Source organism: Bombina bombina, chromosome 3 (assembly GCF_027579735.1).
Source record: "Bombina bombina isolate aBomBom1 chromosome 3, aBomBom1.pri, whole genome shotgun sequence".
NCBI classification, from domain to species: domain Eukaryota; kingdom Metazoa; phylum Chordata; class Amphibia; order Anura; family Bombinatoridae; genus Bombina; species Bombina bombina.
Genome location: NC_069501.1, coordinates 937,895,972 through 938,184,329, shown reverse-complemented (window position 1 = coordinate 938,184,329; position 288,358 = coordinate 937,895,972). Strand labels below are relative to the sequence as shown.

The window sequence follows — 288,358 nt, the reverse complement described above, 5'->3', positions numbered from 1 at the left end:
GGGATTCCTGATAGATATCAGTGTTCCAATGTAACTATCGCTAATTTTGAAGAAGAAAAATGGTTTGGAAATAGCAAAGTGCTACTTGTATTTATGGCCCTATAACTTGCAAAAAAAGCAAAGAACATGTAATAATTGGGTATTTCTAAACTCAGGACAAAATTTAGAAACTATTTAGCATGGTTTTTTTTTGGTGGTTGTAGATGTGTAATAGATTTTGGGGGTCAAAGTTAGAAAAAGTGTGTTTTTTTCAATGTTTTCATTATATTTTATAATGTTTTTATAGTAAATTATAAGATATGATGAAAGTAATGGTATCTTTAGGAAGTCCATTTAATGGCGAGAAAAACGGTATTTAATATGTGTGGGTACAGTAAATGAGTAAGAGGAAAATTACAGCTAAACACAAACACTGCAGAAATGTAAAAATAGCCCTGGTCCTTAAGGGTAAGACAATTGAAAAATGGTCTTGTCCTTAAGGGGTTAAAGGGATACTACATTTTTTGTTTCATGTTTCAGATAGAGCATACAATTTTAAGCAACTTTCTAATTTTCTCCTATTATCAATTTTTTTTTTTGTTCTCTTGCTATCTTTATTTTAAAAAGCAGGAAAGTAAGCTGAAGAACCAGCCGGCCATTTTTGGTTTGGCACCTGGGTAGCGCTTGCTTATTGGTGGCTTATTGGTATAATTTATTATACTTTATTATACTTTTATTAATGTACTTTTATTTGCACTTCCTGATATTCCTTAATTTTCAAAGTGTAATATCAATGTTCTGAAGTAAATGAAGAAAAATAACTTGGGAAATTGCCTGTGCGGTTATTTCAGTTTGAAGCTATAGTATATGAGTATTCAACAGCATTGTACATAAGGAACAATGATCCCTAGACGGCTTTTAATCTTGTGAAAACCACATATGCTCATTCAAACACTAAACAAAATCAATATTTTCTACAAGGAACCATCAATAAATGTAACATACACTTAATATTACATAACATGTTATATGATTAAACATAAAAGAACTATTTGAAATGGTCTTAGCTATAAAAACAAACAAAACTATGCATATATCCTATTGTACTATTATTTTGCTTTTTTGTTTTCCTTTTACATCATGTTTTCATGCCAATATTGCTTTTTGTTATTCTCAAAACTTAACATTTTGTTTGCTAGATGTCATAGTCTATCTCCATAAATATATATATATTTCCCCTATGGGTGACAGCAGCTGTCAAAAAAAACTTGAACTTTTAAACCTTAAACTTTGAATAGAACTGCTATTACCGCTAGGCCTTGATATACTGCCTGCATTAGTTTGGCTCATCTCTTGTCTTTGCACCAATTTGTTACAAATAATTGATTAACTTTTACAATACTGAATGTGATCAAAATAGGCTTCATGTTGCTTAATAACTATCAGTCAATATTTTAAAAGTGATTTTTAGACAATGTATGAGATACAAGGGAATCTGTCATCCTTACTGTAACCTAATATTGGAAACATTGTTTCATGTAATTTATATATTTACATCAGGACCCTTTATACTGTTATGTATTTACCTGGACAGAATGTATTATTTTATGATTTTAATTCTATTTCTATAGTAATATTACCAAGTCCCATTTCAATGAGTTTGAATTCATAAACAAAACATCTCACATCTAAACTATATGACTTCCTGATTGAGTAAGAAAAATAATTTTTGAATTAGAAATTAAAAACAGAAACAATAGCAGTATTAAGGAGTAATAAGTAATAAGTAATAATAGCAGTATTAAGGAGTAATAAGTAATAAGGATTTTCGCCTGGGTTTTCTTAAATTTTTTTTACAGATCCTCACAGAATCAAATACTATGCAGCCAAAGAGAAATAAAACCATGGCAGCTAATGGTTTATTGTGGGTTTTTCAAATTATTTGAATTTATTTTGAAAACCTTATGAAAAGCCCTTTGCAAGAGAATTCTAGATTATTTGAAAAAAGCCCATATTGTTCTATATAAAGATACTCACAGCAGCTCCAAACTATGGGCCAAATTACAAGTTGTGCGGTATGGCTATACTGCTGAAAAATTAGCCTTTGCGCAAGGAATGGCAGGTCTCCCGTATTACAAGTCTTGGCGATACAGCTATACCGCAGGCGTTTTAGCCTGTACCGCAACTCTCCATTCCGCACTCAAAAAATGGCTTTTGAGTGTGGAATTTTCATTGCGCCTGTATTACAGGTTGTGCAGTCCGGCTATTACACTAGAGTTATAGCTGCAATCTTTTTGTAGCGCACATATACACATTTTCGCCAAACCTTTATACATCACTTTTCTGTTTTTGGGAGCAGATAAGTATATGTGCAGGGGGATACTAGCACACCATTTAACATTTTTTTTGCACATAATTTATAGTTTAAACTTAGTTTTTTTTTATTTAAAGGTAAGTTTTTATTTTAAGATAGTTAGTATAATGTAATAATGTAAAGTCAAGATAATTGCTTAACGTCATTTTAAAGATTGCACAAAATAAGGCTAAATTTCATTCATCGATTCCTATATAAATGCTGGATTTTTAATACCTGATAATGATTTAATTTTTACCGCCATTCCACCGCCCATAGTATTCTAATTTTTCGTCATTGATGACGAATATTACAGTTTCCAATCCACAATGCCTCCCCAGGGGATTCAACCCCCTTTACAAATACGCCCATGGTTTACAGAGCACATGCGCTATACAATTTGCGCATGCGGCAATAATTGGATGTTAATTTCAGTAGATATGCAGCTGCTTCCATAGCTCATATGAACCATGACGGAGAGTGGCGCATGCGCATATTCATTAATTTGCGGGAGCACGCTTTAGAGCTACAAATAGAGCGGGTGGGACAGCACTATATGTCACACATCGAAAAGCAGGAAGTATCAATTGGGAGGAGTTGGCCACAATACGGTATAGATTATAAACGATCTATAAAACAATAATTGATTGTTTTTAAAAAAAAAAAATTGTGGAGGCACAGTTTAAGCATAGCAAAGTTCCAGAGAGGTTGACCATGCATTGATTTTAATTTAAAGTTAGGGGGTGTTAGGTTTAGAGGTTAATAGTTTAATTAAGTGTTTTGCGATGTTGGGGGCTGGCGGTTTAGGGGTTAATAGGTTTAGTTTAGTATTTGCGATGTGGGGGGCCAGCGGTTTAAGGGTTAATAGGTTTATTATAGTAGAAATGGGGGGTGTAGGCGGTTTAGGGGTTTAGGTTTTTTTTTAGCGTTGGCTATGTGAGTGGACGTCAGATTAAGGATTAATAAGTTTAATAAAGTATTTGCGATGCTGGGGGATAGCAGTTTAGGGGTTAATAGGTAGTATATGAGTGTTAGTGTAATTTTTTATATTTTTGTTATGAGTTTTGTGAAACATTTTTGTTTTGCAAAATCCATAACTACTGGTTTCTGATTGCAGCAAAGACTAAGAGATTGAGTAATTGGTCATTTATCTGATACGTTCCATACAACAAGCCAGCGAAAAAATTCAGGAAAGACTGTATATATTTACATTTGGAATCAGAGTTCCTCAATATCCTTAACAACAGAGGTTCACGGAATAAGAACGATACACAAACCTTTCAAGAGAAAGACGTTCCTTTGGAGTGTTAAAGGGACAGTCAACACCAGAATTTTTGTTGTTTAAAAAGATAGATAATCCCTTTATTACCCATTCCCCAGTTTTGCATAACCAACACAGTTATATTAATACACTTTTTACTGCTGTGACTATCTTGTATCTAAGCATCTCCTGACCGCCCCTAATCACATGACTTTTAGTTATTATCTATTGACTTGCATTTCAGCCAATTAGTGCAGTGTCTGCCACAACCCACGGGCGTTATCACAATGCTATCTATATGGTTTACCTGAACTACTCTCCCCTGTTGTGAAAAGCAAATACAAAATCATGTGATTAGAGGCGGCCTTCAAGGGCTTAGAAATTATCATATGAGCCTTCCTAGGTTTGTTCTCAACTAGAATACAAAGAGAACAAAGCAAAATTGTTGATAAAAGTAAATTGGAAAGTTGTTAAAAATTACATGCCCTATTTGAAAAATAAAAGTTTTTTTTGGCCTTGACTGTCCCTTTAAATAATAAAACTAAAGAAGCGTAATTTGTAATAATATATATTAACTTCCACACACCTTTTTAAAAAGAAGTTGATGGTCATATTTAACAATTTGTTCCCCTCTTTGGAGCCAGTGTGTATATGATATTATTTGTGAAAGTGTATATTTCACACCATTGAATTGTGTATATCATACTATTTTTTAGAATTGTGTATATCACACTATTTTTAAGTATAGAAGTATACTTTGTATACAATAGTTGTTTTAGGATTAATTGCAAAGATTACTTTGTATAGCAATAAATAAATTTAATTGTGATTTATATTGACTCAAAGATACTGCTTTAATGGTATCGCAACAACATATTTTATCTAATTTTATCCATTCAGGAATTTCCATAAACCATAACATTAGTTCCCCTTTTGTAGCGCACATATACACATTTTCCCCAAACCTTTAAACTATAAATTAACCTAACATTACTATTTTAATAAAATAAAATAAATGAAAAATAAAAAACATTACAAAAAAAAAAACACTAAAATTACCAAAAATAAAAAAATCTAAAATTATAAAAAGTAATTAACAAAATTATCCAAAATAATAAAAATTAAACCTAATCTAATACCCCTATAAAAACAAAAAAGCCAACCCAAAATTGAAACACCCCCTAATCTAACAATAAACTATCAATAGCCCTTAAAATGGCCTTTTTTAGGGCATTGCCCTAAGTTAAACAGCTCTTTTACTTAAAAAAAATTACAAAGTACCCCCAACAGTAAAACTCCCCACCCAACCAACCCCCCCCAAAAAAACTAAGTCTAAAAGAAAACTAAGCTACCTATTGCCCTTAAAGGGGCATTTGTATGGGCATTGCCCTTAAAAGGGCAATAAACTCTTTAGTGCCCATTAAAAAATAAAAAAGACCTAATTTAAAAAAACACCCCCCCAAAAAACAAAAAAAACTAACACTAACCCCAAAAAATGTACTCAAAGTTCCTGAAGACCGCTCCGCACCTCCGGGAAGAGGATAGAAGATGGTCCCGCGTTGGCTGAAGATGGAGCTTCCTGGAAGAAGACCTTCACTGCCGGACTTCAAGAGCTATGAATACCTATTTTGGGGTTGGATTTAGGTTTTGTTTTTGTTTTCTTTGGGTGGATTTTTTTAGATTAGGGATTTTTTACCAGCAAAAAAGATGGGTAGCTTAGGTTTTTTTATAGTTAGGTTTTTATTTTGGGGGATTGGTTGGGTAGGGGGTTTAACTGTTGGGGTACTTTTGTATTTTTTTTTAGCTAAAAGAGCTGATTGCTTCAGGGCAATGCCCTACATAAGGCCCTTTTAAGGGCTATTTGTAGTTTATTGTTAGATTAGGCTTTTTTGTTTTTATAGGGTTATTAGATTAGGTTTCATTTATATTATTTTGGATAAATTCATTCATTATTTTTTGTAACCTTACATACAAACAAAGAGAAGTGCACTCACAGGAACGAACAACCAGCTCAATGCCATTGTTAGCATTTCTTATTTTAGTGTTTTTTTTTTTTTGTAATGTTATTTTTTTTTATTTTTCATAGTGTTAGAATTTTTAATTTTGTAACTTAGTTTTTTTATTTTTTGTTTATTTTATATATATTTTTTTTAATTTTTTTTTTTTTTATATATTTTATTGAGGTAAACAGGTCAGGCATACAGTATATATACAGTTATACTGTTAATCAAAGAATGTTACAATACAGCACAAAACATGTGACATGTTCCATATCTTAGTACAATAAGAACAAAAATTATGCTTACTATTACGGTTTACCATATAGCCCCTAACATGCAACATGTTCCAAAATGTATTATAATAAAATAAAAATAAAAACTTTGGACAGTATCGCGTCGCTCAGTAAAAGGAAACTTAACAAATTTGCGCCTAGATTACGAGTTCTGCTTTAGCTTTAAAAAGCAGCGTTAAGGGGTCCTAACACTGCTTTTTAATGCCCGCTGGTATTACGATTATGGCAGGTACAGGTGTACCGCTCACTTTTTTTCCAAGACTTTTCCATACCGCAAATCCCCTTACGTCAATTGCGTATCCTATCTTTTTAATGGGATTTGGCTAATGCTGGTATTACAAGTCTTGGAGAAAGTGAGCGGTACAACCTCTACCTCCAAGACTCCGCATATAAAAGTCAGTAGTTAAGAGTTTTATGGGCTAACGCCGGAGCATAAAGCTCTTTACTAAAGTGCTACAAAGTACCCTAACACCAATAAACTACCTATTAACCCCTAAACCGAGCCCCCCCCCACAACTACTAATCTGCCGACCGGACATCGCCGCCACCTACATTATACCTATGAACCCCTAATCTGCTGCCCCTAACATCGCCGACACCTACATTATATTTATGAACCCCTAATCTGCCCCCTCAATGTCGCCGCCACATTCCTACACTTATTAACCCCTAATCTGCCGACCGGACATCGCCGCCACTATAATAAATGTATTAACCCCTAAACCGCCGCACTCCCGCCTCGCAAACACTATAATAAATGTTATTAACCCCTAATCTTCCGTCCCTAACATCGCTGCCACCTACCTACAATTATTAACCCCTAATCTCCCGCCCCCAACGCCGCTGCTACTATAATAAAGTTATTAACCCCTAAACCTAAGTCTAACCCTAACAATAACACCCCCCTAAGTTAAATATAATTGAAATAAATCTAAATAAAATTACTATAATTAAATAAATTAATCCTATTTAAAACTGAATACATACCTATAAAATAAACCCTAATATAGCTACAATATAACTAATAGTTACATTGTAGCTATTTTAGGATTTATATTTATTTTACAGGCAACTTTGTTTTTATTTTAACTAGGTACAATTTCTATTAAATAGTTAATAACTATTTAATAGCTGCCTAGTTAAAATAATTACAAAATTACCTGTAAAATAAATCCTAACCTAAGTTACAAATACACCTAACACTACACTATCAATAAATTAATTAAATAAATTAACTAAAATTATCTAAATTAAAATACAATTAAATAAACTAAACTATAGTACAAAAACAAACAAACACTAAATTACAAAAAATAAAAAAATATTACAAGAAGTTTAGAGTTTTCCCATAGGAAACAATGGGGCTGTGTTAAGAGCTGAACGCTGCTTTTTTGCAGGTGTTAGGTTTTTTTCAGCCAGCTCAGCCCCATTGTATCCTATGGGGAAATCGTGCACGAGCACGTTTTTCCAGCTTACCGCTACCATAAGCAACGCTGATATTACAGGTAGAAGTGGCGCTAAATTTGCTCAACACTCACTTTTCTGAGGCTAAAGCAGCCATTCAGAAAACTTGTAATACCAGCGTAGTTGAAAGTGAGCGCTGGAAAAAAAAGGAGCGTTAGCTCCGCAAGTTTTTACCGACAAAACTTGTAATCTAACAACATTGGTATATACTGCCTGTTTATTGCAAAACCTTCCAATGATAACTCATTATGCCACTCTTGACCTCTACATTTTTGAAAGTAGGTATAAATAGAATAAGGTATGCTAAAATAAGGAGACCACTCTTGGGTCTCATCTTAAAAACCTAAGGTTTTAATGTTTTTTATGCAGTGGATTTTTTATGTAACTCAATGCTATTGAAGCAAAAGTATTATGGGGATGAGTGAGATAACAGTACCAGCTTGCTTTATTATAATAATAAGCTAGAGAATCTACCCATGAGCTAGAATAATTTTTACCGCTAATATCACTAATAAATTGTTAATAAATACATAAGGGGATGATGTTACTCCTTTACCTAGAACATTTGAACAGGGAGATTGTGATTATGTTATATAAGAGTTGCTAGAAAGGTTAGCTGCAGATTAGTTATCATTAGTAAAAGCTGTATATAATTCAGTATATGGACTAATAGCATGGACAAGGCTGTTGGCAATAAGAGTTTAAGGATATGTATTGAGAAGGTGGCTAATTAGTGTGTTACTGAGGATAATCAATTATGAGCTGTTGCTAAAAAAACAGAGTTAAATTAAATTGGACTGACAACCACAGAGACAAGGGGGAATCCGCTACCTCGGCCACAGGCAGCAGGCTTCCATTATACCTAACTTGTGTGAATACATAGGGTTGTCAACTATCTATTCCATCCTTGGTTGATGCACTTGAGGGGAAAGGTTGTGGGTAGTAAGTGCCACACAGGGTCTATTATTACAGTAAAATAATTCAATTCTGTGGGTTGTATAGGAGAAGAACATTATTAAAATAACTCATAATTCAAAACTTTGCCTTTAATAATGCTTATAAAGTTTCCTGCGCATAAGAATTGTAAGACTGCCCAGTCTAAACATTAACACAGTATGGGGGTAAAAGTGATTGCCATAGCACTGGTATCATTCTCTTAAGGCGCTATGTATACATATAAAAAGAGTCATTGTTAGGAACTAATTTCCCTTTCATAAGTATGTACCTTAGACAACCAGAAAAACAATCCAATACTACTGGAATAGGGTATTATTGAGGTGACATTATTACATCTGAATAAGTAAAATTTACTTGGTTAGCACGTGAGTATATAGGGATTAAATTCTCAGCTCCCGCTATAAACATATAACTACTATAAATGTAAAAAACACATATGTTAATGAAATCCTTAGAACTTTGTTTTAGCTGCTATATTCACTGATAAAAAGCACTCTGGGGCCTATTTATTATGTGTCTGTCCGACATGATCCGATCAGCGGATCATGTCCGACAGACATTGCTAAATGCGGAGAGCAATACGCTCTCCGCATTCAGCATTGCACCAGCAGCTCTTGTGTGAACCTCTGGTGCAACGCTGCCCAATGCAGATTCACGGCCAATCAGCCGCTAGCAGGGGTGTGTCAATCAACGCAATCGTATTTGATCGGGTTGAATTGGGGGAATGTTTGTCTGCCTCCTCAGGTGGACAGGTTATGGAGCAGCGGTCTTTAGAATGCTGCTTCATAACTGATTTATCAAGCTCCGTATGGAGCTTGATAAATGGGCCCCTAAGAGTGTAGGTAGATATTAACAAGTCTACACAAGGCCAGAATAATGTTTGACCTGTATTTTCAAATGGTTATCAGCTGCAGGTCGGATTCAAACTTAGTCCTCAAACATATGGTAGAAGGTATGTGTGGATTTGGAAGTTCAAATAAGTAGGAAGCTGTGTAAAATACACTGCTCACCTCCATAAGTCAGCGTATATTGGTGGTTAATCCACACCAGTCCTCAGCTCAACGATATGGGGTTTAGGGCATACAGTTTCGCAGAAAAGGCCTGAGTAAACTTGCCTGCATATCTGACCGTGCCCCTCATGAAACACGCCCTTGAACTGAAGTTTCTCAGCAGGCCGTATTCAAAATGGAACGGGACCACAGCAATCGGATTAGCGATCTGCAAAGTCGGAGTAGATGGTAGCAGGATGTTGCACCTAATCTTCTGTTTCTTGTGAGCAGTTCGACTAGGAATCATCATAAAGGCTGAGAGTAAGGTGGCAAAAGTTGGTTTGGTGAGGTTCGCCTTTTCTCTTTGCTTGCGGTACTCAGTATCAGCTAGTGTCGGGACTTTCCCTCTAAGGCGCCCATTCGCTGGGGATGTCTCAGCCTGGTTTCTTACTGAGAGTTTACTTTCTTTAATAGACCCCAGTTTAGGTGCTACCATGCTTGCTGTGTCAACGCTATTCTGTTGCATATTGCCGACACCATTTCCCCATGCTGCAGCTATTTTGCTCTTGAGCCATGCAAAGTGATCATTCAAGATTGCAGTGATCTTTTCAAGTAAGATAGCTTCCTCAGGCTCCATCCTGTATTTATAACAAGTAAATCCCCGCTGGATGTGTATAGGATCAGTACTCTCCAGGTACCTTCTAACGACAGAGACCCGAAGGCCCTCTGCCTGGGGGTTGGTTAGGAGGCCTCAACCTCAGATAGTCTCCGGTCAATTGTAGCTGGCATTAATCTTGATAGTAGTTAGTGCTGATTGATGAGCTTCTCAAGCTGTGTCTCTTGTGATGTATATTGCTGAACAATGGTAGGTATGAGAGTTGATTTTAAGCGGATAAGTGTAGACGCTTTTAGCAGCTAGCAATTAAGCGACCTGTTATGGCCTCCGCCCGGAAGTCCCCCCTTATTTTATATTTTTAAAATAGTTATGTATTAGGTTTATTTATCGCTTAAGCTAGTTTTTTTTTTATTTCACTGGTAAGTTTTTATTTATTTTAAGATAGTTATAATGTAACTTTAATTTAAAGTTAGGGGGTGTTAGATTTAGGGGTTTATAGTTTAATTTAGTGTGTTGCAATGTGGGGGGGGGGGCAGCAGTTTAGGGCTTAACAGCTTTAGTTTAGTAGTTGCGATGTGGGGGTCGGCAGTTAGGGGTAAATAGGTTTAGTTTAGTAGTTGCGATATGGGGGGCTTGCGGTTTAGGGGTTAATAGTTTTATTATAGTAGTTGCGATGTGGGGGGCCGGCAGTTTAGGAGTTAATTGCTTTATTATAGTAGTTGCGATGTGGAGGGAGCCTGGCGGTTTAGGGGTTAATAGCTTTATTTAGATGTTAGCGATGTGGGGGCAGCGGTTTAGGGGTTAATCACTTTATTTAGTGTCGGCGATGTCGGGGGCATTGGATTAGGGGTATTTAGACTAGGGGTTTATGTTAGGGTGTTAGGTTTTTATGTAACCTTCTTGTCCCCATAGACATTAATGGACATGCGTTATAGCGATCGACTAACCGCAGGTGTTAGTTTAGGGCAGTTTAGGGCTCAATAGGTTTAGTTTAGTAGTTGCGATGTGGGGGGACAGCAGTTAGGGGTTAATAGGTTTAGTTTAGTAGTGCAATGTGGGGGGCTTGCGGTTTAGGGGTTAATAGCTTTATTATAGTAGTTGTGATGTGGGGGGCCATCTGTTTAGGAGTTAATCGCTTTATTATAGTAGTTGCGATGTGGGGGGGCTGGTGGTTTAGGGGTTTATAGCTTTATTTAGATGTTAGCGATGTGAGGGCGGCGGTTTAGGGGTTAATCACTTTATTTAGTGTCGGCGATGTCGGGGGGCATCAGATTAGGGGTATTTAGACTAGGGGTTTATGTTAGGGTGTTAGGTTTTTACGTAACCTTCTTGTCCCCATAGACATCAATGGATAATGCGTTATAGCGATCGACATTCGGCGATCGCAGGTGTTAGTTTTTTTCACTTTCTCCATTGACGTCTACATGGGAAAACATGAACAAGCACATCAAGTCAGGCCTTGGCTTTTGTGTGGTATGGAGCTTAACGCACCATAACGCACAGCAAAAGAAGGTTTTTCTGTAACTTGTATTGGCAGTGGTATGGAAAGTGCAGTAGCGCTAAATTTTTTGCGCTATTTACGCACCTGGTTTAGCGCACAACTTGTAATCTTGGTGTATGTATGCATTGAGGTATTTGGCAAGGTAAGAGTTAATTTATTAAGTATTAAATGCTGACAGAGTAACAATTTATATACATTTTCTCTCCTAGTTTCTCATTAGGGCTATTTTGATACCTGATCAGCATTCTGTATATAATTGCAATAAGGTCTCTACCACAGGAGGAAAAAAAAGATTACCTATCATCTGAAACTAGGTCATAATCAGACTATGTTTTATACCATTAGCTGCTTTTATGTTAAAATGTTTCCCTCTAGATATTAAAAGAGATCAGAGTTTGAAAGTAGATATTTTAACATACATCATTATAGATGAGAGGATTTTAGTGTGCATGTAATTGTACTGTATTTTACACCATTTCTATGCTATTTTCAGTTTCATTGGAAATCTGGTATAAGTTAACGCTTAACGGCTTCTGATACATTCTATGGGACACAGAAAAAAAATCTGCAGCCGTACCCTGGCTGCCGATATTGAGGTATAACGTGCCATAGGATACAGTCTATAAACGAAATTGCTTCTGACAGCATATGTATCGGTTTGCGACTTTGCACAAACCTGATTATGGCTCAGTGGAAGCGAGCCCTAAATAAGGCTAGATGATATTCTTGTTGCTAAAAGTAAGCTTAAGTTGAATATATTTTTTTTATAGAGGATCTATTTAAGGAGGATCTATTTAAGCTACTTTCACTCTCAGGCCTAGTTTCCATTAAAGTGATAAAGTTTGGAAACTGGTGGTAACATAAAAATCCTCCATAGACTTTAATAGAGATACATGTTTTTACCAACAGAGTCCAAACTTTACCACCTCAATGGAAACTAGGCCATAGATGGCTATTATTTATTGTCAATGTGCTATATTTGTGCCACTAAATAAAAGCTGGATTTAAGGAGATTACCACAACGACACTTAAAATGTTCCACAAGCTCCCAAGTAAGCCCCCCCTAAAGAACCTAAGAGAAAGGAATGGATATATGTATAGGGAGCGCCAAAAGGCTAAAGTGGTACAAAAAGCTAAACTGGTACAAAAACATCTCAATCATAACCTTTACAAATAGGATATCATTCTTAAAATTAGATTAAAAACATAACAATTTATTAACCAATGACAATAGGGTAACCTAATTAAACAATAGTGTGTTGAGTTAAAAGAAGATGTGTCCAAATGTGTGATCGTAGGATAAATGTCCAATTGCAATTACATAGTCTAGTAAATAATAAAATAAATACTCTTAAAGTGTGCTAACCTGCCCGCTTTAAAAGCTATTGCGCACCACTTGTAATCTGGCCAATAATTTGGTAATATTATCTAATGGAGCCCATTGTATGAAGCCCGGCATTTTTTATTTAATTTTTCTGCCATTATAGTTAATTAGATGTGCAGTCAATATAGTATGATATTTTTAGGTCATCAGCACATTTATTCTTATAATTGGATGCAAGCACAATTGCGTGTGTTAACTTTCGCCTAGATTACGAGTCTTGCGTTAGCCTTAAAAAGCAGGGTTGAGTGGTCTCAATGCTGCTTTTTAATGCCTGCTGGTATTACGAGTCAGGCAGGAGAGGGTCTACCGCTCACTTTTTTCCATGATTTTAGCATACCGCAAATCCCCTTACGTCAATTGCGTATCCTATCTTTTTAATGGGATTTTCCTAACGCCGGTATTACGATCGCCTGAAAAAGTGAGCGGTAGACCCTCTCCTGGCAAGACTCCTACCGCATTTAAAAGTCAGTAGTTAAGAGTTTTATGGGCTAACGCCGGAACATAAAGCTCTTAACTAAAGTGCTAAAAAGTACACTAACACCCATAAACTACCTATTAACCCCTAAACCGAGCCCCCCCCCCCACATCGGAAACACTTAACTAAAATGTTTAACCCCTAATCTGCTGACCGGACATCGCCGCCACTTTAATAAATTTATTAACCCCTAAACTGCCGCACTCCCACCTCGCAAAACTAGTTAAATTTTATTAACCCCTAATCTGCCGTCCCTAACATCGCCAACACCTACCTACATTTATTAACCCCTAATCTGCTGCCCCCAACGTCGCCGCTACTATCATAAATTTATTAACCCCTAAACCTAAGTCTAACCCTAAGTCTAACCCCCCTAACTTAAATATAATTTAAATAACACAAAATAAATTTACTACTATTAAATAAATTAATCCTATTTAAAACTAAATACTTACCGATAAAATAAACCCTAAGATAACTACAATATAACTAATAGTTACATTGTAGCTATTTTAGGATTTTTTTTTATTTTACAGTCAACTTTGTATTTATTTTAACTAGGTACAATAGTTATTAAATAGTTATTAACTATTTAATAACTTCCTAGTTAAAATAAGTACAAATTTACCTGTAAAATAAATCCTAACCTAAATTACAATTACACTAATAATTACACTAAAAACACTACACTATCATTAAATTAATTCAATAAATTACCTACAATTAACTACAATTAAATACACTTAAATTAAATAAACTAAAGTACAAAAACAAACAAACACTAAATTACAGAAAATAAAAAAAGAGTTACAATTTTTTAAAACTAATTACACCTAATCTAATCCCCCTAATAAAATAAAAAAGCCCCCCCAAAATAATAATAAATAATTCCCTACCCTATACTAAATTACAAATAGCCCTTAAAAGGGCCTTTTGCGGGGCATTGCCCCAAAGTAATCAGCTCTTTTACCTGTAAAAAAAATACAATACCCCCCAACATTAAAACCCACACACCCAACCCTACTCTAAAACCCACCCAATCCCCCGTTAAAAAAACCTAACACTACCCCCTTGAAGATCACCCTACCTTGAGCCGTCTTCACCCAGCTGGGCACAAGTGGACCTCCAGACGGGCAGAAGTCTTCATCCGATCCGGCCAGAAGAGGACATTCAGACTGGCCGAAGTCTTCATCCAGACGGCATCTTCTATCTTCTTCCATCCGGTGCGGAGCGGGTCCATTTTGAAGACATCCGATGCTGAGCATCCTTTTCCATCTGACGGCGACTGAAGAATGAAGTTTCCTTTAAGTGATGTCATCCAAGATGGCGTCCCTTCAATTCCAATTGGCTGATAGAATCCTATCAGCCAATCGGAATTAAGGTAGGAAAAATCCTATTGGCTGATGCAATCATCCAATAGGATTGAAGTTCAATCCTGTTGGCTGATTCAGTCAGATGGAAGAGGATGCTCCTCGTTGGATGTCTTCAAGATGGACCCGCTCTGCTCCGGATGGAAGAAGATAGAAGATGCTGCCTGGATGAAGACTTCTGCCGGTCTGGATGTCCTCTTCTGGCTGGCTGGGTGAAGAAGGCTCAAGGTAGGGTAATCTTCAAGGCGGTAGTGTTAGGTTTTTTTTAAGGAACGGATTGGGTGGGTTTTAGAGTAGGGTTGGGTGTGTGGGTGGTGGGTTTTAATGTTGGGGGGGTATTGTATTTTTTTTTACAGGTAAAAGAGCTGATTACTTTGGGACAATGCCCCACAAATGGCCCTTTTAAGGGCTATTTGTAATTTAGTATAGGGTAGAGGATTATATTATTTTGGGGGGCTTTTTTATTTTATTAGGGGGATTAGATTAGGTGTAATTAGTTTAAAAATTGTAATTCTTTTTTTATTTTCTGTAATTTAGTATTTGGGTTTTTTTTGTACTTTAGTTTATTTAATTTAATTGTAGTTAATTGTAGGTAATTTATGTAATTAATTTAATGATAGTGTAGTGTTAGGTGTAATTGAAATTTAGGTTAGGATTTATTTTACAGGTAAATTTGTACTTATTTTAACTAGGAAGCTATTAAATAGTTAATAACTATTTAATAACTATTCTACCTAGTTAAAATAAATACAAAGTTGCATGTAAAATAAATATAAATCCTAAGCTTGCTACAATGTAACTATTAGTTATATTGTAGCTAGCTTAGGGTTTATTTTATCGGTATATTTAGTTTTAAATAGGAATAATTTATTTAATTGTAGTAAATTTATTTAGATGTATTTAAATTATATTTAAGTTAGGGGGGTGTTAGGGTTAGGGTTAGACTTAGGTTTAGGGGTTAATAAATTTATTATAGTGGTGGCAACGTTGGCGGCGGCAGATTAGGTGTTAATAAATTTAATATAGCAGCAGATTAGGGGTTCATAAGTATAATGTAGGTGGCGGCGGTGTCCGGAGCAGCAGATTAGGGGTTAATAATATAATGTAGGTGGTGACAATGCCGGGGGCGGCAGATTAGGGGTTAATAAGTGTAATATTAGGGGTGTTTAGACTCGGGGTTCATGATAGGGTGTTAGGTGCAGACTTAGAGAGTGTTTCCCCATAGGAAACAATGGGGCTGCGTTAGGAGCTGAACGCTGCTTTTTTGCACATGTTAGGTTTTTTTTCAGCCAGCTCAGCCCCATTGTTTCCTAAGGGGAAATAGTGCACAAGCACGTTTAGCCAGCTTACCGCTACCGTAAGCAGCGCTGGTATTACAGTGAGATGTGGAGCTAAATTTTGCTCAACGCTCACTTTTCTGAGGTTATCGCCGGCTTGCAGAAAACTTGTAATACCAGCGTTGGCTTAAGTGAGCGCTAAGAAAAAAAGGCTCGTTAGCACCACACAGCCTTACCGACAAGAACTCGTAATCTAGCCGAAAGTGTTTTTGGATGCTTTACATTGACCTTTATGGCTTTTTTACAGACCTTAACGAACTTTTGGGCAAAGAAAAAATGCTAAGTACTTTTAAAGTGTTTAATCGGCGGTGTAAATTAAAGTGAAGCAATCTCAATAAAATGCAGGTTGTAACACTACAAAATGAGAAAACATCCAAGGGGCAAGAGGTACTGTATCTGTATTTTCAGCATCTTTACAGTCCTCTTGTCTTGGGATAATATAAAATGGATCTTTTAAGGTAAGTATAATGGTTGTTAGTGCAATCTACTTTTTCGCCATCCATATCCTACTGGCCATCTTGGAAAATATATCGAAATTTCACCATTTCAGCTGTCTCAAAGACACACATATGATTATTGGAATATTGTTGCAAAGTTCTTCTAACCTTATTTCTTTAAATTTGGTTTCTGTGTAACTAGATCCCATTGACAAAATTCAATTAGAGTCTGGGGATCTCTTTGATAATGTAAAGTAAACTGCAATGTCTCTTTTTAATACAGTAGTTATTATTGTAATTTGTAACAATAGTTTTCTATAGCTCTTTACATTTCAGGATGGTTGGTTAATATTTGCACTAAGATTTGGTTGGTTACATGTGGTTTCACTATTTACTTTCTCTCTACCAAAATGTGCCCCCCTCACTTCACTATCAAAAACACTGACTTTTAAATGGTTAGCCTACTGTCTACCTATAAATACACATCCAGGTCATCTGTCCAGCTGTCTTCCTTAAACCAGTAAGCTCAGCCTTTTCTAAGCTTAATATTATATTCAACTGACAAGCCATGTGTGACCCCGTTAGCCTGTGTCATGGAGATTCCAACCACAAACCTATGGCCCCCTACATGAGAATTATGGGATCTCAAGACACAAACACACAAAATATCATCAGATTTCAGGAAGTGTTATTGCACCACCACACATCAGCAATAGAACCATAGCTTTTTGTTCTAAAATAACATGCTAATAAGTGTTAATATGAGCATTACAGAATTTTAAAGGAAATTAAAATATATAGGAATGTTAGTACACATTTTAGCTATGAAAACTGATATTGAACCAAAAAAAGAGCAGTTTTGCTGTCAAAGGAACTCAAAAGGTATACTGCTATAAAGAAAAAAGAAATCACAGGTAGCTACCTGGATTTATCTAAACTAAGCAATATGTTCTGGAAACTCACACTAGTTTTACAGTAAAGGTCTTTCTTACTTTCTTTGTTTAAAGAATCCACAGAGAACCAGAGGGAGATAAGATAATGATCAGATCAGACTAGTTCACCTAACAAAACACCCGCTATCATCCCACAGAGCTACAAGAGAACAGCAAAATAGAATCCAGACATCAGGTGGTAGATAGTTACATAAAGTGGAAAGTCTTTTCAAATATATGGACAATGTAATGTTATTGCTCTTTATAAGCAGGTTATACCGGGGTTTTATTGGGTTTTATTTTGAACAATTGTAGATTTTTTTTTATTATTATTTGTACTTTTAATGTAATATATATAAATTATGTTAATCAGATATGTATGTACTAGTAGAATAACCTTAGAAAATATGCAGAACTATTGTTTGTTATCATCATTACCCTGCACATTATTTATTAATAAAATCCTTTAGAAATTGTTACATGGATATTTTTTAAGTAATAATGTAAAACACCTGCTTGTAAGTTTTTATCTAGATCATAAAGTGCTCTTGTCCAAGATAATATTTAACACAGGGGTGCCCACACTTTTTTGTGTTGGGATCTACTTTTCAAATGACCAGCTCAACGAGATCTACCCACTAAAAATGGGCCCGGAACCTAAGCTTACATTCCTGCTTTTTCAATTAAAGAAACCAAGAGAATGAAGAAAAATTGATAATAGGATTAATTTAGAAAATTGTTTCAAATTGCACGTTCTATATCTGAATCATGAAAAAAAATAAAATGTGTGTTTCATATCCCTTTAACCCCTTAGTGACCAGACCATTTTTAATTTTCTTACCCTTAAGGACCAGGGCTATTTTTACATTTCTGCGGTGTTGGTGTTTAGCTGTAATTTTCCTCTTACTCATTTACTGTACCACATATATTATATACCGTTTCTCTTGCCATTAAATTGACTTTTTAATCATATTCATATTTCTAATCATTTATTTTCATCATATCTAATAATTTACTATAAAAAGTTTTATAAAATATTAAAATTAAAATGATAAAATATAATAAAACAAATGGGAAAAAAAACTATTTTTTTAACTTTGACCCCTTAAAATTTGTTACACATCTACAACTACCAAAAAACACCCATGCTAAATAGTTTCTAAATTTTGTCCTGAGTTTAGAAAAACCGAATGTTTACATGTTCTTTGCTTTTTTTGCAAGTTATAGGGCAATAAGTCCAAGTAGCACTTTGCAATTTCCAAACCAGTTTTTTTTTTTTAAATTAGCGATAATTACATTGTAACACTGATATCTGTCAGGCATTCCTGAATAAACCTTTACATGTATATATATTTTTTTTAGTAGACAACCCGAAGTATTGATCTAGGCCCATTTTGGTATATTTCATGCCACCATTTCAACGCCAAATGCGATGAAATAAAAAAATCATACAGCGATGGGTCGCCCACCCGCCCGCCTGCAATGGCTCTCATCCACCAACGATCAGCACCATTGCTGGCCGATGCAGAGAGGGCCACAGAATGGCTTTCTCTGCATCAGTGGCTAACAGAAGGGTATTGCAGGATGCCTCAATATAGAGGCATCATTGCAATACCCTGAAATACACGATCGCTTCCAGCGCTTCAAACCCCAGAGGACATGTCAGGCATGTCCTTGGTCACTAACTGTATTTTTTTGTAGGACGTGCCTGACACATCCTTGGTTGTTAAGGGGTTAAGGTTGCATGATTTACCAACACATGGATGTGCAAAAGCATAAAGATACAACAGATTATTCCTGGCGACAAAATTAGCACTGACTTTAATTTGGGTTAACAGGAGCAACTCCTTGTGCTATGTTACAAAACACTGCATTCAAATTACTGCCACTGACCCCCTTTACTTTGCGCCGCAGGCTTGGCCTGATATGACCTAGTGAGGCTTACATTCTTACTGGGTCAACACCTTCATTTGACGTCAATCAGACTTCTTCCTTTTGCATAGCACAGCAGCCTCTGCCTTTACTTTTTCTATCTATTGATGCTTACCCTTCTAACTATACTATACGACCATATCCATTTCGAGAGTACTCACTCAACCATGCTTTTGATAGGCTGATTGTGTTGTCGTTAAAAAATCATCTACATTGATTGGTTGAAATCGATGTCCCTCAAGATCCAATCCTGTAGCACTTTTCGTGTCCGACCATCAGACTGTTTAATGACGGGCCCCTTCACACACTGCTGTAGATAAAGTGGTATCCCTAGCAACCATAATTTACTCGCGTCCCAGTGTTGAGGTTGCATAGCTTGACCACATAATTTTGATCAAATCGGCCCCGATCTACCAGCAGCGCCTTTGCGATCTACTGGTAGATCTCGATCTACCTATTGGGCACCCCTGATGTAACATATGAAGGGGTTGTGTAGACAAGTTTAAATAGACACAGTAGTAATAGTGGTCAACTGGTGTGAATAAATGCCTATTTATTTTAATAAAGGCTCATGGAATCCCTTATGTGCAAAGTTACATAACTATACCGAAAGGCCCTTATAGTAATTCCTTTTACTATAGTATTTATGGGGTGGGGGACCACATACTCTACTATTTGTAAGTTTATTAAAATTTTAATTAAACATGCAATTTTTTCACATTTTTTGTTGCACATTTCTCATGTCATGATATATACATAAAATAATAAAATAGTTTGAAGAAGATAAAAAAATATATAATAATGTGATTCTCATTGAAAATGGCTTACAGGAGGCCTACGGGAGGGTTTAATTGTGAGCAGTATCTAAAAACTGCAAAACAGCTCAGCACAGGGGTAGAAATGGCTCAGCACTTAAAGTGAAGGTAAAGTTTATGTAATTTGAATATATCTATGTATTCCTTGAACATAGAATATGCTAATCGCTAACTTTATTTTATAAAAAAAATTATATTTGTCTTTTTTTTAAACTATATTTTTCCCTACCGTTCTGTCCATAACTCCTCCCAACCTCTACATCCGGTTTGTAATGTGCTGTTACGTATAGAGTGATCCTACCCGGCTCTATACGTAACAGCAGGAGCGCGTTCACGATGAGCAATCTAACTGCGCATGCGCGATTCTAAGCGCACCCATCTCCCTTCAACCAACATTAACTGTCCTTAAGCAGAAACAGTACGCATGCGCGAAACTAGAACGCCCGGTGTAGTCTTTGATTGAGAAATAGACTCTAGCGCATGCGCAGTATAGCGAGTGGGCGGATGACGTCGGGTCACGGGCACCTAACGGCCAGAAATTCAACTGGTTGCTCTAAAAACGTGACCAGAAATAAAAATAAAAAAATACAGAGCGGGATGATTGTGAAAATCGGCAAAAAAGGATTTTAAATAGAAAATAAAGGCTTTTGAAGTAATAATGTAAAAAATCATGAATGAAAGTCCCATTCATTTTTAAAAAATAATTGGATTCTGTATCAGTGTCAAGGTAACTTTACCTTCACTTTAACGGTTAAATGCTGTCTAGTTAAAAACTTTGCAATACACTTCTGTGTTTGACTGCTTTTTCTGTAATTTAAATAAGAAAATTGTAGTTTCTCCAAGATAAGCTGGAGTGCATTCTGTAAATTTCTGATCTGTGACCAACCTTCCTAATGCACAGTGATTTGAGGACCTAATTTATTTTTGCCATAGTAGAGAAGACAATACAAATAAAAAAATTATTCATGTTGCCTAAAACAAACACAAAGCAGATCAAGCACAAAAATATTGTTCAAGTAGTGGAGTTTTTCATTTTTTTTCTATAGCATTTTAAGGTGTCCGAATGCACAACAGCAAGTGATAAAAGTTAATACCAAATGTTCAAAAGCATGAAATACGAATATATTTTATGCAAGCACAAAACTTATCTGGTGATTCATAACTCAAGTGTAATGAGTGTGCTACTACTGCTTTGCACCATTCATTAAAAGTATAGGGCGTCCTATATGTATATTAGTTATGACAAAATGCTTTAATTAATCATTTTATCAAACAACTTGTAATACCCTATCAAGCATTACTGATTGTTTAGGACCAAGAGACAGAAGCTTATTCGCTTATAAAAGTAAAATGCTCTAAATATTTTTTCGATATAATATTTATTTTAATGGTTAATTGTTTCTGCTAATAAATGCAGAGATTTCAGTATTCCTTTTACGACAAAGTAACGCAGGTTATTACATTTTAACATCTAATATCCCTCTATAGTTTTAAATTCCCCTATAGCACCACATGACTAGTATATTGATTCCTCTCATTTTTTTCTTTATTTTTTCAATTTTCAAGCTACATTCACATTAATGATAGCACAAAGATAAAAGTGGTTTATTGGAAACCAGCAGGTGTGCAAGATGTTAGATAATCATTTTCCATAGTCCAGAATAGCATGTGGCTTAATTGCTCCAAGCCTTTATTTTCTAGGGAAGTGCATCTTATTAAGCACGTGAATACATTGATGAAATGCAAGATGTGTCGCTGTATGGATCTTACAACGCTCGTGAAATCAGATAGCAACACCATAGACATTAGCAAGGCAGCAATATACAAATAATTGCTAAAGATAATGACAAATAGATATTTTCCTTTTGGTTTAAAGATTAGCTACTTCCTAGTGAAAAGGTAACCTGCTGTGTTAATGTTACATAATTATTGTAAAATAACATGTGGTTGTGTCACTGTGTTGTATTCAAAGACCTTTCATAAGAGTAAGAGAGTTGCAAGGTTTCCCTTTTGATGTGTTTAAGGAAATGATAACGAGAGAACTGAATGTACCTGATTTTGTAACAGACAGCTTGTTGTGACCAAAGAGAAGAAACAGTTTTGCAATTGCAATATATTTTTACAACTGACATTTATTTAATCTTTTTATATTCATAAGATCATCAATAAAACAACAGAATTTGAACATTGTACTAAAGCTTTATGTTAGTTTAATAGCTATTACATTTTTCATGAACCCTGTGTCTCAGTCAGTGGCTTGAAGCATTTTTAGGTATAAACAAACAAGTCATTGCCCAAAAATACTGCAAGAATGTATTATTTCAGTGTTATTACCAGATCATAGACCTAGCAAAGTGTTTTTCTGACCATAAAAGCATAAAGTACATGTTTTAATAGCATGATGAGGTAGCATTGTGATGTGACTAATGCCATTTTGTTTGATAATTTTCATTTCACCGCAGATTTATAATCTAGTATTAACAGACTATGCAATGAGGGTTCTGCAAAGGTGCTGCTACATAAGGCAATATGCGCCATCAAGTGGCCAGAATTGGTATTTTTCTGTACAACCATACCAGTCTGTTTCTTTTCTTTATAAATATGAACTTGAGACATTGCAATCATTCTTGATACAAAAAAATATCAGGATATATTAAGGATGGCATCTAAACCCCAATTCAATCTATTGTATCTATTGATATTTAAAACATATATATATATTTAAGCTAGATGGAGACACTTTAAATAATAATAATAATAGTAATATTAATAATAATAATATTTCACTATGCAGTGTATAAAAAGTAAATAAAACCACCTAAATAGACTATGGAACAACTTAATTACATTTATTAAGTTTTTATAATATTATAAAAAAATGAATGTGTGCTATTATGATTAAACAAGGGATATTCTTATACTGTATGTAATGTTTAACCGAAAATTATTTTCTTTGTTTGTCTTTTACTATTAAAGGCACAGTCAACTCCAAAAATGTTTTTGTTTAAAAAGATAGATAATCCCTTTATTACCCATTCCCCAGTTTTGCATAACCAACACAGTTATATTAATATACTTTTAACCTCTGTGGTTACCTTGTATCTAAGCCTCTTTGACAACCCCCTGATCACATGGCTATTTATTTATTAACTTGCAATTTAGCCAATTAGTGCTGTGTGATCCACAAGAATAATGATATCTATATGGCCCACATGGATTATTAGTCTCTTGTTGTGAAAAGCTAATAAAAAACATATGATAAAAGGCTGTCTGAAGTGGATTAGAAAAAGGCAGAACTGTAGAGGTTTAAATGTTATAAAGTATATTAATATAACAATGTTGGTTGTGCAAAGATAGGAAATGGGTAGTAAAGGCCTTGTCTATCTTTTAAACAATACAAATTTTGGTGTTGACTGTCCCTTTAAAGGGTCAATTCCAATCTTTCCAATTTTGTTTAGTAGCAGTTTTTTGTGGCTCCCAATATGTGTTTTATAAGTTTGAAGCACTCCCAATACAAATGATAACAGCATTTGGAAAATTATGGATCAGATCTGGTGATCACAATCCTTGGCAAGGAGTTTTAAATATATTTTGACAAAAAGATGAGCACATCAAATTCAACACACAAAGGGTGTTTAAAAGTGCAAAACTGACCCTATAGACATTCCAAGATGATTAGAAATAATTATTGTATCATGAGCATGTGCAATGTACTCTGAAATGACCACAGGCGCTGCTTTAGATGTATATATGAATATTTGGTTTAGATTAATTAAACCTATATGCAGATCTATTGTATAATCTGTTGTTAGTATCCAGGACAGACATTTACATATGTATTTAATAGACAAAAACATGATATCTCATAAAGCCAATAAGATATGTAGGAAATGCGAAACCCCCCACAGAAAACACAACTATGTCATCTAGAAATGGCGTTTAGCAATATCTCTCTTTGTTTGTTTTTATTTCATTCTCGCTGTTTTGGGATCCTAAATAACAATAATAAATGGAATTTCTATCAGCAATCATGTACTTGTGATTAGGATTTAACAGTTTGCTGTTTCGTCTTATTTATTGGCAACCAAGGTCTTTTACACTGATTTTTAAAGAAAATAGAAGTTACAAAAATTGTTAAAAAAAAAAACAATTTCTCATGCCGTCATCTTTTTGCCATATTAGAAATTCATCAAAGGAAGATCTTGTTCTGTACAGTGAGGTTTGGAACTTTTGCAAATATTTTAAACCTTGTTAGTTAGTGGTTTCATCATTTAAAGTGTGAGAACTGTTAAAATCCATTTATAGAAGATGAGATAAGTGGCATCATTCTTCTTATGGAAATTAATTTCACCACAGTGTTCTTCTTGAATGAAGATCTTGATTTTAAATATCATAAAAACGTATTTTAAAAGGTTTTTTTCCCTCAATGAATTTAATAAATGTTTAAAAAATAGTTTTAAAATACTAGAAGTTTTAATAAACTAAGGCCTAGATTTGGAGTTCGGCGGTAAAAGGGCTGTTAACGCTCTGCGGGCTTTTTTCTGGCCGCACCATAAATTTAACTCTGGTATCGAGAGTTCAAACAAATGCTGCGTTAGGCTCCAAAAAAGGAGCGTAGAGCATTTTTACCGCAAATGCAACTCTCGATACCAGAGTTGCTTACGTACGCGGCCGGCCTCAAAAACGTGCTCGTGCACGATTCCCCCATAGGAAACAATGGGGCTGTTTGAGCTGAAAAAAAACCTAACACCTGCAAAAAAGCAGCGTTCAGCTCCTAACGCAGCCCCATTGTTTCCTATGGGGAAACACTTCCTACGTCTGCACCTAACACTCTAACATGTACCCCGAGTCTAAACACCCCTAACCTTACACTTATTAACCCCTAATCTGCCGCCCCCGCTATCGCTGACCCCTGCATATTTTTTTAAACCCCTAATCTGCCGCTCCGTAAACCGCCGCAACCTACGTTATACCTATGTACCCCTAATCTGCTGCCCTAACATCGCCGACCCCTATATTATATTTATTAACCCCTAATCTGCCGCCCTCAACGTCGCCGACACCTGCCTACACTTATTAACCCCTAATCCACCTCACTAACCCTATCATAAATAGTATTAACCCCTAATCTGCCCTCCCTAACATCGCCGACACCTACCTTCAATTATTAACCCCTAATCTTCCGATCGGAGCTCACCGCTATTCTAATAAATGGATTAACCCCTAAAGCTAAGTCTAACCCTAACACTAACACCCCCCTAAGTTAAATATAATTTTTATCTAACGAAATAAATTAACTCTTATTAAATAAATGATTCCTATTTAAAGCTAAATACTTACCTGTAAAATAAATCCTAATATAGCTACAATATAAATTATAATTATATTATAGCTATTTTAGGATTAATATTTATTTTACAGGCAACTTTGTAATTATTTTAACCAGGTACAATAGCTATTAAATAGTTAAGAACTATTTAATAGTTACCTAGTTAAAATAATAACAAATTTACCTGTAAAATAAATCCTAACCTAAGATATAATTAAACCTAACACTACCCTATCAATAAAATAATTAAATAAACTACCTACAATTACCTACAATTAACCTAACACTACACTATCAATAAATTAATTAAACACAATTCCTACAAATAAATACAATTAAATAAACTAGCTAAAGTACAAAAAATAAAAAACAACTAAGTTACAGAAAATAAAAAAATATTTACAAACATAAGAAAAATATTACAACAATTTTAAACTAATTACACCTACTCTAAGCCCCCTAATAAAATAACAAAGCCCCCCAAAATAAAAAATTCCCTACCCTATTCTAAATTAAAAAAGTTACAAGCTCTTTTACCTTACCAGCCCTGAACAGGGCCCTTTGCGGGGCATTCCCCAAGAATTTCAGCTCTTTTGCCTGTAAAAAAAAACATACAATACCCCCCCCCCAACATTACAACCCACCACCCACATACCCCTAATCTAACCCAAACCCCCCTTAAATAAACCTAACACTAATCCCCTGAAGATCTTCCTACCTTGTCTTCACCATCCAGGTATCACCGATCCGTCCTGGCTCCAAGATCTTCATCCAACCCAAGCGGGGGTTGGCGATCCATAATCAGGTGCTGAAGAGGTCCAGAAGAGGCTCCAAAGTCTTCCTCCTATCCGGCAAGAAGAGGACATCCGGACCGGCAAACATCTTCTCCAAGCGGCATCTTCGATCTTCTTCCATCCGGAGCGAAGTGGCAGGATCCTGAAGACCTCCAGCGCGGAACATCCATCCGGACCGACGACTGAACGACGAATGACTGTTCCTTTAAGGGACGTCATCCAAGATGGCGTCCCTCGAATTCCGATTGGCTGATAGGATTCTATCAGCCAATCGGAATTAAGGTAGGAATTTTCTGATTGGCTGATGGAATCAGCCAATCAGAATCAAGTTCAATCCGATTGGCTGATCCAATCAGCCAATCAGATTGAGCTCGCATTCTATTGGCTGTTCCGATCAGCCAATAGAATGCGAGCTCAATCTGATTGGCTGATTGGATCGGCCAATCGGATTGAACTAGATTCTGATTGGCTGATTCCATCAGCCAATCAGAAAATTCCTACCTTAATTCCGATTGGCTGATAGAATCCTATCAGCCAATCGGAATTCGAGGGACGCCATCTTGGATGACGTCCCTTAAAGGAACAGTCATTCGTCGTTCAGTCGTCGGTCCGGATGGATGTTCCGCGCTGGAGGTCTTCAGGATCCTGCCACTTCGCTCCGGATGGAAGAAGATCGAAGATGCCGCTTGGAGAAGATGTTTGCCGGTCCGGATGTCCTCTTCTTGCCGGATAGGAGGAAGACTTTGGAGCCTCTTCTGGACCTCTTCAGCACCGGATTATGGATCGCCAACCCCCGCTTGGGTTGGATGAAGATCTTGGAGCCAGGACGGATCGGTGATACCTGGATGGTGAAGACAAGGTAGGAAGATTTTCAGGGGATTAGTGTTAGGTTTATTTAAGGGGGGTTTGGGTTAGATTAGGGGTATGTGGGTGGTGGGTTGTAATGTTGGGGGGGGGGGTATTGTATGTTTTTTTTACAGGCAAAAGAGCTGAAATTCTTGGGGCATGCCCCGCAAAGGGCCCTGTTCAGGGCTGGTAAGGTAAAAGAGCTTGTAACTTTTTTAATTTAGAATAGGGTAGGGAATTTTTTATTTTGGGGGGCTTTGTTATTTTATTAGGGGGCTTAGAGTAGGTGTAATTAGTTTAAAATTGTTGTAATATTTTTCTTATGTTTGTAAATATTTTTTTATTTTCTGTAACTTAGTTGTTTTTTATTTTTTGTACTTTAGCTAGTTTATTTAATTGTATTTATTTGTAGGAATTGTGTTTAATTAATTTATTGATTGTGTAGTGTTAGGTTAATTGTAGGTAATTGTAGGTAGTTTATTTAATTATTTTATTGATAGGGTAGTGTTAGGTTTAATTATATCTTAGGTTAGGATTTATTTTACAGGAAAATTTGTTATTATTTTAACTAGGTAACTATTAAATAGTTCTTAACTATTTAATAGCTATTGTACCTGGTTAAAATAATTACAAAGTTGCCTGTAAAATAAATATTAATCCTAAAATAGCTATAATATAATTATAATTTATATTGTAGCTATATTAGGGTTTATTTTACAGGTAAGTATTTAGCTTTAAATAGGAATCATTTATTTAATAAGAGTTAATTTATTTCGTTAGATAAAAATTATATTTAACTTAGGGGGGTGTTAGTGTTAGGGTTAGACTTAGCTTTAGGGGTTAATACATTTATTAGAATAGCGGTGAGCTCCGATCGGAAGATTAGGGGTTAATAATTGAAGGTAGGTGTCGGCGATGTTAGGGAGGGCAGATTAGGGGTTAATACTATTTATGATAGGGTTAGTGAGGCGGATTAGGGGTTAATAACTTTATTATAGTAGCGCTCAGGTCCGATCGGCAGATTAGGAGTTAATAAGTGTAGGCAGGTGTCGGCGACGTTGTGGGGGGCAGATTAGGGGTTAATAAATATAATATAGGGGTCGGCGGTGTTAGGGGTAGCAGATTAGGGGTACATAGGGATAACGTAGGTGGCGGCGCTTTGCGGTCGGAAGATTAGGGGTTAATTATTTTAAGTAGCTGGCGGCGATGTTGTGGGGGGCAGGTTAGGGGTTAATAAATATAATATAGGGGTCGGCGGTGTTAGGGGTAGCAGATTAGGGGTACATAAGTATAACGTAGGTGGCGGTCGGCAGATTAGGGGTTAAAAATTTTAATCGAGTGGCGGCGATGTGGGGGGACCTCGGTTTAGGGGTACATAGGTAGTTTATGGGTGTTAGTGTACTTTAGGGTACAGTAGTTAAGAGCTTTATGAACCGGCGTTAGCCAGAAAGCTCTTAACTCCTGCTATTTTCAGGCGGCTGGAATCTTGTCGTTAGAGCTCTAACGCTCACTTCAGAAACGACTCTAAATACCAGCGTTAGAAAGATCCCATTGAAAAGATAGGCTACGCAAATGGCGTAGGGGGATCTGCGGTATGGAAAAGTCGCGGCTGAAAAGTGAGCGTTAGACCCTTTAATCACTGACTCCAAATACCAGCGGGCGCCCAAAACCAGCGTTAGGAGCCTCTAACGCTGGTTTTGACGGCTACCGCCGAACTCCAAATCTAGCCCTATTTGAGCAAAAATGCCCAGTATACCAATCATGCCCATTTAAAAAATACATTCAGGTTGTTTAACACTTAAACACCCCTCTATCCAGTTGCAAAACGCACACAGGGACTCCATTAATCCTATTAATCTATTTTGGATTTCAGTGATTGACATCTATTATAAGTAGTTCAGGCTGCCGCATTGCCTATAGGTAGGTCAGCAAGTGTGAAACTCTACTCTGTTAGTGTGAAATATATTGTAGATTAATTATGAAGTTGTATTTAAGGATTTTAAACAGATTGAGATAATAAGGAAACATCATATTCATTAACCCCAAGGTAGGAGAGAAAGCTGTCAAATATCAGACACATTTTAACAACCATACATGTATGTTTTTTCCTCTTCTTGGTATCATCAGGACTTCTCTAGTGCGGCGCCAACCCACTGGAACAAACTTCCTTGCACTGTCAGACTTTCCCCTAATCTGTCTTCCTTTAAACACTCCCTGAAGACATTTTTGTTCAAGGAAGCCTACCACCCACCTCAGTAACAAATTAATTCCACTTACCAAATTGACTGCCCTCATCTAACTCTGTACTAACATTATTCTCACCCTTGCAGTCTTCACCTCTTTTTTTCACCCTCTTACCCTAATAGTTTGTTAGTTCCCACAAAAATAGGGCCCCCAATTCCTCCTGTATTTGTTTGATAAAACAGAGAGCTGTTTTGGAGGGATCAGGGAGGTGGAAGGGTTGAGGGGGGATCACTACCCTGCAGAAAAAATAATTATTAAAAAAATTTAAAAAAATAAGCCAGGAACGGCATACTGGCAGATTGTTGACAGTACCTAAGAAAGTAGGGATGAATGTGAGCGGGGGAGTAAGAGAGCTATTTGGGAGGGGATCATGGAGGTTGGATGTGTCAGGTCAGAGGGTAATACCTACATTAATATAGGGCTAGATTACAAGTGTGGAATAAATGGTGTTGCGCTAGCGCAATCACGATTTTGCAAGCCATTTTCATTCCACTGATATTACAAGTGCTTTGAATTCTTTCTGCGATCTAAGAGCTCTGGTAAACTGGTTTTCAAAAATAAAAAGTTGCACAAAACACAACAAAAATGCATTACAAAGTATACTTACACTCATAAATAATACTATAAACCCCCTAACCTAACACCCCCTAACTTAACCCAAATTAAAATACCCCTAAATTAACAAAAAAAATCCTAACTTCCTTAAAAAATAAAAAATACCTGTAAAAAAAAAACAACCTAATCTTACCTATTTTTTTTTTTTTTAAAAAATAACATTACAGAAAAGAATCCTACTATTAAAGAAGAAAATCCTACCATTACAGAAAAATAAAAAATAAACTACAATTACACAAAAAAACTACCATTACAAAAAATAAAAAAGAAATTACAAAAAATAATCTTATTCTAATACCCCTTAGAAATAACAATGCCAAAATAAAAACAATACCCTATTTTAAAAATAAACTACTAATAGCCCTTAAAAGGGCCTTTTGTAGGGCATTGCCCTAAAGCGATCAGCTCTTTTTGTGAAAAAAACACTAACCCCTCTAACATTAAAAACCCCCATCCCCCACCCCCCAAAATAAAATAAAAAACTAACTAAAAAATAAATAAATTATCCATTGCCCTAAAAGGGGCATTTGGATGGGCATTGCCCTTAAAAGGGCATTCAGCTCTTTTACTGGCCAAAAAAATAAAAAACCCTAATCTATAAACCCCCCCCTCCCAAAAAAATAAATTAACTAACACTAACCCCATGGTGCTTCATCTTCATCCATCTTTATCGCAGCGATCCATCTAATTTTATCCCGGGCCTCCTCTTCAGACCTTCAATAAGGAGGTCTCCAGCAGCACACTGAATAGTGAATGTGAGATACCCCTTTATTTAGGGGTACCCTTGCATTCCTATTGTCTGATTTAAATCTTCAAATTCAAATCAGCCAATATAATGAAAGGAAAAATCTGAAGATGCATGAAGATGGAGCATCGCAATGAAGATGGAGCATTGGCCATCATCATCGGTGAGTACCAATATTGGGGTTAGAGATAGTTGTTTTTGTTTATAGATTAGTTGTTGTTTTTTTTTACTTTTTTGGGCAGCAAAAGAGCTGAATGCCCATTTAACGGGAATTCCGAATTTAGGTTTTTTATTTATTTATTTATTTATTTATTTTGGGGGGGTTGTAATATTAGAAGGGTTATTGAGGGGGTTCACAAAAAAAGCAGATCACTTTAGGGGACTTCCCTACAAAAGGCCTTTTTAAGGGCTTTTTGTAGTTTATTTTTAGAAAAGGGTTTTTTTTTACTTTGGGGTTGTTTTTTTAAGGGTATTAGAATAGGTTTTTTTTTTTCTCGGTAATTTCTTTTTTATTTTCTGTAATGTTAGGTTTTTTATTTTTCAGTAATGGTAGGGTTTTTTTGTGTAATGGTAATTTTTTTTTATTTTTCTGTAATGGTAGTTTTTTTTGTGTAATGCTAGGTTTTATTTTTTTTAAGCTAAGATTAGGTTTTTATTTAATTTTACAGGTTTTTTTTTTAAGGTAGTTAGGATTTTTTTTTTAAATTAATTTAGGGGTATTTTAATTTGGGTTAAAGGGACAGTCTAGTCAAAATTAAACATTCATTATTTAGATAGGACATGTAATTTTAATTAACTTTCCAATTTACTTTTATCATCAAATTTGCTTTTTTCTCTTGGTATTCTTAGTTGAAACTAAACCTAGGTAGGCTCATATGCCAATGTCTAAGCCCTTGAGGGCTGCCTCTAATCACATGCTTTTAAATTGCTTTTCAAAACAAAAGACTTGGGGCCCCATCCGATATGCAGCGTCGCCCACAAAAGCCGGCGACGCCATATTTTGCGCAATTTTGGTATCACATATACGGCGTAGCATACAAGTTACGCGCGTATATTTCACCCTTCGGCCGTATTTTTTTTACCTATAGACAAACATAGAACTACGTGCAATTTGATATCCAATATACAGCGTAAGGACTTTCAGAAAATCTACTCCATTCTCATCTCGTCACGAATTGCAGGCGCAGCAACCCTTGCACTGATTAAAAAACCAACGTAACTGCCTGAAGGCCTAACAAACGCATGCACAATCACATACATATTAGCAGCATATTTCAAACAGTTAAACCTCTTCTAAGCATTCATAATTCCTGCCCCTGCAAGTGTGTCAAACCAATCACAAACAGCACAACCTCTCACCGGCAGCCTTAAAACACCTGGCAATGCACACCCTCATTAGCCACCATGTTTCCCCTGCATACATACAGAGACAGCATCGTGGGGCACAAGGGGTGCTGGAAGCCCTACAAGCCCCTGTTGTGGAGGATATAGTTGCTGCTGAGGTCCCTGGTCATGGTGCTGTAGCCGTCCCTGCTCCTGCTGCTGCTGTCCCTGCTCCTCATGCTGTTGTCCCTGTTCCTGGTGCTGCCCCTGCTGCTGTTGTAGCTGCAGCTGGTCATAGCAGGGCCTATAAGACGTCGACATCAGCAGAGGGGAAGAGCAAGGGCAGAAACGATACACAGGGTTAGGGTCACCCTGTTTGGGATGACAGAACGAGAGGTCAGGGAGAAGCATCGCTTGACTTCTGCAAGCCTCATCGACCTATATGAGGTCTTGAAGGATGATATTGACCCTCAAGCGAATAGGAACCGAGCTCTGACTGGTATGCAGAAGCTGTTGTGTGTTGTACACTTCCTGGCATCCGGCTCATTCCAGTCAACAGAGGGGCTTGTGTCTGACCTAGCGCAGTCCACCTTCTCCAGGATTCTAGGGGAGGCTTTGACTGCTCTAGATAACCAGACACAGTGATACATTCATTTCCCCCGTACCACCCCAGGAATGGAACAGTCTTAAACAAGGCTTCTATCGACTGGGGGGTATTCCCAATGTCATGGGGGCAATTGATTGCACACATTTGCGTATCGTGGCCCCACATGAGGAGCCATTCCTCTATATTAACAGGAAAGGGTTTTACTCCTTGAATTGCCAGATGGTCTGTGATACCACTCTGAAATTCACACATGTATATGCAGGCTTTCCAGGTAGTGCACATGATTCCTACATCCTGCGCCAGACCTCCTTATTCCAGCTTTTTGAATCTGGCACACTCTTGGGAGGTTGGCTGCTTGGTGAGTATGCACTACCTTCATTCTATCTGTATATATTTCTACTAAAGGGACACTAAGCACAAAATAATTTTCTCATGTTTCAGATAGAGAATACAATGTTAAACAACATTACAATTTACTTCTATTATCTCATTTGATTTATTCTTTAGATATCCTTTGTTTAAGAAATAGCAATGCACATAGATGAGCCAATCATATGAGGCATCTATGTGCAGCCACCAATCAGCAGCTAATGAGCATATCTAATATGCTTGTCAGCAAATGATATCAAGAGAATGGAGCAAATTACATAATAGAAGTAAATTATAAAGTTGAATAAAATTGCAGGTTCTTTTTAACTCATGAAAGAAGAAATGTGTGTTTCATGTCCCTTTAAAGGGACAGTATACTATAAATAGTTTTTCACTTAAAAGGACATTTTCTTAAAATGGAATGTTCTATCTGAATCATGAAAATAGAATTTTGTCTAGACTAATCCTGGCATAAAAGTAGATTGCTTACAATGCACCAATTTAATGTACTGTATTTGAAAAATATATCTTTTAAATGAAATCCATGTTATGTCCCTTTAAGCACATGATAAACCTGTAGTAATCAGAATACATATGCCGGGTACGGCTGCAGACCATGGCTGTTAACCCCCTTGGTACACCCCCTTACAGAGCCACAACTCAGGTACCAGGAGGCCCACATACGGACCAGTGTGATAGAAAGGACAGGTGTCTGGATTTCACAGGCGGAGCTTTACAGTATAACCCCAACAAAGTGTGTTCCATTGTCAATGCATGTTGTATTCTACATAATATTGCTGTGGACACACGTATATTGGGGGATATGGAACCAGAACAAGATCAGCAGCTGGTTCCTGTACCTGAGGATGTGGACAGGGGGACACTGAGGGGGAATGAAGTGAGGGACTTTGTCATCCGTCAATACTTCACCTGTAAGTTACTTGTTCATAAGTACAGTAAACTGTAACATTCACATGTATTATGATGTTTGACTGTACCTCACCAACCATTGCATGTGTATATATCATGTCTTGCAGAATTACATACTGCGGATTTCCACTGCATGTAAGTGAAACTACTACATCCCACCCCCCTTCCCTTAACCACCCTAATTACTGAATATGTCTAATTACTGAAAAATTTGTTTAATTTATGTTTATGTCACTATGATTTATTGACTATCATTAATAAGAATGAAAATGTATGTTTACACCTTATGTTCACACCTTCTGTAAATACATTATTATTTACATATATACCCATGTGGCAATTTATATTGGATGTGAGAAACCTTGATTTACATCTTAGAAGTGAATATTACTATATGTACCCTTCATACACAACTATGTGATGTGTTTTATAGAACATGAATATCTCTTAAACATGATAATATTACCTTTGTTTGCCATTTCCACACAGGTCATATTATATGTTTTAACAATATTAGTGTACTAAAACACACCTCACATGGATGTGGATGACAATTATATGGTAAATAACAGCGAACAAGATTTATGGTGAACTATAAGAAAATGTATTTCTTTTTTGGCTTCTTGTATGGGGGAGCTGAGGTGGCTGTAGTGGATTTCCTTGTTCTCCTGGTTTGAGAGGATTCTTCGGTTTCTGCTGGTGTGCTGGCCACAGATGATAGGCTGGAGGCAGTGTCCTGCTGGTGTGTAAAGTGCTCAACCAACACACCCAAGAGTTGATTTTGTTCCCGCCATCTATTGTCCATCTGCATCTGCATATCAGACAGAATTATCATCATCATCTCATGGTTTTGTACAATTCCATTTAATGATGCTGCCATGTCCCTCTGCAGCTCTATGCTACGCTTGAGTAACCTCTCTTGGCTCCTGTGAAACCTCTGTTGGCCTCTTTGTCTGTTCTCGCAGCTTGTTATGAGCCTCCTCTGTAGTGAAATGTATTCCTCACCCAGGGGAGAATACAGTGCATCCACAGGCTCTTCAGCAGCAGGGATTCTAGGTGCTTGAGGTGCAGGTCCAGCTGATTCTGCTGGTGGGGCATCCTCAGCTGCATCTGCTGGAGCTGGTGGGACATCCTCAGCTGCATCTGCTGGTGGGACATCCTCAGCTGCATCTGCTGGTGGGACATCCTCAGCTGCATCTGCTGGTGGGACATCCTCAGCTGCATCTGCTGGTGGGACATCCTCAGCTGCATCTGCTGGTGCTTGAGTAATTCCAGCTATATGCTCATCTGAAGATGGTGGAGCTCTCCCAAGGAAAGAGGATGGTGGAGCTCTCCCAAGGGAAGAGGATGATGGAGCTCTCCCAAGGGAAGAGGATGGTGGAGCTCTCAGGGTGGATTGGTAGTCTCATTGATGAGCAGTGTATGACCACTCAGCCTGTCCAGTTTGCACTTCTTGGGATATACCTTGTGTGTAAAATCCATGACTGCCCTGATATTGTGTTGGGGGGGTAAAGACATGGACCCTTTGTGGCTGACTTGGCTCCCCCTCAAAGCCAAAAGAAGAATATTTCTCTGCTCAGGGGTCATATGCCAATGGTGGTGGCATCACTTCCAGGTCCTCTACTGAAGCCATCCAACCCTGCTCATGCCTGGGAGCATAATGTTCACTTTGTTACCTGAAGACTGGTGATGGTGGCTGCATGCCTGTGACTGGTGATGGTGGTGGAGGTGGCTGCATGCCTGTGACTGGTGGTGGTGGTGGAGGTGGCAGCATGCCTGTTTGCATCCTGGTGACAGGAGGTTCTGTGGAGGAGTCAAATGATGAGAGGGATTAGTACAGTCATATATATGTCCATGTGGGCATACAATGTACATTGATACATGCTAGGGCCTATACTGATTCTCATGTCAAACTCTATAACATGCATGTGCACAATGTGATTTGTGATATGAGGGATTTTAATCTGCACAGTATACAGGTATGTGTTTCATACAATATTTATGTGTACATGTCAATGATGGAAAAAATGTGTTCTTTAAGTGACACTATGGTGACACAATTTACTTTAGCCTGATGTAGGCACAGAACCTGCTTTCTGAGCTAAAAGTATTGTGATGGCTATAGTGTCCATTTACTGAAAACTCTACATGTGGCTTGTGGCCTGTGTTACTCTGAGACATGTTAGTATTGCACTATTGCACCTCATATCATGAATTGCATTGTGTTAAGTAGCATTAATGTGAAATTTAATTGTAGATGTTTTTGTTAGTAGTCCAAATACCATGCTCCTCATTGTGTACATGAATGTGTGACATTAAAGGATGTTATATCTCAAATACATATCATACTGGTGTGTGGGATGTTACTCACCAGCATGATGTGCTGTGGTTGCAGCCCCTGAGTCACGAGCCCCTGGAAGTCCACGGACTGCTGTGATACTCAGGGACCTGCGTATCATCTCCTGCCAGGTGTTGTATTCTGTGTCCAGGGGTGGGCCACCGCATGTTCCCCTCTGGTGCATGGCTTCCTGCCCCATCTTCTCTTTCACCCACCTCTTACAGTCATTCCATCTTTTTTTAAGGACCTCAACAGTCCTTCTCTGTGGGGCCACACTGTTGACGGCATCCTCTACCGCCAACCGTGACGTTTTACGCCTTCTGGCAACGCCTTTGCCCTTCTCCTGGCCAAAGAGGGCACTGTAGTTGTCCATGATGGCCTGGACTAGGGCAACATTCTCATCGAATTAGAAGTTAGGACATCTCATCCTCTCTGGACACCTGGCTTGCTCCCTGCGATGTCCCTGGTGTGAGTTCCTCCCTATCCTCTCCCTCCTCCCCCCCTTCTGTCCCCATGTCCACCCTCTGTCCCTTTCCTTGATGTGCCTGGTTTCTGGGGCTCTTGGGCATTTCCCCTCCCATCATCCCTTCTAGCTCTCCCTCTCCACACTCCACTTACTCCCTGATGTGGACCCTGCTGCTCCTCCTGTCCTCTACAATACTCCTCTCCCTGCCACTCCTCTCCCCTCCTCCCCTCCGCCCTACCTCTCCCTGCAATCCTTACACTACACACACTCACACACTCACACTCACTCCCAGTTCAATCACACACAATCACAACCAAACACTCAGCCTATCACACTGTAAAATTGAAATAAAATGTGTGAGGTGTTAGAAAAAAAAAGTGTTGTGTATTTTGTATATGTATGTATGCAATATGTGTGCAATATGTAAAAATATGTGTAAGTGTGCAAGCTTAACCAACCAACAATGCGACCTAACTAACTCCTCTGTTTGCGCCTCTCTCTCTACTCTGACTAATCCTCCACTCCACTGTAACTCAACGAACCCTCCAAACACACTGAAGAAAATGGCAGCTGCGCATGGGTTTATATATGAGTTTTGAATAGCGTAATTACGTTGCGCATTTTTAGATGGAGTCGGGGGTGATTTTTACGAGTGTTAGCCTAATTTGCATAAAACTACTCTTTATTGAGACTTTACGTCAACAAAATACAGGCGTAAGTTACTTGCGACAAGTAAAATGTGTATTTGCCACTTTTCGAAAGAACGCCAGTTTGTCCTACTTACGCCACTTTAGCATCTAACGGCGCAGTATATGTACTACCCCGATGTGCGAGGTGAAATTACGGGTGGCGCGGGTTCCCTCGCTTGCGCCAAAAACTACGCTGTATATCGGATCGCTCCCCTGATAGTTCACATGGGCCATATAGATAACACTGTTTTCAGGGTCAGAAAGTTATTTAAGATTTAGCACAACACAATGCTAAATGCAAGTCAATAGATAATAAATAGTCACAGTCATGTGATCAGGGGGCTGTTAGAAGAGGCTTAGATACAAGGTAATCACAGAGGTAAAAAGTATATTAATACAACTGTGTTGGTTATGCAAAACTGGGGAATGGGTAATAAAGGGATTATCTATCTTTTAAAACAATAAAAATTCTAATGTAGACTGTCCCTTTAAGTTTGGGTGTGTTAAGTTAGGGGGTTTAGATGTTAGTTTATAACTTTGCTTTGTGGGGTATGGCAGTTTAACGGTTAATAGTTTATTTAGATATTTTGCAATGTGGGGGATGGCGGTTTAGGGGTTAATAGTTTATTTAGGTGTTTTGCGATGTGGGGGGATGGCGGTTTAGGGTTTAATAGTTTATTTGGGTACTTAGTGATGTGGGGGGGTCACTGTTTAGGGGTTAATAGTTTATGTATGTACTTTGCGATGTCGGAGGATGGCAGTTTAGGGGTTAATAGTATTATTCATTTATTTATTTATTGCGATGTGAGGGGGTGGCGGATTAGGGGTTATTAGGCTAGGGGCTTATGGTAGGGTGTTTTTTTTCACTTCTTTTCTCTATTGACTTCTATGAGAATGCAAAAAAGCGAGGACGTTTGTGCAAGTAAGCTGTTTTTGTCTCCACTAGTTATTATGGAGGAATACATGCACGTGAAAACTCCGCTTAGGATGTTTGTGCTTGTCGGGTTACTGCTAGCGCAAAATACGTTTTTTTTTAACTTGTAATACCAGCAGAACCTGACAAGCGCAAAAAGCTTAAGTCTATCGATGTTGTCGCTAATGGAAAAAAATATTTACCACGGCAATTGCAATCTAGACCATAGTATTTCCCTTACCAGCTTATTAATTAACCCCTTCACTGCTGGTGATTTCAGAACTGTGGTGTAGCTGCAATTAGCGACCTTCTATTTATGAAAAACCAATGGCAAAGCCATGTATGTCTGCTTTTTCTGAACAAAGGGCATCCCAGAAAATCTTTTACAACCATTTGTGTTATGATTGCACAAGCAGTATGTAAATAGTTTCAGTGAGAAACCCAATGTTTGTGGAAAAAGTTAACTATTTTATATATGATCACATTTGGCGGGGAAATGGTTGCATGAAATATAGCGAAATTGGCCTAGATCAATATCTTGGGTTGTTTACTTAAAAATATAGACAGTATATATATATATATATATATATATATATATATATATATATATATATATATATATATATATATACAGTATATAGTTTTGATAGGTAAATAAGAAAACAAGGCTCTATTTCTGTTTAAAATGCTATAAGCAAGATTTCCTCTGAAGTACCCTGTAGCGAAGGGGTTAAAATAAAAAAATAAAAAATGTTATTCAGCAGAAGAATATAAGATTCAGAAGAGCACAACACTACTGTATAGAAAGGGTGATAAATGCATGGAAATGCCTTCCAGCAGAAGCAATAACCATATATAAATTAATTCAAGAATACCTGGAATATTTGTAAGTTGTGATAACTAAATACCCTTCTATTTCTTAAAAGAAAATCAATATTCTATATTACTGTCACATGTACAATTTAGTATTTTATACATATTTATATTAGACTATTAGTATTATGTTAAGCCTCTACCATCACCCTTTATTTTGTTCACTTTGCTTATTACAAGGAACAAGGACTATCTGAGTAAACGCAAAAGAAAATCTATTGTGTCCTACATTATTATGGCTGAGCAGAGAGCTGCATTACTTACATCCGTCACAATAATTCCAGCGAATGTGCAGACACATGCTCTACAGTCTACAGACACAGTGCATAAATTGGGAAATTTCTTTTCTTGTGCATTTGTTTCTCTCTTGACTCTTGATAAATGATTCTCTTTGTGTTAGAGGCAAAGAAAATCTTTAAATAAATCACAAAAACACACAGAAGAATGCCACCAGAATAAATAGGGGACTTTGTTAGATTAGTCATTGCTCTAGCAGAAAAAAAATATCAATGAATTCTGGCCAAGATCAACTCTCTTATCTCTCTTCTAAACTAAATAGGCTTGAAATAAATGAATGAGACTGGTACAAGAACGTTTGTTTAGATACTGACTTTACAATGGATTTCAACAGATTCCAGGTGCCAAGTCCAAAATTGCAATCTGTTTCATATATTAGGTTGAAAGAGGGAAAGGACATTAATGCACAATGAGGGCTATTTTTCACAACGTTCAAAGTAACTGGGGAACAATTTTGGAAAAAATAACCAACATAAACAATTGAATTATTTTTTTCCTTAAGCACAGCCTAAGATCACATACACATACTGAGACAGAAAGCATATATACACAAAACATATTGGAGGGTAGTTACCAAGCCGTCAACCTCAAATACGCTGGAATTCCGCAGCGTATTTGTGGCGAGGCTGATTCGCCTTAGTTATCAAAGGCTAGAGACCGGCAAAAGTAGAATTTTGTGACATAAACTTCGATCCGCCGGACTCAGTCCGACACAGATCGATTCTTACGTCACTCCAGATGTTCCGCACACAAGTGCGGCACAATCTGACTACTTTTGCTAGTTATCAAATGACTAGCAGGTACGCTCGGCACTTTTCCGGCCCAGCGTACCCTGGAGGCGGCGGATCCCATAGGAATCAATGGGAGTCTGACCATAGCGAAAGTACAAGTTCGCTGCTGCCAGACATCCCATTGATTTCTATGGGAAACGTCTGCACCTAACAGCCTAACATGTTCCCCGAGTCTAAACACCCCTAATCTGCCCCCCCTACACCGCCGCAACTAAATAAATATATTACCCCCTAAACCGCCGCTCCCGGAGCCCACCGCCACTATAATAAACATGTTAACCCCTAAACCGCCGCTCCCGGAGCCCACCGCCACTATAATAAACATGTTAACCCCTAAACCGCCGCTCCCGGAGCCCACCACAAGCTACTCTATACATATTAACCCCTAAACCGCCGCTCCCGGAGCCCACCGCAAGCTACTCTATACATATTAACCCCTAAACCGCCGCTCCCTTACACCGCCGCAACCTACATTATACCTAGTAACCCCTATCCTGCCCCCCTATACCGCCGCCCTCTATAATAAAGTTATTAACCCCTAATCTGCCCCCCCTACACCGTCGCCACCTATAATACATTTATTAACCCCTATCCTGCCCCCCCTACACCGCCGCCACTGTAATAAAATTATTAACCCCTAAACCTAAGTCTAACACTAACCCTAACACCCTCCTAACTTAAATATTAATTAAAAAAATCTAAATAATATTTCTATTATTAACTAAATTAATCCTATTTAAAACTAAATACTTACCTTTAAAATAAACCCTAATATAGCTACAATATAAATAATAATTATATTGTAGCTATCTTAGGATTTATTTTTATTTTACAGGCAAATTTCAATTTATTTTAACTAGGTACAATAGCTATTAAATAGTTATTAACTATTTAATAGCTACCTAGTTAAAATAAAGAGAAATTTACCTGTAAAATAAAAAATAACCTAAGTTACAATTACACCTAAAACTACACTATACTTTAATAAATTATTCCTATTTAAAACTAAATACTTACCTGTAAAATAAACCCTAAGATAGCTACAATGTAATTAATAATTACATTGTAGCTATTTTAGGATTTATATTTATTTTACAGGTAACTTTGTATTTATTTTAGCTAGTTAGAATAGTTATTAAATAGTTATTAACTATTTAATAACTACCTAGCTAAAATAAATACAAAATTACCTGTAAAATAAATCCTAACCTAAGTTACAATTAAACCTAACACTACACTATCATTAAATTAATTAAATAAATTAACTACAAATAACTACAATTAAATACAATTACATAAACTAACTAAAGTACAAAAAATAAAAAAAGCTAAGTTACAAAAAATAAAAAACATAAGTTACAAACATTTAAAAAATATTACAACAATGTTAAGCTAATTACACCTAACCTAAGCCCCTAATAAAATAACAAAGCCCCCCAAAATAAAAAAAATTCCCTACCCTATTCTACATTAAAAAAGTTCAAAGCTCTTTTACCTTACCAGCCCTTAAAAGGGCCTTTTGTGGGGCATGCCCCAAAGAAAACTGCTCTTTTGCCTGTAAAAGAAAAATACAACCCCCCTCCAACATTAAAACCCACTACCCACATACCACTAATCTAACCCAAACCCCCCTTAAAATAACCTAACACTAATCCCCTGAAGATCATCCTACCTTGAGTCGTCTTCACTCAGCCGAGCCACCGATGGAACTGAAGAGGAGATCCGGAGTGCCAGAAGTGATCCTCCAAGGGGCGCTGAAGAAGTCTTCCATCCGATGAAGTGATCCTCCAAGCGGCGCTGAAGAAGTCTTCCATCCGGGCGATGTCATCTTCCAAGCGGCGCTGAAGAAGTCTTCTATCCGGGCGATGTCATCTTCCAAGCGGGGTCTTCAATCTTCAATCTTCATCCCGCCGACGCGGAACATCCTTCTTCCCTGACGGACTAACGACGAATGAAGGCTCCTTTAAGGGACGTCATCCAAGATGGCGTCCCTTCAATTCTGATTGACTGATAGGATTCTATCAGCCAATCGGAATTAAGGTAGGAAAAATCTGATTGGCTGATTGAATCAGCCAATCAGATTGAGATCGCATTCTATTGGCTGATCAGAACAGCCAATAGAATGCGATCTTAATCTGATTGGCTGATTCAATCGGCCAATCAGATTTTTCCTACCTTAATTTCCGATTGGCTGATAGAATCCTATCAGCCAATCGTAATTGAAGGGACGCCATCTTGGATGACGTCCATTAAAGGAGCCTTCATTCGTTGTTAGTCCGTCGGGGAAGAAGGATGTTCCGCGTCGGCGGGATGAAGATGGATCCTGAAGCAAGAAGATTGAAGACCCCGCTTGGAAGATGACATCGCCCGGATGGAAGATGATCTTCAGCGCCGCTTGGAAGATGACATCGCCCGGATGGAAGACTTCTTCAGCGCCCCTTGGAGGATCACTTCTGGCACTCCGGATCTCCTCTTCAGTTCCATCGGTGGCTCGGCTGAGTGAAGACGACTCAAGGTAGGATGATCTTCAGGGGATTAGTGTTAGGTTATTTTAAGGGGGGTTTGGGTTAGATTAGGGGTATGTGGGTGATGGGTTTTAATGTTGGGGGGGGTTGTATTTTTCTTTTACAGGCAAAAGAGCAGTTTTCTTTGGGGCATGCCCCACAAAAGGCCCTTTTAAGGGCTGGTAAGGTAAAAGAGCTTTGAACTTTTTTAATGTAGAATAGGGTAGGGAATTTTTTTATTTTGGGGGGCTTTGTTATTTTATTAGGGGGCTTAGGTTAGGGGTAATTAGCTTAAAATTGTTGTAATATTTTTTAAATGTTTGTAACTTATGTTTTTTATTTTTTGTAACTTAGCTTTTTTTATTTTTTTGTACTTTAATTAGTTTATGTAATTGTATTTAATTGTAGTTATTTTTCAGTTCATTTATTTAATTAATTTAATGATAGTGTAGTGTTAGGTTTAATTGTAACTTAGGTTAGGATTTATTTTACAGGTAATTTTGTATTTCTTTTAGCTAGGTAGTTATTAAATAGTTAATAACTATTTAATAACTATTCTAACTAGCTAAAATAAATACAAAGTTACCTGTAAAATAAATATAAATCCTAAAATAGCTACAATGTAATTATTAATTACATTTTAGCTATCTTAGGGTTTATTTTACAGGTAAGTATTTAGTTTTAAATAGGAATAATTTATTAAAGTATAGTGTAGTGTTAGGTGTAATTGTAACTTAGGTTAGTTTTTATTTTACAGGTAAATTTCTCTTTATTTTAGCTAGGTAGCTATTAAACAGTTAATAACTATTTAATAGCTATTGTACCTAGTTAAAATAAATTGAAAGTTACCTATAAAATAAAAATAAATCCTAAGATAGCTACAATATAATTATTATTTATATTGTAGCTATATTAGGGTTTATTTTATAGGTAAGTATTTAGTTTTAAATAGGATTCATTTAGTTAATAATAGAAATATTATTTAGATTTATTTAATTAATATTTAAGTTAGGGGGGGTGTTAGGGTTAGTGTTAGACTTAGGATTAGGGGTTAATACATTTCTTACAGTGGCGGCGGTGTAGTGGGGGGCAGGATAGGGGTTAATAAATGTATTATAGGTGGCGACGGTGTAAGGGGGCAGATTAGGGGTTAATAAATTTAATATAGGTTGCGGCAGGGTCCGGGAGCGGCGGTTTAGGGGTTAAACTATTTATTTAGTTGCGGCAAGGTGCGGGATCAGCAGGATAGGGGTTAATAACTTTATTATAGAGGGCGGCGGTATAGGGGGGGCAGGACAGGGGTTACTAGGTATAATGTAGGTTGTGGCGGTGTCCGGGAGCGGCGGTTTAGGGGTTAATAAATTTATAAGTGTTGCGGCGGGGTCTAGGAGCGGCGGTTTAGGGGTTAATACATTTATAAGAGTTGCGGCGGGGTCTAGGAGTGGCGGTTTAGAGGTTAGTAACTTTATTTAGTTGCGGGGGGCTCCGGGGGTGCCGGTATATGGTGTAGAACAGTGTAGTTTACTGTGAGTGCTTAGTGACAGGCTAGCAATAAAGCTGTCAAAAAGCCGAAGAGCAGCGAGATCGGATGAGTGATAACTCTCACAGTCCGCTGCTCATCGCCCCGTACTTGGTGCGTGGCTTTTTGACAGATTTATTGATAACTTAGGTGTATTTTTTCAGGTCCGCGGCGGCGAAGGTAGGCGAGCTTAGGCGGGCGTATTGGGCCGGCGAAGGCAGGAAGGTTGACACGATGATAACTACCCCCCATTGTCTTTAGATCAGCAACAACTTGCTAATTCCCTTAAACCACTCCTCTCATCCTTCTCCTCCTTTTCCTGCCCTTAACAATCTATCTGCCACTATAATTCCACCCTTATATCCATCCTTGACAATCTCGCCCCTCTTACCGTTGCTCGGAAATCACACACTCATCCCCAGCCCTGGCATACTCCTCTGACATGGTACCTACGCAAATGTTCCCGTACTGCTGAACAGCATTGGAGAAAATCACGGAGTTCAGCTGATTTTCTTCATTACAAATTCATCTTGAACTCCTACTATTCTGCCCTTAATCTCAACAAGCAACACTACTTCTCTACTCTTATCTCTAATATTTCTTCAAACCCAAAACATCTGTTCTCCACTTTCAATACTCTCCTCCGCCCTCCCCTACTTCCTAATGCAACTTCTCTGTCAGCTCAAGACTTTGCCAGTCACTTCATTAACAAAATTGACTACATCAGACATGAAATCAGCTCTCAACATAATTCCATTCTCTCCCCCCCTCAAATACTCTCACTCAACCACAACCCTCATAACCTGAAACTTAGTTCATTCTCCCCTGTTACTGAGGAAGAAGTTTCGGCACTTATACTGCGCTCTCACCTCACTACCTGTCCCCTTGACCCTATCCCCTCACAGCTACTCCCCTCCCTCTCTGCTACCCTTGCCCCTATACTTACACACATTTTCAACCTCTCCCTCAGCACTGGTACATTTCCCTCATCGATGAAACATGCACTGGTCACACCTATCCTCAAAAAACCTTCCCTTGATCCTACCTCCCCATCCAACTACCGCCCTATTTCCCTCCTCCCTCTTGCTTCAAAGCTTCTCGAAAAACTAGTATATGCATGCCTATCCCATTTCCTTACTTTAAACTCCCTTCTTGACCAGCTGCAATCTGTATTTTGTCCCTATCACTCCACAGAGACAGCTATTGTTAAGGTCACCAACGACCTACTTACAGCAAAATCAAAAGGCCACTTCTCTCTGCTTATCCTCCTTGATCTGTCCGCAGCCTTTGACACTGTCGACCACCCTCTTTTGCTCCAAACCCTCCAATCCTTCAGCATCTGTGACACAGCCCTTTCGTGGCTCTCTTCCTACCTATCAAACCATACCTTCAGTGTAGCCTTCTCTGGGGCCTCCTCTGCCCCGTCACCACTTTCTGTCGGAGTACCGCAAGGCTCTGTCCTCGGTCCCCTTCTCTTCTCAATCTATATGTCATCACTAGGCTCCCTAATCAAGTCCCACGGTTTCCAATATCATTTGTATGCCGATGACACCCAAATCTACTTCTCTGCAATAGACCTATCTCCTTCCTTGCTAACCCATGTCACTAACTGTCTTTCTCACATCTCTTCCTGGATGTCCTCCCACTACCTCAAGCTAAATCTCTCCAAAACTGAGCTCCTCATTTTCCCCCCTTCTTCCAAAATCTCCACCCCCAATATCTCTATAACTGTTGACAACTCCATCATTACCCCTACCCCGCATGCCCGATGTCTCGGGGTCACATTTGACTCAGATCTTTCCTTCACTCCTCACATTCAGTCCTTGGCTAAAGCTTGCCACTTCCACCTTAAAAACATCTCCAAAATTAGACACTTCCTTACACAAGATACAACTAAGATTTTAATCCACTCTCTCATTCTTTCCCGCCTTGATTACTGCAACTCTGTCCTCTCTGGTCTCCCCACCTGCTGCTTAGCTCCCTTACAATCCATAATGAATGCCTCTGCCAGACTCATCTTCCTTACACGTCGCTCTTCATCTGCTGCTCCTCTCTGCCACTCCCTTCACTGGCTTCCTCTTGCCTCTAGGATCAAACACAAAATTCTCACTCTGACATACAAAGCCCTCAACTGCACTGCTCCCCCCTATATCTCAGACCTTGTCTCCAGATACTCTCCCTCCCGTCCCCTTCGCTCTGCTCATGACCTCCTACTCTCCTCCTCTCTGGTTATCTCATCGCACTCCCATTTACAGGACTTCTCCAGACTGGCTCCCATCTTGTGGAACTCTCTGCCTCGCCCCACAAGACTCTCCCCTAGTTTTGAAAGCTTCAAGTGCTCCCTAAAGAATCTACTGTTCAGGGATGCATACAGCCTATGCTAACCTTTCTTTATACCAGTTCCTCTCCTCCATTGCTATCCCCTGAACCCCCTTAGCATGTAAGCCTACGAGTCCAGCTGTTTGTAGATCACCTTCTTAAGAGTGGATTACAGCAGTGCAACTCTTGGCAGGGCCCTCTACCCATTTGATCCCTTTAATTGTTTTGTTGCACTCCCCTTTGTTTATAGCGCTGCAGAATCTGTTGGCGCTCTACAAATAACCGATAATAATAATAATAATAATAATAATAATAATAAAACCCAGAAACAAAATGCATAAAGCACACAAACACATTCTGGGTGATGTTGAGGGGTTCTAGAGCAGGGGATTTTAAACCTGCCCACAGGCCTCTCTTACAGGACAGATTTTCAGGATATCTGATCGGGAGCACAGGTCATATATTCAGCTGATTATCTTATAATCTACCCTGCTAGGTAGGCCTCAGGACAAGTTTGAAAACCCCTGTTCTAGAGCAATGTAACCACAAAAATACTCACATTAGTAAGCAATAATCTAGGAACTTAATAAAAAGCTGATTAGGGCATGCACATGCGCTGTAAAAAAAAATCACATAATCACTTGTGCATGTGTATTTTGTAAAGCGAGCTCTACTTCTGGTGATATTTGTTAATGTTTTTAGCCACATCTTCTTGTAGGCAGTTCAAGGTAGTTCTTTACCACATATTTTAATAGGCAGTTCAGGGTAATGACTACTACTATCAATAATAGTACTCATATTTGTAGTAAGAATAATAATATTATTTTAAAAAATGGGCAATTATTTTTAGTTGTAGTACAAACATAAATAAAAGGTAAAATCCTTTTACAATAATTAATATTACATATTGCAATGACTTACATTAAAGGGACATCAAACCCACATTTTTTTCTTTCATGATTTAGAAAGAGCATGCAATTTTAAACAACTTTCTAATTTACTTCTATTATCTAATTTGCTTTATTCTCTTAAAATTATTTGCTGAAAAGCATATCTTGATATGCTCAGTAGCTGCTGATTATCCTCTGCACATAGATGCCTCGTGTGATTGGCTCACCCATATGCATTGCTATTCCTTCAACAAAGGATATCTAAAGAATGTAGCAAATTAGATTATAGACGTAAATTTGAATGTTTATTAAAGATGTATTCTCTATATAAATCATGAAAGAAAAAAATTGGGTTTTATGTCCTTTTACGTATAACCCACTGCTTAGTGATTTATTAAAACAAAGAAATAGCAATGAAATGCTGCAGCTTTCCGTGGTTAGAATAGTGACCTTTTAAAAAAAAAAATTTGTATAAAGGGCGCCATTTCTAGTATTGAAACTAATGAGATGCTTAAAGGGACATTAAACACTTTGAGATGGTAACATAAAAATGATAATTGTATATATATAAAAAAATCTGCTATATACTTTCATTATTTATTTTGTCCCCTTTTAATGTAATTAAATTCTGAAATTGTGAGCTTCTCAGTTCCTGATAGAAATGAAAGTGAAGAACACAGTTATATTCCATACAGCCATTGGCTGCACATTCTAGTTTGCTTTTTATAATTGTCCCTAATTGGTCACAGCAGAGAAGGTAACCTAAGTTACAACATGGCAGCTCCCATTGTTATATTGACACTAAAACATTGCACTTATTTTGTCAATATTTAAACAGCTAATGCAACTTTAAAAAATACATTATGTTATTCCCAGAGTAATCTTTTCTTTGAGTGCATCATTCTATCTAGAATTTATTTAATAGATTACAAGTGGAGTGCTAATTTATCATGTGCCCACAAACAAGCTAATTTGCCTGTTTGTGGGCACGTGATAAATAACCAGAGATTACAAGTGGCACGTTATTGCTACCTCAAGCTCACGGTAGCAATTAGCGTTAATCAGATAAGATCTCTGGTTAATTTTATGAATGTCCACAAAATGCCTCCAAAATCAAGTGTGATATATATTTGTTTTAAAAATAAAGATAGTAGCATCTTTATTTTTTAATAAAATAACTGCATAAGCAGTTTTTGGGGTCTAAAGGGAGCGGATGTGGGGTGTTAGAAAAAAAACAGCACTAAAAAGTGCCTTTACATAGAGGTCTATGGGAACTGTGTGTTTCCAGTAAATATATATGTATATGCTTATATACATATATATTTATGTGTTAATATGTGTATATACACATATTAACACATAAATATATATATATATATATGTATATAAGCATATACATATATATTTACACTTTGCTGCCATCACTGCACTACTTACCCCCTGCGCTACAGGAGTTCTTATGCCGTGTCTGACGGCATGAGAACGAGGCTCCCATTGTAGCCTATGGAAGTACTCTTGTGAGCGCAATGCTTCCTAGCACAAGTTCATGTTTGCATTGCTCTCAACTTGTAAAACCAACGCACATAAGCGTGCGCTTGTATTACTAAGTGAAGCGCTAATATGGCTTTCTCTAAAGCAATATTAAGCGCTCCATTTGTAATCTGGCCCTTAGTGTTTAATGTCCCTTTAATTGTAGCATAAGGGGCCAAATTATCAAGCTCCAAATGGAGCTTAATGCCCCTGTTTTCGCGCGAGCCCTCAGGTTCGCCGGAAACAGCAAAAATGAGGCAGCAGTCTTAAGACCGCTGCCTCTGAGGCTGAGGTCCGCAATCCTATACAATCGGGATGATTGACAACCCCTGCTAGCGGACGATTGGCGGTGAATCTGCAGGGGGCGGCATTGCACAAGCAGTTCTGGTAAACTGCTTGTGCAATGTTAAATGCCAACAGCGTATGCTGTCGCCATTCAGCGATGTCTGTCGTACATGATACGCTACAATACCTGATAATGTTAATGTAAAGTATAAGAATAGATATATAGGTATAGGTATTTACAGAGATATATAGAAATATGTATTTGAAATAAAAACATGTGAAGAACATTGGAATGTGAAATATGAACATTAAATACACAGTAAAACACAGTATGTTATATTAAAGGGACATGATACCCAAATGTTGAAGCACTTGAAAGTGATGCAGCATAGCTGTAAAAAGCTAACTAGAAAATATCACCTGAACATCTCTATGCAAAAAAGGAAGATATTGTAAAGAGACTTTAATACCAGGACTTGCAAGGGAGTGTGCATCTGGCATGTGCAGGCACAGTCAGGTTATTTTCCAATTTAGTTTAAGGAAGTTTACTGTGACATTTCATGTTATTTAAGTGAAATCTCATTAGATCACAGCAAAGCAATGCAGACCTCAGCACTGCTGATGCTGATTGGCTATTGTTTTTGTTTTTTTCTTAACTTGCAGCTTGACAGTAGCTGTAACTGTTCACAGAGCACTTACTCTGGTGAGCTGAAGAAATTTTGAGGTAAAGGGGCATATGTATCAAGCTCCGAATGGAGCTTGATGTCCCGTTTTTCTGGCGAGTCATCAGACTCGCCAGAAACAGCAGTTATGAAGCAGCAGTCACAAAGACCGCTGCTCCATAACCTGTCCGCCTGCTCTGAGCAGGCAGACAGACATCGCCACAATACAACCCGATCGAGTACGATCGTGTTGATTGACACCCCCCTCACGAGTCTGCAGGGGGGCTCTTGTGAGCTGCTGGTGCAATGATTAATACGGCGAGCGTATTGCTCGCCATATTCAGCGAGGTCTGGCGGACCTGATCCGCACTATCGGATCAGGTCCACCAGAGTTTCATAACTAGAGGCCAAAATGTCTTCCCTTTTTACATAGAGATGTTCAGGTGATATTTTCATGTTAGCTTTTTACAGTTATGCTGCATCACTTTCAAGTGATTTAGCATCTGAGTATTATGTCCCTTTAATATTGAATAAATATATTTTTTTCATGTTTTCAGGTATTTTAATGAAAAGGACTCCAGTGTGTGTGTGTGAAGGTCAGCTTGACTATCAAATAATTCTGTGGTGCAATGTAGGGCCCAGTGTCAGAAAGTTGGGTCTCTGTCAGAAGCACCCAGAAATGTTTTAAGACAAAGCACTGGAGAGTACTGAACTGACCAGCAATGAGTCCAGATCTCAATCCCATAGACCACCTGTGGAGAGATCTCAAAACAGCAGTTGGGAGAAGGAACCCATCTGCTGAGAGGCCTGGAGCAGTTGGCAAAAGAAATGTGGTCCAAAATTCCAGTAGGTCGGTGTAAGAAACTCATTGATTATTAAATTGAGGGTGCCAATAATTTTGTCCAGTCAATTTTAGGAGTTTTGCATGGAATGTGTCAGATTTTGTTTTTTTCTCCACTTTTTTGTGTCACACCAATACAAACAAAATAAATAAACATGAAAATGCCTAAACATTTGTAATTGCAACAATTTTCTGGGTGAAGTGGTGCATTATCTGACAGAAATGCAGGAGTGCCAATATTTTTGGTCATGACTATAATTATCTAGATACAAATAAATAATAATAATAATAATAATAATAATATAGATATATAGGTATACATATTTATTAAGCCAAAATTCCATCAGATAGACACATAAATGTTTATTTATGAATAAATAGAACATATTCTTCTATGTGAAGAACATTGGAATGTGAAATATTAATATTTCATGTCTGGTTTAGCGCTCTTGAATATACGGGGTCGGGTTAGGTTGCGAGTATTGGTGTTAGTTTTTTTCCTGTTTTAATGCTCCATTGAAGTCTATGGGGGAATAAGTTAACGCAAACGTTTTACTTTAAACTCATTCAAAAAGCCTCTGTGTAGCGAAGTTAACTTGTAACTAAGTGAGATCAATAAATACCTCTCGTAATCTTAATATGGGTTGTAGCATTAAAACATTGTGACCGCAATTTTATTTGCGATTCTCTGAGTTGCAAAGAAAACATGGTGTATAGGAATAGATATATAGGTATATATATATATATATATATATATATATATATATATATATATATATATATATGTATATATATAATATATCTATTTAAAATAGAATGAACATTTTCCTGTATGTAAAGAACATTGGAATGTGAAATATTATTGACTCCTTTTGGGTTAGTGCACAAGCGATAAGGTTTTTTTCTTCGACACTCTGCATTGAAGTCTGTGGGGAGAATAAGTTAATAAGAATAAATAAGTATCTGAAGTCCTTTAATTAGCATCCATTGGGTTTCCCTTGCGCGCAAGAGTTTTACTTTCCACTTGTAATACGCGTGCTAATCTGTGTGCGCAAAAAGATGACTTCTGGTGGTGTTAATGCTCTAACGCGCAACTTGTAATCTAGTCCTTTATACACAAATCTCTACACAATTACTGTCCCTTTAAGAGTAAAAGGGGAAATTATGTTTTGTGGCTTAAAGAGACAGTCTACTCCAGAACTGTTATTGTTTTAAAAGAAAGATAATCCCTTTATGATGACCCATTCTCCAATTTTCCATAACCAACACAGTTATATTAATTTACTTTTTACCTCTGTGATTACCTTATATCTACGCCTCTGCAGACTGTCCTCTTATCTCAGTGCTCTTTACAGACTTGCATTTTAACCAACCAGTGCTGACTCTAAATAACTCCACTGGAGTGAGAGCAATGTTATCTATATGACACACAGGAACTAGCACAACCTAGCTGTTAAAATGCACTGAGATAAAGGCGGCCTGCAGGGGCTTAAAAACAGGCAGAGATATAGAGGTTTAGAGTTTAAAAAGTATATTAATATAATAATGTTGGTTGTGCAAAGCAGGGGAATCGGTAGTAAAGGTGTTATCTATCTTTTTAAACAATACACATTTTAGAGTAGCCTGTCCCTTTAAATACATGATCCACCTCAACAGAATATGAAATAGGCCATAAAAGCAGCTGCCAGGGAGGTTACACAGTATCCTGCACACATGACTATAGATTGCAGGTACCAAAAAGCATCAGTGAATGTAAAACTGAGACTGATCTGAAATGAAAGTAACTAAGATGCTGAATAAAAAGATATGAAAAAGGGTTTGTGAAATATAAAGGCTATGATTTTGGAGAACGGATATTAACTCAAGGATGGCAATAACCTGAATATAGAAAAACAAAACTATCTAGATGACAGGTGGTTGATTTGTTTGCAGTTAGTAATTGGCAGGGATTGTGTAGAAGCATCAACAGTGATTTGGCTCCCTTTGGCAGTTGCCTTTTTGGCAGTTGCAGATACTTAAATGGCTGTGATTGGATTTCATTGTGAAGCACAGAGCAATAACCATACAGAGAGAGGTATGCAGGCTGAATCATTCAATTGTTAGGGAGATAAGATGAGAGCAATAAACAATGATTAATTCTCCTGCAAATGAACTACACACTAGCTTTAAGGGACATGAAATCCAAAAGTGTTATTTCATCATTCAAATAGAGCTTACATTTCGTAACAACTTTCCAATTTACTTCTGTTATCAAATTTGCTTCACTCTATTGGTTCATTCTATTCTATTCTATTGGTATATTTTGTTGACGAAGCAGCAATGCACCACTGGGAGCTAGCTGAACACATCATTTGAGCAAATTAAATGAGGCATATATGTGCATCCACCAATCACCAGCTAGCTCCAAGTAGTGCATTGCGGCTCCTGAGCCTACCTAAGTATGCTCTTAAACAAAGGATACCAAGAGGACAATGTACAATGTATATTATTAGTAAATTGGAAAGTTGTTCAAAATTGCATTCAGGAACACAAAAAAGAGAAATTGCACTCGAAAGCTCAAACAAATCCTTGGATTTATTTCATCAAGAACGAACAAGTAAACTCAGGAGGCACCTTACGTACATCTTACGTGTTTCACGCTACATAGAGCGCTTAGTCATAGATAACGTCACAAAGTCTCAGGTACATTTTTAAACATGTTCTGACCAATCAGTTTACGATATTCATTAATCCATATTTCTTACAATATGCGAACTATTTCCCTAAGTACCCTAATATACTCGCAAAAAATGACATAGAAATTGATAAAAAATAATAATTAATCATCACAAAAAAGAGAGGGTTAAAAATTATTTGAAAAAGACATATAAACTAAGCATCTAAATACTTTAAATTAAATTTTTTGCTTTAAAATATGCCAAAGAAAAAATGACCTTGCACATATTAATTAATCGCAAGAATAATTTACATTGTAACTTTTAATTCTTAAGATGCAGAAAAACAAGATCAAAATTAGGTCAAATATGTATTGAAGAAAAATATATTTAATATTCAATAATATTTATGACACTGAAAGTGTATATATTTTAAATATAGAATTTAAAAATATAAATATTAACAAAACTTGGAGACAAACTTACTTTTATTCGCAATATATATTCTGAGTGTGAAGAATGACTTTATTCAAAAATATCCCATTCCTGATTTTAACCTATTGGGATCCTCGATTGCAATTTATGAATCCAAAATAATTCACTTTTTTCTAAGATTTTGTATTTGTTACCACCTCTAAGGAACACTAACACTTGATCAATGGTTGAGACTTTACATTCAGGGACATTTGTAAAGTGTTGCAAATTAAAATGTTTTGCAACAGCAGAATCCTTGTTATAATTTTTCACATCCCTAGTATGTTCACCCACCCTAGTACGGACCATACGTGTGGTTTGTCCTACATATTGACGTTGGCATAACTGGCATTCCAGATCTACTCATAAAATTTGCATAGAATGATATCTCAAAAGTCTGCCCCGTATGTGTACTTTTAAAACTGTTTCCTGTACTCAGTATTCCACAGGTATTACAATTTCTCAATCCACACTTAAAATTTCCCACTTTCCACACTTAAAAGTTTTATTATCAATTTCTATGTCATTTATTGTGAGTCTATTAGGGTACTTAGTGATATAGTTTGCATTTTGAAATAAATATGGATTAATGAATATCATAAACTAATTGGTCAGAACATGTTTAAAAACTTACCTGAGACTTTGTGACGTTATCTATGACTAAGCGTTCTATGTAGCAGGAAATGCGTAAGATGTACGTCAGGTGCCTCCTGAGTTTGTTTGTTCATTATTGATGAAAAAAATCCAAGGATGTTTTTGAGCTTTTGAGAGCAGTATCTCCTTTTTTTGTGTTCCTGAATCTTGGTGGTTTGTTCCCCCGCATTTTTACTAGCACCCTGTTACTTCTGGCTTCAGTGTGACCCCCCGGTTAATCGATCAGCTGCAAGGTATTTACTTTCTTGTTGGTTCAAAATTGCATTCTCTATATGAATCATGAAAGTTTAATGTTGACTTTTCTTACCTTTTAATAATAGCTTTTATTTATATAATGTTGCAAAATACCTCAAAATGTATAGTGTTTATCATTATGCTCTAAGTCACACATTCCATCCTTCCAAAGTGAACACAGAAGGTAACATTAGATGCTGGACCAGGTTTCATGTTCAAATTTCCTTTAAACCTCTCAAAGCTTAGGTTATACATGAAGTAATTTATTCAAAATTGTGAAGTAGTTTTCAAGACTACTAAAGCCTGATTAGAACATAACAGACTTCTACAGAAGGAACTTCTACTTGAGAACTTGTCTACCTGCAATCTAGTAATAGTACTTTGCTTCTCCTGAGCATACCTATGTATTTGTTCATCAAAGGATACCAAGGGAACAAAGTAAATTTGATAAAAGAAGTCAATTGAAAGGTCTCTTAAAATTGCAGACTCTGACACCTGTTTATCATAATGTGTGCAGACAAAGCTCCCAGAAAGAGAAAATGCCCACATGCCTTGGGGGCTCCTGGAGTTGCAGTGGCTGCCAGAATTTAAGATTGCGTTAGCAGTTGCTCATGCAACCCCGTGTCCCGCCACCTTCTCTCATGTAACCAATGGCACAATAGGAGGGCTTGCCAGTAAACCCAGAGGAATATGTCCTGGTTGATTGATATCCACAAATTTTGAGGTTGAGGGCACATTAAGGGAGCCTGCCCTGAAACAGCGCCCAAGCTGCTTAAACAGATTCATAAATGAGGGCCTTTATCTGAACCATCACAGTTTATTTTTGACTTTCAAGTCCCTTTAAATGTTTGTGTTACAGAACCTGCAATAACCAGAAGATGGTGTACTGGGCACAGTAAAGTGCTCAGGGGTGATGACTGAGCAAGACACTGTTCACAATAGCTTGGGGTGCAGCATAGCCAGTGCTACAAATAATCCCCTTGGAGATTTTTAATATCATTTAAAAACTATGGCCTTTATTGCCCCAGTAAGTTTGATCTTTTTGCCTTTTTTTGGTTTGGTGTTAATCAGGTCCCCATGTGACAGTTCAGGGAAATCTGTAGGTGCAATGTCATTTTGTGTTAGTCTCTATCTAACCAACCAGAGAAATGCATTTAAATGGTTCTCTTCTGACAAAGCTTTTGATAACACAATTTTTGGAAATGTGATGTTATCAACTGATTATTTTGTTGTTCATTATCTATAAACAATATATTTATAAAAGAGACAACATTATTCTGTTTGCAAATATTTCAGAAATGCCCTTAATAGACAATAAACGTATATTACAAACTCAGTATTACCTTAAACCTTTTGCTAAAGCATTTGTGGGCAAACGTGTGTTGCTCAATGACTTGCAAGTGGTGAAATATTTGCTCCAAATGATTTAACTATTTCCCTTTTTTTCCAAATACATTAGTGTTGAGAAACTATAAAGCTTGTGTAATCCCTGGAAACAGGCATAAAAAGGTTGCTAAATAGTTGTTGAGGTGCTACAGATACAAGGAGAGAAGATGAATTGCAAAGGGCTTTGTCTCTTTGCAGTCTTTCTGCAATGCATAGCTTCTTTATATGGGTCCACTTTGACCCTAGAAGTAAGTATATTTCTAGATATATGTTCTTTTGCTCTCAGTGCTCTCTATTTACTGGGAATAGTATTGTATCCTTAACAGAGCTGGGTTATTAAATCATGAAATTATGAAAAGGAGTTTATTTCTGATGTGTATTTTGTGATTTAAAGGGCCATTATATTGAAAAAATTACATGCTCTTATTTATTGCAGCATTTAATTTTATCACTAACAATGTTACAATCCTGTGTGTATAACCCCCCCAATAGGTTAAAACATAGTTAAATCATCACTCAGGGGCTGCAGAGAACTGCTGGTCCAAAACAGAAACTGGTGCAGACCCAATCTACAGTGTTAGTCACATGACTCATCTGCTCAACTACCACTGCTGATTGGGTTAGGCACATTGAGTAGCATGGTCACTAGTGTTAATGAATTATATATTTTTTTCCCTTTTAAGGCACCATAATAGCTATAGTTCAGATATTTTATTTTCAGTAGTTAAAAAAATGCAAATAATGCTTGTGATACAATTAATACAATATAAAGACTTAAAAATTGTATTATTTAAATAAAAACCACTAATCATGTTCCACACCATCTTGCTATAAATTGGAATGGAAATGGATGTTGTTATTATGCTTATTTAATGACTATGACTGTAATATTTATATATGGTAAAAGGTAAATTAATTACATGTATTGATGACAGGATTTACTTTTTTATATAAATTCTATATAATAATTTATGTGGGAGTATTCCTTTAAGGTGCTATGTCACTGAATTTTCAATGGACTTTAAAAACTTTGGCATTCTCAGTTGTTTTCTTATCTTATCCCAAACATGCAAGCTTCCCTGAGCTTTTAATTAATGATCAGTGAGTTCTCGCTATCAGATGAACATGGAATGCATTTGATTATAGTAGTGTCTACTGACTGCTCTTTCAGTAAAGATTGCTGTTTATTTTATTAATAACAAAATGTGATCAAAATGATATGAGTAGTATTAGTTTTATGACCTAATTCCTCAGTTGCAGCACTTACCTGAACACCTAGCTTGTATATCAGCAGGTAATATAAACTGTTACATGTACTCTATTTTAGTGGTGATAAGCTCCAGGGCACTGGGGGTTTTCTAAAACATAAAATTTGTGGGCATCATACAATTGACTACAAAGCAAAATATATTTTAGCTATCCTTACATTTATTTTTATTTTAATTATTATTTTGTTATCTTCTTTACCTCTCTCTTTGTTCTATGTAGATCCATAGAAATGTAAAAAGCTCTATACCTTGAAAATTAAAAACAGCTGGCACATTTGAGGGTTAAATAGTGATGAATAGGGGTGTATAGCACCCCAGCACTTTCTTAATGCACCCTAAAACTCCCCCAGTAGACCCGTTTATTGTAAATCCTATGAAAAATGTTGCTACCTACAGGGGCATGAGGTGAATAATTTCTTTCATCTAAGGGGTATGTTGCATATATTACGGAATTAGGTAGCTGGCTAACATTTTATGACAATGGCCTGAGATTAGACACAGGAATTGGCGCACATCCAAACGCATGAGACTGGTCCTAACTATATGAAATTAGCCAAACTAAGCTGAATAATGTAATTTTTAATATATCAAAACAAAATTTCAAACCTCTCATCCAGACTGCATGGGATGAGGCTTCCTGGCTACATATAATTTCACATATTTCAAACATATCTCTTAATGTTGCAAAAAATTGCTTTCCAAATATATCCTAATACTATAAAATTAGCCAAAACAAAGAGAAATTCCAAAATTACAAAATTACAATACTATACCACTCACCCAAACTGCATGGGATGAGGCTTCCTGGCTTTATATACACACAGTTAAATAACATAGTATGGAACACACCTGAACTGGGTGGAGTGCTTTAAATCAAAGGGCTTTGGTCAGTACCCTAGTGATAAATCAGTAAGAAATTATGATCAAGCACATCTAATGAAAGCATATGTTTTTAAATGAACATATGGTGGGAGTGCTGCCAAAGTGACCAAAATACATATAATTAGACACAGGAATTGGCGCACATCCAAACGCATGAGACCCACATATTATTTCACATATTTAAACTTTTTTTCTTTTTTTCTTATTTGTCTTTATACTGCAAAAAATTGCCTTCTTAATATTTCAACATATTTTAAAATAAAGATGGGATCTTAGTCACACAATATGGCCATATTCTGCTCAGCCAGTCACCACTTACAAGGTGTCCCATAAAAGACTGGTCCTAACTATATGAAATTAGCCAAACTAAGCTGAATAATGTAATTTTTAATATATCAAAACAAAATTTCAAACCTCTCATCCAGACTGCATGGGATGAGGCTTCCTGGCCCGAGATTAGAAATATGAGTGGAGGGCAAACGTTTGTGCGTGAGCAATATGGGGTTTATTGCGGGTGTTTGTGCTCATCGAGTTTACCGCTGATATTACTAGTTGAAAGTAAACACAATCGCTTGAGCGCAATAGCAATTTATGCTAGAATGATTCCCGCACCCTCAGAATCCTAGTTAACTCTTTTGCAAAGCTAAAAAGTTGCACAAAACACATTAAACATATATTACAAAGTATAGTTACACTCATGATAACACTATCTATTAAAAAAATATTGCACAAAAAAGTTAAAAAGGCTCAAAGATATGAGGTCTCGTGTTAGAGGAAAAAAAAAAGACAGGCAATAGGCTTTAACGTTAAGATACATACATATGCATGTCTAGAGATGCATATATATATATATATATATATATAAATTTGTACATATGTATTTATATGTGTATAAAGACTATTTACAGACATATATGCACATATAAAAACACGAATACATATGCATACATATATAGACATATCCTATTATATAAAAGGCCACGTGTGTTTGTCGGAAGCTGTCATGCGCAGTAGAGACAGCACGAGGACAAACACACCTGGCCTTACCTGACATGCTGTTGCAGCAAAAGTAGGCGTGGCCAGGCAGGAGCGTTGGTGTGGCCAGGTGGGAGCGTGGGCATGACAGGACGGGAACGTGGGAGCGTGGGCGTGACAAGACGAGAGAGAAAAAGAGAGGAGGGAGAGCAAAAGAGAGGGGGGGAGAGAGAGCAATAGAGAGGGGGAGAGAGAGAAAAAGAGAGGAGGAGAGAGAGAGCAATAGAGAGGGGGAGAGAGAGAAAAAGAGAGGGGGAGAGAGAGAAAAACAGAGGGGGAGAGAGAGAAAAAGAGAGGGGGGAGAGAGAGCAATAGAGAGGGGGAGAGAGAGAGCAAAAGAGAGGGATGGAGAGAGAGAGCTAAAGAGAGGGGAGAGAGACAGAGCAAAAGAGAGGGACGGAGAGAGAGAGCAAAAAAAAAAGGAGAGAGAGCAAAAAAGAGGGGGGAGAGAGAGAGCGCAAAAGAGAGGGGGGAGAGAGAGCACAAAAGAGAGGGGGAGCGCAAAAGAGAGGGGGAGAGAGAGAGTGCAAAAGAGAGGGGAGAGAGAGCACGCTAAAGAGGGGGGAGAGAGTGATCACAAAAGAGAGAACACAAAACAGAAGGGGGAGAGAGAGAGCGTAAAAAGAGAGGGGGAGAGAGAGCAAAAGAGAGGGGGGAGAGCACAAAAGAGGGGGGGAGAGCACAAAAGAAAGGGGGAGAGAGAGAAAAAGAGAGATCGGAGAGAGGGAGCAAAAGAGAGGGGGGAGAGAGAGCAAAAGAGAGGGGGAGAGAGAGAGCAAAAGAGAGGGGGAGAGAGAGAGAGAAAAGAGAGGTGGAGCAAGAGAGAGCGCAAAAGAAAGGGGTGAGAGCGCAAAAGAGAGGGGGAGAGAGCACAAAAGAGAGGGGGAGAGAGAGAGCAAGGGGTGTGACTGCTGTACTGCAAAAAATGGCCCGTGTGAACTGGCTTTTGGACTAGTATATATATAAGTGCATTGGAGCCCTTTGCAGGTAAGTAGATGAAAACATGTAAAATCATATTTAAGCAATATTAATTTTCCATAAAGTGTTATACTGTGTAGACTAGACATTCTTCTATATGATGTTTTTATATCCAACAGTAACAGAAAGTGATATGTTGCATTCTTTTCCTTTTTTGTATAATAACAGAAATATAACTTTAGGTGTTTATATGGAAAATAGTTTCCACCAACTGTATAGGACTTTTATGTATGACATGACTGTTAATATCAGGGCTGTCTTTAATATTGACTGGACCCTGGGCAAAAATGTTCTTGCCCCCCCCCCCACCCCATGGAATTTCGCTCTCTACCCCAACATCCCAAAAAACAACTAAATCAATTTATTTTATAATTTTTTTAAATTATTAGCCCAGCAGTGGATCATCCACTGCTGGGCTAATCATTTTAAAAAAAATTAAATAAATTGCAATATGTGAAACTAGACGTAAGCAGTACTAATAAGTAAATAAATATATAAATTCATCCACTGTGGATTAATTTAATATTATTTTGAATGCGATTCTGGTGTGAGGTTAGCTGGTTAAAGAGATTTAGGGCAGCCAACAGGAGCAAAGCAAGGTAAAGACTAAGGAGGAAGCATGGAGGTGCAGACAAATAGAAGTTTACTGACTGGAACAGCAGAAGCTGTTGGGAAGCTGTAAAATCTGAGACATAGAGAAAACAAAAACTATAATAATAAACCTTACATTAATGTGTGAAGTATCAGCATGACACTATACATCAGCCACAGCAGCACATGTCACTTCTTTGCTAGGAACAAGTTCCCTCTCACCCTGCACTAGACAATGCTGCATGTGGAGGGGCATGTGTGCACTCACTTATTCTTCCCACGGACACCTTTCTACAAAGCACTGTTACCCTGACAAACTTCAGTTAGTTAATCTTAAGGTCACAACAGAAAGAGCAGGACTAAGGGGATCAGCAGACTGAATGCTGTCTGCCCAAGGCTGAATGGATACAGTGTGAGATGAGTCACACAGCCTCAAGACTGAAGAGAGCAGTGTATGCAGCTGCACAGATGCTCAAATCCTCACGTGCCTGCCGCTTCAGCTTTCTGCTGCATGTGCCTACAGTCAGCCCTACCCAGAAACAATCCCCACCACCAGAGCAGTTACCTGGTAACATTGGTAACCCCAGTAGGACCTTTTCTGATGCAATTGGAATGGCTGTATGCAAAGTTAGGGCTTTGCATTCAGTTCTGCACAGTGCACATCTAAAACAGCACATGGCAATAGCTTGGCATGTCACATGACACCGGCACGGTCTGGCACAGTACTTTTGACTGTGACAGTATTAGGACTGAATGTGTGTGTTCCCCATTTCACATCAGCAGTCTGGTTGAACCATAAAAAAAATAAAAATAAAAAAAATAATTTTTTTTTTTTTTTTTTTTAGGACTCTTGGGCCCCTCAACAGAGACTGGGCCCTGGGCAGCTGCCCCTTTTGCCCTGTGTTAAAGACGGTCCTGGTTAATATGTCTAGTTTGTGAGTCCCATATTTTAACATCTGTCCACTGTGTAGGAGCTATGTATAGTACTATATAACAATGCAATGTAATTTTGTGATTAATGGAACAATTTTGTATGATTGTTTAGATTGCACCTTAGCAATCACTGATACTAGGTGAATGGTTAGACCGTTTTCCGGTCCCATCCAATGGGAGTCTTGCACACCCTTTTTGAAACCAGCACTAATGTGCACTTTTTTATCAGTAGTGAGTACGGATTACTCTGAAATGCGTATACTGTGTTCTTGGAATCCTGTATCAGACTCCATTTGCTCATCCATGGAGTAAATATACTTTTAAAATGTGGTAATACAGTTTTGACATTTTAATAAGGTTGCTCTTCCTCGTCTTTTTTTGGATTGGATGTATTGTAAATATTTCACATTCCAATGTTCTGCACATAGCAGAATATGTTCTATGTATTTTTTAAATAGATAAAATAGATTTTCATGTTGTGTTAGTGCACATGAGATGAGAATAGGCGACCGGGTCTGCGCACGTAGAGTAGGGTGTTAGGTATTGACTTTTTTGTGGAATATGTGTATGTGCACGAAATATTCTAAGTTCGACTTTATGTGCTCGTAGGGTTAGCGCACAAATGAAAACAGTTTACTTTCAATTTATAATACTAGTTATAATACTAGTTTAACCTGACACATGCAAAAAGCTTTTGCACCTAATGCTCGAGTGGGAGAGTTAAATAGCCCTCCACTTGTTTTCTGGCCCTGTGTGTTTTATGGACGAGATAAGAACTCTATGAGAACCCCCACAAAACCATTGTGCTGTCTAGTGCTGGTGATCATCTGCATTTTACAGGGGAATGTAACTTTAAAAGGGGGATTTTTCCACTTTTTTGAAATAAAAGTTCTTATTCCCTTTTAAGAAAAACAGACTATGGTGGCCAATAAGGCACTCTAGGTGCTTCTAATTGTTTTAACCCCTTAATGACCGAGGACGTACGCCATACGTCCTCAGAAAAAATGCAGTTAACGCCTGAGGACGTATGGCATACGTCCTCGGTTTGGAAAGCAGCTGGAAGCGATCCGGTTATTGCAGGATGCCTCAATATCGAGGCATCCTACAATAACAATTTGTACCCCTCCAGTGCAGAGAGAGCCACTCTGTGGCCCTCTCTACACCAGACATCGATGGCCGCAATCGTTGGTGGGTGGGAGCTGCAGTGGGAGGCGGGTGGGCGGCCATCGATGGCTTCAGAGACACAGAGGGGGTCGGGATCAGGGGCGGGAGAGTCAGGGGCGCGCACAGACACGCGCGCGTGCACGGGGGATCGGCGGGCGCGTACACTGGGAGGGAGCGGGTGGGAACCGCTTACACTACAGAAATAATCCTCTATAAGTGGGAGGAAGAGGGGGAATAAAGTAATCTAAGGGATCTGGGAGGGGGTGGGGGTAGGGGTTGGTCGTGGGGAAGCTACACTACAGAAAAATGTAAAAAATAAAATAAAAAAGAGAAAAAATATTGTTAACTGGGTACTGGCAGACAGCTGCCAGTACCCAAGATCGCCCCCAATAAGGCAGAGGGGGGTTAGAGAGCTGTTTTGGGGAGGATCAGGGAGGTTGGGGGCTAAGGGGGGATCCTACAAAGTAGCATATGTAAATATGCTAAAGATGTTTAAAAAAAAAAAAAACTTTTATTTTAGTACTAGCAGACTTTCTGCCAGTACTTAAGATGGCGGGGACAATTGTGGGGTGGGGGAGGGAAGGGAGCTGTTTGGGACATATCAGGGGGTCTGATGTGTCAGGTGGGAGGCTGATCTCTACACTAAAGCTAAAATTAACCCTGCAAGCTCCCTACAAACTACCTAATTAACCCCTTGACTGCTAGCCATAATACACGTGTGATGCTCAGCAGCACTTAGCGGCCTTCTAATTACCAAAAAGCAACGCCAAAGTCATATATGTCTGCTATTTCTGAACAAAGGGGATCCCAGAGAAGCATTTACAACTATTTGTGCCATAATTGCACATGCTGTTTGTAAATAATTTCAGTGAGAAACCTAAAATTGTGAAAACGTTTGCGTTTTTTTTTATTTGATTGCATTTGGCGGTGAAATGGTGGCATGAAATATACCAAAATGGGCCTAGATCAATACTTGGGGTTGTCTACTACACTACACTGAAGCCAAAATTAACCCTAGAAGCTCCCTACATGCTCCCTAATTAACCCCTTCACTGCTGGGCATAATACATGTGTGGTGCGCAGTCGCATTTAGCAGCCTTCTAATTAGTAAAAAGCAAAACCAAAGCCATATATGTCTGCTATTTATGAACAAAGGGGATCCCAGAGAAGCATTTACAACCATGTATGCTATAATTGCATAAGTTTTTTGTAAATAATTTCAGTGAGAAACCTAAAGTTTGTGAAAAAAATTGTGAAAAAGTGAACAATTTTTTTATTTGATCGCATTTGGCGGTGAAATGGTGGCATAAAATATACCAAAATGGGCCTAGATCAATACTTTGGGATGTCTTCTAAAAAAATATATATACATGTCAATGGATATTCAGGGATTCCTGAAAGATATCAGTGTTCTAATGTAACTAGCGCTAATTTTGAAAAAAAGTGGTTTGGAAATAGCAAAGTGCTACTTGTATTTATGGCCCTATAACTTGCAAAAAAAGCAAAGAACATGTAAACATTGGGTATTTCTAAACTCAGGACAAAATTTAGAAACTATTTAGCATGGTTTTTGTTTGGTGGTTGTAGATGTATAACAGATTTTGGGGGTCAAAGTTAGAAAAAGTGTGTTTTTTTTCCATTTTTTCCTCATATTTTATAAAAAAATTTATAGTAAATTATAAGATATAATGAAAATAATGGTATATTTTGAAAGTCCATTTAATGGCGAGAAAAACGGTATATAAAATGTGTGGGTACATTAAATGAGTAAGGGGAAAATTATAGCTAAACGCAAACACCGCAGAAATGTAAAAATAGCCTTGGTCCCAAACGGACAGAAAATGGAAAAGTGCTGTGGTCATTAAGGGGTTAAACAAGAGACCATTTGCCCTTCTAGGTTTAATGAGGAGGTTATAATCCTTTCCTCCTTAGTAAAACTTCAGGTGCCAGATTGGAGACATTAATTCCTGAGACTGAAATAAATGGCCTCTCATAAAATGTGCACTACATTTCAAGAAGTGTAAAATGAGTAACTAAAAGAAAGTTTTTGTGCCACTTAACATTTCACTATAAGTACTTAATTGTAAGAGTTTAAATAATCTTAGATGGTATCAGAACAGATGTACTGATATTAGCAAAATATTAAAAACAATTATCTAAAGACACTCTAGACTTTCTGAATGTGATGTTCTGCAGCAACAGGGACACCCAGAATTGTAATTGTATCTATTTTATAACAGGCTTGCCCTGGTTCTCATAGACAGCCACTTACTTTTCCTAATGGGAATATCTTGATCGTGGACATAAGCAGGTATAATATACCATAGTTGTATATGATGTTTATAAAGTGGTCTTAAATCTTTGTGAACTAAAATACATCAGCAGATTCAGAGATGGAAGCAAGCAATGAAATGGTGACATTTATAGGACGAGATTTTGAGCAATCATTTTGGGTAAGAGCCTTTCCAAAGTACATAGGATCAAGCAATGACCAATTTAACACATCAATAATTATAAGCAAAAATGTATCATCTGTAGATTGCTCACCTCACATGTATAATTCATTACAATGCTATATTAAGGTTTTTTTTTTTGTATTTTCTTTTTGTATCAACAAATTATTTCTGTATTCAATATGTAAATGTGTTTTGGCATTACAGAGATCAGAAGAAGAACCTGCTGCTCCCAATAATCATCCTGCTTCAGTGGTAAGTATTCAGTTAGAATATTTAATAAGAAAAAAAAGTGCAAATAAAACAGAATTTATGTTTACCTGATAAATTTCTTTCTCCAACGGTGTGTCCGGTCCACGGCGTCATCCTTACTTGTGGGATATTCTCTTCCCCAACAGGAAATGGCAAAGAGCCCAGCAAAGCTGGTCACATGATCCCTCCTAGGCTCCGCCTACCCCAGTCATTCGACCGACGTTAAGGAGGAATATTTGCATAGGAGAAACCATATGGTACCGTGGTGACTGTAGTTAAAGAAAATAAATTATCAGACCTGATTAAAAAAAAACCAGGGCGGGCCGTGGACCGGACACACCGTTGGAGAAAGAAATTTATCAGGTAAACATAAATTCTGTTTTCTCCAACATTGGTGTGTCCGGTCCACGGCGTCATCCTTACTTGTGGGAACCAATACCAAAGCTTTAGGACACGGATGAAGGGAGGGAGCAAATCAGGTCACCTAAATGGAAGGCACCACGGCTTGCAAAACCTTTCTCCCAAAAATAGCCTCAGAAGAAGCAAAAGTATCAAACTTGTAAAATTTGGTAAAAGTGTGCAGTGAAGACCAAGTCGCTGCCCTACATATCTGATCAACAGAAGCCTCGTTCTTGAAGGCCCATGTGGAAGCCACAGCCCTAGTGGAATGAGCTGTGATTCTTTCGGGAGGCTGCCGTCCGGCAGTCTCGTAAGCCAATCTGATGATGCTTTTAATCCAAAAAGAGAGAGAGGTAGAAGTTGCTTTTTGACCTCTCCTTTTACCTGAATAAACAACAAACAAGGAAGATGTTTGTCTAAAATCCTTTGTAGCATCTAAATAGAATTTTAGAGCGCGAACAACATCCAAATTGTGCAACAAACGTTCCTTCTTTGAAACTGGTTTCGGACACAGAGAAGGTACGATAATCTCCTGGTTAATGTTTTTGTTAGAAACAACCTTTGGAAGAAAACCAGGTTTAGTACGTAAAACCACCTTATCTGCATGGAACACCAGATAAGGAGGGGAACACTGCAGAGCAGATAATTCTGAAACTCTTCTAGCAGAAGAAATTGCAACTAAAAACAAAACTTTCCAAGATAATAACTTAATATCAACGGAATGTAAGGGTTCAAACGGAACCCCCTGAAGAACTGAAAGAACTAAATTGAGACTCCAAGGAGGAGTCAAAGGTTTGTAAACAGGCTTGATTCTAACCAGAGCCTGAACAAAGGCTTGAACATCTGGCACAGCTGCCAGCTTTTTGTGAAGTAACACCGACAAGGCAGAAATCTGTCCCTTCAGGGAACTTGCCGATAATCCTTTTTCCAATCCTTCTTGAAGGAAGGATAGAATCCTAGGAATCTTAACCTTGTCCCAAGGGAATCCTTTGGATTCACACCAACAGATATATTTTTTAGTTAAACACTAAAAAACTCTAAGCCATCTCCGTGGAGATGTTGCCTGTACAACGGCAAAGAGAATGACTGGGGTAGGCGGAGCCTAGGAGGGATCATGTGACCAGCTTTGCTGGGCTCTTTGCCATTTCCTGTTGGGGAAGAGAATATCCCACAAGTAAGGATGACGCCGTGGACCGGACACACCTATGTTGGAGAAATAGGAATTTAATATGATGCTTTAATGCTTCTGCTTGCTATCCTATCAGTGGAATATGCTGTAAAATACACTTGATGTGTGTTTGTATGTCTGTGTGTGCATCTGCATGCATGTATGTATGTTTGTGTGTTTGCATGCGTGTGTCTTTTGTGTGTGCATGTGTGTATGTTTATCTGTGTGTGTTTGTATGTTTGTGTGTATGTATGTATGTTTGTGTGTATGTAAGTATGTCTTTGTGTGTGTGTGTGTATGTATGTATGTATGTATGTCTTTGTGTTTGTATGTGTGTGTGTATGTCGGTATGCGTATGTTGTGTATGTTGTTTGTGTGTGTCTTTGTGTGAATATATATGTATGTATGTATGTGTGTCTTTGTGTGTGTATATATCTATGTCTGTGTGTGTATGTTGGTATCTTTGTGTGTGTCTTTGTGTGAGTATGTATGTGTGTGTGTCTGCATGTGCGTGTCTTGTGTGTGTGCATGTGTGTATGTATATGTGTGTGCATGTATGTCTCTGTGTGAATGTGTGTATGTATGTATGTTTGTGTGTATGTATGTATGTATGTATGTCTTTGTGTGTGTATGTATGTATGTATGTATGTTGGTATGTTTGTGTGTGTATGTATGTATGTATGTATGTTGGTATGTTTGTGTGTGTATGTATGTATGTTGGTATGTTTGTGTGTGTGTGTATGTATTTATGTATGTTGGTATGTTTGTGTGTGTGTGTGTGTGTGTCATAGGGGTTATATGTATACTTCTAACAATCCCCAAACATCAGATCTGAAACCAGATTAATGTTCCCTGCACAGTCTTTATGCCACATATACAAACACATCAAAGCTCAGACAAGACCAATGCCCAGTAAAAATAAGCACACACAATCCTTACCCAGACGAGTGCCATTGAAGCCTCTTTACCCCTTAGTGATATGAAAGTACTATGTACATTGTGTGTGTCCTTAAGTGGTTTTTAGCCCTCTAATAGTGCGGAACACATTGAAAGAGGTGAGACACACTATTACTACTACATGCCTCCCTCCAAGAGGCATTTGGCAATAGCGCGATCTTGCCATTGTTGGTAAGAGCCATGCTATTTAACCTTTTCCAGTGAGAATGATAGCCGACGTAGAGTACTCCTTGTAATCCATTCACCTATTCACTGACCAGCATTTCAGAAGTTAAATTGATAGCTCAATGTTGCAATTCGACTTTCCTTCCTACATGTCCGACAAGTAGGCACAGCCTGATACAATTACTGAAACAGCTTTATAAGGGATCAATACATAGGTCTTGATCACCCTAAACTCTGCTTAAGTGATATATGTGCTCATTGTTAGCTGGGCACCATTCAAATTACATTTAGCAGTGATCTCATTATTGTAATGTCGAACCTCTGCCACTTAATGCCAAGGGGTAGATTTAACAAATGGCGGGTGGACATAATTCGCTGTAGCGAATCATGTCTGCCCGACATTGATAAATGCCGACAGCATATACTGTAGGCATTTATCATTGCACAAGCATTTCTGGTGAAATGCTTGTGCAGTGCCGTTCCCTGCACATTGGCGACCAATCAGCTGCTAGCAGGGGGTTTATAAAGCCTTTCAACCAAATACAGGGAGTGCAGAATTATTAGGCAAATGAGTATTTTGACCACATCATCCTCTTTATGCATGTTGTCTTACTCCAAGCTGTATAGGCTCGAAAGCCTACTACCAATTAAGCATATTAGGTGATGTGCATCTCTGTAATGAGAAGGGGTGTGGTCTAATGACATCAACACCCTATATCAGGTGTGCATAATTATTAGGCAACTTCCTTTCCTTTGGCAAAATGGGTCAAAAGAAGGACTTGACAGGCTCAGAAAAGTCAAAAATAGTGAGATATCTTGCAGAGGGATGCAGCACTCTTAAAATTGCAAAGCTTCTGAAGCGTGATCATCGAACAATCAAGCGTTTCATTCAAAATAGTCAACAGGGTCGCAAGAAGCGTGTGGAAAAACCAAGGCGCAAAATAACTGCCCATGAACTGAGAAAAGTCAAGCGTGCAGCTGCCAAGATGCCACTTGCCACCAGTTTGGCCATATTTCAGAGCTGCAACATCACTGGAGTGCCCAAAAGCACAAGGTGTGCAATACTCAGAGACATGGCCAAGGTAAGAAAGGCTGAAAGACCACTGAACAAGACACACAAGCTGAAACATCTAGACTGGGCCAAGAAATATCTCAAGACTGATTTTTCTAAGGTTTTATGGACTGATGAAATGAGAGTGAGTCTTGATGGGCCAGATGGATGGGCCCGTGGCTGGATTGGTAAAGGGCAGAGAGCTCCAGTCCGACTCAGACGCCAGCAAGGTGGGGGTGGAGTACTGGTTTGGCTGGTATCATCAAAGATGAGCTTGTGGGGCCTTTTCGGGTTGAGGATGGAGTCAAGCTCAACTCCCAGTCCTACTGCCAGTTTCTGGAAGACACCTTCTTCAAGCAGTGGTACAGGAAGAAGTCTGCATCCTTCAAGAAAAACATGATTTTCATGCAGGACAATACTCCATCACACACGTCCAAGTACTCCACAGCGTGGCTGGCAAGAAAGGGTATAAAAGAAGAAAATCTAATGACATGGCCTCCTTGTTCACCTGATCTGAACCCCATTGAGAACCTGTGGTCCATCATCAAATGTGAGATTTACAAGGAGGGAAAACAGTACACCTGACAGAATCCATGGATGGCAGGCTTTTGAGTGTCCTTGCAAAGAAAGGTGGCTATATTGGTCACTGATTTGTTTTTGTTTTGTTTTTAAATGTCAGAAATGTATATTTGTGAATGTTGAGATGTTATATTGGTTTCACTGGTAAAAATAAATAATTGAAATGGGTATATATTTGTTTTTTGTTAAGTTGCATAATAATTATGCACAGTAATAGTCACCTGCACACACAGATATCCCCCTAAAATAGCTATAACTAAAAACAAACTAAAAACTACTTCCAAAACTATTCAACTTTGATATTAATGAGTTTTTTGGGTTCATTGAGAACATGGTTGTTGTTCAATAATAAAATTAATCCTCAAAAATACAACTTGCCTAATAATTCTGCACTCCCTGTAAATGGGAATTTAATGCTTAAATCTTATTTCTTTTACAAGGTTCCTAGGCAAAATACTACTTTAGTAATTGTTCCTGCTAATCATGTTCATGAAAACTGAATTCACAATTTATAAAATAAATGTTATTTGTGATCTTATTTTAAATTGATGTAATTTAGCTACAACTTAGTACCTTAATTATTTTTCTTTTGTTGCAGATTCTAAATTTAGCTAATAATAGCATTAATAATTTGCTGTGATTGTTTTTTAGCTTTTTTCTAATGTCTCTGGAAGAATGGATGAGCGGGGCAACTGTCAGTGTTCTGTGTACATGCCTGATAATAGCTTTCCAGTACTCAGGGTGGAATCACTGGAAACTGTTACGCAGGCACTATCAGTAAAAGTGGCAAGAGAACTTACAAAGGTAAGTATATTTGCTTTATTATTTTAGTAACAATTAAACATAGAATGACCCATTCTGAAACGTTTCTCTGCTAATTTTTCTTGTTTTATATATATATATATATATATATATATATATACACACATTTATATGTGTTCAAAGAACAAGAAAGACAAATGAAAGGGGGTACAGTTAAGCCTCCTTTCGGAAAGTAAGGGAAATTTAGCACTCTTTTAGAAATTTCAATCATAGATTTTTTTTATTTATTCATATGCTTTTCCCATACACAAATGACTCTCTATGTGAATGTTACAGCAATATTTCATCAAGATAGTTACCAACCATACTATTGAAAGCTAGTAACTAAGCATACAACTTCTAGTATGTCCCGTTAAGACCTTGTAACACTATTCAACGTGCACGTTAGGTAGTCCATGTTACATGTGCATTTCATAGCTTCCGCTATTGCAAACATAGACTGTTCATCCTCCAAGTGTTATGTTTAAGGATTGTCCATACATATGTTTTTAAGAAAACACAATATTTATCCCAACGTTGCAATGAGCCTTATCACAGTTACTTGTCATGCTCTCTTAACATTCAGAGCCGTACTGGCACATGAGTATTTCACTTTAGCTTGGCTGTTTAGAAAATTAATATACCCAGATTCAACTTGTAGCTTACGACCGCAGTGCACAATTGTTCTTAAGGTCACGCTACTCTTACTCAGCCTCCTCCTCTTACCGGATCAGTTGCGCAAACTCACAGATTAGGATCGTCAGTGTATTAGCCCTCCGGACATCAACCGCTCTTGTAGCATAATATACCTTGCCTCTCTCACAAGCAGGTTGCTGCAGCTTTTCATTGGATTCAACCAGCTGTCTGACGTCACTGCCTCTGTCACTGTGCTCAGGTGAAGCGTTAGCAGACAGTGCAAGCCTTTCAATCCATAGGAGTTAATTGCAGTTATTCTCAATAATTAAATGGGCATGCAGGATCTCAGATCCTTGGCCCAGCAGTAGGATGATGGATGTATCACCGTGCCACAAATAGTGTTATGTACGTTTCACCCCTTTGAATTCATCAAACTGGGGCTTCAGCGCTGATGAGGCCCCAGTTTGATGAATTCGAAGGGGATGAAAGATATCTATATCTCTGTCTGTAAACCAAAAAACAATATTTGTAGAGAAGAAAGGAAAATTAACATTTTATTACCTTATTTCTTCTATACCCAACTGGGAGTGTAATTTCTTCTGCTGGCTGTATTTACACAGCTTATCTATAACTTGGACCTAAGGCCAGAAACTTTCAGAATAGGTGGGGATACCACAGGCTAAATCAGCTATTTAAAAGGCCAATATAAGGGTAAAGGAAATAATTGTAAACAATTAACAATTAAAGTGGATCATTGGGAACACATTAAAGGGTCGACATTTTTTGAGTAAACTGTCCTTTTAATACTAAACCAGCTCTTGTTACTCTAGACATTTTATAACATCAGGGTATAAATGCACATTGCCTTCCTGCAGAGGACCGAGCCTTCTTGTAGACCACTGATAAGAACTAATGGACACTGCACAAATGAAGTAAAAAAATAAAATAAAAGGTAAAATCAATTTAAAACGATTAGTAATATATATTGCAATTATTTTTATATTGCTATTTTTTTATTACAACAACGAAATAGACTGTTTTATATCCCTTTAAAAATACTGCTTACACTGGCAAAGTACTGAGTATGTGGTAACTCTAGCAAGAAATACTCTGTTATTTTATCTTACTTTGATAACCTCTGTCACTAGAAGTGAAAGGGTCAGTTTTGTATTAAAAGTGACCCTAAGCCTCAGTTGTGAGGAGTTCATTAGCTATGTTGATTTATTAGTGGTGAGAGGAACATGCAGTTATAGCATCAATTATCAATGAACACAAACATGACAGACTTCAAAGTGTGAGTTTTGTCTCAAATTTGTTAAGGTTCTCACATATCATAAATAAATCAAATAAAGTTTCCACCAGTTTAAGCTTTTGTCAAACATCCTTATTGAAGGAAGTTGAGTGTGTGTGAAGTACTTATTATTTCAATATATTGTTTGTGTTAAAAGTTGTAAAAACAATTTTATAAAAAAAAATTGTTAATTGAAATCCTCCTAATTTTTTTGCTTTTTTATTTTATTTTACAAAGAAGGTGAAGTGTGTGTAGTCTTTCTGGACAATATAAATATAAATATACACCTATGCACACAGAATACACAGAAATACATATTATTTTTATTTTCCGTCATATTCCACAGAGCTTGAAGCACGAATACACAATAACACTGATTAACAGTAAAAAAGATATACAGATACTTTAAACAAATGAATACAAAAGAAGCGTAAAATCTACAGGTTGAAGGGTGAAGAGACAGAAGGTGCGAGGTAGCTTGTCAGTTGTAGCAGCAATGGAACAAAGCAGTTCAAGGTGTGTGTATTTATTGATATGTTGGGTGCTAAGGGTTCATAGTCTGAAGAAATGGGCATCTTTTTTTCCTGTGCCCTGGAGCTTATATCGAAGCATCTAATAATCACAACTGTCTGATACAATTATATTGTCAACAGTGTTACATATTCTCTAAGCTAGATCAAACAATATATATATATATTTATATACAGGGCCCCATGGACAAGCACAACTATTAATAAAAAATAAATAAATTACATTTTGGCAGCCACCAGAGGGCGCTACAGCAGAGTGCTATTGAGCATGGGGAAATAACATTACAAGGAGTAAAGCATTAGCATTTGAGAGGATTTCTGAGTGTGCACTAAACCACTATGCACAGTGTGAGACAGTCTTGACACTTCAGTTTGTACAGTGTGTGCCTGAGTCAGATCACTTTCATCTGCAGAGTAAGTAGGACTTACTTAGTAAATGTTTTTTTTTATTTATTTGTGCAATTTCAGATTGTAAATTCAGTGTGCTAGTTGTATGGTTGGGCCAGGGGTCCATAATTTTTTTTTTTTTTTTTTTTTAGCAATATGCAGCAGTGTATTTTTGATTATTTGACAATGCTGTAGAAATTCTATATTTAAAACCATGCAGAAATGTTTGTTCCTCAATACACAAATGGTAGGTGCCCTTTTGGCAGATATACATTTATATACATTTATATATATATATATATATATATATATATATATATATATATATATATATATATATATATATAAATACCGTCCATCTAGCTGTGTTTACCCTCCTAGGGACATCCGCCTGGGTGCAAAAATGAACTATATAATCCTTATAAGAAATGCACTCACAGGTCTTTCTCAATCCAAGTGAAACCAAAGGTTTTTATTGATGTAACGTTTTCAGGGATATCTTTCCCTTCATCAGCATAACAAAGAAGTGAAAATGTGTTCAATTTATACACAAACAGTCAAAAACAAATTAGTTAAACAAGCAATACCTGTGTGCAATCAGTAAATTCAAAAACATGTAGGCATTGTGATGGAACGCAAGCCTTGCGTTCCATTCAAAATTAAAAAACGGAAGTGCTGTATCTCTAAGCACTACCGGTGTGTGAATGTCAAAATAATACATTATTATATTCCAGCAAATATATACATGTGATCTAGTTTGCAGCATCAATCACAACCCAGTGCTAATGTGCCGTTTATTTTAAAACATGAATCAATCCGTGCATGTGCAATGTTAGCCTCATATACAAAAAAACATATACAGGAAAATAGGATCCACTTAGCACATTAAGTGTACATCAGTGTTTACTACCTGTATCTTACCCAAATATGTGTTCGCTATCTATTTGGGGCATGTTATCACAAGTCTGTCTCAGAAAACTCGTATGCATGGCCCTACCGCTGGTTACCATAGGAACCCGGGTGAGCATAGTCATGTGCGCATTTTCTCTACGATGTCCGAGACAGCACTAAAAGCTTCAGTTTAATAATTTTGAGTGCCTGTCAGGAGAAGTACATGCTCCACTCTCCAGAAATCGACCCCATTTGGAGTGATACAGGCTCCCAAATTGGTATATACATAAAAATAAAAAACTTATATACATAGAGAGCATAATTTGTTATACTCAGATATGTTAAAAATAATGCCCTTTCTCTGCTTGTGATATTATCGATGTAAGGGCAAAGACCTATAATGACATTCATCAACTTAAATATTGTTGCCATTCAACGGCACACATGCTGCAACACTTTGATACAAATAGAAAGTGAATATAGATACGAGACAGGCTATAAAGCCCATGAGTAAAAAATCGTACACTTAATATCATGGCTTCCATTCAATTAGGATAATATTATATCCCCACTATACCATAGCCCATATGCATAATTGCAACCCTCCATTGATATCACACAATTAGCACCATATACATAATTGTCATGCTGCTTTCATTCTTCATGAGTCCCCTGTAAATACCCAGAGGGTATCATACGGTTTTCTTAGAGAGTCAAATCAGGCCAAGTCCACCCGGTTCATGGGGTTCTAGAGAACTCTAAGTGGGTAACTTATAGAATACAGACCCATTGATGACATGGTGCCACGGATCACAAAATGACCCAATTGCATCATGGGGCTTGGTTTGAAAACAGTGGGTCTACCCTCCACAGGGTCTGACCCCCAGCTTCACCAGTCCATATCAACATCTAATTCTTATGTACCCCAAGTATGTATCTCAACCCTAAATTAGCATTTTGAAATCTGGTGGTGAATTGAGCCCCCCTGGGTTTATTGTGCCCAGGCGGTACATCCACCCAGCTTCTCATCGGAGCAAAGTCTTATCCCGATCGCCCCCCCTATCCAAGCAGGGGATGTGGTCAATCAGGATATATTTGATTGAAGATACTTGATGGCCCATTTGGGCACAATGCCTTGCCACAGGTTGTTCGGATTCGCCTGATGCTAAAGCCACACAAATTGCTCTTCTGTGATTGGCCATTCTCTCTCGTAGTGTGCCGATGGTTTTGCCCACATAAAACCAGGCACAAGGACAGAACAGCAAATAAACCACATGAGTGGTGGTGCATGTGATGGAATGCTTTATGGAGAAAACTTGGTTGGTATGTGGGTGGTGGAATGTTTTTGTGGAGATGAGACCATTGCATGTGGTGCACCCAAGACACTTGTATGAACCTTTGATATTCTTGTATGATCTCTCTTGGTAGCATTTCTTTGGGTCAGTCTTGACCAGGATGTCCCGCAAGTTGGTACCCCGCTTATATGCTACCATTGGTGTAAGGTCCTTGGTGAAGACCAATCTTGTATCCAACTGCATTAAAGGCCAGTGTTGTCTCAGGGCCTTCCCTGCTCCTTTCGTGTTGGGAGCAAATGTAGTGGCCATAATTAACTTTTTTGCTTCACGGGCTGTGTCAACCTTGTTGGTAAGGCAACTATCTGCAAACTAGATCACATGTATATATTTGCTGGAATATAATAATGTATTATTTTGACATTCACACACCGGTAGTGCTTAGAGATACAGCACTTCCGTTTTTTGATTTTGAATGGAACGCAAGGCTTGCGTTCCATCACAATGCCTACATGTTTTTGAATTTACTGATTGCACACAGGTATTGCTTGTTTAACTAATTTGTTTTTGACTGTTTGTGTATAAATTGAACACATTTTCACTTCTTTGTTATGCTGATGAAGGGGAAGATATCCCTGAAAACGTTACATCAATAAAAACCTTTGGTTTCACTTGGATTGAGAAAGACCTGTGAGTGCATTTCTTATAAGGATTATATATATATATATATATATATATATATATATATATATATATATATATATATATATATAATTTTATTTTTAAATTACATTCCAGTTTACTGCCCCATTATGCAAGGACTTTCCAGATGCTAGGAGGCATTTTATCTAAGATTTTTACATCTGCATAAAATGTTGTACTCTCAGGCTAAGATTGCTCAGTGTTCAAAATGAGACAAGTTAACTAAACACTGTTCAGTTTATACTACAGCTGACTTAATTTTGAAATACATACAAACAAGCCTAAATCCTACATTTAACCAGATCTAATGGTATGAGACTGAGTACCGCTGAGTACAGCTGACAGATTTGAAGTCGTGCTCTTGGTTGGGGAAAATAGGGGGGGGAATCCCAAATATATGTCAACCTTTCAAAAGTAAATTTCTTCATCTACCACTTCGGACAGATTAATAATGTACAATTTTGAATTCACAGTATTTTTGTTTGCTCATTTTCAAATATGATTCCTTAAAAAGTGATCTCCTAATTTCTGCTATTTTATTTTTATCATGCATGTCACACACTGTTGATTTAGGGGATGGCAATATGCAGAAATTGTACCTCCTGTGAGTGTTTCTGTTGGTGTCTGTGTTTATGTCTTTGTGCTTTTGTTGGTGTCTCTATGAGTGCGTATGTATTTCTTTTATGTGGGTCTCTCTGTGAGGGTTTATGTGTCTGTCTTTGTGTGTATTTTCTGTGGATGTCTCTGTGAGGGTGTGTGTCTGTGTATGTATGCCTTTGTGTGTTTTCTGTGAGTGTTTCTCTGTGTGTGTGTCTGTGTCTTTGTGTGTTTTCTGTGAGGGTCGATGAGTGTGTATGTCTTTGTGTGTTTTCTGAGGCTGTCTCTGTGGGTGTTTCCTTGGGTATATGTGCAAGTTTGTGTTTGAGTTTGTGTGTGTCCATTGTCTGTTCCTTTTTAGTGTTCTGTGTTTGTGTGTTACTACCTTCACAACATTTCCAAGTTTGACTACACTTAAGAATAAAGTGCATATACGTTTTAGTCACTTGGTCAAAAATTGCAGATGTCAAGGGGGGGGGGGGTGATCATTGGTTAAGTAAGGGGCCCCAAAATTTCTAGTGGCAGCCCTGTGTATATATATATATATATATATATATATATATAAAAATTCATTTTTTTGCAAAGGATAGCTAAATAGTTAACACTTAAGGTATTCAATCATCCCTATGGTTTATACAGCACATTAATAGATCAGTAATTGATCTTGACTGAAATGAAGCTGAAGCATGTAACCCAAAGAGAAAATGAAAGAAAAAGCCCTTATATACTTTAATTATCTTATTTCACAAAACAGAAAATAGAAAAAATATTAAGCAATTTTAATGAAATCCATTTAACAGCTTTATTTATTTAATCTGCCATTATCTCAGCTGTATTTCTGTTACGAGCTCTAATACATTTTATTGAAATATAAAAACGATTTGTCCCTTGGAGGCATTATATTGATGGTCCTATACAGTCCACCAGCTTTATAACCCACACAAACAGTGCAATAATGTTTGTATTCATTTAACCTCTGAGAATTTACATCATAAATGTAATTGTGGTATAATAAAGTTGTTTATTTAAGCAAATCCTTGATGTTCCGTTTTGGAATGTCTGTGCCTTGCTGACTTGAATCCTTCATGTTGTAATAGTTCTCTGGCTAAGGTTTCATCAGGTTGCAAGCAGACCAGTCAGGGGTGATTGCATCTCTGAAATGCAGGTCTGTCTTGTGTCAGTGGAATGAATCTGTCTTAAAAGTCAAGCTCACTCATCCCAAACATCAGTGACCTTAGAGCCAACCTAAACTGACATAATTTTATTAACCCTAACACTAAAAGCAGAGCTACAAATAACAGAAGATTATTCTAGTATATATATATATATAATTTTTTGCACACCTTTATACATATATATTTATGGAAGAGCGCTCTATTGAGCGCAAAGCTTCCATGCAACACGAATGTGAGCTTGTGTTCACATTGCGGGACACTTGAAATACCAGTGCACAATTGCATGCACTTGTATTACGAGTGGAGCGCAAATATTGCTCACTAGAAAACGCAATTTTGTGCTCCACTTGTAATCTGGTCCTTAATATTTCATTAAGCATATCTGCAATTAAGCAATTATTTAGGGCCAAATTATGAGTGGAGTGCTATTTAGCGCTTTTGCTTGTGCACTAACTGAGCTAGAAGTAAACTTTTTTTCTAGAATGCGGAGAGTCCAATAGGTGTCCATAATATGTCGGATATATTTCCTTCCACTAGGAGGAGGTCAAGAACCCTCACAAGAGCTTTAATCCCTGCCACCTCCTCTCCTCACTCAGTTTGTTCTTGGCCTCTGAGGAGAGAGGTTAAGAGAAGGGCACTGCAATCAAGATTTGATTATCTTCTATCTAATTATTTATTGGGAGCTCAGACCTGACTTGAGACCCAGTACCTCTCTTCCATCTTCACTCAGGGAAGAATTCAGGATAATTTCTCCAATATTCTGAGTGAAGCAGGGGTAAAGGAATACCTCAATTATGGCATGTCAGTACTCTCACAGGTAAATCTCTCAGCCATAACTACCCTCAGGCATTGCAGGGAACCCGTCTCTTAGCCTCCACCTGAGGGGTTGCTGGTATATCCAAAAGTATCCTCTGCAGTATATTTACTTGCACTAAACACAGCCCATGAACAATCTCTAGTACTCTCCTTGTATAAATACTACATAGTTGAGGGTGCTCAGCCTTTACACATAGCGCTTTACCTATGTGTTTAACACCAAAAATTATGGACTTTATAGTTAAATTACCTATTTTTTCATTGCCTTATTACCCCTTAGCAGCACACATCATATTTTAGTCCTGGGTTCACTATTTCAGAACAAAAAAGTTTTGTAATATATCTTTATTTTTTTTAACTATCTACTATTTTGCAGTCATGTCTGTACCTCCACTTAATTTGATTGACCCATTAGAAGGGACCCCTAGGGAACATACTGCATCCTAAAAACTTTCTGCAGTTTATTTTCCCTGTTTATTATGCAAAACTGTTCTAATGGGCCAAATTAGCCAGTTATGTGCTAACTGTGTCCCACATCTCCTCATTCAGAAGCCATAATTCTGTCAGTATGACACCTGGCAGACTATTAGTGCTCATATCTGTTTGTGTGGCCCAGGGGGATTCCACTGACTTCAAAATACTATGACAGAGATTTTAGCGGCTATCCCCAAACCAAGTAAGTGTAAGTGAAAATCAGGGGATTTACCTCAAACTACCTGTAATGCTCAGGGTTACCACCAAGCTTACAAAGCTCTGATTTGGCTGAGTCTCCGTCTGAGGGTAAAGTCTCCTCTGAGCACCTTGGTCCTCTGCCTCAGGTTGGTTCCATGTTAGATTTAAAATGGACCGAATCCACATACCTACTTTAGGACAGTGACATGCGGTAAGGTCAGAGGATGGTGAGGCATTGACTATGATACGCCCGAGAAGCCCATATACGAACCAAATAGAGGTAGCTTATATGTATTATTAAATTAGCAGGTTGCACAATGACGATTAGAATACTTTACAACAAATGCATACAGGTAAGAAACCAATTCATTTCTCGTTATATTAGCAAATACAGTTTCTCTTCAAGATTTGACAGTGAATTAAATAAATAAATTAAGGCATTAAAGGGAAGTAGAAAGAAAATTGCAATTTTGGAAGCTTGTAAGTGGTTATGTGAATCATCTGAGGTATTATCAGCTGAGTGAACAAAATCAAGTTGTCAGAATCCTTTGTCTACTCTATTTTATTGACAAACATTTAACAGTTTCAATTTAATGGCTATTGTATCAATCATGCAAACTAATACTATTTAAATGTAATACCAATAGTGCTGAATACCATATATTCTTTTCCCCTCCACTGGAAGCAAACAACTTGCTGTGGAATCTGTTGGCGCTCTACAAATAACCAATAATAATAATAATAATAATAATAACTTGCCCATGATCTGGAAACGTACACTACAGTTTTGTGCACAACTTAAAACCCTTTTTTATGTGAAAGCAAAATAGCAATTTTGGGAGGTGGAGCATAGTATACTTGCACATGCACCTGTGTACTGTCTTACAGATAGACACATAACACTATAGCATACTGGCATATGCACCTGTGTATTGTCTTACAGATACACACATATACACTATAGCATACTGGCACATGCACCTGTGTATTGTCTTACAGATACACACATATACACTATAGCATACTGGCATATGCATCTGTTTATTGTCTTACATATGCACATACATACACTATAGCTTGCTGGCACATGCACCTGTGTGTTGTCTTATAGATGCACATACATACACCATAATATACTGGAGCTTGTGTATTGTCTTATAGATGAACACATATACACTATATCATTCTGGCACGTGCTCCTGTATATTGTCTTATACATGCACACACATATACACTATAGCATACTGGCACATGCACCTGCATATAGTGTTATAGATGCACATACCTACACCAAAACATACTGGCATATGCACCTGTATATGTTTTTAAAGATGCACACACATATGCCATAACATACTAGTACATGATGCACCTGTGTATTGTCTTACAGATACACACATATACACTATAGCATACTGGCACATGCACCTGTGCATTGTCTTACAGATACACACATATACATTATAGCATACTGGCATATGCCCTCCCATTAAGCAACATGGATACCTTGCTAATTAAGTGTATGACCCGTGAGCTCCTCGTGACCCATACGCTCCCATATAAAGGCTTCTGTCTAAGCATACTCGGGAGCCAATCAGGTCTCACTCAGTCAGTGACATCATTCTTGTGGAGACTGGAGGAGGCATGTGTTATGCTAGAGCGGGATAGCTCACACGTGACTGAGTGTGACCGTGACGGAAGGTGACGGTGAAGGAGCAGCTGAGTCGCTGAGAGAACTTAGGATCTGTGACTTGTCCTGACCTGGAGTCTGACTTACCATAATGCCACTGACCACACCGGTTACTGTAAGTACACTAGTAGTTAAAGAAAATTCCCCCTATTCGAATCGTAAGCATGCCAGTCGGGAGTCAGCTCCGGCTCCAGTGTTCGTCTGCAGCCAACCAAATTTCAATAGATGATCAGATCATATATTGAAATTTGGGTGGCTGCAAATTAACACTGGAGCTGGAGCAAACTCCTCACCAGCCGGCTTACGATCTGATCCTGATCTCATATGCGGATGCGTGACAGGTATTACAGTTATATTCTTCTCTTCTGAATTGTGCCTTTTTTATTTATTGAAGGTAAAGGAGGAGTTTTGTGACAAAACTTTTCCTTTACCTGCAAAAAATAAAAACAGAGCCAGACACAATTCAGAAGAGAAAGAATATAACTGTAATACCTGTCACGCATCCGCATATATGATCAGAACAGATAGAGTTGATTCTTAAATTCTCTTTACGGTGCATCTGCCAGTTTGAGAGTAGATTTAGCATAGACAACGCTTATTAGACATTGAATAGAAAGGGTACATTTACACTGAGGGCTACTTTTACTTTAAAAATACAACATTTAATTTGATTATTGGGTAATGTCCATAGCTCTCCAACAGTTATATAAAGATGACTGCAAGCACAAAATGCATCTGTCAGTATGTTATGACGTATTTGTAAGACGCATCTGTAAGACAATACATACAAACTTACAGGTGCATGTGCCAGTATGTCATGGTGTATGTGCATCTTTAAGAAATAAATATACAGGTGCATGTGCCAGTATATTATGGTGTATGTATGTGCATCTTTAAGAAAATATACAGGTGCATGTGCCTGTATATTATGGTGTATATGTATGTGCATCTGTAAGACAATACACAGGTGCATCATGTGCCAGTATGTTATGGAATATGTGTATGTATCTTTAAGAAAATATACATGTGCATATGCCAGTATGTTTTGGTGTAGGTATGTGCATCTATAAGACAATACACAGGTGCATGAGCCAGTATGCTTAATTTTTGTTCCTTTTGCTCCCCTAGAGATCAAAGTCCCCTCCAACCAGAAGTATGAATCCTCCAAACCTTCCTGGAAACCAGGATCTTCTTGGTCTAAAAACAAACAGACCAAAAAGCCCAACTCTGCATGAACATCAGACCTCCATGGGAATGGTTTCATCTGACTCACGTTCCATGTGTTCAAGAAATTAGAATTGGAATAGGTTGGAAATGGGAGTGATCCAACCTATTCCACTATATTAACGAGGTCAGGGTTTCTACTCCAATCTCTTCATTGTCCCAAAATAGGAAGACACTTATAATCCTATTCTGGACTTTAAAACGTAACAAATTTGTTTGCGTACCCTCTTTCAAAATGGACAGGATCTGTACCATTTTGGCTCCAATTCAAGAGGGTCAAGTTATGACATCTATAGATTTAAAAGATGCATATCTGCATATTCCAATTCACAAGGATCTTTTCCAGTTTCTAAGGTTTGCTTTTCTCAACAAACATTACCAATTTGTGGCCCTCCCCTTCTGTTTGGCCACCGCCCCTTGCATCTTCACAAAGGTTTTAGGGTTTCTCTTAGCAGTGATCAGAGCTCAGGGAATTTCTGTTACTCCTTATTTGGACTATATCTTGCCCAAGCTCCATCTTTTTTTCTGGCTACTGTTCATACCCACAGACTGGTATCTTTCCTTTAGGAACATGGATGGGAAATCAATTTCCCCAAAAATTTGTTTGCACCAGCCACAAGGGTGGTCTTTCTGGATGGGATAATAGACTTGGTTCAGATGCGTTTATTTTTCATGAAACTTCACAGAACCAAACTTCAAACTGCTTGTCTTTTCCTAAAGATGGCTCATTCTTCATCTGTAGCACAATATATGGAAGCAGCGGCTCGTATGGTAGCAGCATCAGACACAGTACCTTTTGCTCGCTTTCATCTTTGTCCTCTCCAATTGTCCATGCTTCAACAGTGGTCAAAGTATTTTTTCGATCTGGAACAGCACATAGAGTTCAGTTCTTCAGTCAAAAAATCTCTCATGGTGGAGTTAAAGTCCCTATTTGATGGTTGGAGCTTCTTTCCTTTGGGTTATCTAGACCATAGTCACTTCTGAGATGGGTTGGAGTGCTGTTTGAGAGTCTCGAAGGGTGCAGGTAATGTGGTTCCCTCTGGAGGTGGGGTTACCTATCAACATCCTAGATCTTTGTGCAATTTTTTGGGCCCTTCAATCTTGGCCCCTTCTCAAACAGGAAAAAATATTTGATTCCAGTCAGACAATGTTATTGCTGTGGCGTACATCAATCATCAGGGAGTGACTCAAAGTTCCTTAGCTTTGCAAGAGGTATCTCACATTCTGTCTTAGGCAGAGCAAAACCACTGCACCCTATTGGTCTTTCACATTTCGGGAGTGAACAATTGTAAAGCAGAATACCTAAGTCATCAGTCCATCCATCCAGGGGAATTGTTTCTTCTTCAGGACATGTTCAATCAACTAGTTCTGAGGTACAATCTTCCAGAAATAGACCTAATGGTGTACAGATTGAACCGCAAACTTCCGGTTTATTTCACCAGGTCAAGAGATCCAATGGCTCGCTAGATAGATGCTCTAGTTTGCCCTTAGAACTTCCGTCTGGCTTATCTATTTCCTCCTTTTGTTCTTCTTCCAAAAGTCATTGCAAGAAGCAAACAAGAATCAGCTTCTGTAATTCTCATAGCTCCGGTGTGGCTCTGCAGAACTTGGTATGCAAACCTAATACAGAAGTCATCTCTTCTCCATGGGTTCTACCCCTAAGGAAAGCTCTGCTGTCTCAATGACCCTTGTACCATCTGGATCTCAAATCTCTGAATTTGATGGCGTTTAGGTTGAATGACTAGTTCTCAAAAAATAGAGGTTTCTCAGATTCTTTTATCTCTACTTTACTGCAAGCCAGAAATCATGTTACACAGAAAGTTTATCATACGTTCTTCTAGAGGTTTCTCTTGGAAATGTTAAAGAACCCCTAGAATTTTTCAGTTCCTTCAAGATGGACTAGAAAAGGGATTTTTGGCTAGTTCTTTAAAGTGTCAGATTTTGACATTATCGGGTTTGTTTCACAAAAAAACTGGTCAAAAATACCTGATGTTCAAACATTTGTTTAAGCCTTTGTGAGAATTCGCCTTGCTATTAGACCCATTTTTCCCCCCTTTGAAATTGAAGCTTTCTTCTACCCATTACTTCTGCTAGAAGAGTTCCTGAATTATCTGCCCTGTATTCAAACCTCCCCATCTTGATTTTTCATCAAGTTAAATCAGGAAATTGTTGCTCCTTCTCTGTGACCAATTCCTTCTAATTCTAAGGAATGCCTAATTCACAATTTGGATGTAGCCAGAGCCTTAAAATTCAATCTTTAGGCTACTACTTTAATCAGTGTTCTAGCTAGTTTGTCCACTTTTCAGGTCCCCGAAGGGGTTAAAAGACTACAGCAGTTGCCTTGCATTATGGCTAAAAAAGACTATTTGTAAGGCATACTTTTTTTTGGGAAAACAGCCTCCAAAAAGAGTAACTGCTAATTCTACTCTCATTCTACTAGATCTGTATCTACTACTCGGGCCTTCAAAAATGTCAGCTCCTTGGAACCCACCCACATTTTTATTAGATGGGCGATAGTTCTTATTTGCACCTCTTGACCCTGCTTTTTAACTCTCTCCAGTGCTTGGCTATACGTAAACTGAGTGGGGAGAGTAGGTGGGAGGGATTAAAGCTCTTCTCAGGGTTCTTGACCTCCTCCTAGTGGCAGGAAATATATCCTGAATTTTATGGACACCTATGGACTCTCCTGAACCAGAAATAAAGTAATTTATTTTTTATAAATCCTGTTTTTGCTTCTATCGGGTTGCACTCGTATTACAAGTTAAAAGTAAAAAGTTATCACTCGCAATCTAATCCGATGTGCGCAAAAAGCCAAAGTTATAATATCATGCACACGATAACCTATTCTCACAGATTTTTCCACTCAACTGAATCATCTGCTCTCCAACATTTCATCACTCTCTTGCCCAAACCTTGTAGCTTTACAATATAATTCTGAACTAAAATCAACACTTGACAAAGCTGCACCCTTCACTCTTCTATGTACATTAATCACTCAACGGCAACCGTCGTACACAAAACAGACCAGATATCTTCAATGATGTTCACGGGCTGCTGAACGGCAGTGGAGGAAATCACACACCTGTGATGATTTCCGGCATTATAAATTCATCCTTAAGTTCTACAACTCGGTGCTCAGTCTGGCCAAACAAGTTTATTTCTCCTCCCTTGTATCATCTCACACATCCAACCCCAGAAAGCTGTTCTAAAACTTTAACTCCCTACGACGTCCGCCTGCATCCCCGCCCACTACCAACTTCACTGCTCAGATTATTGCTGATCACTTCAAAAATAAAATTGACACCATTAGAAAAGATATCTGCATTTCACACCACTCAAAACTAGCAACCCTGCCCACCCATTCTATCAACAAAAATCTATGCTACTTCCCTCCTGTAACAGAGGAAGAAGTCTCTGTACTCCTATCTTTGGCTCATCTCACAACCTGCCCACTTGACCCTATTCCTTCACAACTTCATCCCTCTCTCTCTGATTCACTAACCCCTACCCTAACTCATCTCTTTAACCAATATCTCACCGCTGGCACATTTCCTGATAACTTCAAGCATGAGTCAATCATACCAATACTAAAAAAGCCCTCGCTTGACCCCTCCACCCCTTCTAAATATCAACCGGTCTCCTTACTTCCCTTTGCTTCAAAATTATTGAACTGACTGGTCTATAATTGGCTAACTCAATTTCTCACAACTAACTCCTTACTTGATCCACTGCAATCTGGTTTCCGCCCTAAACACTCAACAGAAACCGCTCTTACTAAAGTAACAAATTACCTTTTATAAGATAAAGCAAAAGGCCACTACTCCTTACTAATTCTTCTTGACCTGTCCGCTGCCTTTGACACAGTTGACCATCCTCTCCTCCTAAAAATACTACATTCATTTGGCATCCGAGACACAGCTTCTCCTGATTTGCCTCATATCTCTCAAAATACTCATTTTCAGTTTCCTTTAACAACATATCTTGTGATCCTATGCCTCTCTCAGTTGGAGTACCACAAGGCTCTGTCTTGGGTCCCTTGCTTTTCTCTCTCTATACATCCTCCCTTGGAAAACTTATAGCCTCCTTTGGATTCCAGGACCACTTATATGCTGATGATACCCAAATCTATCTTTCCTCTCCTGATATCTCTCCCTCTTTACTTAACCAGATATCCAACTGCCTCTCTGCAATTTCCTCTTGGACGTCTTCACACTACCTCCAACTCAATCTGTCCAAAACTGAGCTGCTTCTTATTCCACCCTCTTGGAGACATCCAACACCTGACATTTCTCTGATGGTTTGAGACTCTATTCTCAAAACCTCACCCCAGGTCTGCTGTCTTGGGGTTACACTTGACTCAAAACTCACATGCAACCCACATATACAAGTGCTTACCAAATCCTGCCGTTCACACTTACGCAACATTTTCAGAATTCGTCCCTTCCTTACTCAAAAAACTACAAAAATACTTATTCATTCCCTCATTTTTCCACGCATTGATGATTGCAATCTACTTCTAAATGGCCTTCCAAAACACCGACTCTCCTCTCTCCAATCTATTATGAATGCTTCTGCTAGACTCATCCACCTAAGTCGCTGATCTACATCAGCTGCTCCGCTTTGCCAGTCTCTACCCTGGCTCCCCATACACTCTAGAATACAATTTAAAGTATTAACCCTAACTTACAAAGCACTCAAAAGTCTAACTCCCAACTATATTTCCTCTCTCATCATGAAATATTCCCCATCCGTCCTCTTCGATCAACCTCTGACCTACGTCTCTCCACTCCTGTTATCTCTACATCCCACTCCCATCTCCAAGACTTCGCACATGCTGATCTTGTCTTCTGGAACGCTCTACCCTGCTCCATAAGACTGTCTCCAACCTTTTATAGCTTCAGACACTCCTTGAAAACCCACCTATTCAGAGAGGCGTACCATATCTCCTCCATTCCTAACCCGAACCAAACTAATACATGAACTGCCTGACTCACTGCTGCAACTACAACTGATGTGACAAGCTACCCCAACCTTATGTCTCTGCACCCTAAACCTGTAGATTGTGAGCTCTCCGGAGCAGCTCTTCCTCCTGTACTAGATTTGTTTAGTTTTGTTTTGTTATGTTTTGTATTTTATCACAATTCCTTGCCATTGTATTCCCCTATCACTGTACCCAGTGCTACGGAATTTGGCGGCGCTATACAAATAAATGATAATAATAATAATAAATCCCCCATAGAAGTCAAAGGAGAAAAAAAAAGTTAAAAAAAAGTTATAAAAAAAAGCATCCCACTCTTGTGCTAACCCGAACGCATTTTCTCAGGTGTGCTAACCTGACATAAAAATATGAGTATTTCATATTCCAATGTTCTTCACATAGCAGAATATGTTCAATTTATTCATAAACTCATATTTCTACATATATCATATGGAATTTTGGTACAATATATATCTATACCTATATATCTATATGATTATATATACATATAGATACTGTATATACAGATATATATAGGAATATCTATATAAAAATACTTAGAACATGTGAAGAACATTGGAAGTAAAATATTTACAGAAAATACATAGTTAAAACATTTATTAAATATGAATATTGCATAAATATGCTTTTACATGTTTTCATGTACTTGATAGGAAAAGGGCTTCAATGCACTTATAAATATGTCTATATATTTGTACATATGTATTTATTTTAAAATAAAAGTATAATAGGAGAGCATCACCTAGGGTAATTGAATACAAATAATACATATATCTATATATGTGATAGGTATATAGTAATGCAGAAACTGAGCAGCTATTTTAACAGAGAAAATGTTTAAAGGAAAAGAAACAGCGCTAATTTCAGTTAAATAATTCAAATATTCTGAAATATATAATTCTGTAAAAAGTTATTTATTTTCATAGATTCTCAATAGAAAAACAGTGCACATCAAAAGTTCTTACAAACGGAATCATAAAATCTTACAATAACTGCTAGCAATATAATACAAATGTAGAAGAGTGCAAAGAACGCTCGGTTAATAAACTATGCAGCAGTGTATAATCTTCACTGCGATAATCAAGCAACCATCTATAGGCTTCAAATCAAATTTACTATAAAAAATATATTAAAAACACATCAATGGGTTTCCATATTTATTTAAAAAAATGCTAGTATAAGCCAGCTATGGCGCACGGTGTATGCTGAACATCGCCTTTCAGAAAACCCCATTTTTCTCAATATTCCTGTTGAACAGATTAACTAGGTAAACAAGATGTTTGCAAATAAAAATACAATGGATTAAAAGTAAAACAAGACAAAACTTGTAAAAAATCATTCAGAGAGTGAATGTTGTAGAACGGTTTCCTGGCCAGACTTGTGTTTGTTCGTTTCCACTACGCGTTTCTGGGTCACGCCCCATCCTCATCTGAACGGTGATATTCAGCATACACCATGCACCGTAGCTGGCTTATACTAGCATATATATATATATATATATATATCCAGAAGTAAAAAGCACTCACCGGGTCTTTGTAGCAAAAACAAAGTTTAATATGTGACGTTTCGGGGTTGCCCCCACCCTCAGACAACTTATTACAGATTAAAATAAAGACTCACCCTTTTTATTCATAACCCCTGTCAGTGGCGTTCCGGAAGTCAGACAGCCGCGCCGTGCAACACTGCGTCATCAGTTGTCATGGCAACCGGACGCCACTCAACAGTTTCTAAGTACGATAATAATAAAGTGACAGAAGTATGCATAACAAAAAAAGATATCCCCAACAGCAGTTGCATATAATTTATATCATATGTACATTTAGCATAATCGTTATCCCACCTCAGCATATAAAGCAAGGAAAATAGGGTCTCAAGGAAGTAGCAAGTAACTACTCCTCCTCCGTGCCATACTATGGGATGGCACGGAGGAGGATCTATTATCCTGGTTTGCACGTGTGAATGATACTCACCCAACCATTAAGTTCAAAATGGTATATAACAACCGTAGTGTGGACTTTTTGGATCTGAGGATTTTTAAGAGAGGGGGACGATTACTAACGACACTATACACGAATGAGACGGACCACGACTCCTTGTTGCATTCTCACAGCTGTCACCCCCCAGCCCTCAAACGTGCCTTACCCACATCACAGTTTAAAAGAACGGCAAGAAATAACACTGATGACACCCTCCGGGAGCAACAAATGCAGGAGATGGAATCAAGATTTATCCAAAGAGGATACAACAAACAGGATTTGGCTCCGAAAAAAATGGATATACTGAAGTTGAAGCAAGAGGATTTATTAATCAATAGAGGAACCAAAGATGGGGACAATAGGATGACATTCCTCCCAACTTTTGATATTGATAAACCAGTGATTGTTGAAAGTATACACAAGCATTGGCCTTTAATTGCTTCTGACAAAGATCTGCCATTCTATGGGTCATCACCACCTAGAATCGGATTCCGGAGAGCCAGGTCATTGAGGGATCAACTTATTAAGACTGACCCTAGGAGCTGTTACATGAAGGAGACATGGCTACATGCCAAACCTGGTTGTTTCCGCTGCTTGGGATGTACAACTTGTAGAGGTCTGACAACTGGGAGAATATTTAGACATCCATACAAGAACAAGGTTTTCAGTATCAAACATCGGGTCACTTGTACAACCAAATACATAGTGTACCTGTTGCACTGTGTATGCGGTTTATTTTATGTTGGAAAAACAGTTGACGATGTCCGTACAAGAATGGCCAACCACAGATCAGCCATAAGAACAGCTATTGATCGTGGGGATTCCGATCAGCCAGTGGCCAGGCATTTTGCTTTGGCCAAACATTCAGTTTCTGATTTAAAATATATAATTATTGACCATGTGCCCCCACTCGCCAGAGGAGGCGATAGAGGGAAATTACTTTTGCAACGAGAATCGAAATGGATTTTTAATCTTGGCACCATGGCCCCACAAGGCCTGAATGTCAATCTTGATTGGTATTGTTTCTTATGATGTACATACAGCACAATGTTCTTTTTCTTTTCTTTTCATAACATGCTTGCAAGATATGCTTTTTATGAATTTTTCATCCTCCCCTTCTTCTTCTTTTTACCCTTCCTCTTCCTTACTCCTCTGACTCCCTTTTTTCCTTTCTTTCCCCCTCCGTTTTTGGCTAATCAAATTGTAGATCTATTGAATCTGGGTGACTATAAATTGAGGCTCTAAGGTTTATCATTACCGTATGTATTTTATTCTTGCTGCAACTATGTATTTAATAATCTGGTGTATTTTTTTTAATGGATGCTATTACTTTATGTAGATGCAGTACAGTATTAGTCTTTTTCTTTAGGATCTTTTGCAGCACTTATATCGTTTTCATCCTGAGCAATTATTAATTGTACTCTTTGAATATTGCCTCAGGAGTTTTGTGTCCATTCTTATTGGTTACAAAATTATTTACATACGATAGCCTTTTGTTTTTGGTTAGCATTACGATAATATGCGTTTGTCTATATTGTCAGTTTTTTCTCTATCTGTACAGCTGCTTCAATCTGTAACTTACGGTGTCAGGATTAGACTATATCCCCGTTTTTTTTTTGTTACAATTGCACTGTATTCATCTGATGCTTTTGAAGATCGGCTTTGATCTATGCTATATATGCATGGGGTATTGCTCTTCATTATACCCAGCGGTCTTTAAAGACATCAGTATATGTTTTACAGTATAGACACTAGCAGTATAAATAATATGACTTGATCATAGTCAATTTAGTAATGTTATTGCCACCAGAGCAGGTATATCACTTAGGGATTAGCAGAGTTAGGACTGAAATAATATCCCCGCTTGTTTATATTTACTTGCTGCTTCCTTGAGACCCCATTTTCCTTGCTTTATATGCTGAGGTGAGATTACGATTATGCTAAATGTACATATGATATAAATTATATGGGGATATCTTTTATTGTTATGCATACTTCTGTCACTTTATTTTTATCGTACTTAGAAACTGTTGAGTGGCGTCCGATTGCCATGACAACTGATGACGCAGTTTCGCACGGCGCGGCTGTCTGACTTCCGGAACGCCACCGACAGGGTTGCACTTGGGAGCTGGTTATGAATAAAAAGGGTGAGTCTTTATTTTAATCTGTAATAAGTTGTCTGAGGACCAGGGCAACCCCGAAACGTCACATATTAAACTTTGTTTTTGCTACAAAGACCCGGTGAGTGCTTTTTACTTCTGGATGTATGTGCTATACTGTTAAAGCACCCCGGGCAGGTTGGACTTAATCTGTGTTACTGTGAGTGCTTTACCTACCTGGACTGTATATATATATATATATATTTATTTTTATTTTTGAAACCCATTAATGTGTTTTCAATATATTTTTTTAAGTAAAATTTTATTTGAAGCCTATAGATGGTTTGCTTGATTATCGCAGTGAAGATTATGCACTGCTGCATAGTTTATTAACCGAGCGTTCTTTGTACTCTGCTACATTTGTATTTTATTACTAGCAGTTATTGTCAGATTTTATTGTTACATTTGTAAGAAATTTGATGTGCACTGTTTTTCTACTGATTATCTATGAAAACTAAAATTAGCGCTTTTTCTTTTCCTTTAAGAATATGTATTTATGTGTTTATATGTCTGTAAATACATATATACACATATAAATACATATGTAGATATATATACACATAAATATATATATATTTATATAAATATATATATATATATATATATATATATATATATATATATATATATATATATATATATATATAAATATATACATATTTAGAAATGTATATATATGTATCTCTATGTTAAAGCCCTTTGCCTTCCTATTTTATATAACTTTTAAAAAGAATGTATTAGATGGTGTTATTATGAGTGTAACTTACTTTGTAATGTATTTTTGATGTGTTCTGAGGTCACTGTAATCATTCTAGCATAAATCTTGATTTTGCTCATACGTTCGCATTTACTTTCAACTTGTAATACAAGCGCATTTTAAATTGCGCACAAACAAAGTGAAAACCCGATAACACTCTCTCGCAAATGAAAGTGTTCCACTCGTATTCTGACTCTTAATTATTTGAAGTCTAGGAACATTTAAGGCATATATATGAATTAAAAAACATATGCATGCACAAAGAAATGTTTTCAAAGCATTTAAAACTATAAATTTTGTCTAATAATCCTTAAAATGTCTCTTGAATTTATATATTGTATCCTTTTTGGTCAAACCTGTTCTCATGCCTCCCCAACAGGCCAGGTTTTCAAGATTGCCTTGGATAAGAGCAGGTAAAATAACCATGGCCCAGATTACGAGTTTTGCGTTAGAGGCTATGCGGTGCTAACGAGCAGTTTTCCCTCACCGCTCACTTACCTGCAGCGCTGGTATTACAAGTTTTAAGAAACCCGTCGTTTAAAGACAAGAAGTGAGTGTTGAGCAAACTTTTGCTCATTCGCACTTTAATACCAGCGCTGCTTAAGTCAGCGGTGAGCTGGTCGTACGTGCTCATGCACGATTTCTCCATAGGAATCAACAGGGAGAGACGGCTGAGAAAAAGTCTAACACCTGCAAAAAAGCAGCGTAATACTCACTAATGCAGCCCCATTGATACCTATGGGGAAATAAAAGTTATGTTTACACCTAAAACCCTAACATGAACCCCGAGTCTAAACACCCCTAATCTTACACTTATTAACCCCTAATCTGCCGCCCCCGACATCGCCGACACCTACATTATACTTATTAACCCCTAATCTGCTGCCCCCAACATCGCCGACACCTACATACAATTTATTAACCCCTAATCTGCCGCTCCCAATGTCGCCACAACCTACCTACATTTATTAACCCCTAATCTGCCACCCCAAACATCGCTGCCACTATATTAAAGTTATTAACCCCTAAACCTAAGTCTAACCCTAACCCTAACACCCCCTAACTTAAATATAATTACAATAAATCTAAATAAATATTACTATCATTAACTAAATTATTCCTATTTAAAACTAAATACTTACCTGTAAAATAAACCCTAAGATAGCTACAATATAACTAATAGTTAAATTGTATCTATCTTAGGGTTTATTTTTATTTTATAGGCAAGTTTGTATTTATTTTAACTAGGTAGAATAGTTATTAAATAGTTATTAACTATTTAATAACTAACTAGCTAAAATAAATACAAAAGTACCTGTAAAATAAAACCTAACCTAAGTTACACTAACACCTAACACTACACTATAATTAAATAAATTAACTAAATTAAATACAATTACCTAAATTAAATTAGCTAAAGTTAAAAAAAACCTCACTAAATTACAGAAAATAATAAACAAATTACAGATATTTAAACTAATTACACCTAATCTAATAGCCCTATTAAAATAAAAAAGCCCCCCCAAAATAAAAAAAAACCCTAGCCTAAACTAAACTACCAATAGCCCATAAAAGGGCCTTTTGCGGGGCATTGCCCCAAAGTAATCAGCTCTTTTACCTGTAAAAAAAAATACAAACAACCCCCCAACAGTAAATCCCACCACCCACACAACCAACCCCCAAAATAAAATACTATCTAAAAAAACCTAGGCTCCCCATTGCACTGAAAAGGGCATTTGGATGGGCATTGCCCTTAAAAGGGCAGTTAGATCTTTTGCAGGCCCAAACCCTAACCTAAAAATAAAACCGACCCAATACACCCTTAAAAAAACCTAACACTAACCGCCTGAAGATCGACTTACCGGGAGAAGTCTTCATCCAAGCCAGGCCGAAGTCCTCAATGAAGCTGGGAGAAGTCTTCATCCAAGCCAGACAAAGTGGTCCTCCAGACAAGCAGAAGTCTTCATCCAGACGGCATCTTCTATCTTCATCCATCCGACGCGGAGCGGGTCCATCTTCAAGACATCCGTCGCGGAGCATCCTCTTCATCCGACGACTAAAGACGAATGAAGGTACCTTTAAGTGACGTCATCCAAGATGGCGTCCCTTAGATTCCAATTGGCTGATAGAATTCTATCAGCCAATCGGAATAAAGGTAGAAAAAATCCTATTGGCTGATCCAATCAGCCAATAGGATTGAGCTTGCATTCTATTGGCTGATTGGAACAGCCAAGAGAATGTGAGCTCAATCCTATTGGCTGATTGGATCAGCCAATAGGATTGAACTTCAATCCTTTTGGCTGATTGCATCAGCCAATAGGATTTTTTCTACCTTAATTCCGATTGGCTGATAGAATTCTATCAGCCAATCGGAATCTAAGGGACGCCATCTTGGATGACATCACTTAAAGGTAACCTTCATTCATCTATAGTCGTCGGATGAAGAGGATGCTCTGCGTCGGATGTCTTGAAGATCGACCCGCTACGCGCCGGATGGATGAAGATAGAAGATGCTGTCTGGATGAAGACTTCTGCCCGCCTGGAGGACCACTTCACCTGGCTTGGATGAAGACTTCTCCCGGCTTCATTGGGGACTTCGGCCTAACTTGGATGAAGACTTCTACCGGTAAGTCGATCTTCAGGGGGTTAGTGTTAGTTTTTTTTAAGGCTGTATTGGGTGGGTTTTATTTTTAGGTTAGGGTTTTGGCCTGCAAAAGACTTAACAGCCCATTTAAGGGCAATGCCCACCTAAATGCCCTTTTCAGGGCAATGGGGAGCTTAGGTTTTTTTAGATAGTATTTTATTTGGGGGGTTGGTTGTGTGGGTGGTGGGTTTTACTGTGGGGGAGTTTGTATTTTTTTTACTGAACTGTTCTATATTGAGTTTTATCGCGTCTCTACAATAGCCAGGACACCTGGGGGCTTAGCGCTATTGTCTTGCTACTAAAAAGGTTTTGGTTTCGGCGGTCACACTCCTGCTGATCCATTTACTTCTTTGCAAGTTTGGCGATTTGAAGCATTTGCTACAGCATATCTGCTTTTGTACCCTTACATTGTGGTGTTATCAAGGCTTATGTGACGCTTTTATATATTTTAAAATAAATTTGTATCCAAGTTTTGCCTAGTGTACTGTTTTCCCATCAGTATAAAGTGGGAGTGCGCATATCCTTGAGCTTAGTGGAAAGCTCCAACAAATGTGAGTAGTCATTTGTTACAAAATAACTACTTCCTCAAAGTGCCATTACAGATTCACACTATGTTGCAATTTTCTGTTTCCTTTTTTATGGGATCTCACTGAGGAATGCTAACAAGCTGAAAAATTCATCCAGAGGACACAGACATATCCTTGATTCAGAATTTTATTTGGTTTTCCTTTTATGATATTTGTTATCACATTTATTTCACATTTTTTTCTTTGTGATATTCGGTATATTTATTGCAAAAGAGATGATTACTTTGGGGCAATGCCCCACAAAAGGCCCTTTTAAGGGCTGTTGGTAGTTTAGTTTAGGCTAGGGGTTTTATTTTATTTTGGGGGGGCTTTTTTATTTTAATAGGGCTATTAGATTTGGTGTAATTAGTTTAAATATCTGTAATTTGTTTATTATTTTCTGTAATTTAGTGGGGGGTTTTTGTACTTTAGCTAATTTAATTTAATTTAGGTAATTGTATTTAATTTAGTTAATTTATTTAATTATAGTGTAGTGTTAGTGTAACTTAGGTTAGGTTTTATTTTACAGGTACTTTTGTACTTTTGTATTTATTTTAGCTAGTTAGTTATTAAATAGTTAATAACTATTTAATAACTATTCTACCTAGTTAAAATAAATACAAACTTGCCTGTAAAATAAAAATAAACCCTACGATAGATTCAATGTAACTATTAGTTATATTGTAGCTAGCTTAGGGTTTATTTTATAGGTAAGTATTTAGTTTTAAAAAGGAATAATTTAGTTAATTATAGTAATTTTATTTAGATTTATTTTAATTATGTGTAAGTTAGGGGGGGTTAGGGTTAGACTTAGGTTTAGGGGTTAATACATTTAGTATAGTGGCGGCAACGTTGGGGGTGGCAGATTAGGGGTTAATAAGTGTAGGTAGGTTGCGGCGACATTGGGGGCAGCAGATTAGGGGTTAACAAATATAATCCAGGTGTCGGGGGTGTTGGGGGCAGCAGATTTGGGGTTCATAAATATAATTTAGGTGGCGGCAGTGTCCGGAGCGGCAGATTAGGGGTTCAAATTTTTATTATAGTGTTTGCGATGCGGGCGGGCCTGGGTTTAGGGGTTAATAGGTAGTTTATGGGTGTTAGTGTACTTTTTAGCACTTTAGTTATGAGTTTTATGTTACGGCGATGTACCATAAAACTCTTAACTACTGACTTTTAAATGCGTTAGGACTCTTCACGGGGTAGTGTGTACCGCTCACTTTTTTGCCTCCCAGGACAGACTCGTAATATCAGCGCTATGGAAGTCCCATAGAAGAAAGACTTTACGAAGTTTACGTAAGTCGTTTTGCGGTAAGGCCTAAGAAGTGTGCGGTGACCCTAAACCTTCAAGACTCGTAATACCAGCGGGCGTAAAAAAGCAGCGTTAGGACCTCTTAACGCTGCTTTTTTACCCTAACGCACAACTCGTAATCTAGCCGCATGTTTACTAATCCGCTGGTTATTTAACCTGTGCCTCAATTCAGATATCCTCAATATATGGCCAGTTAGGGAGGCCTGAGGACAGGTTTAAAAACCAGTGGTAGGCAAAAGGAAACAGATATAAATGAGCTCCTATACCATGAAAGAAAAAAATGTGTGAAATGTTGCAGGGCCAGGATTCTTGATTGTATTGGGTATGTTTAACTTTCTCTAAGAGACAGAGTATTTAAATAATACTGCATTATAATTTTATAGTATTATATTGTAGTAAAAATTACACACAGGCTAATGGGAAATATTTACTACACACTGATATATTAAAGGGACACTAAACCCAATTTTTTTCTTTCATGATTCAGATAGAGCATGCAATTTTAAACAACTTTCTAATTTACTCCTATAATTTTTTCTTCGTTCTCTTGCTATCTTTATTTAAAATGCAGTAATGTGATGCATAGGAGTCGGACCATTTTTTTTTGAGAACCTGGGTTATGCTTGCTTATTGGTGAGTAAATGTAAGCCTCCAATAAGCAAGCACTATCCATGGTGCTGAACCTAAAATGTTCTGGCTGCTAAGATTTACATTACTGCATTTAAAATAAAGATAGCAAGAAAACGAAGAAAATTTGATAATAGAAGTAAATTGGAAAGTTTCTTAAAATGTCATGCTCTATCTGAATCATTAAAGAAAAAAATTGGGTTCAGTGTCCCTTTAACTACAAAAGCCATACTTGTTAAAGCCCTTTACGCAAAAATGTTCTTTCATTTATATGAAAAAGCAGCAACTAAACATGTGGATTTTCTTTTGCATAAAAAGTGAAGTAAAAACCTGTTCAAATTTTAAATGAAACAAGTAGAAAATATTAAATTAGTATAATGTATACAATAACATTTATTTCAAATTATTTTAGTCAATAACTGCCAACATGTTTTAATACTGCCATTTCATATGGGCGACTGAACATTTTGAGTACAGTGTCCCTTAAACCTAAATTCATATCATCTCTGTTAAGAAAAACAAAAAACTTTAAACTTAATAGAAACAGGCATTCTGAGGGTCATATGTTATACAGAGATAAGATTTTCTTGGAACATTTGATATCTGTTTATTACATGTTTAATCACTTGGCTGCTAATATTTTTCTATCACTTATGACAAAGTCCTCATACTATACAGATCTAAAGCAAGTCGAAGTCAGCCCAATAAATGTGACCAAAAGGACAGTGAGCTATTGAGGCACTACTGATACATGCATGTCCCTTGTTGGAATTGTCTAGCCTTTTAGTCTGAAGAAGCAAGTCCAGATTGGCGTCTCTAAATAAGGCAAGTGGTTGATGGACTTTGGCTAGTGAAAAAACAATTCAGCAAACTAGAGGTTAATTTGTTTAAAAAATGTTTAGATTTGTCTATGTTATTTAATAGCAAGACAATAGAAACAAAGTGCTATTGTACCTTTAATCATATTAAAGTTGCTTAGATTTAGTCATCAGCAATCAAGTTGGATTTTTTTTTTTCTTTAAAATTTCTCTTGTAGCTAATAAAAAAACTGGTTTATGGCATTTACTGCAGGTTTTAATACATATACATTACCAAATCCCTGAAGTGAAGTATACCTTTATAACTAGGGTATGGCCCATGCATGTTTAGGAACTATCGATCAAAACAGATTTTTATTGTTTTCAGCATTAAACAAAAAAGAAAAGAAAGAAAAAATAAATATCATTGAGAAAGAAAACAAGTGATCCTGTATTTCAAATAAAGAGATACAGCTGGCTTATTAAAATATAATGGTTGTACCTTTCACACTTTTAGCTGAAACCTTTTCTCTCTAACACCAGATATTTATTCAAAGCTAAACCACATAACAACAACAACAAAAGCTTATTTCACCCATATCTGCTAGACAAAATAAACCCATATCACTGAAAACATTTATTGTGTGAAAATCTATAACAAAGTCTTGTATTGTTTGTCATTGAACTTGGTAGAAATACAAAAACACATTAAAACTATGAAACTTTTGACTAATTAAACATTCATTAAAAAGCTGTTTTAAAGGGATACAGAGTATCTGGAGATGAGGCAGCAGTGTTACTGAGGGACTTGAATGTTATTGTAAGGATTTTGTGTTTTATTCACTAGATGAACCAGTGAAGGGATTGGCAGAGAGGTGCAGTAGGTGAGGAGCAATGTGCATGGACGATCAGATTTTTCATTAAAAACGCTCAAGTACAATCAATAGAGCTTCTATTTTTCCTCTCATATTACAGTCCAACGTTATTTGTAATCACTTGAGAGTTAGTCTATGACATACTAACATACATATGTTATAGATAGCACAGGTGTGCTAAATCCCTGACTTAATACATTTTTATAGGGGCACTTACTGCTCAGTAAAAGTAATGTCAGATATCGCTCAAACACTAATCTGAGGGTACACTAAGCCAATGGTGCACAAGTAGTGCAGTTCTTTCTTGTGTTAAAGGGACAGTCTAGTCAAAATTAAACTTTCATGATTCAGGTAGGGCAGTGATGGCGAACCTTGGCACTTCAGATGTTTCTGAACTACATTTCCCATAATTCTTAGCCACTCTGAAGTTGAGCATCATGGAAAATGTAGTTCAGAAACATTTGGAGTGCCGAGGTTCGCCATCACTAAGATGGGGCATGCAATTTTAAACAACTTTCCTCCAATTTACTTTTATCATCAAATTTGCTTTGTTCCCTTGGTGGTATTTTTGAAAAGCTAAACCTAGGTAGGCTCAAACTGATTTCTAAACCGTTGAAAACCGCCTCTTAGCTCACAGCATTTTGAAAGTTTTTTTGCAGTTAGACAGTACTAGTTCATTTGTGTCATATAGATAACATTGTGCTTACTCCCATGGAATTATTTAGGAGTCTGCACTGATTGGCTAAACTGCATGTCTAGATTGTAAGTTCCCACGTGAACAGGGCCCTCAATTCCCCCTGTATTTGTTTGTTAAACTTTGTCTGGTGTCTTTTATATTGTATTGTACTTGTGTATTTTTCAAGTAGACTGTCCCTTTAATGTCTTATGTGCCGTTGCAGGCTGTTGGGGCCTAGTGCTTAGCTTACCCATTTTATAATCTCATGTATGAGAGCTCAAGTCTAATATGACTGCTAGATTTTTTTGTTTCATTTTGCAAACCCCATGCCTAAAACTGCCATTTGATTTACAGAATTTGTAGGCTAAAGAATTTGCTTTTTGACTTTTCTAATGTGCATGGTATAAGGACAATTTTTACATGAAAGCAAAAGGCATTAATGTTCTTTAAAGCAATCTCTTTATTGCTTATAAACCGATTCTTTTACTAATGGGCTAAAATCCTAAAAATAATCAGTGTTGATCCTACCACAGCAAGAAATGCCACTGGCTTGTAGAGCCGTGGTTAACTTGCCTGCCTCGCATGCAGAAGGTCAATTTATCAAGCCCTACGGCTGCAAGTTCTCATAAGAACTTGCTCGCCGTAATTTATCAAGCAGCGGTCACCAGACTGCTGCTTTCCTAAGCTCTTCCTAAGGTGGCGAAATTCAATCTCCGCGGTCGAGTCCAACCCTCCCGCTCCTGCCCACGCGTGATTGGCTGTGCGCGGGCAGGGGGCGGGATTGCACGGTAGCGCAAAATTGCACTCGTGTGCAATGTTAATTACCTACGGGTAATTTCGCCCCGCCACAGGCGAGCTGAGGCATACAGGGGCGCGTATACGTGCCCCTGTACGCCTCAGCTTTGATAAATCTAGCCCTAAACTCACCACTCATAAAATAAGTGCTACGAGCATGCTAATAACACTCCCTATGCTATCCATTAACTTCTTAATGGCAAGGGGTTTCCAGGGCTTTGACAGAGCATATCTCACGCTATTTCTGCATGCCTCACTGCCTGCTCAGCAGGGTTACCAGGTGTCCAGTTGTCAACCGGACAGTCCGGTATTTTACCAGACTGTCTAGTAAAACCTGTATAAATATACTGGACACGTAAATGTCCAGTATTTCAAAGTCCCCTAAATGTTAGCTAAATGTAAAGTGTGTTCTATGCCTCTATGCATTACAAATATATCTCTAAAATAAGTAACTGTGTATTTTCTATTATACATGTTACAGGCAGCTATGGGGGCATTAAATCAGTGCTGTGTGTGTTTCCGACAAAAGAGTAAAATCACTACTAAGTAAGTGTTTACTTGCTACCAGTTGTGAAAATATAAATGGTTAGATAAAGGTTGTAGCCTAAGGTTAAGCTTTTGGGTGGACATTGTGTGACCCTCAACTACCACCTATGCCCAGTTACCTTTAGGTCGTCCAGTATTTTTATGGAGCATAGCTGGTGACCCTAGCTGTCAGTGAGACCCACACTATTACACCCTAGGGGCGCGATCCGATATCGATCGCAGTTTGCGGCGCAAGCGAGGGAACCGGCGTCGCTCGCAGTTTCAGCTCGCAACTCGAGCCATCCCATATAAGTCGCCGTCAGATGCTAACGTGCCGTAAGTCTCACAAATCAGCGATGTCCAGAAATCTGCGTAAGTACAAATTTCTGGCGTCGCCAGTGACTTGCGCCACGTTAGAATCTGCCGGCGCCTATAAAACCTGACTAAAGTTTAAAACACCCGCACTGTCTAACACGCCTCCCTAACATAGCCCGCACTGTCTAACACGCCTCCCTAACATAGCCCGCACTGTCTAACCCTCTATCCGCTATCCCCCCCTCACTAGCCTAACAATAAAAAAGCTATTAACCCCTAAACCGCCGCTCCTTTACCCCGCCGCAATCAGCCAATCAGATTGAGCTCGCATTCTATTGGCTGTTCCGATCAGCCAATAGAATGCAAGCTCAATCTGATTGGCTGATTAGATCAGCCAATCGGATTGAACTTGAATCTGATTGGCTGATTCAATCAGCCAATCAGATTTTTTTAACTTAATTCCGATTGGCTGATAGAATCCTATCAGCCAATCGGAATTCGGCGGACGCCATCTTGGATGACGTCATTTAAAGGTACCTCATTCCAAGTTTAGCAGTCGGCCGGGATGGATGCTCCGCGGCGGCGGAGCGAAGAAAGAAGATTGAAGATGCCGCCGGAAGAATGAAGACTTTGCTGCCGCTTGGAGGAAGACGTCGCCGGAGGAAGAATTCTTCTTTGCCGCTTGGAGGATGACATCGCCGGAGGAAGAATTCTTCTTTGCCGCTTGGAGGACGACATCGCCCGGATCGGATCAGGAGTTCGGCCCGGTGTGGTGAAGACAAGGTAGGGAGATCTTCAGGGGGGTAGTGTTAGGCTTTTTTAAGGGGGGTTTGGGTGGGTTTAGAATAGGGGTATGTGGGTGGTGGCTTGTAATGGGGGGGGGGGATTGTATTTGTTGAATGCAAAAGAGCTGAATTCTTTGGGGCATGCCCCACAAAAGGCCCTTTTAAGGGCTGGTAAGGTAAAGAGCTTTGAAATATGTTTAATTTAGAATAGGGCAGGGAATTGTTTTTATTTTGGGGGTTTATTATTTTATTAGGGGGCTTAGAATAGGTGTAATTAGCTTAAAAATCTTGTAATCTTTTTTTTATTTTTTGTAATTTAGTGTTTGTTTTTTTTTGTAATTTAGTTTAGTTAATTTAATTGTATTTTTAGATAGATGTTTGTACTTTATTTAATTTATTGATAGTGTAGGTGTATTTGTAACTTAGGTTAGGATTTATTTTACAGGTAATTGGGTAATTATTTTAACTAGGTAGATATTAAATAGTTAATAACTATTTAATATCTATTATACCTAGTTAAAATAATTAACAATTTACCTGTAAAATAAATATTAACCCTAACATAGCTACAATGTAATTATTAATTATATTGTAGCTATCTTAGGGATTATCTTAGGGATTATTTTATAGGTAAGTATTTAGATTTAAATAGGAATATTTTAGTTTATAAATTAATTAGATTAATTTAATATAAATATAGTTAGGGGTGTTAGTGTTAGATATAGTTAATATAAATACTATAGTAACTATATTAACCCTAATATAATTAGGGTTAATATAGTTAATATATATAATGTGATAACTATATTAACTATAATATACTTAGGGTTAATATAGATAATATAGCTGGCGGCGGGGTAGGTAGATTAAATTAGGGGTTAATCATTTTAATAGAGATGGCGGCGGTGTAAGGGGCTTACATTAGGGGTTAATAATATTAATATAGCTGGCGGCGGTATAGGGGGATTAGATTAGGGGTTAATAATTTTTATATAGGTGGCGGCGGTGTAAGGGGTCAGATTAGGGGATAGATAAAGTAGATGGCGGCGGTTTTAGAGGCTCACAGTAGGGGGTTAGTTTATGTAGATGGCGGCGGGGTCCGGGAGCGGCGGTTTAGGGGGTAATAACTTTATTAGGGATTTGGGGGGGGGGATCGCGGTTGACAGGGAGATAGACATTGCGCATGCGTTAGGTGTTAGGTTTATTTTAGAAGATCGCGGTTGACAGGGAGATAGACATTGCGCATGCGTTAGGTGTTAGGTTTATTTTAGCAGCTAGTTTAGGGAGTTACGGGGCTCCAATAGTCAGCGTAAGGCTTCTTACGGCTGCTTTTTGTGGCGAGGTGAAAATGGAGTAAGTTTTCTCCATTTTCGCCACGTAAGTCCTTACGCTGCATATTGGATACCAAACTGCGCGGGTTTGGTATACCTGCCTATGGCCCAAAAAACTGCGGGCGACGGCAGAAATATACGCGCGTAACTTCTAGCTTACGCCGTATATAGGATACCAAATCCGCGCAATTATTGGCGTCGCCGGCTTTTGCGGGCGACGCTTTATATCGGATCGACCCCCAGAAGCGCAACAGACAAGAGTTAGTTTCCACTGAGTTGTTAAAAACAGAGCCGTAAGCTACCGTAGTTGCAGACAGCTAAAGGTAGTTTACGGCTCCTTTTTAGTACCAGGTTTCTATTGAAATATTTTGTGCAGTGCGTGCAGTTGCTCTTTTCGTCTTTTCGTGTACGTGTAAGTTATCCTTGTGTTAAAAATCGCACCTTAACAAGTTTGTTGCTATGATAACCCAACCTAACACCATAAAAGTTACATTTATTGCCTGTGCTCCTTACCTGTGATCGGCTCTAGAGAGAAAGGCACAGGAGTTGTGTAGTTCCCAAAACAAAGATACAAGATATGAAAAGATGTTTTATTTACGGAAAAAGTTTTTTGTTTTTGTTTTATAAAATTTTTAAATGAATTGATATATGTCATTGATGCTCTAGGCATAGGTATATTTACAATTACTGAGATAGGTGCTTGATTATATTTTTATATGTAAATACATATTGATATTTAAATAGGAACATAACTTCAACTAGTCCTATACATGGGCCAGCAATAACTATTACACCTAACAATACATTTATAAAGTGAAACATGTTTGTAAACTTTAATATCACAATTGGAACTTGGCATCAAAAGGCTTATTTTTCCTCTTATACACATAGTTCAGTGTGTTGTAATGTTTAAAACTTTATCGACAGCTTCCGACAGCTTTTTACCTGTTTGTGCGTTTAATGGAAACTGAGTGTAATTTTGCGCTTTTCAACTTCTATTATTTTTAATGGGACATGTAATTTCCGGCTGCTGGTAATGATGGAAAACATGCCATCTTGCAACCTTGCAAAATTCCAATTGCTGTACAATGGAAATAAACCCTTACAGGGTACATTGGCTGTAATTATGGGATTTAAAATAGCATATACATTTCAGCTTTGGTTAAAACATTTAACCATTCACTTGTAATACCAGATTGTGTATTATTGATTGTTCTCCCCTTGTAATATAGCCCTCAATGTTTACTTGTGAAAGAGCACTACTGAGCAGAACGCTCAAGCACAACAGCTTTTAATTCCTCCAAACCAGGGCTGTGGGAGAGCACTCCATTATTCACAAATACAGCATGCAATACAGCTTCTGATTGGTTGGGTTAAAAACCTCTTTAAGATATGCAAATTCAAACTCCAGACAGGGACTGGGATACTTAACATGAATGTCTTTAAAGAGTAATTTAAAAACACATTTAAAACAATGAGGAGCAACTGGTGCATTGAGGGGGTAACCATTAATGAGGGGTTAGCTAAAAACTAATTTAGATATCAAAATTCAGGTCCCATCCAGATTTATTTGAACAAACATAAATAAATTTAAAAAACATGATAAATTGTAGAGTTTAGTATCCCTATAATAATAATAATAATAATAATAATAATAATAATAATATCTTACATGTCTTCAGTTTTCTCCTAATTCCATCTATCTAATGACCAGAGTACAAGAACAAATTACTTATTTCACATTAGGGGGCCGATTTATCATTGCCTTCAGGCTCGCCGAAAATAGGAGTTAAAGGTACATGAAACCCAAAATGTTTCTTTCATGATTCAGATAGAGAATACAATTTTAAACAACTTTCTAATTTACTTCTATTATCTAATCTGTTTCATTCTCTTGGTATCATTTGTTGAGGGAGCAGCAATACACTACTAACTGAACACATGTGTGAGCCAATCACATTCAATATATATATATGCAGCCACCAATCAACAGCTAGAACTTAGGTTCTCTGCTGCTCATGAACTTGCCTAGATAAACCATTCAGCAAATTATAACAAGAGAAGGAAGCAAATTAAATAATAGAAGTAAATTGGAAAGTTGTTTAAAATTGTATTCTCTATCTGAATCATGAAAGAAAAATGTTGGGTTTCATGTACCTTTAAGAAGCAGCGGTCTTAAGACCGCTGCCTCTTAACACATATGCTTCCTCTTAGGCTGCGGTCTTAGGTTGATTGACACCTCCTGCTAATGGCCGATTGGCCGTGAATCTGCAGGGGGTGGCATTGCACAAGCAGTTCACCAGAACTGCTTGTGCAATGTTAAATGCTGACAGCTTATGCTGTCGTCATTCAGCGATGTCTGGTGGACATGATCCGCTACAGCGGATCATGTCTGTCAGACATTGATAAATCGGCCCCTTAATGTAGATTTCTGTGGCGCGATCCGATATACGGCGTAGTTTGCGGCGCAAGCAAGGGAACCCGCGTCACCCGCAGTTTCAGCTCGCAACTCGAGCTATCCCATATACGGCGCCGTCAGATGCTAAAGTGTCGTAAGTCGGATAAACCAGCGATGTCCAGAAATCTGCGCAAGTACAAATTTCTGGCGTCGCCAGTGACTTACGGCACGTTAGAAACTGCCGGCGCCTACAAAACCTGACTAAAGTCTAAATCACCCGCACTGTCTAACACGCCTCCCTAACATAGCCCGACAAGTCTAACACGCCTCCCTAACATAGCCCGACACGTCTAACCCTCTATCCCCTATCCCCCCTCACTATCCTAACCATAAAATATGTATTAACCCCTAAACCGCTGCTCCCAGATCCCGCTGCCACCTAATAAAGTGATTAACCCCTAAACCGCCGCCAGCTATATTAAATCTATAACCCCCTAAAGTGAGCCCCTAACACCGCCGCCATCTACCTTACCTACCCCCTAAAGTGAGCCCCTACCCCGCCGCTATCTATTTTAAAATGATTATCCCCTAATCTAATCCCCCTAACCCGCCGCCAGCTATATTAAATTATTTAACCCCTAAAATACTAAACTATCCCTACCACTAAACCTAAGTCTAACCCTATAAATAGCCCTGAAAAGGGCTTTTTGCTTGGCATTGCCCCAAAGTAACAGCTCTTTTGCCAGCCCTTAAAAGGGCTTTTTGCGGGGCATGCCCCAAAGAATTCAGCTCTTTTGCCAGCCCTTAAAAGGGCTTTTGGCAGGGCTTTGTCACAAAGTAAACTGCTCTTTTGCCTACAATATACATCCCCCTACACCGCGGCCACCTATAATAAATGTATTAACCCCTAATCTAATCCCCCTACACCCCCTCCAGCTATATTAACTATATTAACCCTAATTATATTAGGGTTAATATAGTTAATATAGTTATTATATTATATATATTAACTATATTAAAGGGCCACTAAACCCAAAATCTTTCTTTCATGATTCAGATAGAGAATAGAAAATTAAACAACATTACAATTTACTTCCATTATTTATTTTGCTTCATTTCTTAAATATCCTTAGTTGAAGAAAAAGCAATGCACATGGTGAGCCAATCACACGAGGCTTCTATGTGCAGCAACCAATCAGTAGCTAGTGAGCATATCTAGATATGCTTTTTAGCAAAGAATATCAAGAGAATAAAACAAATTAGATAATATAAGTAAATTAGAAAGATGTTTAAAATTGCATTCTCTTTCTAAATCATAAAAGAAAAAATGTGGGTGGCATGTCCCTTTAACCCTAATTATATTAGGGTTAATATAGTTAATATCGCTATTATATATATATTAAGTATAATAACCCTATCTAACTCTAACATCCCTAAATAAACTCTTATTAAGATAAATCTAATATTAATATTATTAATTAAAATATTCCTATTTAAATCTAAATACTTACCTATAAAATAAACCCTAAGATAGCTACAATATAATTAATAATTACATTGTAGCTATGTTAGGGTTTATATTTATTTTACAGGTAAATTGTTAATTATTTTAACTAGGTATAATAGCTATTAAATAGTTATTAACTATTTAATAGCTACCTAGTTAAAATAATTACCCAATTACCTGTAAAATAAATCCTAACCTAAGTTACAAATACACCTACACTATCAATAAATTAAATAAACTACAAATATCTATCTAAAAATACAATTAAATAAACTAAACTAAATTACAAAAAAAAAACACTAAATTACAAAAAATAAAAAAAAGATTACAAGATTTTTAAGCTAATTACACCTATTCTAAGACCCCTAATAAAATAATAAAGCCCCCCAAAATAAAAAAAATTCCCTACCCTATTCTAAATTAAAAAAAGTTCAAAGCTCTTTTACCTTACCAGCCCTTAAAAGGGCCTTTTGTGGGGGCATGCCCCAAAGAAAACTGCTCTTTTGCCTGAAAAAACCCCACAATACCACCCCCCAACATTACAACCCACCACCCACATACCCCTAATCTAACCCAAACCCCCCTTAAATAAACCTAACACTACCCCCCTGAAGATCTCCCTACCTTGTCTTCACCACACCGGGCCGAACTCCTCATCCGATCCGGGCGATGTCTTTATCCAAGCGGCAGCAAAGTCTTCTTCCATCCGTCAGCATCTTCCATCAAGCGGCATCTTCTTTCTTCGCTCCACGGACGCGGAGCATCCATCCCGGCCGACGACTGAACGACGAATGAGGTACCTTTAAATGACGTCATCCAAGATGGCGTCCGTCGAATTCCGTTTAGCCAATAGAATGCAAGCTCAATCTGATTGGCTGATTGGTTCAGCCAATCGGATTGAACTTGAATCTGATTGGCTGATTCAATCAGCCAATCAGATTTTTCTACCTTAATTCCGATTGGCTGATAGAATCCTATCAGCCAATCGGAATTCGACGGACGTCATTGGATGACGTCATTTAAAGGTACCTCATTCGTCGTTCAGTCGTCGGCCAGGATGGATGCTCCGTGTCCGTGGAGCGAAGAAAGAAGATTGAAGATGCCGCTTGATGGAAGATGCTGCCGGATGGAAGAAGACTTTGCTGCTGCTTGGATAAAGACATCGCCCGGATCGGATGAGGAGTTCGGCCCGGTGTGGTGAAGACAAGGTAGGGAGATCTTCAGGGGGGTAGTGTTAGGTTTATTTAAGGGGGGTTTGGGTTAGATTAGGGGTATGTGGGTGGTTGGTTGTAATGTTGGATATGGTATTGTGTTTTTTTTTTTCAGGCAAAAGAGCAGTTTTCTTTGGGGCATGCCCCCACAAAAGGCCCTTTTAAGGGCTGGTAAGGTAAAAGAGCTTTGAACTTTTTTTTAATTTAGAATAGGGTAGGGAATTTTTTTTATTTTGGAGGGCTTTATAATTTTATTAGGGGGCTTAGAATAGGTGTAATTAGCTTAAAAATCTTGTAATCTTTTTTTTATTTTTTGTAATTTAGTGTTTTTGTTTTTTTTTGTAATTTAGTTTAGTTTATTTAATTGTATTTTTAGATAGATATTTGTAGTTTATTTAACTTATTGATAGTGTAGGTGTATTTGTAACTTAGGTTAGGATTTATTTTACAAGTAATTGGGTAATTATTTTAACTAGGTAGCTATTAAATAGTTAATAACTATTTAATAGCTATTATACATAGTTAAAATAATTAACAATTTACCTGTAAAATAAATATAAACCCTAACATAGCTACAATGTAATTATTAATTATATTGTAGCTATCTTAGGGTTTATTTTATAGGTAAGTATTTAGATTTAAGTAGGAATATTTTAGTTTATAATATAAATTAGATTTATTTAATAAGAATTTAGTTAGGGGTGTTAGGGTTAGATAGAGTTAATATAGTTAATATAAATACTATCGTAACTATATTAACTATATTAACCCTAATATAATTAGGGTTAATATAGTTAATATATATAATGTAATAACTATATTAACTATAATATACTTAGGGTTAATATAGATAATATAGCTGGCGGCGGGGTAGGTAGATTAAATTAGGGGTTAATAATTTTAATATAGATGGCGGCGGTGTAAGGGGCTTACATTAGGGGTTAATACTATTAATATAGGTGGCGGCGGTGTAGGGAGGGCAGGTTATAGGGCAAAAGAGCTGTTAACTTTGGGGCAAAGCCCCGCAAAAGGCCCTTTTAAGGGCTGGTAATAGAGCTTATTACTTTATGGATATTAGATTAGGGGTTAATAATATTAATATAGCTGGCGACGGTGTAAGGGGTCAGATTAGGGGATAGATCAGGTAGATGGCGGCGGTTTTAGGGGTTCACATTAGGGGATAGATCAGTTAGATGGCGGTGGTTTTAGGGGCTCACAGTAGGGGGTTAGTTTATGTAGATGGCGGCGGTTTAGGGGTTAAATACTTTATTAGGGATTGCGGCGGGGGGTCGCGGTTGACAGGTAGATAGACATTGCGCATGCATTAGGTGTTAGGTTTTATTTAGCAGATCGCGGTTGACAGTTAGATAGACATTGCGCATGCGTTAGGTGTTAGGTTTTATTTAGCAGATCGCGGTTGACAGTTAGATAGACACTGCGCATGCGTTAGGTGTTAGGTTTTATTTAGCAGCTAGTTTAGAGAGTTATGGGGCTCCAATACTCAGCGTAAGGCTTCTTACGGCTGCTTCTTGTGGCGAGGTGAAAATGGAGTAAGATTTCTCCATTTTCGCCACGTAAGTCCTTACGCTGTATATTGGATACCAAACTGCGCGGGTTTGGTATACCTGCCTATGGCCCAAAAAACTACGGGCGATGGCAGAAATATACGCGCGTAACTTCTAGGTTACGCCGTATATAGGATACCAAACCCGCGCAAATACTGGCGTCGCCAGCTTTTGCTGGCGACGATTTTTATTGGATTGACCCCCTGGTACTAATAATGCTCATTATAACACATTTTCATTATTATTGTTTCTAAAATAATGAGAATTATTTATAATATACAAATGAAAAATGGTCTTTTTGCTTTCTATTTAATCAGTGAAAAACGAGAATATTTGTGAGGAATCGTAGTAAATACTTTATCAAAGGAAAAGCAAAAAGACTGGAAAGTATTTTTCTAATCAACTTTGTCTTCAGAAGCTTTGCTAGTAGTACAGCTACTAGGAAGCATTAATGAATATTTAAACAGAAGAAGACAGCATAAAAGAATTGAAACTAACTGCAATGGACAAAGGGCGCAAAAATCAAGCACTCGGGAAGAAGAAGAAAAAAGTCATTTTTGCTAAATAGTGTCCATTGAACTCCAAGAGGCAACTGTCCAAGTATGATATTACCCCTGTCAGGCTGCCAAAGTCTGTGTCAGGTTGGTTTATCTGCGATTTACAGTAAGCACTGCTCATTTAAGCATAGGCAGCCCCAGGCAAATTGACTTGCCTATTTTGACTTTTCAGAAAATGTCCTCGGCGTTTCATGCATGAATCAGTGTCCTTTTCCAAATCATTCAGTTTCCCCTCTATTTCCTTATTGCCCTGACCCACTTAGCTTGCACCCTAATCAAAAAATATTCCTGGCTGAGCCATGTTATAACATTTCATTTATATGTAGCTAAAAGATTAATTACGTTTAGACATTAATACAAATTATGTTATGCAGTGTAATGGTTAAATAAACTGTAGCCTGGAAAGTTTATTATTTTTCATAATATTCCTATGAGCAGACTGCTTCATAGCTGTGAAACCTATATTTGTATTAATTATAATATTCTGCAGCATTCTTGACAATAACAGAAACATTTTTACACCAGCAATGAACTCAAAGGGTTAATTGTTTTATTTTTTTTAGATGTTTATTAACACTCAAAGCAGGGCATAAAGCCTTTAAAAATAATAAAATATCCTAATGATTTTTTTTAAAACCTCACATTACATTAAATAGATTTCTCTCTGAGTTCATATTAGTTAAAGCAGTGTGCCCACTCTTTTCTGCTTTGAAACAACCTGTGCAATTTTATGTAAATTTGTAGTGACACTTCTAAATTATTTTTTGTATATGGATGTGACATTCCAAGGGCTCTATTAATGTAATACAATGAGATACAAATGAAAATAATGTGAGCTAAAAGTATGAAAGAAGATTATGTTGAATTAACAATTTTGAATTGTTCCACCCTTATGACACCTTTCACTTAAAGGGATGTTGTAATAGAAAATGTCTATTATACATATGAAAGAGAAGCAATTATATGAATATGTCAAAATAATTGTATATGTACTTTATTGTGAGTGTGACACATGGTAAAAAATAAGCAACACAAATTATATTTTTTAACCTCTTTGGGTGCATATTTAAAATACCAGAAGAGCATCCATCACTCTATGCAGTGGTGGGCAACTTCCTAACAGAAGGGGCTATTAAACTTACAATTATGTATTTCCTAAACATGTCCAGTGGGGCAGAGACAGATTTAGGTGAGGTTGCAGAGTACTCTGTCTGCTGTTCTCCCCACCAGAGGGCGCTTTTGAGTTGTGGCTACATTATTTTTTACTAACCTCCCATAAGTCCCCGAAGTACACAGTCATTATTTATTATTATTATTATTATTATTCTTTATTTATAAAGCGCCAACAGATACTGCAGTGCTGTCCATGGATACAAAGATAAAAGTACAAAAGTAATACAATACAAGACACCAGAACAAAATTAACAAATAAATACAGGAGGAACTGAGGGTCCTATTTGCATGGGAACTTACAATCACATTTTTGTTAATGGGGTCACAAAAACTATGGCACATTCTTAGCTCTGATTTTTCCCAACGACCTTAAAAACTATTGCAGAGGGCCACATATGGTCCATGAGCTGCCAGTTGTACACCACTGATCTAAAGCATTTTTCCTTTTTAACCTCAATAAAAGAACACTGTATAACCAGATCCAGTCTGCCACCTCAACTTTCCATTTTTAATATGTATATCCACCGTATCTTCCAATGTTCCTCACAAAGATTAATGTGTTCTATTTCTTCATAAATAAATATTTCTACATATATCTGATGGTATTTTAGTACCATATATATGTATACCTATGTTTAGATGATTATATCTATTTATAAATACATACAACATATTCTGCTATGTGCAGAGCATTACAATGACAAATATTTGCAGTAAATACATAGTTAAAACCTTTATTATATATGAATATTGCATAAATATGTTTTTTTTCATGTTTTCATCTACTTGACTGCAAAGGGCTCCAATGCACTTATATATATATGTCTATATACAGTATGTGTACATATGTATTTATGTGTTTATATGTGTATATATGTCTGTAAATACATATATACTTATATGAATACATATGTACACACACACACACACACATATTTAGGCATGTATATTTATGTATCTCTAGTTAAAGCCCTTTGCATTTAACATAGAGATACATACATATACATCATATATGTCAGATCATATCTTTGAGCCCTTATAACTTTTGTGTGCAATATATATATATATTTTTAAATAATTGTATAAGATTGTGTTATTTTGAGTGTAACTGTACTTTGTAATGTGTTTGATGTGTTTTGCTCAACTTTTTAGTTTGGGAAACAGTTAACCACAGCTCTGAAGTTGCGCTAATCATTCTAGCCTAAATAGCAATTGATCATTCTAGAGATTGTGTTTACTTACAACTTAATACGAGCGATAAACCCCCTTATCGCTCATGTGCAAGCACTCAATCTGGCCCTATATGATGATTTAAAGAGACATTCCGGTCAAAATTTAAAGGGACACTGCACACTAGATTTTTCTTTGTATGAATGTTTTGTAGGTGATCCATTTATACAACTCATCTGGGAGTGTTTTTGTAAAAATCTCCTCCTAACCAAGCCCCAGGTATAAGATGTAGACCCAAGTCTACAGACTCCTGCTTGCTCCTGTTTGTGTAATGCGTCACTCATATGCTGGGGAGGGGCGAAGTGTCTGCTCTTCTTGCTTTATGTGCCCCTTTCAGTGAGTGTTTCAGCCTGACCTCATCAACAGGGCTAAACTGGGAGCATCTAAGTAAGTTTTTAAAAGGTTTAATACTGGATTTTTAGATCAGTATCTGTGCATAGTATTCTTTATAATAGCGTTTATTACATGCAGTTAAAGGAAAATTTGTGTATCCTGTCCCTTTAAATGCCCATAGATGAATTACATCTTTGAATAGAAACATATTTGCATTATACATGTATTGAAAAAATGTTTCTAGTGAAAGTTAACACTGTTTTCATGTTAACATTTTTCTCTGCATGTGCATGTGAAGCGTAGCTAGATATTCTCAGTGCACCAGCATTTTAATTACTGCAGCTGCTCAGATTTACAGTGGGGCTTGCATCATGTCAGCAATTAACAAAGTGAATCATTACCAGATGGTACAAGCACCTTCGCAATTAACTATAAATCCCTAAACCACCATCCCCCCACAATGCAAAGTTATAAACTATCATCTAAACCCCCTAACAACCCAAATTAAAATACTCCTAAATAAACTTAAATATTCCTAACTACCTTAAAAAAGCTACCTGTAAAACATAATAAAAACCTAATATTGCCTGGTTTTTTTTTTTGGTTTTTTTTTTTTAAAAACTATCATTACACAAAAAAACTACCATTACACAAAAAACTACTATTTCAGAAAAATAAAAAATAAATTCCCAAAAATATAAAAATGTAATCTTATTCTAATACCCTTTAAAACAAAACAACCCCAAAATAATAAAAATACCCTATTTAAGTGTTGTGTTTAAAATGCTGGTTCGCGGTGCATACTAAATACACTTTTGAAACACTATCGCCTAGATTACGAGTTTTGTCGGTAATGGTGTGCGGTACTAACGAGCAGTTTATGCTCACTGCTCACCTACAGACAGCGCTGGTATTACGGGTTTTTACAAACCCGGCGTTAGTCGCAGAAAAGTGAGCGGAGAGCAAAATTTTGCTCCACATCTCACCTCAATACCAGCGCTGCTTACGTTAGTGGTGAGCTGGCTAAACGTGCTTGTGCATGATTTCCCCATAGGAATCAATGGGGCAGAGCCGGCTGACAAAAAACATCCAGACGGCATCTTGTATCTTCATCCATCCGGCGCGGAGCGGGTCCTTCTTCAAGACATCCGACGCGAAGCATCCTCTTCTTTCTTCATCCGACAACTGAATGAAGGTTCCTTTAAATTACGTCATCCAAGATGGCATCCCTTCAATTCTGATTGGCTGATAGAATTCTTTAAGCCAATCGGAATTAAGGTAGAAAAAATCCTATTGGCTGATGCAATCAGCCAATAGGATTGAACTTCAATCCTATTGGCTTATTGGAACAGCCAATAGAATGTGACTTCAATCCTATTGGCTGTTCCAATCAGCCAATAGGATTGAAGTTCAATCCTATTGGCTGATTGCATCAGCCAATAGGATTTTTTCTACCTTAATTCTGATTGGTTGATATAATTCTATCAGCCAATCAGAATTGAAGGGATGCCATCTTGGATGACGTCATTTAAAGGAACCTTCATTCAGTCGTCGGATGAAGAAAGAAGAGGATGCTCTGCATCGGATGTCTTGAAGATGGACCCGCTCCGCGCCGGATGGATGAAAATAGAAGATGCCTTCTGGATGAAGACTTCTGCCTGTCTGGAGGATCTCTTCTTCCCGGCTTGGATAAAGACTTCTGCCTGTTTGGAGGATCTCTTCTTCCCGGCTTGGATAAAGACTTCTGCCTGTCTGGAGGACCACTTCGCCCAGCTTCGTTGAGGACTTTGGCCTGGTTGGGTGAAGACTTCTCAAGGGTGATCTTCAAGGGGTTAGTGTTAGGTTTTATTTACGTGTAATTATTTTATTATTTTCTGTAATTTAGTGGGGGTTTTTTCGTACTTTAGATAATTGTATTTAATTGTAGTTAATTTAGGAAATTAATTTAATTATAATGTAGTGTTAGGTGTAATTGTAACTTAGGCTAGGTTTTATTTTACAGGTAAATTTGTCTTTATTTTAACTAGGTAGCTATTAAATAGTTAATAACTATTTAATAACTATTCTACCTAGTTAAAATAAATACAAAGTTGCCTGTAAAATAAAAATAAATCCTAAGCTAGCTACAATGTAACTATTAGTTATATTGTAGCTAGCTTAGGGTTTATTTTATAGGTAAGTATTTAGTTTTAAATAGGAATAATTTAGTTAATTTTAGTTAGTTATTTAGATTTATTTAAATTATATTTAAGTTAGCGGGTGTTAGGGTTAGGATTAGACTTAGATTTAGGGGTTAATAACTTTAATATAGTGGCAGCGACGTTGGGGGTGGAAGATTAGGGGTTAATAAATGTAGGCAGGTGTCGGCGATGTTAGGGACAGCAGATTAGGGGTTAATAAAATGTAACTAGTGTTTGAAATGCACAGCAGACTGCATTCTGATGGATTTGTGAGGCTTCCATAAGGCCAGATTACGAGTTTTGCATTAGGAGCTATGCGGTGCTAACGAGCAGTTTTTTCTCACCGCTCACTTACCTGCAGCGCTGGTATTACGAGTTTTTATAAACCCGGCATTGAAAGGCAAGAAGTGAGCGTAGAGCAAAATTTTGCTCCATACCGCACTCCAATACCAGCGCTGCTTAAGTCAGCGGTGAGCTGGTCGTACATGCTCATGCATGATTTCCCCATAGACATCAATGGGGAGAGTCAGCTGAGAAAAAGTCTACCACCTACCAAAAAGCAGCGTTAAGCTCAGTAACGCAGCCCCATTGATTCCTATATGGAAACACATTTTATGTTTACACCTAACACCTTAACATGAACCCCGAGTCTAAACACCCCTAATCCTACACTTATTAACCCCTAATCTGCCGCCCCCATATCGCTGACACCTACATTATTCTTATTAACCACTAATCTGCTGCTCCGGACACAACCGCCACCTACATTATAATTATTAACCCCTAATCTGCTGCCCCCAACATCGCCAACACCTACATTATATTTATTAACCCCTAATCTGCCTCCCCAATCTACCTAAATTTATTAACCCCTAATCTGCCGCCTCCAACGTCACCGCCACTATATTAAATGTATTACCCCTAAACCTAAGTCTAACCCTAACCCTAACACCCTCTAACTTAAATATAATTTAAATAAATCTAAATATAATTTATATAATTAACTACATTATTCATTTTTAAAACTAAATAGTTACCTATAAAATAAACCCTAAGCTAGCTACAATATAACTCATAGTTACATTGTATCTAGCTTAGGTTTTATTTTTATTTTACAAGCAAGTTTGTATTTATTTTAACTAGGTAGAAAAGTTATTAAATAGTTATTAACTATTTAATAACTACCTAGCTAAAATAAATACAAATTGACCTGTAAAATAAAACCTAACCTAAGTTACAATAACACCTAACACTACACTACAATTAAAGAAATTAACAAAATTAAATACAATTAAATAAATTAAATAAATTAAATACAATTAAATAAATTAAATTATCTAAATCACAAAAACCCCCCACTAAATTACAGAAAATAAAAAACAAATTACAGATCTTTAAACTAATGACACCTAATCTAATAGCCCTATCAAAATAAAAAAAGCCCCCCCAAAATAAAAAAAACCCTAACCTAAACTAAACTATCAATAGCCCTTAAAAGGGCCTTTTGAAGGGCATTACCCCAAAGTAATCAGCTCTTTAACTTGTAAAAAATATACAAACAAAACCCCCAAAAGTAAAACCCACCACCCACACAACCAACCCCCCAAATAAAATACTAACTAAAAAAATCTAAGCTCCCCAAAAAATAAAAATGGCATGTGGATGGGCATTGCCCTTAAAAGGGCATTTAGCTCTTTGCTAGCCCAAAGCCCCAACCTAAAAAATAAACCCACCCAATACACCCTTAAAAAAATCATAACACTAACCCCCGAAGATTCATTACCGGGAGAAGTCTTCATCCAAGCGGCAAGATGTCCTCAACGAAGCCAGCAGAAGTGGTCCTCCAGATGGGCAGAAGTCTTCATCCAGACGGCGCGGAGCGGGTCCATCTTCAAGACATCCGACGCGGAGCATCCTCTTCAAATGACAGCTTCTTCCTAATGAATATCTCTTTAAGTGACATCATCCAAGATGGCGTCCCTTAGATTCCGATTGGCTGATAGAATTGTATCAGCCAATCGGAATTAAGGTAGAAAAAATCCTATTGGCTGATGCAATTAGCCAATAGGATTGAGCTGGCATTCTATTGGCTGTTCCAATCAGCCAATAGAATGCAAGCTCAATCCTATTGGCTGATTGGATCAGCCAATAGGATTGAAGTTCAATCCTATTGGCTGATCCAATCAGCCAATAGGATTTTTTCTACCTTAATTCCGATTGGCTTATAGAATTCTATCAGCCAATCAGAATTGAAGGGATGCCATCTTGAATGACGTCATTTAAAGGAACCTTCATTCAGTTGTCGGATGAAGAAAGAAGAGGATGCTTCGCGTCGGATGTCTTGAAGATGGACCCGCTCCGCGCCGGATGGATGAAGATAGAAGATGCCGTCTGGATGTTTTTTGTCAGCCAATCGGAATCTAAGGGATGCCATCTTTGATGACGTCACTTAAAGAGATATTCATTACGAAGAAGCCATCGTTTGAAGAGGATGCTTAGCGCCGGTTGTCTTGAAGATGGAGCCGCTCCGCGCCGGATGGATGAAGAAAGAAGATGCCGTCTGGATGAAGACTTCTGCCCGTCTGGAGGACCACTTCTGTTGGCTTTGTTGAGGACAACTTGCCGCTTGGATGAAGACTTCTCCTGGTAAGTGAATCTTCGGGGTTAGTGTTAGGATTTTTTTAAGGGTGTATTGGGTGGGTTTATTTTTTAGGTTAGGGCTTTGGGCCTGCAAAAGAGCTAAATGCCCTTTTAAGGGTAATGCCCATCCAAATGCCCTTTTCAGAGCAATGGGGAGCTTAGGATTTTTTAGTTAGTATTTTATTTGGGGGGTTGGTTGTGTGGGTGGTGGGTTTTACTGTTGGGGGGGTTGTTTGTATTTTTTTTTACAGGTAAAAGAGCTGATTACTTTGGGGCAATGCCCCGCAAAAGGCACTTTTAAGGGCTATTGATAGTTTAGTTTAGGCTAGGGTTTTTTTTTTATTTTGGGGGGCTTTTTTATTTTGATAGGGCTATTAGATTAGGTGTAATTAGTTTAAAGATCTGTCATTTGTTTTTTATTTTCTGTAATTTAGTGGGTTTTTTTGTGATTTAGATAATTTAATTTATTTAATTGTATTTAATTTAGTTAATTTATTTAATTGTAGTGTAGTGTTAGGTGTTATTGTAACTTAGATTAGGTTCTATTTTACAGGTCAATTTGTATTTATTTTAGCTAGTTAGAAATTAAATAGTTAATAACTATTTAATAACTATTCTACCTAGTTTAAATAAATGCAAACTTGCCTGTAAAATAAAAATAAACCCTAAGCTAGCTACAATGTAACTATTAGTTATATTGTAGCTATCTTAGGGTTTATTTTACAGGTAAGTATTTAGTTTTAAATAGGAATAATTTAGCTAATTATAGTAATATTCTTTAGATTTATTTAAATTATATTTAAGTTAGCGGGTGTTAGGGGTAGACTTAGATTTAGGGGTTAATACATTTAATATAGTGGCGGCGACGTTGTGGACGGCAGATTAGGGGTTAATAATATTTAACTAGTGTTTGCGAGGCGGGAGTGCGGCAATTTATGGGTTAATATGTTTATTCTAGTGGCGGCGATGTCCGGAGAGGCAGATTAGGGGTTAAAAATTGTATTTTAGTGTTTGCGATGCAGGAGGGCCTCGGTTTAGGGGTTAATAGGTAGTTTATGGGTGTTAGTTTACTTTTTAGCACTTTAGTTATGAGTTTTATGCTATGCATTATGGTCCTTGTCGGTAGAGGCTGTACCGCTCACATTTTGGCCTCCCAGGACAGACTCGTAATACCGGCGCTATGGAAGTCCCATAGAAAAAAGGGTTTACGAAGTTTATGTAAGTCGTTTTGCGGTAAGGCCAAAGAAGTGTGTGTAACGGTACCAACAGGATACCAAGGGTTAACACCAGGGAACAATGTCCTGCATAGGGAATCAGCAATTCACAACCCAGCCAGTTTTCAGGTTTAAAACAGAATGTCATTTATTAAAAGGCTATGCCTAGTATTTATGCAGGTCTGACCCCCCCCCCAGATGGGGGGGTTGAAAGAATATTGTACATTAGATAAAAGGGGAAGACGCCCTTTTATGAAACAATAGAATTACATTACTTAAATACTTTAAACACAAGACACTCTTGGCTCTTCTTATCACTTAGGCGTTTTCTCTCTGAAGGTGATCAAACAATGGAATTCTCATCACTAACTAAATTATGGCTGGAGCCAGCAACTTGTATTTAGAAAATTAGCTTCTTAAAGCTAAACACAGTTAACTCCTTCAGTCCTGACAGAAGGGTCTGTCACATCTACATAGCACACAATACAGCATATAGACAACCTTTCTTACATTATAGTCCAGAAGTGGCTAGGTTTGCCACAATGCTCCCCCAGAACCAAGCCGGCATACACAGTCTGATCCCAACGGATCGGCTTGGGGATGTCCGGGGAAGCACTCACAGATCACTTTTCAAGTTCAGTTTGTCTGGACAACCGTCGGCGTTACCGTTTTGTTTCCCTGGGCGGTAATGGATGGTAAAGTCGAAGGGCTGCAGCGCCAAACTCCAGCGCAGCAGCCTGGCATTGTCCCCGGCCACATGGTTCAGCCACACCAACGGGTTGTGATCTGTGAGTAAGGAAAAAGGTTGTCCATACAGGTACGGCTGCAACTTTTTGAGGGCCCTGATTAAAATATAAAAGGTAACAGCAACTTGTAAGTAAACCAAACTAGGTTGTAGCTCCCCAAATAGGGCTTCAGCTACCGTCTCTGCATGGATGTTGGAGAGAGTAATGGCCTCGGGGTACCTAGTGGCGTAGTCCACCACGGTTAAAATGTACCTCTTCTCGAAGGGACTGGGCTTGGGTAGTCACAGGGTTAATATCAGCGGGACCCATGGGAGCATAGGCAGAAACAAGGGGGGCCAAGTCATTTCCAAGGAGAACATCAGCAGGTAAGTCCTTCTTGACCCCCACATTCACAGGTCTAGCGCCCACTCCCCAATCCAAATGTACCCTGGCAACAGGTAGGCGGAACACAGTGCCCCCTGCTACCCTCACAGCCACAGTGTCTCCAGTGTGCTGTTTCTCAGACACCAAGTTCTCTTGAAGCAAGGTCATGGTAGCACCAGTATCCCGTAGACCACTGACCTCCTTCCCATTCACTTTAACCCGTTGCCGGTTATTCCGGTGGGCAGCTTGCACGGGGTCGGCTTCATGTAGGCTGCCCCAGCATTCTGGCGCCTCTACGTAGCGGGCCGCAGGCTGAGGATTATGTGGGATTCCGCCGGCGGGTCTTCTCCAGGACTGTGCTTGGTTCGCTGCGTTTAGGGGACACTCTGGTCTTTTGTGCCCTAGTTGCTTACATCCAAAGCACCGAATAGGTTGTGAGTAGCCCCGCGAATGGAACCGGGCTCTCTGAGGGTAGTTCGTGGCCGGAGGCCGTGTGGTATAGCGGTGCGCCGGGGGTTGGTAACTGGCAGCTGCTGGGGTGACTGGGGGTCTGTACTCCACTCTAGCAGTGGGCAATCGGTATACTGCTCCCCCTGACCCTCATACTGCCACGGATCCGCCAGTGGGTGCTGTATCCGGCACCAAATGGGGAGCTATCAGGGTTAAAGTAGCTCCCGAATCCCGAAGTCCCTGGACCGACATCACCTCATGCAGAATTCCCAGGGGTTCCTCGGCTTGGGTGCTCAACAACTCATGAGCGGATGGCTCCGTTTGGTAATGGTGAGCAGCCGCCCTTGGGGCCAGGTTCTATCTGACCTGGTTCCAAGCTTGTCTGCTCCGATTTGGGTGCACTCACGTGCCATATGTCCCCACTGCTTGCAGGTGTGGCATTGTATATTCGCCCGTCTGTTGTATCGTGAGGGGGGTGGTGGATTCCCTGGGGCTGGGCGAAAAGGTGCAGCTGTGGGGGTGTTAGGCTGTATTCCATGGTGCCTCCTGGCATCAAAATGCTGGTCTGCTAATCTGGCTGCTTCGGTTAAGGTGAGGGCTTTTCGATCTCTCACCCATTCTTGGGCTTCTGGGGACAAGCCGTTAAAGAATTGCTCCAACAGCATCAGTTGTCGCAATTCTTCCATGGTGGTAGCTTGGCTGGCCTGTATCCACCCTTGAGATGCTTGATCCAGCTTGTGGGCCCACTCTGCATGGGAATCTCTTTCTGGCTTGCGCAGGCCTCTAAACTTGCGCCGGTATGCCTCTGGGGTAATGGCATATCTTTCCAAGATCGCTCTCTTCACTTTAGCGTAATCCTTGCTGTCCTCCCTGGGTACAGCGCGATACGCTTCCGCTGCCCTACCGGCTAGCTTGCCTGCTAGCACCGGCACCCATACGGACTGCTCCAAATCATGTAACTCGCACAGTCTCTCAAAATCCTGTAAATACCCATCGATCTCATCCTTCTCCTCACAAAACATTTTAAATGCATGGTATGGGATTTTGGGTCTTACTGGGTTGCTGAGTGCGTCCAAAATGGATTCTGCTCGGGAGGATGTATTCCGCGGACTGTGTGCCATCACGTACTCCTGCACATCTGCCATTACCACGGATAGCATATCCCGTGGTACAGGTTGGGGTAAAAATTCCAGCCTGGTCCTCATTTCCCTCTGGTATAGGGTCTCCTCCATGGCTGCTGGAGGCGTAGCGCTGCGAGCTCTGTCTCCCTCCATCAGCTCGGCAATTAATATAGTCTTGGGTTTGCTGCTGCCTATCTTTCCCCTGGCTTCTAGCAGTTCCTTTAACGTTTGTCTCTTTAGCTTAGAATAATCCATCTCCATTCACTTCGGTCCCTGGTACTCCTTCCATCTTAGTCAGTATTGTAGTAATCCCCCTCTTCCTGAGGTTACTGCCTTGTGTAGTTGCTCTTCTGGGCGATAAGGTTCATTCCGTCGCTTGCCACCAATTGTAACGGTACCAACAGGATACCAAGGGTTAACACCAGGGAACAATGTCCTGCATAGGGAATCAGCAATTCACAACCCAGACAGTTTTCAGGTTTAAAACAGAATGTCATTTATTAAAAGGCTATGCCTAGTATTTATGCAGGTCTGACCCCCCCCCCCAGATGGGGGGGTTGAAAGAATATTGTACATTAGATAAAAGGGGAAGACGCCCTTTTATGAAACAATAGAATTACATTACTTAAATACTTTAAACACAAGACACTCTTGGCTCTTCTTATCACTTAGGCGTTTTCTCTCTGAAGGTGATCAAACAATGGAATTCTCATCACTAACTAAATTATGGCTGGAGCCAGCAACTTGTATTTAGAAAATTAGCTTCTTAAAGCTAAACACAGTTAACTCCTTCAGTCCTGACAGAAGGGTCTGTCACATCTACATAGCACACAATACAGCATATAGACAACCTTTCTTACATTATAGTCCAGAAGTGGCTAGGTTTGCCACAGTGTGCGGTGCCCCTAAACCTGCAAGACTCGTAATAGCAGCGGTAGTGAAAAAGCAGTGTTAGGACCTGTTAACGATGCTTTTTCAGCATAACGCAAAACTCGTAATCTAGCCGATAGTTTGTTACAGAACAGCCTGAAGTTGGAGCTGTACAGAGCTGTACGGATTGGGATGATTGCAAACTGCTGTGCTTTAGGTGCTGTTGCAGCTTAATTGATGGAGTCCACTATATGGAAGTTGTATTGCAAGAATACTTGTTATACATTTGCAAGAGCACTAGATGACATTGTGTTTGCTCGCATGTAGTGCCCCAGACACGTGCCCCAATGGGTATGCTCTTTATCAATTTGATAGTATAAATAACCTGGAAAGCTTTTAAAATGATATGCTTTGTAAGAATCACAAAAGAAACAAATTGGGGTTCATGTCACTTTCAGTTCAAGCTATCAGAAAATACCCTTGTTCAATATACTGTACCTTTATGTCTAAGGCAGTCTAGATGTGCTTATCACAAACAAACAAACAAAATACAGTAACCCTTGTTAATCATTAATGTTTTATAGCATTACAAGATATGTTTGTGAAAGCATTTGTGTTTATTAAAATATAAAGATATCTATAGTATCTAGTTAACTGTTGTGAAATTGTGTTGGCAAACATAAGCATAATAAATATGAAACATGATATTTACCAAGAACCTATACCCTATTTATTGCCATTTCAAAATAATGTCAAAACAATAAGCAGGTAAATATTATTCATATATAATAAATATACAAATCTGTTGCAGTTTAATTTATCTACATGTGTTCTTTTAAATTAATAAATAGCTGAAATATATATATATATAATACTAATTGTCACACTGCATGGCCACTGCGGGCTAATGCACTTGATATGGGATTAAATGCTAGATCAAGTCACCAGAATAAGTATATGTTAGCAAATTTAACCTGTGGTTTTCATTCAGTATCAATCACTGGAGCTTATAAGAAAAGTTGTTATAACATTTTGAAAATGTCTGATATTCCAGCTCCTGCTGGTCTTTGTTCTTTATCATGTAATGGCACTTTGCAACAATACAAAATATTCCTTACAGTTAAGAAAATGTAATAGTATTAATATAGACAAAGATAAAATATGTTGCAGAATAATAATATATAATTTATAATAATATAAATGTGCTTGTGTCTGACGACACCCATGCCATTTTGTTGAGTAAGAGATTGCATTTTTCACTGATAGGGATTGTTGCAGAATAAGTATTGTTTCAGAAAAACATAAATAGGCAGTTAGCCATATGAGAGGTGTTGGTGGTGTTGGGTTGTACACGAGGTTGGTCCCATTAGACATATTTATGTAAAAAGTAAAAATAAATACAGAAAATAAATAAGAATAAAAAGTTTACAACACTGTGCATTGTGTTATTTCAAAATCAGATGAATGTCCATATGATTCTTTGATGCAACCTCAAATGAGCAAAGAGAAACATCCATAGTGTAAAACTGTTGCAATGTTTAGCTTGGTCTGGTACTCACACCACATGGAGCTTCATTATCTCACCCAATAATCACCCAGTAATAAATGGATCCAACTCTGTGGCTTACACAGGGTTCCAAATTTATTACAATGTTAAAATACACATTTTGTTAAAAACAAATAAAATGTAACAAAGCAGTCGTTTGTAGTCACTCCGGTGTTCTAAATGTAGCCACCAATCAGCAAGCGCTATCCAGATGCTGAACCAAATATAGGCCAGCTCCTAAGCTTACATTCTTGCTTTTTAAAATAAGGATACCAAGAGAACAAAGAAAAAATGATAATAGGAGTAAATTAGAAAGTTGCTTAAAATTGCATGCTCTATCTGAATCATGAAAGTTTAATTTTGACTAGACTATCCCTTTAAATAAGAAGAACAGGCTGGTTAACCTATGATAACTTAGGGATCAATCACAATCCTTTGGAGAAACTTGTTAAATTATTTTTAACAGAAAAAAACATTATAAAGTTTATGGGGATTTTTGTTTATAAATTATTTGATGTTTTTCTAAGGATTAAAATTGAACCTTTAGTTACAACATTTATAAACAAATATAATAAAAATAAAAAAAAAAACACATTTGCATCTTATTGTCAGGGTAATAGTTTCTTAAAGGGAAAGAAAGCAGTCTATTTCATTGTTGTGATAAAAAAAAACCTCTAATCAGTGGGAAATCATTGCAAAATGTAATAATCACCATTCCAAAAGGATTTTACCTTTTCTTTATTTATTTTTAAACTTAATTTGTGTAGTTTCCATTACTTCCTGTTATAGCCCCACGAGAGGACTGTGGTCTCTAAAGGATGGGCATAGCTAGCATGATGTCATAAATCTTCTAAAGTAATATTAGCTGGTTTACAACTCAGGGAATGCTAGAGAAACATGAAATCTGTTTTTGCCCATGATCATAAGCTCATGTCTGCTCCCATATGAAGCTGCAGTCAGCAGCTATAGTGCCCATTTTGCAAGAAAACCAGTAAGTAGTTTTTTTTTATGTTTTCTTTGATTTACAATATATATATATATATATATATATATATATATATATATATATATATATATATATATATATATATATAATTTTGCTTTAAGCCCTGATTAAAGCCAGTTGGTTGAAATCGTCAACATTTGTTCTAAAGTTGACTGGTATTGACAAGCTGAGCTAAAGTAGGTTGCAAGTAAATTATTGGTGTATAGTAGACTTCTTCTATCTTTAAAAGCAAATTGTATATTTTACTTTTCAAAATTCAAAATAATTGGAATATACAAACTGCTTGGAAAAAAGGACTTTATGACAAACTTGCATTTAGAGAATAACATACTTTCCAACATTTGTGGCTGGGTATCCAAGGCTCAGGAGGTTGAGAGGGTCGTTATTTTGTTTGCCATGTCAGGAAGGGCATGGTCACACATGGATAGTGGATGGGATTTTGAGTATGTCAAGGCAGTTGCAAGGGAGTTCATGGTTGTTTCTGGTTCGATACTGGGTGGAAATAAGGGAAATCCTTCAAATCAGGAGATATGACTGCCTCAGGGACAGTGAGATAAAAGGATTTTCCCTCTCCATTGTTAGGAGGCCTGGAATAGCCAACTTGGAGATTTTTTTCCCAGTAGGCCTTTTTAACTGAATTAGCCAAACTCGGGTTAGAGTTAAAGAAAGTTTGAATTGTAGCACTCTTTTATTGGATATATTAAAACGACTTTCATACATTTATATTTCAGATTCTAGCATGTTCATCATACATTGAAATGTATGTTTATTGGAATACTTTATTTTTCGGCAATTTCAGAAATAAACACATTTTTGGAATAACATAAATAAATGTGAAATGTACATATCATACAGGTATATAAACAATAATTCTCATTGTGTCAGATTGCAGAGTATACAAGATCTTTTGAGTGTTTATGAAAAAAAGATGTTAAACTTAACAAAGAAGATTGAAGCAATGGAGAGGACAAGTATTTCATACAATGAACTGGACTTTGAATTGCTGAAACTGGAAGTCAGAGAGATGGAGAGACTGGTCTCGCAACTGAAAGTCTCTTTATCAGACGGCAATGTTATTGTGGACCAGTTAGTTTTTGAGGTAAGGTTATTTGAGAAACTGTTGTTAACCACTTCAATGATAGTAAAAAATAAATAAAAACAGAAGTATTAAATGAAAAAAAAAGTTTGATGTAAGCATTAATATTTACAAACAATAAAAGTTGTTGACTCTTTCAATCAGGAGCATACACCTGTCCTTTACACTAAATGTACAACATTGTTACTAAAATTGTTGCAGACAAAACTGTCATATGGTGTTCAAGACACTTGCATGTTCCTGGGCTGGGCCTATTTCAACAAAGGATACAAGAGAAAGAGATATATTTGATTTTTTTTTTCACCATAATTTCTACATTCTGTCTGAATCATGTCTCTGCAAATGTATTTAGGATTGCCTCACTTAAAATAAAAAAAAATTATATATATATATATATATATATATATATATATATATATATATATATATTATTAAATATATATATATATATATATATATATACCCACAATACTTGCTAGCATTTTTGCTTAATGCTGCTCAGAAGCTAAAATTGTTACTACTGACTTAAGATAAACATATCTAGACTGACATTTTTTTGGACAGTGACAAATTTAAAATTTCAATTTTATTTCTATTTAGGGGCTTGATATACAAAACCTCGCTGGCACAAAATCTTTGGGATATATTTTAGACCTTGTATTGTAATGTAGGAGTCTCTGTTTCACATAAAGAACCCTACAAAGCAACATATCTCAAGATTAAATTTGTTATGCTAAAAATTTTTAAGCACCTAGCAGTAGCGACGAGACTTCTTAGAGTATATCAAAAACAATATATAGTAAAATTATAACAGTGTGTATAATCAAATAATAAATAAATAAAAGTTAGAATATATCGCCTGAGCGGCAAGGTTTTGAATATCTGGACCTTAGAGAAACAATACACCATTGTCAATATATATTTTAGTAAGAATTCAAAACATAATTTCAATAATATACAATACATTTATGGCCAAGCCAAAGTCAGATTTACATCTGTTGACTTCAGAGGCTTGTCGCTTTAAGGTCAGCCTCAATTTGGTTTCCCAACTGGTTTACAAATTCAATAACACTCATTATTATAATATCTGTGTTAAATAAAGGGACATAGTGCGGCCTCCAATTGCAGAGATAGCAGACAAACCTGTAGATAGGCATCACCAGAACTGCCTTGCAAGTATCTCCCTCTGAATCGTTGCACGTATAGGTAGTGGAATGCCTTGTCTAATTACAAATTTAAATGAAAAAACGATATATATATAAGTGCATTACAATGTTGTTAAGTGAGAAAACAAGAAAAAAAACACATTCCTGTAAGGAAGCTGCTGCCAGCTCCAATCTCTCCCAAGATTGCAGAATAAAGTCTGAACATAGTGGTGTCGCTGACCTTCCAAATAGGATTAGTTAAATTCCACTTTCACTGCTGAAAACACAAAATACACTTAAAATTGAGAATTACAATAATAAAGCTTATTTAAGCAACACATCTGCAATAAAGGAATATACTCACTATGTGGGAATTACTCTTCTTTACCACTAGGAGGAGGCAAAGATTCCCAAATCCCAAGAGCTCTATAAAACCCCTCTCACATTACAGGTACCTTAGTTTTTTCTTTGTCTCCGCTGGAGGTGGTCTAAGAATGAAGATGTGCATTTGATTCTTCAGAGAAAGGGATTCTCAGTCTATATTGAGGCCGGTTTCCCCTCAGAGTACAGTGCTTATCAGAGGGGTAAGGTTTGTGGCTCTTTGTTCGCCTCATGGGAATTCTGTCAGAGACCCTCCATAATTGGTCGCAGGGACTTATCTTTTGCCTCCTTCTATGGATCTACAATATACTCCTTTTCCATAACCTCTGCTGATATGTTTCAGTAATGGTTTGGCTGTCTATTGGTTGTTTGCTGGTAGATGAGTGTCTTTTGGTAAGTATCATTATCTTTTCATTTAGACTTTCTATAGCTTTAATATGGATAATTATAGTTTAGATATACAGTATATTTATTTAATATATATGGACCTGGGACAGAATGTATATATAATTCCCCTTGCTATTTTGAACGTGTCAGGTTTTTTGGTGCGTTTATTTGTTCGCGCGTTGGCCTTCAGGTTTACACGCATCAGGATAGTGTACATCTGTTAAATGCATGTCGGGATATCGCAAGTTGGTGTGCTCTTAAGTTTAAATTTTTTCACGCTTTGATTTTTTGGGATTATGCACGTCGGTTTAGGGCACGTATATCCTCTGCCTTGCGCACGTCTGGTTTGGCGAGCTAATCTCATGCTTAACTATCGTTTTTTCCAGCATGCGTTATTCAATACTGATGAGCGTTTTCTGGGCTTTGGATGGGAAGTTTATTTGTCTTCTGCTTTATTTTCAGTTCGGCTTAGCACACCTTTTACTTATAAGTCTTTTAAGACTACTTTAGGAGGGAGTACATTTTTCCATTCCTAAAGAGCTTTTTTTTTAAAGGGCATATTTTAGTTTTTTGCGTTGCTTTGCTAAGTACTATAATGAAATCTGATTCTGTCCATAAATCTACCTAAGAATCTGAGTCCCCTGAATACTTTCCTACCAGTATTAAGTGTGTATATTGTAAAAAAAGCTTATGTATCTTCTCCAGCTTACTTATGTGACTCATGTTTATCTATGTTATTGCATTCAGGCCAACCTAATGCTGCTTCTATGGGTAATCCTGCTCATTCTATTTGTTTACAGAAGAGTGCTTCAAATATATCAAAAGGTTTGAAAAATCTCATCAAATCTGCTACTTCTGAGGCACTGGCTGCGCTCTCGTCTTTAAGCATAAAGGTCAGTCATCTGAACTGTTGTTTCTTCAGAAGGTGAGGTTTTCACAGATGATGAGGAGTCTTCTTCTAATGTTGAACCTTATACATCCTCTTTTTTTATTTAAAATTGAACATATTTGTTCTCTTTTGAAAGAGGTTTTACTTACTTTATAGGGGTTAAAGTTCTAAGATTTCTGAGGATAAGCCTTTTAATAATTTAGATTCCGTTTACTAAGCCCCTGAGGTTATTCCTATCCCTGAGGCTGTCTCTGACATGGTTTCTATGGAATGGTCAGGTAATTCCTTGAATCCTTCTGCAAGATTTAAGAAGTTATATCCTTTATCTGCTGTTAATGTTGAGTTATGGGAAACTGTTTCTAAAGTTGATGGGGCTATTTCCACTGTGGCTAAGCATACTACTAGCCCTTTGGAAGACTTCTTTTAAAGGCCTTTAGATAGGAAATTAGAGTCCTTTTATAGAAGGGCCTTTTTGCAAGCTGGGTATTTGCTTAGACAAGCTATTTCTATTGTTTATGTGGCTGCTGCCTCATTTTACTGTTTATCTAGTCTTTCAGAGCAGTGCTCTAATCATTTAGCTAGTGAAGATCTTTTTACCCAAAAGTGCCAATTTCTTTATTTGTAATGGTGTATTTGATATTATGAAAATCAATATCAAAAGCATGTCTTTGGCAGTCCTTGCTTGAGAAGCCCTATGGCTTAAATCCTGGTCTGCTGACATGGTCTCTACATTAAGATTTGTATCTATTTATTTTCAGGGAAAGCAATTTTTTGGTTCTGGTATAGATTCTATCTACTAAGAGGCGTAACTAGAAACCACAGGGCCCAGGTGCAAGAATCTAAGAAGGCCCCCCTACCCCCCCAAAAAAAAAAGGTGAATTTGATACATATCTTTTTTTTTTTTACATTTTACACAGAAAAAAAATGTGAATCAGATTACATGTCTGCAAGAGGAGGTACCCTGTGCCCACAGTCTGTGAGATGGTCTGACCCCCTATTACTGTATATAGTGACACTGTTTAACCCCCAGTACTGTATATAGTGAGTTAGTGACACAGTCTGTAATCTGCCGGTGAGATGGCTGGCCTGACCCTACCCGCCCCAGTACTTTATAAAGTGACCTCAGTAGTCAGTGACATGGTCTAGACCCCCCGCACTGTATATAGGGGTACTATATAGTGACACTGTTTACCCCCTGTCCCCCCATTCTGTAGTAACAAGGTCTGTAATTTGTTGGTTCTACAAACATACACACACACATACATGCATAAATACACACACAGTCACATACATACATACACACATAGACATGAACACCAATGGGTAAAACAGAAACACTAACCCCTCTAGTCAGAGACACTAGTAAAGCATCATGTCACACTCACATGATATCAGTGCAGGCAGTGACAGGTCAACATTTTTTTTAAGCTGGGCCCCCACCCTCAGGGGCCCAGTTACAGCTGCGCACTCTGCACCCCCTGCAGTTTCGCCCCTGTATCTACTGTTACTGGAGGTGAAGGGGCTTTTCTTCCTCAGGAAGCCTAAGGGAAAAGAACTTTGACTCTGCAACTCAGAAGCAAGGCACCTCTGGCTCAGTCTGGAGACCTAGTGCTATCTGGAACAAGTTAAAGCAGGTTAAGAACTTTATCCCTACTAACAAAACTGAAGGTGCGGCTCTCGATCCATGGGTTCTGGAAGGGGGCAGGTTATGCCTTTTTCAGGAGGCTTTGTTCCAGTTTTTTCCAGATCCCTGGTTTCTGAATATAGTGTCAGCTTGACTGACCATTCAGTCCCTCTCATTTCCTTCTGTTGCTCTTTATATGGAAGATTTGGGTCCTATGACTGCAGCTACAGATACAATTCCTTTTTCTCGATTTAACATGAGACCTCTTCAGTTTTTTATGCTTCGTCAGTGGTGCAGAGGTCATACTCAGCTATCTAAAATAATTTTTCTGGATCCCAGTACAAGTCAGTATCTTGGTGGCTGGATCCTCAGTTCATTATTCAGGGGTCTTCTTTTGCTCATTCTACCTGGACTGTGATCACTACAGATACAAGTCTTTCAGGTAGGGGGACTGTTCTCTGTCTCTGTCTCTGAGTGCGCAAGGAGTTTGAGATCCTTGGGAGGTGAGATTGCCAATAAATATTTTGGAACTCTGTGCTATTTTCAGGGCTCTTAAGACTTGGCCTTTGCTAAAAAAGGAGTCTCATGTCCATTTACAAACAGACAAGCTCACAGCAGTGGCTTATGTCAACCACAAGGGGAAACTCACAGTTTCCTAGCTATGAAGGAAATGTCTCAGATTCCCCTCATGGGCAAAAATCAATTCCTGTCTATTGTCTGCGATTCATATTTAAGGTGTGAACAACTGGGAAGCAGACTTTCTCAGTTGTCAATCGCTACATCCAGGGGAATGGTCTCTTTACCAGGTGGTGTTCAATCAGAATGTGTATCTTTGGAGTCTTCCAGAGATATATCTGAAGGCTTCACATTTGAACAAAAGACTTCCCAGGTACTTTAGTAGCTCCTTGGTCTTTTCACCTTGTTTATCTGTTTCCTCCTTTGGTTCTTCTTCCCGGAGTGATTTTCAAGATAAGGCTGTAGAAATCCTTAATAAACCTGATGGCCCCAGCTTGGCCTCACATAATTTGTTATGCAGATCTGATTCAGATGTCCTTGGCCCTTTCCTTTATGGTCAGACCTTCTGTCTCGAGATCCAGTTTTCCAACGGGATATCAAGTATTACAATTAAATGGTTAGTCCTTACACATAGAGGTTTCTTTGATTCTGTGATTGAACCCTTAATTCAGTCGCATAAGCCTGTAACTAGGAAGATTTATCATAAGATTTGGAAGGCCTTTATTATTGGTGTATAGATCATGACTTTTCTTGTCATTCTTTTAAAATTCCTAGGATTTTGCATTTTTTTTTTACAGGATCATCTGGTTAAGAGCCTATCTGCCAGTTCTCTAAAAGGGCAGACTTCTGTTTATTCAGCTTTGATTCATAGGAAGATTGCTAATCTTCCTGATATTCATGGTTTTGTTCAGGCTTTGGCCCGTATTAGGCCTGTAATCAATTTGGAATCTTAACTTGGTTTTAAAGATTTTGCTGGCTTCTCCATTTGAACCTATGCATAAGGTGGATGTTTAACTGCTTTATTGGAAGATCTTATTACTTTTAGCTATCTCTTTTGCTAGAGTTTCAGAGTTATCTGCTCTTTCCTTTGATCCTCCTTATCTTATTTTTTATAAGGATAAGGCAGTGTTACAAACATGGACCTAGATTTGGAGTTTGGCGGTAGCCGTGAAAACCAGCGTTAGAGGCTCCTAACGCTGGTTTTAGGCTACCGCCGGTATTTGGAGTCACTCAAAATAGGGTCTAACGCTCACTTTCCAGCCGCGACTTTTCCATACCGCAGATCCCCTTACGTAAATTGCGTATCCTATCTTTTCAATGGGATTTTTATAACTCCGGTATTTAGAGTCGTTTCTGAAGTGAGCGTTAGACATCTAACGACAAAACTCCAGCCGCAGGAAAAAAGTCAGTAGTTAAGAGCTTTCTGGGCTAACGCCAGTTCATAAAGCTCTTAACTACTGTACTCTAAAGTACACTAACACCCATAAACTACCTATGTACCCCTAAACCGAGGTCCCCCCACATCGCCGACACTCGAAAAAATTTTTTAACCCCTAATCTGCCGACCGCCACCTACGTTATACTTATGTACCCCTAATCTGCTGCCCCTAACACCGCCGACCCCTGTATTATATTTATTAACCCCTAACCTGCCCCCCACAACGTCGCCTCCACCTGCCTACACTTATTAAAGCCTAATCTGCCGACCGCAAAGCGCTGCCACCTACGTTATCCTTATGTACCCCTAATCTGCTGTCCCTAACACTGCCGACCCCTATATTATATTTATTAACCCCTAATCTGCCCCCCTCAACGTCGCCTCCACCTGCCTACACTTATTAACCCCTAATCTGCCGACCGGACCTGAGCGCTACTATAATACAGTTATTAACCCCTAATCCGCCTCACTAACCCTATCATAAATAGTATTAACCCCTAATCTGCCCTCCCTAACATCGCCGACACCTAACTTCAAACATTAACCCCTAATCTGCCGACCGAATCTCGCCGCTATTCTAATAAATGTATTAACCCCTAAAGCTAAGTCTAACCCTAATACTAACACCCCCCTAAGTTAAATATAATTTAAATCTAATGAAATTAATTAACTCTTATTAAATAAATTATTCCTATTTAAAGCTAAATACTTACCTGTAAAATAAATCCTAATATAGCTACAATATAAATTATAATTATATTATAGCTATTTTAGGATTTATATTTATTTTACAGGTAACTTTGTATTTATTTTAACCAGGTACAATAGCTATAAAATAGTTAAGAACTATTTAATAGCTAAAATAGTTAAAATAATTACAAATTTACCTGTAAAATAAATCCTAACCTAAGTTACAAATAAACCTAACACTAGACTATCAATAAATTAATTAAATAAACTACCTACAATTACCTACAATTAACCTAACACTACACTATCAATAAATTAATTAAATACAATTGCTACAAATAAATACAATTAAATAAACTAGCTAAAGTACAAAAAATAAAAAAGAACTAAGTTACAAAAAATAAAAAAATATTTACAAACATAATAAAAATATTACAACAATTTTAAACTAATTACACCTACTCTAAGCCCCCTAATAAAATAAAAAAGCCCCCCAAAATAAAAAAATGCCCTACCCTATTCTAAATTACTAAAGTTCAAAGCTCTTTTACCTTACCAGCCCTGAACAGGGCCCTTTGCGGGGAATGCCCCAAGAAATACAGCTCTTTTGCCTGTAAAAAAAAACATACACTACCCAAGCCCCCCAACATTACAACCCACCACCCACATACCCCTAATCTAACCCAAACCCCCCTTAAATAAAGCTAACACTAAGCCCCTGAAGATCATCCTACCTTGTCTTCACCTCGCCGGGTATCACACCGATCCGTCCAGAAGAGCTCCTCCGATGTCCTGATCCAAGCCCAAGCGGGGGGCTGAAGGGGTCCATGATCCGGCTGAAGTCTTCATCCAAGTGGGGCAGAAGAGGTCTTCCATCCGATTGAAGTCTTCATCCAAGCGGCATCCATCCGGAGCGAAGCGGCAGCATCCTGAAGACCTCCACCGCGGAACATCCATCCTGGCCGACGACTGAACGACGAATGACGGTTCCTTTAAATGACGTCATCCAAGATGGCGTCCCTCGAATTCCGATTGGCTGATAGGATTCTATCAGCCAATCGGAATTAAGGTAGGAATATTCTGATTGGCTGATGGAATCAGCCAATCAGAATCAAGTTCAATCCGATTGGCTGATCCGATCAGCCAATCAGATTGAGCTCGCATTCTATTGGCTGTTCCGATCAGCCAATAGAATGCAAGCTCAATCTGATTGGCTGATTGGATCAGCCAATCGGATTGAACTTGATTCTGATTGGCTGATTCCATCAGCCAATCAGAATATTCCTACCTTAATTCCGATTGGCTGATAGAATCCTATCAGCCAATCGGAATTCGAGGGACGCCATCTTGGATGACGTCATTTAAAGGAACCGTCATTCGTCGTTCAGTCGTCGGCCAGGATGGATGTTCCGCGGTGGAGGTCTTCAGGATGCTGCCGCTTCGCCCCGGATGGATGCCGCTTGGATGAAGACTTCAGCCGGATCATGGACCTCTGTTCCGATCAGCCAATAGAATGCAAGCTCAATCTGATTGGCTGATTGGATCAGCCAATCGGATTGAACTTGATTCTGATTGGCTGATTCCATCAGCCAATCAGAATATTCCTTCCTTAATTCCGATTGGCTGATAGAATCCTATCAGCCAATCGGAATTCGAGGGACGCCATCTTGGATGACGTCATTTAAAGGAACCGTCATTCGTCATTCAGTCGTCGGCCAGGATGGATGTTCCGCGGTGGAGGTCTTCAGGATGCTGCCGCTTCGCTGCGGATGGATGCCGCTTGGATGAAGACTTCAATCGGATGGAAGACCTCTTCTGCCCCGCTTGGATGAAGACTTCAGCCGGTTCATGGACCTCTTCAGCCCCCCGCTTGGGCTTGGATCAGGACATCGGAGGAGCTCTTCTGGACGGATCGGTGTGATACCCGGTGAGGTGAAGACAAGGTAGGATGATCTTCAGGGGCTTAGTGTTAGGTTTATTTAAGGGGGGTTTGGGTTAGATTAGGGGTATGTGGGTGGTGGGTTGTAATGTTGGGGGGCTTGGGTATTGTATGTTTTTTTTACAGGCAAAAGAGCTGTATTTCTTGGGGCATGCCCCGCAAAGGGCCCTGTTCAGGGCTGGTAAGGTTAAAGAGCTTTGAACTTTAGTAATTTAGAATAGGGTAGGGCATTTTTTTTATTTTGGGGGGCTTTGTTATTTTATTAGGGGGCTTAGAGTAGGTGTAATTAGTTTAAAATTGTTGTAATATTTTTATTATGTTTGTAAATATTTTTTTATTTTTTGTAACTTAGTTCTTTTTTATTTTTTGTACTTTAGCTAGTTTATTTAATTGTATTTATTTGTAGCAATTGTATTTAATTAATTTATTGATAGTGTAGTGTTAGGTTAATTGTAGGTAATTGTAGGTAGTTTATTTAATTAATTTATTGATAGTCTAGTGTTAGGTTTAATTGTAACTTAGGTTAGGATTTATTTTACAGGTAAATTTGTAATTATTTGAACTATTTTAGCTATTAAATAGTTCTTAACTATTTTATAGCTATTGTACCTGGTTAAAATAAATACAAAGTTACCTGTAAAATAAATATAAATCCTAAAATAGCTATAATATAATTATAATTTATATTGTAGCTATATTAGGATTTATTTTACAGGTAAGTATTTAGCTTTAAATAGGAATAATTTATTTAATAAGAGTTAATTAATTTCGTTAGATGTAAATTATATTTAATTTAGGGGGGTGTTAGTGTTAGGGTTAGACTTAGCTTTAGGGGTTAATACATTTATTAGAATAGCGGTGAGCTCCAGTCGGCAGATTAGGGGTTAATGTTTGAAGTTAGGTGTCGGCGATGTTAGGGAGGGCAGATTAGGGGTTAATACTATTTATGATAGGTTTTGTGAGGCAGATTAGGGGTTAATAAATGTAGGCAGGTGGAGGCGACATTGTGGGGGGCAGATTAGGGGTTAATAAATATAATATAGGGGTCGGCGATGTTAGGGCAGCAGATTAGGGGTACATAGAGATAATGTAAGTAGCGGCGGTTTACGGAGCGGCAGATTAGGGGTTAATAATAATATGCAGGGGTCAACGATAGCGGGGGCGGCAGATTAGGGGTTAATAAGTGTAAGGCTTGGGGTGTTTAGACTCGGGGTACATGTTAGAGTGTTAAGTGCAGACGTAGGAAGGGTTACCGCATAGCAAACAATGGGGCTGCGTTAGGAGCTGAACGCGGCTTTTTTGCAGGTGTTTGGTTTTTTTCCAGCTCAAACAGCCCCATTGTTTCCTATGGGGGAATCGTGCACGAGCACGTTTTTGAGGCTGGCCGCGTCCGTAAGCAACTCTGGTATCGAGAGTTGAAGCTGCGTTAAAAATGCTCTACGCTCCTTTTTTGGAGCCTAACGCAGCCTTTATGTGGACTCTCAATACCAGAGTTATTTTTATGGTGCGGCCAGAAAAAAAGCCGGCCTTAGTTTTTCGGGTCGTTACTGACAAAACTCCAAATCTAGCGGTAAATTTGACTTTTTGCCTACATTTATTTCTTCAAACAATATCAGCAGAGAGATTGTTGTTCCGTATTTGTGTCCTAATCCTAGGAATGCTTCATAGAGATCTTTGCATAATTCGGATGTTGTTAGAGCATTGAAATATTATATTGATGTTACTAAGGACCTTAGACATTTAGTTTGTTTGTTCACTTTTCTGGTACTAGAAAAGTACAGAAAGTTTCTGCAGTTTCTTTGGCTTCTTGGCTGAAACTCTTGATTCACAAGACTTACGTGCAGGCAGATCAGCCTCCACCACAGTGGATTACTGCTCCTTCTACTAGGTCAGCTACCACTTTATGGGCTTTCAAGAATGAGACTTCAGTTAACCAAATTTGCAAGGCTTGTACTTGGTCTTCTTTTAATACTTTTACTAAATTCTACCATTTTGATATTTTTGCTTCTTCTGAGGTAGCCTTTGGTAAGAAACTCCTTCAGGCAGTTGTCTCAGCTTCATTTATTTTTGCCTGATTGATTCATTTGTTTAAGTGCATTAAAAAAAGAAAGAAAGATAGATGTATGCCCTTTTAAGGTTTCAGTGGAGTTGTGGATTTAGTTTCTCAGTGAAAAATAGATGTTTCTTAATCCCTCCCTTTCTGTTATTATTTGTGGACTCCACAGCTTGGGTATTATTTCCTAGGAGTAATGGATCATGGACTCTCACCACCTGTGTGAAAGAAAACATAATTTATGCTTACCTGGTAAATTAATGGGACAGTATACACCAATTTTCATATAATTGCATGTAATAGACACTACTAAAGAAGAATATGTACAGATTCTGATCTAAAAATCCAGTATAAAAGCTTTTAAAAACTTTCTTAGAAGTTCCCAGGTTAGCATTGTTGAGATTAGGCTGGGAAACCAACTGAAAGGGGCTGGGGAAACAGGAACAGCAGACACCCCCCACATTCCCTGTATATGAAAAGACTGAATATACAAACAGTAGCAGCTCGAATCTGTAGGCATCAGTATACATCGAAAACTTTGGTGCTTGGTTAGGAGTCTGAAAATCAGCACAATGTTATTAAAAAGTAGGCTAAACTATATATTTTTACAAAAACACACCCAGATGTGCTATATAAATGGGTCTACAAAACATTTATGCAAATGAAAATCTAGTGTGCAATGTCCCTTTAATTTATTTCATGGTCGTGAGAGTTATATGTTTTTTATGGTTCATTTTTTCTTCAGCACATCTTTATTCCCTGCTCTTTTTTGGCTCAATCCTTTTTCTTACCTCATTTTTCTTGGCTATATAGTAGACTGGGGTACCTGTGAGGTGTGAGGGGTTTTATAGAGCTCTTGGGGTTTTGGAATCTTTGTCTCCTCCTAGTGGTAATGAAGAGTAATTCCCAAGAGTAATGGATTGTAGATTCTCAGCACCATGAAAGAAATGAATTTATCAAGTAAGCATAAATTATGTTTTTAATAACAGTTCAAAACTTTGAAACAGCTTAATATAAAAATTCCCAACACATTTCTGCTGACAACCTTCTTATTCAAAGGGCAAAATGATAAAATAAAAAAGCTCTTGGCTTCATGGATTCTGGAGTGGAAGTGGAATTTATCTAATCCTATTGGGATGTCAGTGTCGCTACTAGGTTCAGAATAATTACAAATTAGCAACAAGCTCTTATCATTTGGTTTGTCATGGAGACCCTTGAAAAAAAAAAAATTAAAGAGACACTGAACCCAAATTTTTATTTTGTGATTCAGATAGAGCATGCAATTTTAAGCAACTTTCTAATTTACTCCTATTATCAAATTTTCTTCATTCTCTTGGTATCTTTATTTGAAATGCAAGAATGTAATTTTAGATGTCGGACCATTTTTGGTGAACAACCTGGGTTGTTCTTGCTGATTGGTGGATAAATTCATCCATCAATAAACAAGTGCTGTCCAGGTCTGTACCAAAAAATAGCTTAGATGCCTTCTTTTTCAAATAAAGGTAGCAAGATAACGAAGATAAATTGATAATAGGAGTAAATTAGAAAGTTGCTTAAAATTGAATGCTCTATCTGAATCACAAAAGAAAAAATTTGGGTAGTGTCCCTCTAACTTAAATCCGAATTCCCAATAATCATCAATACTGGTAATTTATAGGTTGAAAATGTGAGATAAAAATGGCAATTTGTTTAATAACTCTTAAAAACTCAGAGAAAAATAAATCTATGTACTATAATCCAAATTCTCAATAATCACTAATACTGATCATTTATAGGTTAAAAATGTGAGATAAAATATGAATTAATTTAATAACTCTTAAAAAGCCACAGATAAATCCATGGGCAATAAAAAAAAATTTTTTTTTTTACATCACTTGCCCTGAGTAGAGCTCAGATTAGAACTGCAGTTCCAATGCAACAGTTTTCAAGTTTAAAAAGTGATGTCAGTCAGAAGTCCGCGTTTAGCAACCCCCTAATCTTTTGTTGTAACATCATACTGAAGTGCAAATTGCCTGTTTAATCCCTTTCCTAAAAGTCAATCTGAAAAGCACCAGTCAAATGGGTTATCTCAGCATTTTCAGCTGTTACTTATTATTTAGCAGTTTTCTATTTCTCTCTTTTACCAAAAGATTTTATTCATTCAAGAATAAATTTGGAAAGTAATTTTCTCCCTCATGAAGGTCTTTTTATTTTCTCTGCAGATTAGGAATATGACTCTGATGATAGATCAGCTAGAAAGTCTAGATAAGAACAATGTCCTTGCAATCCGCCGAGAAATAGTTGCTCTGAAGAATCGTTTGAAGGAATGTCAAGAGCACAGCAGTAAAGAGAATGCATATATCCCAGCTGGTGAGTATTTCTGTCGTCCGCTTTAGTAGATAGTGAAGAGGCAACAGAGGAGCAAGTGGAATACAAAGTATAAATGGGGAAAATGTGCAGTTCTCTTCCTCCTTAATTTATTTTGTTATGTATTAATTTGCTCTAACACATCATAATAACAGATAGATTAAAAAGGACAGTCAAGGCTGCAAAGGTTTCTAATAAATCATTTTGAATCACTGTTTTCATCAAATGCAATTAATATTTAACTAAATCCATTAATATATAAAAAATATATTTCTTCTTAAGGCCACAAGGGATGCATTTGTGCTATGAGCATTTGCCTTTTGCTGTAATGTTTTTTTTTTCCTTTCTGTAAAAGTCTTATAGTACAGTTCATTGAATAATGAAAGTTTCTGCTTGTTTGCACGTTAGATTCATGTATTGATTTTCTCTGAAGATAGTGGAAGAAAAGCTTAGTGGGATGAAATATACTGGTAATACAGCTATGCTGGGAATAATTTGTACAAAATAATCCACAAGGACTATGTTCACATTTCCACATTCACATTCACTAATCATATAAATAGGCTATAATATGTCTTCTGGCATTGGAAGGTATGTTATGGGGTATCACGGCACAGCAAATATCAGTTTATGTATGAAGAATTGGGGACTATCAATCTTGCTACAGTACTGCAGCTTGGAATAAACTGCTGGAGGTGCTTTCAGCCACATCTTGCATAATTGAATCTTGAAGCAAGAAGTAACCCTTGAAACATAAAGAACACAGGTCAATTGCTGTGATTAGATTTAAATCATGCAGGCATGTTGCTACGCTAGAAATACTCTAAGAAGTTTGATATAGCTACATAATGTAAATAACCAAGAAATATTATTTATTTTCACAGACTATTTTTAATAGCATTTTGCTAAAATAACTGATTCTAAATTTATTTATTTTTCTAAAAGTTTCTTTTAATGAACTACATTTTTTTATTTAAAAAAATGTTCCTGTTTTGAATGAAACTGCTTTTGTTTCTTGCTGGAGGAAGATGTGTGTTGTTCTCAACCAATAGATCTGAAATGATCCAATAAGAAATCTGACTCTAGGGGGCCTTAACTCCGCGAGAGCCTTAACTGGTCCGCTGCCTCTGAGGCTGCGGACATCAAACCACCCAATCCTATATGATCGGGTTGATTGACACCCCCTGCTAGCGGCCGTGAATCTGCAGGGGGCGGCATTGCACAAGCAGTTCACCAGAACTGTGCAATGTTAAATGCCGACAGCGTATGCTACAGCGTATCATGTCCATCAGACATTGGTAAATCGGCCCCCAAGAATGAGATATGCAATTCCCAATAAGGATGAGGTGTGCAATTTCCAGTATTATTATTATTATTATTATTTTCATTTATTTGAATAGTGAAGCAAAATTCTGTAGCTCTGGGTACAGAGATATGGGTATACAGTGACAAGGGTTTTTAATAAGATATAATACATAAAAAAACATAACAGACTAAACATATCTAGTAAAGGAGGAGGAGGCCCTGCTCCAACGAGCTTACAGTCTACAGGTTGAGGGTGCATAAGGTTTGGGGTAGATTGTCACACGGATTGTAGTTGTAGCCGAAAGTCAAGGCAGTTCAAGATTTATTTTGGATTGGATGAACAGAGGGGAGATGGTAAGCCTTGCTGAATAAGTGGGTTTTCAAAGACCGTCTAAAGCTATAGAAGGTTGCAGATAGTCTGATGGAGCAGGTTAGAGAGTTCTAGAGAGCAGGAGCAGCACATGAGAAGTCTTGGAGGCGGGAGAGAGACATAGAGATAATAGGAGTGGAGAGATGTAGGTTAGAGGATAATCAAACGGGATGTGTCGGGGAGTATTTAGAAATGAGAGAGGAAATATAGTAAGGAGTGAGGCTGTTGAGTACTTTATAGGTTAGATTTAATACTTTGAATTGTATTCTAGAGTGTATAGGTAGCCAGTGTAGAGACTGGCAGAGAGGAGCACTTGATGTATATAAGCGACTTACGTGGGTGAGTCTAGCTAAAGCATTCATAATAGATTAGAGTGGGGAGAGGGGATGTTTGGAAAGGCCATATAGAAGTAGACTGCAGTAGTCAATGCGTGACAAAATGAGAGAATTAATTATTATTTTTGTAGTTTCTTGAGTAATGAAAGTTCGAATTCTGGAGATGTTGCATAGGTGTGCACGGCAGGATTTGTTGAGCTCTTATGTATGTTGTGTGAATGTGAGTTCAGAGTCAAGTGTGACCCCAAAACAGTGGAACTGAGGTAAGGTGTGGAGAAAAGTCTCCAACAGTAAAAGAAGGTATTGAAGAGAGGGGAATAAGAAGCAGCTTAGTTTTAGACGGATTGAGTTGGTGGTGCGAGGACATCCAAGAGGAAATGGTTGAGAAATAGTTGGTAATCTGGTTGAGTAAATAGGGAGAGATATCAGGAGAGGAAAGATAGATTTGAGTATCATAAGCAAATAAGTGGTACTGGAAGCCAAAGGAGGATATAAGTTTTCCAATGGAGGATGTATAGAGAGAAAAAAGCAAGGTACACAAGACATAGCCTTACACTACTCCAACTGACAGAGGCAAAGGATCAGAGGATATGCCGTTAAAAGAATTTTCAAAATCATTTGAAAACATAAAAAGTGATATCTTATTTAACATGTTCATTTGGAGCACAGTTTAACTAATTCAACCACATTACAACATACTTTGATGATGGAAAGTGCTGGGTTAATCCAAACATATACTTTTGCTGCAGGATGACAATTACATCCTCATTTATTAATAAACCATTATTTTATTCCATAATAATTTACATTTTTATTTGCCATTATAGACCAAAATAAGCTTTTATACTCTCTAAAATGTTAATTTTTGCATATTATAGCACTTCCATTCCCCTATTCCCCTTACTTGTGTTTACAGCATCCTGCATGCTTTTCTGTTCCAAATGTATTCTTATTAAAGGGACATTATACTGTAAAATTGACTCCCTTTTAATGTTTTCCAATTATCAATTTTACCTTCTGGGGTGTAGTAAGTTTTTTTTTTTTTTTACAAATGTCTTATTTACCTTTATTTTGTCATTTGAACTAGCTGTTTTTTTCCTATTAAACCTGCCACCTTTACTGAAATCTGAATACAGCAGTATTAGCTACAGAAAAAAAGTAAATAAGAGGCAGCAGCAGAAACAACTAACCACACACTTCAGATGTGAGAGAGATAAAATCTAGCCTATTTGAAGGGGTGCTCATATAGATAGCTGCTTTGAAAACAATGAACTCTGCTTGAGTACACTGCCCCTTTAAATTCTCATTTACTTGAATAGCAAGAGGGGTTAGAGTGGGAGGGAGAAGCACTCAAGGTTGTGCCACTTAGATGGCCAGTGATGTGAAGAATAAGAGGGCGATTTATCAAGCTGAGGTGGACAGGGGCTCAGATATACTTGCCCCTGTCTGTCGCAGCTCGCCTCTGGCGGGCTGAATTCCCCTGGAGGTGTGCAGGTTCTCTTGTGAGAACCTGCAGCTGTAGTGGGTTGAAAGGCTTGCCAAGTCTATAATAAATCGACCCTTATGAACTACTAATAATATTGTCAGTTAAGGTGGTTAATTTAGATAAGGATTAAATGTAGTGGGGGATTGTGATTCACAATGAGGTTAATTATTTAAGTGCTCAAGCTGGATAAGTGGAGGGAATACAGTCAGTGGTGAAAGTATGGTGGGGTTGAAAGATCCCTCAATCGCCATTATTGAGAGGAAATGGAAACACTGGCATGCAGAATATTCTTTTCCTTTTAACAAGCCCATGTTAAAGGGACAGTAAAGTCAAAATGAAATGTTTGTGATTTCGGTAGATAATGCAAATTTAAACAGCTTTCCAATTGACTTCTTTAGCAATTTTGCTTAGTTCTCTTGGCAATCTTTGTTAAAAAGAGTAATTCTAGGTAAACTCTGGAGCATGCACATGTCATTAGCAGTTTTTGTATGTATAACATTGCTATAAACCTTGTTCCAAACACAGCTGCAGATGGCAATAGACATGCACTTGCTCCTATAAATAAAAAGAGAGAAGCGCTCAACCTGGGAATGAACAATAGCATATTAGCTTGTTCTATGGCTAGTTACCACCAAAGAAGCAGCCTCTTTTTGCTCAACATGTGCTTTTCACAGAGAAGAACTTTCCTGAAGCATATCAGTTTGATCCTGACTCAACAGTACAGTCCACCCCCCAAATACCAGGCAATCCCTCTCTGAACGAGAGAAACAGCAAAACCCCAGACGTACGTTTTGGCCTACTGTGGGCCTCGTTAGTGCGGTGCAGCCATATCCCTCTAGGCACATTGCGCTTGCTCCTGATCACACCTAGGGTTACTCTTTAACAAAGAATACAGAGAGAAATAAGCACAATTAATGATAGAAGTAAATTGGAAAGTTGTTTAAAACCTTAAGCTCTGACCATTTCATTTAAAGGGACATGAAACCCAAAAATGTTCTTTCATGATTTAGGTAAAACATAAAATTTTAAACAGCTTTTCAGTTTATTTCTATTATCAAATTTGCTTTATTGTCTTGGTATCATTTGTTGAAGGAGCATCAATGCACTACTGGTTTCTAACTGAAAACATGGGTGAGCCAATGACAATCGGTATATATAAGCAGCCACTAATCAGCAGCTAGAACCTAGGTTCTTTGCTGCTCCTGAGCTTACCTAGATAAACCTTTCAGCAAAAGATAATAAGAGAAGGAAGTAAATTAAATACTAGAAGTAAATTGGAAAGTTGTTTAAAATTGTATGCTCTGGATGCTCTAGCTTGAGTTCCGGAGGAGGAGCTTAGCACAGGTAGCTGAGCAAGCATTCTCCTGCCCCAAGCACCTGGCGGTGTTTTCCACGCGCCAAACCCTCACAAGTGGAGACTGCTATTAGGACAGCAAAATTCATCGCTGCTGGAACTCACAGTGGAAACTCCATCCCACTGAAGAGAGAAATCCCTGCTTTGAAGGGAACACAATTGAATCCAAGCTTTAATGTTGCAAATGGAGTGGGTTTAATTTCAGAAGAGAGCCTTTATAAGTTACCATATAAGCAGAAGGGAAAAAAAAACCCAAGCTGTTATACCTCTAATGACTTTCTTAAAGCCTGCAGCATTACTTTTTTAGTGTTCATACCCCCCTTTTTTTTTGTCCCAACTTCCCTGGTCTACCTGGCTGTTTTTTCATCCCTCCCGGTGTCGAAACTGAGGATCTACCTCTCCGGTCTGAGAAGCCCGCAGGACATCTACCCTGAATTATCCGGGAACCAGGAAAAGGCACTGACGATAGTTCCTCCTCCCCCACCGGTGCTGCGTGGGAGGAGGAATCTCTTGGGAGTCGGCAGTGTTGGCGCCTCAGGAAATCCAGGGCACCGGCAACCTTGCTGGGAGCCCCCCCGCAAAGTCGGTAAGCCACGCTCCACCAAGCCAAACGCTGCCATAGGACCCAGAAGCACTGACCGGACCCCCTCTCCCCCACCGTTGCTGCGTGGGAGGCGGTGGGTTAAGGAAGTTTGCTTGTTTCGCCAATAGTCTGCAAGAGTGACTCTCCCCTCCTGGCAGGGTAAAAGAAAGAGTCGAAGCTCAGAAAATACTTCTCAGACCGCAGACCGGGACACCGGAGGGTGAGTACTTTAATCAATGCCGCAATAAACATTTGCATATTTTTTTATCCTTTGATGGGACAATTTCACCAAATTTACAGGGAAGTTGAAAAGGGGGGCTCAGAATAAAAGTGGCACAGACTAGACAGAAATATATATGGAAGCGCCTAAGGAATTTTTTTTTTTTACAGTGGAAACTGTCTATACAGCCATCTATACAAAGTTAACCCACAACAGGCTAAAGGATAAAAGGCAGAAAGGAACAGAAGGGGAAGAATAGTGTTTGAGACTGCTCACGTCACAACACAAGGTTGTCAAGGTTTAACCTAACAGAGGTACAAAGTAACAATCTTTCAAGAGTGGCATAATTACTACAAACAGACAAATTTTTCCTGTTCAGTAAAAAACACACGCTAAAATTAATGAAGGCTCAGAGGAGCACAAACTAACAATCTTCTAAGAGCGACACAATCATCTCAAGTAGCCATAATACCTTGTCTTGCAAAAACACATGCCAAAATTAAAAAGGTTTATTTTTGTCAAAGGAACTTATAAGGATCACAAAAGAAATAGGATAATAAACTGCTCCTCTGTAATCTTTCTTCTTTTCTCCACTCAAATCTGGATAAGCCACTCGTTAACTGCAGACAAGCCCCACATATTATTGAATTAGGTCGACTCCTATGTCTTTCTGTTTTTTGAAATTTGTGTACCACACATGATATTTTTGTTCTGCAAACAAAAGATGTATATATGCAGTTCCTTATATGTTTAGCTCTCAATGTACAAATTGGCCTCTAAACTGATGGGTTATTTGTGTCAAATTTCGAAATGTTTCACAAACAAATTGATTTACATAGTTAAATATTTGAAATAGATCAATCATCACGTATATAACAAAGCGCATTAACTAGCTCTCGAGAATTGCCTATACTCGAGTTAGAAGATTGATAGGGTTATTGTATCCTAGGAATAAGGTGTTAAAACTGAATAACCCAGATCATTGCGAGCATTTAACTGTGCATATAGTTTAAGTGGCTCTTAATATTTTAGAAACTTGAATCCTAGTCTCTAACATTTATTGGATATACACTGTGAAATTAACAGCACTACTCAAAATTTGTCTACTTAAATTTAGTTTGAAAGTATATACAGTAGCAAACTTATAAATAAGATAAGATCTTTGTCTCCTGTTTTTTCTGACTGCCAGAATCACTCAAATACAACCTGGAAGCTTCTCCCATTAATGCACTTTAGGGTTTTATCCCTCCTACACCATTTATAAAGAGTCACACAATTTGGATCCCTCTCCCTCACTCCCCACTCCCTCTTCTCCCCTTTTATTTCTTTTTTTTTTTTTTTTTTTCTCTCTCTTCCCCCCTCTTTTTTCTTTTTCTTTTTCTCCCTCTCTCTTCTTTCTCCCCCACGGATCACTTGCACACTTTTTTTGTTTTTTTTTTACACAATCCAGGGGTGTTCCCCACAATAGTAAAGTTTTGTATTCACTTTTTCACTCGGCACATGGATAAGTTTCTTAACACATCTTCAAAAACTACACCTCCAAATATGGCAGCCAGAAACAGAGACAAGAAATCAAAAGGACTCACAGAGACAACAGCAGAATTATATTCCACAAGTAATTTGAATCCTGGTACCGAGGCCTTAAATTTGCAAAACCTAGTTACTAGTATAACAGAAGCCTTGTCTCCCAAGTTCGACGCCCTAAGATCTGAAATAAAGCATGACATCGATTTATTATCTCAAGAATTTAAGCAGTTTTCTTACGGCTAGATTTGGAGTTTGGCGGTAAAAGGGCTGTTAACGCTCCGCGGGTTTTTTTCTGGCCGCACCATAAATTTAACTCTGGTATCGAGAGTTCAAACAAATGCTGCGTTAGGCTCCAAAAAAGGAGCGTAGAGCATTTTTACCGCAAATGCAACTCTCGATACCAGAGTTGCTTACGGACGCGGCCGGCATCAAAAACGTGCTCGTGCACGATTCTCCCATAGGAAACAATGGGGCTGTTTGAGCTGAAAAAAAACCTAACACCTGCAAAAAAGCAGCGTTCAGCTCCTAACGCAGCCCCATTGTTTCCTATGGGGAAACACTTCCTACGTCTGCACCTAACACCCTAACATGTACCCCGAGTCTAAACACCCCTAACCTTACACTTATTAACTCCTAATCTGCCGCCCCCGCTATCGCTGACCCCTGCATTACACTTTTAACCCCTAATCTGCCGCTCCGTAAACCGCCGCCACCTACGTTATCCCTATGTACCCCTAATCTGCTGCCCTAACATCGCCGACCCCTATGTTATATTTATTAACCCCTAATCTGCCCCCCACAACGTCGCCGACACCTGCCTACACTTATTAACCCCTAATCTGCCGAGCGGACCTGAGCGCTACTATAATAAAGTTATTAACCCCTAATCCGCCTCACTAACCCTATCATAAATAGTATTAACCCCTAATCTGCCCTCCCTAACATCGCCGACACCTACCTTCAATTATTAACCCCTAATCTGCCGACCGGAGCTCACCGCTATTCTAATAAATGTATTAACCCCTAAAGCTAAGTCTAACCCTAACACTAACACCCCCCTAAGTTAAATATAATTTTTATCTAACGAAATAAATTAACTCTTATTAAATAAATAATTCCTATTTAAAGCTAAATACTTACCTGTAAAATAAATCCTAATATAGCTACAATATAATTTATAATTATATTATAGCTATTTTAGGATTAATATTTATTTTACAGGCAACTTTGTAATTATTTTAACCAGGTACAATAGCTATTAAATAGTTAAGAACTATTTAATAGTTACCTAGTTAAAATAATTACAAATTTACCTGTAAAATAAATCCTAACCTAAGATATAATTAAACCTAACACTACCCTATCAATAAAATAATTAAATAAACTACCTACAATTACCTACAATTAACCTAACACTACACTATCAATAAATTAATTAAACACAATTGCTACAAATAAATACAATTAAATAAACTAGCTAAAGTACAAAAAATAAAAAAGAACTAAGTTACAGAAAATAATAAAATATTTACAAAGATAAGAAAAATATTACAACAATTTTAAACTAATTACACCTACTCTAAGCCCCCTAATAAAATAACAAAGCCCCCCAAAATAAAAAATTCCCTACCCTATTCTAAAATACAAATATTACAAGCTCTTTTACCTTACCAGCCCTGAACAGGGCCCTTTGCGGGGCATGCCCCAAGAATTTCAGCTCTTTTGCCTGTAAAAAAAAACATACAATACCCCCCCCAACATTACAACCCACCACCCACATACCCCTAATCTAACCCAAACCCCCCTTAAATAAACCTAACACTACCCCCCTGATGATCTTCCTACCTTGTCTTCACCATGCCAGGTTCACCGATCCGTCCTGGCTCCAAGATCTTCATCCAACCCAAGCGGGGGCTAGACATCCACTGAAGAAGTCCAGAAGAGGCTCCAAAGTCTTCCTCCTATCCGGCAAGAAGAGGACATCCGGACCGGCAAACATCTTCTCCAAGCGGCATCTTCTATCTTCTTCCATCCGATGACGACCGGCTCCATCTTGAAGACCTCCAGCGCGGATCCATCCTCTTCTTCCGACGACTAGACGACGAATGACGGTTCCTTTAAGGGACGTCATCCAAGATGGCGTCCCTCGAATTCCGATTGGCTGATAGGATTCTATCAGCCAATCGGAATTAAGGTAGGAATTTTCTGATTGGCTGATGGAATCAGCCAATCAGAATCAAGTTCAATCCGATTGGCTGATCCAATCAGCCAATCAGATTGAGCTCGCATTCTATTGGCTGATCGGAACAGCCAATAGAATGCGAGCTCAATCTGATTGGCTGATTGGATCAGCCAATCGGATTGAACTATATTCTGATTGGCTGATTCCATCAGCCAATCAGAAAATTCCTACCTTAATTCCGATTGGCTGATAGAATCCTATCAGCCAATCGGAATTCGAGGGACGCCATCTTGGATGACGTCCCTTAAAGGAACCGTCATTCGTCGTCTAGTCGTCGGAAGAAGAGGATGGATCCGCGCTGGAGGTCTTCAAGATGGAGCCGGTCGTCATCGGATGGAAGAAGATAGAAGATGCCGCTTGGAGAAGATGTTTGCCGGTCCGGATGTCCTCTTCTTGCCGGATAGGAGGAAGACTTTGGAGCCTCTTCTGGACTTCTTCAGTGGATGTCTAGCCCCCGCTTGGGTTGGATGAAGATCTTGGAGCCAGGACGGATCGGTGAACCTGGCATGGTGAAGACAAGGTAGGAAGATCATCAGGGGGGTAGTGTTAGGTTTATTTAAGGGGGGTTTGGGTTAGATTAGGGGTATGTGGGTGGTGGGTTGTAATGTTGGGGGGGGGTATTGTATGTTTTTTTTTACAGGCAAAAGAGCTGAAATTCTTGGGGCATGCCCCGCAAAGGGCCCTGTTCAGGGCTGGTAAGGTAAAAGAGCTTGTAATATTTGTATTTTAGAATAGGGTAGGGAATTTTTTATTTTGGGGGGCTTTGTTATTTTATTAGGGGGCTTAGAGTAGGTGTAATTAGTTTAAAATTGTTGTAATATTTTTCTTATCTTTGTAAATATTTTATTATTTTCTGTAACTTAGTTCTTTTTTATTTTTTGTACTTTAGCTAGTTTATTTAATTGTATTTATTTGTAGCAATTGTGTTTAATTAATTTATTGATAGTGTAGTGTTAGGTTAATTGTAGGTAATTGTAGGTAGTTTATTTAATTATTTTATTGATAGGGTAGTGTTAGGTTTAATTATATCTTAGGTTAGGATTTATTTTACAGGTAAATTTGTTATTATTTTAACTAGGTAACTATTAAATAGTTCTTAACTATTTAATAGCTATTGTACCTGGTTAAAATAATTACAAAGTTGCCTGTAAAATAAATATTAATCCTAAAATAGCTATAATATAATTATAAATTATATTGTAGCTATATTAGGATTTATTTTACAGGTAAGTATTTAGCTTTAAATAGGAATTATTTATTTAATAAGAGTTAATTTATTTCGTTAGATAAAAATTATATTTAACTTAGGGGGGTGTTAGTGTTAGGGTTAGACTTAGCTTTAGGGGTTAATACATTTATTAGAATAGCGGTGAGCTCCGGTCGGCAGATTAGGGGTTAATAATTGAAGGTAGGTGTCGGCGATGTTAGGGAGGGCAGATTAGGGGTTAATACTATTTATGATAGGGTTAGTGAGGCGGATTAGGGGTTAATAACTTTATTATAGTAGCGCTCAGGTCCGCTCGGCAGATTAGGGGTTAATAAGTGTAGGTAGGTGTCGGCGACGTTGTGGGGGGCAGATTAGGGGTTAATAAATATAACATAGGGGTCGGCGATGTTAGGGGTAGCAGATTAGGGGTACATAGGGATAACGTAGGTGGCGGCGATTTGCGGTCGGAAGATTAGGGGTTAATTATTTTAAGTAGCTTGCGGCGACGTTGTGGGGGGCAAGTTAGGGGTTAATAGATATAATACAGGGGTCGGCGGTGTTAGGGGCAGCAGATTAGGGGTACATAAGTATAACGTAGGTGGCGGTCGGCAGATTAGGGGTTAAAATTTTTAATCGAGTGGCGGCGATGTGGGGGGACCTCGGTTTAGGGGTACATAGGTAGTTTATGGGTGTTAGTGTACTTTAGGGTACAGTAGTTAAGAGCTTTATAAACCGGCGTTAGCCAGAAAGCTCTTAACTCCTGCTATTTTCAGGCGGCTGGAATCTTGTCGTTAGAGCTCTAACGCTCACTGCAGAAACGACTCTAAATACCGGCGTTAGGAAGATCCCATTGAAAAGATAGGCTACGCAAATGGCGTAGGGGGATCTGCGGTATGGAAAAGTCGCGGCTGTAAAGTGAGCGTTAGACCCTTTAATCACTGACTCCAAATACCAGCGGGCGGCCAAAACCAGCGTTAGGAGCCTCTAACGCTGGTTTTGACGGCTACCGCCGAACTCTAAATCTAGCCGTTATAGACTACAAGAGGCGGAGCAAAGGGTGTCGGACTTGGAAGACCTCACAGTCTCCCAAGGTCTCAAGTTAGATGAGTCAGGAATTAAACTACAAAAAATGCAGCTGAGGTTAGAAGACCTTGAAAATCGGTCTCGAAGAAACAACGTAAGGATAATTGGCATACCTGAAACGAAAAAATATGAGAACTTAGCTTTATTTATAACAGAAACACTAGGTCAACTTTTGGAAATATCAGACACGCAGATAATAATCGAAAGGGCACATAGAATGGGTTCCCCTCAGCTAGATAATAATTCCCCTAGAAGACCCAGGCCAGTCATTGCCCGTTTCCTAAATTATCTCGATAAAGTGAAATTGATGCAACAGTACAGGAAAAAACAACCGATCAGTATTGATGGGAATAAAATCCTGGTATTCCAGGATTACTCGGCAGAAACCTCCTCAAAGAGGAGAGAATTAACACCCATCTGCACAAAATTTATCCAAAAGGGGTATAGGGCAACTCTAATATACCCATCTAAACTTAAAGTAGTTGTTGGTGATAGTATCCATTTTTTTGATAACCCTAAAGAGGCTGAATGCCTATATGCAGGACTAGAATCTGTAGGATAATCCTTTTTTCAGTAAGAGCCTATTGGTTTAAAGATAGTACTGAACTCTGCCCAGTTATTTTGTTTTTCATGTTAAAATATGGTCATGGATTCAAAAGAAAGAATTCAATCTAAAGAAAGAGGTTCCCTTCGAGGCAGGGAAATTGGAGGGGGGTGGGTTCCCCCCTCTAATCATAAAATTGAGGTTCTAGACCCAATAATAACAATTTATGTTTTTCGTGTTTTCGGTTTTTTTTTTTTTTGTTTGTTTTTTTTTTTTTCTTCTCCTCCCCTCTCTCGCTCCCCTCCCCTCCTCTCTTTCTAGTTCATCCAAATATAAGTAAACTTATAATTGATTGATTATGTCATTAGATAAGTTCAAGATAATATCTTGGAATGTTGGGGGAATTTCTACTCCCATTAAGAGGAAAGCTATAGTGTCCCATATGCGAAAATTACAAGCAGACGTTATGTTTCTTCAAGAAACTCACTTAAACAATGAAGAAACAATGAAGCTGAAAGGTTCCTGGATAAAAGAGGTTGTTTCCTCACCTAGCATTAGGAGGAAAAGAGGTGTGGCAATAATGATAGGTAAAAGACTAAAGTATGAGTTACTTCAGACCAGAAGCGACCCGGAGGGGAGATTCGTAGTGTTGAAAATTCGAATTTCTAATCAAATCTATACACTTTGTAACTTATACGCGCCTAACAAGTTAGATTACGAATATTGGAATCTAATACAATCCATGTTATTGTCTTATTCTGAAGGCTTTTTAATTTTAGGAGGAGATTTCAATATGGCTCCTCAATCTCCTCTAGATAGAATGAGATTTGACAGCAGACAATTAAAATCTAAAAAGGATAAACTAGAAACTAAAATATTTAAAAACCTCTACCAGAATTTATTGGTCAAAGACATTTGGCGCGCCCAGAACCCGGATATACGAGATTATACTTGCCTCTCGCGGGCGCATAAAACCCTATCTAGAATAGATATATTCCTAATAGACGAGAGGCTCTGTACAAAAAATATAAAAGCAGAAATCACACCTATAATCATCTCAGATCACTCCCCTATCTCCCTCGAGGTTCAACTAAGTAGTCCAAATAAAACCTCATCGAGATTTAGGTTTCCTTTTTATCTAGCCAATGATATAAAATTCAAAAAACATCTGAACGATAAATTTAAAGAATACATCCAATTTAATATAGACTACATTGACAGACCAGAAATTTTTTGGGGTGCCGCAAAGGCAGTTCTCAGAGGAGAAATAACTGCCTATGCTGCCAAACTAAATAAAATATTAAAAAAGAGAGAGAAAGAAGCCACTAATTTTGTAGTAAATTCTTACAATCACTTTCTCTTACATAAGACGCCTTTCAATTGGTCAAGATATATTAAAGCCAAAAACGAAAGGGACGCTCTAACACTACTTACAGAAACCCAAAAAGATCTCAAATTTCAGTCCAAACTATATAGGTTTGGGAATAAATCCGGCAAGTTACTTGCCAGATTAGTTAAAGGGGAAAAGAAACCGTCTTTTATCGACAGAATAGAACAGGATACCTTATCATTTACAAAATCAGAAGATATCTTAGAAGTTTTCACAAATTACTTTAAAAATCTTTACTCAGTGAAAGCCTCAGACACGGTTCAGTCTCAGGAATTTTGGAGCAAAATTTCGTGCCCCACAGTTCCTGAGGAAATAATTTTAAACCTGAACAATCCGATATCTGAGGAAGAAGTAAGTAAAACAATATCTGAGCTGTCGGTAAATAAAGCGCCAGGCCCAGACGGGCTACCAAACGAGGTTTATAAAATCCTAGCCCCTGAAATAGTACCATACCTATGTAATTTATTTAATGACTTCTATATAAGTGGTAAAGTCATACCACCCAGTTTCACGGCTTCCTACTCAACTCTGCTGCTAAAAGGGGGGAAAGACCCAACACGAAAAGAGTCTTACCGACCGATAGCGCTTCTTAACACGGAATATAAAATATTAACCTCAATTTTAGCCAGTAGGCTCCAAACTGGTCTTATTCAGGTTATACATAGTGACCAAGCAGGATTTCTTAAATCTCGTAACTCAGCATCCAAAATCAGAGAAGTATTAACAATTACAGAATACTTCTTTCGGAAACCTTACAACGAGGAAGAGACAGGGGGCGATCCAGACATGGCAATAGTCGCAATTGACGCTGAGAAAGCCTTTGATTCTGTACATTTTAGTCATATATTTTCATCCTTTGCTAGATTTGGAATCACAGGCAAATTTTTTAGTTTTATAGAAAATCTGTATAAAAATCCAAACACTAAATTAATAGTTAACAACTTATTATCACCAGAAATTGAAATTCAAAGAGGAACGCGACAAGGTTGCCCCCTGTCTCCACTCATTTTTGATCTGGCTATAGAGTCATTGGCAATAAAAATTAGACAGTCTCTTCAAGGGGTCACAATTCTTAAGCACGAACTAAAAATCGTTCTCTACGCAGACGATATACTCCTCTACATTTCAAATACAAAAAGAAATATACCTAAACTAATGCGTATAATATCTAGGTTTGGGTCCTTCTCGGGATACAAAATAAATCCATCTAAGTCTGAAATACTATGGCTCCGAAAGAAAACTGATTCAGTAAGAGACTGCCCTTTTAAAGAAGTGAAAGATTCCTTTAAATATCTGGGAATCAATGTTCCAGCTAACCCCTCAGAGCTGTATGAAATCAATATAATCCCCATACTTTCTACAATTCGAGAGAAAATGAAAACCTGGCGAAACCTACCAATTTCACTCTCAGGGAGAATAGCTCTGTTCAAGATGGTTCTCCTCCCTAAACTTCTCTATGTATTACAAAATATTCCTTTATTATTATTTGAAAAAGACATTCAATCTTTTAACTCCGCGATTAGAGACTTCATATGGCAAGGGAAAAGATCCAGGCTCTCAATTTCAAAATTATCAGCAGGGAAAGAATTTGGGGGATTAGCCCTTCCGGACATCAAATTATATAACTTGGTTTTTCTAGCGCGCACAGTGTCTGACTGGTTCCTTCAGAGAAATTATGTGACCAATAATCTAGTAGATGAAAATATCTGCTTTCCATTTCTTCCAATAGGATTGGCCCATTGTGAACCCAAAGCATTACCACAGGAAATTAAAAAGTTTAAAACTGTCCTGAATCCCATTAGAGCCTGGTGGAAGATAGGGACCCACCTGAAAGTTAACTGTGGCGTCTCAAAATACATGCCAATAAAGGGGAATCCCGATTTTTCACCGGGCTTGAATCTGGATATATTTGACAGGTGGTCATCTAGGGGCCTAAAGAAAGTCCAGCAATTCGTTAAGATAGACAGGAAATGTGTAAAAACATTCGATGAACTAAAAAATGAATTTAATCTGGTTAACAACGAATTTTTCGCATATCTCCAACTAAGACACTATATCCTTGAACTAGTTAGAAAGTCAGATTGGAACTGGGGTATGGGAAAAATTGAAAACTGGCTCCTATTAATGAAGTCTGGCTACACGTCAATTTCTTTTTGCTATAGAGCCATAAGTGACATCAAAGGACATCTTACCTTGGAACAGATAGAGTCGGGATGGAATAAACTTATTGTACCAAATGACATAGAATCAAACTTCATTCAAAAGTCTATCAGGAAGGTTTCTCAGACTACGCTGTCAGCAAACTGGAGGGAAGCACATACTAAACTACTCCATAAAGTATATTTTACGCCAGAGAAGGGACATAAGATACACAACGCAAAATTTAAAAAATGCCCAAAATGCTCTTTATATGCAGCTGATCTAAAACATATGTTCTGGAGCTGCCCGAAAATCAGGCAATTCTGGTTTAAATTTGAACACTGGTTTAACAATATACTGCGGGTCTCCCCCCTGGGTCTCACATTTACACAAGTAGTATTTTGTATTAAGTTGGAAGAACAACACCCTCAGCAAAAACTGATAATACTCTCAATCTTAGCAGCTAGGCATCTAATTTTGAAATGTTGGAAAAAACATAAGGCCCCCTCAATCTTAGAAGTAAAGAATTATCTTAAAAAACAATGTATGCTGGAACAAAGGGACACCAATCTGAATAATGAGGATGATATCAGGTTATTTTTTAAGAAATGGTCAATTTTCATTAAAAGTTTCCCAACAAGAGAGATAGAATATTTGATTTTTCCATTTAGAAATTCAGAGATGGTTCAGCTAAATATCTGGTGAGAGGGGAGGGGTGAGGAGAGGAGAGGAACGGAGAGTCTATCCCCCCCCTTTTTTCCCCCTTTTTTTTTTTTTTTTTTTTTCCTTCTCTCTCTTTCTTGTTTTGTTTTGTCTTGTTTGTTATTTTGCTTTGATTGGGTCAAAAAAGTTGGGAAAAACCCAGTAAACTGTTTTTTTTTTCTTGTTTAATAATGTCTCGGATAAATGATGATCACAAATTAATCTGTCTTATTTAAATTGACACTTTTCTGATTTATTGTTTGTGTTAATAAGAAAACTGTTTACTGTTAAATAAATAAAAATTTATAAAAAAAAAAAATTGTATGCTCTGTCTAAATCATGAATGTCTTATGATTTTACTGTCCCTTTAAGTTTAATCTTTACTAATGTCCATTTAAAAGGAATTAAACACCTTGACATTTTAATATAAAATGTTTAGATAGACATAATAAAATAACTTTGCATTGCAACTTTTCATGTAATTTAGCCCCTTTTTATGTAATTGTGAAATTTCTAATTCTCAAAGCTGGCAATGTACCCTGCTGACTTCTCAAGACAAGACCTGCTATAAATCTTTAACAGACAACCACATAGCTTAAACAGACGACAACTACAAAATAATTTACTTTCTACTAACATACAGCAAATAATGTGTTAATTTGTATTCAAATTCTCCATTTAACCCATCTACAATATATATGTTGTTTTCTTATGTTTTAATATTTCTTTATTTTACATTCTGTTTGTGTTAAAATATTTCTTTGTAGAAATGTAGCTCTTTTGCCCCTGTTACCGAGGAAGAAGTTTCTGCCCTTATACTGTCCTCCCACCTCACTACCTGTCCCCTCGACCTCATCCCCTCACAGCTACTCCCCTCCCTCTCTTCTACCCTCACCCCCATACTCACACACATTTTCAACCTCTCCCTCAGCACTGGTATATTTCCCTCATCTCTAAAACATGCACTGGTCACACCTATCCTCAAAAAACCTTCCCTTGATCCAACCTCCCCATCCAACTACCACCCTATTTCCCTACTCCCTCTTGCCTCAAAGCTCCTTGAAAAGCTAGTATATGCACGCCTATCCCATTTCATTACACTATACTCTCTTCTTGACCCACTGCAATCTGGATTTCTTCCCCATCACTCCACAGAGACAGCAATTGTCAAGGTTGCCAATGACCTACTTACAACAAAATCCAAAGGCCACTTCTCTCTGCTCATCCTCCTTGATCTGCCTTCAGCCTTTGACACTGTTGACCACCCTCTTTTGCTCCAAACCCTCCAATTATTCGGCATCTGCAACACAGCTCTCTTGTGGTTCTCTTCCTATCTATCTAACCGTACCTTTAGTATAGCCTTCTCCGGAGCATCTTACCACTTTCTGTTGGGGTACCTCAAGGCTCTGTCCTCGGTCCCCTTTTCTTTTCAATCTACACGTCATCATTAGGTTCCTTAATAAAGTCCCACAGGTTTCAATATCATTTGTATGCCAATGACACCCAAATCTACCTCTCTGCACCAGACCTACCTCCTTCCTTACTAACCAATGTCACTAACTGTCTTTCTCATATCTCATCTTGGATGTCCTCTCACTACCTTAAAGGGATAGGAAAGTAAAAATTAAACTTGCATGATTTAGATAGAGCATGTCATTTTAACACACTTTTAAATTCACTTCTATTTTCAAATGTTCTTCGTTCTCTTAGTATTCCTTGTTAAAAATGAATATGCACATATCATACACAAGTGGCAGCTGCTGCTAATTGGTGCCTGCACACATTTGTCTCTTGTGATTGTCCAAATAGATATTTTCAGCTTCCTGTCAGTAGTGCAATGCTGTCCCTTCAGCAACGGATAACAAGAGAATGAAGAAAATTTGATAATAGAATTAAATTGGAAAATTGTATGTTCTATCTGAATCATACAAGAACATGTTGGGTTTACTATCCCTTTAAGCTAAATCTCTTCAAAACTGAACTCCTTATTTCTCCCCCTTCTTCCAAAATCTCCACCCCCAAATTTTCTATAACTGTTGATAATTCCATCATTACCCCTACGCCTCATGCCCGATGTCTTGGGGTCACACTTGATTCAGATCTTTCCTTCACTCCTAACATTCAGTCCTTGGCTAAAGACTGTAGTAAGATCACTAATGTGCAGTGCCATATGGTTTCCCTAGAGGTGACAGCCCAGTCTTATTTGAGACCTCTGAGACCCCTATAGTTATGCCCCTGGCATGTATATCTCTTGAGCTCCAGCCCAAATAGAAGACAGTGGCATGTATGCAGTTTTTGAATGAGGGTGAACAGAGCTCCCAACTATCCTCTAGATTGTAGGAATGTCAGGGGTTGGAAGCTCTGCCGTGATGTTCCTTGTGCTTTTTTCCCTTCAGTACAAATGTTTCCAGAGAAGTTCAGCTCTTCCAACACCCCACCTTGAATCCACCCACATCACATCTTGCCCATCCACGGCACATCTGTGGCATGCCCCTTTGGTCATGGTTCCACCTACAAAACACCTACAAAACATCCATGAGCCACCTCCTGCAAGTCTACCCTACCTCCCAGGCCTAAAACGTCTCTGTGTACAGTAAAAGCTATTACTGAAAACTGTGATAATATTTAGAATTTTGCTAAAAGATGTGTTTTGCAAAAATGATTCTACTCAAAACTCAAATGCACCAATGTGCATTTAAACTTTAAATTTGGTGTCCCTTTAATAATATTGACTCCCTACAAAAACAAAAAATAGGGACTAGGTAACATTAGTGCACAATAGAAGTGTTACCATAACAACTTTCAGTTCACTTATTAAAATTAAAGGGACAGTCTACAATATAATTTTTACTGTTTTAAAAGATAGATAATCCCTTTATTACCCATTCCCTAGTTTTGCACAACCAACACAGAATATACTTTTTACCTCTGTGATTACCTTGTATCTAAGCATCTTCTGACAGCCCCCTGATCACATGACTGTGACTATTTAAAATCTTTTGAGTTGCATTTAGTAGTGCTAACACTTCCTACAATACACTAAATGCAAGCCTGTCAGCAAACCTGTTGTGTGATCACACTGCACTGTCTGGAACACATAATGCTTGCTTTCCTGTGTGGCTTGATTGGGGTTATTGAGCTCCCCTCAGCAGAAACAGGACTAATGCACCTTAAATGGGTGACACTCTGTGACAGAGGAGGAGTCTCAGGTCCAAAGGCAATCATTCAACCATTGGATTTAATTTGCTTTTATTAACCAAAGTGTATAGATTATATACATATAAATACAGTGTGTGTGTATAAAACAATATTAATTGTTTGGGGTGGAAGTCTTGGTGAGTTCCCAAACTTTTTTTTATAGGACTTGACCCCTGAACCAATGTAATGTTCACACTATATCCACAACATATTAATTATATTACCCTGTAAGATGAAGAAGGCTCAAACATGAAAGCAAATTAATATATAAATAGGATCAACAAGCATGTTTGATTTCCATATTCACAGACATCCATTCTGACACCTCAGGACAGATTTTTTATTACTGTTAAAAATGTAATCACTTGTGGAACTCTATGAATGTGATGTGGTCCTATGCTGATTCTAAAAATAAAGGGTTGTGCATAGTATATATTTCTTTTTCTTTTTTTTCAAGCAAGATCTTAGGGTTTTTTATTAGTTTACACCAAAAGGTTTAGCCTTAAATTACTTCTGTTGTGTAAACATCACCATATTTGTAACAATAAACTAACTAGCTCCTGGAAGCAATTACATTTAACATGATTATGCTTTTCTCTTTACTTTTACTTGTAAAGACTTTTAAATGATAAGCAGGTAGTCTATATATTATAGGGTTTAATGCAGTATAATTGCATAATTAACAAGTTAACAAGTGCATAATATATAGGTTTAGATATATATCTGTATAGGAATATCGATTTAAAAATACATAGAACATATTCTTTTATGTGCAGAACATTTGGAATATAAAACATTTGCAGTAAATACACACTACATATTTATATATATGATGGTCTTTTGTACAATATATATTTATACCTATGTACGTTGTATATACATGAAAATATATAGGTATAGAACATTGAAATGTGAAATATTTACAGTAAATACATAGTTAAAACCATACATTTTTAAAATGAATATTGCATCATTTTTTTTTTTTTTCATGTTTTCATCTACTTAAATGCAAAGGGTTCTAATGCACTTCTATAAATGTCTATATATGTATTCAAATGTATTTATGTGTTTATATGTGTATATATGTCTGTAAATGCATATATACACATATAAAATACATATTTATACACACACATCTATAAATATACATTATCATTTTTAGACATGTATATGTATGAATGTTTATGTTAAAGCTCTCTGCCTGCTTTTTTTTCCTTATAGACCTCATATCTTTACGCCCTTATAAACTCCTTTTCGCTCACGAGTAACTATTAGTGCTCCACTTGTAATCTAGCCCAAAATACATTTTTCTGGTAATCTTTTTTTAACCAGGAGTTCCTGTACTGAGATTTGTATTTATTTTATTTATTTATTCGGTTTCTAGATAAAAAAAACACTTGTAGTTTACCAATTGTTTTTGTTTGTTTTGTTTACAAAAAATATATATAAGTAAAACAGAAATACATATCAAAAGCATGAAGCATATTGCAGAATTAATTTTCATTGGCTGATAGAGTCAACTCCAATATCTGATTAGTGGACAGGGACAAGCCTGCCCACTTATGGAAATGAAAGTGCAGAACAACGTTGTATTCCACACAGCCATTGGCTGCGCACTCTAATGACTTATTTATAACTGTCCCTAAATGGCTACAGCAGAGAAGGTAACCTAAGTTACAACATGGCAGCTCCCATTGTTTTATAGACACTCAAACTTTACACATACTAATCCTTTATTTTATTTTAATACATCATTCTATCTAACATGTATTTAGTGTTTAATGTCCCTTTAATGTGTTTCAAACAACTTGCAATGCCATCTACAGGGTATTAAATGTATAGAAAATTGTTCCTTCATATTTATGTCTTTAATATACAATAGTTATTAAATCAAATCACCTGCTTTTCTCAAGGACATGCCTATAAAAATGGGCTGAGCCTGTAGGCAAAACAGACCTTCTAATGCTATCTATGTCTAAACATACGGCTAGATTACGAGTCTTGCGTTATGAGTAAAAAAGCAGAGTTAAGCCTCATAACGCTGCATTTTTGCTACCGCTGGTATTACGAGTCTTGCAGATTTAGGGGCACCGCACACTTTTTTGGCCTTAACGCAAATCAACTTACGCAAATTGTGTATAGTCTTTTTTCTATGGGACTTCCATAGCACTGGTATTACAAGCTTGTCCTGGGAGGCCAAAAAGTGAGCGGTACACCCTATCCCGTCAATATTCGTACCGCATTTTAAAGTCAGTAGTTATGAGTTTTACCCTACAACGCTGTAGCATAAAACTCATAACTAAAGTGCTAAAAAGTACACTAACACCCATAAACTACCTATTAACCCCTAAACAGAGGCCCTCCTGCATTGCAAACACAATAATAAAATTATTAAGCCCTAATCTGTCGCTCCGGACATCGCCGCCACTATAATAAACATATTAACCTCTAAAACGCCATACTCCCGCCTCGAAAACATTAGTTAAATATTATTAACCCCTAATCTGCTGTCCCTAACATCACCGCCACCTACCTACATTTATTAACCACTAATCTGCCGCCCCCAATGTTGCCTATATTAAATTTATTTTAACCCCTAAATCTAAGTCTAACCCTAACCCTAACACCCCCTAACTTAAATATAATTAAAATAAATATAAATACAAATTGCTATCATTACCTAAATAATTACTATTTAAAACAAAATACCTATAAACTAATCCCTAAGCTAGCTACAATATAACTATTAGTTACATTGTAGCTAGCTTAGGGTTTATTTTTATTTTACAGGCAAGTTTATTTATTTTAACTAGGTAGAATAGTTACTAAATAGTTATTAACTATTTAATAACTATCTAGCTAAAATAAATACAAATTGACCTGTAAAATAAAATCTAACCTAAGTTACACTAACACCTAACACTACACTACAATTAAATAAATTACCTAAATTAAATACAATTAACTAAATTAAATAAAATTAGCTAAATTACAAAAAAACAAACAAACAAACACTAAATTACAGAAAATAATAAAACAAATTACAAGATCGTTAAACTAATTACACCTAATCTAATAGCCCTTTCAAAATAAAAAAAGTCCACCCAAAATAAAAAAAACCCTAGCCTAAACTAAACTACCAATAGCCCTTAAAAGGGCCTTTTGCGGGGCATTGCCCAAAAGAAATCAGCTCTTTTACCTGTAAAAAAAATTCAAAGAACCCCCCCAACAGTAAAACCCACCACCCACACAAAAACCCCCCAATAGGATTGAGCTCGCATTCTATTGGCTGATTGAAATAGCCAATAGAATGCCAGCTCAATCCTATTGGCTGATTGGATCAGCCAATAGAATTTTTTCAACCTTAATTTCGATTGGCTGATAGAATTCTATCAGCCAATCAGAATCTAAGGGACGCCATTTTGGATGACGTCATTTAAAGGAACCTTCATTCAGCAAGATGATGTCGATCCAAACAGCCAATAGGATTAAGCTCGCATTCTATTGGCTGTTCCAATCAGTCAATAGACGTCACTTAAAGGTACCTACATTCAGCAAGAAGACGTCGGAAGAAGAGGATGCTCCCACCGGATGTCTTGAAGATGGAGCCGCTCCGCGTCGGAAAGATGAAGATAGAAGATGCCGTCTGGGTGAAGACTTCTGCCCGTCTGGAGGCCCACTTCTGCCTGTCTGGAGGACAACTTCTGCCGGCTTCCTTGAGGACATCTTGCCGCTTGGATGAAGACTTCTCCTGGTAAGTGTTAGGATTTTTTAAGGGTGTATTGGGTGGGTTTTATTTTTAGGTTAGGGCTTTGGGCCGCAATAGAACTAAATGCCCTTTTAAGGGCAATGCCCATCCAAATTCCCTTTTCAGGGCAATGGGGAGCTTAGGTTTTTTTAGTTAGGGTTTTATTTGGGGGGTTGGTTGTGTGGGTGGTGGGTTTTACTGTTGGGGGGGTTGTTTGTATTTTTTTTACAGGTAAAAGAGCTGATTTCTTTGGGGCAATGCCCCGCTAAAGGCCCTTTTAAGGGCTATTGGTAGTTTAGTTTAGGCAAGGGTTTTTTTTTATTTTGGGTGGGCTTTTTTTATTTTGATAGGGCTACTAAATTAGGTTTAATTAGTTTAAAGATCTTGTAATTTGTTTTTTATTTTCTGTAATTTAGTGTTTTTTTTCGTAATTTAGCTAATTGTATTTAATTTAGTTAATTGTATTTAATTTAGGTAATTTATTTAATTGTGGTGTAGTGTTAGGTGTTAGTGTAACTTAGGTTAGGTTTTATTTTACAGGTAAATTTGCAAACTAGCCTGTAAAATAAAAATAAACCTTAAGCTAGCTACAATGTAACTATTAGTTATATTGTAGCTATCTTACGGCTAGATTTAGAGTTTGGCGTTAGCCGTCAAAACCAGCGTTAGAGGCTCCTAACGCTGGTTTTGGGCTACCGCTGGTATTTGTAGTCAGTCAGGAAAGGGTCTAACGCTCACTTTGCAGCCATGACTTTTCCATACCGCAGATCCCCTTACGTCAATTGCGTATCCTATCTTTTCAATGGGATCTTTCTAACGCCGGTATTTAGAGTAGTGGCTGAAGTGAGCGTTAGAAATCTAACGACAAAACTCCAGCCGCAGAAAAAAGTCAGTAGTTAAGAGCTTTCTGGGCTAACGCCGGTTTATAAAGCTCTTAACTACTGTGCTCTAAAGTACGCTAACACCCATAAACTACCTATGTACCCCTAAACCGAGGCCCCCCCACATCGCCGCCACTCTATTAAAAATTTTTAACCCCTAATCTGCCGCTCCGTACACCGCTGCCACCTACGTTATCCCTATGTACCCCTAATCTGCTGCCCCTAACACAGCCGACCCCTATATTATATTTATTAACCCCAACGTCGCCTCCACCTACCTACAATTATTAACCCCTAATCTGCCGACCGGACCACACCGCTACTCTAATAAATGTATTAACCCCTAAAGCTAAGTCTAACCCTAACACTAACACCCCCCTAAGTTAAATATAATTTAAATCTAACGAAATAAATTAACTCTTATTAAATAAATTATTCCTATTTAAAGCTAAATAGTTACCTGTAAAATAAATCCTAATATAGCTACAATATAAATTATAATTATATTGTAGCTATTTTAGGATTAATATTTATTAAATTGTAAATTAAGTTACAATTAAACCTAACACTACACTATCAATAAATAAATTAAATAAAATACCTACAATTACCTACAATTAAACCTAACACTACACTATCAATAAATTAATTAAATACAATACCTACAAATAAATACAATGAAATAAACTAACTAAAGTACAAAAAATAAAAAAGAACTAAGTTACAAAAAATAAAAAAATATTTACAAACATTAGAAAAATATTACAACAATTTTAAACTAATTACACCTACTCTAAGCCCCCTAATAAAATAACAAAGACCCCCAAAATAAAAAAAATGCCCTACCCTATTCTAAAATTAAAATAGAAAAGCTCTTTTACCTTACCAGCCCTTAAAAGGGCCATTTGCGGGGCATGCCCCAAAGAATTCAGCTCTTTTGCCTGGAAAAAAAACCATACAATACCCCCCCCAACATTACAACACACCACCCACATACCCCTAATCTAAACCTAACACTAAGCCCCTGAAGATCTCCCTACCTTGTCTTCACCACACCGGGTCCCGATCTGTCCAGAAGAGCCTCAGAAATATTCATCCAAGCGGGGGCTGAAGAGTGACGTCCATCCTCTGGCTGAAGTCTGGATCAAAGCGGCGGCTAAAGAATTCCATCTTCGGGCAGAAGTCTTCATCCTATCCGGGCAGAAGAGTCGATCCGGACTGGCAAACATCTTCATCCAAGCTGCATCTTCTCTGTTTTTCCATCCGATGACGACCGGCTCCATCTTGAAGACCTCCGGCGCGGATCCATCCTCTTCTTGCGACGTCCTAAGTCCGAATGAAGGTTCCTTTAAATGACGTCATCCAAGATGGCGTCCCTCGAATTCCGATTGGCTGATAGGATTCTATCAGCCAATCGGAATTAAGGTAGGAAAATTCTGATTGGCTGATGGAATCAGCCAATCAGAATCAAGTTCAATCCGATTGGCTGATCCGATCAGCCAATCAGATTTAGCTCGCATTCTATTGGCTGTTCCGATCAGCCAATAGAATGCGAGCTCAATCTGATTGGCTGATCGGATCAGCCAATCGGATTGAACTTGATTCTGATTGGCTGATTCCATCAGCCAATCAGAATTTTCCTACCTTAATTCCGATTGGCTGATAGAATCCTATCAGCCAATCGGAATTTGAGGGACGCCATCTTGGATGACGTCCCTTAAAGGAACCGTCATTCATCGGGAAGTCGTCGGTGAAGATGGATGTTCCGCGTAGGCGGGATGACCATGGATCTGGAAGAAAGAAGATTGAAGATGCCGCTTGATAAAAGACTTCAGCCCGATCATGGACCTCTTCAGCTCCCGCTTGGATGAAGACTTCAGTCGGATCATGGACCTCTTCAGCTCCCGCTTGGATGAAGACTTCAGCCGGATCATGGACATCTTCAGCCCCCCGTTTGGGCTTGGATCAAGACATTGGAGGCTCTTCTGGATCGATCGGTGAACCCGGCGTGGTGAAGACAAGGTAGGGAGATCTTCAGGGGTTTAGTGCTAGGTTTATTTAAGGGAGGTTTGGGTTAGATTAGGGGTATGTGGGTGGTAGGTTGTAATGTTGGGGGGGATATTGTATGTTTTTTTTTACAGGCAAAAGAGCTGAATTCTTTGGGGCATGCCCCGCAAAGGGCCCTTTTCAGGGCTGGTAAGGTAAAAGAGCTTTTCTATTTTAATTTTAGAATAGGGTAGGGCATTTTTTTATTTTGGGGGGCTTTGTTATTTTATTAGGGGGCTTAGAGTAGGTGTAATTAGTTTAAAATTGTTGTAATATTTTTCTAATGTTTGTAAATATTTTTTTATTTTTTGTAACTTAGTTCTTTTTTATTTTTTGTACTTTAGTTAGTTTATTTCATTGTATTTATTTGTAGGTATTGTATTTAATTAATTTATTGATAGTGTAGTGTTAGGTTTAATTGTAGGTAATTGTAGGTATTTTATTTAATTTATTTATTGATAGTGTAGTGTTAGGTTTAATTGTAACTTAGGTTAGGATTTATTTTACAGGTAATTTTGTAATTATTTTAACTAGGTAGCTATTAAATAGTTATTAACTATTTTATAGCTATTGTACCTAGTTAAAATAATTACAAAGTTGCCTGTAAAATAAATATTAATCCTAAAATAGCTACAATATAATTATAATTTATATTGTAGCTATATTAGGGTTTATTTTACAGGTAAGTATTTAGCTTTAAATAGGAATAATTTATTTAATAATAGTTAATTTATTTCGTTAGATTTAAATTATATTTAAGTTAGGGGGGTGTTAGGGTTAGGGTTAGACTTAGCTTTAGGGGTTAATACATTTATTATAGTAGCGGTGTGGTTCGGTCGGCAGATTAGGGGTTAATAATTGTAGGTAGGTGGAGGCGACATTGGGGGCGGCAGATTAGGGGTTAATAAATATAATATAGGGGTTGGCGGTGTTAGGGGCAGCAGATTATGGGTACATAGGGATAATGTAGGTTGCTGCGGTGTACGGAGCGGCAGATTAGGGGTTAATAATAATATGCAGGGATCAGCGATAGCGGGGCAGCAGATTAGTGGTTAATAAATATAATATAGGGGTCGGCGGTGTTAGGGGCAGCAGATTAGGGGTACATAGGGATAATGTAGGTTGCGGCGGTGTACGGAGCGGCAGATTAGGGGTTAATAATAAAATGCAGGGGTCAGCGATAGTGGGGGTGGCAGATTAGGGGTTAATAAGTGTAAGGTTAGGGGTGTTTAGACTCGGGGTACATGTTAGGGTGTTAGGTGCAGACTTAGGAAGTGTTTCCCCATAGGAAACAATGGGGCTGCGTTAGGAGCTGAACGCTGCTTTTTTGCAGGTGTTAGGTTTTTTTTCAGCTCAAACTGTCCCATTGTTTCCTATGGGGGAATCGTGCACAAGCACGTTTTTTAAGCTGGCCGCGTCCGTAAGCACCGCTGGTATCGAGAGTTGAAGTGGCGGTAAATATGCTCTACGCTCCCTTTTTTGGAGTCTAACGCAGCCCTTCTGTGAACTCTAAATACCAGCGGTATTTAAAAGGTGCGGGGGAAAAAAAGCACGCGTAGCTAACGCACCCCTTTGGCCGCAGAACTCTAAATCTAGCCGTTTGAGTTTATTTTATAGGTAAGTATTTATTTTTAAATAGGAATTATTCAGGTAATGATAGTAATTTGTATTTAGATTTATTTAAATTATATTTAAGTTAGGGGGTGTTAGGGTTAGGGTTAGGGTTAAATTTAGGGGTTAATAAATGTAGGTAGGTGGCGGCGATGTTAGGGGCGGCAGATTAGGGGTTAATAATATTTAACTAGTGTTTGCGATGCGGGAGTACGGCGGTTTAGGGGTTAATATGTTTATTATTGTGGCGGCGGCGGCATTGGGGGTGGCAGATTAGGGGTTAATAACATTAGGGGTTTATAAATATAATGTAGGTGTCAGTGATGTCAGGGGTGGCAGATTAGGGGTTCATAAGTATAATGTAGGTGACGGCAATGTCCAGAGCGGCAGATTAGGGGTTAATAAGTATAATGTAGGTGGTGGCGATGTCCAGAGCGTCAGATTAGGGGTTAATAAGTATAATGTAGGTGGTAGCGATGTCCGGAGCGGCAGATTATGGGTTAATAAGTATAATGTAGGTGGTGGCGATGTCCGGAGCGGCAGATTAGGGGTTAATAAGTATAATGTAGGTGACGGCAATGTCCGGAGCGGCAGATTAGGGGTTAATAAGTATAATGTAGGTGGTTGTGATGTCCGGAGTGGCAGATTAGTGTGTAATAAGTATAATGTAGGTGTTGGCGATGTCGGCTGCGGCAGATTAGGGGTTAATAAGTATAATATAGGTGTTGGCGATGTCGGGGGCGGCAGATTAGGGGTTAATATGTGTAAGATTAGGGGTATCTAGACTTGGGGTTCATGTTAGGGTGTTAGGTGTAAACATAAAATGTGTTTCCCCATAGGAATCAATGGGGCTGCGTTACTGAGCTTTACGCTACTTTTTTGCAGGTGTTAAGCTTTTTTTCTTCCAGCTCTCCCTATTGATGTCTATTGGGAAATCGTGCACGAGCACGTACAACCAGCTCACCGCTGATTTAAGCAGCGCTGGTATTGGAGTGCGGTATGGAGCACAATTTTGCTCTACGCTCACTTCTTGCCTTTTAACGCCAGGTTTATGAAAACCTGTAATACCAGCGCTGTAGGGAAGTGAGCGGTGACAATAACGTGCAAGTTAACACCGCACCCCTCATACTGCAAAACTCGTAATCTGGCCGATAGTTAGGTATTGAAATGCTAACAATGGCTGGGCATATAATAAGGGGTCACAATCCTGTATTTAAACGTGTATATAATGATTTTCTATGGAAAAACCCTATTAAAGTCTGTGGGTGCTTTGTAGATAAATCCTTTGATTTTGATCAACTCCTATGTGTCAAAATTAAAGTGTTGCGAATCAGATAGACCCTGCAGTTTTAAGAGACTTTTTAGTTTACTTCTGTTATCAAATTGTGTCTTTTTATATGCACACTTGCTGAGGCACCAGTTGCTACTCAGCATGTGCAAAAGTTCACGTTGTATACACATATGAATCTGTAAATATGAATCTGTAATTGGCTGATGGCTGTAACATGATACAAAAGTCTGGCAAATTAAAATAAAATTTGAATTTTGTCAGAAAAAAATCTACATCTCATTTAAAATTCAGAATAAGTGCTATTGTATTGTATTTTACTATCTACTTGTTGGTTATGTAATTCTATTGTATTTAATTTAACACATTGCTAAAGTCAGAGGAGCACATCGAATAAGCCATTGACAAGAGGCATATGCATGTAGTCACCAGTTCCCAGCTAGATTCCAGTAGTGCATTTCTGCTCCTGAACATCTACTTTAACAAAGGATACCAACAGAATAAAGTAAATGGAATACAACTAAATGGAAAAGTCATAATTTTTTGCTGAAGATTCATTTTGATGTTATGTCCTCCTTTAAAGGGACAGGGAAGTCAAAATTAAACTTCCATATTCTAGATGGAGCATGTCATTTTAAACAACTTTCCAATTTACATCTATTATCAAATTTGTTTTGTCCTCTTGGAATTATTTGTTGAAGAGTTAACCTAGGTGGGCTCAGGACTTCAGGAGAGTGCACATGTCTTTAGCAGTCTATAGAAGTAGTGTTTGCAACATTGTTTCTTTCCTAAGATATGGAGAGTCCAAAACGTCATTCAATTACTAGTGGGAATATCACTCCTGGCCAGCAGGAGGAGGCAAAGAGCACCACAGCAAGGTTGTTAAGTGTCACTCCCCTACCCATAATCCTCAGTCATTCTCTTTGCCTCTGTCAATGGAGGAGGTGAAGTTTGGTGTCTGAAGAAATGAATTCCTTTTTCGGGTACTTTTCCCTGCAAGCAAGGATTTGGGTTTAGCTGAGTCCACATCAATCTCTTCAGTAGAGTAGTGGTGGCTTTTCTTGTGAACTGCTGGTGAAATACCACCCCCTGCAGATTTGTGGCCAATCAGGTGTTAATCAACCTGATTGTATTTGAGCGGGTTGATTTCTATCGATTTCTCTCTGCTGCCTCAGAGCAGGTGGACAGGTTATGGAGCAGCGGCTTTATAACTTCTATTTCCGGCTAGCCTGAAGGCTTGCCGGAAACATGGGGCATCAAGCTCCATATGGAGCTTGATAAATATGCCCCTAGGGGTTAATCTTCCCTTTATTGGGATGTTTTTCCATTTAGGGCTAATTTTGTTGAAATGCTTTATTAGTATGTTTGTGAGGCTTATGGTTTATACAGGAGTTATGTATAAACTTAAAATTTGGCAGTTGGTTTTCATTGCTTGCTTAGTTATAACAGGCTAACTGACAGACTGCTTGACCGTTTGTGTAAATTTAGCTCTGGTGTTGTAGGCAGAGGGAAACACGCGCCTTTTACTTGCTGCTTAGTTTCCTTTCTCTGCCGGTCAAGTGACTCCTCTCTGCTGTTGGATATTCACAGAGTAGAGTGACGTCATTGAATTTCAGTCTCTTCAATGTCGATCTACTATACGATCGTTTTAGAAACTTCTGGCAGCCAAATTGTGTATAAGTGTTACAGTAAGGCACCTCAACCTGGGTGTAGGGGGCCAGATTGGTTTATTATTTTAAAGAATTTTTGCATAACGTTAAGCGGCTGTGATATTAAAAAATCTTAAAGTGACAGTGTATTTAAAACATTTCTACAATTTGGGGAATTTTTTATTTAGTATGGACATGGAAGACTCTGTCTTTTGACAAATGCTTGTTATGCCTAGAGGCACAAATTGTTTGCCTATTTAATTCTGTGCTGCATGTTTAGCTACAACACTTCAATTCAAAGATAAATTGTTGCCCGCTGAACCCAATGTCTCTCAGGATGATGCTGTTCAGGCAATGCCACAGCTTTCTTCTGAAACTTGTAAGCCTCTATGGCATCACATACATTTCCCTGCAGTTCCTCTCAGCCTCCTGGAGGAGTTTATTTGCCTGAAGATTTTGCTGCACAGGTATCTTCTGCGGTATCTGCGGCATTATCTGCTTTTCCAATGCTGGGAAAACGCAAGAGGAAAATTAGACATTCAGATAGTAAGGTTTCTGTTCCATCTACTGCTACGCAGGTTGCCCTCCCTCATAAGTGTGATGAGGAGGATACGTCAGTAGCCTCTGAGAGTGAAATCTCAAATTCGGACAGTATTATTCCTTGATCTGATACTAAAAAAAGTAAACTTCAGATTTAAGCTTAAACACCTTTGTGTACTGTTAAAGGAGGTATTGGCTACTTTGGACGACTCCGATACTTCTGTCATTGTCAACCCTAAGAAGACTAGTAAACATAATAAATACTATGATGTTCCTTCCTCTGTGGAAGTTTTTCCTGTCCCAGACTGCGTGACGGAGATTTTTTCACAGGAATGAGAGAAGCCAGGGATCCCTTTCTCCTGGTCTCCCCTATTTAAAAAGATATTTCCTGTGGCTGACTCCATTAAAGATTCTTTGCGCAAGGTGCCTAAAGTAGAAGGGGCTATTTCTACTCCGACTAAGAGAACTATGATCCCTATAGAGGATAGCTGCTCCTTTAAGGATCCCATGGACAAAAAGCTGGAAGCTTATTTGAAGATGTATGTTCATCAAGGTCTTCAATGGCAACCTGCAGTTTGTATTGCCACAGTAGCAAATGCAGTGTCTTATTAATGTGATGCCTTGTCTGAATCAATTTTAGTAGAGACTCAGTTGGAGGCGATACAAGATAGGATTAAGGCTCTCAAACTAGCCAATTCCTTTATTTCTGATGCTAACATGCAAGTTATTAGACTGGGAGTCAAGATGTCTGGCTTCACTGTCCAAACCTGTAGGGCATTGTGGCTAAAATCTTGGTCAGCTGATGTTACCTCTAAGTTCAACCTTTTGGCGCTTCCTTACAAGGGTAAGACCTTATTCGGACCTGGTCTGGCAGAAATCATTTCTGATATTACGGGTGGAAAAGGGTCTTTTCTACTGCAAGACAAGAAGAACAGACTCAAAGGACGTCAAAGTAATTTCCGTTCCTTTCGTAACTTCAAAGGTCAAAAGTCTTCCTCTCCCTCTTCTAAGCAGGAGAAGCCCAATCAGTCTTGGAATAAGGGGAAGCAATCAAAGAAACCCTCAGCTGAGTCTAAGTCAGCATGAAGGGTTGGCTCCCGGTACGGGATCGGATCAAGTGGGGGGAAGACTTTCCCTGTTTTGTCAAGTGTGGAGACGAGATGCCCCAGATCCTTAGGCTGTGGAGATAGTATCTCAGTGTTACAAAATAGAATTCAAAACTTTCCCTCCCAGGGGCAGATTCCCCCTCTCAAGATTATCTGCAGACCAGGTAAAAAGAGAGGCATTCTTGAACTGTGTTCAGGACCTTTCCTCCCTGTGAGTGATTGTTCCAGTTCCAGTAAGGGAACAGGGTCTAGGATTCTATTCAAATCTGTTTGTGGTGCCCAAAAAAGAGGGAACTTTTGACCCATTTTAGACCTAAAGTGCCTCAACAAGTTTCTCAGGGTACCGTCCTTCAAAATGGAAACCATTTGTTCCATTCTTCCTTTGGTCCAAGAGGGTCAGTTCATGTTGACCATAGACCTTAAGGATACGTATCTTCATGTTTCCATCCACAGGGATAATCACAAATTCCTGAGATTGGCCTTTCTAGACAAACACTTTCAGCCTGTGCCACTTCTGTTTGGTCTTGCCACAGCTCCCAGAATTTTCTTTAAGGTTCTGGGGCTCTCTTGGCAGTGATCAGGTCTCAGGGAATTGCAGTGGCACCCCCTACCTGGATGACATATTGGTTCAGGCGCCATCTTTTCAACAAGCAAACTCTCATACAGAGATCTTGTTGTCTTTTCTATGTTCCCATGGCTGGAAAGTGAATCTGGAAAAGAGTTCCCTTGTTCCAGCTACAAGGGTAGTTTTCTTAAGGACCATAATAGATTCCCTATCTATGAAAATTTTTCTGATGGAGGTCAGAAAATCCAGAATTCTCTCCTCTTGACTCTCTCTATAGTCTACTGTTCGGCCATTAGTGGCTCAATGTATGGAGGTAATAGGTCTGATGGTTGCTTCCATGGAAATCATTCCCTTTGATCAATTCCAGTTAATAGCTTTGCAATTATGTATGCTCAGACAATGGAACGGAGACCATTGGGATCTGTCTCAGAGGATAGATCTATATCAGTCGACAAGAGACTCTATCCCGTGATGGCTTTCTCAGGACCATCTATCTCAGGGCACATGCTTTCTGAGACCTTCTTGGGTGATTGTGAGCATGGACGCCAGCCTGCTAGGCTTGGGAGCAGTCTGGGACTAGTTAAAGGCGCATGGACTATGGACTCAGAAGGAGTCTGCTCTCCCCATAAACATCTTGTAATTGAGAGTGATTTACAATGCTCTGATGGCATTGGCTTCAATTGTCCTTAGCCCGGTTTATCAGGTTTCAGTCGGACAACATCACCCAGTGGTTTACATCAACCACCAGGGAGAAGCTTGGAGTTCCTTAGCCATGAAGGAGGTGGCCCAGATTATTTAGTGGGCTGAAGCTCACAATTGTTGTCTGTCTGCCATCCACATTCCTGGAGTGGACATCTGGGAAGCAGATTTCCTGTGCAGACAGACATTTCATCCCGGGGAGTGGGCTCTCCATCTGGAGGTGTTCTCTAGGTTATCCCTCAAATGGAGGGTGCCGGAGTAGGATCTGATGGCGTCTCGGCAGAATGCCAAGCTTCCAAAGTAAGGTTCAAGGTCAAGAGATCCTCAGGCCGCTCTGATAGATGCTCTGGCATTTCCTTGGGATTTCGGTCTAGCATATCTGTTTCCTCCATTTGTGCTCCTTCCACGAGTTATTGTTTGTATCAAACAGGAGAGAGCATCGGTATTTCTAATAGCTCCTGCATGGCCTTGCAGGATCTGGTATGCAGACCTAGTGAAGATGTGATCTCGGCCACCTTGGAGGTTGCCTCTGAGGAAGGACCTTCTAACTCAGGGTCCATGTCTCCATCCAAATCTCGTTTCTCTGAAGCTGACTGCTTGGAGATTGAACGCTTAGTTCTGTCTAAGCATGGATTTTATGAGTCACTCATTGAGACTATGATCCAGGCTGGCAAGCCTGTTACTCGAAAAATTTACCATAAAGTATGGTGTAAATACATTTTTTGGTGTGAATCTAAGGGCTACTCTTGAAGTAGGGTCAGGATTCCTAGAATTTAGTTTTTTTTCCAGGAAGGTCTGGAGAAAGGGTTGTCAGTCAGTTCTCTGAAAGGTCAGATTTCTGCATTATCTATTTTGTTACACAAGCATCTGGCGGATGTGCCAGATGTTCAACCTTTTTGTCAGGCCCTGGTCAGAATCAGGCCTGTGTTTAAACCTGTTGCTTCCCCTAGGAGCCTTAATCTTGTTCTTAAAGTTTTGCAGCAGGCTCCGTTTGAGCCAATGCATTCCATAGATATTAAGTTGCTATCTTGGAAGGTTTTGTTTCTTATTGCTATCTCTTCTGCTCTGAGAATATCAGAACTTTGCAGTGTGATTCGCCTTACCTTATCTTTCATGCGGATAGGGCGGCTCTTCATACTAAATTGGGGTTTCTTCCTAAAGTAGAAATATTAATCAGGAAATTGCTGTTCCTTCTCTCTGTCCCAATCCTTCTTCTCATAAAGAACGTCTGTTGCACAACTTGGATGTTGTGCATCCTCTAAAATTCTACCTACAGGAGTCTAAGAATTTTCACCAGTCTTCTGCCCTGTTTGTTTGTTTCTCAGGGAAGCATAAGGGTCAAAAGGCTACTGCTACTTCTCTTTCCCTCTGGTTGAGAAGTATAATTTGTTTTGCTTATGAGACGGCTAGACAGCAGCCTCCTGATTGCAATTACAGCTCATTCCACTAGGGCTGTCTCCTCTTCTTGGGCTTTCAAAAATTAAGCTTCTGTGGAACAGATTTGAAGGCTGCAACTTGGTCCTCTCTGCATACTTTTTCCAAATTTTCCAAATTTGATACTTTTGCCTGGGCTGAGGCCTCTTTTCGGAGAAAGGTTCTTCAAGTGGTGGTGCCTTCTGTTTAGGTCTGCCTGTCTTGTTCTATCACCCTTTTCATTCTGTTTCCTCTAGCTTGGGTATTGGTTCCCACTAGTAATTGAATGATGTTGTGGACTCTTAGGCCTAGATTTGGAGTTTTGCGGTAGAAGGGCTGTTAACGCTCCGCGGGCTTTTTTCTGGCCGCACCATAAATTTAACTCTGGTATCGAGAGTTCAAACAAATGCTGCGCTAGGCTCCAAAAAAGTAGCGTAGAGCATTTTTACCGCAAATGCAACTCTCGATACCAGAGTTGCTTACGGACGCGGCCAGCCTCAAAAACGTGCTCGTGCACGATTCCCCCATAGAAAACAATGGGGCTGTTTGAGCTGAAAAAAAACCTAACACCTGCAAAAAAGCAGCGTTCAGCTCCTAACGCAGCCCCATTGTTTCTTATGGGGAAACACTTCCTACGTCTGCACCTAACACTCTAACATGTACCCCGAGTCTAAACACCCCTAACCTTACACTTATTAACCCCTAATCTGCCGCTCCCGCTATCGCTGACCCCTGCATATTTTTTTTAACCCCTAATCTGCCGCTCCGTAAACCGCCGCAACCTACGTTATCCCTATGTACCCCTAATCTGCTGCCCCTAACACCGCCGACCCCTATATTATATTTATTAACCCCTAATCTGCCCCCCACAACGTCGCCGACACCTGCCTACACTTATTAACCCCTAATCTGCCGAGCGGACCTGAGCGCTACTATAATAAAGTTATTAACCCCTAATCCGCCTCACTAACCCTATAATAAATAGTATTAACCCATAATCTGGCCTCCCTAACATCGCCGACACCTAACTTCAATTATTAACCCCTAATCTGACGACCGGAGCTCACCGCTATTCTAATAAATGTATTAACCCCTAAAGCTAAGTCTAACCCTAACTCTAACACCCCCCTAAGTTAAATATAATTTAAATCTAACGAAATAAATTAACTCTTATTAAATAAATTATTCCTATTTAAAGCTAAATACTTACCTGTAAAATACATCCTAATATAGCTACAATATAAATTATAATTATATTATAGCTATTTTAGGATTTATATTTATTTTACAGGCAACTTGGTAATTATTTTAACCAGGTACAATAGCTATTTAATAGTTACCTAGTTAAAATAATAACAAATTTACATGTAAAATAAATCCTAACCTAAGATATAATTAAACCTAACACTACCCTATCAATAAATTAATTAAATAAACTACCTACAATTACCTACAATTAACCTAACACTACACTATCAATAAATTAATTAAACACAATTCCTACAAATAAATACAATTAAATAAACTAGCTAAAGTACAAAAAATAAAAAAGAACTAAGTTACAAAAAATAAAAAAATATTTACAAACATAAGAAAAATATTACAACAATTTTAAACTAATTACACCTACTCTAAGCCCCCTAATAAAATAACAAAGCCCCCCAAAATAAAAAATTCCCTACCCTATTCTAAATTAAAAAAGGTAAAAGCTCTTTTACCTTACCAGCCCTGAACAGGGCCCTTTGCGGGGCATGCCCCAAGAATTTCAGCTCTTTTGCCTGTAAAAAAAAACATACAATACCCCCCCCCAACATTACAACGTACCACCCACATACCCCTAATCTAACCCAAACCCCCCTTAAATAAACCTAACACTAAGCCCCTGAAGATCTTCCTACCTTGTCTTCACCATCCAGGTTCACCGATCCGTCCTGAAGAGCTCCTCCGATGTCCTGATCCAAGCCCAAGCGGGGGGCTGAAGAGGTCCATGATCCGGTCAAAGTCTTCATCCAAGCGGGGCAGAAGAGGATCTTCCATCCGATTGAAGTCTTCATCCAGGCAGCATCTTCTATGGTCTTCTATCCGGAGCGAAGCGGCAGGATCCTGAAGACCTCCAGCGCGGAACATCCATCCGGCCCGACAACTGAACGACGAATGACTGTTCCTTTAAGGGACGTCATCCAAGATGGCGTCCCTCGAATTCCGATTGGCTGATAGGATTCTATCAGCCAATCGGAATTAAGGTAGGAATTTTCTGATTGGCTGATGGAATCAGCCAATCAGAATCAAGTTCAATCCGATTGGCTGATCCAATCAGCCAATCAGATTGAGCTCGCATTCTATTGGCTGTTCCGATCAGGGGGTATTGTATGTTTTTTTTTACAGGCAAAAGAGCTGAAATTCTTGGGGCATGCCCCGCAAAGGGCCCTGTTCAGGGCTGGTAAGGTAAAAGAGCTTTTACCTTTTTTAATTTAGAATAGGGTAGGGAATTTTTTATTTTGGGGGGCTTTGTTATTTTATTAGGGGGCTTAGAGTAGGTGTAATTAGTTTAAAATTGTTGTAATATTTTTCTTATGTTTGTAAATATTTTTTTATTTTTTGTAACTTAGTTCTTTTTTATTTTTTGTACTTTAGCTAGTTTATTTAATTGTATTTATTTGTAGGAATTGTGTTTAATTAATTTATTGATAGTGTAGTGTTAGGTTAATTGTAGGTAATTGTAGGTAGTTTATTTAATTAATTTATTGATAGGGTAGTGTTAGGTTTAATTATATCTTAGGTTAGGATTTATTTTACAGGTAAATTTGTTATTATTTTAACTAGGTAACTATTAAATAGCTATTGTACCTGGTTAAAATAATTACCAAGTTGCCTGTAAAATAAATATAAATCCTAAAATAGCTATAATATAATTATAATTTATATTGTAGCTATATTAGGATGTATTTTACAGGTAAGTATTTAGCTTTAAATAGGAATAATTTATTTAATAAGAGTTAATTTATTTCGTTAGATTTAAATTATATTTAACTTAGGGGGGTGTTAGAGTTAGGGTTAGACTTAGCTTTAGGGGTTAATCCATTTATTATAGTAGCGGTGAGCTCCGGTCGTCAGATTAGGGGTTAATAATTGAAGTTAGGTGTCGACGATGTTAGGGAGGGCAGATTAGGGGTTAATACTATTTATTATAGGGTTAGTGAGGCGGATTAGGGGTTAATACATTTATTATAGTAGCGCTCAGGTCCGCTCGGCAGATTAGGGGTTAATAAGTGTAGGCAGGTGCCGGCGACGTTGAGGGGGGCAGATTAGGGGTTAATAAATATAATATAGGGGTCGGCGGTGTTAGGGGCAGCAGATTAGGGGTACATAAGTATAACGTAGGTGGCGGCGCTTTGCGGTCGGCAGATTAGGGGTTAATTATTGTAAGTAGCTGGCGGCGACGTTGTGGGGGGCAGGTTAGGGGTTAATAAATGTAATACAGGGCTCGGTGGGGTTAGGGGCAGCAGATTAGGGGTACATAAGTATAACGTAGGTGGCGGTCGGCAGATTAGGGGTTAAAAAATTTTAATCGAGTGGCGGCGATGTGGGGGGAGCTCGGTTTAGGGGTACATAGGTAGTTTATGGGTGTTAGTGTACTTTAGGGTACAGTAGTTAAGAGCTTTATGAACCGGCGTTAGCCCAGAAAGCTCTTAACTCCTGCTATTTTCCTGCGGCTGGAGTTTTGTCGTTAGAGCTCTAACGCTCACTTCAGAAACGACTCTAAATACCGGCGTTAGGAAGATCCCATTGAAAAGATAGGATACGCAATTGACGTAAGGGGATCTGCGGTATGGAAAAGTCGCGGCTGAAAAGTGAGCGTTAGACCCTTTAATCACTGACTCCAAATACCATCGGGCGGCCAAAACCAGCGTTAGGAGCCTCTAACGCTGGTTTTCACGGCTAACGCCAAACTCCAAATCTAGGCCTTAGGAAATAAAACAAAATTTATGCTTACCTGATAAATGTATTTCTTTCCCGATATGAAGAGTCCATGACCCCAACCTTTTTTAAGACAGTTATTTTTTACTAAACCTCAGGCACCTCTACACCTTTGTGTTATTTATTTTCCATTTCCCTTGTGTCGAATGACTGGGGATGATGGGTAGGGGAGTGACCCTTAACAGCTTTGCCTTGGTGCTCTTTGCCACCTCCTGCTGGCCAGGAGTGATATTCCCACTAGTAGTTGAATTGCATCGTGGACTCTACATAGCCAGAAAGAAAGAAATTTATCAGGTAAGCATAAATTTTGTTTTTAAAAATGTTACAAAAAGTTACAAATACTGCTGTCCTTGGGGCCAATTTATCAAGGGCCGAATTGCCCCTGATGCCCCTGTTTCTGCATGAGCCTTCAGGCTCGCAGGAAACAGCAGTTATGAAGCAGCGGTCTTAAGACTGCTGTTCCTCAAATGGTCCGTTGCCTCTGAGGCTGCGGACATCAATTCACCCAATCCTATACGATCGGGTTGATTGACACTCCCCTGCTAGCAGCCGATTGGCCGCAAATCTGCAGGGGCCAGCAATGCACAAGCAGTTCACCACTGATTGAAATAGCCAATAGGATGAGAGCTGCTCAAATCCTATTGGCTGATTGGAACCTTTCAGCCAATAGGAATGCAAGGGATGCCATCTTGGATGACGTCACTTGCATTTAAGTTCCAGTTTATGGCGGCGACCATATTGAAGAGCTCCGAGCCGGATGTCTTCAGGATGGACCCGCTCCGCGCCGGATGGATGAAGATAGAAGATGCCGTCTGGATGAAGACTTTGCCGGCTGGATGAAGATGGAAGAGGCCACCTGGATGAAGACTTCTTGCTGCCCGGATGAAGAGTTCTTGCCGGCTGGATGGATCCTTCAAGCGGGACTTCAAGAACTGTCAGTGGATTGTCGGGGGTTAGTGTTAGGTTTTTTAAGGGTTTTTTGGGTGGGTTTTATTTTTAAAGTAGGGTCTAGGCAGTAAAAGAGCTAAATGCCCTTTTAAGGGCAATGCCCATACAAATGCCCTTTTCAGGGCAATGTGGAGCTTAGGTTATTTTAGGTTTTTATTTGAGGGGTTAGTTGTGGGGGTGGTGGGTTTTACTGTTGTGGGATGTTTGTATTTTTTTTACAGGTAAAAGAGCTGATTTCTTTGGGGCAATGCCTCAAAAAGACCCTTTTAAGGCCCATTGGTAGTTTAGTGTAGGCTAGGAGTTTTTTATTTTGGGGGGCTTTTTTATTTTGATAGGGCTATTAGATTAGGTGTAATTCTTATTTATTTTTGATAATGTGGTTTGTTTGTTTTTTCGTAATGTTGTGTTTTTTATTTTTTGTAACTTAGCGTTTATTTTTTGGTAATTTAGTCATTTTAATAAGGTTAAATAGTAGATTTAAATAATTTGAGTAGGGTTAGGTTTTTTTTTAATATATAATTTAGTTAATTTAATTGGTAGTTTAATGTAAGTGTAGTATAATAGTTAGGGTAGGTTAATTAATAGTTTATTTTAATTCTACAGGTAAGTTTAAATTTATTTTAAGATAGGGATGTGGTAATTTTAATTTAAAGTTAGCGGTTGTTAGGTTTAGTGGTTAATAGCTTAATTTAGTTTATGGCGATGTGGGGGGCTGGCGGTTTAGGGGTTAATAGGTTTAGTTAGTGGTAGTGATGTGGGAGGCCAGAGGTTTAGAGGTTAATACATTTATTTAGTGGCGGCGGGGTCCAGGAGCGGCGGGATAAGGGTTAATAACTTATTACTATTTAGGTTGCGGCGGTGTTGGGGAGCAGCATAATAGGGGTTAATAACATTATGTAGGTGTCGGCGATGTCGGGCGGCATATTAGGGGTGTTTAGACACAGGGCTTATGTTAGGGTGTTAGGTGTAAATGTAACTGGTTTTCTACCATAGAAATCAATGGGATATCTGGCAGCATCGAACATAAGCTTTCGCTGCTTTCAGACTCCCATTGATTCCTATGGCATCCGCAGCCTCTAAGGCGGCGGATTGAAAACCAGGTATGCTGGGCAGGAATAGCTGCGAGTGTACTTGTTAACTATTTGAAAATGTGTCAAATAGTGCTGAATGTATATTCGGAACATCTGTAATGACATAAGCATCGATCTGTGTCGGATTGAGACCGGCGGATCGTATGTTACGTCACAGATTTCAACTTTTGCCGGTCTGTAGGCTTTGATAACTAGGTCGGATCAAGCTCGCAACAATTACGCTGCAGAATCCCAGCGTATTTGCGGTTGATAGCTTGATAAATATCCTTCTTGCACTCTCCTGAAATCCTATGAGCTCACCTAGGTTTACTCTTCAACAAAATATTCCAAGAGAACAAAACAAATTTGATAATAGAAATAAATTAAACAGTTGTTTAAAATTACATGCTCTACCCGAATCACGAAAGTATCATTTTGACTTTACTGGCCCTTTAAGATTTGCAGGTTTTTTTTTTCATTTTCAAAATCTGTTCACCTTACTGCAGAACTTTATTCATGATTTTGTAAGACTGTCTTATCATAACAATCAGAAACTATAACAAAAGTATTCCTTATTTTTCACATAGCCGGATAAACTGAATATGTATGTTAATAATGCTTTTCTGTTTTATTTTTCTCCTATTAAGCTACATGTGGACACGGAGGGATTTTGAACATCAGCAAACCTTTTGTAACACAGTTAAACTACAGAGGGTTTCCCCATAAATTTGGTGCCTGGGGTAAAGATTATTCTACTGTTGGTGAAGAAAAAACAACCTACTGGGTTGCTCCACTGAACACAGATGGAAGATACTTAGAGTACTATCGACTGTATAATAATTATGATGATTTACTCTTATACCGACATTACAGAGAGAATAGAGTAGAATACGGACAAGGTAGTGGTCACGTAGTATATAATGGCTCTCTCTATTATAACTGCCATGGTTCTGGTGATATGTGCAAACATGATATAAATACAAACAAGCTAGTGCTGAGGAGAAATCTCCCAAGTACCGTGTTTAATAACCGTTTCTCCTACGCTGGTGTATCTTGGCAAGATATTGATTTTGTTGTGGATGAAAGTGGTCTGTGGGTTATTTATTCCACTGAAGCAAGCACCGGAAATATTGTTGTCAGCAAAATCAATGAAAGCACACTTATTGTAGAAAACACTTGGCAAACAAAACAGTATAAACCCTCCGTGTCTAATGCATTTATAGTATGTGGTGTATTGTATGCTGTTAGGCCTATAAACACAAGGAAGGAAGAAATATTCTATGCTTTTGACACGAGAACTGGGGAGGAGAGCAGGTTAAATATCATGATTGATAAGGTTTTAGAAACAATTCAAAGTATCAATTATAGTCCTGTGGAACATAAATTACATGTTTACAACGATGGGTACCTACTGTCATATGACTTGGTATTTCAGCCATTGACTTCATCCTAAATATAAGTTTTTTATTGTTAAACAACATAAAGATGGCATTAATCATTTTATATATGCTTAGTTTATATCACTAGTACAGCAGTGCCTTGCAAAAGACCCACACACAAATCATTTACTATCTTTTCTTTTTTTAGCATTTTATATTTGCATTGTTTTCTAGTCCTGGGACAAACCCTTTGAAAGCTCTCTTGAGTATTTTTTTTTAATCTTACCTCCTCCAATTTGTGACAGATAATAATGTTATTGCTCTAATTAAGCAATCACTGTGTAGCCAGTTGTAGAGATTCTGTAGGATTACACTCCAGCTTCTCTTGGTGGGGGGCACAAAATAAACAATTTCAGAGGTAGAGGATGTACTCTCTGAGTGCAGAAGGAAAAAAAATACAATTACAGAAAAGGCTGTCAACACAAAATAATGAAAGTACTGTATGTTGCAACATATATTTAACTACTCAGTATTACTTATTATTAAGCATTTGGGGCTAGATTATGTGGAGCGTAAAATATCACTTCTACAATATTACAAGCTAGGTGCAGTGAGAAATGGCATGAGAACTAGCACAGCGAAGGGGGTAAGTTGCACAACAATGGCAGCAGATTTAAAATATATATGTACTATATATGACTATATACATATATATTTATGTGTTAAAATGTGTATATACACATAGTAACACATACATATATGTATGCATATATTCATATACATATATATTCACAGGGAACACAAAGCTCCCACTTTTCCTTGCTGTTTGTTTTCTACCACCCCACACCCGCCAACTTTAACTCCTCATATTTGTATTTTGCAGGGTTTTTTATTAAAAAAATGCTAAAAAAAATTCAATAAATTAAAAAGAATATTCTTTGTTTTGGGGACAATTGGGGGTTATTTGGAAAATTATCCAGAGGTCTGACCTCTGGTTAATTTTCTGAGCGCTAATTGCTACTGCAAGTTGTAATGGCTGGTTATTTATAACGCGCCTGTAAACGGGCAAAATTTTCCATTTACAGGCACACAATAAATTAGCACACCACTTGTAATCTAGGCCTTCGATCTGAGTATAATGTCTCAGGATAAAATTAACTAAATACCCATAATTATTTTTATTTTTTTAAAAGGGGTTTTCTTATAACAATCCTTGTAATTCTTCACACCCAAACTGCAGCTGAGAGATTTTTTTTTTGCAAATACCAATTAGTTTCCTGTTTAGTGTAGAGCTTTATTAGGGTTGTGTTGCTTTGCAGAGCTCGCTATTCATTTGGCTGCCTATTGGTTAAGTGTTTTTGTGCCAAAGCGCTGTGTTCTGAATATTATCTGGCTCGGACTTCTGTGCCTAGACAGATGGACAGTTTTATAAATTAGCCATTTCATAACATGAGCCAAATACCAAAGAAATATCACAAGTATTGTATTGATTTTCTATGGAAAATCCCTATTGAGTCTGTGGGGTGCTTTGTAGATAAATCATTTGATTTTGATTAACTCCTATGTGTTTAACGCAAAGGGACACTAAAGTCAAAATTAAAGAGTTGTGAATCAGATAGACCCTGCAGTTTTAAGAGACTTTCTAGTATACTTTTGTTATCAAATTGTGCATAGTGGTTTTATATGCACACTTTCTGAGGCACCAGCTGCTTCTGAGCATGTGCAAAAGTTCACGGTGAATACACATATGAGTCTGTAATTGGCTGATGGCTGTAACATGATACAAAAGGCTGGCAAATTAAAGTAACATTTGAATTGTGTCAGAAAAAATTCTACTTCTCATTTAAAATTAGCGTTAGTGCTATTGTATTGTCTTTTACTATCTGCTTGTTGGTTATGTAATTCTATTGTATTTAATTTAACACATTGCTAAAGTCAGTAGTGCAAATCGAATAAGCCAGTGACAAGAGGCATATGCATGTAATCACCAGTTCCCAGCTAGATTCCAGTAGTGCATTTCTGCTCCTGAACATCTACTTTAACAAAGGATACCAATAGAATAAAGTAAATTGAATAAAATTAAATGGAAAAGTCATAATTTCATGCTCTATCTGAAGATTCATTTTGACTTTATGTTCTCCTTTAAGGGGACAGTGAAGTCAAAATTAAACTTTCATATTCTAGAGCATGTAATTTTAAACAACTTTCCAGTTTACTTCTATTATCAAATTTGTTTTGTCCTCTTTGTATTATTTGTTGAAGAGTTAACCTAGGTGGGCTCAGGACTTCAGGAGAGTGCACGCGTGTTTAGCAGTTTTTTGTGCCAAAACGCTTTGTTCTGTGTTCTGAATATTATCTTGCTAGGACTTCTGTGCCTAGACAGATGGACAGTTTTATAAATTAGCCATTTCATAACGTAAGCCAAATACCGGAGAAATATCCACAGTATTGTCTTTCTACAAATACAGAGAAAAACCTACTGCATGTGTGAACAATGCTTTAAAGTAATAATAATATAAAAGTATTACATGTATGTAAAAGGCAATTTTAATAAAAGTTTGAAAGAGACTGAAATTAAATGTGTTTAGAGTTGTGTTATCTTTTTAAACTTCATTGTGAATATTACCCAGAATAAAAACAGAAAAGGAATTTTTTTCTCAGAAATATTTGATTAATTTTACCATAAGAAGCAAGACAAATTCTTCTCTCAATTTGCAGATAATAGACATAAATAGATTGCAATGATGGAGCAATTGTCTTTATGTGCTTCTTCTGGCATCTGTCTGTTTTATTTCAGACATAAAACAAAATGTTCATTGTAGCATCTGACAAAGCAGCTATTACTTTTGGGAATTGCGCTTCACATAAAATAGAAGGAAACCAGGTCACTAACCCTTTCATTCCCTGGGGCCCAAGGATCACTCAGCCTTCCTAGGGCAGTTGTCACTTCTCTCTGAAAATTGGTGACAATGACTCTAGTTTATTTATGGATATCTTTCACTAAGCTCTACTTAAAGGGATATAACAGTCCTGTTTAATTGTTGTAATAAAAAATGCACTAAGCATTTCTTACACTTAAAACATTGCAATATGTATTATTCATCACTTAAAATAATTTTACCTTTTTTACTTTTTTTAACTTCATTTGTGCAGTGTACATTACTTCCTGTCATAACCCTACAAGTTAGCTGGGGGCATCTTCAGGAAGGCAATTTAGCAGTTTTTCCTTTGGAAGCACCCTGGCAGTTGTTTACTTGGAGTATCAAAGTGCTGGCTTTGGAACATACTTATATATTTATATATGTATAAATAAAAATATATAAATACATCTGTACACACACACACACATATATATATGTATATATATATATGTATATCCCAAACAAGGCGCACTATCACTCACAAAAGTTCATAAGGACCAGGGTGAAATTTAAAGATGTAAATCTTCAAATAAACTTGCACTCTCTGGATTTTTATAGTCCAAAATTTTATGTGATATTTTTTGCCGTTCACTTCCTCCTCAGAAAAAAAAAAGGAAATGGTGAACGCCTGAAACGTCACATAAAATTTTGGGGTACTTAAATCCAGAGAGTGCGAGTTATTTTGAAGATTTACACACACACATATATACACATATTTAGACATGTGTATGCATGCATATATATGGTAAAAAGCCCTTTAGCCCTTTGCAGACCTTTTTTTTTTATTCAAACATCTTATACCATCTATCTTTTTTTATTTTATTATTATTATATATTTTTTAACAGACAGTGTTTATTCAAGTGTAACTACTTTTACATGTGTTGATGTTGTGTTCCATGCAACTTTTGTTCTTCCCCTACCCTTTATGCAAGCTCTGAAGTCTTGCTAACCAGACGCACATTAAATTCTATTGCATTTAAGCAAACGTGTTTTCTTTCAACTCATAATACACACACTATTTCCATAGTGCGCAAAAAGACAAAAAAAAGCAACAATATCACTTGTGAGCTACAGTGAGCGTGCCAATCGTAATCTAGCCCTACATTTAAAGAGACATTCCAGCTTTTACTGTGAATGTGCACATGAAGCATATATAATATCGTTGCAAAAGAGATTTCTTGTGTAATGCCGCCCCCTGCTTCTGTGCAACCAACTGCACAAGAGCAGGGCGTGTCAATCACCCAGAATGAGCGAGTGTCGGAGTGATTGATCTCATAACCTCTGAAGTGGTGGAGAGGCAAAATAAGCAGTTTCTGCTTCTTAAATATGTGGCTGCAGGCTCGCTCATGTGCGCCTGCTCCACATAGCCGAAAAGCTTTAAATGCCACTTTATAAATCTACCCAATAGTCTTTTTTAAATTACTCAAGGCAAAAGGGTATGATCATACTTTGTAGCTTCTTCATAGCTGCATACTGGAGTTTGAAACCCTCAAAGTTTATTATAAAATAGACCATGGACATTATAGGTTCATAATGTTTTGAGAAAATCTATTAGTCTTTTATTCATTTCACATCTACACAATCTAATATATTTAACATTACCATGTTGTTCCATGTATACACCGTGGGCTTTCCTGACTTCCCTTGCATTTTATACCTCACCAATGGCCTATTTCTGCTATACCTAACCAATGGTCTGCCCTTAGGTTGTACACCTGTTCTCCTAGGCTATGACCAAAAATGATGGGCCCTGACACCACCCTCTAGGATGATTACTCAAACTCCACCCCAGTAGGGATCCAGGTATTTCTAGCTGTACCATATGCAACCACCTGGAAGAGCCAAAATGTAAAGCTGTTAACTTACAAAGAAGAGAGTAGAGTGATTGCACATGCCCCTGCCACTAGCAACTACGTCAACCCTAAGGAAGATGGTTATCTGCCACATCTACGAACATGAAGAAAATAAATAGAACAAAAATCTGGCAGGGACGTGAGGGAGGGAATGCCAGAAAACCAGCAAGAAAAGAGGCTGGAGAAAATGGAGCCCTGGAATATATACAGTATGGTAAACCTAAACGCTCCCCTAACATGCATCAAAGTAAATAACTGGGCTGTCTAGGCCATGCCTTGCAGGGTGTCTTAAACCTTACAGCATTTCAGTTAAAGGGATAGTCTAGTCAACATTAAAATTTCATGATTCAGATAGAGCATGCAATTTTAAGCATATTTCTAATTTACTCCTATTATCAATTTTTTTTAGTTCTCTGGGTATCTTTATTTGAAAAAGCAAGAATGTAAGCATAGGAGCCAGCCCATTTTTGGTTCAGCAGCACCTGGGTAGCACTTTCTGATTGGTGTCTAAATATAACCACTAATCAGCAAGAGCTACCCTGGTGCTGAACCAAAAATGGGCCGTCTCCTATGCTTATATTCAAATAAAGATACCAAGAGAACGAAGAAAAATTGATTATAGGAGTAAATTAGAAAGTTGCTTAAAATTGCCTGCTCTATCTGTATTCTGAAAATTTAATTTTGACTAGACTATTTCTTTAAAGGCCTTACACTTTAGGGACATGTCATTTGTGTCTCAAGTAGTAATGCATACATTTTTAACACAATTGTCCTACAGGTGACTAATCCTTGGTGAGTGGATTGCTTTCATAATCTGGACAAAACCTCCCTTTTCATGATGTACAATTTGGTCTTTAAACAAAATGCCTCTTCTGACAATTTTCAAATGATGCTCACAGTCTCATGAAAAAAGGTGTGTATGCCAAACATTTTATTAAAGCAGTATCCTAGCACTTTGCTTTTTCACTCTTTTAGGCTTTAATAAATAGGTTGTCATATATTCTTTTTGAACAAGAGCATGAGTATGACTGCTTCATTTAAAAGTTATACATCTTTTTCCAAAAAACTAGGACTACAGCATCTGTTATGAGGTGAATATATGTGTGATTCGCTAAATATATAGTGAGTGGATTTATATTGTCTGCTCTGTTACACACACACATGCAAAACACACTGCAAACGTAAACACGGTACACACACACACATGGAACACACTAAACACATACACAGTACACTACACACACACAAACACACATACAAAATATACACTGCATGTACACTGCACACATTACTCATAGAAGTGGAAAGTAAACTGAATCTTGTTTTGCTTTTAAGCTGAATTTTAATGATCCAGTATAGCAACTGTCACACATACAAAACAAACTATACATGCACACACAGTGCAAACATGTATATACACATGTGAAATACAGAACATACAAATTACACATACAGTACACACATATGAAACAAACTATATACACACTACACATGCACTGCACACACAAACAGTACACACACAAGTAAACAACACTCTGAATCTTGTTTTTTTCTATTAAGCTGGATGTTTAGGGTTTAGGTTACCACTGTCACACATAAAAAAAAAACAAATCCTAGTCAAAAAGGATGATCTTCCTGGAGTCATTCTGAAGTAACTGATGACTCCAGACTAGTCATCAGAAGCCATCCTTAAGTATGCCCACAGGCCAAAATATTTAAATTAGATGACTCTAGAGTCATTCACTGGCTGTTCATTCGTGTGAAGTTTTCAGTAATGTAATCTGCTAATCATTCTGAAGTCATCACCCACAATTTTTTTACCTTAGCTGATTACTTTGTCAAGCCTAATGATATCTGATGATGTGCAAATAACTTCTAAAGTAGTTTGATTATCATCAAATGACTCCAGGATGGTCTCTAAAGTAATCCTGCTTTTCTTTGGACATTATACGCGTACACACAGTGAGCACACAAAAAATACACTACACACGCTACACATACGCTACACACAAGAGAAACACATTACACACACACTACACATACTTTACACACACATTCAAAACAAAGTACACACACTACATGTAAGCTACACATACAAACACACACACAGTGCCCACAGAACAAACACACATGAAAAACATGCTGAATATTGTTTTTACTATTTCGCTGTACGCTTTTGAGATGGAATTGACTTTCTATAGAGGCAGTAAGAACAAATACTTCAAGGGAATGCCTGGAATATACATACAGCTAGACTGAGAAGTAATTGTGCTTAATCAATAAACATCATAAAGCAAACTGGGCAGACTTGATTGGCCTTCTGAATAATGTGTTGTCAAAATTTATGTTTATAAACAAAATGATAGGAAAACCCTGTAAGGCAAAATAAAAGTGAAATATTGAAACAATGAAATTAATATTTAAACATTTCTATAACAATTGAGTCTAGAATTCTGTTTACATGCAGTAGTGTTAAGGATTGTGTGTAAGGGAGAAGAGATAGAGAAATACAGCAAAATAATGGGAATGGAAGGATGGATAGTGACAAACAAAAGAGGAGAGGGAACAAAGAGAAAAAGAAGAGAGATAGAGGGTAAATTTAACAAGCAGCATATGCTGCAATCTCCCCCCCCCCCCCCCCACCCCCCCACCGTTTCTGGCTCCCCGGAAACATAAGTTGATTGACATCCCCTGCTAGCGGCCGATTGTAAGGGGCGGCATTGCACAAGCATTTCACCAGAAATTCTTGTTCAATGTTAAAGGGACAGTCAAATACAAAAAAACTTTCATGTTTCAAACAGGGCAACTTTCCAATTTACTTTTATCACCAATTTTGCTTTGTTCTCTTGGTATTCTTAGTTGAAAGCTAAACCTAGAAGGTCCATATGCTAATTTCTTAAACCTTGAAGGCCGCCTCTAATCTAAATGCATTTTGATTGTTTTTCAACACTAGAGGGCATTAGTTCACATGTTTCATATTGATAACATTGAGCTCATGCACGTGAATTTACCATGGAGACAGCTCTGATTGGCTAAAATGCAAGTCTGTCAAAAGAACTGAAATAAGGGGGCAGTCTGCTGAGGCTTAGATACAAGGTAATTACAGAGGTAAAACATGTATAATTATAACTGTGTTGGTTATGCAAAACTGGGGAATTGGTAATTAAGGAATTATCTATCTTTTAAAACAACAAAAATTCTGGTGTTGACTGTCCCTTTAAATGCCAACAACATTTGATAAATCTACCCCATAGAAATTAAACAGATAGAAGAGAGATAATAGAAGCAAAAGAGAAAATGTGAAAGAGGAGAGAGAGAGGATAAGAGAAAGTGAATAAAAAGAAGAGAAGAAAAAAGAGTAGGGAACTCTGCTACCAACTCAAACAGTATTTAAAGGGACAGTATACACTCATTTTCATATAACTGCATGTAATAGACACTACTATAAAAACTTACTTAGAAGCTCTCAGTTTAGCTGTGTTGAAAAGTTAGTTGGAAAGCCCACTGCAAGTGGCAAATAAGACACTCCCCCTCCCCCTTCTTTCGCAAATGAAAAGACCCTTTACACAAACAGGAGCAACCTGGAGAAGGTAGCTGATGGTATTCTCATAAAACTTTGGGGCTTGGTTAGGAGTCAGAAAATCAGAGCAATGTTATTTAAAAATAAGCAAAACTATACATAAAAAAATAAATAATTATGGGCTATATAAATAGATCATCTATTTATAGATCATCTACAAAACATTTATGCAAAGAAAAAATGAGTGTATAATGCTCCTTTAAACCCTTGAGTGCAACTCTATTATCTATTCTCTGTATGGATTAATTCTCCTGCGGGGGTGCACCTTCCAATTTGGCTATCCAAATTGTGGGGACCCTCCACATTGCAGATGAGTAAGAAGATTGTAGTCTCCTTCCTAACCCTGGCTGAGGCTGATGTTCCAGATGATGTCAAAATAGGTTTGAATGATGCAAAGATTTCCTTGTTAGTGAGTGTATTGCTGGGCTACCAGCTTTAAAAGTACATATTTTAGCCTCCAGATCACATGCAGGGACAAGATACCTCTCATTTGAAATAGGGGAGTTGCATGCCCCTGAAAGATGTAGGTGATTGCTGTAAAAATGGCAATAACCTGCAACAGCTTTTTATCCTAAAGGGGTTAAAATGGAGCTCTATCCCCCCCCCCCTCCCACACACACACACACACAATTTGTTCTAGAAGTAAAACTAACCTTTCTTTTGAAATAACAGACTATCAACTTTCAAATAAATGGTCACTTGCCCTCCCCCCCCCCCCCACAGGATGCAGCTGTTAAAAATGGTGATCATCTGTCGGGGTAATTTCTAGTGGTGGGGCAGTGGGGCTATTGCAGAGTAGTAGCCCCACTGATTTAATTAGACATGAATGAAACACCGCTTGTGGAAGAGGGGTCATACCCCCTTCTAATTTACAGATTATCCCAGTGGTAATCCCCAAAGCACAGCAGCTGGAGCTGAACAATGAAATCTGTATGTTTCCTATCAGTCTCTTAAAGGGACAGTCTACACCTTAGTTATCTTAAAGGGACACTGAACCCAAAACATTTTCTTGATTCAGATAGAGCGTGCAATTTTAAGCAACTTTCTAATTTACTCCTATTATCAATTTTTCTTCGTTCTCTTGCTATCTTTATTTGAAAAAGTAGGCATCTAAGTTAAGGAGCCAGTCAATTTTTGGTTCAGAGCCCTGGACAACACTTGTTTATTGATGGGTAATTTTATCCACCAATCAGCAAGAACAACCCAGGTTGTTCACCAAAAATGGGCCGGCATCTAAACTTACATTCTTGCTTTTCAAATAAAAATATCAAGAGAATGAAGACATTTTGATAATAGGAGTAAATTAGAAAGTTGCTTAAAATTGCATGTTCTATCTGAATCACAAAATAAAACAATTTGGGTTCAGTGTCCCTTTAACCCCTTAATGACCGGACCATTTTTCAATTTTCTTACCCTTAATGACAATGGCTATTTTTACATTTCTGCAGTGTTTGTGTTTAGCTGTAATTTCCCTCTTACTCATTTACTGTACCCACACATATTATATACCGTTTTTCTCGCCATTAAATGGACTTTCTAAGGATACCATTATTTTCATCATATCTTATAATTTCCTATAAAAAAAAATATAAAATATGAGGAAAAAATTGAAAAAAACACACTTTTTCTAACTTTGACCCCCAAAATCTGTTACACATCTACAATCACCAAAAAACACCTATGCTAAATAGTTTCTAAATTTTGTCCTGAGTTTAGAAATACCCAATGTTTACATGTTCTTTACTTTTTTTGCAAGTTATAGGGCCATAAATACAAGTAGCACTTTGCTATTTCCAAACAACTTTTTTTTCAAAATTAGCGCTAGTTACATTGGAACCCTGATATCTGTCAGGAATACCTGAATATCCCTTGACATGTATATATTTTTTTTTAGAAGACAACCCAAAGTATTGATCTAGGCCCATTTTGGTATATTTCATGCCACCATTTCACCGCCAAATGTCATCAAATAAAAAAAAAAGTTCACTTTTTCACAAATTTTGTCACAAACTTTAGGTTTCCCACTGAAATTATTTACAAACAGCTTCTGCAATTAAGGCACAAATGGTTGTAAATGCTTCTTTGGGATCCCCTTTGTTCAGAAATAGCAGACTTATATGGCTTTGGGGTTGCTTTTTGGTAAGTAGAAGGCCGCTAAATGCTGCTGCGCACCACACGTAAATTATGCCCAGCAGTTAAGGGGTTAAATTAGGTAGCTTGTAGGGAGCTTGCAGGGTTAATTTTAGCTTTAGGGTAGAGATCAGCCTCCCACCTGACACATCCCACCCCCTGATCCCTCCCAAACAGTTCTCTTCCCTCCCCCACCCCACAATTGTCCCCGCCATCTTAAGTACTGGCAGAAAGTCTGCCAGTACTAAATAAAAGGAGTTTTTCTTTTTTTTAATAAAAAAAAATAAAATGTTTTAGCTGTGATGGACTCCTGCCTTAGCCCCAACCTCCATGATCCCCCCCCCAGCTCTCTAACCCTCTCCCCTACCTAATTGCCGCCATCTTGGGTACTGGCAGCTGTCTGCCAGTACCCAATTTGCCCCCCAAAAAAGTGGTTTTTTTATTATTTTTTTATTTCCATTTTAATTTTTTCTGTAGTGTAGCAGCCCCCCACAATACCCCAACCCCCTCCCCCTCCCAGATCCTCATATATTTATTATTACTTTCCCCCCCCCTCTTCCCACTCATTGGTGTCAGTGTGGGTAGGTAATCGCGCGCATGCGCGCGCACCCGCGCACGCGCATGCGCGCCCCCGCACGCTCCCGGCACCCGGCGTGCACATTGCACTAACAGGAGCCGGATGCCGGGTAGCGATGGGCCGCCCACCCGCCTCCCTGTTGCGCTCCCACCCACCAACGAACCGGCCGCATCGCTACCGGTGCAGAGAGGGCCACAGAGTGGCTCTCTCTGCATCGGATGTTTCTAAAGGGTATTGCAGGATGCCTCAATATCGAGGCATCACTGCAATACCCTGAGAGCTGCTGGAAGCGATTGCGATCGCTTCCAGCACTCTCTTAGACAAGTGACGTACCAGGTACGTCCATTGTCACTAACTGCAAGTTTTTGCAGGACGTACCTGGTACGTCACTTGTCATTAAGGGGTTAAAGTCTTACTTTAGATTAAGCTGCAAATATCCTCTTGCACCCTTTCTATATCATGCAGCAGTAACAGCAAAAAAGTTATTTTACAATGACTATTGTTTCTAGTCACTTTAAAATGGCAATAAAAAAAAAAATAATGGAATAAAATTACTCTTGTTTTTGGTCACATTGAAATGGCTGCCAAGCTCTGCCCACTGATGACATCACGATCTGGGCTGCATCTATGCACTCTGCTGAATAGCATTGACAAACTGTAAAATCCAATTAGTGAGTCTTTTGTAGCTTGTGAAGCCGTTAATGCAGCCCAGATAGTGATGTCATCAGTGAGCAAAGCTTGGCAGCCATTTCAATGTGACCAAAAACAATAGTAATTTTATTCCATTATTTTTTTTTTATTGTTACTACTGCATGATATAGAAAGGGTGCAAGAGGATATTTGCAGCTTAAAGGGACACTAAACCTTGCAATAAACTTTCTTTCTCCAACATTGGTGTGTCCGGTCCACGGCGTCATCCTTACTTGTGGGATATCTCTTCCCCAACAGGAAATGGCAAAGAGTCCCAGCAAAGCTGGCCATATAGTCCCTCCTAGGCTCCGCCCACCCCAGTCATTCTCTTTGACGTTGCACAGGCAACATCTCCACGGAGATGGTTAAGAGTTTTTTGGTGTTTAAATGTAGTTTTTATTCTTCTATCAAGTGTTTGTTATTTTAAAATAGTGCTGGTATGTACTATTTACTCTGAAACAGAAAAGGATGAAGATTTCTGTTTGTGAGAGGAAGATGATTTTAGCAGACAGTAACTAAAATCGATTGCTGTTTCCACATAGGACTGTTGAGATGAAGTAACTTCAGTTGGGGGAAACAGTTAGCAGACTTTTCTGCTTAAGGTATGACTAGCCATATTTCTAACAAGACCATGTAATGCTGGAAGGCTGTCATTTCCCCTCATGGGGACCGGTAAGCCATTTTCTTAGTCAAACAAACAGAATAAAGGGCTTAATATGGGCTAAAAAACTGGTAGACATTTTTATGGGCTAAATCGATTGCTTTATTTGGGCATTTTATTCATATTTATGCTGACAATTCGCATTTATAAACTTGGGGAACGTTTATTAAATGGCAGGCACTATGTTAGACACCTTTTCCAGTCAGGGGGCCTTCCTAGTTGTAGACTGAGCCTCATTTTCGCGCCATTACTGCGCAGTTGTTTTTTGAGAGCAGGGCATGCAGATGCATGTGTGAGGATCTGAAATTTGCTGGAAAAGCTTCTAGAAGGCGTCAATTGGTATCGTATTCCCCTCTGGGCTTGGTTGGGTCTCAGCAAAGGCTATAGCTGGGACTGTATAGGGGTTAAATTTGTAAACGGCTCCGGTTCCGTTATTTTAAGGGTTAAAGCTCTGAAATTTGGTGTGCAATACTCTTAATGCTTTAAGACACTGTGGTGAAATTTTGGTAATTTTTGAACAATTCCTTTATACTTTTTCACATATTCAGTAATAAAGTGTTTTCTGTTTAAAATTTAAAGAGACAGTAACGGTTTTGTTTTAAAACGTTTTTTGTGCTTTGTTGACAAGTTTAAGCCTGTTTAACATGTCTGTGCCTTCGGATAAGCTATGTTCTATATGTATGAAAGCCAATGTGTCTCCCCATTTAAATTTATGTGATAATTGTGCCATAGCGTCCAAACAAAGTAAGGACAGTACTGCCACAGATAATGAAATTGCCCAAGATGATTCCTCAGATGAGGGGAGTAAACATGATACTACATCATCTCCTACTGTGTCTACACCAGTTTTGCCCACACAGGAGGCCCCTAGTACATCTAGTGCGCCAATGCTTATTACCATGCAACAATTAACGGCTGTAATGGATAACTCCATAGCAAATATGTTATCCAAAATGCCTACTTATCAGAGAAAGCGCGATTGCTCTGTTTTAAACACTGTAGAGCAGGAGGGCGCTGATGATAATTGTTCTGTCATACCCTCACACCAATCTGAAGGGGCCATGAGGGAGGTTTTGTCAGATGGAGAAATTTCAGATTCAGGAAAAATTTCTCAACAAGCTGAACCTGATGTTGTGACATTTAAATTAAAATTAGAACATCTCCGCGCACTGCTTAAGGAGGTGTTATCTACTCTGGATGATTGTGACAACTTGGTCATTCCAGAGAAATTATGCAAGATGGACAAGTTCCTAGAGGTTCAGGTGCACCCCGAAGCTTTTCCTATACCCAAGCGGGTGGCGGACATAGTAAATAAGGAGTGGGAAAAGCCCGGCATACCTTTTGTTCCCCCCCCCTATATTTAAGAAATTATTTCCTATGCTCGACCCCAGAAAGGACTTATGGCAGACAGTCCCTAAGGTCGAGGGGGCAGTTTCTACTCTAAACAAACGCACTACTATTCCTATCGAAGATAGTTGTGCTTTAAAAGATCCTATGGATAAAAAATTGGAGGGTTTGCTTAAAAAGATTTTTGTACAGCAAGGTTACCTTCTACAACCCATTTTGTGCATTGTTCCTGTCACTACAGCAGCGTGGTTCTGGTTCGAGGAACTAGAAAACTCGCTTAGTAGAGAGACTCCATATGAGGAGGTTATGGACAGAGTTCACGCACTTAAGTTGGCTAACTCTTTTATTTTAGATGCCGCTTTGCAATTAGCTAGATTAGCGGCAAAAAATTCAGGGTTTGCTATCGTGGCGCGCAGAGCGCTTTGGCTAAAGTCTTGGTCAGCGGATGTGTCATCCAAGACAAAATTGCTTAACATCCCTTTCAAAGGTAAAACTCTATTTGGACCAGAATGGAAAGAGATTATTTCAGACATCACTGGGGGAAAGGGCCACGCCCTTCCACAAGATAGGTCTTTCAAGGCTAAAAATAAGTCTAATTTTCGTTCCTTTCGCAATTTCAGGAACGGACCGGCCTCTAATTCTGCATCCTCTAAGCAAGAGGGTAATGCCTCACAACCCAAACCAGCCTGGAAACCGATGCAAGGCTGGAACAAGGGTAAGCAGGCCAAGAAGCCTGCCGCTGCTAACAAAACAGCATGAAGGAGTAGCCCCCGATCCGGGACCGGATCTAGTGGGGGGCAGACTCTCTCCCTTTGCTCAGGCTTGGGCAAGAGATGTTCAGGATCCCTGGGTGCTAGAAATAGTTTCTCAGGGTTATCTCCTGGAATTCAGGGAACTACCCCCAAGGGGAAGGTTCCACATGTCTCACTTATCCTCAAACCAAATAAAGAGACAGGCGTTCTTACATTGTGTAGAAGACCTGTTAAAGATGGGAGTGATACACCCAGTTCCAATAAAGGAACAAGGAATGGGATTTTATTCCAATCTGTTCGTAGTTCCCAAAAAAGAGGGAACTTTCAGACCAATTTTGGATTTGAAGATCCTAAACAAATTTCTCAGGGTACCATCGTTCAAGATGGAAACCATTCGAACGATTCTACCCACTATCCAGGAAAGTCAATTTATGACTACCGTGGATCTAAAGGATGCGTACCTACATATTCATATCCACAAAGAACATCATCAGTTCCTAAGGTTCGCTTTTCTGGACAAGCATTACCAGTTTGTGGCCCTCCCATTCGGGTTAGCCACTGCTCCAAGGATTTTCACAAAGGTACTAGGGTCCCTTCTAGCGGTTCTAAGACCGAGGGGCATTGCAGTAGTACCTTACTTGGACGACATTCTAATACAAGCGTCGTCCCTGTCAAAAGCAAAGGCTCATACAGACATCGTTCTGGCCTTTCTCAGATCACACGGATGGAAGGTGAACATAGAAAAAAGTTCTCCGTCGACAAGAGTTCCCTTCTTGGGAACAATAATAGATTCCTTAGAAATGAGGATTTTTCTGACAGAGGTCAGAAAGTCAAAACTTCTAAGCTCTTGTCAAGTTCTTCATTCTGTTCCTCGTCCTTCCATAGCGCAGTGCATGGAAGTAGTAGGGTTGATGGTTGCAGCAATGGACATAGTTCCTTTTGCACGAATTCATCTAAGACCATTACAACTGTGCATGCTCAAACAGTGGAATGGGGACTATACAGACTTGTCTCCAATGATTCAAGTAGATCAGAAGACCAGAGATTCACTCCGTTGGTGGCTGACCCTGGACAATCTGTCACAGGGAATGAGCTTCCGCAGACCAGAGTGGGTCATTGTCACGACCGACGTCAGTCTAGTGGGCTGGGGCGCGGTCTGGGAATCCCTGAAAGCTCAGGGTCTATGGTCTCGGGAAGAGTCTCTTCTCCCGATAAACATTCTGGAACTGAGAGCGATATTCAATGCTCTCAGGGCTTGGCCTCAACTAGGCCAGATTCATAAGGTTCCAATCAGACAACATGACGACCGTTGCGTATATCAATCATCAGGGGGGAACAAGGAGTTCCCTGGCGATGAAAGAAGTGACCAAAATAATTCAATGGGCGGAGGATCACTCCTGCCACCTGTCTGTGATCCACATCCCAGGTGTGGAAAACTGGGAGGCGGATTTTCTGAGTCGTCAGACATTCCATCCGGGGGAGTGGGAACTCCATCCGGAGATCTTTGCCCAAATAACTCAATTATGGGGCATTCCAGACATGGATCTGATGGCGTCTCGTCAGAACTTCAAGGTTCCTTGCTACGGGTCCAGATCCAGGGATCCCAAGGCGACTCTAGTAGATGCACTAGTAGCACCTTGGAACTTCAACCTAGCTTATGTATTTCCACCGTTTCCTCTCATTCCCAGGCTGGTAGCCAGGATCAATCAGGAGAGGGCCTCGGGGATCTTGATAGCTCCTGCGTGGCCACGCAGGACTTGGTATACAGACCTGGTGAATATGTCATCGGTTCCACAATGGAAGCTACCTTTGAGACAGGACCTTCTTGTTCAGGGTCCATTCGAACATCCAAATCTGGTCTCCCTCCAGCTGACGGCTTGGAGATTGAACGCTTGATTCTATCGAAGCGTGGGTTTTCAGATTCTGTGATAGATACTCTGGTTCAGGCCAGAAAACCGGTAACTAGAAAGATTTACCATAAAATATGGAAAAGATATATCTGTTGGTGTGAATCCAAAGGATTCCCATGGAATAAGATAAAAATTCCTAAGATTCTCTCCTTTCTACAAGAAGGTTTGGAGAAAGGATTATCTGCAAGTTCTCTAAAGAGACAGATCTCTGCTTTATCTGTCTTACTACACAAAAGACTGGCAGCTGTGCCAGATGTTCAAGCATTTGTTCAGGCTCTGGTTAGGATCAAGCCTGTTTACAGACCTTTGATTCCTCCCTGGAGTCTAAATCTAGTTCTTTCAGTTCTTCAAGGGGTTCCGTTTGAACCTTTACATTCCATAGATATTAAGTTACTATCTTGGAAAGTTTTGTTTTTGGTTGCAATTTCTTCTGATAGAAGAGTTTCAGAGTTATCTGCTCTGCAGTGTTCTCCGCCCTATCTGGTGTTCCATGCAGATAAGGTGGTTTTGCGTACTAAGCCTGGTTTTCTTCCTAAGGTTGTTTCTAACAAAAATATTAACCAGGAGATAGTTGTACCTTCTTTATGTCCGAATCCAGTTTCAAAGAAGGAACGTTTGTTACACAATTTGGACGTAGTCCGTGATCTAAAATTCTATTTAGAGGCTACAAAAGATTTCAGACAAACATCTTCCTTGTTTGTTGTTTATTCTGGTAAAAGGAGAGGTCAAAAAGCGACTTCTACCTCTCTTTCCTTTTGGCTTAAAAGCATCATCCGATTGGCTTATGAGACTGCCGGACGGCAGCCTCCTGAAAGAATCCCAGCTCACTCCACTAGGGCTGTGGCTTCCACATGGGCCTTCAAGAACGAGGCTTCTGTTGACCAGATATGTAAGGCAGCGACTTGGTCTTCACTGCACACTTTTGCCAAATTTTACAAATTTGATACTTTTGCTTCTTCGGAGGCTATTTTTGCGAGAAAGGTTTTGCAAGCTGTGGTGCCTTCCGTTTAGGTAACCTGATTTGCTCCCTCCCTTCATCCGTGTCCTAAAGCTTTGGTATTGGTTCCCACAAGTAAGGATGACGCCGTGGACCGGACACACCAATGTTGGAGAAAACAGAATTTATGCTTACCTGATAAATTACTTTCTCCAATGGTGTGTCCGGTCCACGGCCCGCCCTGGTTTTTTAATCAGGTCTGATGAATGATTTTCTCTAACTACAGTCACCACGGTACCATATGGTTTCTCCTATATATATTTCCTCCTGTCCGTCGGTCGAATGACTGGGGTGGGCGGAGCCTAGGAGGGACTATATGGCCAGCTTTGCTGGGACTCTTTGCCATTTCCTGTTGGGGAAGAGATATCCCACAAGTAAGGATGACGCCGTGGACCGGACACACCAATGTTGGAGAAAGTAATTTATCAGGTAAGCATAAATTCTGTTTTCAAACGAATAAAACATATGTAATAATCATATTGACAATATGCTTCAATTATAAAATATGCATCGTTTTCTGGATATTCTTATTAAAAAATTAATAGATTTCCAAACCCACACTTAATAGTTTAGATGTCCGTAACCAATAGTCCCTGATAACCTGTGTTAACAATATGGCCGTAATCCGCCGTACTGCGCATGCGCTTTATTTTTCACACGTCATCAAAATCGTCACCATCCTTTGGAGCTGCAGACCGCCGTAATCGAGCATTCTCTTAACAGATGTGCCAGCGTTCGCGAGCAGGTAAGATGTGAGCGCTTAGCTGCGATAATACCCCTAGTAATAACAAGCAAATATACAATATATTACGCATTTAATACCTATGATAAAAACATATATTTGCAATTTGATACTATATATAGAACATATTCTGAATACCAATAAATATCTAGATGACTAATACATAGCGACGCTACTTGAAATTAATTCCCCTGGAAGTAAAGAGCATTTAAACTTAATATTTTTACATGTATAAAAGATTTGATGAATGAAACTCATATTCAAAATAATTATAAGATTCAGTGTATGTTGAAATTTCAGGCTATCACGTATAGAAATGTCAATACCAATGACACTTAGATAGTCACGGTTATCAAGATGGGTTCCCCTGTAAAAAACGAGTATTTAAAAAATAGATATTTATAACAGTTTATACTATATATTATGAACGAAAGTGGTATACTTAGAAATAAAATCAGTATAGTAATTTTGATTGTAAAGTAAATTATTCAGATCATGTATAATTCGATAGTCGCGGTTATCATACAGAGTTCTCCTTGAAATAGGGAGCAGATAAGCTTTCTTTTTTAATCAGTTTGCAATATATTATGAATCAAAGTCATATTTAATGCAACCAAACACATTATCTAACAGATGTTCACGCGTTCGCGAGCAGGTAAGATGTGAGCGCTTAGCTGCGATAATACCCCTAGTAATAACGAGCATATATACAATATATTACGCATTTAATACCTATGATAAAAACATATATTTGCAATTTGATATTATATATAGAACATATTGAGTTTTAAATAGAAAATAATACAATAAAATAAGTTTATACTATGTCTAGTCATTATATAATGTACATAGTAGCATTGAAATAAATAATTACATTGCGATCTTTGATTGCAAAAATATACATCTATTTATAAATATTCATTCATTATTTATTATTTTGCAATTGACAATATATATTAATACATAGAGTAAAATTTAAAAGCAAAACAAAACTGATTTTACCTGTAAAATGATGTCTTTTGCAACACACAAACTCAATGCAGCAAGCTTGGAATGAAATGAATAGTAAAATTTCAAACAATAGCTTGCTTATTGAGTTCGTGGGTTGAGAAGAGACATGCAAAACACATCCATAAATTAGGGCTAGAGATAAGAAATTATAAGCCCTTTATCAAGCTGTGATCGTAAAACAGACTTATACGCAAATTGAACGAATACCTATGTAATGGATATACTTTTTTTAATGTGCATGCGTTATGCCAGTAGATGCCTTGTAATGGCGTTTGTATTCAAATAGGCAATATGCGCATGCGACAAACGGCGGAATGATTTGCGCATGCGCGAGATGACGAATCCTTGGGATAATTATATGCACGCTAGAGCATAGCGATTGGACTGACTGTATTCTAATTTAGACACTGAGAAAGGGGGTTTGGCTTGGGTGACGCGATTTCAAGGATTTTGTATGTACTTTTCTAAAGCAAGAAATACTCGTTTAATATTGAAATCAGGTAAGTTTTAATCCTTAAAGGGACACAGAACCCAAATTTGTTCGTTTGTAATTCTAAAAGAGCAAGCAATTTTAATCAACTTTCTAATTTTACTCCTATTATCATTTTTTCTTCGTTCTCTTGCTATCATTTTTTTTAAAAAGAAGGCATCTAAGCTTTGTTTTGGTTTCAGTACTCTGGACAGCACTTTTTTATTGGTGGATGAATTTATCCACCAATCAGCAAGGACAACCCAGGTTGTTCAACAAAAATGGGCCGGCATCTAAACTTACATTCTTGCATTTCAAATAAAGATACCAAGAGAATGAAGATAATTCGATAATAGGAGTAAATTTGAAATTTGATTGAAATTTCATGCTCAATCTGAATTACGAAATTCAATTTTTGGGTACCTGGTCCCTTTAAGTTATTGGTAATCGATTTTAGGTAGTTAAGTGGAGTAAAAAAAGCAAAGTTTTGGAATCCTTTAATCTAAAGTAACACTTTAAGATGACTAAGGTGCAGATTGTCCCTTTAAATATAGTTCTCTAATTGACATATTCTGCCTTGCCAGCCTTAACTATGCTATTAGCAATTCAAAAAATATTAACCCTAAAACAGTTACACTCCTATAGATTCCCTAGGCTGCATCTTTTGTCATTTGGATGAAGAACTTTCAGAGGCATAATGTAAGATATTAGTTTAGTTTGTTAGTGAATGGTTGCACAAGTCAATGTTTTTTGCATATTTCAAAGGGGAAAACTCCACATACACAAAAAAAAATATTATATAAAACATAATAAAGATAATCTTATATTTTAGTAAATCAGTTATAACAGATATGTGTTTAGTTTTTTTAAAAGTATTTATTAAATTTTGACTGGCAAAGCAAGCAAGAAAAAAATAAATGCAGATATAGGTTAACCCATTGTTGTCTACTCCCCACTCCGAACAACAACCATGTTTTATCATTCTGATGGTCTCCCTTCCAATCCAGATACTAAGGACTCACCTCACTGCAGTCAGGTAAGGAGGCTGGTTCATCACAGACATGTCTAGTAATACTGCAGGGGGCAGGAACTCTGTGCTTATGAAGGGAGTTCTAGGAAGTGAGCTTGGGCAGGAGGCGTTGAAAGCCTGTATCTTAAAGCCTTTTTTCTAATTAGAGGGGTATGAGTCCCCTCTTGTTAAAAAAGTGAATTTTAAAATGAGGGTTAACACCCCCCTCTAATTTTTAGGTGGTTACCCTGGTAATGATGAAATGATGATCACCTGACCCAAGTATACATAATACACAAACAATCTTGAGGTCCTATTTGAGAGCAGCAATCTTGCTCTTCCAAATGAGTGTTCCTGAGTCCACTCATTGCCAGCTGATTGTCATAACAATATTAAAAATGCCTCAACATTGGTTCTAGTTTGGAGTTACTGTGTTTTTTAAGAGACTTTTATTAGCTCCTTAATTTAAGACTCCACATTTGAAAGAGTAAGATTTTGTGATTCAGATAAGTGCTTTCCTGACTTTATAGCTTTGAAGTAATCACCCCAGAAACAATAATAACACGGCAGTAGTGATGTCCCAAACTGTTCGCCCCCTAGTGTCATCATTGAGGAAACTTTGACCCTGTATGTCACAGCCTTCTGACACATTAGAGCCAATCAGCATCAGACACTCCCTCACAGACCATCCCAGCTTCTTGGCAGCAGCGACTTTAGACTCATTATCACCTTGCTTTCTTAGTGAGAGGAGCTTTTGTGTTGCTGCTGCTGGCATTATAGGGAAATAGATAGCTAGGCTAGAGTATTTGCATCTCATCTCTGCTGCAAGAACAGCACCCCAAAAAGCCCTTTTTAGGGCTATAACTTCAGTTGTTTTTTTTGTATTTTTATTTGCATTTGCCTGGCTTTCAGCCTGTGTGTGAGACTCACAGCATATGCTGTGATTAGTGCCACCACTGATATCTGCTTAACATTAGTTTAAATTTAACCAACAAAAATTTGAAATTATTTTGCTAGTGTAATTTATTTTCATTTTCTATCAGGCCTGTGTTTCAGGCTCACACAGCATAAACTGTGGTTCATTGCTCTGTGCCAGCCACCACTCATATCTGCTTATAACATTATTTTAAATTAAAATAAAAACTTTTAAATCATTTTGCTAGTGTAATCTAATTTCATTTTCTATCAGGCCTGTGTGTTTTCCTGACTTACAGAGCATACTGTGGTTAATAGCTTCCCTACCTTGGCTATCAGCCATGACTCATATGTGCTTAACCTTTTCCTTTAAATAAAAAAAAAAACCTTTAAATCATTTTGCTAGTGTAATCTATTTTTATTTTCTACCAGGCCTGTGTGTTTTGCTGACTTACAGAGCATACTGTGTTTAATTGCTGCCCTCCCTAGTCTATCAGCCACGACTCATATGTGCTTAACTTTTTTTTTTAATTCCAAAAAAAAAAACTTTAAATCATTTTGCTAGTGTAATCTAATTTTATTTTCTATCAGGCCTGTGTGTATCTGACTTACAGAGCCTACTGTGGTTAATTGCTGCCCTACCAAGGCTAGCAGCCAGCCCACGACTCATATGTGCTTAACCTTTTCCTTTAAATTAAAAAAAAAAAAAACTTTAAATCATTTTGCTAGTGTAATCTAATTTTATTTTCTATCAGGCCTGTGTGTATCTGACTTACAGAGCCTACTGTGGTTAATTGATGCCCTACCAAGGCTAGCAGCCACGACTCATATGTGCTTAATCTTTTTCTTTACATTAAAAAAAACCTTTAAATCATTTTGCTAGTGTAATCTATTCTTATTTTCTATCAGGCCTGTGTGTTTTGCTGACTTACAGAGCATACTGTGTTTAATTGCTGCCCTCCCTAGTCTATTAGAAACGACTCATATGTGCTTTACCTTTTTTAAATACCAAAAAAAAACCTTTAAATTATTTTGCTAGTGTAATCTAATTTCATTTTCTATCAGGCCTGTGTCTTTCTCACTTACACAGCATACTGTGGTAAATTGCTGCCCTACCTACCAGCCACGACTCATATCTGCTTTACATTATTTTAAAGTAAAAAAAAAAATTAAAATCATGTTGTTAGTGTAATTTAATTTATTTTTCCATCAGGCCTGTGTGTTTCTGGCCTACATCATATAGTGTGACACAGATTAATATATTTTTTTTTTCCACCACTTATATCTGGTGTAACAACATTAGTGTAAATTCTATGTAAACATTTTTTTTACATCAGTCTTCTTCTAGTGTTATTTAAGTTTAGTTGCCAGGCCAGCCAGGCTGCCATTAGTGCCAGCCTGTGTGTCAGGCTGCCAGCATATACTGTGCCTAATTCCATCCTCAGTGCCAGTCCACAACTCCAATCTGGTGTAACATAATATTAAATTTTGTAAAAAAAACCCTTTTACATCACACTTCGAGTTTTATTTAATATTAGTTCACAGGCCAGCCTGTCACCACTAGTGCCAGCCTGTGTGTCAGGCTGCCAGCACATACTGTGCCTAGTTCTATCCTGAGTGCCATTACTCCTATCTGTTGTAACATTTTTGTAACTTTTGTAAAAACAAACTGTTACATCACTCTGCTATTGTTATTTAATTGCAGTTGCCTGTTATTTAATTGCAGTTGTTATAACAGTAGTGTAAATATTTAAAATAAAATATTTTTTGACTGTGAATCATCGGCCTGCTAGTGCAATTGAATTGCAGTTGCCTGCCAGCCAGCGTGTGTGCCAGGCCCACTTGCCAACTGGTGCGACCAATCATATTTGTTATAACAGTAGTTTAAATATTAAAAATAATAAATGTTTGACTCTGAAAGATCAGTCTGCTAGTGTAATCCAATTGCAGTTGCCTGCCTGCCTGCAAGCGTGTGCCAGGCCCACTTGCTGCCAACTATTCCCACCAATCATATTTGTTATAACAGTATAGTAAATATTTAGAATAAATAATTTTTTGCCTGTGAATCATCAGTCTGCTAGTACCTTTGAATTGCAGTTGCCTATCTGCCAGCGTGTGTGCCAGGCCACTTGCCAACTAGTTACACCAATTATATTTGTTCTAACAGTATTATAAATATTAAAAATAATAAATTCTTAGATTGTGAATCATCAGTCTGCTAGTGCCATTGAATTGCAGTTTCCTGCCTGCCAGCGTGTGTGCCAGGCCCACTAGCCAACTAGTGGAAACCGAAAAGTATCAGTCAGCACCTGAACTACTTGCACACCATGTAAAGGTACCACCAAACCCTACTGAATGTAATGAAAGTCCAGAAAGTATGACAGCAATAAGTAGTTTAATAAATTGTCTTTATTGGAGCACAACAAACAAGATAGCGACGTTTCCGGAGCTTCCTCCCTTTGTCAAGCTTGACAAAGGGAGGAAGTTCCCGAAACGTCGCTATCTTGTTTGTTGTGCTCCAATAAAGACCATTGATTAAACTACTTATTGCTGCCATACTTTCTGGACTTCCACTAGCCAACTACTGCCACCAATCATATTTCTTGTAACAGTATTGAAATTTTTTTAAATCATAACTTTTTTGACTGTGAATCTTCAGTCTCCCAGTGCCATTGAATTGCAGTTGCATGCCTGCCAGCATGTGTGCCAGGCCCACTTGCCAACTAGTTATACCAATCATAATTGTTGTAACAGTATTGTAAATATTCAAACTTAAAAATTGTTAGACTGTGAATCATCAGTTTGCTAGTGCCATAGAATTGCAGTTTCCTCCTGCCTGACAGTGTGTGTGCCAGGCACACTAGTCAACTAGTGCCACCAATCATATTTCTTGTAACAGTATTGAATTTTTTTTAAATCATAACTTTTTTGACTGTGAATCTTTAGTCTCCTAGTGCCATTGAATTGCAGTTGCCTGCCTGCCAGCATGTGTGCCAGGCCCACTTGCCAACTAGTTACACCAATCATAATTGTTGTAACAGTATTGTAAATATTTAAAATAAAAAATTCTTAGACTGTGAATCATCAGTTTGCTATTGCCATTGAATTGCAGTTTCCTCCTGTCTGCCAGCGTGTGTGCCAGGCCCACTATCCAAATAGTGCCACCAATCATATTTCTTGTAACAGTATTGAATTTTTTTTAAATCATAACTTTTTGACTATGAATCTTCAGTCTCCTAGTGCCATTGAATTGCAGTTGCCTGCCTGCCAGCCTGTGTGCCAGGCCCACTTGCCATCTAGTTACACCAATCATATTTGTTGTAACAGTATTGTTAATATTTAAAATGAAAAAATGTTAGATTGTGAATCATCAGTCTGCTAGTGCCATTGAATTGCAGTTTACTAGTGCCTGCCAGCGTGTGTGCCAGGCCCACTAGCCAAATATTGCCACCAATCATATTTCTTGTAACAGTATTGAAATTTTTTTAAATCATAACTTTTTTGACTGTGAATCTTCAGTCTCCTAGTGCCATTGAATTGCAGTTGCCAGCCTGTGTGCCAGGCCCACTTGCCAACTAGTTACACCAATCATATTTGTTGTAACAGTATTGTTAATATTTAAAATAAAAAATTGTTAGATTGTGAATCATCAGTTTGCTAGTGCCTTTGAATTGCAGTTTCTTCCTGCCTGCTAGCGTGTGTGCCAGGCCCACTAGCCAACTAGTGCCACCAATCATATTTCTTGTAACAGTATTGAATTTTTTTTAAATCATAACCTTTTTGACTGTGAATCTTCAGTCTCCAAGTGCCATTGAATTGCAGTTGCCAGCCTGTGTGCCAGGCCCACTTGCCAACTAGTTACACCAATCATATTTGTTGTAACAGTATTGTTAATATTTAAAATAAAAAATTGTTAGATTGTGAATCATCAGTTTGCTCGTGCCATTGAATTGCAGTTTTCTCCTGCCTGCCAGCGTGTGTGCCAGGCCCACTAGCCAACTAGTGCCACCAATCATATTTCTTGTAACAGTATTGAATTTTTTTAAAATCATAACCTTTTTGACTGTGAATCTTCAGTCTCCTAGTGCCATTTTTGTAACTTTTGTAAAAACAAACTGTTACATCACTCTGCTATTGTTATTTAATTGCAGTTGCCTGTTATTTAATTGCAGTTGTTATAACAGTAGTGTAAATATTTAAAATAAAATATTTTTTGACTGTGAATCATCGGCCTGCTAGTGCAATTGAATTGCAGTTGCCAGCCAGCGTGTGTGCCAGGCCCACTTGCCAACTGGTGCGACCAATCATATTTGTTATAACAGTAGTTTAAATATTAAAAATAATAAATGTTTGACTCTGAAAGATCAGTCTGCTAGTGTAATCCAATTGCAGTTGCCTGCCTGCCTGCAAGCGTGTGCCAGGCCCACTTGCTGCCAACTATTCCCACCAATCATATTTGTTATAACAGTATAGTAAATATTTAGAATAAATAATTTTTTGCCTGTGAATCATCAGTCTGCTAGTACCTTTGAATTGCAGTTGCCTATCTGCCAGCGTGTGTGCCAGGCCACTTGCCAACTAGTTACACCAATTATATTTGTTCTAACAGTATTATAAATATTTAAAATAATAAATTCTTAGATTGTGAATCATCAGTCTGCTAGTGCCATTGAATTGCAGTTTCCTGCCTGCCAGCGTGTGTGCCAGGCCCACTAGCCAACTAGTGGAAACCGAAAAGTATCAGTCAGCACCTGAACTACTTGCACACCATGTAAAGGTACCACCAAACCCTACTGAATGTAATGAAAGTCCAGAAAGTATGACAGCAATAAGTAGTTTAATAAATTGTCTTTATTGGAGCACAACAAACAAGATAGCGACGTTTCCGGAGCTTCCTCCCTTTGTCAAGCTTGACAAAGGGAGGAAGCTCCGGAAACGTCGCTATCTTGTTTGTTGTGCTCCAATAAAGACCATTGATTAAACTACTTATTGCTGCCATACTTTCTGGACTTCCACTAGCCAACTACTGCCACCAATCATATATCTTGTAACAGTATTGAAATTTTTTTAAATCATAACTTTTTTGACTGTGAATCTTCAGTCTCCCAGTGCCATTGAATTGCAGTTGCATGCCTGCCAGCATGTGTGCCAGGCCCACTTGCCAACTAGTTATACCAATCATAATTGTTGTAACAGTATTGTAAATATTCAAACTTAAAAATTGTTAGACTGTGAATCATCAGTTTGCTAGTGCCATAGAATTGCAGTTTCCTCCTGCCTGACAGTGTGTGTGCCAGGCACACTAGTCAACTAGTGCCACCAATCATATTTCTTGTAACAGTATTGAATTTTTTTTAAATCATAACTTTTTTGACTGTGAATCTTTAGTCTCCTAGTGCCATTGAATTGCAGTTGCCTGCCTGCCAGCATGTGTGCCAGGCCCACTTGCCAACTAGTTACACCAATCATAATTGTTGTAACAGTATTGTAAATATTTAAAATAAAAAATTCTTAGACTGTGAATCATCAGTTTGCTAGTGCCATTGAATTGCAGTTTCCTCCTGTCTGCCAGCGTGTGTGCCAGGCCCACTATCCAAATAGTGCCACCAATCATATTTCTTGTAACAGTATTGAATTTTTTTTAAATCATAACTTTTTGACTATGAATCTTCAGTCTCCTAGTGCCATTGAATTGCAGTTGCCTGCCTGCCAGCCTGTGTGCCAGGCCCACTTGCCATCTAGTTACACCAATCATATTTGTTGTAACAGTATTGTTAATATTTAAAATGAAAAAATGTTAGATTGTGAATCATCAGTCTGCTAGTGCCATTGAATTGCAGTTTACTAGTGCCTGCCAGCGTGTGTGCCAGGCCCACTAGCCAAATATTGCCACCAATCATATTTCTTGTAACAGTATTGAAATTTTTTTAAATCATAACTTTTTTGACTGTGAATCTTCAGTCTCCTAGTGCCATTGAATTGCAGTTGCCTGCCTGCCAGCGTGTGTGCCAGGCCCACTTGCCAACTAGTTACACCAATCATATTTGTTATAACAGTATTGTTAATATTTAAAATAAAAAATTGTTAGGTTGTGAATCATCAGTTTGCTAGTGCCTTTGAATTGCAGTTTCTTCCTGCCTGCTAGCGTGTGTGCCAGGCCCACTAGCCAACTAGTGCCACCAATCATATTTCTTGTAACAGTATTGAATTTTTTTTAAATCATAACCTTTTTGACTGTGAATCTTCAGTCTCCAAGTGCCATTGAATTGCAGTTGCCAGCCTGTGTGCCAGGCCCACTTGCCAACTAGTTACACCAATCATATTTGTTGTAACAGTATTGTTAATATTTAAAATAAAAAAATGTTAGATTGTGAATCATCAGTTTGCTCGTGCCATTGAATTGCAGTTTTCTCCTGCCTGCCAGCGTGTGTGCCAGGCCCACTAGCCAACTAGTGCCACCAATCATATTTCTTGTAACAGTATTGAATTTTTTTAAAATCATAACCTTTTTGACTGTGAATCTTCAGTCTCCTAGTGCCATTGAATTGCAGTTGCCTGCCTGCCAGCGTGTGTGCCAGGCCCACTTGCCATCTAGTTACACCAATCATATTTGTTGTAACAGTATTGTTAATATTTAAAATAAAAAATTGTTAGATTGTGAATCATCAGTCTGCTAGTGCCATTGAATTGCAGTTTACTCGTGCCTGCCAGCGTGTGTGCCAGGCCCACTAGCCAAATATTGCCACCAATCATATTTCTTGTAACAGTAATGAAATTTTTTTAAATCATAACTTTTTTGACTGTGAATCTTCAGTCTCCTAGTGCCATTGAATTGCAGTTGCCTGTCTGCCAGCGTGTGTGCCAGGCCCACTTGCCAACTAGTTACACCAATCATATTTGTTGTAACAGTATTGTACATATTTAGAATAAAAAATTCTTAGACTGTGAATCATCAGTTTGCTAGTGCCATTGAATTGCAGTTTCCTCCTGCCTGCCAGCGTGTGTGCCAGGCCCACTAGCCAACTAGTGCCACCAATCATATTTCTTGTAACAGTATTGAATTTTTTTTAAATCATAACCTTTTTGACAGTGAATCTTCAGTCTCCTAGTGCCATTGAATTGCAGTTGCCTGCCTGCCAGCCTGTGTGCCAGGCCCACTTGCCAACTAGTTACACCAGTCATATTTGTTGTAACAGTATTGTTAATATTTAAAATAAAAAATTGTTAGATTGTGAATCATCAGTTGGCTCGTGCTATTGAATTGCAGTTTTCTCCTGCCTGCCAGCGTGTGTGCCAGGCCCACTAGCCAACTAGTGCCACCAATCATATTTCTTGTAACAGTATTGATTTTTTTTTAAATCATAACTTTTTTGACTGTGAATCTTCAGTCTCCTAGTGCCATTGAATTGCAGTTGCCTGCCTGCCAGCCTGTGGGCCAGGCCCACTTGCCAACTAGTTACACCAATCATATTTGTTGTAACAGTATTGTTAATATTTAAAATAAAAAATTGTTAGATTGTGCCTGTCAGCGTGTGTGCCAGGCTCACTAGCCAACTAGTGCCACCAATCATATTTCTTGTAACAATATTGAATTTTTTTAAAATCGTAACTTTTTTGACTGTGAATCTTCAGTCTCCTAGTGCCATTGAATTGCAGTTGCCTTTCCATGCCAGCCTGTGTGCCAGGCCCACTTACCAACTAGTTACACCAATCATAATTGTTGTAACAGTATTGTAAATATTTTAAATAAAAAATTGTTAGATTGTGAATCATCAGTTTGCTCGTGCTATTGAATTGCAGTTTCCTCCTGCCTGCCAGCGTGTGTGCCAAGCCCACTAGCCACTGGTGCCACCAATCATATTTTTTTTTTGTATTTTAATATTTTTATTGAGGTTTGAAAATTAAAACACAATACAATACAATTAAACGTATGACATAAACAGCTCGAAATGTCAAGTTGCAAGAACTTTCAGACAGACATATCTTCAAATATCATTTTGCACAATAAACCTCTTTTTCTTTTTTCTTCTCATTGGTTTGTTTATGTTTAAGAAGGTGTAAACATATACATCTAAATGATCCCTTTTTACAAATAACACTTGTCATAGATAACAATTCTGTTATGTTTAAGAGGGGGTTCAAAACAAAGGTGTAAACATATAAATCTAAATTATCCCTTTTTACAAATAACACTTGTCATAGATAACAATTCTATAGCATAGAAAATGAATAAACATATAGTAATGCACCATATGTACCTAATATAGAGAGAATATAACAGTTGAGGTTCTATAAAATGACAAAGCTATAAAAGAAACCTGTTAGACTGCACTGTATATAACTAATATACCAAATATATACTAACTGAGACATAGATTTATTAATCATTTGATGTCTATAACCATAAAATAGATGAGTAATAAATGATAACTTGCAATATAGAAGGACTGAGAATATAAAAGTGAACTATAATTGAATAAAATCTCTTTATCTGCGGTTAGTTTTGAGGGAATCCGCGCAAGGACACTCTAAAATACTCATTAGAGCTCCATATATGTGTGTGGGGGGGAATATAATAATAGGCCTTCATAACTGGGAATAAGGACTTCTGAATCCAAGACTTCTATATATATGACTTCAATAAGGGGCAACCAGGTGAGGCCTGAGGAGAAGTACTCCAAAGACACACATATACATCCAAACACCCACCAAGGAAACAGCTCTGTTAAGTGAGATAAAACTGTTATGTTATAGAGAACAATTATGACAACCTTATATAGCATATTACTGTAACATCCCACATATAGACAAATAAACTGCATTCCAAAGCTCTGTTATCTATATCTGACCCTTAACCAACTGGAACAATTTAGAGGACCACTAAGGCGTGGGTTTGAGATATGTAAGCTAACAAATATATTAATGACATAACAAACAAAAGACAGGAAGCAATATTACTTCACACTAAAATTGGTATCTATTTAGGTTGAGTAGAGGAATAGAAGCTCATAATAAGCAGGCACAAATTTATTAGATATTGCTATTAGTAACTAGCTATCTGTCTAAGGGAATATTGACCTTGCAACACATGGACAGGGAAGCACCTCTCCGTCCACACCCTTGAAATACAGTATACACACTTGGACAGAGGAGATACTTGAATCTACCAAAAAGTGTAGAAAATAGTTGCTATATGTGGCTGGATACTATAAGGAGAGCGAAAGCTTAAGCAGCTGGAAAGACTTTAGTGTGCTCTGTTACCTAGGCACGGGCCCTATACCCAGCAACAGGCACATACCTTAACTAAACCATCATCTACCCCTTAGGGAGCATAAGGACTACTATAGGTGGAGTGCTTAGTTAAAGGTGTAAATGGTCCTGCTAGACCTACTGCATTGACAAAACCTTCCCTTAAATTAAGGATTGCCGAAACAATGCCAGCCTTAGTGTGGCAGTCCACGCCTTAACAGTATAGACATTTCTCTCTTGTTGTAAATAGTGTAATACTAGTGTAGTAACTGTAGATAGAGGTTACTTGAGCTAAAACATAATGAGGAAAACTGTTCAGAAGGTCCACATGTAGGCAGAGAATGTGTCGTTGGACATATTGGTCTACAGTTATACAGGGAGTGCAGAATTATTAGGCAAATGAGTATTTTGACCACATCATCCTCTTTATGCATGTTGTCTTACTCCAAGCTGTATAGGCTCGAAAGCCTACTACCAATTAAGCATATTAGGTGATGTGCATCTCTGTAATGAGAAGGGGTGTGGTCTAATGACATCAACACCCTATATCAGGTGTGCATAATTATTAGGCAACTTCCTTTCCTTTGGCAAAATGGGTCTAAAGAAGGACTTGACAGGCTCAGAAAAGTCAAAAATAGTGAGATATCTTGCAGAGGGATGCAGCACTCTTAAAATTACAAAGCTTCTGAAGCGTGATCATTAAACAATCAAGCGTTTCATTCAAAATAGTCAACAGGGTCGCAAGAAGCGTGTGGAAAAACCAAGGCGCAAAATAACTGCCCATGAACTGAGAAAAGTCAAGTGTGCAGCTGCCAAGATGCCACCAGTTTGGCCATATTTCAGAGCTGCAACATCACTGGAGTGCCCAAAAGCACAAGGTGTGCAATACTCAGAGACATGGCCAAGGTAAGAAAGGCTGAAAGACGACCACCACTGAACAAGACACACAAGCTGAAACGTCAAGACTGGGCCAAGAAATATCTCAAGACTGATTTTTCTAAGGTTTTATGGACTGATGAAATGAGAGTGAGTCTTGATGGGCCAGATGGATGGGCCCGTGGCTGGATTGGTAAAGGGCAGAGAGCTCCAGTCCGACTCAGACGCCAGCAAAGTGGAGGTGGAGTACTGGTTTGGGCTGGTATCATCAAAGATGAGCTTGTGGGGCCTTTTCGGGTTGAGGATGGAGTCAAGCTCAACTCCCAGTCCTACTGCCAGTTTCTGGAAGACACCTTCTTCAAGCAGTAGTACAGGAAAAGTCTGCATCCTTCAAGAAAAACATGATTTTCATGCAGGACAATGCTCCATCACACGCGTCCAAGTACTCCACAGCGTGGCTGGCAAGAAAGGGTATAAAAGAAGAAAATCTAATGACATGGCCTCCTTGTTCACCTGATCTGAACCCCATTGAGAACCTGTGGTCCATCATCAAATGTGAGATTTACAAGGAGGGAAAACAGTACACCTCTCTGAACAGTGTCTGGGAGGCTGTGGTTGCTGCTGCACGCAATGTTGATGGTGAACAGATCAAAACACTGACAGAATCCATGGATGGCAGGCTTTTGAGTGTCCTTGCAAAGAAAGGTAGCTATATTGGTCACTGATTTGTTTTTGTTTTGTTTTTGAATGTCAGAAATGTATATTTGTGAATGTTGAGATGTTATATTGGTTTCACTGGTAAAAATAAATAATTGAAATGGGTATATATTTGTTTTTTGTTAAGTTGCCTAATAATTATGCACAGTAATAGTCACCTGCACACACAGATATCCCCCTAAAATAGCTAAAACTAAAAACAAACTAAAAACTACTTCCAAAAATATTCAGCTTTGATATTAATGAGTTTTTTGGGTTTATTGAGAACATGGTTGTTGTTCAATAATAAAATTAATCCTCAAAAATACAACTTGCCTAATAATTCTGCACTCCCTGTATATATAGGGATAAGTGACAATATAATTGACAACAGCCACACTCACCCATCTGTATTAAATAACAGACACACTCACATAGCTATGTAAAAGAGACTCAACCAACAGGCAAACATATGCTGAACTAAAGTGAAACAGTATTTTCCAACTACAATGCTGGACGTATGATATCACAAGGTCTATATCCCAAAATTTGGTAACAAGAAGTCCCAGATATATATAAAATTGTGAAATATAAAATATCCAGTCCATATCTTAAAGTGTTAGTTAACACGACTTGCAGTAAATGTCTATTATAAAACGCATTTAGCCTACCACAAAAGGTCCACATGTTAGCGTGTGTGTAAATGTTACCCTTAGATGAAGCGTCTTCCTCCTCAATAGAGAGTCCTAGGGGTAGCATAGTCCAAAATACAAGGTCTCTCAGACGATCCCCTGTTTCCCTGATAGCTGTTGTGAGCCTTTAGAAAATGAAGGGGTATTTGCGTCCATATTTAATTCAGTAACTATACCAGTCTATAGGGAGGCATCAGTCCCAATCAGGGTCAAACAGTCTTCCACAGTATAGTGAGAAAGGAGAAAATTCCCACTTGTACCATCGCCAAGAACGATAGCAAGCAGGACACTTTACTACAAGGTTGAAGAGATCAGTGCCATCGTTCAGCCGATACCTCGCCTGAGGCCGACCAGATTCGTTTGCCACACACACATGCTGGATCTAAAGAACTGCCACTGAACCTGAGAAGTGGCGTAGTCAAGAACGAGCAGAGCAGCCTGCTCATGTCTCCAGCCTCCACGAACTAAAGAAGTCTGACCCAGAGGGTGCCTTCTCAGGGCCCGACCTGCAGCATCTACCATGTCAGATGAGAGCAACATAGCCGGCATTTTAGGTAGACATGGGACCGTGCCTTCACCATCATCAGGTAAGCAGACCAAAATTTTGCTTCTTTTAGGGTAGGCAGACTGGGAACGTACCAGTGCAGCTCCACATTGCGCTATTGAGGGGGAGGCCGGAGCGTGCTGTGTAGAGTGCAGGTCAGCCATGTGATTGTGGATTTCCTCGGGAGGCCGGCCAGAGATTATGTTAGATTTTACAGAGAGCTTTGACCTGTTTATAGCGCTTTTTAGTTTGATATGGGAACCTTGTAATCCCCCGTCGTGAGCATTGCTGGGTTTCCCTGGGGGGTATGCTGCTGTTCGTAGGTGAAAAAACCCAGACTAGCACTTCCTCAAGCCTCTGAAAGTGACAATGCAGCAAACGCTGGATGCCTTCCTCCCATCTAAAGGCCATATTTTGTATATCTTCAGCCGAGTTTAGGGATATATTGAGTCCCTCTTAGCTAGTTTAAGCAGTTCAGATTTCCTCTAGGTTAGTTGCTGTATTAAGGATCTTACACATGTGAGAAAAGATGGCCGCTCCTGAACATTCTGGTCGTTAGTTGACTTGTAAAACAACCACTATCTTCTCTGTAAGATTGCTATTCGAAGTCCCAAGTGATTCTAGTTCTTCTAGAAGATCCAAGGCTGCCTATAGTGTGAGTTGAAACTGGGATGAACGGTCTATTGAATAAAATTATGAGCTATTTCAGCAGAGCTGAAGAGAAGTGCGACCGCTCAGTTCCCAGGCTAGCTCCGCCCCGCCACCAATCATATTTGTTGTAACAGTATTGAAAATGTTTTAAACCATAACTTTTTTGACTGTGAATCTTCAGTGCCATTGAATTGCAGTTGCCTGTCTGCCAGCGTGTGTGCCAGGCCCACTTGCCAACTAGTTACACCAATCATATTTGTTGTAACAGTATTGTAAATATTTAAAATAAAAAATTCTTAGACTGTGAATCATCAGTTTGCTAGTGCCATTGAATTGCAGTTTCCTCCTGCCTGCCAGCGTGTGTGCCAGGCCCACTAGCCAACTAGTGCCACCAATCATATTTCTTGTAACAGTATTGAATTTTTTTTTTTAAATCATAACTTTTTTGACTGTGAATATTCAGTCTCCTAGTGCCATTGAATTGCAGTTGCCTGCCTGCCAGCCTGTGTGCCAGGCCCACTTGCCAACTAGTTACACCAATCATATTTGTTGTAACAGTATTATAAATATTTAAAATAACAAATTCTTAGACTGTGAATCATCAGTTTGCTAGTGCCATTGAATTGCAGTTTCCTCCTGCCTGCCAGCGTGTGTGCCAGGCCCAGTTCATGGTTACGTTTTAAAGGGGTCTATAGGTGTCACAACAATTCCTGCAAGGCATGTGAACATGTCAAAATAGGTGAAGGCTTCAAGAGTGAAGTGACAAATAAAACCTATAGACATAACAGGTGCATGAACTGCAGAAGTAAATACACCATTTACTTGGCAGGCTGTGAAGATTGTCACCTACAGTACGTAGGTATGACGACACGTGAGACACGTGAACGCATTAGGGAACACCTCTCAGATATAAAAAGTGGTTATCTGACCACCCCCATGGTGCAGCATTTCAAATTGGTCCATAATAAACAGGTGGCTAGTTTTAAATGGACTATTATTGAAATAGTCAACACCAAAAAGAGAGTGGGTGATAGAGACCAGATACTAGCTAAAAGAGAAGTGTTCTGGATTTTTCATCTCCAGACCAGATACCCGAAGGGTCTTAATTCATCCTATGATCTTATCAACTTTTGGAGTTAACTTTTGGAATTAATGAGTGACCTTATAAGAGACAGTATGGAGTTTTTTAGACATATGGCCTTAGCACCTTTACCAATTTTTCCAGGCCAGAGTTTACGTTCAGAGACGATTAATTAATTAATAAATTAATTTTTCAATTTTTCATATTTTGGAATTCTCTGTCTGAACGTTTATTCTGACTACATATGTCTAATAACAAGAAACTTTGGGAGCGGACACTTAGAAGTTACACTTTGATGTAAGTTTCAATATTACCTCATTTTAGATTAAACAGCGGTAGGTAATTTGATATTTAGCCAATCATTTTGATGGGCATTAAATATATACCATTTGGGAGAATAGCAGTAAAAGTGAGCAGTAGAAGCAACCAGTAATAAGTTATACAGGTAATGAATATAATGAAATATTAAAAGATTGGGATTTATGATAATGTCTCTTCATCGTGCAATAGGTAAGAGGATTAAAAATTAAAGTCTCACATAATATTTACCGTTATTAGCACATATATCTATACACATAATTTCCTTTGCAACATTAAAAATTCATGTACATGCAAATGGTCATGCGACAGTTATCATATCCATCTATAAGGTTTTCTGTTAAAATTGTTTCAATGTCATTTATCAAAAATGTTACCTGCTTGTCAGTTTAACTGGTCAGTAATTAAACAGTTAAAAATCAGAGCATGAGCCTTAGCGAATCAATTGTTTTTACACCTCTTAAATAGCCCATTAGTGAGAAGGTGGTCAGAGAGCTATGAGTACGGCACACCAGCCGAAACGCGTAAGCTTAGGACACTAAGGGCATGCTTTTGTTTTGGATGTCTACATGTATGCTTTTAACGGATTAATAAAGAGAAAAGTGTTTTACTGCAGCTCCAGGACTCTATGTGTTTGTGCCAGGCCCACTAGTCAACTAGTGCCACCAATCATATTTCTTGTAACAGTATTTTAAAAATTTTTAAATCATAACTTTTTTGACTGTGAATCTTCAGTCTCCTAGTGCCATTGAATTGCAGTTGCCTGCCTGCCAGCGTGTGTGCCAGGCCCACTTGCCAACTAGTTACACCAATCATATTTGTTGTAACAGTATTGTTAATATTTAAAATAAAAAATTATTAGATTGTGAATCATCAGTTTGCTAGTGCCATTGAATTGCAGTTTCCTCCTGCCTGCCAGCGTGTGTGCCAGGTCCACTAGCCAAATAGTGCACCAATCATATTTCTTGTAACAGTATTGAAAATCTTTTAAATCATAACTTTTTTGACTGTGAATCTTCAGTCTCCTAGGGCCATTGAATTGCAGTTACCTGCCTGCCAGCGTGTGTGCCAGGCCCACTTGCCAACTAGTTACACCAATCATATTTGTTGTAACTGTTTTGTTAATATTTAAAATAAAAAATTCTTAGACTGTGAATCATAAGTTTGCTATTGCCATTGAATTGCAGTTTCCTCCTGCCTGCCAGCGTGTGTGCCAGGCCCACTAGCCAACTAGTGCCACCAATCATATTTGTTGTAACAGTATTGAAAAATTTTGAAATCATATTTTTTTTTACTGTGAATCTTCAGTCTCCTACTGCCATTGAATTGCATTTTTCCTGCCTGCCAGCGTGTGTGCCAGGCCCACTTGCCAACTAGTTACACCAATCATATTTGTTGTAATAGTATTGTAAATATTTAAAATAAAAAATTCTTAAATTGTGAATAATCAGTCTGCTAGGGCCATTGAATTGCAGTTACATGCCTGCCAGCGTGTGTGCCAGGCCCACTTGCCAACTAGTTACACCAATCATATTTGTTGTAACTGTTTTGTTAATATTTAAAATAAAAAATTCTTAGACTGTGAATCATAAGTTTGCTATTGCCATTGAATTGCAGTTTCCTCCTGCCTGCCAGCGTGTGTGCCAGGCCCACTAGCCAACTAGTGCCACCAATCATGTTTGTTGTAACAGTATTGAAAAATTTTGAAATCATATTTTTTTTTACTGTGAATCTTCAGTCTCCTAGTGCCATTGAATTGCATTTTTCCTGCCTGCCAGCGTGTGTGCCAGGCCCACTTGCCAACTACTGCCACCAATCCTAATTGTTGCAACAGTATTGAAAATATTTTCAATCATAACTTTTTGGACTGTGAATCTTCAGTCTCCTAGTGCCATTGAATTGCAGTTGACTGCCTGCCAGCGTGTGTGCCAGGCCCACTTGCCGTTTCCAACTAGTGCCACCAATCATATTTGTTCTAACAGTATTGTCAATTTAAAAAAAAAAAAAATTTTTGGACTAAGAAGCATGACTCAGCTTGTGTAATCTAATTGCAGTTGCCTTCCTCCCAGCGTGTGTGCCAGACAGGCCCATTTGCCAACTAGTGCCAACAATCATATTTGTTGTCACAGTACTTCTAATATTTAAAAAATAAACATTTTTTACTTTGAAACATCAGTCTTTTGTTTGTTGCCAGGCTCACAGCGTATACTGTGCCCACTTGCCCAGTGCCACCACTCATAATTTGTTTAATAGTATTGTAAGTTTACATTTTAAAAAAAATGACAGGCAGAGGCAGGCCACCCCGCAGGTTCCGTCGTGGTTGTGGTGCTGTGATTCCTTTAGACCCTACAAATATGCACATTGTTCAGACGCCAGGTGCCAGGGGGGACGCGAAAAGTTCTGAGGAAGACCTAGTTGAATGGCTAACACAGGACACCCAATCTTCTACAGCTTCCGCTCCTAGTCCTCCTAACCTTGACGCACCATCTACATCTAGCTGTGCTTTGGGCACGTCTCAAGTGACCAGTGGCACTCGCCCGCCTGTCGCCACCACCAACACTAGCACCACAGTTGCTTCATTTGATCTGTCACAGGAGTTATTGACACATCAGTTGGAAGAAATGAGTGATGCGCAACCATCGTTGAAAGAGGATGTAGATAACAGTGATATGTCTCAGTCAGGCAGCATTACAGACATGGAGGTACGGTGTGATGATGATGATGATGTTGTACCAGCTGCTGCTTCCTTTCTTGATTTTTCAGATACCAGTGAAGCGGTTGATGATGATGTGTCGGTGGATGTTACGTGTGTGCCTGCTAGAAGAGAAGAAGAAGAGGGGGAAAGTTCAGATGGGGAGACAGAAAGGAGGAGGAGGAGACGAGTTGGAAGCAGGGGGAGGTTGTCGCAAGGAGCTAGTGGAACAGTCAGACAGCATGCATCGGCACCCGGGGTCAGCCAGACAGCACGCCGACGCCCATCAACGCATGCTGTTGCCACCACCAGAATGCCTTCATCGCAGAGCTCAGCAGTGTGGCATTTTTTTGTGTGTGTCTGCCTCTGACAACAGCGATGCCATTTGCAACCTGTGCCAAAAGAAACTGAGTCATGGGAAGTCCAACACCCACCTAGGTACAACTGCTTTGCGAAGGCACATGGTCTCACATCACAAACGCTGATGGGAAGAACACATGAGTAGAAGCAGCACACAAACTGAAAGCCGCCCTCCTCCTCCTGCTCCAGCATCTTCAGCCACGTCAACCACTGCTGTCCTCCTTGCCCCCTCTCAACCATCCTCCACTGAGTCTCTCTTACGTAGTATTTCCTGGTCATCTGCCCACAGTCAGGTGTCTGTCAAGGACATGTTTGAGCGTAAGAAGCCAATTTTTCAAAGTCACCCCCTTGCCCGGCGTCTGAAAGCTGGCTTGTCTGAACTCTTAGCCCGCCAGCTTTTACCATACAAGCTGGTGGAGTCTGATGCTTTCAAATAATTTGTATCTATTGGGACACCGCAGTGGAAGGTACCTGGCAGAAATTTCTTTTCACAAAAAGCAATCACAAACCTGTACTCTGTTGTGCGAAAGGAAGTAATGGCATATCTGGCACACAGCGTTGGGGCAAGGGTCCATATGACCACGGATAGCTGGTCTGCAAAGCATGGTCAGGGCAGGTATATCACCTACACTGCGCATTTGGTAAACCCGCTGACGTCTGACAAGCATGGAATGCATGGCTCTGCAGTAGAGTTGGTGACACCGCCACGACTTGCAGGCAGGCCTGCTGCTACCTCCTCTACTCCTCCTACTCCATCCTCTTCCATAACCTCTTCCTCGGCTGAGTCCTCTTCTGCTTCTGCGTCTTGCTCCACATCAATGGCACCCCCCAGCTCCCCAGGTACTATTCCACATCACGGATATGGCAGTGTCATGCCGTCTTGGGGTTGACTTGCCTGAAAGCGGAGAGTCACACCGCACCAGCACTCCTGACCTCCCTGAATGCACAGGTGGATCAGTGGCTGACTCCGCACCAACTGGAGATTGGCAAGGTTGTTTCTGACAATGGAAGTAATTTGGTGGCGGCATTGAAATTGGGCAAGTTGACACATGTGCCGTGCATGGCACATGTGTGTACTCTGATTGTACAACGATTTGTGCATAAGTACCCAGGCTTACAGGACGTCCTGAAGCAGGCCAGGAAGGTGTGTGGCCATTTAAGGCGTTCCTACATGGCCATGGCGCACTTGTCCGATATCCAGCGTCGAAACAACCTGCCAGTGAGGCGCTTGATTTGCGACAGCTTGACACGGTGGAATTCAACACTCCTAATGTTTGACCACCTGCTCCAACAAGAAAAAGCTGTTAATGAGTATTTGTATGACCAGGGTGCTAGGACAGCCTCTGGGGAGCTGGGGATTTTTTTTTGCCAAATGACTGGACGCTCATGCGCAATGCCTGTAGGCTCATGCGTCCTTTTGAGGAGGTGACAAACCTTGTCAGTCGCACTGAAGGCACCATCAGCGACATCATACCATTTGTTTTCTTCCTGGAGTGTGCCCTGCGAAGAGTGCTGGATCAAGCCATAGATGAGCGTGAAGAGGAAGAGTTGTGGAGTCCATCACCACCACAAACAGCCTTATCAGCATCACTTGCTGGACCTGCGGCAACGCAGGAAGAGGATTGTGAGGAAGAGGAGTCAGAGGAGGAATGTGGCTTTGAGGAGGAGGAGGAGGAGGAAGACCAAGCACAACAGGCATCCCAGGGTGCTCGTTGTTGTCACCTCTCTGGTACCCATGAAGTTGTACGTGGCTGGGGGGAAGAAGATACCCTCAGTGAGATCAGTGAGGAGGAGGAACGGGACATGATTAGCTCGGCATCCAACCTTGTGCAAATGGGTTCTTTCATGCTCTCATGCCTGTTGAGGGACCCTTGTATAAAAAAGCTGAAGGAGAACGACCTGTACTGGGTGTCCACGCTACTAGACCCCCGGTATAAGCATAAAGTGACTGAAATGTTACCGAATTCCCGCAAGTCGGAAAAGATGGAGCATTTTAAAAATAAATTAAAAACTACGCTTTACACAGCGTATAAGGGTGATGTCACAGCACAACGGGAATGTAACAGGGGAAGAGATGAAAGTAATCCTCCTCCCACGACCACGGTGGCAAGGACAGGATGCTTTCCTGACGTCTTGTTGATGGAGGACATGCAGACTTTAACTCCCATGCATCGCCAGAGCCTTTCGGGATCCAGCCTCAGAGAAAGACTCAACCAACAAGCGCTGTTTTGACGTGCTCGTGCACGCTTTCCACATAGAAAGCAATGGGGAGAGCGGGTCAGAAAAAAGTCTAACACCTGCAATCGCGGAAAGAAAAGCTCTGTAACGCAGCCCCATTGATGTCTATGGGGAAAAAGAAAATAACGTTTAAACTTAACACCCTAACATAAACCCTATACCTAAACACCCCTAATCTGCTGCCCCTGACATCGCCGACACCTGCCTACATTATTAACCCCTAATATGCCGCTCACAATATCGCTGCCACTATACTAAAGTTATTAGCCTCGATTTCGCCGCACCCCAACATCACCGCCACTATATAAAAGTTATTAACCCCTATTCTGCTACTCCCCGACATCGCCGCAACTAAATAAAGTTATTAACCCCTTAACTTCTGGCCTCTCCCATCACTACCACTAAATAAACCTATTAACCCCTAAACCGCCAGCCCCCCACATCGCAACAACCTAAATTAAACTATTAACCCTTACACCTACCCCTAAACCTAACCCTAACATAACCCTAACCCTAACACCCCCTAACTTTAACATAATTAAAATTTAGCTAAATTAAAGTTACAATTATTAACTAAATAATACCTATTCAAAACTAAATACATACTTACCTGTGAAATAAAACCTAAGCTACCTACAATATAACTAATAGTTATATTGTAGCTAGCTTAGGTTTTATTTTCTCCAACATAGGTGTGTCCGGTCCACGGCGTCATCCTTACTTGTGGGATATTCTCTTCCCCAACAGGAAATGGCAAAGAGCCCAGCAAAGCTGGTCACATGATCCCTCCTAGGCTCCGCCTACCCCAGTCATTCTCTTTGCCGTTGCACAGGCAACATCTCCACGGAGATGGCTAAGAGTTTTTTGGTGTTTAAATGTAGTTTTTATTCTTCAATCAAGTGTTTGTTATTTTAAAATAGTGCTGGTATGTACTATTTACTCTGAAACAGAAAAGAGAAGAAGATTTCTGTTTGTAAGAGGAAGATGATTTTAGCAAACGTTACTAAAATCGATTGCTGTTTCCACACAGGACTGTTGAGATGAAGTAACTTCAGTTGGGGGAAGCAGTTGGCAGACTTTTCTGCCTGAAGTATGACTGGCCACATTTCTAACAAGACTTTGTAATGCTGGAAGGCTGTCATTTTCCCTATGGGGACCGGTAAGCCATTTTCTTAGATTAAGTAAAAGAATAAAGGGCTTTATAAGGGCTTAAAAAACTGGTAGACATTTTTCTGGGCTAAAACGATTACTTTGCTAAGCATATTTGGCAGATTATAACTCTTTATAGTTATTATAATCTTGGGGATTGTTGTTAAAAAACGGGAGGCACTGTATGGACACCTTTTTCAGATGGGGGCCTTCTCTAGTCATAGGCAGAGCCTCATTTTCGCGCCACTAATGCGCAGTTGTTTTTTGGAAAGCAAGGCATGCAGATGCATGTGTGAGGAGCTAAGAACCACTGAAAAAGCTTATAGAAGGCGTCATTTGGTATCGTATTCCCCTCTGGGCTTGGTTGGGTCTCAGCAAAGCAGATACCTGGGACTGTATAGGGGTTAAATGTAAAAACGGCTCCGGTTCCGTTATTTTAAGGGTTAAAGCTTTCAAATTTGGTGTGCAATACTTTTAAGGCTTTAAGACACTGTGGTGAAATTTTGGTGAATTTTGAACAATTGCTTCATGCTTTTTCGCATATTCAGTAATAAAGTGTGTTCTGTTTAAAATTTAAAGTGACAGTAACGGTTTTATTTTAAAACGTTTTTTGTGCTTTGTTGACAAGTTTAAGCCTGTTTAACATGTCTGAACCATCAGATAAGCGATGTTCTATATTGCCCAAGATGATTCTTCAGATGAGGGGAGTAAGCATGGTACTGCATCATCCCCTTCTGTGTCTACACCAGTTTTGCCCACACAAGAGGCCCCTAGTACATCTAGTGAGCCAATACTTATTACCATGCAACAATTAACGGCTGTTATGGATAATTCTATTGCAAATATTTTATCTAAAATGCCTACTTATCAGAGAAAGCGCGATTGCTCTGTTTTAAACACTGAAGAGCAAGAGGACGCTGATGATAACGTTTCTGACATACCCTCACACCAATCTGAAGGGGCCAGGAGGGAGGTTTTGTCTGAGGGAGAAATTTCAGATTCAGGAAAAATTTCTCAACAAGCTGAACCTGATGTTGTAACATTTAAATTTAAATTAGAACATCTCCGCGCACTGCTTAAGGAGGTATTATCTACTCTGGATGATTGTGACAATTCGGTCATTCCAGAGAAATTATGTAAGATGGACAAGTTCCTAGAGGTTCCGGTGCCCCCCGATGCTTTTCCTATACCCAAGCGGGTGGCGGACATAGTAAATAAGGAATGGGAAAGGCCCGGCATACCTTTTGTTCCTCCCCCTATATTTAAGAAATTATTTCCTATAGTCGACCCCAGAAAGGACTTATGGCAGACAGTCCCTAAGGTCGAGGGGGCGGTCTCTACTCTAAACAAACGCACTACTATTCCCATAGAAGATAGTTGTGCTTTCAAAGATCCTATGGATAAAAAATTAGAGGGTTTGCTTAAAAAGATGTTTGTTCAGCAAGGTTACCTTCTACAACCAATTTCATGCATTGTTCCTGTCACTACGGCAGCGTGTTTCTGGTTCGAAGAACTAGAAAAGTCGCTCAATAAAGAATCTTCGTATGAGGAGGTTATGGACAGAGTTCAAGCACTTAAATTGGCTAACTCTTTTATTCTAGATGCCGCTTTGCAATTAGCTAGATTAGCGGCGAAAAATTCAGGGTTTGCTATCGTGGCGCGCAGAGCGCTTTGACTAAAGTCTTGGTCAGCGGATGTGTCTTCCAAGACAAAATTGCTTAACATCCCTTTCAAGGGTAAAACACTGTTTGGTCTTGATTTGAAAGAGATTATTTCAGACATCACCGGGGGAAAGGGCCACGCCCTTCCTCAGGATAGGTCTTTTAAGGCTAGAAATATGCCTAATTTTCGTCCCTTTCGCAGAAACGGACCAGCCTCTACTTCTACATCCTCTAAGCAAGAGGGTAATACTTCTCAACCCAAACCAGCCTGGAGACCGGTGCAAGGATGGAACAAGGGTAAGCAGGCCAAGAAGCCTGCCACTGCTACCAAAACAGCATGAAGGGATGGCCCCCGATCCGGGACCGGATCTGGTGGGGGGCAGACTTTCTCTCTTTGCTCAGGCCTGGGCAAGAGATGTTCAGGATCCTTGGGCACTAGAAATAGTTTCTCAAGGTTATCTCCTGGAATTCAAGGAACTACCCCCAAGGGGAAGGTTCCACAGGTCTCAATTATCTTCAAACCAAATAAAAAGACAGGCATTCTTACATTGTGTAGAAGACCTGTTAAAGATGGGAGTAATTCATCCAGTTCCTATAGGAGAACAAGGGATGGGGTTTTACTCCAACCTGTTCATAGTTCCCAAAAAAGAGGGAACATTCAGACCAATTTTAGATCTCAAGATCCTAAACAAATTTCTCAGGGTTCCATCGTTCAAAATGGAAACCATTCAAACGAAACTTCCTACCATTCAGGAAGGTCAATTTATGACCACGGTGGATTTAAAGGATGCGTACCTACATATTCCTATCCACAAGGAACATCATCAGTTCCTAAGGTTCGCTTTTCTGGACAAGCATTACCAGTTTGTGGCACTTCCATTCGGATTAGCCACTGCTCCAAGAATTTTCACAAAGGTACTAGGGTCCCTTCTAGCGGTTCTAAGACCAAGGGGCATTGCAGTAGTACCGTACTTGGATGACATCCTGATTCAAGCGTCATCTCTGTCAAAAGCAAAGGCTCATACGGACATCGTCCTAGCCTTTCTCAGATCTCACGGATGGAAAGTGAACAAGGAAAAAAGTTCTCTTTCCCCGTCAACAAGAGTTCCCTTCTTGGGAACAATAATAGACTCCTTAGAAATGAGGATTTTTCTGACAGAGGTCAGAAAATCAAAACTTCTAAGCTCTTGTCAAGTACTTCATTCTGTTCTTCGTCCTTCCATAGCGCAGTGCATTTAAGTAATAGGATTGATGGTTGCAGCAATGGACATAGCTCCTTTTGCACGAATTCATCTAAGACCATTACAACTGTGCATGCTCAGACAGTGGAATGGGGATTATACAGACTTGTCTCCGACGATTCAAGTAGATCAAAGGACCAGAGATTCACTCCGTTGGTGGCTGATCCTGGACAACCTGTTACAGGGAATGAGCTTCCGCAGACCAGAGTGGGTCATTGTCACGACCGACGCCAGTCTGGTGGGCTGGGGCGCGGTCTGGGAACCCCTGAAAGCTCAGGGTCTATGGTCTTGGGAAGAATCTCTTCTCCCGATAAACATTCTGGAACTGAGAGCGATATTCAATGCTCTCAAAGCTTGGCCTCATCTAGCAAAGGCCAAATTCATAAGGTTTCAATCAGACAACATGACGACAGTTGCATATATCAACCATCAGGGGGGAACAAGGAGTTCCCTGGCGATGGAGGAAGTGACCAAGATAATTCAATGGGCGGAGGATCACTCCTGCCACTTGTCTGCAATCCACATCCCAGGAGTGGAAAATTGGGAAGCGGATTTTCTGAGTCGTCAGACATTCCATCCGGGGGAGTGGGAACTCCATCCGGAAATCTTTGCCCAAATAACTCGATTATGGGGCATTCCAGACATGGATCTGATGGCCTCTCGTCAGAACTTCAAGGTTCCTTGTTACGGGTCCAGATCCAGGGATCCCAAGGCGACTCTAGTAGATGCACTAGTAGCACCTTGGACCTTCAACCTAGCTTATGTATTCCCACCGTTTCCTCTCATTCCCAGGCTGGTAGCCAGGATCAATCAGGAGAGGGCTTCGGTGATCTTGATAGCTCCTGCGTGGCCACGCAGGACTTGGTATGCAGACCTGGTGAATATGTCATCGGCTCCACCATGGAAGCTACCTTTGAGACAGGACCTTCTTGTTCAAGGTCCATTCGAACATCCGAATCTGGTTTCCCTCCAACTGACTGCTTGGAGATTGAACGCTTGATTTTATCAAAGCGTGGGTTTTCAGATTCTGTAATAGATACTCTGATTCAGGCTAGAAAGCCTGTAACTAGAAAAATTTACCATAAGATATGGAAAAAATATATCTGTTGGTGTGAATCTAAAGGATTCCCATGGAACAAGATAAAAATTCCTAAGATTCTATCCTTTCTACAAGAAGGTTTGGAGAAAGGATTATCTGCAAGTTCTCTGAAGGGACAGATCTCTGCGTTATCTGTTTTACTTCACAAAAGGCTGGCAGCTGTGCCAGACGTTCAAGCGTTTGTTCAGGCTCTGGTTAGAATCAAGCCTGTTTACAGACCTTTGACTCCTCCCTGGAGTCTTAATCTAGTTCTTTCAGTTCTTCAAGGGGTTCCGTTTGAACCCTTACATTCCGTAGATATTAAGTTATTATCTTGGAAAGTTTTGTTTTTGGTTGTAATTTCTTCTGCTAGAAGAGTTTCTGAGTTATCTGCTCTGCAGTGTTCTCCGCCCTATCTGGTGTTCCATGCAGATAAGGTGGTTTTGCGTACTAAGCCTGGTTTTCTTCCGAAAGTTGTTTCCAACAAGAATATTAACCAGGAGATAGTTGTACCTTCTTTGTGTCCGAATCCAGTTTCAAAGAAGGAACGTTTGTTACACAATTTGGACGTAGTCCGTGCTCTAAAATTCTATTTAGAGGCCACTAAAGATTTCAGGCAAACATCTTCATTGTTTGTTGTTTATTCTGGTAAAAGGAGAGGTCAAAAGGCAACTTCTACCTCTCTTTCTTTTTGGCTTAAAAGCATTATCCGATTGGCTTATGAGACTGCCGGACGGCAGCCTCCTGAAAGAATCACAGCTCATTCCACTAGGGCTGTGGCTTCCACATGGGCCTTCAAGAACGAGGCTTCTGTTGACCAGATATGTAAGGCAGCGACTTGGTCTTCACTGCACACTTTTGCCAAATTTTACAAATGTGATACTTTTGCTTCTTCAGAGGCTATTTTTGGGAGAAAGGTTTTGCAAGCCGTGGTGCCTTCCATTTAGGTGACCTGATTTGCTCCCTCCCTTCATCCGTGTCCTAAAGCTTTGGTATTGGTTCCCACAAGTAAGGATGACGCCGTGGACCGGACACACCTATGTTGGAGAAAACAGAATTTATGCTTACCTGATAAATTACTTTCTCCAACGGTGTGTCCGGTCTACGGCCCGCCCTGGTTTTTTTTTTTTAATCAGGTCTGATGAATTATTTTCTCTAACTACAGTCACCACGGTATCATATGGTTTCTCCTATGCATATTTCCTCCTGTACGTCGGTCGAATGACTGGGGTAGGCGGAGCCTAGGAGGGATCATGTGACCAGCTTTGCTGGGCTCTTTGCCATTTCCTGTTGGGGAAGAGAATATCCCACAAGTAAGGATGACGCCGTGGACCGGACACACCGTTGGAGAAAGTAATTTATCAGGTAAGCATAAATTCTGTTTTTATTTCACAGGTAAGTTTGTATTTATTTTAAATAGGTAGACTAGTTAGTCAATAGTTATTAACTATTTAATAACTACCTAGTTAAAATAAATACAAAATTACCTGTGAAATAAAACCTAAGCTACCTTACACTAAAACCTAAAATTAGAAAAAAAAACTACCATTACAAAAAATAAAAAAACCTACCATTACAAAAAACAAAACGAAATTATCCAAAACAATAAAAATTATTCCTATTCTAATACTCTTTAAAAAAAAAAAAAACCCACCCCAAAATAAAAAAGCCTAGTCTAGAATTAACTACCAAGGGCCCTTAAAAGGGCCTTTTGTAGGGCATTGCCCTAAGTTAAACAGCTCTTTTGCTACAAAAACAAACACCCCCTAACAGTATACAAACCCCCATCCCCCAAACTACCAAGGGCCCTTAAAAGGGCTTTCTGGGGCCCTTAAAGGGCCTTTTGTAGGGCATTGCCCTAAGTTAAACAGCTCTTTTGCTACAAAAAAACAAACAAACACTAGGGATGGGCGAATGTGTTTATATCCGAATTCGAATGTTAGAACGAATGTTATTGTAGAAATTAGATTTACATAATAGAAAGTTGATAAGAACGAATATTCTTAAAAATTTGAGTTTAGAATGTTATTTACAGTTTTCGAATGTCACATTCGAATTCAAATGTCACATTCGAATTTGATTGTTACATTCGAATATCACATTCAAATTCGAATATTACATTTATAAAACACAATTGTAGACTAGAAACACTTTTTCGAATGTCACATTCGAATCGAATATCACATTCAAATTGAATGTCACTTTCGAATTTGTATATTACATTTATAAAACACAGTATTAGACTAGAAATACTATTTCAAATTCGAATGTAAAATTCGAATTCGAATGTAGCATTCGAATTCAAATATTACATTTATTAAACACAGTTGTAAACTAGAAATACTATTTCAAATTTGAATGTCACATTCGAATTCGAATGTCACATTCGAATTTGAATGTCACATTCAAATTCAAATATTACATTTCGAAATTGAATGAATACATAGCTAAACATTCTATTATTCGAACAAATATTTTCAAATTTTATTGAAAAATTTGAAAACGAAAATTCGAAAATAGAATGTTAGAAAGTTATATAAACATTCAAAATTTTATTAGAACGAAGAATGTATCAAAATTCATTTTAAATTTCGAATTTTTAGAAACATTCGCTCATCCCTAACAAACACCCCCTAAAAAAATACATTACACAAAATAACAAACAAATTATCAAAAATAATAAAAATTATTGCTATTCTAATACCCATAAAAGAAAACACCCCAAAATAAAAATCTAATCTAGAATAAACTACCAATGGCCTTTTGTAGGGCATTGCCCTAAAGAAATCAGCTCTTTTTGTGAAACAAATATACAAATACCCACTAACATTACAAACCCCCCCCCCCCCCAACCCACAAAATAAAAAAACAATCTAAAAAAACTACGCTTCTGTAACATCCTATATATTATTATATGTCCTGTGCCTTTATGTTATGTGCCTTTAAGAGATTTTTACACGCCCACAAACCTTTGCTATAATTGGCTGCCCAGCTGAACATTCGTTGCTTGGTATTGTTTGTCATAGCCCCAGTATCAAGCTCCTAACGTAAGTTTCTCTTAACGTTAAACATCTCTTTGAATATACCTTTGTTCCTGAGCTCCTTCTGTCTGCTGTTACCAGCAACTTTGCACCCGCTGTGTATTTCATCTACTGCACTGAGGATAGACCAGATACGGAACTTTTTCAATCACTGTTTGTTTGTTTCTCACTCCCGGTGAGAGGTGATGTCACTACAGGCTTTCCTGAATGCTGCAGCTTCTTCCACTGTCTCCTGCAGACACGGTAAGCGCTTACCTCAGCCTCAAGTTCATTATGATTGCCTGTGTATGCATACTAATTCAATAACAACAGATATCAGACTTACCTGCTTAGCTTATTTTTAAAAACGTATGCCTACGATATTAAGTGGTTGTTCAAAGATACTCAGGTTAAATAAAATAGCTCAAAACTCGTTACATGGTATGCAAGTGTAATACATATGTAACAAGTTCTTACTATTGTTACTCTATTATGATCCTATAACAAAGTCCACCTTATTTTTGAGCTACAAAACTACTTTAATTCATTACCACCGTTTAAACGTAGTAACCTAGACAAATTAAAGTCACAGTGTTAGTTTCCATATACAATCAAGTAGGTCCACAGTTGAGATTCTCACAACCGGAAACATTTCTCTACAAATTCTTACATGGTTTAGACACAAAATCTTACAGCTACCCATTGCCCTGAAAAGGGCATTTGTATGGGCATTGACCTTAAAAGGGCATTTATCTCTTTTGCTGCCCAAACCCTAATCTAAAAATAAATCCCACCCAAAAAAACCTAAAAAAAAAACAAAACTAAACCCCGACGATCCACTTACAGTTTTTTAAGTCCCGCTTGAACGATCTTCATCACGATGGAGAAGTCCTCATTCAGACGGCCTCTTCAATCTTCATCCAAGTGGCATCTTCTATCTTGATCCCGGCGGCTCGGAGCAGGTCCATCCTGAAACATCCGGCACAGAGAATCCTCTTCATACGGTCGCCGATGTACACTGAATTTTGAACTTTAATGCAAGGTACACGATTCAAGATGGCGTCTCTTGCATTCCTATTGGCTGAAAGATTTGAATCAGCCAATAGGATTTAAGCAGCTCTAATTATATTGGGTGATGAATCTGGTGATTATGTCAGGGAGCGGCGGAATGGTGGTTAATATTTTTTTTAAGTGGCAGCGATATCGGGAGCGGCAGATTAGAGGTTAATACATTTAATATAATGTTTGTGATGCGGGAGGGCCTCGGTTTAGGGGTTAATAGGTAGTTTATGGGTGTTTAGTGTACTTTGTAGTAGCTTAGTTATGAGTTTTTTGTTACAGATTTGTAGCGTAAAACTCATAACTACTGCTTTTAGATGGCTGTACGGATCTTGTCGTTTTAGGCTGTAATGCAGGTTTTTTAGCCTCACTGCAAAACTCGTAATGGCAGTGCTATGGGAATCCGATGAAAAAATATAATTTTTACAAGTGCGGTACTGACGTTGTATTACAGGCTAAAAGGCTTGCAGTACAGCTATACCGACAAGACTTGTAATGGCTGCTGTGCTGTTTTAACGCTGAAATTACCATATTTTCAGTTTTAAAAGACGAACTCACAACTCGTAATCTAGCTGATAATGTCCTATCTCCTACATTGGATTATTTCAGGGTATACTTGTGTGTGATATGTTAAAACTTATATGATATACAATTTACAGACATTAAGTGAGAAATGTATAATAAAATAGGAACGATAATCATGATTCATATTTTCCCTTGTAGAACACATACTTTCTGGGCAAACACAAAAATTCCCAATTATACAATGTTTAGAACATTCGGCCTCCATAGTTATTGCCCTTTGTTATTATAATGTATTTCCCTTTTATATATATATATATATATATATATAATATATATATATATATATATATAAATGACACGGAAGGAGACTGTACTCCAAGACCGGACCGGGTACATATCCAATGACTGCAACATCCCGGCCCTGGGTGCTTAAATAGCACTCCCAAAAAGCTGGGCTGTCACCAGAGTCACAGGCAGTTAACCCCAGTCCATAATGGGTGCAAGAAACATAGGGGGATTACAAACAAATAATAATACAACACATAGAGATACCCAGCACTCACCAGCTAGCTCACAGCTAAGATTTAAAAACACAATTGGAAAGGTTAGTTACCGCATCTGGCCAAATGGGAAAAGCTCAGGCACCTCGTCAAGGTCCTTTCCACTGCCTGAGTCCCTAACACAGCCACACAATGCGCACTTACAAAGCCAAACAAACTGGGAACAAGGGAGGGGTGCACAGGTATATGTAATCACCCAGAGAAATACAAGACACGGAAGGAGAATGCACTCCAAGACCGGACCGGGTACATATCCAATGACTCTGCAACATCCCAGCCCTGGGTGCTTAAATAGCACTCCCAAAAAGCTGTGCTGTCACCAGAGTCACAGGCAGTTAACCCCAGTCCAGAATGGGTGCAAGAAACATAGGGGGATTACAAACAAATAATAATACAACACATATAGATACCCAGCACTCACCAGCTAGCTCACAGCTAAGATTTAAAAACACAACTGGAAAGGCTAGTTACCGCATCTGGCCAAATGGGAAAAGCTCAGGCACCTCGTCAAGGTCCTTTCCACTACCTGAGTCCCTAACACAGCCACACAATGTGCGCTTACAACGCCAAACAAACTGGGAACAAGGGAGGGGTGCACAGGTATATGTAATCACCCAGAGAAATACAAGACATGGAAGGAGACTGCACTCCAAGACCGGACCGGGTACATATCCAATGACTCTGCAACATCCCAGCCCTGGGTGCTTAAATAGCACTCCCAATATATATATATATATATTTCATAGAAAGGCAACCAGGTCAATGTCTTTGTCGAGACCTGCTGGTTCTAAGATATTCATGGCATAAATCCAATATGTTTCTCTTTTACTCAGGCCAATTAGCCTGCTACCTCCCCTTTTACCCTGTTTCACTTGCTCTATTGCTTTAATGTATAATTCAGATTTATTCTTATTATGACAGTTAGTAAAGTGCTTAATTAGTGGGGTTTTCAACAGACCAGCTTCTATGTTTTTCTACAATGCCGATACAGAGTGAAGGGTTTTCTATACCACTTGGGGTTGATTTGGTTGATATAAACTCCCAAGTAGATTTAAATTCATTGAATGAGGGGACTACACAACATAGTGGTCTAAGAACAAAATCCATTTTTTACCCGGTACATTTCCAAGGTAAATTTATAACTCAGTTCAAGGATCAAGTTATCCAAGAATGCACCCAAAAGGTGGAAAATCCTAGGACACCGGGGTCCCAAAGAGGTGCGCTCGTGGAAACAGGAGGCAAAACTGAGCTGGAGGAGGCCGCACTCTTGATAGAAGAAATATTCAGAGAGAACCTAATAAGAAAAAAAAAAGAGAGGCGCCACATAGTGTAGTATTGTCTGAGAAGCCCAAACAGTATGCAAAACCAAAAAGACCATAGTAATGGCAACTCACAATAGGTGACGGCATGACCGGAGTGCCAAGCAGGACATCACGGGACCCACAGAGTTGCCCGTAAGACTCACATAGTTGTCGGGAGCGTCAGACGTGGAATCAGGTGACAAGAGGGTCCAATCCGGAGTGCCATATGGAAGCGAACGCCAGCAGGCTTGAAGGATCAGGCAGATTGTGCGTAACCATGTAGGTGGACGGGGCGCAAACACTGTATATGTGGGATGAAGCCCAAAGGAAGTTAAAAACCAGGAGCAGGTAGATGATAGTAAAATGTGTAAAATTTTATTGCATAACACAATAAATCAGCAACGCGTTTCTCAGCAACAAATGCTGTTTCATCAGGCTGTATATGCTAACAACTACTTGCTCCATATATATAACATTAGCTGACCGGGAGGACGTGTCTTTCATCCCTGAGCTACTCGAAAAGATAGAGGAATTCTTGGAGACAAATGGCCCCCATGACACCTCTCACCGAATCAGATGGGCGGCTCTAAAAGCATTTGTCAGAGGATTCTGCATTGCTAAAGCCGCAAGCATTAAAAAGCATTGGGGTGCCCCTTTGGGGAAGCTGACCTGCGAATTGCACACCAAAGAAAAACAAAACAAGTTATCCCCTACTGCTAGTCTGTCAGCTGACATTCTTGGTTTGAAAACACAAATTAAACACCTGGAACTGGAAAGAGTCAAGCGTGCACTAGCCAAGTTCAAGATGGTCATGTATTCGAAAAGTAACAAGGCGGGCACTTTGTTGGCAAACAAGCTAAAACAGAGGACAGCTATCTCCAGAATACCCTATATCAATCATAACGGGTGGAAGTTTTATGCACCAGATGATATAGGGAAGGCATTTGCGGATTTCTATGAACGGCTTTATAACATTGAGGCCTCTGAGGCACCTATTAAAGCCACACCCTCCGAAATATCCTTATTTCTAGAGAAACTAAATTTACCCACATTGTCCGATGAGGACAAAGACAAACTAATTGAGCCTTTCAATGAGCTAGAAATAGGATTGGGGATTAAGCAATTGAAGAATGGAAAAGCGCCGGGCCCAGATGGGTTTCCGGGGCAATTCTACAAAAAGACACAAACACTGCTAAAGCCCGTACTATGTCAGATGTATAATGAAATCTGTAAGGGAGAGGAGATACTTGAGGAGTTCCTGGAAGCGACTATTGTCGCTATCCCTAAACCAGGCAAGGATACCTCATATTGCTGTAACTTTCGCCCTATCTCGCTGATAAATGTAGATATAAAATTGTATTCTAAACTCATAGCAGATAGATTGGCATCTCTACTTCCATCTCTGATAGCGACCGATCAGGTGGGTTTTGTTAAGGGGCATCAAGGCCCTGACAATACTAGGCGCCTAGTCACAGTTTTTGCGGAGGCGAGACGTTCGGGAACTCCCCTTCTGGCCCTGTCCCTAGATGCCGAAAAGGCGTTCGACAGGGTCAGGTGGGAATACATGTGGAAAGTTCTGGGGGCTTTCGGCTTCCCACTTCGGGCCATTAATATGATTAAGGCCCTATATTCTAATCCAAGTGCCAGGGTGAGGGGAACGGGCTTCTGTTCCCCGATATTTGCCATTTCAAATGGCACTAGACAGGGGTGCCCATTGTCACCCCTGCTTTTTGCCCTGGTTATGGAGCCGCTGGCGGAGCTGGTTCGGTCTACACCAACTATTGAAGGCTTACCAATGGGCTCTACTCAGTAGAAAATCCTGTTGTATGCCGACGATGTGACTCTCCTTCTTACGAATCCCACGTCATCAGTTCCGGCAGTTTTTGCTACATTAGACAGCTTCAGTGCTCTAAGTTATTACAAAGTGAATAAGACCAAAACTGAACCTTATGGGATTAATCTCTCTGGTGAGCAACTTTTGCAGCTGAGGGATAACCATGATTTTCATTGGTCCTCAGATGCTATTAAGCATCTGGGTGTCTATTTGAGTGCGGACATTGATAAAACCATATCGATGAATTTTGATGCGCTGATCAAGGAATTAAAGAACCTGACGAATAGATGGGACTTCAAGGAAGTCTCTTGGCTGGGACGAGTGGCCACTGTAAAGATTTCTTTACTCCCAAAGGCATTGTACCTTTTTCGATGCATTCCCTTGAATATCCCTCACGGCATCCTACAGCAGATTCACCAGATTTTTAGTAGATATGTTTGGGCACATGGGCCTCCAAGGATCAGCCATAAAATTATGCAGAGAGAGTATGCAAGGGGCGGAGTTGCTTTCCCCAGCATATACCTTTATTATGAGGCTACGAGACTTTCACACATCACGGCCTGGGGCCCTACCGCCGAAAGGCCGAGATGGTTCAGATTAGAGGAACTCCAATTACCAGAGGGGTTGGACCTTCCCAGTCTTCTGTGGGTTCCTAGTTATAAACAATTGGTAAACATACTTACCAACCCTGTTGTGCAGCATAACATCAGAATATGGCATACACTCAGACATCACTCACAGATTGCCCCGCACCCATCGCCAATCCATCAACTGCGGGGCCTGATGTGGGATTGTCCGGACGTTCATGTTGAGTTTTGGATCCAGCACAATCTCGACATGGTGGAACAATTATTCTCCAATAACAGGCTATTGACAGTCCCTCAGGTCCTTGACTCCTTGAGAGGACCACCTCTCTGGTTTCACTTTGAATGCTCTAGAATACTCAGTTTCCTACACTCCTGGAAATTTGGAGCTCATGGACTTAGGACACACTCCCAGTGGGAGGAAAGATGGATGAATGAGTTGGATACATATAAGCCCCTCACGTTCCACTACCAAGCTATTTTGCGGGATCACTCGGTTGGTCTTCCCGGTCAAATCAAAAGGTGGTGTAGAGAATTGTCCTTAAAAATATCAGACGCAGAACTGAGCATTGCTATTACTTTAACAAAAAAAACAATCCACTGTACAACCATCTTTGAGGGTTACATGAAGCTCATTCTACGATGGTACAGAGTGCCCACTAGACTGTCTAAAATGTTCCCAGCTACCTCATCGAGGTGCTGGAGGCTTTGTGGCGGTGAGGGATCAGATTCCCATGGGTGGTGGTCCTGCCCTAAGATCCTTGATCTATGGAGGGATGTTGAGACTCTCCTGCACTCCATGAATGTGACTGTACAGCTGACCCCTAGTCAGGCTCTTTTTCATATATTTGACAAACAACTACCTAAATGCAGTAAACAGTTAGTAATTTATATTTTGGAGGCCACAAAGTTATGCATCGCCAGGGCATGGAAACAAGCTGACCCACCTACTATTACAACTGTTTGCGAGGTAATACAATATCTGGCTAAAATGGAAAAATTTGCATATAATGCTTTGGAGCGGATGGAGGACTACTGGGCGATCTGGGAAGACTGGATTAAAATCCAATAACTTTAAAAACACAAAAGTAAAATTGCCCAGTAGATTAGGCAGAAATTGCCCAAGAGTAAAATCTGTTCCACATAATTATCCTTCCTCCTCCCCTTTTTTTTTTTTTTCTTCCTTTTCTCTTCCTTTTCTCTCTCCCCCTCCCCACTAGTCAGGTTCTGAATCCCTTACCCTTCTCCCCACCCCCACCTTTATCCTTAAAATACATGACCAGTTGAGGCAAACTGGTTGATCTGTTACAGTTTAGGGTTCACAGTTGATAACCCAGGTTTCCAGCGTTAAATATTAAATTTATCTGTTTTATCACTTGAGATTCCTATTGAACTAAATGTGGTACTATGGCCAGAGTTCATACGTATGTATTGAGGTTACTGTACATTTGAATCCCTTTCATGCATGTGCCGAGCTTTGATGTGAATTGTGAATCACTTGTAACGCTTTTGTGGTTTCTCTGTAACTTCTTATTATTGTATGCTATTTTGAATCTCAATAAAATTTGTTTAAAACAAAAAAAAAAAAAAAAACATTAGCTGACCAATCAAAGACTGATGTGAAACCACACCTTCTGAAGTGTCATCCCACTCTAATCGGTGTAAACTAGTAATAAAACATGAACATAGAACAATAAACATAATACATATTATCTTGTTAAAATACAATTATACAAAGAAAATAAACTTGTAAACAGAATAAAAATAAAAATGTGCGCATAAATATGCACATATCTAGTAAAGTTTCTTAGATGCCTAAAATCAGAGACCGATGGTAAGTCACAACTAGTGAATGATAAGGGTATATAAGACACATAGAAATGTTCAAAGCTTTAAAAATCTATCACAAGTAAATCTGGGATACATGACTCACAGTAGAGACACAAAATGTTCAAATATAAATCAGTATATTCATCACAAATAGCAGGTATAATGCAGATAGAAAGATATAATGATATATATTGCCTAAAATCTCCTGTACAGACACCCATGTCAGACCAATGGGGTATGGTTCAATATCAGTGCTAAATCTGGTATCAGAGAGATGGTCAGACGGATGGGCCAGTGGGGTCAACGATCAGTTAGGCTGGCTAAAAAGGCTTACCAGAAGATGTTATACTAAATGGGGTAGAGAGAACTAGAGGTGTCCTAAACTGAGGGGACAAGGACCTAACACAGAGGGAGGATATTAGTAGTTTATAGATGACCTCCAAATAGGAAGTGGTTTAATACATTCTTACTGATCTCATAAATCAGACGAGACAGTACACTGAGCTAGAGAGGACCCAAACACGATGGTAATGCCAGGGGCAATCACATACTAATGAAGCACAGATATTGAGCCATACCCCATTGGTCTGACATGGGTGTCTGTACAGGGGATTTTAGGCCATATATATCATTATATCTTTCTATCTTCATTATACCTACTATTTGTGATGAATATACTGATTTATATTTGAACATTTTGTGTCTCTACTGTGAGTCATGTATCCCAGATTTACTTGCGAAAGATTTTTAAAGCTCTGAACATTTCTATGTGTCTTATATACGCTTATCATTGACAATAATTTATTCGTATTAGTCCACTAGTTGTGACTTACCATCGGTCTCTGATTTTAGGCATCTAAGATACTTTACTAGATATGTGCATATTTATGCACGCATTTTTATTTTTATTATGATTTCCATGTTTATTTTCTTTGTATAATTGTATTTTAACAAGATAATATGTATTATGTTTAATGTTCTATGTTCATGTTTTATTACTATTATTATTATTATTATTATTATTATCGGTTATTTGTAGAGCGCCAACAGATTCCGCAGCGCTAACTAGTACTTGATTGTAAGCTCACTCATCGCTGACTGATAGTTTAATCAACAGTTTACACCGATTAGAGTGGGATGACACTTCAGAAGGTATGGTTTCACATCAGTCTTTGATTGGTCAGCTAATGTTTTATATATGAAGCAACTAGTTGTTAGCATATACAGCCTGATGAAACAGCATTTGTTGCTGAGAAACGCGTTGCTGATTTATTGTGTAATGCAATAAAATTTTACACATTTTACTATCATCTACCTGCTCCTGGTTTTTAACTACCTTTGGGCTTCATCCTGCATATACAGTGTTTGCGGCCTGTCCACTTACAAGGCTACGCACAGTCTGCCTGATCCTTCAAGCCTGCTGGTGTTCGCTTCCATACGGCACTCTGGATTAGACCCTCTGGTCACCTGATTCCACGTATGAAGTTCCCGACGCCTGTGTGAGTCTTATGGACGCCTCTGTGGGTCCCGTGCTGTCCTGCTTGGCACTCCGGTCATGCCACCACATATTGTGAGTTGCAATTACTAGGGTATCTGGGCTCGCATACCATTTGGGCTTCTCAGACAATACTACACTATTTGGTGCTTCTCTTTTTTTCCTTATTAGGTTCTCTAAGAATGCACTCAGATGTGTATGAACTATAAAATAAAACATGATAACCTTAGTATAAAAGATAAAGAAACATTAAAGAGTCTAATGGAAAATGATACTGGTGAATGCTCAGCTTGTTCCTGAAACCAAGTTCCCCTACTGAGATACTGGCGTATGCTCTGCTTGTTCTTGAAACCAAGTTCCCTTACTGAGATACTGGCGTATGCAAATGCTGTTCCTGAAACCAAGATCCCTTACTGAGATACTGGCATATGCTCAGCTTGATCCTGAAACCAAGGACCCTGGCTCTGATACTGGTGTATGCCCAGCTTGATCCTGAATCAAGTACCCATAAGGGTAGTCTGTGTCAGTTGAAGTACTTCTGCTTAAACTGTTTTTTTTAAAAGACTTTTGTTTGTTTATTATCAGGTTGGAATATAACCTCAATTTGCTTTGCCTCTTGTTTTCCTTACATTGCCTTAGTAAAGTTTCTTCAAGAAAAGACATTTGTTCTGTGTTTCCATTCTGGTATATTGAGTCCTACTCACCTCTTCACACCCTCTCAAATTAACTCAGCCATCACCTTGCACATGCTCCATACCAGTGAACTTGCTCAGCCGAGCATGACAATGGCTTCCAGTTCAGTAATATTATTGGGTTTGTGTGCTGCAACCGCATTCTTCTAATCCCACCAGAGATTTTCTATGGGATTCAAGTCATGCGACTCTGATACCAACTGTAGAATCTTCTAGGACTTGGTGGAATTTGATGTATTCTTGGAATCAATGTCCTGTAAGGTCCAATGACGCCCAAGCTTCAGCTTCCTCATAGACAGCATGACGTTTTCTGATAGGATTTTCTGATAGTTCAATGAAAACATCTTGCCTTCCACACGCTGAATGTTTCCAGTGGATGCAAAGCAGCCCCAGAGCTTTATCGATCCACCACCATGCCATCTGTAGGCAAGTGTATGCTTCTTCTTCCTCCAGACATACCGCTGATCCATCGGGTTGAAAAGTTCCAGTTTTTTTTCGCAACTCCACAGAACATAATTCCAAAATTCTGTGGAATTATTTATATGATTTTGAGCATATTGGAGTCGACTTTTCTTGTTCTTTTCGGTCAGTAGTGGTGTATGTCTTGGAGTTCTGGCATGGAAACCTTCTGCATTTAGTACGCACCGTACTGTGTAAAATTAAACCTCAGTGCCAGTTGCCACCAAGTCTTGCTGCAGGTCTTTTGCAGTCACTCAAGGGTTTTTCTCAACCTGCTATCTTAGAAATCTCGTTGCAGCCATCGATAGCTTCCTTTTTCTGCCCGATCCAGGTAATGTAACCACTGTTCCCTTAACTTTGAACTTGCAAACTATGCTTCCAACGGTGTCTCTAGGAAAATTCAGTGCCTTATCTATTTTTTTGTATTCTGTTCCTTGTTTGTGAAGGGCGGTGATTTCTTCTCTTCACTTTTTGATCAATTCTTTTGACTTAGCCATTCTAACATGCAGTCATATGTGACACTCAACAACCCCTTAGCCAGTTCAGGTATTTCATGTGTTCTAGCTCGAGCACACTTGGTGCAACTAATGAAGCCCTTGGTTAGTTGCATACGGTGTACTTGAGACCTGTGTTGCATATTTGTGCTGTTGTGAGGGATTCAATTCAAGGGGTTGAATAATTTTGAGATGACTTCAGAATTAATTAAAAGTTGCATTTTCAGTTGAATTTGGGGAACCCACTTGAAGCATTCATTGTGTTGAACTATTATTTCAATCGATTTTGTTTAAAATTTTTTATTGCAAACTGCTGAAAATCTGTAAATTTTGACCATAAACCTGATTAGCAATGGGGGTTGAATAATTTTGATTTCACCTGAACATATATACAGTATATAAGGAGATAGATTATATATATATATTCTGTATATAATCTATCTAATTATATATATATATATATTTTTTTTTTAAATTGGAAAGGGTAATGGGTAACAAGCAAACATAAATGATTAAAGTAGGTTAAGCCATTCTCTTGGAATTGGAATTTTGTGTAAATGTAAATGCATGTAATATTTCTATGGTTAAATATTTTATGCCTACTCATTTTATGCATAAAGTGTACGATGGCGCATAGTGCCAAAAATAATAAAAATGCTCTCTTCTGACTTTTAACAATTAAAGTTTTTTTAAAGTTTTTTATCTCTTTATTAACGAAACATAGACATATAACAAAATGCAGAATAATTTTACAATTGCATTGATACATCAATGTCAAAATATGCCACAATTATATACAAATACCTTACTTCTTCCCTCCTACCTCAATCCCCATATCCCTATTTTCTTCTCAGAAGAGACAAAAAAAAGAAGAGAAAAAAGCAAGTAATCTTCCTAATATCCCCTTACACTCCATCTGAACAATTGGAGTTTTTTAAACGGGACATTATTTGTTTTTGAACTTCTGTATTTAATTTAATGAAATATTTCCACTTAAGCAGAAATCTCTTTGTCACAGAATCTTTATATAAATCTTCGTCAAATTGAATACCATAATTTTGAACAACTCGTTTGTACATTTTCTTATTAAAAGTATTTTACAACTCTTCCATCTTTTAAAAATTGGGTATCTAGCCACTAAGATTATCAGATTAATAAAACTAGATTTTATTTTAAATGTACTGCTGTCTACAAGAAATAACAATGCCAAATTATCTAAATTAATTTCTTCCTTAAACAACCTTCTCAACCAATAATTTAATATGGACCAACAATTTTTACTTCTTGGACAATCCTTTATGAATGAATAATTTTGCTTGAATGAAATTACATCATCTCCAACAACTTGTTTCCAATTTACTTATTTTAGAGGATGGAGAAGCCTGCTCTAATCTACACTTTTTTTTTTATTTAATCTATATTCAGTTTATTTATTTATTTTTAAAAATTTGATTGAGATATAATAAAATAAGAATTACAGGTACAATAAAAACAGCTTATAATGCACAGTGTATATTTGCCAAATTAGCGGTGGAGAGGAGGGGAGAAAAGAAAGAAAAAAGTACACTTATATTAATAATAAACAAACATAAATAAATTCAGCTCCTCATCACATTAGAAGTGTAGTAGGGTAAGGGTGTTATCTTAGTTTATAAGACGCTATGGGAATCTATGAGAATGTCAAGGTTGTTAGTAGGAGAATTCGGTCTGTAGTGGGCCTATGCTGGTATTGGTCTGATAAGGTACCGGCTGGAAGTTGTGTATTACTCCCAGATGAGGACATAGATAGGAAATCATCAAATCTTTTGGTGATGGTATAGTGATATTTCTCTAGACACTAGGGGGCCTATTTATCAAGCCATCAACCGCAAATATGCTGGAATTCCGCAGTGTAATTGTGGCGAGCCTGATTCCCCTTATTTATCAAACCCTACAGACCTGCAAAAGTAGAATTTTGTGACGTAACATATGATCCGCCGGTCAAAGTCCGAGACAGATCGATGCTTAGGTCATTACAGATGTTCCAAATGCAAATTCGGCACTATCTGACTACTTTTGTAAGTTAACAAATTTCTACCAGGTAGGCTCGGCACCATTCCGGCCCAGCGTACCTGGTTTTCAGGCGGATGCCATAAGAATCAAAAAAAGTCTGGAAGCAGCATGCAAGCTCAATCCTATTGGCTGTTCTAATCAGCCAATAGGATTGAAGTTCAATCCTATTGGCTAATTGCATCAGCCAATATGATTTTTTCTACCTTAATTCTAATTGGCTGATAGAATTCTATCAGCAAATCGGAATCTAAGGGACGCCATCTTGGATGACATCACTTAAAGGAACCTTCATTCGTCGGGTAGTCGTCGGCCGAAGATGATGCTCCGTCTTGAAGATGGACCTGCTCCGTGTCGGATGGATGAAGATAGAAGATGCCGTCTGGATGAAGACTTCTGCCGTCTGGAGGACCACTTCTGCCCAGCTTGGATGAAGACTTCTCCCCATCTGGAGGACCATTTCTGCCCGGCTTGGATGAAGACGTCTCCCGGTAAGTCGATCTTCAGGGGGTTAGTGTTAGGTTTTTTTAAGGGTGTATTGGGTGGGTTTTATTTTTAGGTTAGGGCTTTGGGCCTGCAAAAGAGCTAACTGCCCTTTTAAGGGCAATGCCCATCCAAATGCCCTTTTCAGGGCAATGGGGAGCTAAGGTTTTTTTAGTTAGTATTTATCTGGGGGGGTTGGTTGTGTGGGTGGTGGGTTTTACTGTTGGGGGGTTGTTTGTATTTTTTTTTACAGGTAAAAGAGCTGATTACTTTGGGGCAATGCCCCGCAAAAGGTCCTTTTAAGGGCTATTGGTAGTTTAGTTTAGGCTAGTTTTTTTTATTTTGGGGGGCTTTTTTATTTTGATAGGGCTATTAGATTAGGTGTAATTAGTTTAAATTTCTGTAATTTGTTTATTATTTTCTGTAATTTAGTGGGGGTTTTTGTACTTTAGATAATTGTATATAATTTAGTTAATTGTATGTAATTTATTTAATTGTATTTAATTGTAGGGTTAGGTTAGTTGTTATTGTAACTTAGGTTAGGTTTTATTTTACAGGTACTTTTGTATTAATTTTAGCTAGGCAGTTATTAAATAGTTAATAACTATTTAATAACTATTCTACCTAGTTAAAATAAATGCAAACTTGCCTGTAAACTAAAAATAAACCCTAAGCTAGATATAATGTAACTATTAGTTATATTGTAGCTATCTTAGGGTTTATTTAGGTAAGTATTTAGTTTTAAATAGGAATAATTTAGTTAATGATAGTAATTTTATTTATATTTATTTAAATTAGATTTAAGTTAGGGGGTGTTAGGGTTAGACTTAGGGGTTAATACATTTAATATAGTGGCAGCGACGTTGGGGACGGCAGATTAGGGATTAATAACATAATGTAGGTGGCGGCGGTGTAGGGGGTGCAGATTAGGGGTTAATAACATATTGTAGGTGGCGGCGGTTTAGGGGGCGGCAGATTAGGGGTTAATAAGTATAATGTAGTTCGTGGTGGTGTAGAGGGGGCGGTTTGGGGGTTAATAACTTTATTTAGTTGTGGCGGGGTCCAGGAGCGGCGGTATAGAGGTAAAACAGTGTAGTATAGTGTGGGTGTTTAGTGACAGTATACCAATAAAGCTGGGAAAAAGCCGAAGAGCAGCGAGATCGATGACTGTTAGTTAACAACAGTCTGCTGCTCATCTTCCCGTACTTGGTGCGCAGCTTTTTGACAACTTTTTTGGTAACTTTGGAGAACGTATTCAGGTCCGCGGCAGCGATGTTAGGCAAGCGTATTGGTGCCGGCGAATGCAAGTAAGTTGACGGGTTGATAAATAGGGGCCTAGGTCTCTCCATGCTACGAGTGTGGGCGTATTTGTTTGTTTTCAGTGTTGGGGGATCAATCTTTTTGCACTGTTTTTCATAATGAATAACAGTTGGAGACGCAGTTTAGTGAACTTTTGAAAATTTGATAAACAGGATGCAGACTGGGTCTCTGGGTAGTATTATTCCAATGGACTTTTTTATTTCCCCAATTATATTAGTCCAAAAGGAAGTTATAAGCGGACATTGCCACCAGATATGCAAGAAAGTGCCAGGATACCCACATACTCTCCAGCAATCTGGTGAGGAGTTTTTTTAAAATAGTGCCTAGTCTAGATGGGGTGAGGTACCATCTACACAGAAATTTTAGATTCATCATCTCCATGAATTTTATGGAAGATGTGGACTTAGTCATATTTTGAAATACTAGGGACCACTCTTTCTGTGAAACTCAGATTCCCATTTGCTTGTGTAAGAGGGCAATTTCCTGGAGTGGTGAGCTAAAAGTAGCTTGTTAGCGATAAAGTGCCCCTCGTAGGGAAGCTAGTGTTGTGCAAGGTCTCAAAGGCAGTGAGGGGTCTGTATATGCATTATTTGTCTGTTGATTACTGATAAAGTATACAAGTTATTTGTACCAAAACCAGTGGTAAAATACACCTGTGTGAAAGTCTTAGAGGTCTATCCTTGGTTTTATTTTGCCTTTCTGCAGGACTCTGTAGCAAGGGGCCATTGATAGTCGGGTGGGCATCAGGTTTAGAGTAGCAAGATATAATACCAGATATAAAAAAATGGTAATAGCAGGCGCCAAAGGCCCGGAGGTAGTGCACTCAGTGTGATTGGTTAATCCTCCTGGGATATTTAAAAGGTGCTTTTGCAAACGTATATAAAACCTATGAGGAGGTACTTATTTGGTGTAAAAAAGTGTGTGTTTGAAAAGTGTGTAAATGGTGCAAAAAAATCTAAATGCAATATTAAAATTAAATTACAATTTTGTGAAGTGTATCTGTAAACCTTAAGTGTATTACCGTGAATAAGGTTGTTGGATCAATAATGATTATCCTGTAACTGAAACAACTAAAGTGATATAAAATATGCAAAATAGTCAACTAAGACCACTAAAGTGATACAAAATATACAATGTGACCAATATATAAAATGTGACCAATATAATAAAATATAATACAATATGAAATATAAAATATAAAAAGCTTATCGTGATATAAGTCCCAAAGGTGATGCTGGAAGTGGGTGGCTGAAAAAGTCAATATTGAAAAAGGTATATATAGGTCGTGAAGATCTTTATCATCTCAATCGAAATGTTCAAAACAAAAGAGTTCGTGGTGCAGTCGGCAGCTGGTCTTGTAGATGTCTGATCAGGACCCAATATCTAAAAATGATGCAAGAAAAGACAGCGCCTCATTGTGCAAGTAGGTTTCGTGGGTAAAATCACAGTGGAAGTGAAGACAAGTGAAAATATACTCACAAGGATACTGGCACCCTTATTAAAAGTGGTGCGAATATGCGGACTGACGTTTTAACAGCAGTCAGTACGCTGTACCAGGTAAACGTCCGAGATCCTGAGCGAACAGCTGTGGGCTCTCCTCCACAGATCAAGTCCCGATCTTCTATTGTTATGCTGTGGAAAATAACAGCGTGCAGCTGCTCTCCAGATATAATCCACACTAGTAGCCGATAATAAGAAAGCCGTCCTCGGCAAAGCCACACTCGGTGGGATAATCTGCTGATAATGGGGAAAACTTGGCAGGCAAGGATAAAAAAGCCAAAAGAATACAAGGCTTAATATATAAAAAAGAGTAAAAACACTTTATTTGAAGTGAGCTTTTAACGCGTTTCTTGGCCGCAAGCTCCTGGCCGTTTCATCTGAAAAGGTGTATAATACAAATGGTATGGAAGCACATTTAAAAAGCCTGCCAAGAAAGTAGATTGGTCAATATCCAACCAATCACAAGCTAAATGATAGAAAACAGAAGTTCATGCAAATAAACAGAGTACAAAGTCAATGCAAACAGTATATAGAATACAATACATGAAATACGATACAAATTGTATCTAATATCTGAATAGTTGTTACAAATCATATTTAGGCCCTAAGTTACAATGTATTTATCCTAAGAGATGGTTTTTTTAAAAACGCCGTAGAGAATAGTATTTAACCTTAGATTATAATATATTTGTCTTGAGGATTAGATTTTTATTTAAAACACCCTAGAAAATAAACTAAATTTTGTGAGATTTATTCTAGCAATTGAAGCAATTAAAATGTAAAATAATAATGGAAATAAGAATAAGAATGAAAACTAAAAAATAAGAAAAAGTGATGGGGATCTTCTTATGTATATATATTTTTCTTGTCGAAAAAATAGTAGTAAAATAAATTAAATTAGCAAAATAAAAACGAGGTATGTGTGTTCTCATCTTGTGTTGGGAAAACTAATTTATGTGTAGATACATATGTCTCATAAAGAGGCTATTTTGGTCTATCCTATATAATAAAATCAGTATGGGGAGGAAGTAGTCTGTCCAAAAGAATCTCTTTATAATGCATCAGGGGAACAGGCATGTATTATCTAATCGATACCGCATTGGATGCTTGGGTGCATCAAAAAAATCTAGATGTTATTCAAGATATTTTTAGTACAGTGCAAGTGAGTGTGTGTCTGGATCTGGCTATGACTCAATTGATGGGATACAATTGGTGAGTGGACATACAACTATGTGTAAGATTCATTCTAATAGATATTGACCTGAATAATAGACAATATGGACATAAAGTAATGGAATAAATAAGAGAGGGGGAGAAAAAAATGGAAGAGAATTTCTAACTAAAAGCAGCTAAATCCAGATTCGAATTGAGGCCCAATGGATGTAAGGTTTTCAATTTATGGATCCAAAAAGTTTCACGGATCCTTAGCTGAATAATTCTGTTATAATCTGTGGATGGTGGAATGTAATCAATAGGGTAAAATTTGAAAATGTCAGGGTTTCCTTTATGTTTATTTAGGCAGTGTTCGGGAATGCTATGTTTGATCTTTTTTTTAAAGCAATTCTTACAATTATGCCAGTGCTCTCCCCAGCGTACTTTGGCCTTCCTGGAGGTACGACCTACGTACTGGATCCCACAGCAGCACTCCAAAACATATACTATATAGGTAGAGTTGCAATTCATAAATCTATTGATGTCAAAAACTTCACCGCTAACATAGGATTGGAATGTCTTTTTCCCAGAGGTTATGGCTTTGCATGTATTGCACTTCTTTTGACCACATTTATATACCCCTATCCTTTCAAAAAAAGAAGGAAAGGGAGAGGTTTTTTGCTGCTTAATCGTGGGTTGAGACTTGCATAGAATATGCTTAGTCGTAGGTTGAGAGTTAGATAGAATATGTTTAACCTTTTTACTTGGTGCCAGTTTACTTCTAAGTGTTGGTGCTCTAGTATATACAATTTTTGGATATTCACCCAAAAGGGTCTTTAAAACAGGGTCTCTCCTAATAATATGCCAATGTTTATTAATGGCCTTCTGTATTTGTATATAATTGGAATTGTATTGTGTTATAAACAATGGTTCTGAAGAATAATTTTCGTCTTTGTTTTTGGTTGGTTTCTCTTTACTTAACAGTTTCTCCCTATCTAAATCTCTAACTTTGTTTAACCCCTTAATGACCGAGGACGTGCAGGGTACGTCCTCAAAAAAAAGGCAGTTAACGCCTGAGGACGTACCCTGCACGTCCTCGGTGTGGAAAGCAGCTGGAAGCGATCCTGCTCGCTTCCAGCTGCTTTCCGGTTATTGCAGTGATGCCTCGATATCGAGGCATCCTGCAATAACCATTTGTAGCCATCCGGTGCAGAGAGAGCCACTCTGTGGCCCTCTCTGCACCGGACATTAACTGCTACGTTCGTTGGTGGGTGGGAGCCGGTGTGGGAGGTGGGTGGCGGCCATCGATGGCCTTTGTGATGCGGAGGGGGGCGGGATCGGGGGCGGGGACGCGCACGGACGCGCGCACGTGCACGGGGAGGCCGGGCGGGCGCGTGCACGGGGAGGGAGCGGGTGGGAACCACTACGCTACAGAAATTTTTTTTGTTAGAAGTGGGGATCAAAGGGGTTAATATGTTTATTTTGGTGATCGGTTTGGCTGGTGGGGTATTGGACTGTGGGGGGGAAGCTACACTACAGAAACAAATAGTAAAAAATTAAAAAAAAACATTTTTATTTGCAAACTGGGTACTGGCAGACAGCTGCCAGTACCCAAGATGGCCCCAATAAGGCAGAGGGGGAGGGTTAGGGAGCTATTTTGGGGGGATCAGGGAGGTTGGGGGCTAAGGGGGGACCCTACATAGCAGCATATGTAAATATGCTTAAAATTTTTTTATTTTTTTTTATACCTTTTATTTTAGTACTGGCAGACTTTCTGCCAGTACTTAAGATGGCGGGGACAATTGTGGGGTGGGGGAGGGAAGAGTGCTGTTTGGGAGGGATCAGGGGGTGGGATGTGTCAGGTGGGAGTCTGATCTCTACACTAAAGCTAAAATTAACCCTGCAAGCTCCCTACAAACTACCTAATTAACCCCTTCACTGCTGGCCATAATACACATGTGATGCGCAGCAGCATTTAGCGGCCTTATAATTACCAAAAAGCAACGCCAAAGCCATATATGTCTGCTATTTATGAACAAAGGGGATCCCAGAGAAGCATTTAAAACCATTTGTGCCATAATTGCACAAGCTGTTTGTAAATAATTTTAGTGAAAAACCTAAAGTTTGAAAAAGTGAACAATTTTTTTTTATTTGATTGCTTTTGGCGGTGAAATGGTGGCATGAAATATACCAAAATGGGCCTAGATCAATACTTGGGGTTGTCTACTACACTACACTAGAGCTAAAATTAACCCTAGAAGCTCCCTACATGCTCCCTAATTAACCCATTCACTGCTGGGCATAATACACGGTTGGTGCGCAGTGGCATTTAGCAGCCTTCTAATTACCAAAAAGCAAAGCCAAAGCCATATATGTCTGCTATTTATGAACAAAGGGGATCCCAGAGAAGCATTTACAACCATTTATTCCATAATTTCATGAGTTGTTTGTAAATAATTTCAGTGAGAAACCTAAAGTTTGTGAAAAAATTTGTGAAAAAGTAAAATAATTTTTTTATTTGATCGCATTCGGCGGTGAAATGGTGGCATGAAATATACCAAAATGGGCCTAGATCAATACTTTGGGATGTCTTCTAAAAAAAAATATATACATGTCAATGGATATTCAGAGATTCCTGAAAGATATTAGTGTCCCAATGTAACTAGCGCTAATTTTGAAAAGAAAGTAGTTTGGAAATGGCAAAGTGCTACTTGTATTTATGGCCCTATAACTTGCAAAAAAAGCAAAGAACATGTCAATATTAGGTATTTATAAACTCAGGACAAAATTTAGAAACTATTTAGCATGGGTGTTTTTTGGTGGTTGTAGATGTGTAACAGATTTTGGGGGTCAAAGTTAGAAAAAGTGTGTTTTTTTCCATTTTTTCCTCATATTTTATAATATTTTTTATAGTAAATTATAAGATATGATGAAAATAATGGTATATTTTGAAAGTCCATTTAATGGTGAGAAAAACGGTATATAATATGTGTGGGTACAGTAAATGAGTAAGAGGAAAATTACAGCTAAACACAAACACCACAAAAATGTAAAAATAGCCTTGGTCCCAAACGGACATAAAATGGAAAAGTGCTGTGGTCATTAAGGGGTTAAACAATTATCTAAGAGGTCAGGAGGATAACCTTTTTCAGTAAATCTTTCGTATATTATAAGGTTTAGAGTAGTTGATATTGGTATATTCAGGTTGTTAAGTAATGCGGTCAATGGGGAGGGATTTGTGGAAATGGTTATTGTTTTTGATAGATGTTTATCCAATATCTTATATGTGTCTACAGTCAGCCTGGTGAGATGAGAAATCCCCTCTGTAAGGGGGGGGGGAGCCAACAGTAGTTCCCTAGTTGTGTCGTGTCCGCTAGGGCATGTTCTAGAGTCACCCATTCCTTATGTGGAGAGTTCTTGCACCAGTCAATGATCCGTGTAAGAAAGATTGCCCATCTGTAATATTGCGAATATGGGACCCACCAGGCCACCTTTCTCTTTTGTATGGTACATTGTGGCTTTTGCAATTCTCTGTCTTTTATTCTGCCATATATATGTGTTGATAAAGGTTTTGTAATGTAAACTGGTGGGAGTCTGGGATTGTTTGAAAAATCTACAACATTTTTGGTAGGATAGACATTTTGACAGCATTGATCCTGCCAATCCATGACAATGGTTTATTTTGCCAAGAGCGTAATTCTTTTTGTATGTTTTTAGAAAGTGAAGTTGAGTTAAAGTAGAAGTTGTGGGTTTGTCAATAGGTGCACACCTAGGTATTTTTAGAGTGTTTATGATATTTAAATTCATAAGCCATCTCTATCCATTTGACGTCCACTTGGCAGAGAGCTATGCTCATGAATTCAGATTTACTAGCGTTAATTTTAAAGTTGAAGTGTTTGCCATACGTGGATAGCTCCTCTATGAGATGAGGAAGTGAGTGGGTTGGGGCAGATAGTGTTAAGAGGCTGCCATGGTATACTAGGAAGGTGCAGCAGGATTAAGGTAAGTTGTCACTGATATAACAAGCGCAGGAGACTCAGCAGGCACAAGATACCAAGTGGATACTATTGGTGAGGCTACTACAGGATACCAGGTAGGTGCAGCAGGATTGAGGTAAGCTGTCATTGGCATAGCAAGCACAAGATACTCAACAGGCATAGGATACCCAGCGGGTACTGTTGGTGAGGCTGCCACAGAATACCAGGTAGGTGCAGCCGTATTGAGGTAAGATGTCACTGGTATTAAAAGCACAGGAGTCTCAGCAGGTACAAGATACCCAGGGGGTACTGTTGTTAAGGCACCCACTGGATACCAGGTAGGTGCAGCAGGATTAATGTAAGCTCTCACTGGTAATGCAAGCTCTGGAGCCTCATCAGACAAGAACAAGGTAGGTATACACATAGCACAGGAACAAGGTAAGTATTCACAGAGCACAGAAACAAGGTGAATATACACAGAGCACAGGAACAGGTTGACGTTCACAATATAGGAACTCCCACACATGTAGCCAGTAGGTGCGAGTTCTTGTAATTAGGTTGCGGTCCCTTTACATTTGAGTAAAGTGCGGCCAGGGAGAGGCAGCAGCCTCTGCTAAAGACGGGCCTTGGCGTTCCTCCACAAGGAACACTGATACCGTATGATTAGAAAATGAAATGATTATATAACAGTGTTGATTCTTTTATTCATAAAAATATCAACTGAGACTCTTTCTGAATTCTATACCTAGTATGTTGTTCCTAGAAAAGAGCATTATGAAGAACAGACTGAAGCAAAAAAAAAAGTAATTTTCTAGCAAATAAAAAAAATTCAGCTATGATCTAAATAAAGCCCTTAAAGGGACACTGTACCCAAATTTTTTCTTTTGTGATTCAGATAGAGAATGACATTTTAAGCAACTTTCTAATTTACTCCTATTATCAAATTTTCTTCATTCTCTTGGTATCTTTATTTGAACTGCAAGAATGTAAGTTTAGATGCCGGCCCATTTTTGGTGAACAACCTGGGTTGTCCTTGCTGATTGGTGGATAAATTCATCCACCAATAAAAAAGTGCTGTCCAGAGTCCTGAAACAAACAAAAATCTTAGATGCCTTCTTTTTCAAATAAAGATAGCAAGAGAACAAAGAAAAATTGCTAATAGGAGTAAATTAGAAAGTTGCTTAAAATTGCATGCTCTATCTGAATCACAAAAGAAAAAATTTGGGTCCAGTGTCCCTTTAAGACTTGTAACTTATCCAGACTTTAAATCTAGTAACAATACAAAAGGAAAATCTGAAAAGAAACCAATAACCCTTTGGGCATATGCTTGTAAAAATAATATTGTCAATCCATGAACAAAAGATTTTAATCACATTAAAATGAAAATTCTGTGTTATTTCATGCCCTGGAGTTACATAATTTAATGGAACTCATACTATAGCTGATAAATGGTGCATTGAGAAATTAAATGCTGTATATAAGAATAAATTTAAAATGATATAAATACATTTTTTGGTTAATCTTTAGTATGAGTGATGCATACAATATATAAATATATATATATATATATATATATATATATATATATATATATATATATATATATATATATATATACAGTTGTGCTCAATAGTTTACATACCCTGGCAGAATTTATGATTTCTTGGCAATTTTTCAGAGAATATGAATGATAACACAAAAACTTTTCTTTCACTCATGGTTAGTGTTTGGCTGAAGCCATTTATTATCAATCAACTGTGTTTACTCTTTTTAAATTATAATGACAACATAAACTACCCAAATGACCCTGATCAAAAGTTTACATACCCTGGTGATTTTGGCCTGATAAAATGCACACAAGTTGACACACAGGGGTTTGAATTGCTATTAAAGGTAACCATCCTCACCTGTTATCTGTTTGCTTGTAATTAGTGTGTGTGTATAAAAGGTCAATGATTTTCTGGACTCCTGACAGACCCATGCATCTTTCATTCAGTGCTGCACTGACGATTCTGGATTCTGAGTCATGGGCAAAGATCTGCGGGAAAAGGTAGTTGAACTGTATAAAACAGGAAAGAGATATAAAAAGACATCCAAGGAATTGAGAATGCAAATCAGCAGTGTTCAAACTCTAATAAAGAAGTGGAAAATGAGGGGTTCTGTTGAAATCAAACCACGGTCAGGTAGACCAACTAAAATTTCAGCCACAACTGCCAGGAAAATTGTTTGGGATGCAAAGACAAACCCACAAATAACTTCAGGTGAAATACAGGACATGTGGTGTGGCTGTTTCAAGATGCACAATAAGGAGGCACTTGAAGAAAGATGGGCTGCCTGGTAGAGTCGCCTGAAGAAGCCATTACTACGCAAATGCCACAAAGTATCCCGCTTACAATACGCCACAGAGCACAGAGCCTCAAACCTTCTGGCACAAAGTCATTTGGAGTGATAAGACCAAAGTTGAGCTTTTTGGCCACAACCATAAACGCTACATTTGGAGAGGAGTCAACAAGGCCTATGATGAAAACTACACCATTCCTACTGTGAAACACGGAGGTGGATCGCTGATGTTTTGTGGATGTGTGAGCTACAAAGGCACAGGAAATTTGGTCAGAATTGATGGAAAGATTAATATATATATATATATATATATATATATATATATATATATATATATATATATATATAGTATGTATGTCGTCCAAGGGCTCGTTTGGTACAACCAAATTTTGACAACTTTATTTATTCATTAATATTAACATAATTATTTATTTCCTGTGAGAAATCTCTTAAGGGCAGCAGAAGAGCAGATGAACAACAGTTCAAACTTAAATAAAGTTTTAGTATTAGCTTGTGGTACTGCTACAAGCCAGTAGCAGAATGCACAAAAAAGATTGTTTTATTTTTTAAATGTATATTTTTATGAGGTCAGGATTGGCCTGGAACAAAAGTGAAAGTGGAGTGTGCTCAATCTATACCGTTTGCATTTTCACTATTATATTGTGCAAGCCTTAGTATGTTGTACACTGCAGTTATTCATGTTGGATGACATGTATGCATAGAACCCTTTTAGCAAGTTATTTTTGCTCATGCAATAAATTTGTATTAGGGCCAATGTTAAAACTGATTCTGCTGAATAATACAAATGTGCAAAGCAACACTAGAGCTATACGTTTATTTGTTTGCTATACATATTTATTTAAAGGGACATGAAACGCAACATTTTTCTTTCATGATTCAGATAGAGCGTACATTTTTATTAAACAACTTTCCATTTTACTTCTATTATCAATTTTGTGTCATTCTCTTGGTATTCTTTATTGAAGGGGCAGCAATGCACTAATAAGAACTTGCTGAACACATTGAGCAGCCCCCAATCAGCAACTAACTCCCAGCTAGGTATGCTTTCAACAAAGGATACCAAGATAACTAAGCAAATTAGATAATAGAAATAAAGTGGAAGATTGTTTAAAAATGTATGTTCTATCTCATGGTTCTTCAATTTTTTTTTCCTCAAGGCCCAGTGCCATGATACCACATACCTTAACGACCCTATTTTTATGCTTGAAAGTGAAATACAAAAAGATAGCTGCAATTATTGGCAAAGTAATTAAAATGTGTGTGTTATTTATTCATGATTTGTAGTCAAACCTTTTAGACCATTGTAAAAGGTAATAACACACTAATATGACACACACATTCTCATACAACACACACACACACCATACACTCTCATTAAACACACACACTATCATTCAACACATACACACCACACACTCTTATACAACACACTCTCATATACCACACACTCTCATATAACACATATCCTACTACAACAGACACACACTCTTATACAGCACACACTCATATACCACACACTCTCATATAACACACTCTCATATACCACACACTCTCATATAACACATACCCTACTACAACAGATACACACTCTCCTACAACACACACTCAAGTTACGACCCAGTAAACATGGTGTTGTGACTGAGTAATGGGCCCTGACCCGTGGTTGTAAGAACCCTATCTGAATCATTAAAGAAATGTTTTGAAGTCCATGTACCTTTGTTAAAATAGATAATGCATATACATATACACCCTTTACACTTTCCCATCTAAGCTCCTCCCATGTTATATACCACATCCTCTCACCCCATGTAGTAGTAAACCAGATCCCTGTAACCCTTCCTCATCACCAAAAACCTAATAATTTATTATTATTATTATTATTATTATTATTAAATAACCCTTGCTCCACATATATTAAATCTTAATTCAACCTTAATTTATATATTTCTATAACTTTTTAAGGTGTATTTTTTTTAAATATATATAAAAATATCAAGCAATAATAGATATTATTACATTTTCAATAACTCTAAAGGCCTGATCATCAAAAATTCTCCTGGTTGGAGAGAAATTGTAGTGCAGACAGACTTCATTGGGGCTGAACTCACTGAATGCTCAAAGAAAAGATGTGGAACTCTGTGACTACTCTACTACTGTGACATCTCTCTCATTTCTTTAGATGAAGGAAATATATATACAATCACAAGATGTCTGCACTAACACTTCATACTAGACAGCTGCCAGTTTCATGATTTATAAATATATATATATATATATATATATATATATATATATATATATATATATATATATATATATATATATATATATATATATATATATATATATATATACACAGGGAGTGCAGAATTATTAGGCAAGTTGTATTTTTGAGGATTAATTTTATTATTGAACAACAACCATGTTCTCAATGAACCCAAAAAACTCATTAATATCAAAGATGAATAGTTTTGGAAGTAGTTTTTAGTTTGTTTTTAGTTATAGCTATTTTAGGGGGATATCTGTGTGTGCAGGTGACTATTACTGTGCATAATTATTAGGCAACTTAACAAAAAACAAATATATACCCATTTCAATTATTTATTTTTACCAGTGAAACCAATATAACATCTCAACATTCACAAATATACATTTCTGACATTCAAAAACAAAACAAAAACAAATCAGTGACCAATATAGCCACTTTTCTTTGCAAGGACACTCAAAAGCCTGCCATCCATGGATTCTGTCAGTGTTTTGATCTGTTCACCATCAACATTGCGTGCAGCAGCAACCACAGCCTCCCAGACACTGTTCAGAGAGGTGTACTGTTTTCCCTCCTTGTAAATCTCACATTTGATGATGGACCACAGGTTCTCAATGGGGTTCAGATCAGGTGAACAAGGAGGCCATGTCATTAGATTTTCTTCTTTTATACCCTTTCTTGCCAGCCACGCTGTGGAGTACTTGGACGCGTGTGATGGAGCATTGTCCTGCATGAAAATCCTGTTTTTCTTGAAGGATGCAGACTTCTTCCTGTACCACTGCTTGAAGAAGGTGTCTTCCAGAAACTGGCAGTAGGACTGGGAGTTGAGCTTGACTCCATCCTCAACCCGAAAAGGCCCCACAAGCTCATCTTTGATGATACCAGCCCAAACCAGTACTCCACCTCCACCTTGCTGGCGTCTGAGTCGGACTGGAGCTCTCTGCCCTTTACCAATCCAGCCACGGGCCCATCCATCTGGCCCATCAAGACTCACTCTCATTTCATCAGTCCATAAAACCTTAGAAAAATCATTCTTGAGATATTTCTTGGCCCAGTCTTGACGTTTCAGCTTGTGTGTCTTGTTCAGTGGTGGTCGTCTTTCAGCCTTTCTTACCTTGGCCATGTCTCTGAGTATTGCACACCTTGTGCTTTTGGGCACTCCAGTGATGTTGCAGCTCTGAAATATGGCCAAACTGGTGACAAGTGGCATCTTGGCAGCTGCACGCTTGACTTTTCTCAGTTCATGGGCAGTTATTTTGCGCCTTGGTTTTTCCACACGCTTCTTGCGACCCTGTTGACTATTTTGAATGAAACGCTTGATTGTTTGATGATCACGCTTCAGAAGCTTTGCAATTTTAAGAGTGCTGCATCCCTCTGCAAGATATCTCACTATTTTTTACTTTTCTGAGCCTGTCAAGTCCTTCTTTTGACCCATTTTGCCAAAGGAAAGGAAGTTGCATAATAATTATTCACACCTGATATAGGGTGTTGATGTCATTAGACCACACCCCTTCTCATTACAGAGATGCACATCACCTAATATGCTTAATTGGTAGTAGGCTTTCGAGCCTATACAGCTTGGAGTAAGACAACATGCATAAAGAGGATGATGTGGTCAAAATATTAATTTGCCTAATAATTCTGCACTCCCTTTATATATATATATACAATATATATATATATATATATATATATATATAACACACAGAGAAAACCCAGCACTCACTTACAAGCTCTCAGCTAAGATTTAAAAGCAAAAATGGAAAGGTTAGTTACCGCATCTGGCCAAATGGGACAAGCTCAGGTACCACGTCAAGGTCCTCTCCAATACCTGAGACCCTAAAACAGCCACACAATGCAAGCTTTCAAATCCAAACAAACTGAAAACAAGGGAAGGGTGCACAGGAATATGTAACCACCCTAGACATATACAAAACACGGAAGGGAACTGCACTCTCATACCGGACCGGGTACACATCCCATGACCCTGCAACATGCTCAGCCCTGGGTGCCACTGGCACTCACAGGAAGCTGTGCTGTCCCCAGAGCCACAAGCAGTTAACCCCAGACAGGTCTGGGTGCAAGAACCATAGGGAAAATTACAAAACAAATTAATACAACACACAGAGAAAACCCAGCACTCACTTACAAGCTCTCAGCTAAGATTTAAAAGCAAAAATGGAAAGGTTAGTTACCGCATCTGGCCAAATGGGACAAGCTCAGGTACCACGTCAAGGTCCTCTCCAATACCTGAGACCCTAAAACAGCCACACAATGCAAGCTTTCAAATCCAAACAAACTGAAAACAAGGGAAGGGTGCACAGGAATATGTAACCACCCTAGACATATACAAAACACGGAAGGGAACTGCACTCTCATACCGGACCGGGTACACATCCCATGACCCTGCAACATGCTCAGCCCTGGGTGCCACTGGCACTCACAGGAAGCTGTGCTGTCCCCAGAGCCACAAGCAGTTAACCCCAGACAGGTCTGGGTGCAAGAACCATAGGGAAAATTACAAAACAAATTAATACAACACACAGAGAAAACCCAGCACTCACTTACAAGCTCTCAGCTAAGATTTAAAAGCAAAAATGGAAAGGTTAGTTACCGCATCTGGCCAAATGGGACAAGCTCAGGTACCACGTCAAGGTCCTCTCCAATACCTGAGACCCTAAAACAGCCACACAATGCAAGCTTTCAAATCCAAACAAACTGAAAACAAGGGAAGGGTGCACAGGAATATGTAACCACCCTAGACATATACAAAACACGGAAGGGAACTGCACTCTCATACCGGACCGGGTACACATCCCATGACCCTGCAACATGCTCAGCCCTGGGTGCCACTGGCACTCACAGGAAGCTGTGCTGTCCCCAGAGCCACAAGCAGTTAACCCCAGACAGGTCTGGGTGCAAGAACCATAGGGAAAATTACAAAACAAATTAATACAACACACAGAGAAAACCCAGCACTCACTTACAAGCTCTCAGCTAAGATTTAAAAGCAAAAATGGAAAGGTTAGTTACCGCATCTGGCCAAATGGGACAAGCTCAGGTACCACGTCAAGGTCCTCTCCAATGCCTGAGACCCTAAAACAGCCACACAATGCAACCTTTCCATTTTTGCTTTTAAATCTTAGCTGAGAGCTTGTAAGTGAGTGCTGGGTTTTCTCTGTGTGTTGTATTAATTTGTTTTGTAATTTTCCCTATGGTTCTTGCACCCAGACCTGTCTGGGGTTAACTGCTTGTGGCTCTGGGGACAGCACAGCTTCCTGTGAGTGCCAGTGGCACCCAGGGCTGAGCATGTTGCAGGGTCATGGGATGTGTACCCGGTCCGGTATGAGAGTGCAGTTCCCTTCCGTGTTTTGTATATATATATATATATATATATATATATATATATATATATATATTAAATGCACTATCTAATAAAAAATATTCACATCAATATTAAAAAAAGTTATAAGGGTTAAAAGGTATATAGTATATGACAAGGTATTTGAACAGAAAGGGCTGTAATGTGTGTTTATATATATATATATATATATATATATATATATATATATATATATATATATATATATATATATATAGATAAGGAACAAGAGAAGAGAGGAATCCGGATATCTGATGGAAAAAGTGTTTTTTTTTTTCAAGCTTGTAAGTGTTACATACACACAGTTGAAGGGCAGCTGCGGAAGATCTGACGCATTTTGCGCATGCTCAGATACGCTTCATCAGAGATCACAGGTGTCCCCCAGGTAAGTGCTTAAAAAGGAGCATCACCCAATAGAAAAACAGAAAACAACTTTAGTGCACATACTATATGGTGATTAACGTCTGTATATGACGCCATCTACGTGACAAAAGTTAAGCAAGATATCATATGCTAATAAACTAAAAAAAAAGAACTGAAAAAAGTGGGAAAATTAAAAACGTGAAAAAGGGAGTGGGAGTTGGTAAGTGTCACATACATCATCTCAAATAGAAAACAAATTGAGTATAAATTCAATAGTGATAAAGGCTAATCATAAAATATTAGATAATGATCAAAACGAAAAGAAAAAGAAAAACATATACTTCCTATCATACTTAAGTGTGTGGGAAGGTTAGTGTACAAGTAGTATGACGGCATAGGGGGCTGGAATAATTAAACCAAGATAATAGCAGAATAAGACAATATGAAAAGTATCAAACAGTTACTCATTTGGGGGGGGGGAGCATAAGGGAATACACTTAGTAATATTAGTAATAACAAATAAAAATATAAAAAATATTTAAAAAAAGGTTGGATATGTATGCAATAAGGAGTAGATGTGTTGACTATGCCGAAGGTCAGACTAAATAAACTAAAAAACAAGTATAAAAATAAGATAAAATAGGGGGGGGATGCTACAATTAAAAGAACTAAGGGAAAAGGGGACACTTATACAAAGTAAAAATACTGAACATAAGTAGGAATAATGAGAGCAATGAGTAGGGAGAGGCATGGGGGGCTTATAGGTAAAGAGGGGAATTACGGCTAGATTTAGAGGCTCCTAATGCTGGTTTTGGGCTACCGCTGGTATTTAGAGTCTTGTAGGTAAGGGTCTAACGCTCACTTTCCAGCCGCGACTTTTCCATACCGCAGATCCCTAACGCCAATTGCGTATCCTATCTTTTCAATGGGATCTTTCAAACCCCGGAATTTAGAGTCTTGGCTGAAGTGAGCGGTAGAGCCTCTACCGACAAAACTCCAGCCACAGAAAAAAGTCAGGAGTTAAGAGCTTTATGGGCTAACGCCGGTTCATAAAGCTCTTAACTACAGTGTTCTAAAGTACACTAACACCCATAAACTACCTATATACCCCTAAACCGAGGTCCCCCCACATCGCCGCCACTCTAATAAAAATTTTAACCCATAATCGGCCGACCGCACACCGCCGCAACCTACGTTATCCCTATGTACCCCTAATCTGCTGCCCCTAACACCGCCGACCCCTATATTATATTTATTAACCCCTAATCTGCCACCACCAACGTCGCTGCTACCTACCTACACTTATTAACCCCTAATCTGCCGACTGGACCTCACCGCTACTATAATAAAGTCATTAACCCCTAATCCGCCTCACTCCCGCCTCAATAACCCTATAATAAATAGTATTAACCCCTAATCTGCCCTCCCTAACATCGCCGACACCTAACTTCAAGTATTAACCCCTAATTTGCCGACCGGACCTCACCGCTACTATAATAAATGTATTAACCCCTAAAGCTAAGTCTAACCCTAACACTAACACCCCCCTAAGTTAAATATAATTATTATCTAACGAAATAAATGAACTCTTATTAAATAAATTAATCCTATTTAAAGCTAAATACTTACCTGTAAAATAAACCCTAATATAGCTACAATATAAATTATAATTATATTGTAGCTATTTTAGGATTTATATTTATTTTACAGGCAACTTTGTATTTATTTTAACCAGGTACAATAGCTATTAAATAGTTAATAACTATTTAATAGCTACCTAGTTAAAATAATTACAAAAGTACCTGTAAAATAAATCCTAACCTAAGCTACAATTAAACCTAACACTACACTATCATTAAATTAATTAAATAAAATACCTACAATTAAATCTAACACTACACTATCAATAAATTAATTACATGAAATACCTACAAATAAATACAATTAAATAAACTACCTTACCAGCCCTTAAAAGGGCCTTTTGCGGGGCATGCCCCAAAGAATTCAGCTCTTTTGCCTGTAAAAATAAACACAATACCCCCCAACATTACAACCCACCACCCACATACCCCTAATCTAACCCAAACCCCCCTTAAATAAACCTAACACTAAGCCCCTGAAGATCTTCCTACCTTATCTTCACCACACCGGGTATCACCGATCGTTCCAGGCTCCGAAGTCTTCATCCAAGCCAAAGCGGGGGCTGGAGATCCATCATCCGGCTGAAGTCTTCTATCAAGCGGCAAGAAGAAGTCCAGAAGAGGCTCCAAAGTCTTCATCCTATCCAGGCAGAAGAGGAGATCCGGACCGGCAACCATCTTCATCCAAGTGGCATCTTCTATCTTCATCCGATGACGAGCGGCTCCATCTTGAAGACCTCCAGCACGGATCCATCCTCTTCTTCCTATGTCCTAAGTCCGAATGAAGGTTCCTTTAAATTACGCCATCTTGGATGATGGCGTCATTTAAAGGAACCATTTAAAGAATGCAAGCTCAATCTGATTGACTGATTGGATCAGACAATCGGATTGAACTTGAATCTGATTGGCTGATTCCATCAGCCAATCAGATTTTTCCTACCTTAATTCCGATTGGCTGATAGAATCCTATCAGCCAATCGGAATTCGAGGGACGCCATCTTGGATGATGTCATTTAAAGGAACCTTCATTCGGACTTATGACATCGGAAGAAGAGGATGGATCCGCACCGGAGGTCTTCAAGATGGAGCCGCTCGTCATCGGATGAAGATAGAAGATGCCGCTTGGATGAAGATGGTTGCCGGTCCGGATCTCCTCTTCTGCCTGGATAGGATGAAGACTTTGGAGCCTCTTCTGGACTTCTTCTTGCCACTTGATAGAAGACTTCAGCCGGATGATGGATCTCCAGCCCCCGCTTGGGCTTGGATGAAGACTTCGGAACCTGGTGATCGGTGATACCCGGTGTGGTGAAGATAAGGTAGGAAGATCTTCAGGGGCTTAGTGTTAGGTTTATTTAAGGGGGGTTTGGGTTAGATTAGGGGTATGTGGGTGGTGGGTTGTAATGTTGGGGGGGGGGGTATTGTGTTTATTTTCACAGGCAAAAGAGCTTAATTCTTTGGGGCATGCCCCGCAAAAGGCCCTTTTAAGGGCTGGTAAGAGCTTTTCTATTTTAATTTTAGAATAGGGTAGGGCATTTTTTTATTTTGGGGGGCTTTGTTATTTTATTAGGGGGCTTAGAGTAGGTGTAATTAGCTTAAAATTGTTGTAATAACAATTTGTGTGTCTTGTTCAGTGGTGGTCGTCTTTCAGCCTTTCTTACCTTGGCCATGTCTCTGAGTATTGCACACCTTGTGCTTTTGGGCACTCCAGTGATGTTGCAGCTCTGAAATATGGCCAAACTGGTGACAAGTGGCATCTTGGCAGCTGTACGCTTGACTTTTCTCAGTTCATGGGCAGTTATTTTGCGCCTTGGTTTTTCCACACGCTTCTTGCGACCCTGTTGACTATTTTGAATGAAACGCTTGATTGTTCGATGATCACGCTTCAGAAGCTTTGCAATTTTAAGAGTGCTGCATCCCTCTGCAAGATATCTCACTATTTTTGACTTTTCTGAGCCTGTCAAGTCCTTCTTTTGACCCATTTTGCCAAAGGAAAGGAAGTTGCATAATAATTATTCACACCTGATATAGGGTGTTGATGTCATTAGACCACACCCCATCTCATTACAGAGATGCACATCACCTAATATGCTTAATTGGTAGTAGGCTTTCGAGCCTATACAGCTTGGAGTAAGACAATATGCATAAAGAGGATGATGTGGTCAAAATATTAATTTGCCAAATAATTCTGCACTCCCTTTATATATATATACAGTATATATATATATATATATATATATATATATATATATATATATATATATATATATATATATATATATATATATTAAATGCACTATCTAATAAAAAATATTCACATCAATATTAAAAAAAGTTATAAGGGTTAAAAGGTATATAGTATATGACAAGGTATTTGAACAGAAAGGGCTGTAATGTGTGTTTATATATATATATATATATATATAGATATATATATATATATAGATATATATATATATATATATATATATATATATATATATATATATATATATATATATATATATATATATATATATATATATATATATAGAGATAAGGAACAAGAGAAGAGAGGAATCCGGATATCTGATGGAAAAAGTGTTTTTTTTTCAAGCTTCTAAGTGTTACATACACACAGTTGAAGGGCAGCTGCGGAAGATCTGACGCATTTTGCGCATGCTCAGATACGCTTCATCAGAGATCACAGGTGTCCCCCAGGTAAGTGCTTAAAAAGGAGCATCACCCAATAGAAAAACAGAAAACAACTTTAGTGCACATACTATATGGTGATTAACGTCTGTATATGACGCCATCTACGTGACAAAAGTTAAGCAAGATATCATATGCTAATAAACTAAAAAAAAAGAACTGAAAAAAGTGGGAAAATTAAAAACGTGAAAAAGGGAGTGGGAGTTGGTAAGTGTCACATACATCATCTCAAATAGAAAACAAATTGAGTATAAATTCAATAGTGATAAAGGCTAATCATAAAATATTAGATAATGATCAAAACGAAAAGAAAAAGAAAAACATATACTTCCTATCATACTTAAGTGTGTGGGAAGGTTAGTGTACAAGTAGTATGACGGCATAGGGGGCTGGAATAATTAAACCAAGATAATAGCAGAATAAGACAATATGAAAAGTATCAAACAGTTACTCATTTGGGGGGGGAGCATAAGGGAATACACTTAGTAATATTAGTAATAACAAATAAAAATATAAAAAATATTTAAAAAAAGGTTGGATATGTATGCAATAAGGAGTAGATGTGTTGACTATGCCGAAGGTCAGACTAAATAAACTAAAAAACAAGTATAAAAATAAGATAAAATAGGGGGGGGGGGGATGCTACAATTAAAAGAACTAAGGGAAAAGGGGACACTTATACAAATTAAAAATACTGAACATAAGTAGGAATAATGAGAGCAATGAGTAGGGAGAGGCATGGGGGGCTTATAGGTAAAGAGGGGACTTACGGCTAGATTTAGAGGCTCCTAATGCTGGTTTTGGGCTACCGCTGGTATTTAGAGTCTTGTAGGTAAGGGTCTAACGCTCACTTTCCAGCCGCGACTTTTCCATACCGCAGATCCCTAACGCCAATTGCGTATCCTATCTTTTCAATGGGATCTTTCAAACCCCGGAATTTAGAGTCTTGGCTGAAGTGAGCGGTAGAGCCTCTACCGACAAAACTCCAGCCGCAGAAAAAAGTCAGGAGTTAAGAGCTTTATGGGCTAACGCCGGTTCATAAAGCTCTTAACTACAGTGTTCTAAAGTACACTAACACCCATAAACTACCTATATACCCCTAAACCGAGGTCCCCCCACATCGCCGCCACTCTAATAAAAATTTTAACCCATAATCGGCCGACCGCACACCGCCGCAACCTAGGTTATCCCTATGTACCCTAATCTGCTGCCCCTAACACCGCCGACCCCTATATTATATTTATTAACCCCTAATCTGCCGCCACCAACGTCGCTGCTACCTACCTACACTTATTAACCCCTAATCTGCCGACTGGACCTCACCGCTACTATAATAAAGTCATTAACCCCTAATCCACCTCACTCCCGCCTCAATAACCCTATAATAAATAGTATTAACCCCTAATCTGCCCTCCCTAACATCGCCGACACCTAACTTCAAGTATTAACCCCTAATTTGCCGACCGGACCTCACCGCTACTATAATAAATGTATTAACCCCTAAAGCTAAGTCTAACCCTAACACTAACACCCCCCTATGTTAAATATAATTATTATCTAACGAAATAAATGAACTCTTATTAAATAAATTAATCCTATTTAAAGCTAAATACTTACCTGTAAAATAAACCCTAATATAGCTACAATATAAATTATAATTATATTGTAGCTATTTTAGGATTTATATTTATTTTACAGGCAACTTTGTATTTATTTTAACCAGGTACAATAGCTATTAAATAGTTAATAACTATTTAATAGCTACCTAGTTAAAATAATTACAAAAGTACCTGTAAAATAAATCCTAACCTAAGCTACAATTAAACCTAACACTACACTATCATTAAATTAATTAAATAAAATACCTACAATTAAATCTAACACTACACTATCAATAAATTAATTACATGAAATACCTACAAATAAATACAATTAAATAAACTACCTTACCAGCCCTTAAAAGGGCCTTTTGCGGGGCATGCCCCAAAGAATTCAGCTCTTTTGCCTGTAAAAATAAACACAATACCCCCCAACATTACAACCCACCACCCACATACCCCTAATCTAACCCAAACCCCCCTTAAATAAACCTAACACTAAGCCCCTGAAGATCTTCCTACCTTATCTTCACCACACCGGGTATCACCGATCGTTCCAGGCTCCGAAGTCTTCATCCAAGCCAAAGCGGGGGCTGGAGATCCATCATCCGGCTGAAGTCTTCTATCAAGCGGCAAGAAGAAGTCCAGAAGAGGCTCCAAAGTCTTCATCCTATCCAGGCAGAAGAGGAGATCCGGACCGGCAACCATCTTCATCCAAGTGGCAACTTCTATCTTCATCCGATGACGAGCGGCTCCATCTTGAAGACCTCCAGCACGGATCCATCCTCTTCTTCCTACGTCCTAAGTCCGAATGAAGGTTCCTTTAAATGACGCCATCTTGGATGATGGCGTCATTTAAAGGAACCATTTAAAGAATGCAAGCTCAATCTGATTGACTGATTGGATCAGACAATCGGATTGAACTTGAATCTGATTGGCTGATTCCATCAGCCAATCAGATTTTTCCTACCTTAATTCCGATTGGCTGATAGAATCCTATCAGCCAATCGGAATTCGAGGGACGCCATCTTGGATGATGTCATTTAAAGGATCCTTCATTCGGACTTAGGACGTCGGAAGAAGAGGATGGATCCGCACCGGAGGTCTTCAAGATGGAGCCGCTCGTCATCGGATGAAGATAGAAGATGCCGCTTGGATGAAGATGGTTGCCGGTCCGGATCTCCTCTTCTGCCTGGATAGGATGAAGACTTTGGAGCCTCTTCTGGACTTCTTCTTGCCACTTGATAGAAGACTTCAGCCGGATGATGGATCTCCAGCCCCCGCTTGGGCTTGGATGAAGACTTCGGAACCTGGTGATCGGTGATACCCGGTGTGGTGAAGATAAGGTAGGAAGATCTTCAGGGGCTTAGTGTTAGGTTTATTTAAGGGGGGTTTGGGTTAGATTAGGGGTATGTGGGTGGTGGGTTGTAATGTTGGGGGGGTATTGTGTTTATTTTCACAGGCAAAAGAGCTTAATTCTTTGGGGCATGCCCCGCAAAAGGCCCTTTTAAGGGCTGGTAAGAGCTTTTCTATTTTAATTTTAGAATAGGGTAGGGCATTTTTTTATTTTGGGGGGCTTTGTTATTTTATTAGGGGGCTTAGAGTAGGTGTAATTAGCTTAAAATTGTTGTAATATTTTTATTATGTTTGTAATTAATTTTTTTATTTTTTGTAACTTAGCTTTTTTTATTTTTTGTACTTTAGTTAGTTTATTTATTTGTATATATTTGTAGGTATTTTTTTAAATTAATTTATTGATAGTGTAGTGTTAGATTTAAGTGTAGATAATTGTAGGTAGTTTATTTAGTTAATTTATTGATAGTGTAGTGTTAGGTTTAATTGTAACTTAGGTTAGGATTTATTTTACAGGTAATTTTGTAATTACTTTAGCTAGGTAGCTATTAAATAGTTATGAACTATTTAATAGCTATTGTACCTGGTTAAAATAATTACAAAGTTGCCTGTAAAATAAATATTATTCCTAAAATAGCTACAATATAATTATAATTTATATTGTAGCTATATTAGGGTTTATTTTGCAGGTAAGTATTTAGCTTTAAATAGGAATAATTTATTTAATAAGAGTTAATTTATGTCGTTAGATTTAAATTATATTTAACTTAGGGGGGTGTTAGTGTTAGGGTTATTTAATAAGAGTTAATTTATGTCGTTAGATTTAAATTATATTTAACTTAGGGGGGTGTTAGTGTTAGACTTAGCTTTAGGAGTTAAAACATTTATTAGAGTAGCGGTGAGGTCCGGTCGGTAGATTAGGGGTTAATACTTGAATTTATTTGTCAGCGATGTTAGGGAGGGCAGATTAGGGGTTAATACTATTTATTATAGGGTTATTGAGGCGGATTAGGGGTTAATACATTTATTATAGTAGCGGTGAGGTCCGGTCAACAGATTAGGGGTTAATTATTGTAGGTAGCTGGCGGCGACATTGTGGGGGGCAGATTAGGGGTTAATAAATATAATATAGGGGTCGGCGGTGTTAGGGGCAGCAGATTAGGGGTACATAGGTATAATGTAGGTTGCGGCGGTGTACGGAGTGGCAGATTAGGGGTTAAAAAAAATATGCAGGGGTCAGCGATAGTGGGGGCGGCAGATTAGGGGTTAATAAGTGTAAGGTTAGGGGTGTTTAGACTCGGGGTACATGTTAGAGTGTTAGGTGCAGACTTAGGAAGTGTTTCCCCATAGGAAACAATGGGGCTGCCTTGGGAGCTGAACGCTGCTTGTGTGTTAGGTTTTTTTTCAGCTCAAACTGCCCCATTGTTTCCTATTGGGGAATCGTGCACGAGCACGTTTTTGAAGCTGGCCGAGTCCGTAAGCACCGCTGGTATTGAGAGTTGCAATGGCGGTAAATATGCTATACGCTCCCTTTTTGGAGCCTAACACAGCCCTTCTGTGAACTCTAAATACCAGCGGTATTTAAAAGATGCGGGGAAAAAAAAGCCAGCGTTAGCTACGCGGGTCGTTACCGACAAAACTCTAAATCTAGCCGTTAGTGAATAAAAGGAGGTCTTTGGAGTGCCCTCTTCTGTCTACGTTAGTCTATAAACAGGTCAATAACATATTGATGCCCTTAGGATATCTGGTTTGGAGGGTAAATATCCAAAATGCCTCTCTCCTTAAAGGGACACTGAACCCAATTTTTAAGCATGCAGATAGAGCATGCAATTTTAAGCAACTTTCTAATTTACTCCTATTATCAAATTGTCTTCATTCTCTTGGTATCTTTATTTGAAATGCAAAAATGTAAGTTTATATGCCGGCCCATTCTTGGCTTAGCTTAGATGTCTTCTTTTTCAAATAAAGATAACAAGAGAATGAAGAAAAATTGATAATTGGAGTAATTAAAAAGTTGCTTAAAATTGCATGCTCTATCTAAATCACAAAAGAAAAAAATTGAGTTCAGTTCCTGCTGGCCAGGAGTGATATTCCCAACAGTAATTGATGATTCCGTGGACTCAGTATATCCTTTAATAGCTTAGTTATTCTATATCCTCTTCTGATGTCTCTCTTAAAGGGCCACTGTAAGTAAATATTTTCTATGCCTGTTACTAACTAACTACCCCAAATACGCTTTTTATCAATAGCATTTCATTAACATATCTCTACTGTATATCAGAAATCTTGTCTGCAAATTTAATTGTTTTCCAAACCCACTCTGTGGGTATCCTTTGCTCTGTACCAATCCGTTTACAATACCTAGGTTTCAAAATGGCGCTTTAAACACAAAGTTATTGGTTTAAGTATTTTGAACACACAGTGCTGAAAATAGTGGGCAGGATAACTTGACATCATCGGCGAATAAAAGATATAACTTTTAGAACGTTATGAAACTTTGTTTTGGAGAAAATATAGGTCAGTAGGTTTTAATTAATGTTTATTAACTTTAATATGTTAGTTGTTTAGCTTAAAAATTATAACAGAAAGTAATCCTTTAATATATTCTATACCCACAAATGTGAAAAGGTTTTTGACCAGTTCTCCATGTGAGCGAAAGTGCTTTGCCACAGGGGTCCTCAGTGTCTTCTCATCCAATGACAGCAAGTGCTCTCTTTTTCTGTCTTTTAAAGGGCGGGATGTGGTGCCCACGTACTGTAGGGAGCAATGGTGGCATGTGATGAGGTACACCACGTATTCCGTGGTGCAATCTATCCTGTTATTGATCATGTAGGTGCCTGTTTATGATGATCTAAATTCTCTAGTTCTTGTAGTATAGGAGCAACTTTTACAGGTGTGACCACATTTAAAGAAACTTGTGGCCCTAGTGAGCCAGTTAGTGGGTTGTGAAGGTTTTTGTGAAGTAATGTTTCCTAACTTTGTCTCCTATAGTGGGAGTTTTTTTGGCTATGCATCTGATCTTGTGTTTGGAGATCATTCTAAGCTGTTCATCTGAGGGAAGAATGGGTAGATATTTTAACACTATGTTACAAATACTGTGGTATTCACATAAAGACCCCATGCTCACTACTATGGGTCTCCCCGGTGGGCTGTCTAATGCTTTATGTATCTTTGGCATCACTCTAAAAGAGGGCACAAAAGTGTCCTCTATCAAAAGGTAATTGGCTAATTCTTTAGTGAGGTAGCCTTCTTCGACAGCTGTGTCTAAAAATGTCAATAGTTCATCTTTTAAGGTCAAGGTGGGATCAAAACCTCAGTCTGTGGTATGTGTTAGAGTCAATCAGCTGTGAGGATGCTTCTTTGAGGTAGTCTATCTTATGTAAGATTATTACAGCCCCCCCCTTGTCCACCTGGGTGACTACTATGTCTTGGTTGTCATGTAGCTGTTTTAAGGCTAATCTCTCTTTATAAGATACATTGTGTTTAGGCTTTATGTTGGGTCCCCTGAGAGTTTCATTGAGGGATAAGTGTGACTCTCTTATTCTGTCTGTTACATCTATTGCCCTTGTTATTGGCCTTTGCTGATCCATTCTTACTATATGTATTGCCCTTAGTAGGCCTATGCTTTTGCCAGGAATAAACTATATCTAGGTCATAATCTTTGACATCACAATAATATTTAGATACTTTTCTGCTAGATAGATCAGTATCCAATTTACTGATAGTCTCTTCTTTTTAAGGCAATTCAAAGGGTTTGATGGATTCCATTATTCCATTAATGTCAGTCATCACATTCTCTCCTTCATATTTCTTGTGTCTTAACAGTTGATTCATAAGGGTGGTGGAACATCTGGTTAGTATGTTGTTCCACTCTTCCATAAAGTCGTGTATGTACAGGACAAAAGAGGGAGACCTCTTCATCCTCAAACCATGTGGTACTTTGCCTTCTTTTATATATAATTCAAAGAACTCAGAGATTGGTTTGCTTATTGCTCAGCTTTTCTAAGCCAGAAGACACTGTGGGTAAATTATTCTCATTAGATTCAGAAGGTGAAAGCTCGCTGCCCTTAAGTGCTGAGGCCAAAATGTGTTGACGTCTTTCTTCGTCTATTACCCTGTAGGAGCAGTATGAGTAGGCACATTCAAATCAGCCATGATAAGCTTGGTCAGTGTAATGTTTTTAAGACTGCAAGATTAAATGATAGATGTATCATACAAGAGAGAAATATAAACTGACAGTCTGTGTCCCAGAACTACTGTGTCTCTCAAAAGCGCAAATACAATAGTGTCAAGATATGCTGACAAACAGCGTTGCATTTGGTTTGGTGCACTTTGGTATGGTGCTTGTCAAGCTGAGCCAGGTAGGTTCACCACCTGTTAAAGTCAGTGTATGCTCAGCTGGCAGTAACTGTACCTTACTAAGTGCTACCGGCCTGTAAGCCTGTTGTGCTGAATGTGTGACGTACCTCTAGAGCCACTGGATGGTTGCCGAGTGCCAATCAGTGGCGTGCTGGTGAGCGTCTCACCTCTCCAAGTCATCCCTGTCTTGACTGAACGGGTTAGGCGGTAATCTGTGATCTGCGATGCTGGTGAAAGGAGTAAGGGTGAGAGTCTCACCTCTCCGTGTCATCTGTGACACATTAGGTCCTGATAGACTGTTCAAGTCAGGGAGTGGTCCGGTAAAGCAAGTAAGGCAGCACTATGAGAGAAAGCTGGGAAAGTCTGTTGGTAAAGGATAAGGATACTGGTCCTCAATTGGCTATCTCAGCCATAAATTCAAGGAATGAAAGAAGAGAGGAATCCTGATATCTGAAGGAACAAGTAGTTTATTCAAGCTTGTAAGTGTTACATACACACAGTGGAAGGCAAGCTGCGGAAGAACTGACGCGTTCCGCGCATGCTCAGATGTGCTTCATCAGAGATCACAGGTGTTCCCCAGGTAAGTGCTTAAAAAGAAGCATCACCCAATAGAAAAACAGAAAACAACTTTAAACAATCATTAGTGCACATATTACATGGTGATTTACCTCTGTACGTGACATAATCTATGTGACAAAAGTTAAGCAAGATATCACATGCTAATAAAGTAAAAAAAAGAACTGATTAATCAAAGTGGGAAAATTAAAAAGGTGAAAAAGGGAGTGGGAGTCGGTAAGTGTCACATCTCAAATAGAAAGCAAATGGAGTATTAATTAAAAACTAATCACAAAATATTAGACAATGATCAATGCTAAGTATCAAACAATTCCTCATTGGGTGTAAAGCATAAGGGAATATGCTTAGTGATAACAAACAAAAATATTTAAAAATATTTAAAAAGGTTTGATATAGAATACATGAAGAGAGACATCAGAAGAGGAGAGAGAATACCTAAGCTATTAAGGAGAGAGGCATTTTGGATATTTACCCTCCAAATTAGATATCCTAAGGGCATCAATAAATTATATGATATTGACCTGTTTATAGACTAACATAAATAAAAGAGGGTCCTCCATAGACCTCCTATCATTCACTAAGTCCCCTCTTTACCTATAAGCCCCCCCATGCCTCTCCCTACTCATTGCTCTCATTATTCTTCCTTAGGTTCAGTATGTTTACTTTGTATAAGTGTCCCCTTTTCCCTTAGTTCTTTAATTGTAGTATCGTCCCCCCTATCTTATCTTATTTTTATACTTGTTTTTTAGTTTATTTAGTCTGACCTTCAGCATAGTCAACACATCTACTCCTCATTGCATACATATCCAACCTTTTTTTAATATTTTTTAATATCTTTATTTGTTTTCAATAAGCATATTCCCTTTACAACCCAATGAGGAATTGTTTGATACTTAGCATATTGTCTTATTCTGCTATTATCTTGGTTTTATTATTACAGCCCCCTATGCCGTCATACTACTTGTACACCTACCTTCCCACACACTGAAGTATGATAGGAAATATATGTTTTTCTTTTGATAATTGTCACGAGCTCCCGTCCACCTTCCCGGAACAGCAGCCGGAACTAGTCCAGCGATGTGCCACCCACCCGCCTCCCTACAGCTGCTCCCACCCACCAACGATTGTCATCATCGCTGGCCGATGCAGAGAGTACCACAGAGCAATACTTTGAAAGTGTCTGGAAGCGATCAGGTTCATTTCCACCGCTTTAAACCCTTAACAACGAATAGGGTAAGTTTTTGGTCGTTATCGACTAGTTTTTGCATGACGTACCCTGTACGACGTTTGTCGTTAAGGGGTTGATCAGTTCTTTTTTTATTTTATTTCATTAGCACGTGATATCTTGCTTAACTTTTGTCAAATAAATAGCATCACGTACAGATGTTACTCACCATGTAGTATGTGCACTAATTATTGTTTGAAGTTGTTTTCTGTTTTTCTATTGGGTAATGCTCCATTTTAAGCACTTACCTGGGGGACACCTGTGATCTCTGATGAAGCGCATCTGAGCATGCGCAAAACGAGTCAGCTCTTCTGCAGCTGGACTTCCACTGTGTGTATGTAACACTTACAAGCTTGAATAAACCACTTGTTACTTCAGATATCCGTATTCCTCTCTTCTTTCGTTCCTTGCATTTATAGCTGAGATATCCAACTGAGTACCGGTATCCTTTTCCTGTACCCACAGACTTTCCCAGCTTTCTCTCATAGCGCTGCCTTACTTGCTTTACTGGCATTCTCCTACGTACCTCTGACGCCATCCAGAAGGAGGGGCTTCTCCTTGGAGCACATTTCTGTGGATACACAGATGGACCACGGAGCACTCCCTGACTCGAACAATCTATCAGGACCTAGTATGTCACAGTCGACACTTAGAGGTGAGACGCCCACCCTTACACCTTTTACCAGCTTCGTGGACCACAGATTACCACCTGACCGATTCAGTCAAGACAGGGACAACTTGGAGAGGTGAGACGCTCACCAGCATGCCACTGATTGGCACTCAGCAACCCTCCAGCGACTCTAGAGGTATGTCACACATCCAGCACAACAGGCTTACAGGCACTTAGTAAGGTACAGTTACTGCCAGCTGAGCATACACTGACTTTAACAGGGGATGAACCTACCTGGCTCAGCTTGAAAAGCACCATACCAAAGTGCACCAAACCAAACGCTGTTTGTCAGCATATCTTGACACTATTGTATTTGCGCTATTGAGAGACACAGTAGTTCTGGGACCCATACAGATAAAACTGTCAGTTTATATTTCTCTCTTGTATGATACATATATATATATATATATATATATATATATATATATATATATATATATATACTTTTGGCTGCTAAGCCATTTCTCACCTGGGTGCTAAGCTAGTTTTGAGCTTTTCGTTGCAGTTCACGTTTAAACACTTTTAGAAGTAAAGTTTGTATCAGGTTCCTTGCTTATTTGAATCACAACTGCAGAGTTTAGATAAATTATATATGTTTCACAACTGGAGTACAGGCTATTATATCAGCATAGACTGTATTTACTCAGAGTGATTTTTATAAGGAAATGCAGGAAGACTTTATATGGTTATATATTATTGTTATACCATATAAGTAATATGAGACTGAAAATAAGTATTTGTATTAATAACAACTTTTGTCGTTATCATAGTTCAAGCCCATATAGGAGAGATAGAGTTCATTGTAATAACCACTGAAGCGTGAGAGACATGAGACAGACTGCAGGTGCTGACAGGGGCGTGACCTGCTGTGAGACACAGCACACTGAATAATGTTTGCAGCGTGGATAACTGAACACAGACCAGTGAGTGTATTGAGAGCTGTGAGACACGCTGAGTTGCGAGGAGCTGTCTGACACGCTGAGATATGTGAAGCTGTGTGACGTCACAGAAAGTCCGTTACTGTCCGGTATGGGAATGAATCAAGGAATGGTTATAACATTATCATGAAACATACGTTGCAAATGTTAGTAGTATTTCAGAGACAAAGTCAGTTTAGAAATGTTCAAGACAAAACATGACATTTGAAATTAGCCGTTAGTTTAGGCTTCCAAAGGAAAGTAGAAGTGATACAAATACCGTAGCGGTAGTAAGTAGAATCCTTCTGTTGGTAATAAAGTAGCAATTCCTGTAGAGATGTAAAGTTGAGATAGATTAATACTTCTTGGAATAGTAAGCTTCAGGATGAAATTAGACTAGTTGTTATCAGTCCTTAATGAGACCAAACTGCAGCTGGTATTTGTAATCCAAAAGTTGAAGTAGTAAAAGTAAATCTTCTCTTGATATGAATATAGCTTATAAGAAACAGAGCACTGGTTTTAGCAAACAATACTCAACAACTAAGCACTTGTTTGGGGCGTGGTGATGCCTTAAGTACAGGTGAGGGAGGTGAGTTGAAGCAAAAGGTAAAAGCAGGACTGGAATCCTTACAGATCCCCCCCTCAAGCAAGCAGACCAAGGGTTGGAATTTAGGTCTACTTGGATATCGTCTATGGAAACGAGCAATAAGCTTCGGAGCATTGATGTGTGCATGAGGTTCCCAAGTGTCATCCTCTGGGGCGAACCCCTTCCAACGGACCAGATACTGTAATTCTCCATTATAATGTCTTGAGTCCAAGAGATCATAAACTTCATAGACATCAGTGCCTAATTGTATAGGAGAAGGGGGTAAAAGAGGTGCATCAGGCTTATCTCCTAAGTAGGGTTTCAATAATGATACATGGAAAGTTGGGTGGATGGGTAAAGAATCAGGTAGGTCAAGCCGGACGGCATTTTCATTGATGATGTGTAGAATTTTGAATGGGCCAAGGAACAACCCAGCCAATGTTTTACTTGGTAAGTGCATTTTAATATTTTTGGAAAATAACAAAACATAGTCCCCAATGGAATATTTCGGAGAAGCTCTACGTCGTAGATCATAAAATCTTTTCTGAGAAGCCTGAGCATGTTTGATGTTATCACGTAAGTGTAGGAAATTTTCAGCTATGTTTTGTGTTAACACATCGACAGATGGTGAATCATGTGTAGAAGTCGTTTGAATAGTGAATCTTGGATTAAATCCATAGTTGGCAAAAAAGGGAGAGTAATTTGTATTGCTGTTGATGCTATTATTATAGGCAAATTCAGCCATAGAGAGGAAAGAAGTCCATTTATTTTGATGATATGAGCAATAGCAACGTAGATATTGCTCAAGCCACTGATTGAGTCTTTCAGTTTGGCCATTTGTCTGAGGGTGGAAGGCTGTGCTTAACCTTTGATCAATTTGGAGTGCTTTAGTGAGTGCTTTCCAGAAGCGAGAAGTGAACTGGGTTCCTCTATCGGTAGTTAAAATGTGGTTTAGAAATAAGTATGCTGTTTCTATGGAAGTGGGTAACTTGTGATAAGGAATAAAATGTGCCATTTTAGACTTCCGGTAGGCGGCTCAACAAGATGGCCACAGCTTCACAACTCTCCGTGTTTGAAACTTGCTTATGAATGCAGAGTGGCAAAATCTTCAGCCATCCACTCCTCCCTTGGCAATCATTGTGCCCGGGAAAACTACAGGATCAGGGTATCTCAACTCCTGGCCTCCGAGAAGGCACTAAAAAGTTAAACTTCGCCTTTAAGCCTGCAGACGTGTCTGCTTCGCTTAACAAGATGGCACATATCACTGAAGCCCTAACTGATGTCTTTGCACCACTACTGGACTCCCTGACAGCAGCTATGGGGGAACTTCTCTGTGAAATGAGAGGGCTTTGTATACCTGATCATGGTAGAGCAATATCACCCATCTGCTCAATTGAACCGCGCCAGATCTCACTTGCTAAATGGGAAGCGGACACCTTGCAGAAGGACACTATAACGCTGGTGCAGGAACCATACATCTCTAATCTTTTACTCCAGAGGAAGTACCTGGCTATGTTCGAGCCCAGAGTAATACATAACATGTCCATTTCCCAGACACTGACTTGCCCAAATTTTATTCCTAAAGGGAAACAACCGATCGCAGGATTCCCGGCACTCAGTGGACATACGGGCGCTAACGGCTGTATAACCAGTGCCTCAAATCAGCCCCGGGACTGCTCTCATGCAGCATACTTATCATTGAGACCCGTTGGCAGAGCTGGACAATGTCTTGGTCAGGGGGAGCGGCACAGTGTAGCAACCACCGAGACTATTGACACAGATGGCGACATGGAGACCTTTGCTGCACAGCGTAATGGACAAGCTACAATTACATGTGACTTACTGCAGGACACCTCCGTTATGCAGATTCAGAAGTTAGACTCAAAATGGGACAGTTGCCCTTTGGGACCATCGATATATGCTTCACCACGGGATGCTGCCGCACTGCAAACCTCGCGGCCAGTTTCAAGATAGGGCAGCTGCTCTTTAAGTGTGCTGCTGTCCTTGGGTCTCGCTGTGCGGCAGTTTCTTCCCCCTCCTCCGCAAAAAGGCTGCTATCTTCTAGGACAGCTATATCAGGCAACATCACGCGCTGGAGTCGGGTAGTCTGTTTCCTGTTTGTGTCCCAGCTAACTGTGTACCAGACCATCCTTAATGAGCTGACTCCCTCGCTCAGTCCCCATGCCACTGTAATATACCCCGCATCTTTGCCAGTTTACATATAGTCGTTCGACTTCATCTAACATGTTAACTTGTTGGCCAGCAGCTCCTATGACTTGCTTTTCTAAACCTCTTTTGTCTTTTATGGCCATTCAAATTTATCAGCAGATGCCTTTACTTATTTTTACGTCTGATCATGCTGTGTGTGTACTGTCACTGCATGTATGACTTAATCCGTTTTGTTGCACTTATTCTTTTTTTCCTTTTAGAATCTTGAGGGAAGCCTGTCAGGCAGTACAATCCATTAGTAACAGCGTGTACCCATGCTAACTAGTTTAGATTTACCTGTGAAATATATGACATGTATAGATTAATCCCACTCTGTAAATATTTCTGTTGGGCTGCAAATGTCACAATGTGTGTTATACTATAGAAAGGCAAATCTGGGTATGATGTGTGTTGTTGTTATATGTGTGATTTGTTGTAGAATTGTTGTTTTATTTTTGCTCCCTAATTGACAATACATGAACCGCTGTACTCACTGTGGGCTGAATTAGCCACCCCAAACGTATCCCTGTAGTTTAGGGACTCTCCCATATTTACATGTAATTCAGTAGAAAATGGCTATTTAGTCTCAAGAGGGCACATTGCCCTGTGAAGTGCCTAGTATGAATAACCCATATATGCTCTGGTTATCTCCAGAAATGTGATCTCATACACGTATTGTAAAGCACCTGTAGTACAACCGATACGTGACAGGCGCAATCCACCTCTAGTGTAATTTTAGCCTTGCACTTATCTTCTAGCAAAAGCACATTTGGGATGACAATGTGAATATCGCCAATTCTTTTCCCCTCAGACATAGCCAGGAAACTAAAGCATCCCTGAAAAAAAAAAAAAAAAATAATAAATAAATAAAAAATAAAAAAACATTCAAATACTCAGTTATATAAATTATTTATTTCTAAGTGGGTTGGGGCCCACATATGTCATATCATACAGTTATATCCCCTCATTTAAATGTTGGCCCACTGTCTATTGAGGATAACAATTTACATGTGTTGGTCGCAAAGCACTCTCAATGTAAATTAGTCTTGCCCTTATCCGTTAGCAAAACTGTATTTGAGCTGATAATGTGAATATCACCAATATTACTTCCCTCAGACAGACCTAGGAACCTAAAACACTCCTGGGAAAACTCACTCGGACATTAAGTTATATGAATAATATCATTCTAAACGGGTTGCAGCCTTTGCATATCATGTCCTACAGTCAGTGGCGTAGCGTGGGGGGGGGCAACAGGGGCGGTTGCCCCGGGCGCATAATTCTGAGGGGCGCTTCCAGCCTCAACTTAGCAAAGGGAAGAAGGGAGGCTAAAAATTCTGACAGGCCCCCAGCTCTGTTCTGCGACCCGTCAGGAATGTGGTGATGCCGCGACTAAGGTAAGGTGTCATGACCAGACTTACTTATAGCCCTGTTTTTGCCTGATACTAGCAACACGCAAAATGCAGCTTAATTAAGGTTCTATTATTACCCAACAATTAAGTTCCCTTCCAACAAAGGACCCAGAGCCAGAATGCCATGCATTGCCTGGGGCACTTTTTAAGGATCTCTAAGCAGAGGTGGGGGGGAGGAATCCTTAAAAAGTGCAATAAATCTCACTGGTGGCAGCATGGCTGGGCTCTGCCTTTCTGTTAACCCCAGTTACCTAGTTAGTGGGATGGTGGGGTGATCAGAGACCATACTTTCATGTTTGACCGGATTCTGATTACAACTTACGCCATCTTGTCCTTGCACAAAAAAAGTATATTTGTGACTGTTGACAAAAATGAGGCCTTGTTTCCTGTATTTGATTTTTCCCCTCCATGATCTTCCTAGGGCAGAAGTAGATTTAGGGATTTGTGTGCTGTCTGGCACCAGGATTGTGCTGCTCACCAGGCATTTCACTGTGTTTGTCTCCTATCAAAGAAGTCCTATGAATTCACCATCTTGAATCTATTTCTTGCTGGACTCCTGAGGTGTGGACTTTTACCGATTTTTATGGTTTGGGTGCTCATTGCCTTTTTTATTTACATTAAACCCACCCTTACTGCATTTAAAGTAAAAAAAAATTACTATATTTTGTGTTAGTAAAGAAATTTAACAGCACCCCCTAAATACCATACACCCTCCCCCCATATATGTATGTAATGCTGGGTTGTCTGTCCCATGCCCCTTTTATATTGATTACTTACAATTGTTATATTTATTAAGGTAGAATATATACCCCACTTTTATATGTCATTGGCACCCAAAAGACAGTCTGCCCAGCAGGGACAACCTTATGTAACAGCTGCCAACCTGTGTGTCCCCTTTTCCTCTTTTTAACGACTTACCAAAAACCTATTGCACCACATATACAATATGGGTTGCTGCAATATGGGGGTGGGTGCACCCTGTGGTCTGCAGTATTTGTACCATGAAGTTTTACAGATCAGGACATGTCACCACCAGATGGGGGTTAAGGGGGGCTTTCCCCCATGTGTAAAACGAGAATAAATCTTAAAATTTAATATTGTATATATTTGCCCAGCTCTGGAGAGCTGCAGACAGGGTTTGATCACAGGGGGATAGCACATAATGCTTGCAGGCTTCACCCACTGCCTCTTGTATTGCCAATATATTATTTTCATGGCTTTGTTTGTAAGGCGCTACTGATTAGCAGCTGCTTATGACAAGGGACATATTTTGGGGATATGGGTATCATCAGCAATAACTGTTAGTTATCCAGTAAAGATGGTTAAGGGAGCATTTTGTGGGAGAGGAGACAGTGTCCCTTGCTTTATGTGATCTACCAGGCTTGGGTCTTTGCTTGGTTTGTCCCAAATGTAAGAAGAAGCAGCATATCTAAAATGGGGTTGGGGGGCGCAATACTTGCCTTGCCCTGGGCACTGACAACCCACGCTACGCCACTGCCTACAGTTATATTTTCTTATTTAAATGCTGGCACATGGTTTCTTAAGGGTAAACTATTAGACAGCATAACCGAGCTCTTATTATAGCTATCCCATATAAATGCCTGGGCTGCCTCCAGTAATGTGATTTAGTGTACATATTGTAAACCACTTGCAGCACAATATATTTGCGATGGCCGCAATTCACCCTTATTGTAATATAACCTTGCCCTTATCTTCTAGCAAAACCATACTTAAGCTGACAAAAAAAAACCCACTCAAACATTAAGCTATATAAACTAGTTCTTTTTAAATTAATTGGGGCCCTCTCATATTGTATCATACAGTCTCATTTAAATGTAGACCCATTGTTTATTGTGTGTGAAATACTGGACAGGATAACTTACTTATAGAATCTGGCATGCCTCTCTAAGAGGTCTATCATTACGTGGGTTTTGGCGGATCCTTTGCTAAATCCAATGCATAAGCTTGTTTGTCTTACTTTGTTTAGTTTACACTATTGAGTAACATATTCATAGTCAACTTGCCTATATACATACAAAGGGGATGGCTCACCCATCAAGCCATGAGGTCGATTGGGGTTATGTTTAGAATGTGTATTTAGTTTCATTAAGTTGTTTTGTTTTTTTTTGTTTTTTTTATGTTTAGAGGGTTGGGGGGGGGGTTCGGGGTTTAGTTGGGGATGAAAATGTAAAATGAGGGAGCTGAACATATGTAGATAGCAAGACCGTAAATTGTTGTAGGTATCCTGGATATCTGTCATGTACTGATCTCTTGAATTTCTGTTATGTCCTGAACAATGTTACCTCTAAGTAGATTGTATGCCTACTGTATCTTTGGATGTAACCTTCATGATATTGTCTGGAACTGTTGATTGATGTATCCATGTGTTGGCTCTCAATAAAAAGAATTTAAAAAAAAAAAATGTGCCATTTTAGTGAAATGATCTGTAACAACTAAAATGGTAGTTTGTCCTGAACTAGGTGGTAAATCAACTATAAAATCCATTCCCAAATGAGACCAAGGAGATTCTGGTACTTCCAGATGAATCAAATACCTGTAGGGCGGTCTCCTTTCTGATTTCGATACTGTACAAGTTGTACAATGTTGTATATATTCTTTTATACTGGTTTTCATCGATGGCCACCAATAACTTCTGGCGATAAGCTCATAAGTACGTTTGATACCTGGATGACCAATTAGTGGAGGGTCATGATGTTCTTTGATTATTTTCTGTCTGAAACGTTCTGGAATATATAGTCTAGAACCATGAAAGTAAAAACCATTCTGGAGGCTTAGACTATCTAATAGGGTTTGGTCTTCTGATGATAAATCAGATTGGTATTCCTTATCCTGTTGAGGTAGGATAGCAAGGAAACGAGTAGGGGGAAGTATGCTAGTAGGAGAGTCTTCTTGTACAGGTCTTGAATCTCGTCGAGAGAGTGCATCTGCCTTCCCATTTTTTGATCCCGGCCTATACATGATTTGAAAATTGAAACGACTGAAGTAGAGACTCCATCTCACTTGACGTCCAGATAAAGTTTTGTTATTTTGTAGATATTCCAAATTCCGGTGATCTGTGTAAATCACTATAGGTAGGGAAGTACCTTCGAGAAGATGTCTCCAGAATTCAAAGGCTCTTTTGATGGCTAAAAGTTCCTTGTCCCCAATGGAATAGTTGATCTCTGCCGAAGTCATCATTTTTTAATAGAACCCAACTGGGTGAAGAGGTTCTTTAGGAGACTGTCTTTGAGAGAGGACAGCGCCAAGAGCATAATCTGAAGAGTCCACCTCTAGGATATATTGAAGGTTTGGATCAGGATATTTCAGAATGGGAGCAGATGAAAAAGAATTCTTCAGAAAACTGAAAGCATCATCCTGTTCTTTGGTCCACTGAAAAGTGCAGTTAGCACTAGTTAATTTAGTCAGAGGTTTCGCAATATTTGAGAAATTGCGAATTAACTTTCTGTAATAGTTACTGAACCCAAGAATTTTTTTTAGTTCTTTCCTTGTTGAAGGTGTTGGCCAGGATTTTACTGCTTCCACTTTGTTATCTTGCATTTGAATCCCATTCGGGCTGATGGAGTAGCCCAGGAACTCTATTTTATTGGTGTGAAAAATGCATTTTTCCAATTTGGCGTAGAGCCGAGTCTTGCTAAAACCCAACTAACATGTTTGATATGTTCTTCTAGATTTGTGGAGTAAATTAGAATGTCATCTAGGTAGACAACAACACAGGTGTCAAGAAGATCATGGAAAATGTCATTAATAAAGAACTGGAAAGTTGCGGGTGCGTTGGTTAAGCCAAAGGGCATAACTAGATATTCAAACAACTCATACCTAGTTCTGAAAGCGGTAAGCCAATCATCCCCCTCTCGAATACGTACTAGATTGTACGCCCCTCTCAAATCCAATTTACTAAAAATCTGAGCATGCCTCAGTCTTTCTATGAGTTCAGGAATGAGGGGGAGGGGGTATCGTTTTTTTATGGTGATTTTGTTCAATTGTCTGAAATCAATGATAGGCCGAAGAGATTGGTCTTTGTTCCGCACAAAAAACATTCCTGCACCAGCAGTAGAAACTGAAGGACGGATAAACCCTTTCTTTAGATTTTCATCTAGGTAAGTCTTTAGATGATCCAATTCTGGTTGGCAGAGTGGGTATAAATGTCCAATGGGTGGTGTGGTTCCAGGTTTCAATTCGATAGGGCAGTCGTAGATTCGGTGTGGGGAAGGGTGTCTGCTTCCTTCTTACTGAAGACTTCAGAGAACTGTTTGTACATTTCTGGTATCAGAGTCTCTGATGTGGAGGATAAACTGTGAATAAAGGTTCTATGACAAGTCTGTTGGCAAAATTCAGAATTTAATTGAACATTTAAAGATTTCCAATTAATATCTGGTTCGTGTAGCTGTAACCAAGCTAGCCCAAGTACTATAGGGTATAATGGAGAAGTGATTACATCAAAGGTGAGATGTTCATGATGTGTTTTTAATGTGGTGACAGAGAGCGGGATGGTGTGATGTGTAATGGGCCCTGATGATATCTCAGACCCATCAACCACACAAAGGAAAATGGGAGACAACTTTATGATCAATGGTATTTTATTTTTTGAAACCAGAGAACTGTCAATGTAGTTTCCTTGTGCTCCTGTATCCAAGATGGCTGGAATGGTCACTTGCTTATTTGCCCACTGCAGAGAGAGAAGTAAAGAACAATGAAGAGGGTTTTTATGCTTTAACTGGATAGAAAGATTGGTATGGTACTTACTCTTCTTGTTCTGTGGCAAAGAGGGGCAGTCCTTTAAAGTATGAGATGAGGATGCACAATACATGCAGAGGCCTCTAGTCTTCCTTCTGATGCGTTCTTCGGGAGTTAGAGGTCCTCTGATAAAACTTATATCCATTGCTTCAGCACCAGTTGAACCAGTATGAGAACTGTTAGAAGTGGGATGGTTTAGAACCTTATCCTTCTTGTACGAAATTTCAGGGTATTGACGTTCAAATCTTCTTTCACGTAATCTCCTATCAATTTGCCTGATGAGTTTCATGAGGCCTTCCAATGTTTCAGGTAACTCAGTTCGGGCTAATTCATCTTTTACTGCATCAGAGAGTCCAAGCCTGAACTGGTTTTTTAGGGCAATGGCGTTCCATTGAGAGTCAATAGAATATTGCTTGAATTCTGTTATGTAACTTTCAACAGGTTTGATACCTTGTTTTAGGTTCCTCATCTTTTTCTCAGCAGTATACTGTAGGTTAGAATGATATCCAGAAAAGATGAAAAAGATGAGAGAACTGGATTATTTGTCTCAAAGAGAGTGTCTGCCCAAATGCGAGGTTCACCTCTTAGATAACTTATCATTGTAAGAACTTTAACCATGTCATTTGGGTATGTTCTAGGTTTAAGGGTGAAATTAAGCAGACAAGCATTTTTAAATTGACGGTAAAAAAACCTATCTACATTGAAAAAAGCTGGGGGAGCAATGAATGGTTCTGACAGATTGTCAGGGAGGCTCTGTTTAGTAGAGACAGTATCTTTTATGACTTTTCTTAAAGTTTCATTTTCTAAATGTAACTCTCTAAAGGCTTGACTAAGTTGATCAACTCTTTGTGTTAATTTATAAACAATTTGAGGAAGCTCTGCTGGATCCATTATATATGGCTTAGTTGTTATATCAGGTTCCTTGCTTATTTGAATCACAACTGCAGAGTTTAGATAAATTATATATGTTTCACAACTGGAGTACAGGCTGTTATATCAGCATAGACTGTATTTACTCAGAGTGATTTTTATAAGGAAATGCAGGAAGACTTTATATGGTTATATATTATTGTTATACCATATAAGTAATATGAGACTGAAAATAAGTATTAGTATTAGAACAACTTTTGTCATTAGCATAGTTCAAGCCCAAATAGGAGAGATAGAGTTCATTGTAATAACCACTGAAGCGTGAGAGACATGAGACAGACAGACTGCAGGTGCTGACAGGGGCGTGACCTGCTGCGAGACACAGCACACTGAATAATGTTTGCAGCGTGGATAACTGAACACAGACCAGTGAGTGTATTGAGAGCTGTGAGACACGCTGAGTTGCGAGGAGCTGTCTGACACGTTGAGATATGTGAAGCTGTGTGAGGTCACAGAAAGTCTGTTACTGTCCGGTATGGGAATGAATCAAGGAATGGTTATAACATTATCATGAAACATACGTTGCAAATGTTAGTAGTATTTCAGAGACAAAGTCAGTTTAGAAATGTTCAAGACAAAACATGACATTTGAAATTAGCCGTTAGTTTAGGCTTCCAAAGGAAAGTAGAAGTGATACAAATACCGTAGCGGTAGTAAGTAGAATCCTTCTGTTGGTAACAAAGTAGCAATTCCTGTAGAGATGTAAAGTTGAGATAGATTAATACTTCTTGGAATAGAAAGCTTCAGGATGAAATGAGACTATTTGTTATCAGTCCTTAATGAGACCAAACTGCAGCTGGTATTTGTAATCCAAAAGTTGAAGTAGTAAAAGTAAATCTTCTCTTGATATGAATATAGCTTATAAGAAACAGAGCACTGGTTTTAGCAAACAATACTCAACAACTAAGCACTTGTTTGGGGTGTGGTGATGCCTTAAGTACAGGTGAGGGAGGTGAGTTGAAGCAAAAGGTAAAAGCAGGACTGGAATCCTTACAGTTTGTGTGAATAATTTATACAAACTATATATTGTTTTTTTCAGCAGACCTTGCAGATTCCAAATATATGACTATTTTATGTGTATGTCTCAACAGGTTTTAAAAATAAAGCATAAAATATGAAAAAAGTGTATTTTTTTACTCCTTACTCAATAAAAATTAGTTTGTAATTTTATTTTTCTAAACTCTATCATTAAAACCCGTGTTGCTAAATATTTGCAGTAGGTAATCTGTCTAAAATAAGCAGAAATTGAGAACATTTCATTGTGTTTTTCTACTGTTTTATTGCCGACGTGTCAATTTGATAGACGTTATCAAAAAGCATCTTTAAATTTAATGTATTGTTGCCAGCAATTAAACAGCTCTAGCTGCCTGGAAAGTTAAGATATGACAACAAAACTATATATTTTTAGAAACTACACCCCCAGCTGCATCAAATGAGGTCTTATTTGTATCACATATCTGAAGTGAGCAACAGATAAGCAAATATCACACAAAAAA

General features: G+C 38.5%; 1 protein-coding gene across 1 annotated transcript; it reads left to right on the top strand.

Moving 5' to 3' along the window:
- Positions 1–56,383: 56,383 nt before the first annotated feature.
- Positions 56,384–185,730, top strand: OLFM4 (olfactomedin 4). The gene is made up of 7 exons (XM_053705492.1): positions 56,384–56,464; positions 65,728–65,775; positions 70,743–70,899; positions 78,520–78,531; positions 126,944–127,140; positions 140,401–140,548; positions 182,420–185,730. Exons 1-7 carry the CDS (start codon positions 56,384–56,386, stop codon positions 183,223–183,225), a joined length of 1,449 nt encoding a protein of 482 aa, XP_053561467.1. The 3' UTR covers positions 183,226–185,730.
- Positions 185,731–288,358: the final 102,628 nt, after the last annotated feature.

Bases quoted from the DNA above. Each gene is read 5' to 3' on its own strand.
- OLFM4 (XM_053705492.1), top strand. From the start codon at position 56,384: ATGAATTGCAAAGGGCTTTGTCTCTTTGCAGTCTTTCTGCAATGCATA. The intron at 56,465-65,727 runs GTAAGTATATTT...TTGGCATTACAG, and splicing joins GGTCCACTTTGACCCTAGAA to AGATCAGAAGAAGAACCTGC. The intron at 127,141-140,400 runs GTAAGGTTATTT...TTTTCTCTGCAG, and splicing joins TGGACCAGTTAGTTTTTGAG to ATTAGGAATATGACTCTGAT.